At 41.4% G+C, this 218,235-nt stretch overlaps 3 protein-coding genes across 7 annotated transcripts; 1 reads left to right on the forward strand and 2 right to left on the reverse strand.

Moving 5' to 3' along the window:
- Positions 1 to 228: 228 nt before the first annotated feature.
- On the reverse strand, positions 229 to 36,393 carry FAM81A (family with sequence similarity 81 member A). The gene is made up of 9 exons (XM_084642503.1): positions 36,162 to 36,393; positions 22,555 to 22,622; positions 20,864 to 21,137; positions 20,014 to 20,132; positions 5,480 to 5,609; positions 3,419 to 3,525; positions 2,511 to 2,646; positions 1,862 to 2,057; positions 229 to 1,290 (listed from the first exon to the last, which is right to left on the reverse strand). The coding sequence occupies exons 2-9, from the start codon at positions 22,599 to 22,601 to the stop codon at positions 1,169 to 1,171; spliced, it is 1,131 nt and encodes a 376-aa protein (XP_084498629.1). The 5' UTR covers positions 22,602 to 22,622; positions 36,162 to 36,393; the 3' UTR covers positions 229 to 1,168.
- A 29,194-nt stretch (positions 36,394 to 65,587) lies between these two features.
- Positions 65,588 to 205,821, forward strand: MYO1E (myosin IE). The gene is made up of 28 exons (XM_084640799.1): positions 65,588 to 65,906; positions 120,392 to 120,535; positions 124,185 to 124,274; positions 125,103 to 125,197; positions 139,639 to 139,726; positions 142,600 to 142,689; positions 144,301 to 144,432; positions 147,092 to 147,226; positions 148,491 to 148,623; positions 149,593 to 149,789; positions 151,183 to 151,263; positions 151,636 to 151,722; positions 153,385 to 153,471; positions 154,459 to 154,626; positions 157,342 to 157,427; positions 158,121 to 158,202; positions 160,619 to 160,725; positions 164,413 to 164,511; positions 168,953 to 169,097; positions 176,144 to 176,258; positions 177,087 to 177,256; positions 177,808 to 177,953; positions 183,762 to 183,908; positions 185,776 to 185,933; positions 188,203 to 188,295; positions 192,547 to 192,751; positions 204,925 to 205,094; positions 205,683 to 205,821. The coding sequence occupies exons 1-28, from the start codon at positions 65,904 to 65,906 to the stop codon at positions 205,757 to 205,759; spliced, it is 3,330 nt and encodes a 1,109-aa protein (XP_084496925.1). The 5' UTR covers positions 65,588 to 65,903; the 3' UTR covers positions 205,760 to 205,821.
- A 391-nt stretch (positions 205,822 to 206,212) lies between these two features.
- On the reverse strand, positions 206,213 to 214,968 carry CCNB2 (cyclin B2). Of its 5 annotated transcripts, XM_084640801.1 has the most exons (10): positions 214,453 to 214,964; positions 212,687 to 212,815; positions 212,482 to 212,607; positions 211,888 to 212,058; positions 211,655 to 211,813; positions 211,043 to 211,279; positions 210,024 to 210,164; positions 208,715 to 208,825; positions 208,328 to 208,438; positions 206,213 to 206,345 (listed from the first exon to the last, which is right to left on the reverse strand). In XM_084640801.1, exons 1-9 carry the CDS (start codon positions 214,474 to 214,476, stop codon positions 208,334 to 208,336), a joined length of 1,203 nt encoding a protein of 400 aa, XP_084496927.1. In that variant the 5' UTR covers positions 214,477 to 214,964; the 3' UTR covers positions 206,213 to 206,345; positions 208,328 to 208,333. The 5 variants fall into 5 exon arrangements, 4 of the variants coding, with proteins under 4 accessions (XP_084496927.1, XP_084496928.1, XP_084496926.1 ...); XM_084640802.1 differs by lacking the exon at positions 208,715 to 208,825 and having other exon boundaries at positions 214,453 to 214,968; XR_014713259.1 differs by lacking the exon at positions 208,715 to 208,825 and having other exon boundaries at positions 206,246 to 206,345; positions 206,719 to 208,438; positions 214,453 to 214,967.
- Positions 214,969 to 218,235: the final 3,267 nt, after the last annotated feature.

The raw sequence follows: 218,235 nt of genomic DNA on the forward strand, positions 1-218,235 counted from the left end.
CCCTGAATGTTTTCCCATCTAGATTACTACACAGTGTTGGTGCTAATTTTCATTGTGTAATCTATTATGGAAATTGACATAAGCACCAGTGTAATATAAAGTACATTAAGAGATTAAAATATTCTTTGGAAATTTTGTAAATACAATACTAATTCAAATCTACTTATCCATGCTAAATTATTAAAACCTACTTAAATAAATTAAATCTGAAGAGTCAGTTGTCTTACATCAGCAATACAAATTTCTAGTAGATCATAAAACATTTTAAGATACATCAAAATGCATCTTATTTTTACATCGTGTTCTCCAGAATTATTTGAATTATCACTTTCTCCACTGACAGCAAAACCCTCAAAGTTTACACTGACATAATGAAACAATGTACAAGAACACAACTGATATTAAAACTTACAATAAAATACTGTATACGTTATCCTTCACCCCATCTCAGCTCTACCTGGATATTAATTAGAAAGTTCACAATACCTAAGGACTTCAAACGACGACATGTTAAGTTGCTCGTGTTCCTCAAATGGATTATTCTTAGCCTACAACTACAAAATATAATACTATATAGTTAACACGCATGTGCGCACACACAATATTTGTTTTAATGAAGCAAAGGCATCATTCTCTGATGGTATTTGGATTTTTAAAACTGGTCTATTAGAAGCCAGTTCTGCTCCCAGTGAAGTTAATGGGAACATTTCCAGTGACTTCAATGAGAGAAAGATCTGGCAAGGTGGTGAATTGCAAAGTGATATTGACCTGTTAAGGCTTGACTTTTAAACAGAGCAATTAACTGTGGGTACAAGTGCTAATATTTCAAAACCCACAAAAGTGGAGGCAGCACTGAGGTTCTTTTAACAAATCTGGCATCACATTCACCAATGTGTTACTCCACTTTTAAACAGCTGTAACTCCACCGAAATCAACTGGAGTAAAACAGTGGTGAGCTAGGGCTTTGCCCCCTAAAAACTATTTATCAGCTTAGCTATTAAAAGCTTGCATTTACCGCTTACAGTAAACATACACACCATTGGAACAGAAGCATGTTATTTGGTACATGCACTTAATTACAAATTGAAATGAGGTTATAGCCTATTTAGACACATAAATGCTCTTCTCTCTGAATAAATCTTGTGATCAGTCATGATCTTGACTCTCCCTATGTCGGAACTTCCTGCTTCATTTGGTGAATCTGCTTCTGTAGCTCATCCCTGTCAAGTTTCATTTTGGCTTCTAGAACTTCCCGTAGGGACCCAATGCTCTCATAGATAGCCGCAAACCCTAATTACAGATAGAAATTGAATTAGTTTTATTATTAAAACTAAAGAACATTAGAAAGCAAAATTCAACATATAACAGTGCATTTTCCATTATCAGTAGAGCAAATGTCCCTAATAAAGACAGACACCGGGCCAAATTCTCTGCTGGTGTAGATGTGTGAAACTCCATTGAAGTCAATGGAGCTGTGCCCATATACACATTATGGCAGCCAAGAGCTGTTGGCAAGCACAAGTCCACACCCTCTTGCCTGGCTACTCCCTCAATAGACTACTGAATTCTTCTGTTTTCTAAAGACAAAGAAAACGACAACAAGAAATCTAAAGCTAATTCAGTTTCACTCTGTGCTTTGTAGGAATCTCACCCACTGTGCAGATACCTGTGCCTGCAACAGGTGCGTGCACGGTTTTGTAGGTACATCCATTATGCACCCAGTTGAAAAATCGGTCCCAAAGTTGGTAAAGAGCTTTGAGATCCTCAGATGAAAGATACATTAATGCAAATTAGTATTATTATCATAGCTAAATTCTGGTAGCAGAATTCAGAGTACAAAGCTTGACAGTAGTGGTCCTACCAGCATTAACTTCAGCTTTCATTTCTTTTATATCTTCATTAATCTCCATCTGAAGCTTGCTGATTCGAATATTTATCTTCTCTTCAGCCTGTTTTGTTCCATGTTCCTCCATGGTTATTTTTTGAATTTCTTCTATTTTATCAAGTTTCTCTGACATCTGGCTGAATCTCATCTCTATGGCCCTTTCACTCATTTCCTGAGGTCAGTGAAAATAATTATATTTGGTTATTCTTTGGGTAATAAATTACCAAATTCTTTGGGTAATAAACTGTTCATTCCCTAGATATGCAACAAGCATCAATGCTTACTTATAATTTTCTATACAAGATTTAAATGTTTAAGCAGTTATAGAATATAGTTAATAAAAATTCTCAAATTGGCTGGGTCACTGTAAGCTGCTTCTTCATTTTATTTTTAAGATAGAATATTTGTAAATTTAAAAGTAATGTTCAGATTTATCTATCATTATAGGATGCATTTCAAAAGCTCCCAATCAATGGGAATTTTATCATTGCATCAACAGCAGTGGACTTATGCCCATATTGAGCACTTCTGAAAATCCCACCAAATGCCAACTCAGTAACATTTGCTTGTATACATCTCTAGAAGTATTTTCAAAACAGTTTATTCTTTTATTACAGAAACCTACAGTCTTTTCCTTAAGGGCCAAGGAAATCTGATCAATTTTCTGTAAAAGCTCTTTTTCAATCCGTTCATGTTCCTGTTCCAACCAGCTGCGGGCAGACAATATCTGGCTGCTGAGTTCTTCTACTGCACCTTTTAATCTACGAGAATAAAATAAATGAGCATGTTTGCAAATATACAAGAGCATCTCAGGTTCTTTGATCACTGGGCTGTGGAGTTTTTATGACAATCAGCATAAAAATCCCCTTCTTCCTCCATAGCATGTTTGACAGCATATTCATGCAATGTTTTGAAATTTCACACTGCTAGCCTTGGTTTATGTTAATTGTTTCAGATAATCAAGGATGAGAGAATGTAATAGAACAGCAACTAGTTGCACAAAATATGGTTGCAGTATTTTGAGGCATATATGATGCAGACCCTTCAAGAAATAGTATGTCATAGCCTATGTCAAGTGTGGCATCCCATTCACTTTACAGTCTTTGAAGCCCATGAGAATTTGGACTGGAAAGAACTGAGTAAAGATTTTAGGATTTGGATCTACATGTATAAATTTCAATGTGCTGTAGTATTTGAAGTCCTATGCATTTGCCTCTCTCATTTTGGCATAGTGCTGAGATAGTTGCAGTAACTCTGTATGCACATATATATTTGCAGTCAGTTTGAAAATGTTACAACTATTGAATTCCGTGTCTGGCTGTCTGCACATGTATATACAGTATACATTCTTTTCCCGGTCTTAATACTCACATCTGGCACATAATGTTTTACAAATTTAGTTCAAAGTGGTTTGTGACCAGATTTACAGAAGTATTTAGGTGCCTAAAAATACAGAAAGGTGCATAGTGGGGTTTGCAAGACTAGCCCCTTGATGTATAAATAGCATGATTTTCCAACAAGGTGAGTACTCACTTAACATCCAGAAGGTGGAGCTGTTGGTTGCTCTCTTTGTAGGCAATCTTCAGTTTTGCTTCTTGTTGCATTATTGACTGCTCTACTCTGCTCAGAAGGTAAGAAATCTGAAACAGAATTCTGAATTTACTATTTTTCTCCTCGAACTCATCACACATTGTATTTGGAACATAAATACTTATATTATGAGTGAAGATTTTAAAGGGATGCTGCTCTAATTGATGGGCCCAAACTTTAACCTACTTGCAAATTTTCCTTTTAGTTTTTTAAACTGTCCTCATCATGCAAAATGTACTAACCCACACAACTGGAGTGGCAGCATTACTAAGATCACAATTTCTCAGCCAGCAACAACCGGGGGGGAGCTGTGTTTCCTTGCAGTAAGAGCATCTGCCTGGACCTGTTTTTGTGAGTAGGTGAGGAATATCACCTAGCCGCACCCCACCTCCAAAACCTCCCTGTGTGAGGTAGCTCTCAGGAGTACTGTCAATGGTACACACCTCTTGGGCAGGCCCTCATTCTTCCTTCCATTACCTTCTGGACTTTCCAAACCCATTGAGAGAGTATGGGGGAGGGAGGAAAATAAGATTTGTCCCAAATGCACACATTAATTCCTATTATTGTCCATGTGCACACATCAGGTCATGTTACAACCTCATTCCAATGCTGAATTCTCATTGACAACAATGGTATTTACACACAGAGACTGAAGGTAAAATGTGGCCCATCAAGAGAACAGGCCCTGTGCCAGCAGTCAGTGTGCTGGCAAACTCTGTAAAATTGTAATTTTAAAAGTTACTGCTTAAGAGCTCTATACCTCACTACCTGGGAAACCTGAGTTACTCAACACATGGGAAATCTGAGTTCATAAATTAAAGGAATATTTTAATTATATAAGTGTAGAAAATGCATCTTAAACCAATCCATTTCTATAAATCAGCTTCTATATTTGAGGCATTCATTAAAACAGAACAGATTGTTTTAAAAGCTAGTAAGAAAAAAAGTGAATTATCAGACTGCTCTTGTGTGCCAAGCTTTAGATCAGTGTGAAATTTTTATGGCATACAATGGAAATGCTAATGTTCAACTACGGTATCATGAAGAATGAGACTGTAGTTAGCAGGTTACGGAATATAGATTTTTTTCCATGTTTTAAAATTGTAAGTGTAACCTACTTGAATCATGGAAAATGTCTTTGTTGAGCTCTTTTCTGATCAGGGTTTAAATATAGAAGTTGGAGGTGTCATGGGATTGATTTTCCTCTGTGACTAATATACCTACAGTACCACTGGCTAACTCAGTGGGATTACTTGATATATTTGACAGAATTATTACTGCACAGATATAAGTCTAGATTGTGAGTGGCCCTTGTGAGGCCATGCTAGTGCACAGGAACAAGCAAAAAGCTTGTCCCTCACCTGCATGTCTGCTGTAAAACAGAAAGAGACAGGAAAAGCCCTGGCATCACTCCCTCCATACTCGCCCATGGAATCAGGCTGGTGCATCATGGCATTCTGTATAACTATTTTCTTATATACAGCATTTTGTATAACCCAAATGGCTCGTGAAAAATGCACAAGGAGCAGCACTCGTGGAAACTGTGCCTGCATGGTACAAAGTGTTCCTGGTGCTCTTGCAGGGGCTCTGCATCACTCCTGGTTTGTGGCTGAATGCCACAGATTAACCCAGAGGGAACCCCTACTGAAATGCAGCCATTACTGGGGTTGCTCACAGAGACATTAGAACAATACGCGCAACCACTAAAGAACATTTTAGGGACAGGAAATTATGAATACTTTATCCAGTTAGAGCAATAGAAGAATGTAAGTAGGTGAAATGTACGTACCAATTCAGATTTGGTCCGGATTCCAGAGCAGACACATTTGCATCTACATTTGCACAGAGTGTCATGGCATCTTTAATGAGTAAAAATGGTCAGGACCTTGATTATGTTTCTTCTGAAAGCCAGCAACTCCAGTGGCATTAGCTTAACAATATGGTGTTTTGTTCATGAAGTTAAACTCTCCCTCCTATGAGGATCACTTGTTTTATACAACATACCTGTATTTCTGCCTCTTTGATTTTAGATTCCAAGATCATTTTAGAAGCTTGTTGATCTTTGCTTAGGCTTTGAAGTCTTTCATATGTAATTTTGTGCTCTGCAGACAATCTGGCTAAACCGGCATCACACCTGTTGAGATAAATAAATACCAAAGCAATGGATGACTGTTACTGAACACAATGTATAGGCCAAACTTTTTAAAATATATCTATTTTAGAATGGACATTTCTATGAAGGTATCAGTCTCTCCTGCAAAACATTTATTTTCTATGAGATTCAAAGAAATATTGATGTCTCTAACATCCACCTAATTGCCCCATAACTGGTATAAGTCTCCATACTGTAGTAGGTGCAATCCTGCGGTAGATCTCAGCTCTGAAATCATATGGACAAAAGGTGTGCTTATGGAAATCACATTACAAATTCAAGGATGTACAATTTCAGTACCTTACGCTATTCCTTATGATCCATCAGACATCTCTTAAGGTGTGTGTAATTGGCCATTAGTCTGCCAGACAGGCAGCTACTCACACAGTTTACTTACAAGATGCAATTAGAAAGTAATTATAAAAAGCATATTTAAATTATTGCACCTAAGCTGCTTTGGGTTTTACATGCTTATTTATACTTCTACTCACAAAATAATAGCATGCAACCATATTAACTACTTCAGGGCCAATTCTGCAGTCATTAGTTTGAGGTTTTTTTCTCTCCAGGTAAGTTCCGATTAAAAGCAATGGGAGTTTTGCCTCATGAATTGGCAGAACTGCGCCATAAGATTTACCATTTCTCTTCTGCACATTGGAATACTTCTGTAATTCCACCACATTTTCAAGACAAATGGTGTGTTCTAGTATATGCCTGTGTTTTTTCTCCCACTTTTCAGAAATATTTTTGACTGATAGATTTCATCTACAATAATACAATAAATGCATTAATGAGTTGTAAAAATATAGGTACTGTCGGTTCAGGAGTAAGACCTCTCAAAAGTATGAGTAATGTGTATTTTTGTTAAGTGAAATATGTAACTGTCATAGTTACATAATCTAATATACAGAACTGATTAAGATCAGATAGCAGTTAAGGTTTTGGAAGAAGCAGGCGTGGAATGTGACAAGCAACAGCACGCTAAACCATTATCCAAATTAATCTCACATTTTAACCATTTTTGGTATCATTTCAATTGGAAAGCATTCACTCTGGGATGCACTTTCATCATCTGAATTATAGCAAGTATCATTGTTACTTTCCCTTTGTGCTTGAAAGGTAACAACTCAAATGGCAAACAGAAGGGAAGACACTTAGCAATATGGTAGAACTACAATATGAAAATAATAAAAGAAGCAAAGTAATAGAGAAGTGAGAACACATTAGAAAATCATCATTTAGCAATTCAGTGTACTGGAGGAAACGTGATATGGGCAGCAAGAACAACTTAAATTGGATGTTTTTCTAGAAGATATGCTCTAAAAATTATTTTGCAGAAGCGCTGGCCGGTGTTATACGGGAGGTCAGACTAGATAATCACAGTGGTCCCTTCTGGCCTTGGAATCTATGAAAAAAGTCAACATAGGACTAAAGATGTACCTCCAGACTAGGGTATCTGTGGAGTGATTGGAGAAAGAACAGAGGCTAAATCTCTCTATGTAGTTACCATTAGTGGAAACCAGAGACATGAAATTATCCTGTGTCTATTCACCAACAGTACATGGACTCCAAGAAGTGGTTAGTCTTGTGTCTGAGTTCTCATAGAAAAGCATAAAAAGCAATTGCTTTGAAACTACTGTAGCAAATGTATGCAACAGGCATCCATAATTTTTATGGCACATTGTTATTTTTGGCTCATAAGATCATAGTGGATCTTTGTTGTTTGTGAAATTGAGTACATTTGAAAGGGGGCAGCTGGTTGTATGGTATAGAACATAAGGGATTTCCAAAGTATCCCAGATTCTGATCTCAGTTACACTGATGTTAATCTGGAATAAACGGAACATATTGGTTTATATTTCTCCAGGTATATTTTGGTTGGTACCATATGACAAACTGTGGAGGCATAAACTCAAAGTCTTAAGACATCAGCATGCTCTTAATGTTCATTTTACTAGGATTTTCTTTAAATTTTATTCAGTACTCTGTACAGTATGGTCAAAAGAGAGACTATCTCAGTGCTGTACATTCAAGAATGTGGTTGGTATCTTCCCAGAAGAAAGTACAGATATGCTGCAGCTATGGGGCCAGATTCTGACCTCCATTGCACGAATGTAAATCTGTAGTTAAAGGTTTGTAATGATAAAAGAATGTTTAATGAATGTCTCCACTGGTTTTCAAATGGTACCAACCAAAAAATAAGATAGCATGATTTACAATTTGAGCAATACCTGTTTCTTAAAATAACTCTGGTTCAGATAAAGACAAACTAACAATCTCAAGAGACTTCACCTCTGTTGGGCCAAAAGCTCATTACAGTGACCATTCTAATGAGATTTTGGCCACATCGAAATTAGGATAAAAACAGAACCTGTTTATGGCTTTGAATTTTACTCTGTAACAAAACCCTGAGGATGGTGTACAAATCCAACACCACTCCAGTCATACTCCTCTGAAATCTGAACGAGTTCTAGTTTCAGGTTCTTTTTTGGCCAATCTCTAATGTGACTATAAAGTTCTTTTAAATAAAAATGTATCAAAATCCAACCTGCAGTATTAATTAATACCTTGTGCTGTTATCTTTAACAAAATCATATTGCCAAGCCCACACACCTAGCCAAAAGCATGCTAATGGCTTGTGGGACATAAACACAAAAGAGAAAAAGTCACTTCTTTGTACCCTAACAGATTTTCAAAGGCCAAATAAAAAATACGTGGCACATATTTACCTGAAGTGAGATCATTTAAAAAATATGAAGATACAAAAGAGTGGGATTAGAAGAAGTCCCTGAAGAAATTTTGTTACTTGAAATCTAAGTGCTGAGCTTACAGGACATAAAGGACCCGATTTTCAAAAAGGTGGATGCAAAAATACACATCCAGTCACCCACCTAATTTGTTTGTGGAGTTACTAGGGTTATACATGCAATTAGAATTTTGTGCAAACAAATATATAAATACATAGTGTACATTTGCATGCTTAATATGCCCATTTTGGCCAGACAAATATCACCTAGTTTCACAGGCATTTTTTCGTGTGCAATTGCAAGCACACATTTTTGGAGCTTAGGCCAAAAGTATATTTTGTTGTTTGTTTTGTTTTTTTAAGAATGTTTACTGCAAGATCCCTTTACAAACTTCTGTATTTATATGCGCTCAGTAAGTAAAAAATAACATGGAAGGAGCTGACTTTGTAAACCAAGTATTCTGGGTTTCAATATAGAATATAATTGCAGAAACCAGCGGTGTTTAATATAAACTGCACAATTAAGCTGCCTTCCAAATCTCAGTAAACAAAAGGAGTATTTAGTTTTATGAATCACTGAAAAGTGTTTTTGTTGCTAAGAAATCATTGGACAAATATGAGGAGAGTCTGCTGTTCTATTACTTCAGAGGTTATGCCTACAGTTGGAGTGGGTGTGCTACCCAGATCACATAGACATACGCACGCTCGCTCGCATTGAGCTAGCATGCTAAAAACAGTAGTGTAGCCAGGGTAACAGTTAGCAGCAACATAGAATAGCTGTGTGGCGTATGTACCCAGAAGTTTCAGTCAGGTTTGTATTTTGCTAGCTTGTTCGCTCGCTGCTGCTGTGGCACCCCAGCTACTCTTCTATTTTTAGTGCGCTACCTCAGTGAGACCTAGTGCAAGTATGTCTGTGCAAGCTGGGAATCACACCAACAGCTCCAAGTGTAGACATACCCTGACTGTCGCTAGTGGCTATATGCATTTGGGCACCAAACCAAGTACTTTTCTGCAGGAGGTACATACAAGTACAAAAATGGTTTACTTAAGACTAAATCCTGTACAACACTCATGTGACTTGTAGTTAGCATGATGTATATTCAAATGTGCAAGCAAGCTACTCAGGGTAGCAGTGGTTACACATGATGCACTGTTCTGCCTCACAAGCAAAGGGTGTATTAGTGATGGGACGGTTGTGTGTCAGGAACAGTCAGGATGTGTCAGTCCCTGCCCCTCCCCATTCTGCCTGCTCAGGGGAAGGGGGCATAAGCAAGCACACAATGCTTGTTTACTCCTATGTGTCTGGAACCAAAAATTTAACAGTATATCATTTGGCTGAAGAATCTACAAGCACAGTAACATTTCAGTGAGTTTTCATATTGCACATGCCATAGGCATCAGCATGCTTTTATTTATTTATTTTGGTGCCTTTATGGGAACTGAGCTCTTTTAGAAATCTGGCCCCAATTCCTGGTTCTGAGCCCTTCTAAAAATTCTGTTCATAATGACATGGAAAGTTAAAAGAGACTGGTCAAGCCAGAAGCAAGAGGGAAGCTCAAACTGCATTTCCAAGTATGAGATCAAAAGAAGACTAAGATTTTTTAAAACTTCAAAATAGTTTTAAAGAATAATCTTCCACCTGCTAGATGCAAGATACAACCTCCACTCTGTAAAGCATGCTGCAGTTCTGGGCTTTTGCTTTCCTTTGTGTCTTATGATACAAATCTCAAGATGTTGTTGGAATTACACCCACAATTCACCAAGGAGCAAACATTGTAGGGACAAAAGAACAATATTCAAGAGCAGCTAGTTGTAATAAGGATAAAAAGCATTCCAGTCCAGGATAGCTTATCAGTTTTTTTTTAAAAAGTATTTCATGATTTCTATGCTTTTGTGAAAAAACATAATGAACATAATTCACCGAGCGCAGAAGTTTTAACAGCTGTTCCATTCATATAGCAAGGAAATGCACCCCAGTGCACAGGGGCCAATGCAAGGCAAAACTTAAACATTTATGCATTTATGCATAACTTAAAACCATTGAAGCCTATAACAGTAGGCTTCACTGGTATGTGGGACCTTGGATGGATCATCTGAACATGTGTGCTACAGTATATCAGTTTACCGCTAAGACACTTTGAAAAGATCATCCAGTGTTGTAATAACAAAGTGTACCTATTGGGTTCTGGGAAGAGGACAGGCGGGAGCCCGCTCACTGCTTAAGGACCACCTCCCCCCCCAGCCTAAGGGAAGGATATACAGGACCTGGAAACCACATGATTCTGGGGGACAACTAATGAAATAACAGGGACAGGAGTGCGGTCAAAGGGTCAAAAGAAGGGAGCCTGACGGGGACTCCGAGCAGAGAACCCCGGACAGTGCCCACTGCTCCTCAAAGGCATCAAGAGAGCCAGTGGACACCGCCCAGAGGAACTCTGCCCGGATACGTGAACGGATAGAGGATCGGAAACAGGCCCCACAGTCACAGGAGTCTCCATTGGCCAACCTCCTCTCCCTGGTTTTATAGATGGCTGTTTTAGCCAGGGCCAGGAGGGGGTTGTCCAGGAGATCCTGTAACTTTGTGGGGCCAAAGATAGGGAGTGCATAGAGAAGGAGGTGAGGAGAAAAGTGCAGCCAGAAATGTAACAGGATATTTGTGAGGAGCCGGAATAGGGGCTGCAACCTGGCGCACTCCAAGTAAACATGCGCCAGAGTCTCCTTCGCGCCCTCATGTTCAGGTGTCCGGGATAGGGGTAAACTGCGCCAAATACATGCCCGTGCTCAAGGCCCCATGAAAGAGCCGCCAGCTGTTATCCCCAGCGGGCCTTGGGACCAGGGTGGAGCATAGACTGGCCTACTGGGGCTCCTCACCCTCTAAAGGTGGCAGGAGGTCCTGCCACTTTGTGTCAGGGTGGGACGCGAGGGTGAGGAAGTAAAGAATGTGGAACACGAGCATGTAAAGATGTTTCCTTGGTGCAGTCTGGAAACGAACCGTGCAGCCGGTTCACGGAGAAGGGGCGGGGGGACCAGTTGGGTCCACAGAGCAGGGGCCTGATGAAAAGGTCCGGAGGGCCTGGGGTGGTGGGTGGGTGGGGTGTGCCCTCGTGCAGGATCCGATCGAGGTAAACCCGAGCAGTGGGCGTCAAAGCGGCCCTCACCTCCTGAAGTACATGCCGGGGAGTGCAAGGCCTGGAGAGTCCCATATGCTGAGCGAGCGTCAGGGGATCCAGCCAGTCTCCCCGGTCGTAATCCAGGAGGTCTCCGACTCTGGTGACTTCTGCCAGGACCAACTTCTAGCACACTGAGGGGGACTCCGCCACCTGCACACGGAGCTGGGGATTGTGTAGCAGGGGCTCCGTGAGGAGATCTGCCCCCTTGGTGGCCGCCACGGACCTGGTCGCCGAGAACAGTTTCCAGGTCCGGAGGAGGTCCTGGTAGAAGACCGGCAGTCCGGAGAGGTCTCGCGGAAGACCTCTCGGATCGAGATAAAGGAGCTGCCAGTCATATTGGAGCCCTCGGAGGCGGCGCAGGAAGGCATGCGCCAGTACTCTCCACACCGGACTACCTGCACCATAAAGGAGTCTCTGCAGGGACTGGAGGCGGAAGACATGGATCTGAGTGCATAGGCACTTCAGACCCTGCCCTCCCTCCTCAAGGGGCAGACGGAGGACTCCTGCAGAGACCCAGTGCAGTCCTGGCCAAAAGAACTCCAGAATTGCTGTCTGGAGGTCGGCCAAGAAGCCCGGGGCCGGGACCAGGGTGTTGAGCCAGTACCAGAGCATGGACAGGACTAGTTGATTGAGTACCAGTGCCCTCCGTCGAAGGGAGAGGCACCTGAGTAGTCCTGTCCAGCTCCAGAGCCGCTCCGTCACCCTGCTCTGCAAACCGTGCCAGTTCTCTGGCAGAGACGGATGCATGGCAGAAAGGTAAACGCCGAGATAGAGCAGCAGACCCGCGCTCCACTGGATGGCCTGAAGCATGGGTGGGAGGCAGCTCACCTGCCACCCGTCCCCGACCACCAGAGCTCTTGACTCAGTTGACCCGGCCAGAGGAGGCCACCGAGTACACAGTCTGGCAAGCCTCACCCGCACCAAGTCGCCTGGGTCCTGGACCACAAGAAGCACATCGTCGGCGTATGCCGACAGGACCAGCTGCAGCTCCGGCTCTCGAAGCACCAAGCCCGTCAACCTCCTGCAGAGGAGACAGAGGAAGGGCTCGATCACCAGAGCGTACAGCTGGCCCGAGAGGGGGCACCCCTGCTGTACTCCCCACCCGAAGCTGACTGGTCAGGCTCAACTGGACCCTGACCAGACACTCTGCGGAAACATACAGCACCTGGAGAAAACTCACAAACTGGGATCCGAAACCTAACGGTCGCAGAATGCCCAGGAGATACCCGTGGTCCACCCTGTCGAATGCCTTCTCCTGATCCAGGGACAGGAGGGTGAACAAAAGACCATCCCTACACCCAAGCTCCAAGAGCCAGAGGCAGGATCCTGGGCCCCAGTAGCTGGGCCGCTGGGAGATGGCTCCTCTTGGTCTGGCTCAGGGGTCTGAGGGATGGGGAGGGGGGTCCCCAGTGCTGCCGTTGAGCCTGAGCCCGGCATGTGTGACAGCCACGGCATCAGAGGGTGGGCAATTTTCAGTGGGGCCCCTGCACGGGAAGGAAGTCGGTTGCCCCACGCCAACGGGGGATACCCTTGGTAACTCAGGTCCTGGCCGCGAGGCACTAGCCTTCGCCTCAGGAGGCTCGGCGGCCGTCAGCGGAGTGCCACCTGTGGCCGGGCAGGTCAAAGAGTCCAGGGGACCCTCAAAGGCAGGAGCAGAAGCAGGGGTTATGGGAAAGGGGCACTGGGAATGGAGGGCCGGGGTGAGGTCGCTCAGGTTGAGGCCCGCTGGCAGAGGGTCATCCTCCCCCTGGGTGACCAGGGTCAGACCCAGGGCCTCAATCTCCTCATAGATGGAGGGGAGATCACCTCCCACCACCCTGAGGCCCTCCCCGCCAGCGCCCGGAGCGTGCTCGCTTCGGGGCTGACAGGGGCTTTGGATGTCAAAGTGGCAGGAGGGGCTCTATTGGAGGTCTCCGTGGGGAGGGACCCCAATGGAGGGGCGGTGCTCCTCTCCGGTGCTGCCACATCTTCCTCAGCCGGCACCGGTGGATGGAACTTGGCCGTGGGCAGGGTGGAAGGCTCGGTAGCGGTGCCCTCCTTCCTGGTTTTCCGGAGGGCCTCTGCATCGGATGGCAGGAGCGGAGCTCGAGCCTTCCGCTTTCCCCGTACTAGTGTCCAGCCCTCCATGGCATTGTCTGCGGGCTGAGTAACAGGTGTTGGGTCAGGGGCAAGGATGATGACTCGGGGACTCGTGCTGCCCCACCGTTGCCTTCCCGAGGGGGGGCAGATTCCCCCTGGGGCGAGCCCTCTCCCATGCCCGGCGATACCCCCACCGGACCCTCCTCTACGGGCCCTGCCAGAGTGCATGCAGCAGAGGCAGGGCTCTCCTGCTCATCTGGGCACACTGGGGGAAGTACCCTTTGGGCCCAAGCGGGAGAAGTGGTGGGCTGAGGAGGAGGAGGGGCGGCTCCGGGTGTTGGGCAGCCAGGGGTGCTGGCAATGATGGGGCTGGCGCCCTGCCAGGGCTCGGGGGTCCCAGGTGCTCCTCTGTGCTGGGCCAAGGGGCAGTCCCTCAGGACATGCCCCATCACCCAGCAGAGGTAGCACCGGGCCTCTCCCATGGAATAATGCACCCGGTAATGGGCCCCCTGGTAGGTGACCAAGAAAGACCCCTTGAGCGCCTCTCCACCACGCACCGCTGGCAGCAGTTGAAGCTGCACCTGCTGGCGGAACGAGAGGATGTGACGGAAGGTGGGGTCTTTGCAGCCCAGCGGGAGAGGGCTGATGACAGAGATTGGTTCCCCCAGGGTAGAGAGGGCAGGCAGCAGGGCAGCATTGGGGAGGAAAGGAGGAATAGAGGTCAGGACTACACAGGCACCCAGGTCCTCCAGCGGCTCCAGGGGGATGAACATGCCTCCCACCGCCAGGCCCTTCGCCACCGCCTCCTGGGCGGCAGCCTCCGAGGCAAGGAAGAAGACGACCTTGCCGTACATTCTGGAGATCGCCACCCTCGCCAACGCCCACACGTAGGTCTCCAGGGCAAGGCAGGCACCAGGAGGCAATAGATGTCGTGCTTTCTGGTCAAGGTGGGGAAGGGGCCCCGGTCGGTAGGGATGGTAACAGTGGCGGTGGCTGGGAGAGATGACAAAGTAATTGGCAGGGGGCCGCCGCCACCTGGGTATACGCTCTGGGGGCTGGAGGGGGTGGCACCCACGGTGCTGGTGGAGGGAACAGCAGGGAGGGACGCTGCGGCCGATAGCAGGGCCGCGGCAGTGGGGGCAGCCCTTGCCATGGAAGGCCTAGTCTTTTTAGCTAGGAGCTCCCCCGGAATCGGAGGGGGAAAGAGACTTGGCAGCAGCGGAGGTCACCCCATTGCCCGCCACTGACGGTGCCCCAGCTGGGGCAATAGCCAGTGGTTCGGCAGTGGCGGTTGAAGTAGAGGCTATCGGAGGTGTCGGGGGGGAGCGGGGTCTCCCCCAGGGAACCCACCCGTCATGTCTCCTGCCATGATGAGCTGGGAAGGAGGGGAAAAAACACCAGAGAAAGGGGTTGAGAGGGGAAGCAGGTCAACCACTCCTCCCCGCTAGGCTGCAGGCAGGGAGGAGAGCGCCCAAAACGGGGGGGGGGGGGGGGCAGATTCGTGGGCTATCAAGGACTTGTGCGGGGGGGGGGGGTCAGACACCGACCTAGGGTGGAAGTGCGGCTCCTCTAGCTGCACTAGGGGAGGGAAGGTCACAATAACATCAGGGGGGTGCAGTGATCAACCAAAACGGTGGGGACACAAGCACATGAGAGGGGGGCATGGGCACACAAGGGGGGGGCTGCAAAGGAAAGGGAGTAGCCAGGCTGGGGGTGGCAGGGGAACCCAGGGGCTAGCCATAGGGCCAGGGCAGGACAAACAAACCAAACCGTGGAGGGGAAATGGGTAGGCAAACAAACTGGGCTCGCAAGGGGCTTAGGCAAAAAAGCTGAGGGGCAAAGGGCTGTAATTGGAAGGGGAGGCAGTCCGAAAAAGGAGGGGCGGCACGTGTGCTTGCGAAAAGTCACTGTTGGCTGGCTGCTGCTGCAGGCTCAAATGGTGGAAACAGGCATGGCAGGCCAGGCAAGCAGCTGAGTCCTAGAGGCAGGAGCTTGAGGCCGATGGTATGTGGCCGGTGGCGGTGGTGGAGGGGGCAATGGTGGTGGTTGGGGACACACATGGACCGGGGGCAGGCTGCACGCCACACCCCCTACCTCCCCACAAACACAGTCAGGACCCCCACCACAAAAGCGCAGTTCGATAATCACTCAGTCCTCAATGGCCCCCTCCACAGTGGTCTCCAGGGTCTGTGCGCTCCCCCAGCAGCCGATGGTCCTATTAGTCCTCTTCCTGCTCCAGGCTCCAGCAGCTCCCCAGAACAAATGCAGCAGCAGCTCCAGCAGCCCTGGCGTCCAGGCAGGAAGGACCCCCAGAGGTGTCAGTAGTGAGGTCCTGGCTTCTCCCTCCAGAGGTGGGGGGAGGGGGAGCAGGCCAGCAAAGCCCCCCACACACACACTCAGCAGCTGTGGCGGCAGCAGCAGCAGTCCTCCAGGGAAGGAGAGAGCTCCAGCCAGCAGCAACAGCCCAGGGCAGCCAGAGAAAGGAGAGAGCTCCAGCCAGCAGGGCAGCCCGAGCAGACTGACCCTCCCTCCTAGAGTGGGGTGGTTACCCGCTCCGGCCCTGACGGGCTGAGGCTGGCCCAGAGAGAGGGCTGGAGCTGTGGGGAAAAGCCCAGCCGGGTTAAAGGAGCAGCCGCAGCCACCTCAATCAGGCCCAGCTAGCCCCTATAAGAAGCTGTGAGAGCCCAGTCAGTCTCCCTCTGCCTGGAGAGGGAGAAGGGCCTGGCTGCAAGGTGCCAAACAGGACACCTAGGTTGGAGCAGGGCTGGGGAAGGGCCAGAGTTGCTGGGAGCTCTGGCCTGGAAAGCCTCAGGCTGCAGGCCTGACTAGAGGCTGAATAGGTGCAGGGCTGCAGAGGGGCAGCCCACAGGTAGGTGGAGGCAGCAGGTCCAAAACCCCCTTGCCTGTGATGAGTGGTGTATATGCTGCAGTCTGCGCCCGATACAAGGAGCTAAGTGGGGACTGGCAGTAGCCCAAACTGAGGTGAGTTGGGGTTAGAGGGTGGGGGTTCCCTTGGGTGGGGAGACCCAGAACCTGAGAGTGTGGGGCGACTGCCAGGGGGGCAGCACTCCAGAGAAAAGGGCACCAGGTCCTGGGAGGGACATGGGGGCTGGCGGGAAGGTGGATCACCAGCCTGCAGAGGGCGCTCCAGGGCTGGATGAGCTAATTCCCAATGACTACCGGCAGGAGGGGCTGCAGGGGTAAATCCAAACTTTTACACAAAAATTTAAAAAAAAAAATTTTTTTGGAAGAAATATAATCTCTCATTTTCAGGGCATAAATCAACCTCTCATGACTGCAGATAAAGAAGAAGCTTTCCCTACTGGCACGTTATTCCCTTTACCTGCCTTCTGAAGGGCTTCTTTTAACTTCCTTTGACAGTAGACAGGACTGGCTACTTCAGAGACAAAATGCTGGATTAGATGGAGAACTAATCTGATCTAGTATGGCAATTCTCATGTTCCTAAATCTTTCATAAAAGTTTCAGTTAGCTTAATGATGCTGATTATTTATTATTGATATTAATAATTTATGGTGGACTTATACAGCATCTTTCATGTTGAACAATTTCAAAGTGTTTTTCAAAATGTTTGGCAAATAAAAGTAAGTAGAGATGGGCATGAGGCACAAGCTGGAATCTGAACTTAAACTTTCCCAGAGTTTGGAGGGTATTCAGCTGTAGGGATTTAGTCTCATCCCTTTATAGAGATGAGAACAGCTGTGAAGTTCAGTTCAGGTCTGAACTTCTCCAGAATTTGGGGGAGTTTGGATTTGTGTTATGCTTCAAGAGCATCTGTCTATAAGGATAACACTACACTCACCGAGAAATGCAGCTACCTGGAAGAAGAAACAGAATAGCTGTTCAACACTGTACAGATGAGATCCACTACAGAATGGTTTATGATAGGAAATAATACAATATCCATTTGAAATTGCAAGGGGAATTTAGATAGGCAGAATGTAATCACCCATGTTGATATTTGGCCAGAACCCTGGATTAACACTCAAATTCTTACAGAAGCTAGTAAAAAAAGTTAACTCCTAGATCTAGCCTGAGAGCCAGCAGGCCAGACTCACCCTTTGGATTCTCCTGGTGGAACAGTTTGGGTGAAATTATACAAGTGAGTTAATTTCAAATTTATTGATGAAATAACTGCAAGCAATTTAGAACAGTCTCCCACTATATATTTGTATAGCATCTAGCACAATGAGGTCGCAGTCTCAGCTGGGGTCTTTAGGCACTACTGTAATACAAATAATGATAAATTGTAGTCAGGAGTTATGGGAATTTTTACAGCAAAATGTGCTTGTAACTGAAGGCACTTCATTCACTCTCACAGAACAATGTCCTAATTTAATTCAGCATTTACAAGTAAAACAAGTTTTCTTCCCCTCACGGGGAAGATTTTAACAAAATGCCTGATGGGGAACCACGAAACAGCAAACAACAAGAGAAAATAAACTGGTTCTGTCTCAATAACGAACATGAATTTCCAGCCCGAGGCACTCTGATGACTGACCTTGAGCATTGCACTTTGTGTAATCTGTCATGTAGTTATAATTATCAGGGGAAAAGCATGAACTTCCCCGAGTAAACATATCAAGAAGAAATAATGGTCTAAGTGCTGATAGCCCACTATCATCCCCCATTTTAAGCACTTAGCCATTTAGGGCCACATTTTTACAAGTTCTCATTCATGTGAGTATTCTCATTGAATTCAATGGCACTACTTGCATGAATGAGCACTCACCAATGTGAATAAAGGCTACACAAGCTGGCACTAGTTGTGTTGCTCCAAACATGGGATCTTGTAGAATCTCACTGTGAATCCTTTATATGAAAAAAGAAAAGGAGTACTTGTGGCACCTTAGAGACTAACAAATAAATTTATTTGTTAGTCTCTAAGGTGCCACAAGTACTCCTTTTCTTTTTGCGAATACAGACTAACACAGCTGCTACTCTGAAACCGTTATATGAAAGAGAGCTATGCAGGAAGACTCATGCAGATGAATTTGGCAGTGACCCTTCAGTGATAAATAAATATTATTCAATAGTTTGTCTGACTTGAAGACAACAAATCAAGAGCTGGTTTTGTTTTCCTGCTGTGCTTAAAAGAACTGACTGAATGTCTGTCTGAAAAAATCAGTCCTCTATAATCAGTGCTTTAAACCCTGTTTAAACCACTCCTTGGAAATTGGGCTAACAAGTCAACATGGAAACTATATGCCGCCCAATATAGACACCAGGAAATCTTACAGAAACTTAACCTTTCACCTCCCTCAGCTGAGGTTTTTCTGACCTTTTGAAGGTATCAGTAACTATAATTTCAGATGAACCGCAGTCAACTAACAAAACTGGTCTGGCAAAAAAGAATAGAATGTCTTCAAAAATCCAGATAATTGGACAAATTCATCCCTGATGTAATTTGGCAGAAGCCATCAATCATAAAGGTTCTGTATGCGAAATTAAGTCCTCATCTACACGTGTGCAACCCCACTACCTTCCAATTGTGTCTTCTTTGTGATCGGTGCCAGCTGTAAGTAGGTTTACCCAGGTGTCATTGAGAGTATAATCTAAAAACAAAGTCTTGTCTACACTTAAAATGCTGCAGCAGGTAAACTGCCCTGATGCCGCTGTACCACTGCAGCATTTCAGCGAAGAGGCTACCTGCACTGACAGGACAGCTTCTCCTGGCAGGATAGTTAATCCACCTTTCCGAGAGGTGGTAGCTACGTCAACAGGAGAAGCCCTCCCGTCGACATAGCCCTGTCTACTCCAGGAGTTAGGTCCACACCCCTGAGCAACATAGTTATACCAACATAAGTTGCTAGTGTAGACCAGGCCTATATGAAGGCTTAACTTGGCCTGTAGAATCTCTATCACTCTCTGCTTTCCTCCACTCCCCTTTACTTTAAACCCTGGGAATAACATGCAGTTTATCTAATGTTTAATAAGAGTAACCAGTTTGTTTCTACTTCTTCAAATACATTCAAAAGCAATATATAATTTTATATTGCTCTCTGGGAACGCAAACTGTTCCATGGTATCTTTATTAAAGGTGAGCTAAAGAGTTAGCTTTTAAAAAAAAAAAAAGACAACCCAACCTGAACCTCAGTCCTTTCTAAAACTGAACCAAACTGAAGCATTTTTAGAATTCAAGCCCATTAACTGAAATCTAATTTCAAGAATTAAGTCATGTAACTAGTTTTAATATTTGATACTGGAAGGCAGGAGATTATTGTGCATTGCCATGAAAACATTGAGCCAAATTCATTCTGGAAGTTAAGCCAAGGTTAAATTTGACCCACTGTCATTCAATGTAAAAGGCATACTTCAAGATTAATAGAAAATCAGCTGATTGCAAAAAATACCCCCAAAACTGACACTTACCTTGCAACTCTCCCCCGAAGATCTCCCAAACCAGACAACTGCCGCATTTCCAGGCTCTTTAAGGTAGAATTAGTTCCATAACTGAGGTTATCCCTGACACGTATCTGTTCCTGCAGCGTCTATAACGCATTAATATGCAAACGGGAGTTCAATAAGTCAATTATACATTCAATAGGCCACTTATTACATTTTGCAAAATCCAAATATAAAATCTATTTTTTAATTTAATAACTGTTTTTATAGACATGCAGAAAGTGATGCATTATATTAATTTATGGCTTCTCCTGATTTTCAGGGCCCAATCTACACACACAACTCTCACTGAAGTCACACTGGAAGCAGAATTGGGCACTCAAATACTAGCCTATATTTGTCCATCTACCACTACCCTGCTAATTTCTGCAGACGTCAGCCTTAAGGTTGCATATTTAATTGTGATTGGATCACCTGGATGTGTGCATTGTGGGTGGTGCATGTGGAAAATAAAAGGGAGTTTTTCTTGCTGGGGTGAGGAGTCTGAGTATGTTTAGGTGGTAGGGCCTTTAAACTAAGGTTGAAATGCATGTTAGTGCTGCATTAACTGATGATTTCTTACATTTTCTAGTTTTGTGTTGAAAGGAAATAGATTAGCACCGCAAAACTGTTTGTGTAGAATTTATATTTAAATTTCTGCCACCCTGTATGGTTTTTTTATAGCCACGAAAAGAACTACATACTCTGCATGCACTTTGTAAGGATGTACACACAGATCTTATACTTGCATCACATATTAAATCTTACTAAATTTTCTTATTACTCTTGGCGTCAATAGCAGAGATGAGGTCAGGCCCGGGAAAGAATCAGAACATACCTCAATGTCCCGGTTAAGCTGCCTCACTATTGCCGTTATGTTTCGGATGTGTTCTTCTAAGAGTTGCCTAGCCAACCGATCTCCTCCTCCTTTGTTCTGCATTCTATGCAAAGTGGAAACAATGTCCTCCTTAATGCGAAAAGCGTGTTCCACAAGGGCAGCAGTTGTTTTCTCATGGCTTAGAATTCTGTCTTCTAGCTGATCCACTAGACTTGCAGATGCTAATGGGACCGCGGTCAAAGCTTGGCTGTGTAGTGGTATATTTCGAACCCGTCTAACAAAAGAAATATATTCAAACAAATGAATTATTAATGCATTGCCAGATACTGAGGACCTTACTCACAGTTCTATGGTACCTTTTAACCACAGCCATGTATGTAAGATTGATACCACCTTAATAGAACCACTGGGAGGTAGAGTGCCTCCAGAAAGAATACTACCTCCCAGAAATCCTGAACACTTCCAGGGAGAGGCCCACTACTGTACATAAGCAGGTGCAGCATTTACTGCCATGTGTAATAGGTGTAAAGGGAGATCAGGGCCTCCTCCTCACCTCACTTAGGGTGACTAACCCAGGCATGTGCACTTAACAAAAGGATATTAGTGTGTTTTGGGACAAATTAAGACAGACAAAGCACTTTGGCTGGGAACATGAACTCAGCATGGTTTTGATTAAATTTTGCAAGCATTACTACATGTGTGCAAACTTTGCAGCTGCTTTTTATCCATCTTTGTTCAACGCAATAACTGCAATAAAGTTAAATAAAAATAGACTAAGAAGAAATATCTTCTCTTCTCTCCCAGTAAGGCTACTCCTGGAGTATGCATCCAAAAATTTCTCTTGGGAGCTGAATAAATGCATGCTAAAGCTTTGTAAATCCAGGAGGGACAAAATCCAAGCTTCTCACAGTCTCTAAGGCAACATCAGCTCCCATTTAGGCACCTAAATAATTGTGCAGATTTTTCAAAAGAGCTCAGCGCTGAGCAGCTTCTATTGAAAGCAATAGTTGCTGCTGAGGTGCTGAGACTTTTGAAAATCCAGCCATCAATGAACGCAGTCTTTCGCAGAGGTTAAGTTTTGTAATCCTTTGGGGGAAAGATTTTCAAAGGCACAAAGAGAAAAATAGGTATTCAGCTCCCATTGAAAGTCAATGAGCATTGGGTGCCTAATGCCCCTTTGTGCCTTTAAACAGCTCTTAGTTATTTTCTTTAAACACCTTAGTTTTTTTTCTTGTATGCTGTATGTTATCTGATATTCACAGGGGCCAAATCATGAAGTGAAGGTTAAATTCTGTTTTCACTTCAGTGAAATTATAGCACAATGTAAGTTAATGGAGATGCAACCAGGGTGTAAATGAGCATAGAATTTGGCCCCAAATTTTTACCTTCATTCCTTACTCGTGAAAGACTTCCACTGGGACAAGTCCTGATGTCCTGGGTTTTCACTCTGTCACAGTTGAAGCCAGTAGAAATTTTCCTTGAGAAAGGACTGAATAAAAGCCAAGGGCTTTAGGATTTGGCCCATGATTTGGATAAGCAGAGTATATGTCTACCATATTTAATTTAGTTTAATTGTTGCATTAAGTACAAAAGCTACAATGTTAAGCATGATTGTAAATAGAGAATTAAAGGAGAAGCACAGATACTCCTGCGCTCTGTAGATTCTAGATTTCTAACATGCCAGACTGTACCTTTCAGTAGGGGCAAGTGTCGGAAAGATTGGGCTTCGTTGTGCCATTTTCTTTTCAATAATTTATGTCTGTTGAGAAAATACACATTAAATTATTTAACAGTTGTTTATATCTGGCACTGAAATGACTTTGTGTATCTGTTTTAAGTGAACCTTAAGATTATGCTAACAACTCTGACATTGGAAGACATTTGATATATTGCCCATGATTTTGCTTTCAGACTACTTGCATCCAAAATTTGATATAACACAACAAAACAGGGGGGAGAATTAGATGACTAAAAACAACTAAAAAGCTTTTTCAAGTGAATGCAGCATGCATGAAAGCTGCTAGATTGACAAGCCTGTAGGCTGTAGTTCTTTGTTTATCCACTAATAATAGTAGTTCTTAGTTTATCCACTAATAATAGTAAAGCCTCTCTCATATAGCACTTTTCATCAGTCGACCTCAAAGCGGTTTAGTGTCTCTAATGTGTTTAGGCTCACAACCCTGTTCTGAAATAGGGAAGCATTAATACCCCAATTTTTTACAGTTGGGGAATTGAGGCACAGAGAGGCTAAATGACTTGTCCAGAGTCACACAGGAGGTTGGTTCTTGGTGGAACAAGGAATGAATCTGGCTCCCCATGTCTTAAGCCAGTGCCCTCACCACTGGACCATCCTTCCTCCCAGAACAAGATTGGCACAGGCAGTGGCAAAGTGAACTTCCTAACACCAGTCCGCAAACAGGACAACTACTAGGGGTGAGAGGATATTATTATGTCAGGGCTTAGGCCAGGTGAAATTTGCCCCATGAAAGGCCTATAGGGAACTCAAGTGGTTCAGAAGTCTAGTGTTTGTCTTCTGCACAGAGATGAATCTGACATTCAGTTCTTGGCCTCTCTCATCAGAGAAGAGTTCCAGTTAGTGCCTCTGGTGGCTTTGTGATGTGGACACAAAAGCTTGTTGGAAATTTTCCAATGGAACATTTTTGTCAGAAAATGCTGATTTGTTGAAAACTATATCTTTTATGGAAATATGTTGATTTTGATATGGAATTCTTTTTCATGAGAAGAATGGAACAGAACATCCTGATAAGGCTGAAGTGTTCCATTTTGATCTTTTCAGAATGGAATGTTTTGTTTCCAAACAATTTTTCAGGGTTTTTAAAAATTGTATGTTATTGAAATCAGAATGAAACATCTGTATTTTATTTAATTTTTTTAATTTCATTTCATGGGAAACTTCAAATTTTTTGATTTTGTTGTGTCTCAGAACAGAAAAAAAATTCTAAATTATGGAATTTCCCATGAAACAGAAAATCTGGTTCCCACCCAGGTCTAACAGATACCTCTCTACTGTGAACTGGACTGAGACTTGCTAAAGTCACCTCAAAGCCACAAGATAACTTTTAGTCATTATTGACCTAGTGAGCACAGTGGAAATTATCTATACAACTCCTATTTCCCATTCTAAGTATTGATAAATTTGGTGGTATCTCAAATATTACTATACAGTACCCATGCATAAATATAAATTGTGTAACAGTGACCACACAGTGATATGATGTTCAATGGCTTTGCAACTCATTACCAATCCTCCTGGCACTAAGGCTGCATGTCTTTGATATTTTTCAAGTATCTACAGTATGAGAGAAGAATTTGCAACACAAGGATTGTCTGGTAGTTTCTCTCAATGTTCAGATCATAATTAATATGGTGCTATTTTAAAATTTTGTTTTAAATTAGTTTAGTGGAAAAAATTCAAATACATTGCAATTAGAGTGACTTCAGCACATGTAGTCACAACCAGGGTAGCTTTGTTCTAGCTTGCTCAAATAACAATATCACTGAAGCCAAGGAAGCAGTGTACGGACTAGACACAAGTACATAACCTAGGGTCTGTGCTGCTGAACCAGCTGCTGCAGCTCCACGGCTATTGTTATTCAAGCTAGCTCAAGTAACCATTTGTCTAATTTTAGAAATTAACTAAATTGCTTAGGTGATGTACACACCACACTTTGTCAGGATGGTCACCAGGATCTGCTTACACTGGATTTCATGCAGACCACTCCCATTTGGGGAAAACTATACTCAAACTGTGCCCTTGCTTTTCATTTCAGATAAAAAGATGGATACATGAACTGGTTTAGATTTTTTTACAAATATATTTTTGGGACTATGGGGAGATTTTCAGAAAACATAAAGGGCAGTTAGGCATCCAAATCCCACTGACAGGAATGGACGTTGGGCACCTAATTCCCATTTATGCCTTTGAAAATTTTCCCCTTTATTATTGCTCCCTATTATGAATAGTCCCATTAACTTCAACAGTACATGTTTGCAAGATTGGGTCTGTGGCCTAGCTCAAAGCTATGAGAATTTACACCAGCTGAGGATCTGCCCCCATGATTCTAAGGTCTTGTCTATATGAATATTTAGTTCACCGCAAGCCAGGGTGTAAATCTACCTCACTCTAGCCTGCCATGGAATAAGTGTCCATGTGGACCCTGCTGCCATGCATTAAAATTCCATAATGTGCTTTGATCACTCCCATTTTGAAGCAATATAATTTAAGTGCACTTCCGAACTTTCAGTGCGCAGCAGCAGGGTCCACACAGACATTTTAGTGCACAGCAGGCTAGTGTGGGGTAGATTTACACTCCAGCTTGCCAGGCGCCAAGTGTTCATATGGACAGTCCCTATATATTGACATCTGTGGTCATCTGAACAAACTACGGTGATCAGACAGCAAGGGTGAAAAATTAGGGGACAGAGGGTGGAGGGTAATAGGAACCTATATAAGAAAAAGACCACAAAATTGGGACTGTCCCTATAAAATTGGGACATCTGGTCACCCTAAAACAAACCCAATACTCACAGGCACCTACAACTTTCTAAACTGCTATACCTTTCTGATCCAACTCTAAATTGATATACAAAAATAGCATAGAAATAATTCTAAACTGTGATTTAAAAAACCAGTAAAAGCAAGAAAATTCAGTGAAAGCTGACACTCCCCTCTCAATTATGGTTAACTTTTGCATGGATCAATTAATGGTGAGTGTCTGCTTGTTAGCATCTACAGCTGTACCCTGGAATTACCAATCCCCAGAAAATTTTAAAATATCCCAAGTTAAGAGACTTATTCACAGATGAAATATTCATTAAAATCAGTAATTTAAAACCAAAAATCCTTACAAGAAAGATTTATGGTTAGCCAAATGAACCCCACCAACTTCATAGCTAGGCTGTGATACTACTCTATAGGAGCAAGAGTACCTCTTATAGAGTAGAAATATTCATGGTGTAATGTACTATTCAGCATAAGTAAGTGTATCACGTTGTGGCCATTAGTATTCCATTTAAGTAACCCAGCCATTTGAAAGCTTGTTCTGAGAGACAAATAGATTCCACAACACTGCAGTCTGTGGAGCAGACTTAACTGTGTTTCCAATATAATAGGCTTTGCAATTTAATAATGGAAATGTTAACCCTAGTGTACTGGATCAGGAGCCAGCCATGTTTTAACCAGGTCCCCTGACTCAGTTGTAGTTGGGTTGAGTAGCCTTGAGAGAGAGGAAACCCCACACAAAAATAAACAAACCATCTGTTGACTAATTCATCTCCAGCATCAGAAATTGGGAAACCACCAACTAAGGTCAACATTGCTAACCTATGGCACTGATGGGAAACAACAAAATATTCCTAGTAATAGGAAACGTTTTTGCATCAATGATTAATACAAAAACAAAACACAGTCAGGATACGTAAGAATATGTTTGTTGAAGAATGGAACAAATGTTTGAGACAGTACATTATATGGGCTAATATGTTATACAGGTTCAAATACTGGCAGAAAGACATCTAACTTGTGCCTGTAGAAACAGAGGTCACTGAAAATCTGGTCAAAATTTAGTCTTTTACCCATTTGTTTTCTATTTCAAACAGCCATAATACATATGGTAATAACCACAGATCCTGATATCACTTGCACCCATTTAACTCTAACTTCAATACAGCAACTCTGGATTTATACAAGTGTAAATGAGATCAGAATTTGGCTCAGTAAGTTACTTGCAAAAAGGAGTGGTAGCCATAACCAAATCCATCTACTCTATGCCATCTAAAAACAAATGTTTTTAACATTGTAATGGGGTATACAAACCTAACACTGGACTGGAAGGGTTAAAGGGCAGTACTGAGCCCAGCTAGCCCCTCCCTTCCAACCCTGCAGAGCATGCTCCATCTGGAAATAGGGCTGAAAAGGAAGCAACCAATATCTGAAGGGGGAGGTTGCGGAGGAGTGCAGACCAATCCTGAAGCGGGGCTGGAGAAGCCTCCCTGAAGGAACAGGATTGTATGCAGAGCCCCATATGTGCTGGCAGTTGGGTTTCATTTTCATTTTTCTTTTCTCCTTATCTGGGGCCAGAAGCTGAGGGAGTGAAGCAGTGGTAGGAATGGACCCAGGGAAAGTAGCTCAGAGTTCTGCCCTGTAGGCAAATGCTGCTGACCCTCCTCGGGCCCTGGGTCAGAGCCCAGTGGAGTGGATGGGTGCAGGCTACCCTACCACTGCACCATGAATGAGTGGACACTAACCACTAGGCCCTTCAGCCCACTGAGGATCCTATTACGATGTAGCAATGATCACTCCTTTTTCACATTGGGCCTGATCCTGAATTCCATGTGAACTCAGAATTGCTACAGAATACGAAGAGTTCTATGAAAACAGTTTTGCAATTGCTGATGAAACTTGGTGCAATATGGTGAACAGATGGAAGGAGAAAACAGGTTATTTTAATACAAGTGTCAACTTTTGAAGTTCAAAAAACCTGTGAGGGATATCCTGAAAAAGTATCAAAATACATCTCATGTTCATGCATTAGAACATGTTTCAAGGCACTGCTTAGAAAACGGAGAGCATTTTTGTAGCAATGTGTGTGTTCCAGTTACAGTATAGCATTCCATGAATAAGATTTATTTTTTTAAACATAGCCCCATTTTAATGAGAAACACTGTAGTAAATGGCCAGGACACTGACTGGGACTGAGACGACCTGATTTCAAATCCCTGCTCTGCTTCTGCTTTGCTGTGTGCTCCTGGGCAATGCTCCTCTGTGCCTCAGTTTCTCCATGTGTAAAATGGGGATAATGATACTGACCTTCTTTGTAAAGTGCTTGGAGATCTATGATGAAAAGCATTATATTGGCGATGGCTATTATTATTTACACATTTTTACACTGTACAGATACTAAGGGCCAAATCCCACAAACCATTCCTCACAAAAATAGTTTCCACTAAGGCCTGGTCTACACTAGGAGTTGAGGTCGAATTTAGCAGCATTAAATCAATTTAACCCTGCACCTGTGCACACGACGAAGCCCTTTTTTTCGACTTAAAGGACTCTTAAAATGGATTTCTTTACTCCACTCCCGACAAAGGAATTAGCATTGAAATTGGCCTTGCCAGGTCGCATTTGAGGTAGTGTGGACGCAATTTGATGGATTGGCCTCCACGAGCTATCCCAGAGTGCTCCATTGTGACCGCTCTGGACAGCACTCTCAACTCAGATGCACTGGCCAGGTAGACAGGAAAAGGCCCGCGAACTTTTGAATCTCATTTCCTGTTTGGCCACTGTGGCAAGCTGCAGGTGACCATGCAGAGCTCATCAGCAGAGGTGACCATGATGGAGTCCCAGAATCGCAAAAGAGCTCCAGCATGGACCGAATGGGAGGTATGGGATCTGATCTCTGTATGGGGAGATGAATCAGTGCTATCAGAACTCCGTTCCAGTTTTCGAAATGCCAAAACATTTGTCAAAATCTCCCAGGGCATGAAGGACAGAAGCCATAACAGGGACCCAAAGCAGTGCCACATGAAACTTAAGGAGCTGAGGCAAGCCTACCAGAAAACCAGAGAGGCAAACGGCCGCTCCGGGTCAGAGCCCCAAACATGCCGCTTCTGTGATGAGCTGCAGTGCCATTTTAGGGGGTTCAGCCACCACTACCCCAACCCTGTGCTTTGACTCGGTCAATGGAGTGGGAGGAAACACGGAAGCAGGTTTTGGGGATGAGGAATATGATAGCTCACAGCAAGCAAGCGGAGAAACCGGTTTTCCTAACAGCTAGGAACTGTTTCTCAACCTGGACCTGGAGCCAGTACCCCCCGGACCCGCCCAAGGCTGCCTCCCGGACCTGCCAGGCGGAGAAGGGACTTCTGGTGAGTGTACCTTTTTAAATAGTATACATGGTTTAAAAGCAAGCGTGTTTAATGATTGATTTGCCCTGGCATTCGCGGCCAGCACAGCTACTGGAAAAGTCTGTTAACATGTCTGGGGATGGAGCGGAAATCCTCCAGGGACATCTCCATAAAGCTCTCCTGGATGTACTCCCAAAGTCTTTGCAAAAGGTTTCTGGGGAGGGCAGCCTTATTCCGTCCACCCTGGTAGGACACTTTACCACGCCAGCTCAGTAGCATGTAGTCGGGAATCATTGCAGAACAAAGCATTGCAGCGTATGTTTGCTGGCGTTCAAACAACATCGGTTCTTTATCTCTCTGTTTTCCTCAGAAGAGTGATATCATTCATGGTCACCTGGTTGAAATAGGGTGCTTTTCTTCAGGGGACATTCAGAGGTGCCTGTTCCTGCTAGGCTGTTTGTCTGTGGCTGAACAGAAATGTTCCCCGCTGTTAGCCACGCGTGGGGGGAGGCAAAATGTGACCTCGTAACGAAAGCACATGTGCTATGTATGTAATGTTAACAGCAAGGTTTACCGTGAAAGAGTGTACCCATTGTTATATAAAATGTATCTTTAAATACCACTGTCCCTTTTTTTTCCTCCACCAGCTGCATGTGTTTCAAGGATCACAGTATCTTCTCCTTCCCAGAGGCTAGCGAAGATTAGAAGGTGGAAACAAAACGCAGTCGTGATGAAATATTCTCTGAGCACAGACCAATGCATGGAGGCAGACAATGTCAGAATGCAGGAAAGCACAACATGAACGTGAGGAGAGGTGGCGGGAAGATGATAGGTGGTGGCAGCGTGATGAGAGGAGGCAGGATTCAATGCTGAGGCTGCTGGAGGATCAAACTAATATGCTCCAGCGTATGGTTGAGCTGCAGGAAAGGCAGCTGAAGCACAGACCGCCACTACAGCCCCTGTGTAACCAACCAGCCTCCTCACCCAGACACCCAAGAATGCGGTGGGGGGGCCCTCCGGCCACCCAGCCACTCCACCCCAGAGGATTGCTCAAGCGATAGAAGGCTGGCATTCAATAAGTTTTAAAGTTTAAGTTTTAAAGTGCAGTGTGGCCTTGTCCTTCCCTTCTCCCCACCCGTCCTGGGCTACCTTGGCAGTTATCTCCCTATTTGTGTGATGAATTAATAAAGAATGCATGAATGTGAAGCAACAATGACTATTTCCTCTGCAAGCGGTGATCGAAGGTGGGAGGGGAGGGTGGTTAGCTTACAGGGAAGTAGAGTGAACCCACGGGGGTGGGGTTTCATCAAAGAGAAACAAACACAACTTTCACACCGTAGCCTGACCAGTCATAAAACTGGTTTTCAAAGCTCCTCTGATGCGCAGCATGCCCTCCTGTGCTCTTCTAACTGCCCTGGTGTCTGGCTGCGCATAACCAGTGGCCAGGTGATTTGCCTCAACCTCCCACCCCACCATAAACGTCTCCCCCTTACTCTCACAGATATTGTGGAGAGCACAGCAAGCAGTAATAACAGTGGGAATATTGGTTTCGCTCAGGTCTAAGCTAGTCAGTGAATTGCGCCAGCGCGCTTTTAAATGTCGAAATGCACATTCTACCACCATTCTGCACTTGCTCAGCCTGTAGTTGAACAGCTCCTGACTACTGTTCAGGCTGCCTGAGCCATGGCATTAAGGGGTAGGCTGGGTCCCCAAGGATAACTATAGGCATTTCAACATCCCCAACGGTTATTTTCTGGTCTGGGAATAAAGTCCCTTCCTGCAGCTTTTGGAACAGACCAGAGTTCCTGAAGATGTGAGCGTCATGTACCTTTCCCAGCCATCCCATGTCGATGTTGGTGAAACGTCCCTTGTGATCCACCAGTGCTTGCAGCACTATTGAAAACTACCTCTTGCGGTTTATGTACTCGCCGGCTGGGTGCTCCGGTGCCAAGATAGGGATATGGGTTCCGTCTATTATCCACCACAGTTAGGGAATCCCATTGCAGGAAAGCCATCCACTATGACCTGCACATTTCCCAGACTCACTACCCTTGATATCAGCAGATCTTTGATTGCGTTGGCTACTTGCATCACAGCAGCCCCCACAGTTGATTTGCCCACCCCAAATTGATTCCCAACTGTCCGGTATCTGTCTGGCATTGCAAGCTTCCACAGGGCTATTGCCACTCACTTCTCAACTGTGAGGGCTGCTCTCATCTTGGTATTCATGCGCTTCAGGGCAGGGGAAAGCAAGTCAAAGTTCCATGAAAGTGCCCTTATGCATGCAAAATTTCGCAGCCACTGGGAATCGTCCCAGACCTGCAACACTATGCAGTCCCACCAGTCTGTGCTTGTTTCCTGGCCCAGAATCGGCGTTCCATGGCATGAACCTGCCCCATTAGCACCATGATGCCCACATTGCCAGGGCCCGTGCTTTGATAGAAGTCTGTGTTCATGTCCTCATCACTCTTGTCACTGTGCTGATGTTGCCTACTCGCCCGGTTTTGCTTTGGCAGGTTCTGGTGCTGCATATACTGCTGGATAACGCGCATGGTGTTTAATGTGCTCCTAATTGCCAAAGTGATCTGAACAGGCTCCATGCTTGCCATGGTATGGCATCTGCATGGAAAAAAGGCGCGAAACAATTGTCTGCTGTTGCTCTGATGGAGGGAGGGGTGACTGACAACGTGGCTTACAGGGAATTAAAATCAAAGGGGATGGCTTTACATCAAGGAGAAACAAAAACAACTGTCACACAGAATGTCCCCCTCAAGGATTGAACTCAAAACCTTGGGTTTAGCAGGCCAATGCTCAACCCACTGAGCTATCCCTCCCCCTAGTATTCCAGGCAGGACTGAATCTCCATTAAACTTTTCAAGGTGTGCCTGATGGACCTCACCAAAACAATAGTCGGCCCTTAATTTCATGGAGGGAGGGAGAGAGGGAGGGGGGAGCAAATGAATACAAAACAAATCTGGTCTATTTCTTGTTTTGATCCACTCCATCTATCTTTTACATCTTAGGCTGGCAGCAGACGGTGCAGTAGGACTGCTAGCCATCCTCATCTCCTGGCTGCTCAGCAGAAGACGGTGCAATACGACTGCCGGCAGGACTAAAGAGAAGGACCTGGTCGAGTCACTCCTATTATGTCCCTGTGCCCCATGTCTGCCCAGGTGCTCCTGACTGACCTCACCGAGGCGGCATGATGATGATGATGGTTATCAGGCCTATTGCATTGTCTGCTGCCGCAAGGCAATGAGCTGCTGCTGTGTAACAATGCAGTACCGCATCTGCCAGCACCCAGGAGACATACAGTGACAGTGAGCTGAGCAGGCTCCATGCTTGCCATGGTATGGCATCTGCACAGGTAACCCCGGAAGAAAGGCATGAAATGATTGTCTGCCGTTGCTTTCATGGAAGGAGGGAGGGCGGGCCTGACGACATGTACCCAGAACCACCTGCAACAATGTTTTTGCCCCATTAGGCATTGGGATCTTAACCCAGAATTCCAAAGGGTGGTGGAGACTGCGGGAACTGTGGGATAGCTACCCACAATGCAACACTCCGGAAGTTGACGCTAGCCTCGGTACTGTGGAAGCACTCCGCCGAGTTAATGCACTTAGAACATTTTGTGTGGGGACACACAATCAACTATATAAAAACGATTTCTAAAAAACTGACTTCTATAAATTCGACCTAATTTCATAGTGTAGACATAGTCTTAGGGTATGTCTACACTACTGCGGTAAGTCAACCTATGCTATGCAACTCCAGCTACGTGAATAACATAGCTGGAGTCGATGTACCTTAGGTCAAGTTACCGTGGGGTATACACCATAGGGGGTCGACGGGAGAAAATCTCCAGTCGACTTACCTTACTCTTCTCATTGGAGGGTAGAGTACAGGGGTTGACTGGAGAGCGATCTGCTGTCCATTCGGTGCGTCTTTACTAGACCCACTAAATCGACGGCCGGTGGATCGATCTCAGAGTGTCAATCCCTGTGGTAGTGTAGACCTGCCCTAAGTGTCATTAAGACAATGGATTACTCATCTGAGGGCTATCCTCACAACAGTCTGTGAGGTAGGTTTGGTTAGCACTATTATCACAATTTTACAATTGGGGAAATTTAGCCAGTGAGGTTAAATGACTTGTCCAAAGAGGTCATACAGTGAATCAGTGGCAGAGCCTGGATCTGTGCTCCTTCCACTAGGTCAAACTGCATGTTAATGACCCTGATGCAGCAAACCATTTAAGCACAGCTTAATTTTAAATATGTGAATAATCTCATTGACTTCAGTGGAACTATCTTGATTTATATCACTAAGGACTAGCATATTGTCCCAAAAACAAGACAAAATATTAAACTATTTTAAAACATATAATTGACAGTATATTTTAAATGTGGTTTGTTTTTTTACCTCAGCTCACAATGGCTTCATCCTGCCATACTTTTGCATCTGTAACTCCCACTGAAGTCAGTGTCTGGGTGCAGAAAGACTGCAGGATTAGTCACAGATGTACTTTCAAATACAAATTGTCCTAAAAGCCACCAAAGACACTGATTCGTCTGAAACAATATTTCCAAATATGAAATATTCAGCTATTTGTCATTTTTAATTTAAACACATCACTCCGTAGACCAGTGCTTGTGCTCGGCCATTGCCGGCCCTAAGCAGAAATATTTCCTCCCCCCAAACACACACAACACATACTAATAATTAAAAGGGGCTCCCTTAAGTTGCTCGGGGTCCTAACCAATTGCTTATTCTGCTTACACCTCGTGCTGGCTCTGCAGTACATGCTCAGATCTCTCTGATGTTGAGACCTGACACACCTACAATGATATTTGAGGCAGTTATCTCATCCTGAATGATACTGGGGGCATGTCTACATTGCCCCGCAGTTCGGACTAGGAGTCTGAATGGTAGTGCACACCAAAATGCTGCGCTGTAACTCCTCTGTGTGGATGCTGCAGGTGTGAACTTAAAAGGTCCCCAGAGGAAATAGACCTATTAGATCTGGCACGTAACTGTTATTGTTTACAGAGAACTCATGACCAGTACATTCTTACCTGCAGCACCCACAAGGGGGAGTTACAGCACAGCATTTTGGTGCCCACAGCTATGCACACTCCCTTAGTCCGAACTGTGGGGCAATGTAGACATGCCCTTAGAGTTCTCACCACCTTCTTCACTGCCAGGCTTGCAATGGTTTAAATCTGTTGTCAGCTTTAAGTTCCCTTATTTGATTTGTTTAGTAGCTCTTCACTGTGGGCCAAGTTCTAACAGCCTTCCCCAAGCCAGAGCCCATGACAAAGCACTGGGGGGTATGTCTACACTGCAGTTAAACACCCACGACTGGCCCATGTCAGTTGACACAGGGTCGTGGGGCTCAGGCTACAGAGCTGTGAAATTGCTCTGTGGGCATTCTCAGGACCCCACGAGAGGGGGAGGGTCCCAGACTCCAGGTTTCAGCCTGAGCCTGAACGTCTAAACCACAATTTTAGAATCCCGCAGCCTGAGCCAGCTGACACAGGCCAGCCATGAGTGCTTAATTCCATTGTAGACATACCCTGGGATTTTGCTCTACTACATACTGAATACGCACTGGGTAAGGACGCCATGATTGGGCTTTGTGTGTCTAATGGGAAAGCCTCAGTAAAGGCCTGATCCAAAGCCCATTCAAGTCAATGGAAATACTCCCACTAACTTGATCAAGCCCTAAATTCCACACTTTTTCAGAGACCAAGTCTCCAGCATCTTGTCCACCAGCATTCAAATTCCACACAGCTCTCTGCAGTTCTGGAAATGTATGTATGTCCTGTAAATAATAATAGCTACATGTCAGAACTAATAGTTATATTCCCTCTCTATGTATGTGTGTAATACCCATTAATGTTAACAGGTGTGCAGCAAAAGAAAAATGTAACTCTCAGGGACAGATCCTGAGCTGGTGTAAATTGGCATAGTTCCACTGAACCTAATAGAAGTCCAGGCCCCAAATGTTTAACCTTTTAAGTCAGTAGTTATTTTAAATTAATTTTACTGTTTGATATATTAACTTAAAGCACAAGACAGTAATCAATATTATCAGATTTACAAGATTATTTCATGAGTTCTTTTCTGAATATTCTACATTTATCAAATTGCAGATACATGGATATCTCACAGCCATAAGTTCCATACCTGATTGCAAAAATACCCACTCACTTGAAGCCTACCACAACTTCTGTCTCATATGAACCTGGAATACCTCACTGTTATTCCTGTAGATCATTGACATCAGAAACACAAAACTTGAAACTAAAGATAAAACTACATGCAAGAGTAAAGAAACAGACATACATAAATTCAGGTTTGATCCTGTTTTGTTGTGGCATACCTCTCCCTCTGCCACATCCTGAAAGCACCCATTGCCCTGCACATTTGATTTCTGGGGGGATGAGAAGAAGGATGTTCTAATGATTTAGGCACTAGCTTAGGACTTGGGAGACTGGGCTCAATTCCCTGCTCTGCGATAGTTTTCCTGTGTGACCTTGAACAAGTCTCTTAGTTCTCTGTGCTTCAGATACCCATCTGTAAAATGGGTACAATAGCACGCTCTACCTTACTGGGGTGTTGTGAGGGTAAATAGATTACAGATTTTGAGGTGCTCAGATTCTACGACAATGAGGGCCATACAAGTACCATACATATTCACAATGGTAGCAGTTCTGTTCTGTAGCTTTCATAACATTGAAATCTACCTAAGATACATACACTAGGATCTGAGTACCTCACAGTCTGTAATGGATTTATCTTCACAACACCCTTGTGAGGTAGGGAAGTGCTATTATCCCCATTTTAGAGTCAGGGAACTCAGGCACAGAGAAGCTAAGTGATTTGTCTTAAATCCACACAAGAAGTTGAAGAGCAGGACTTGAAGGGCTTCCCAAGTCCTAGGCTAATGCCCAAACCACTGGATCATCCTTCCTGTCTCAAAACAGTCCAGGAATACCTTTGGAGGCGACAAGGTTGTAACAAGGGGCCCTTTGGGAGGGCGTGGCAGGGACGAACTCAGGAATCACAATGTTGCACTGGAGCATTGCAACATACCAGGATGGTGTTTCGGAGTGAGCAGAAATGTTAGTGTCATGACTCAGTGTGAGGATGGGTCAAAAAACAAAAAGCCCATCACTTTGCTACATCAAACAAGTCCCTACACTACATACACTGCATTGCCACATTATGAAGTTTTACAGGTCCCCTAAAATGACTGCAGCATACGTCCATGAGGGATCGTCTGAGAATATGGGGATGATTGTGGAAATGCTATGATGGGGAGGAAATTGACATAACAGCACAACACAAACATCACCATATTGTCATGCGACAGAGAGGGGCAAAGTTCAGACAGACTCTTAGTTGTATTAAAGCTCCTGTATTCACTCACCAGTGTCGGATTAGGGCAGGACATGGCTGCCCATCCTTCCCTTGCATCCTAGCAACCTCTCTGCTGAGTGTCTCTGCTCGGCTTTTTAATATGTTTTTACTTCTGGGATAGCTGTATGCAAAGATTCACAGATCGCAGCTAGACACCCTGGATGTCCATCCGTCCCTTCCTGCTGCTAGTGGCAGCCAGGTCCTCTCCCTCTCCGCGGGGCCTGTTGCCACTAGGCCTGGTAGATGGGAAGAAAACGGCTGCTGAGAGTTGTTGCCAGGACGCTGTCTCCATAGAAACCTGCAGCTCAATCAGAGGGAGCCAGGGTTCTCCTAATAAACAGAGAGCGAGAGAGAGAGACTTATTTATAGGAGGCAAATATTCACACTCCATCCAACAACCAGAACAAATCCCTTCTTATCACCATTTCCTCACAATCTATTTCATGGCAGTGTCAACGCCTTGCAGAACAGGGAGGGGAAAGACACAGCAAATAAAAACCGTATTCCATATGTTACAGCATGAATGACTAACGATGACAGATTCTAGCACAGTATTGGGCCAAGTATAAATGCAGTGGCTCTGGATAGCTTGCATTCTGTTCAATACAGTCCGCTGAAGCCCCTGCTCTAGTCAATCTCTTGCTTGAGAAAGGTGATCGATTTAATTGGAGTTACTCTGAATTCCTAATGGTATCAACAAGATGAGAATCTGGACTATAAGGGATTTTTCCCCACAGTGTATGGAAAATCCTGGTAGAATACAGGGCTGTCAAACTGTGCCAATTTGAATCAGTGAGAAGTTAAAAACAATTACTTATATTTTCTGTTGGTCTCAGAGCCAGTGTACTATTTTGTGCCTGTAAAAAGTAAGAGTGTGTGTGTGTTAGAGCCCATGAAGCGTGCATTGACCTACATTTGCATGCACAAATCAGATATATAAACTAGGGGAAAGAGTAGCCAGCAAAAATGGTGAACATTGGGTCTGCTTCTGCTCTCATGCTGGTGTGAGTCTGTTGACTTCATTAGAGTTACAGTGGTACAAACCAAAAGTAAGTAAAATCAGATCTGTTGCAGCAATCCCAAAAGTAGAGCCTAAGCTACATTTGCCTTTGGCTGAAATAGATATCAAATCCCACTACTGCTGCCAACACAAATCATCACAGTGCTAACCATCTGGTATGTCTGAAGGTTAAATAGCATTCTGACATGCACATACTTTTAAATAAAAGCAACTAAGGGTTTGAACCTATAGGGCATTGATTGCCCTCTGTTTATATTAAAGTCAACTGCACCTCAGAGAATCAAGTCTGAAATGAAACAGTAACTCATTTCTGACAATCATTGGACCTAATTACAAATTTATTCCCTGATCCTGACACAATAGAACATGCTTACTTTATGCATCTGAGTAGTCCTCTTGATTTCAAAAGGACTACTCAGGTACCTAAAGTTACTCGTGTATATTATTATTTCTAGGATTGGGGTTTAAGGGTGTCAAATGTACAAGTAAAATTGACTTGTTTGCTTCTTCTTTTTCCAAAGAGTATGTGAGGGAGTGAGTGCCTGTGTATGTGAACAAAAATAAGGGGCAAATATTGCATCCGTTGTGCAACTAAATTCCCATTTATTTGATGACTCCAATAATTTTCACGAGTTTCTGGTATGCAAATAATGCAGAGCACTATAGTTATAGTAATACATACATGGTATCTCTATTAGTCTTCTCAAGCCTCTATCAACCTGGCCATCTCTGGTCCCATTACCATCCAGAGCCAAAGGGCCTCTGTACTTTGTGTTAGACCAACAGCTCCACCATCCCTTTTGATTATGGTATGATTTTGCTCATGAGGCTGGTCAAGCATGACTGCAGAGAAAACATGTTGTGTCTTGCAAACTGATGTTTCCTTTTAGGAACTCTCTAGCTGTGTCTGGATGCACTGTGTGAAGGCTTATCTTATCTTGGAGGTGAACAGGCACCCAACGAACATAATTACTATGATCTAACACAAAGAACCAGGGTGAGAGCTTTCCAAGGCATTCATTGTAGAGAGCAAAGTTTGCCTGGCACATTTACAGCACATAGGTCAATACAAGAAGATCCAAATTAAGTGTGGTATGCCAGAAGTGGAACACTGGGTTTTCTAATTTTCACTTGTCACACCATTTATACCTCATGAGGGCCTCATCTTCCCTGAGACATTGCGTATACGGTATGTGTGCATTTTGGAGCAAGATGCACAGACTTTTGGCAGTTACTCAATGGGCATGCCTAGTATGTATGACATGAGACTCTTTCAAGAAGTCAGCCATTCCTAGGGAGGCCACTTTGGCCTGAACAAAAGCTCCTATTCATTCACTATCTTCTAGCCAATCTCCAATTAAACTTGCCATTTCCAGATGACCACATAATGACAGATTTGTCCTTACCATACCCAGCAAGCCAGGTCCACTGTATCTGTTTGGGTATGGTGAGAAGGGGTTAGTCCTCAGTGATCACTGTCACTTGACATGGATTTAGGTGGAGTACAGTGTTCCTTATCACATCCATGACATGATGAATCATTGCCACAGACTTCGAGTCATCTGGAAAGACGGGAAGAAGCTCATTGATGACTGGAGCGAAGTCTGGCACTGGATGCTTGCTGGCATGATAAGTTGCCCAGGAAATGTGTTCATCTCCATTGAAGGTATCCAGACTTGCTGCTTGCTTAACTTGTTCAAGCCACCTGCATTCTTCCTGCAGGGCTTGGGTAATCAGTCTTGATTTCAACATTTGCAGCAGGGATGGGAGTATTCATTTTCTTAAGATCATTGGAGGGACAATTGTGTAAGACTCAGAAAGTGATGATAAAATCTCCTTCACTGATACTACAGTCTCACAGTCAAGGATGGAAATTCCATGGACATCTCCCTCCACTTAAGTACTGGGAGGCTGAAGAAAGTGGTATCCTAGTTTTGTGGAAGGAGTCTGTTGCTGTGGTGCGGCTGGGATTATGGTCTGTGATGTCTACAGCCACAGTAGTGAACAATACATCACAAAGCTTTGGAGGACAGACTACATTCTCAACCTCCAAGTGTTGGCATGCTCTGTTTGCTGATAGAGATGGCCAACACTCTGTCATAGGAGATGGCCAATCCAAACGTAAAGGTATCTGGTAGCTCACTTTTTCATGTCTGTGCATGAAGTGTCAAACCAACATAGATAGGTAAATGCATTTCTCATGCTTTGTTGTGGTACAAACTTTCTGTTCCTTCATGGTAACAGATATTTCTGTTGTACTTCAACAGCTATCCCAAAGTAAAGGTAGCTGGATGAATGGAAACTTGCTCTGAGTGAGTTTTAATGTTTGGACCATCCAATATCATGGACATCAGTGCCAACAGTGACTTGGGAACAGATTTTTCTTGGCATCCTGGGTCAAACGATCCATGAAATTCTGTTTTCATTTGAGTCATTGTTGCTGTTTGGGATAGGTGAAGAGCTTCTTCCTCACAGTCTTCCTCACATGCTTTTTTGGAGTGCATATCCAATATCCTGGTTGAAGGCAAGAAGCACGTCATGTGTGCTTGGAGATCTGGAGTAGTGAAATGATGTGGGATTTTAATTCAGTGCTGTGAATGTGCCCTGCCAGTGTCATTCCCAGCTGTTCTAGTCTAGCAATATAGAGCCTTGTGAGGTCTGCTAGTTTTCATTCATTATTGTCTCTTCAATGTATGCTATCAGTTCAGTGAAGGCAATGCCACGTGACATCTTCTCTGTGTTGATTTGCTCAGTTTTCTTCTCCCTGGCTTTGTTGTAGAGACACCAAACATCCTACATGATACTTTGCCTCTTGGACCTCTAAATCCCCTCTACTTAGTTTTGCAAGCAAGGGCTGCTTTTGCAGATGAAGTGCACTCTTGTGGACTCTACTATCGATGCTGAGGGTAGAAGTTTCATGGAGGTCTTCTGATGGTAAGCTCATTTCACAAATAAAGCACACTTCTTTTTCTGGAGGCCCTTTGTGTTCATCACTTAAACGTGTGTATTTCCTCTGCAGTTCAACAAGGTGATCCATAGCTTACTCAGTTCTTTTTTTTTTCCTCTTCAGTTCTTTTAAATTTGGTCCTGTTAAACTTGATGTAGCAAGATTTGTGCTGTCCATTGTTCTTATTCAAACTCTTTTTAATACCATTACCATCTTCTAGTTTGCATATGTTTATGAATATGGGAAGTGCATTCACTTTATGGAAATGTCTGCTATTTTCTGTTAGAGTTCGATAGCCAGATCCAACATGCTCTCTTTTCAGTTCTGCTGGATTAACTAACTCTGCACCTGTGTCTTCCTGACAAAGTACACACTTCAGTCAGTAGAGGAATGGGATGTCTGTGGTGATGGACCTGGATCTTGAACAAGTGTGTGTCTTTTTGAGATGGGTAAAGCACTAGTACTAGTCAATGGTAATCTAATATTTTTTGCTACTGTGTACAGCTAACATTACTCAATCACCAAGCAGCTTTCACACAACCAAAGTAGCATCTGAAAGAAAAAGAGAAGAATACACTGGCAATCAAAATTAGTACAAAATGTTTCCTTACAGCAATTTTAAGATCATGCTGAAGCAAAACCAAGAATACATCCCTTGTGTGTCCAGCTGCAAAACAACGTAATTTGCCAATAATGACAGTGATGTTAAAATGGCTACCACAGCCAACATGGCATGAGCTGGTGATATCTCCATATCTGAACATCTTTATTAGGTCATGCTCTGAGACAAATTCCATGCTTTTACATAAAATGCACAATTCCAATCTTTTTTTTTTTTTTTTTTTGGCCACAGATCTGATCAGCTAAATATATAGGAGCAAAATTCAACCTTTGGAGGGTCCTACATGCCCCAGAAGCCCCAGAGTAGCCTTCCACAAGGGTCACAGGAGTAGCCATCCTCCCCAACACCCACTTGTTTGCTTTATTATTCAGGCTTGGTTCAGGGAGAAGCATATTTAAAACTAAATGTATATTCAAGGCATTTTTAGTTTAAAAGAACATTCTTCTTAGTTTTTGTACTCTTCTTAGAATCATGACTTACCATTAAAATTTATTTCCACATTGGTTTTCTTGTGTTCTTTCTGACACACAGTGCTCCCCCCAATCTTTGTAACAGAATTTAAACTTAACATGGTTATTGAATTCACTTCTTCTTTAGTGCACCAACATCTTCAAAGCACTTGGTGTTTGTCAATTAACTGCTGCTGCAGAGGGAGCACCAGAGGACAAACTGTTTTTGTGGAAGACCAATTAAAATGTTGCATATTTTTATTGTGCATTTATTTATTTATTTGTTTATACTACTTCCTACTGATAAGGTTCATGGTCCTGCAGTCCTGACTTAGGTGAATATCTATTTCAGTTCAGTCAAGAGTTTCCCCTAAATAACAGGCCCAAAGAAGTAGTTTGTGGGGACTTTGTTTATTTAAGAGGGAAAATGAAGAGGACGTTCTCCACCATCTTAGAATAATCTTAACCTAGGTCAGAGCTGGAGCATACACAATGATATTGCTTTTAAAAAGTGTCTAAATAAATGCAAAGCAATTGACCACATTTAAAGATCATTTTCAAGTACAGGTTGAACCTCTCTAGTCCGGCTCCCTTGGAACCTGACTGGTGCCAAACCAAAAAATTTGCCAAACCACGGGAAGTCAATATTGTAGCAAGCGGGGTCTCTTTTTATTTTTATCTCACGGAGGCAAATAAACGGCACGTTTGCAATGCCACCCAGCCAGGGTTTACCAGCTCTCTTCATAACAAAGTGTTAGTGTTGTTACACAATTTTACTGTATTGGCACAAGGAAATAAGTAGGTAAAGTATAAAAAAAAAAAAATCATGCCGGACCACGGATGTTGCTGGACCAGAGAGTGCTGGACTAGAGAGGTTCAGCGTGTAATTGTTTAGGGCTTTTTATTTTTTTGTTGGTCATATCATATTAGAAATTAGAAAGATAATTGTTTTCCTTTGACATTGTGAAAATATTGATTTTTTTGTCTGAGTGGAAATTAGCTCATTAAACAACTCCACCTTATAAAGAATGCTATCTTGCCAAACATCGTTGTTGTTGTACTTGTAACCATATTTGTTGATGTTGCCAACAGAGACCATGAAATTATGTGCTCCCACAATATTTTTATTTTCTGATAATGAAGAGATAGATTGCATTCTTAAAAGATAAATTTAGCAACTTTCCCTGTTCAGATCAATAACAAACAATAATAACCATTAATGAAACAGTACTGACGAAACATTTCAGTCAGAAGCAAAGACTCATTTTAAATAGTGGCAATATAGGTACAATTTTTAGCTTAAAAAGTTTGAATTGATATTCATGAATGTTTCCACTGAGGACAAAAGGGCAAATTGTATTCTTATTTACTTTGGAGTGACTCAGGTTCACACCATGGAAATCAATGGAGTTGCTTGAGTTTTATACCAGTGTAAGTAAATGGAATTCTGCAACAAATCCAGTAAAATTTCTGTAAATGGAATTCTGCAACAAATTTCAATGGGAGCAGGAAAGAGCTCTCTGGGCCTAAGTTTGAGATATCCCTTAATCAAGCCCAAAGTCTCTGTAAGTGGAGATCCATGTGATTATGCTCTCAGTTATACCATGTATAACCAGAGGAACTCAATTGACTTTGTTATTATTATTACTACTTATTGTTCCAGTAACATCCAAAGGCCCTATTTTGCTAGGCAAATATAAATGCATAGGTAGGAATGTTAAAGCTAAGCATGTGTTTAAGCATGCTTCCTGAATAGGTGTGCTTTCCTTCAAGGCCAATAGTAGGGAGTAGGGGATGAAGGTGTCAGATTCAGAGGATGACAGTAATAAGGTCACATGGTTACATTGATTTATAATGTGGAAAACCTGATTGTTCCAATCATTTACATGTTTTTTAAATGTACTACATTTACATCTACACTACATTTATTCCTGTGTAACTGAAAGTAGAATTTAGCCATCTGTTTTTAGCAAAACAAGTTTAAGGGTATTATGGTATATAATTATTCTTCGAAAAGCAAAATCAAGCAAAAATATCGTCTAAAGTTTGCCTGATTTATACCTTTTTTTCTCTATGATATAATGTATACATCTAAGAAATACCTAAGTGTGTGGTTTACAAACTGTAAATCTTACATTTTTGTTAATGATTCTAAGCCCTATTTTAGCAGTTTTCAAGCATTTGAATATTAACAAAATGAGTCTAATTAATAAAACACAAAGCTGTGGTCTGCATAGTGGAAAATTTGTTCTAAATATATTTCAGGAACTTCCAGCAAAAAAGCAGCAATGCATTATTTTTTTTTTTTTTACTGTCAGCTTTTACCAATTAAAAAGCAGACAGAGCAGTGCCTATGTCATGAAAACTTCAAATCTTTTCCAGATTCACAGGGTTTCTATAAGAATGTTATCCTTTGAAACTTCAGTACATTTTTAGATTGAAGGTAAAGTGAAAGTTGTATTCTGTAAGGTTTTCAAACATTTAGAAATATTTTCTTGGCAAAAACAGTTAAAGCCCCAGATATTTCAGGCTCCATCCTGTTCAGTATTTACCATCCTCGCACTTTTCCAGAAGAGCAGTTAAACATGTGCTTAACAGTAAGTCAATGAGACTACTCATGCACTTAAAGTTAAGCTCATGCTTAAGTGTTTTGTTGGATCAGGGCAACCTGGCACTTAGCACCCCACAGTGTTTAAGTCAAGAAAATGTCTCTTGTATAGTCAGATCACATTATTTCATGTGGGGGTATATGAAATACAGATTTGTATGATAATGTATAGGGATGTAAATTCACTTTTGAATCCTGCTTTCACACGTTCATTTTGATAGGAAAACACTCCTTTCCTCCATGGTGTTATGGTCAGTTTTGTAAAGACACTATCAGCTAGGTTTTGTTTTATTCATTGATCAACATTTTTAAAAAAATCAAGTGTGACAGAGCACCTTTAAAGTAGTATGTCCTGTATTATTTTTTTTAAAATTCCTTATAAACCTCTATAAAAGGTTTTCTGCTGTCCTGGTGATAGTTCTGAAGGTTTTATAGACATCAGTTGACCCGTGCTGTGAAACTCACTGCTGCAGTTTTCTTTTTTTTTACAGTGCAAGCCCAGGGTTAGTGGGACTCGAATCAGTGGATCCTGGGTTTGTAAGCCCATAGTTTGAGCATCCACACACATTCTAAACCTAGAGTCACCAATTTCTGGACCTGAGCACCAAACCTGGGTTCCAGCATCCACGCTGCAGTACACAGACCCGAGTGAAACCATCATATCCCAGGCTTCCTAGCACCCCCCTCCCCTGTCACCACTCTGGTTCATTGTGCAGTTTAAGAAAACTTGACTATCACCCCCCACATTACAGACAGTTGTCGCAGTCTCCCAATTCATCCTGCCAAGCCATCTTTTAGGTCTGCGTGCTCCCAGCATCCAGAGCCAGCAACATGGAGGAATGACCGTGACAGTCTATACCTTGGGAGAGCGTACTGTAACCCCCATATTTCTCATTTTCATATAATCGTGATCTTACATATAAAGCATGCCTTGTAAGGTATGGTTATGATCTGCTGAAAGTCATTTCTCTATCCACAGATGTGTATCATTAATGCATATGCATTTATGAGAATTGTGTTGCATGGTGATCACTAAAACATGCTGTAAGTTGCGGGATCATGTAAGGACAGGATTTTATAATTGTACTATAAAAATTGATGTAAACTTTGAATTAATTCTTCCAGCCACCCTTTTTGAACAACAGAAAGGAATGACCGTCTGAGACTGGGATCTTGTTTCCTATATGCATTATAAACTTCCCTCTAGTCATTTCTTTGGTTTAAGGTTTAGTGAGTAAAACACAGGATCTTGTATTGTGTCTATGTTAATTAGATTAAAGGAATGTTAGTCCTGAGCCACAATGTAAACTGTTTTGACCACAAGATTTAGTGAAGTTTAATTTACAGTGTATTCTGCTGAATATAAAATACTGCTGTCTTCTCTGTGAGAGATTGTTTGTGTGAATGTGGAATGCATGCAGCAGGAAAAGATAAGGTGTGAAAGCCATCACAAATGTCCAGATGGTCAAGAAAAAGTGAGAGACTTGGAAACACCAGGAGACAATCAGAAAACATCCATTGTATCGATGCTAAACATGTTAGCAGCATTGACGGCCTCAGAGGTGAGGCAACCACTCCCAAAAGGCGTCAACAAATAGGAGATAACAATGGGAAGCCCGACAATAACCATCAAATGATAACAGTGGAAAACCCCAAGATTACCATCACTTAAGGACTAATGATTACAGGATGACGTTGCAAAATGCATGGACTCAAATAGGAATTTACAACTATAAAGCTGGGGTGTTCTGCCATGAAACTCTGCAAAGCCTCGAATCGTGACCAACTGAGCCCAGCTCCTTACTCGTGCTCAGTCTAGAATCATAGAATATCAGGGTTGGAAGGGACCTCAGGAGGTCATCTAGTCCAACCCCCTGCTCAAAGCAGGACCAATCCCCAATTAAATCATCCCAGCCAGGGCTTTGTCAAGCCTGACCTTAAAAACTTCTAAGGAAGGAGATTCTACCACCTCCCTAGGTAACGCATTCCAGTGTTTTACCACCCTCCTAGTGAAAAAGTTTTTCCTAATATCCAACCTAAACCTCCCCCACTGCAACTTGAGACCATTACTCCTTGTCCTGTCCTCTTCTACCACTGAGAATAGTCTAGAACCATCCTCTCTGGAACCACCTCTCAGGTAGTTGAAAGCAGGTATCAAATGCCCCCTCATTCTTCTCTTCTGCAGACTAAACAATCCCAGTTCCCTCAGCCTCTCCTCATAAGTCATGTGTTCCAGACCCCTAATAATTTTTGTTGCCCTTCGCTGGACTCTCTCCAATTTATCCACATCCTTCTTGTAGTGTGGGGCCCAAAACTGGACACAGTACTCCAGATGAGGCCTCACCAATGTCGAATAGAGGGGGACGATCACGTCCCTCGATCTGCTCGCTATGCCCCTACTTATACATCCCAAAATGCCATTGGCCTTCTTGGCAACAAGGGCACACTGCTGACTCATATCCAGCTTCTCGTCCACTGTCACCCCTAGGTCCTTTTCCGCAGAACTGCTGCCTAGCCATTCGGTCCCTAGTCTGTAGCTGTGCATTGGGTTCTTCCGTCCTAAGTGCAGGACCCTGCACTTATCCTTATTGAACCTCATCAGATTTCTTTTGGCCCAATCCTCCAATTTGTCTAGGTCCCTCTGTATCCTATCTCTGCCCTCCAGCGTTTAGTTTACCACTCCTCCCAGTTTAGTATCATCCGCAAATTTGCTGAGAGTGCAATCCACACCATCCTCCAGATCATTTATGAAGATATTGAACAAAACTGGCCCCAGGACCGACCCCTGGGGCACTCCACTTGACACCGGCTGCCAACTAGACATGGAGCCATTGATCATTACCCGTTGAGCCCGACAATCTAGCCAGCTTTCTACCCACCTTATAGTGCATTCATCCAGCCCATACTTCCTTAACTTGCTGACAAGAATACTGTGGGAGACCGTGTCAAAAGCTTTGCTAAAGTCAAGAAACAATACATCCACTGCTTTCCCTTCATCCACAGAACCAGTAATCTCATCATAGAAGGCTATTAGATTAGTCAGGCATGACCTTCCCTTGGTGAATCCATGCTGACTGTTCCTGATCACTTTCCTCTCATGTAAGTGCTTCAGGATTGATTCTTTGAGGACCTGCTCCATGATTTTTCCGTCTAACTGGCCATTAGATTGTCTTGAGCTACAACAGGCTGGTAACTATAAAGACCATCTGCAGGATGTGTGTGTGCGTGTGTCTCTCTCTGAAAAGCATATGCTAACTGTGGTATTCTCAATAAATATGGCGTATATAAAAGATCCCGTGTGCTTTGTATAGCATAACAATCAACCAGATATTATCTCCCCAGAGGCAACAGCAAGGTAACCAAGGTCCAGGCAGGGTGTCAAACAACTCATCAACAGCCATTGTCCAGCAAGGGAGCAACAATGCAATGACTCACCTGCATTAGGCCACACCAGGGGAATTGCTCAACCTTGCTTGGAGAGAATCAGCAATGCCCCCAGACGTGCCTGGACTTGTGCTCCCCAAGCACATGGACTGAGAGTATAAAGCAGGCACAGTGGACACGTACTTGGCCCTTCTCCTGCCCCCACCTTTGCTGCAAGCAACTAAGACACTCAGAAGAAGACAAGACTCCAACAGAGGAGATTGACCCAGGTTTAAGGAACAAACCTGTATATTAAGGACTGCAATATCCAGTGGGGTGAGGAAAAACTGCTTAATCTAGATGTTGCCTAGTCTAATAGGATTGAGAGTTTAGACTGCATGCTTATATATATTTTATTTTATTGTGGTAACCACTCTGACTTTCTGCACATCACTTAAAAAAATATCTCTGTCGTTAATAAATTTGTTTGTACTATCTGAAGCAGTGCATTTGGTTTGAAGCATGTCAGAGACTCCCCTTGGGATAACAAGCCTGGTACATATCAATTTCTTTGGTAAATTGACGAACTCATATAAGCTTGCAGCATCCTGCGGGCATAACTGGACACTGAAAGATGGAGGTTCCTAGGGTTGTGTCTGGGAATGGAGACATTGGCTAGTGTCATTCAGTTGCTCACTCCCAGGAGCAGCTTACATGTCAGAGGCTGTGCGTGAACAGCCCAGGAGTAGGGGTTCTCACAGCAGAGCAGGGTAAGGCTGGCTCCCAGAGTCAGGGATTGGAGTAGCCTGTCAGATCACCAGTCCGGATAACACCAGGGGAATGTCACAGTGACCATTTGAAGAATTTCTCTTGCTTAGGCTTTCATGAAACAGGCAGAGCATCCATGAGATGCTGGTGGACATTCCAGCAGCATTTTCTGACATACTATAGACCTACTTGTGACGTTCCCCTCTGGTGTTGTCTGGACCACTGATTTGCTATAGTGGGTCATACTGAAAGGTGAACTGTCAGGCTGGAAGGAGGTTACTAGTGGAGTTCCTTAGGGATTGGTTTTGGGACCAATCTTATTTAATATTTTTATTACTGACCTTGGGACAAAAAGTGGTAATGTGTTAATAAAGTTTGTGGAGGACACGAAGCTGGGAGGTACTGCCAATACAGAGAGGGACCGGGATATCATACAGGAAGATCTGGATGACCCTGTAAACTGGAGTAATAGTAATAGGATGAAATTTAATAGTGAAAAGTGCAAGGTCATGCATTTAGGGATTAACAACAAGAATTTTTGTTATAAACTGGGGACGCATCACTTGGAAGTAACAGAGGAGAAGGACCTTGGAGTATTGGTTGATCACAGGATGACTATGAGCTGCCAATGTGATATGGCCATGAAAAAAGCTAATGTGGTCTTGGGATGCATAGGTGAGGTATTTCCAGTAGAGATAAGGAGGTGTTAGTACTGTTATACAAGGCACTGGTGAGACCTCATCTGGAATATTGTGTGCAGATTCTGGTCTCCCATGTTTAAGAAGGATGAATTCAGACTGGAACAGGTACAGAGACAGCTACTAGGATGATCTGAGGAATGGAAAACCTGTCTTATGAAAGGAGACTCAAAGAGCTTGGCTTGTTTAGCCTAACCAAAAGAAGGCTGAGGGGAGATATGATTGCTCTCTATAAATATATCAGAGGGATAAATACCAGGGAGGGAGAGGAATTATTTAAGCTCAGTACCAACATGGACACAAGAACAAATGGATATAAACTGGCCATCAGGAAGTTTAGCCTTGAAATTAGATGAAGGTTTCTAACCATCAGAGGAGTGAAGTTCTGGAATAGGCTTCGAAGGGGAGCAGTGGAGGCAAAAGACATATCTGGCTTCAAGACTAAGCTTGATAAGTTTATGGAGCGGATTGTATGATGGGATAGCCTAATTTTGGCAATTAACTGATCTTTGACTATTAGCAATAAATATGCCCAATGGCCTGTGATGAGATGTTAGATGGGATGGGATCTGAGTTACTACAGAGAATTCTTTCCTGTGTGTCTGGCTGATGAGTCTTGCCCACATGCTCAGTAGCTGATTGCCATATTTGGGATCGGGAAGGAATTTTCCTCCAGGGCAGATTGGCAGAGGCCCTGAGTGTTTTTGGCCATCCTCTGCAGCATGGGGCACGGGTCACTTGCTGGAGGATTCTCTGCACCTTGAAGTCTTTAAACCACAATTTGAGGACTTCAATAGCACAGACATAGGTTAAGGGTTTGTTACAGGAGTGGGTGGGTGAGATTCTGTGGCCTGCGTTGTGCAGGAGGTCAGACTAGATGATCATAATGGTCCCTTCTGACCTTAAAGTCTATGATTCTATAGTGCTCTAACTTGCTGGCTCAGGGGTGTGAAAAATCGCCCAGTGTCCATTGTTCCTGTGAGGCTGGGCTATGTTTGTCCCATCCATGCCCTAACGAGGTGTGAACTGCTTCTCTGTTCTTGGAGAGTTTTTGCATGGGCTTGCTTTAAGCCAGGAGGATACATTTTCAGCCTCATAACTATATACATGAAATTATAACCTATAACCTTACAATAAAATTACTGTAACAATTACTGTAACACCACTAGAACCATGCTCAGTGCATTATGAGCCTTCCAAAGACACTCAACATGACAAACTTTGCATTGGATACCACACAATCATTTTATAAAGATGAGCCTGGGGGTGTAGGGTGTTTCCCCGGGGTACAGAGCGTCACACTACTGCAGACTCGTATTGGCTGATGCTGCTCACAACTCTTAGTATAGCTGCTGATATGGCCTATCTATATCAGTGCTTCTGGAGCAGGGTCAAAAGCACAGACTGGTGGATCACATCATCATAAGGACCTGGTATGACCAGCAGTGGGTCCAGAATTGTCACATGAAGAAAGCTACACTTCTGAAGCTTTGAGAGCAACTTTCAATCGGAAAGTATGCCTATCACAGCAGGGGCAGTATGCACCCAGAGAACACAAATCAGGGTGCTCTGTGCTCCCACATTATGGACTTGCATGGGCCAATCGAAGTTCGATAATAGTATTGTGACGTTATTGACATGAACTGTGACCATATAGATCATTGTTGCAACCAGACTCCTATGGTTGCACCAGGTCTTGTACAGAGGAGGTCATGTGGGGTGTCTATGGAAAGGTTGTAGTTTGCTGGTTATGATTATGCTGTCTGTATGTGTGCATCATTTATACCCTGTATAAACTTTATACAGAGTAAAATGAATTTATTCTGGGTTTAGGCTCCCAGAAAGACTGAATACTGGGTGCTGGGAAAGTCCCTGTTAACTAAGAAGCCCCTGAGCTGAGTGGAACTCAGTTTCAGTGAACTGCAGAGAGGTGTCGCCCAACCCCTAGGTCTGTGCTGAAGCGGATTGAAGTGTCTAACTTAGCAAGACAGGAGTGGAGGGAAGCCTCTTCTGGCAGGGGGGTTTGTTCTCACTGGTATCCCAGCACATCTAGTGACAGTCTTGAGGGAGTTTCTGCAACCCAACCTGTGACAGTGGCGTAGTCGGCAGGATCTATGCACAGCTGATTGCTTTGAGACACTGGTAGTGATTTTAAGTGAGTTTTGGGTGTGGTGGCTGGAGAACAGACAGATTGGTTACTGGTTTGTTATTTTCTGTTTGTTTATTTTGGGTGAGGGAAATAAGCACAAGAAAGCAGGAAAATGACGACCAATGAGGCAGCTACAAACTAAAGCTGGCCAGACTGGAAGCGGAAGAGAAGGCAAAGGACCGGGAGTTTCAAATGAGGCTCAAAGAAGCAGAGGCAGCCAGGGAGGAAGCTGCTCACAAAATAGCCATGGAAGCCCAGAGGTTAGCCCAACAAGCTGTTCAAGAAGAGAGGCAGCTAGCCCTAGAGTTAACAGACAGAGAAATACAGGCCCAGACTGAGACCGAGAAGCATGAACTGACTGTAAAGGAGTGGAAGAGACAGAACCCTTCAGCAGCTGGCTCCACTTCCGCCAAAATCCATAAATGGGAACGGTTATGTCCACAGTATGATGAATCCAGTGATATGGCTGAATATTTAATCACCTTTGACAGACTGTGCACCCTCCATGCGATTCCTGAAGATCAAAAGATGACCACATTGGTAGCAAAATTGACTGGGAGAGCTCTAGACACATTCAATAAGATGCCAGTTGATGATGCTCCAAACTATGGTAAATTTAAGGAACTGCTTTTGAAACAGTTTCAGATTACACCTGAAACCTACAGGGTTAAATTCAGGAGTCTTAAAAGGGGATCTGGATTGAGTAATATGGTTTATGTAAATTAAATGAGAGATTTGTTAGATAAGTGGTTTCAGAGTAACAGCCGTGTTAGTCTGTATTCGCAAAAAGAAAAGGAGTACTTGTGGCACCTTAGAGACTAACCAATTTATTTGAGCATGAGCTTTCGTGAGCTACCCCCCCACACAAATTCACTCTCCTGCTGGTGATAGCCCATCCAAAGTGACAACTCTTTACACAATGTGCATGATAATAAAGTTGGGCCATTTCCTGCACAAATCCAGGTTCTCTCACCCCCCTCCCAAAAACCACACACACAAACTCACTATCCTGCTGGTAATAGCTCATCCAAAGTGACCATTCTCCGAGACACTGATGCAGAAATTTCTGTGGTCAGGAGGGACCTGATCCAGGAGAAGGATTTGTTACCAGGGAAAATGGCAGAATTAGAATTGGTGGAAAGTTACAACGTCCTTGCACCTTTAGCTAAGGTACACAAGGAAACTGGTGATTTGCAGGCTGAGCTCACTGTTGCAACAGTGGCACACAATTTTGCTCCATTTCTACTGGGAAAGGATTTCTTTAGTGTGGCAGAATCCGTCCCAGGGTTTGTTAGCAGCAAGAGGGAATCTTGGGCTGAAAGCCCCAGGGGGAGGGTAAAGTCACAAGTGCTGCTGGGGAAATAGGAGAGTGTCTTTAATTCCTCAAAAAGAAAAGGAGTACTTGTGGCACCTTAGAGACTAACCAATTTATTAGAGCATAAGCTTTCGTGAGCTACAGCTCACTTCATCAGATGCATATCGTGGAAACTGCAGCAGACTTTATATATACACAGAGAATATGAACCAATACCTCCTCCCACCCCACTGTCCTGCTGGTAATAGCTTATCTAAAGTGATCATCAGGTGGGCCATTTCCAGCACAAATCCAGGTTTTCTCACCCTCCACCCCCCCACACAAATTCACTCTCCTGCTGGTGATAGCCCATCCAAAGTGACAACTCTTTACACAATGTGCATGACAATCAAGTTGGGCTATTTCCTGCACAAATCCAGGTTTTCTCACATCCCCCCCACCCCCATACACACACAAACTCACTCTCCTGCTGGTAATAGCTCATCCAAACTGACCACTCTTCAAGTTTAAATCCAAGTTAAACCAGAACATCGGGGGGGGGGGGGTAGGAAAAACAAGAGGAAACAGGCTACCTTGCATAATGACTTAGCCACTCCAAGTCTCTATTTAAGCCTAAATTAATAGTATCCAATTTGCAAATGAATTCCAATTCAGCAGTTTCTCGCTGGAGTCTGGATTTGAAGTTTTTTTGTTTTAAGATAGCGACCTTCATGTCTGTGCGTGACCAGAGAGATTGAAGTGTTCTCCGACTGGTTTATGAATGTTATAATTCTTGACATCTGATTTGTGTCCATTTATTCTTTTATATAAAGTCTGCTGCAGTTTCCACGATATGCATCTGATGAAGTGAGCTGTAGCTCACGAAAGCTTATGCTTTAATAAATTGGTTAGTCTCTAAGGTGCCACAAGTACTCCTTTTCTTTTTGCGAATACAGACTAACACGGCTGTTACTCTGAAACCTCTAATTCCTCAGTAGCAGCAGGGATGGTCATAACCAGATCCTGTAGCCCCGCGGCTCAAGGCAAATCCCTGTGGGAGGAGCTGGATAGAGCCAGCTCCTGTCCTGTTATCTCCCTGGGGGAGGGGAATGTTCCACCTGGTAACAAGGAAGCCTTCCCAGCTGCTGACTGCCAGGAAGTTGCAGGTCAGCAGGGGACAGGTCCTGCCCTGGGGTGCACAGAGACATGTACCCCGGAGATGAAAGTTGGGTGGGAACAGACCCCAGGGACTCTGTAGCTGGAAGCAAGCCCAACCTGAGTTAAAGGGGGGCAGATTTTGCTGGCCAGTGAAGGGCTGTCATAGCTGGTAGCTGTGAGCCTACAGCTGGATCAGAGTCACCTTCCCTTTTGGGGGACACAGGAGTGTCTGCCTCAGAGGGGAGCCCAGAGAGGGAAGTCCAGACAGAAGGTAAGGGGGGACCGGAGGGTCTACCCACCTTTTGTAGGGAGGCTTTTCCCCAGAAGGAGGGTGAAGAATCTGCATCTGAAATGCCAGTCCCCTCACCTGTGAATCAGGTTTTAAGGGAAGACTGGGGGTCAGATCTCCTGGAGGGGAGTGTATACCCAGATGACCTGTTGGGAACAGAGTGAGGTAACAGAGGGGATCTTACCAATTCAAATCACTCCATTAAAGAATGTTATTCCTGCTACCTTTGTAAAAGGTAACACTGTCTTTTCAAGGCTGGGGAAAGAAAAACTTTGCATTTAGGAAGCTTCACAAAGGGGTGGGGTCCAACCCAAAGAAATTCCAGAGGGAGGGGCCAAGGGCAGGCATGGTTGCAGTGCACCCTTTCCTTGCCAAAATCTCAAACACATGCCTGAATTGAAAGCCTTCTCCAAAGAGTCAGAAAAATCTGTATCAAAGCACCTACCATGGTACACTGACCAAGCCCAACTGTGTGAACAAAATTTGTCCATCATAAATTGGCTGTTAATCCTGTGTCGTTTGCTACTTCACCTATGGGTCAAGATAAAGGAGTTAATGCTAATGGTAAACACTTTAAAGATGTGTAACATACCTGATTTGTGGAAAAAACTTTTGTACATGCTAGGGATGGTGACAAAACAGTCCCACAAATGTGTTGCTTTTCAGCTTATACCTGTAAACAGGCTGGAAGCTTGGCACAGCAGCAAAAGCATAACAGGCCTACACTGCTGTGTGGATGGGGAAACTGAGGCACACCGCCTCCTGGCATTGGTGGCTAAATGCCAAGACACCTACACTTTAACAGATATTGCTACCTGCATACTGTTAGCAATACTGCACCCCAACATGTTTTCAGGCACCCAGAGACCAGGAACCAAGAACTTTGCTAGGACACCTATGAATGACATCATAGGGTTTAAAGGTACTGGGACGGTGTGTGACCAGAGACAAATAGGGATTTTACATGTACTGCCTCCACCATGGGCAGTGTCCAAGACTCTGGCAGTAAGTTCAGGAGGAGGGTGTGACATTATTGACATGAACTGTGACCGTATAAATCACTGTTGCAACCAGGGTTCTGTGGTTGCATAAGGTCTTGTACAGAGGTCAAGTGGGGTGTCTATGGAAAGGTTGTAGTTTGCTGGTTATGATTATGCTGTCTGTATGTGAGTATCATTTTTGTATTTGAAGTTATGAATATTGGCTATGTACTTGTATCTCAGTGTGTTTGATTCTAAGTAGCCTCAGTGAAGCATTTGATCAGCTTCTTGAGAAAGGACTATCCTCAGTAAGTGCCCAATCAAGAAACACTTAACTGACAATGGACTTTGGGAGACGCTAATCCACATCTGAGCTTTCCTGGGAACGTTCAAACTAACATGTAAACAATGGCATTGGCCTGCAAAAAGCTGAATCATTCATGGACAAGTGTCTTGCCCAGGTGGCTACAAACTCCATCTTGTTGCTGTGACTTTGCACAGAAGAACAAAGGGGTTTCCACCCACAAGAGAGAGAATATAAAAGGCTCTGGAAACCCCTCCATTTTGTCTTCAGCTGGCTCAAGAGATGGCCTTTCCACCCCCAAAAGATGCCTGAAAGAAACTGGAACAAAGGACAGTAACTACGGTGGTGTGAGTGATTTCTGGACCCAGACTAGGAAGGAGTCCAGTCTGTGAAAGAAGCTTATTGGAACATCTCTGGGGGTGAGATTTCATTTGTAATCAATTTCTTAATGTATTAAGCTTAGATTTGAGTGCTTTGTTTTATTTTTCTTGGTAACTTACTTTGTTCTGTCTGTTATCACGTGGAACCACTTAAATCCTCCTTTTCATACTAAATAAAATAACTTTTTACTTATTAACTAACTCCGAGTAAGTAATAAATACCTGGGGGAGCAAACAGCTGTGCCTCTTTCCCTCTGTGTTATAGAGGCTGGACAATTTAGGAGTTTACCCTGTATAAACTTTATACAGAGTAAAACAGATTTATTCTGGGTTTAGGCTCCCAGAAAGACTGAATACTGGGTGCTGGGAAAGTCCCTGTTAACTAAGAAGCCCCTTAGCTGAGTGGAACTCAGTTTCAGTGAACTGCAGAGAGGTGTGGCCCAACCCCTGGGTCTGTGCTGAAGCTGACTGAAGTGTCTAACTCAGCAAGATAGGAGTGGAGGGAAGCCTCTTCTGGCAGCGGGGTTTGTTCTCAGTGGTATCCCAGCACATCTACTCATAGAATATCAGGATTGGAAGGGACCTCAGGAGGTCATCTAATCCAACCCCCTGCTCAAAGCAGGACTAATCCCCAATTTTTGCCCCAGACCCCTAAATGGCCCCCTCAAGGATTGAACTCACAATCCTGGGTTTAGCAGGCCAATGCTCAAACCACTGAGCTATCCGTCCCCCCCATACTGACAGTTTTGAGGGAGTTTCTGTGACCCAACCTGTCACAAGTATGTTTATAAATGTGTTTGTACAATGATTACAGTAAATGAGCTATTATCACATCATGCAGTGAAATGGGGGGATTGATTGCCATGCATTGTACTTATGGGTGACATGACTGATTATGAACTGCAGGAGGACTGATTGCTGTGCATTATACTTATGGGTGCAGTGACGGATTATAAACTGGGGAGAAGAGTTTCTGGCATAACCTGTGGATTTACAATGTGGACTGATGTAGGAAAATAATTGAGTAATTGTGTTAATACAACTTCCCAGTTGTCTCTTATGTGTTTATCTTTATTATTTGAACTACACATTATATGATGTGATGCAGTGATGGTAACAAACCAATGTTCTTAATAAAAGCCTTTTTTGTGAACATGGATGTAATAAAATAAATTATTAAACCACTGCCAGGCAGGGCAATTACCTAATAGCACACCAACACACTAGCAATAAACCAACACCAAATTCAACAATTTTCAAATTAAACAAAGGGCATAAACCAAACATTGAACAGCACAAACAGCAAACAAATAGGGCCAACAAATAAATTCCCTAAGTTTGCATGTCCTCTGGCCCCTCCACTCTCCTTTCCCTTTCTTCCATATTTAGTATGCATTTGATGCCACTGTATGGGGGCAAAGGCCGTTACAGGGGTGGGACCCTGCAGAGGGAGGGGTCATCACATGGGTGAAATCTTGCAGGGGTGAGGGTGTCATCAGAGGGGTGGACATATGCAGCAGGGTAGGGACCTATATGGGGGTGGAGAACTGGGTGGGGTAGATTTGCCCTGTCCAGCTGCAGTTAAGTCCTGGTTGCACAGGCAAGCCAAGCACTGTTCCTGGTCTGCAGAACGTGGTACTGTGGAGGGGACTCAGGATGTGCTGGGGATGCAGCAGGAGCCTGTACTGCGGTGACCATAAACGTGAGCAGCCTCTGGAACAGTTCTTTCTGCTGAACTCCATTTTCTTCCCTCAGCTGGTGTTCCTACTGCAGAAACTGCACTGTGAGACTCTCCTTGCGCACCACAATTCGGTCCTCTTGCTCTGTCACCTGTCTGTGCCATTTCACTTGCTGTGAATCCTTCTTCCTCTGTTATTGCACCCCTTGGGACTCAGACTCAACACTCTCCTCCCCCGTAGGTACCTGGGCCCAGAGGGCTTGCTGGCCCATGTCAGGCAGAAATATGTAGGCATACCCATAGTTTTCAAATTTATGGTATTCTTTTAAGTGTACTCAGATTCATTTTTATTGTGCTGGAGCTTCACAGACATCTTGCTTTTACTTTATTATTAGACTGAGAATCTCAAGTGTTCATGATTTTGACACACACTGCAGTGAACTGACATTTGAAAGGAAATTCCTTCCTTTGGATCCCTGCACAGTTGCTGAATAAGTATCATTCAGTTAATATGATCAGCTGGGGAATTAGATGTTTTTCCTAAATGTAAGCTAAATTAAACCACTGTGTTTAAATGCATGAAAAGGGCTAAACTATGCCTTGTACACATGCCCCACAGCAAACAGCAGTGCAGAGCCACATTGCTCTGACAGAAGACCAGGAGGCATTTAGCCCAGAGGAGGCAAAATTCCTCCCAGAATGATAGGGTGCAAGACACTGAGTATCTGCTATTGTACCCCTTTGTGTCTGCTATTGTACCCCTTTGTGAGATACAACTTGCTGCTCTCTGTACAACTGTACATTGACTGGTATGTCATTCCACTGGCCAGTGTATAGGTGGGGCCAAAGGCTACCCCTACTTCCTTCCTATACTACCCTACTCCCTTCCGGGCTCTGTCTGCATGTCTCAGAACTTCAGAAGGTGCAATTCTGCCTGGCCCTTACATGAGCTAAGCAATGAGGTACAGGGGAGTGTCCTTGTATCTTTCATCCCCACTGTGGGCTGTGCAGAGGTAAGGCAGAATCTGGCCGTGTGTGACGTAGGCCCTGTGTACAGAGGGAAGCGTTATCAGTTATACCCTACTTGAATTATGGGAAGATTGTGAAAAAAATATGGCTGAGTTGTGGACAAGCCATGGAAAACGGCAGAAAATAATAATGGACCTTATTATATGTGGTAATAAAATCCATTATTACTTATCCACAATTTTCTGCTGTCAGCCACTTTGGGCTCAGATCAGGGGCTCCTGCTCTCAACACCAGGGCAGCCGGGGCTCCTACTGTCAAAACTGCAGTCAAAGCCTAATATTGTGGAATCTGCAATTTCTGCAATATCCCAAGCTAAGCTGGGCATTAATTATACTGGTATAGTTATACTAGGGCTATCAAATTATTTTAAATAATTGCAATTAATCACGAGATTAAAAAAAATTGTTGTGATTTATCACAGTTTGGGTTTACATTTATGGGAGATAATGCTGTGTGCTTAAAGAAAAGGAGGACTTGTGGCACCTTAGAGACTAACCAATTTATTGAGCATAAGCTTTCGTGAGCTGTAACTCACAAAAACTTATGCTCGAATAAATTGGTTAGTCTGTAAGGTGCCACAAGTCCTCCTTTTCTTTTTGCAGATACAGACGAACAGGGCTGCTCCTCTGAATGCTGTGTGCTTCTTATTTACAGTATCACCTGAAGGTGAGAACAGGTATTTGCATAGCACTATTGCAGCTGGCATTGCAAGGTATTTATGTGCCAGATGTGCTAAATTCATGCTTCCACTTGCAGGCTCTGAAGTTTTAGATTGTTTTGTTTTTGAATGCAGTTACATAAAAAAAAATGATACATTTGTAAGGCACACTTTCACAATAAAGATATTGCACTATAGTACAGTATGAGGTGAATTGAAAAATACTATTTCTTTTGTTCTTTTTTACAGTGCAAATATTTGTAATCAAAATATAAAGTGAGCATTGTACGCTTAGTATTTGGTGTTATAATTGAAATCAATATATTTGATAATGTAGAAAAAAATCCAAAAATATTTATAATCTATTTAAAATGGTATTCTATTGTTTAAGAATGCAATTAACAACGACTTTTTTTAAATCTAGTTAATTTGTTGTGTTAATCGCATGCCCTAAATTATACCAAAATATCCTGCAACATTTCCTCTAAAGACTAGGCTTTAGCTGATGCAGCTATCAGCTTCATTGCAGGACACATTCATTGGCTCTGATTCTCATTAACATTAAGGCCCCTTTACACCACTCTGGCAGCATACAAGTGGCCTTAAAGTGGACACAATGTAAAGGTAATTTATGCCTACTCTAAGGCCCCTTTATACTGATAGTGTAAAGCAATCATAGGCCTTGTCTATGTGGGAAAGATTGTAGTATAAACTAAGGAGTGAATTTAAACTAATATAGTTATACAGCTATAACCCACTAGAGAGGACATTCTTTGTACAGTATAACAGTGCCTTTTTCAATTTAGTTTGTGTCACATGGTAAAGGTTTTCAGCTGAAAGAAAAAGGTCATTCTTATACAAGAAGAAGAATATCCAGATGGGGATTTATGCCTGCATAGTTATAACTATAATATAGTAAGTATAGTGGTATAACTGGTAAAACTTTGCCATGTAGAAAAATCCATACTGTAAACGAGACTTAGGCCCACTGTGTATAAATAAAATATGCCTAAGCATATTCTAGACAGTGATTTTAAGATAATCCTTCTATTCACACTACTCAAAGAACTGGATCTCATAAGATCCATACTTCTCTTGTGCCTCCATTATTTTTTGATTAAGTAGTAAGGAGAGAAAGAAAAATATTCTGTGCTGCAAAACACTCTCCCCTTCCCCAAAGCTGGCTGGTTGTAATTCTCAGAGAAAATAAGTTCACAAATTCTAAAGACTATTTACATTTATTGTCAAAAAAGTATTTTATTTTTTCCTCAGACACTCTGTAATTTTGCTCTGCTGATCTCTTTTTCTGACTTGAATTTCTGCAGTAAACCTTGCTGTGGGGTTCACTGTTCAATCTATTACATACCTACCTTAGATATAAGACCATCTCACATTTCCTCTGTAATGGTTAGAAATATCTTTTTGACAATGTAACAATCATCTCAAGTAGCACTATAATAAAGCCTTACTTCCTAGAAGTTTTATATACAATAGTTCTCTTAATACCAAAGGCTGTGTCAGCATTTGAATCTTAATCAGACCTTCACCAGAGTTTAGAAATCTGCTGTAAAAATTTCTTCAGTGCTGAAACTCAGTCAGATTTGTTTTACCTATAGTGATTTGTTTTCCTTGTACTGCTCAAGGTGAAAAGAAAAAAAAATATAGAAGTCTTGTGGATTCAAAAGCTGTTTTTAACTCAGCCTAAAATAGCTAATTTTATTAAACGACATTATGCATAACATCTATCCACATGGATTTGAGGGTAATATTAACAGAACTATTTCACTTTTTAAAGCAGTTATTAAACTACAATGTTTATATCTAGGAGCCAATGTATTCTTATTACTTGAATTGCACTAGCACCTGGAAGCCTGAATCGGGGATTGAAGCCCTGTTATTCTAGGCACTGTACACGCACAAAGACCCTGCACAAAAGAGCTCACAATCTAAGGCCCCAATCCTGCAAAGACTTATTCATGTGCCTAACTTCACACACTGAGCCCCACAGTGCATATGTCTAATCACATGTGTAGGTCTTTGCAGGATCAGGGCATCAGAGTATGATGAGAGACAAGAGATGGATACAACAAGGAACCAGACAGGTGGAGCACAAGTCACAGGAAGATTATTCTAATTAGTGTAATAAGCAATGGTCAGTTTCCGATGGCTGTCAAATCGGTCTTATAAATGAAAATGAGTTAGTCCACAGCACAGATTAGTGATCTTTACCATGTGCCTGGAATTAAACTAGAAATCAGAAATCCAGCACCAGAAATCCTACACCTCTCAGTTTCCCTTGGTCTCTGAGTTTAATTTTTAGAATATTGTAAGAAAATTGGAATTGGGATGGTCTTTGGGTGTATTATGTAATTCCTAGAAGCCTGGAGGCCCTTAATTAGGACAGGTGTGTAGCAGCCACATTAGAGTCAAGGCAATAATATTTTATTAGGTCAATATACATTTTAATATTGTATACTCCCCAACTACCAAGAAAAATGGGTCAAGACCAGTGGTATACATAGCCTGATACTTTGTTTCCAACAGCCAGTACTAGATGATTCAGAAGGTAAAAAACAAAACCCCATCACACAAGAAGCAAGTATTTAATTACCTACTCATAGGGGAAGTTTCTTCCTAATTTATATCAATTTGTGGTCAGTTTAGGCCTGGAAGCATGAGGGTGTATAAAGCTGTGGATGTTCTTAATCATAATGTAAAAGTCTAGTCACTTGGAATCCTATTAAGCACATAGCCTCCTTGATATCTTGTGGCAGGTTAATTATGTACTGCATAAAACAATTTATTTTATCAGTTTTAAATTTGTTGTTTAATTGAATGACGCTATGTCTTGTATTATGAGAAATGGTAAACAGGAGCATATGACTTACTTTCTCTCTATCCTAGTTTTTTTTTTTATTAAGATATCTCATATCTTCTCTAAACTAAGTAGCCCTAATCTTTTCACTCACCCCTATATGGAAGTTTCTTCATGTCTTTGACCATCATAAACAAACAGTTCCAGACTGTCAATTCAGTTTTGTAATGGTGTTGAAAACAGTTAGGTCCCATCAACACTGATGGTAGTTTGGGCTATCTAGCGTAAGGGAGGTGTACAGGAAAGGATTGTACCTGAGCTCCTTGGTGCATAGGCAGTCTGCATGGAAGGAGAAGTTTGTGTTTCCTCAAGTTCAGGGGGAACTTGTGCCTTTCTCCACTATACATTACACAAAGGGGAGAGTCTGGCTCTAGCAATTAAACCATTTTCAACATCATTTCAGGTGAGCCTATTCCTGCCAACTACTGTCAGCAGTGGGTCAGATTTCTAGTGTAAATGGAGCCTAAAAGTACTGAAAACAGAACTGAGCACAACAGGTCCCAGCAGTCTCTCAAATGAAGTGTCCAACAGGAACAGGGTTTTCCTTATTCTCCTCCCCAACGCAGTTTCTTCTTTATTTATGTAATTTATATTAAGATTTTAAGGAAATAACCTTTAATATTAACACAAACGCCAAGTACAAAGTAGATATAGAAACATGTACATATAAAACCTAGATAGATTACCAATATATTTTATTGCTTACATTCATGAGTATAATACATCCATAACAGGTTCCCTCTCTGGATTGATTTCTCTTTTTTCTATCTTTCAAGGTTTACATAACTTCTCCAAGCTCAAGTGATACACTGAGCAAACTTTTTTCCAGTTACAATAGAACTACTGCTACTCACCTTCTGCTGGAGAATAAAGCCTGAAGCTCAGCTCTTACAAACTCCAGCTCACTTTTAGCACTGTTAGATACGTTTGTGTTAATAGCAGTCTGTGGTTATATTTGCTATCCAACTTTTTTCAATTAAACTGTTTTTCCCCCAAAATCACTGTCAAATAACGCCCAGGCCTCCAATGCAAATCATAAGTTTTAATCAGAGTAGCAGCCATTAGTCAGTCTGTATCTGCAAAAAGAAAGACTAAAATTTATTTGAGCATAAGCTTTTGTGAGCCTCAGCAAGCTCACAAAAGCTTATGCTCAAATAAATTTGCTAGTCGCTAAGGTGCCACAAGTACTCCTTTTCTTTTTGTCAGTAATGTAAGCAGAGTTGAGCTGAGGAGGCGATGTTTTGATTTTTCAAAACCAAAACCAAGCATGGCTCAGATCCAAGGGAGCTGTTCTATTTTATGCAAACCACTAAAGTTTGTGGGACTAAACGGAAGGCCAGATAAATTGTTTTTGTTCCTTTTCTATAATGAACAAACCAGGGTGGTCTGGATATTGCAATACCTCATCAATCAGGTTTTATGTTTGCAAATCAAATCAGGGCTGGTTCTTCAGATCCAGTTTGAGAACCAAAGCAGGAGTGGCTCAGATCCACTTTGCAAACCAGCATCCCAATTCTGTCCTCAGAGCCATGAAGACAGACCTGTTTACCTCTAGGGAGCTCCATTGACTTTCATCTACCCACACAAGTCCAATTACAGAATCAGAACACATCCCAGGAGTGGTTCAGACCTCTGTTCTATTTTATCCAGACCACCAAAGTTTCAGGAAGGCCTGTTGGATAAAAAGATTCCACTTATGGCTAATCTCTAAAATATTGTCTGCTTGGAGCTTTTTTTAAAAAAATAAAATTAACCACTGCCTGTTTCCACATTCAGTGATTAATTGAAAAAAGAGAAAAAATAATATGCAGTGGTTAACAAATAGCAGCTATGGGCAATGGTTTTTAAAAATTGTTTGGAAGGCACACAATCATTATTTAATTGTAAGATTTTATTTATTTTTGTTTTCTATATTACATTCTGATGGTGCCTATATGCCCCAGTCAGGATCCCACTGAAGCCAATGTAATTACTCCTAAGCTTAAATCACATTCAGAAGTACTTTCAAGATCACAGCCCTAGATCTTAAACTTTTGGGGACAGAGACGGTCTTCTTAGGACTTGAATACCTAGAAAATTACTGAATTATTCTTAAATTAGGACAACCTAACTGGCATGGACACCTAACATGGGTACTGGTATAAAGATGCTTTGTCCTCTTCCTTAGCAGTATAAAGGTTTTTTATATTTGTAACCAGGCACAGACTCACCAGCAGCACCCCCTGCTGGTCATCTCTGGGAATTAGCCAACCAGCCTCCAGAGCACCCTCTTCAGGACAGTGTCTCACCTTGAGGCTGGCTCCCATGTCCCCCCCCCCCAGTGCCCCTTTCACTGGGTTCTGCCCCCTGACAGTACCCCACAGTTCTGGGTCTCCCCCTCCCATGGAAACCCCCCACCCACTATCCCTGCCTCACCTCAGTCATAGGCTCCTGCCAGTCACCAGCTAGTCCCCACACCCTGGGGCAGACTGCAGTATGAGCCACTCATCACAGGCAAGGCTGGGTTTGGACCTGCTGCCTCGGTCTAACCGTGGGCTGTCCCCTGCAACCCCAGTACCGGTTGGGCTTAATGCTAGGCCGCAGCCTGGGGCTTTCCTGGCTGGAGCTCCCCAGGCCCTTCCCCAGCCCTGCTCCAATCTAGGTACTCTGCTTAGATCCCTACAACCAGGTCCCTCCCTCTCAGAAGCTAGTCTAAGCTTCTGGCTCACAGCCTTTATAGAGCCAGTTGGGCCCTGATTGGGGTGTGGCCCCCAGCTGAGGCTGCTTCCCCAATCAGCCCGGCTACCTTCCTCTACTCCAGCCCTCCCCCAGGGCTATCTTAAACCCCTCTGGGTCCAAGTGGATGCCCACCCCACTACAATATCGATTTAGCTATTTTTATAGGGTGACAAAACAGCAAGAGCATACACACTACAATCAGACTTTTGTTGCGAAAAATGCCCAGTTTTGGTGACAAAAAACTTCCACCCCTACCAGAGACTTTTGTCTTTTCCCCTCCCTTTATTGTCAACAAAGAGCGAGTGTAGACACTGCTGATAGTTTTGTCGACAGAACTGGCTTCCGCCAGTATCCCACAATGCCTGCCCTGATTGCTCAGCTTTTTTTTTTATCTCTGCTGCCCTGCAGGCATGGGCCCCTCCCTTTTCAAAGCTCTGGGAAGTACCTGTGTGCTGCTCACTTTGAGGAACAAACAAAGAGCGAATCATTGGCATGCTCTTGTTCTGCCCTGCACTAGGAACACAGCAGCAGGCAGGGAGACAGATTGCTGTGCTGCTTTGCTCTTCATCAGCACCAAGAGTTCATAGAGCTGCTCATGATGCTGCTCTCTGCAGCTGAGGGGGCTGTGGGAGAACTCAGAGAGAATCCCAAGATGTGCAGCGATCAGCCTCAACACTGCACGGTGGGATACATACCCATGGTGCATTGCTCACCTTGTCGATGATGGTGGCTCCAATGTGGACATGATCTGTCGCCAAAGGGAGCAAGTGTGAACACCCTTTGGTGATTTTTGTTTGGTCAACTTTTGGGTGTCTACATAAGTTTTGTCAACAAAACTTGACAGTGTAGACAAGCCCATACAGGAAGAGGAATATGCTTGTGTGTAACCATGCCTACACTATAAAGTTTTGTCAGGATAACTACATCAGCAAGGGGTGTGAAAAAAATCACATACACCCCTAGCCAACATAACTGTGCCAGGAAAACTGCAGTGCAGAGGGCAAAAGGAGTGCTTTCGGGGAGGTAGGGTAGCTATGCCAGCGGAAGAACTCCTGTCAGCATATCCTGCTGCATCTACACTAGGGAGCTCTGCTGGGATAGCTCTGGTGCCAAAGCCTCTAGTGTAGACCAGGCCTAGCTGTTGGTCATGGCTGCTCTTGAGCAAGTGCTCTGGCTGGCTGTGGCGTGTTCTGGACAGGAGCACTGGGACACTGCCAAGGGCACGCCCAGGAACAAAAAACAAACTCAAGAAGTTGCAGGGGGCAGACAAAGACTACAAAATCCAGAGGCCCTTGTGGCTGTTCCAGCGGCAGCAGCTCCACGCGGCCAGCTGCTAGGATCTCCCTCAGGAATGACGCTATAAAAACAAACCGTGATTGGCTAGGTCCGAGCTGAATTCTCCATTTATGGACAGAGCGGCTGGGGCTGGACTCTGGGGCAGCGGCTGCACAGGCGGAGCGCGGCTCTCGCTCCCACTCCCGGGCCGGGCAGGGCAGGGCACACACGCCGCTGAGGAGCCGAGTGCCCGTCAGAGCATGAGGGGAGCCTCCAGCCTGTGAGGCTGCTGGCGCCCGTCCACCCGCATGGGGTCCGCGCTGGCCTCCCCTCTGCGCCGCTGAGCTTGGGTCCCTCGTTGCCCGCTTGGCGGACGCTGGACGCTAACCGAGGGGGAGGAAACCAGCCCGTCCCCGCCTCCCGGATCCACTGGCAGCCTGTGCGGAGCAGCAGCGGCAGACGGGGCAGCCACCGCGGCAGCGCAGCGAGATGGTGAGCGAGCCGGGCTGGCAGGCGGAGACCGGACCGGGCGAGTGGCTCAGCCCGCGGGAGGGCTGGGTGGAGGGACTGGGGGGACAGACAGATCCCCCGGTGCCCTGCCCGTAGGGGGCACCGCGGGAAGGGTGGAGGGGGGACTGTCCCAGGCTGATTGCCCCGTGCCGGGGACCCGGCGTGGTGCTGCGGTTACCGTGCCCGCCCTGTCGGTGTGTGCTGAGCGGGCTTTCAGGGCTCGCCCCCCGGGCACACAGCCCACCCCAGCCCCAGGGCCCTCCTTCATCGTGTGCCTGGCGCCCCCGTCCAGCTCTCGGGAGCCGAAAGTTACTGCCAGGCCTGTTTCTTGTCCCAGGAACAGCAGGTACCGTCCCCCGCGGGACCCGAGCCAGCCGCCTCCGTCCTGCTGCGGGTGGCACTTCGCGGCGAGGATGGAGAGTAGCTCTTGCCAAGCAGCCGGTTGCTGGCTGCCCCGAAAGCGGGACTCTGGTTTGCCAGGTGCCAGCGCTAAGGCGGCAAGGACAGGCAGCGCCTTATGTGGGCAGATCGCCTGGGGAGAGCCGTGTTCACCGCGTCAGGGAGAAGCAGCCTCCCGAGCCGACCTGGGGTAGGGAGAGCTGGCGGGGTCCGGGGAACCGACAGAGACCTCGCTTTAGGCTCCCTCGCCCAAATAAATGCTCCCGTTTAGCACTGGCTGCCCTAGCAAGGTGAGCCTAGCTGCCCAGTTTGTATCAGGCGGAACTGAGAGCGGCAGAAACATGGTTGGTACAGGGGGGAATTAAAACGTTTTTTCTCCTGTTCTTCCTGGTGTGTGAGAGAAGTACCTGTTGTATGCTCTTCTCCTTACACCGGACTGCCCAATGGTGTTTTAACACCTGTTAGTACAGTATGTGTATAATGGCTATAACCACGGGGTTTGGAAAAAAGTAAGAAGGGCCACACAAAAAAAGTCTCACTCATTTGCTGTGAACTATGGCTGGTTGAAAATGTAGAAAAAATCTATTAAAAAATCTGGGTGTTTCCCAATTTCAGCCAAATTAATTTTTTCATGGGAGGTACCTAGTTTTGATTCGCGCCCCCCCCCCCCCGGCAAAAACCTGAAAACCCCAAAATTGAAATTTTTTTGTTTGTTTTGTTTTTTCAACCATTTTCCTGATGTTCTTGTGTTTTGTTTTTACTTTTTGATGAAAAGTTTAAACTTTCTATTGAAAAAATCATTTTCCAACAACCTCTACTGTAAATATTAATCTGGGAGCTATAGGTGCATACTCTGACATAGTGATATAGTATTATCCTAGGGTGACCATATGTCCTGGTTTTATAGGGCCAGTCCCAATATTTGGGGCTTGTTCTTATATAGGCACCAATTACCTCCCACACCCTGTCCTGATTTTTCACACATGCTGTCTGGTCACCCTATATTACATTATCTTTTGCTTGAATTTAAAGATATGTAAAGGACCAGTCAAAGTTAGAAACACAATGGGCCAAATTCATTCTTAGTGTTATTCCTTTGAACCCAGAGGTAAATATCGCCCAGTACATTTCTGGTAAATAATAAAAGTTGTGAATTCCGCTGTGGTTTCTAGGGAGAACATTAGATTTAGTTTTGATGTTCACAACAATTATGTAATTTTCTACTTTGTAACAAGTGTGGGAACACAACTCCAGGACAGGCATAGATATTTTATGACAACCCTGGGCCATAGACTCTGTTTGTTAAGAAACTTACATTTAGCAATTAGCACTTTCAGTGTTTCTTTTATGAAGATCCCAAGTCACATGGAATTGCTGTCACAGAGCTGGGCCTTCCAAACAATCTTCTCAAGCAGAATGGAACAGTTAGTCACATCTCCCTAAACTACCACTGCTATTATTATAGCTCTGTCATTGTGCACACAGCTATACAGAAGATGATGACACTGTTCCTGCCACAAGAATTTTATAGTCTGAATTAGTCATACTGAAGAAAGATTGGATTGCATCTGAGCTAAGATTCTATTATGCAAGGTGCTGAACATGGTGCTGATGCAATATAGAACTTAAGGGCATGTATAATTTTAAACATGTGATTTGTCCCATAAAGAGTATATCTGAGGATGGTTCTTTCCTGTTATATATATCCTACTTTGTCCCCATGAGTTTCACATGTCTGTTGCACTATAATCTTCGTGGCAGTCAGAATTGCTTAACATTGTGCCTGTCTATTCTCCATTTTGGATTTATTTTATTTACTGTATATCAGTATGATGAAGGGCAAAGATGCTTTTGGAATATAGCAACATGGTATGATGTCACAGAATAGATGGTACTTTGCAGTGTTCTTCAGGCTACATCTCTAAACCCATCATTGACTAGCACCCATGTCTTAGAGCAAGTGTTTGGGCCAACTTGTGAGCAGATGGACATAGTGATAGGCAGCCAAAAGACTATGTATGTGCAGCAGATGTGATTGTTAAGGCCAAGATTCTTAGCTAGGAACTTTGAAACAGCTGGCTCTGCTGAATGTCCACTATGAATACGGAGATGCACCATCACTAAACCATCTGAGTTGGATTAACTGAAAAAACTAAGGGTTCTTCTGCTAAAATTTTGGCTCTACTAACAGTGTTGAATGGTAGGCATTAATTACAAAGAAGTCTCCTGCTGAATAGCAATAGCTTGTGTTCATACATCATCTTTGATGCCAAAGTATTCCAGATAATTATTTCAGCTACCTGTGGAGTGGAATGCTGTAACGTTACTCATTAGTTTAGGATAGGAAGTGAAAAAGAATTCTATATCCTGGGAGAATGGGCCAAATCCTGTAACCCCTGAATCTGAAACATTTAGGTGGTTTGGCAAAAAACTTATTTCTGAAATGTAGTGGGCAAAAACCCTTGACTTAGGAATTCCAAAGTGTTTTTATTTTCCAAGGATTCACTCTGAAACTTGTTCTGACTTTTTAGTTTCTTAGTTTGTGCGAGGTCTGAGACCATAATAATCAAAACTTCTGAAAATTTCTGTGGAAAGTTTGAGTGTGCAAGGAACATAAGATTGGGCTGTTAGCTTGCAACACATTTTAAAGGACATCCACTTTGATTCAGTTTCTAAGCCTCTGTTTTATACAAGATGCATGAGAGGTCTTTTTAAGAAGATATTAGGCTAGCAATCAGCAGAGAAAGCTAATGCAAGGCTTTACTATAGCACTGAATTGAATCTGTCATTCAGCTTCCAATAGGCACCTGCAGTTCACATAGTATTGATTAACTTGAGTAAGTATGTTCTAAAAATCACAATTTCATAATGATTGGAGACACATTTTCATAAAAAATTGTGAAAGGACTTTTCATCGGAATACTGATTTTTGACTCTATGAATATTCTGCTACTTTCATAAAGAATCTGTTATCATTACCATACCTTTCATTTTAGTTATTAATTCTTTCTTTGTGAGTTACCTTTCCTGAATGTTTTAGATGCCTTATTAATTTTGATGACAGAGCTTTGACACGTAACACAGAAAGGGTGTCATAAAGATTAAATGTTTTAGAAATTGAAAAATTAAATATTTCAGCAGCTAACCATATTCAATATTTCAAACAAATTCTCTTACAGATTAAAGTTCTAATGAATGCTTATTTCAGTTAGAGGGTCTGTCTTTTTGAAAGAGTCTGTTACATGAACCATGTAGCAAAGCAAATTTAACCTGTATTACTTTTAATATATTACATCCTGGTAAATTTGTCATGATAAAGGATGAACTTACTGTTGGTAGTAAACCTAAATAAAATAGTTTTTGAATGCTCTCCAGTGGAAAATTGAGAAACTTTACTGGAGAACCCTGTAGCCACTAAAAACTGATCAATACTTCTAACGTATTGTCATTTCTACACTTTGTTACAAACTCCATTGGTTACCTGCAAAGAATGGATGGCATATATCATTTCCTGTATATTGTTGCTTTAACATTCTATTTGTTTACATACAGCCAGCCAGTCCTAGTGTGAAAAGACTTATTTCCTGTGTAATGGCCACTATGCCAGTAATTTAGACTATGCATCCAACATGTAATTTATATAATATTAAATATGCCTAGCTCCATTTGTTTCCAGATCTTATATGGATTTCTCCCCCTTCTCTGTCTTGAATTTATTACTATTTTTAGGGGGGGGAGGGGAGAGGAGTAAGGGTTTGTTATATAGAGTTAATTTAATAGTAAGGAATGGCATTTTTACATAAAGTACCATATTTAGACCACGGCAATACATTTTTCGTCATACATTTAATACCTGCTTTTATTCCTGCAATTGTATATATGTATGGAACACATTGGGCATATATATGTTATCTTAATTAAATTTAAATATTTTGTGATAAAGAACAAGATCTCAGTCCTGTGCATGTCCTTAAAGAGATCACCATATCTCCATATGTAGATGGAGGAGATTCTTGTCTGCATCTCCTTTTCTGGGAGGAGAATTTTCATCCTCACAATATGTGGAAGGTCTGGGTCAGATGACACGATTGTTTTTACTTTGATTTTGCTCTAATGTTTTTGGGGCCCGTTTCAGAGCCCCCTGAATCAATGAGAGTTTTCCCATTAACTTCAATGGGCTTTGGTTAAATCTCTTGGTGAGGCTACAATATTTACCATACATCAGTGGATGTTATTTTCAACTGCATTCAAATGCATTTTTGTACCTTATAAAATTTGTTTATTGTAGGACTTTTTTTATTTTTATTTAGAACCAGAAATGATAGTGCTAGGAGTGTCAATGGAAATTGGTGACCCTGAATTTCTTTTCCCATATTTTGCTGTTGAACCACTGGAAAGCTGAATCTTTGTTTGAGAGAAGTGTAAAGAACCAATATGGCCTCTTATTTATTCCTTTTTTCTCCCACCCAAAAAAATCTAACAAAAAATGTCTTCCCCTATAGATACATTTGAAATTGTTGTAGTCTAAATAGCATGTGATTTATTAATTTAATGAAGTAGTTTTTGAAATTACTACATCAGTGGAGCATGACTTTAAAAAATTTATTTCCAAATAGCATTGCAAGAAAGTCTGTTTTGTCAGATATTCCTTTTTTTTCCTTCAGTAAAATCAGTCTGAGCTCCCAACTATCAGGAGCCATAGTTTTAAGATTGTCTACATTCAGATCAAAGCCATACTTTAAAAGTTTTAGCACTGTCTTCCTGAAACCCCAAAGAGGGATTTTCCCTGCTCCCTCCCCCCTCACAATTTCTTTGCTAGCCAATTTGTCTATAGATAATCCACATAGGAATTATTTTACTTCTTAGAAAACTTGTTGGCTAGTCTACATTTATAACGGCTACTTAAAAGTGTTAATTAAAAATTAACTAACAATGTGCTGAAACTTAAATCAGATTCCCCAGGCACTACATTAAATTCCTATTGGTTTTCATAACTTTATTTATTTTGCTATTGTGATATTTATAAATGAGAAGATGATGGAGATTTGTGAGGTTGTTTTTTTATTTATAATCTTGCTTACTGTGCATCCTTCTTTATAATGAAACTCCCCCAGAATGCACAGGGCCTGACTGTGTAAGGTGCTGAGATTTCAATTACAGCGGAGATACCTCCGTACCTCTCCTGAAGTACTCAGCACCTTTTAAGGATCTTGAAGTTGTTTTATTTAGTGTTAAAATCAGTCCTGCTGCTCTTTCCCTATGTAATGTTATGAAACATTCCAAGAAACTGATGATAAATGAGATGTTTCAAGTCTGAATTCAAGACAAAATTGTATTGGGATGTTTATTGCAGATATTTCTTGCCCAGATCTGTTTATCAAGTTAGGGTATACTGTATTTAAAACAGCTCAAACAGCAATAAGAGTTCATTAATTTTCTTTGCTATCCTTTCTTTTTGTGAAGTAAAGGCTACAGAAATTGTTAGTAGTTCATTCAGTGGGAGAGACCCAGTCTTGCAAAACCTTATTCATGTGAATGGTTCTTACTCACAGGCAAGATCCATTGACTCTACTCTTCTGACTCAATTCCATAGATTCGTTTTGCCAACTTTCCATTTTAAATTTTTCATTAAAAAATGAAGTGAAACCTCAGGAAATTCATCTGCAACTGTGTAGTCTGCATGGCTTCATCACAAAAGTTTAAAGTGGCCCAGCAAAGTTCTTAACAAAACTGGGCTGAGGTATTTGTTTGCAATAAAACGTCTAGACCTGGTCTGCATGGTGCAACAAAACTGGCCTGCATTATCACAATGCAGAGACTTCCATAGCCTGGCCAGTTTTGGGGTCCAAATACAGAGCCTGTTGACTTATGTGCTGGAAAAAGAAAAATCTTTTTGAATTAATAATGTGCGGTCTTTCAGCCCTCACTTGCAGTAGTGCCATAATCTTAACCCGCTTTAAAATTAAGATTGCTCCCATGAGTATGGTAAACTGGATTTGGCTCTATATAATCTGAGAGTAACATATTTGACATTCACAGGCAGATGTAATGCAATTTTAACTAAAATAAAAAATGTTTCTATATTTCTAAAAAATACAAACCCAAAGACTCCAACAAAGATTTCCTTTGCCTCCTCTGGCAGTTTCTACTGTAGATTATTTCAGCAGAAATAATTGTGTATCACTCTTTTTTGTTACCTGGTGTGTTTGTGTGTGAGGTTTTCCCAAAGAAAATAGACGGGATAAATAATATGTTGCTTTTTATCTAGAATCATTTACAAATCCTGGAACCAGACAAAATCAAGTTTGCTCAAGTCAAATGAAAACATGTGTTTATATACTGCCATTCTGAAACCAACATTGCAGTGCTAATCGTTTTGTCCTACTGTAGGTGTCAGAATTTGCCTCTCCTCTTGGCACTGCTGTCATCCTCCTTTCCTCTTTTTCTCTCCCTTCTTAACATAGATGTGGGTGGACTGGTTTGGATTTTAAAAAAGGAAGAAATAATAAACGCTTTTTCTGTACAAAGATTGAACTATATTTAGTGGCAATAGAGCTAAATACGCGGGGCCCAATCCTGAAAGGTGCTGAGAATGTCCTGAATGGTGTTGAGTGCCTTCAGCCCCCATGGAAATCAATGAGTGTGAAAACATCTCAATGATCCTTTGAAGGTGCCCAGTACTTTGCAGGAGTGGGCCCTAAAATAGCTAATGTATGAAGCAAATTGTGACCTTGTACTATACCTTTCTCCCTTTCCTATAAGAAATTTACAAGCAAAATATTTTATGCTTTTGTACTTGAAGGGTGCTTTTCTGACTGTAGACAGTAGCATTAGCCATAACCCTGTCCTCTGCCAAATGTGGAATAGTAGAGCAGAATAACAGCATGTGCTTTGCATTATGTGAACTCTGTGTCTAGAGGTGCATGCATGGAAAAATTTCCTAGCTACATGGTGTTCATGTCTGGCTGATATATAAGACTAAAGTACAGTAGTTATTCAACAGCAAAACTAATGATTTGTAATGCATGTGTGGGTTTTGTTTGGGTTTATTTTCTTTTGGTACAGGTTGTACTTTCCCCCTTGTATAATTTTTCTTTATCTCTTTCTAGAGCAGTGATTTCAGCCTTTTTTAAAAGTGATTTTATAGATACATTGTATGTTATGCGTCAATTTTTCTTTTAAAAGTAGAGGCTCACTTTTTAAGTCCAAACAATGCACACAGAATGTTGCGGTTACATTTGCATTCACAATTGCCACAACTGTACCTACAAATCAGGAATTGCACATGCAATTTGGACATGTCATGCATCCGTTGCGTGTGTACTTAGTTTTGCACACACTTTTTGTACAGGGGTCTCTGCCCTCCGGTTTTTGGTTTGTTTTTCATATGTCTAGTCTGCTAAATATTAAATTTTTTACTGATGCAGAAGGCAGTAAAGTGAAAATGTTGTCAATGAATTGTTTGCGGTCATTCATTCCACAGGTAGCTTTCTCTTGAGATTAATTAAGTCAAGGGATAATTTGCAGCAGTGTTATACCATTGGTTATGCAGAAAATCTGATTTAAATAAGCTGCCCTGAAGCAAAAAGGTTGTATGGTAAAATGTCAAGGCAAGATCATCATCTGCTCCCATATAACTAGCAATATCCCCAAAGAAAATAATTTGTTGCCCAGCTCTTAACAGAAGTTTTAGTAAAACAAGTTACAATGAAAATCAATGTATTTTCTTGCAGAAATATAATTTCAACTATTTTCCCTAGAAATAAAAATCGTATTGAAAAACAGACTATAAAAATGATATTAAAGGCCAGTGTTGTACTCTGGTATTTTCTATTCCCAACTTTAACAAAAAACCACGTATATAGGGTTGGCAGTATTTGATTTTTATATATCTATAAAACTTTGACAAATAATATTGATTTTTAAGCTTTTACAAAGATTTTTATTGATTTAAATTTTTACAGTTTTGGAAAATTATGGGGGAGGTTTCAGACTAATTATTTAATGAGTGGACATTGAGATTCAAAGAGTTAAAGCTTTACAACCATTAAAATGCAAAGAGTCGACCTAACATGTCAAAATATACAAAGTAAATATCCTTAAATCAAACTCTAGTAAGTTCTGTAGCAGCGTTTTTTCTCACTTTCCTATCTGTAAATTTTTATTATCTATGGAAATAGTTTTCCTTGGTTTGTGGGTGTATGGTGAAATTGACATTTATCGTCATTTACCAGTAAAAATGCAATCCTTCCAAGTCAACTTTTGTGTAAGAATTGTGAATAGATTTCCTTAATCTTCAAAATTGTAGCAAATTGTCATGTAGTAAAATATGGATGTGACACTGCTGTGTGTATGTAGGGAATATGTAAGTAAGTATATTTTTAAATTTACAAGGTTAATCCTGTGCAGCAACAATGTTTTTTGTTTTTTGTTTTTTTTTGCATCAGCTAACCCTAATTATAATCCCAATCATTGCATCTGGCAGAAAAACCTACAGGATGGGGGGGAAGTCTGCTGGAAACAGTTATGTTCACTTCATGGAGTTTTCTTCATCTTCTCTCATCAGGGAGGAAGGGTTTCTGGCTTTCACATCTTGCTTTGCATATGACCGTGGATAACTTAGGGATGACCTTACTGAATTTAAATGGAAATATCCTTACTTGGATGGATTTTCAGCTGGTGTCAATCAGTATAGCTCTGTTGAACCCAGTAGTGGTGACTTAAATGGAACTATACTGATTTACGTCAGCCTATGATCCGGTCCACTGTGTCAGCCTATTTAGCCATACGATGTGGCTTCATTGTTTTTACCTCTCACCTTGCATTCTGGTTGTTGCCACACTGGTACTTAAGTGATACGTGTGGCTTTAAGTCAGTCTGAAGCCATAGGGAAAGAAGACCAAAGTAGTAATTCTTAGAATTGTGGAGAGAGAATGTTTACTTTACAGAAATAGGTATTTGGAAAATACTCCAGATCCTCTACAAACACAGACAAATCAACAGGCTACGGCTTTGGCAGAATGTTATCTTACCTTATAGCTAACTTTCCAAATGGAACCATTTCAGCCCATTGGAATAGCCAATTAAAGTCTCATTTTGAAATGCATTATACAGAGTGTGGTTATTGGAGCTGAGGCTTTCCAAATATACAGAACTAAATAATCTTTTAGAGAAAAATCCTATTAAGGTACTCTCTTTTTTTAAAATGATTTAACCTAAATAGAGCCTAAATTAATAACTTTTTCTTGGGATTTTAAAGCTTTTAGGGGGAGACTTTCAGAAGAAAAAATGAGAACATCTAACTCCCATTGAAGTCCTCTGGGCTTTGGGTATGCAACTGTCCTTTGTGCCTTTGAAAGTCTCCCCTTATTTACAATGATGTTCTCATACTGTAGGCTTGTAATATCAGCTACACATCTGTGGTGCCAGGTTCCTAGACCAATTCTGCATTACAGGAAAAAAATGCCATCTAAGTATTGTACAGAACAAATTACACGTGAAAGCTATGTTAAAAGAACATTAAGGTTGCAGAGTTAAGCATTCAGAAGTAAGGAAAAGACAGAATTAAGGTTGTCTCTGCAAACTTAATTCAGCTCTCTTGTGCATATGCATTATGATAGCCTTTGATTACATGATCACATATTCTTTTTCCACAAGACCAGAATTGATGGTAATTACTTAGTAGGAAGCTATTCAACTTTGTTCAGTGTGTGGTCCCATGCCTTATTTACTGCACATGAGTCAACCCCTGCTCTAAAGACAGAATTATTAATTTCTGTATGGGCTTTTCTGTGGTGCTTATCGCTATAGTATCTGAATGCTTCACAAATATTAATGAATTTATTTTTATAACACCTTGTGAGATGAAAGGATGGTATTACCCCCATTTTATTGATGGGGAACCAAGACACAGAGGGAACAGCACTTCTGGAAATCGGATCCCAGGATCTCAAGTCAACCACTCAGAAAATGAGGAAAACTCAGTTAGTGACCAGCATGAAAAGTTTGGTTTAAGTGACTTGCCTTGTATCAAATAGGAACTCTGGGATAGAAATAATCCAGTTCTCTAGTGCAACATTCCACTGCCTTAACCAAAGGACCATCCTTTCTCTACATGCAATTCCCTGTCTCATTCACTACACAGTTTATACTGTATGCACCAAATGAGGCAGGGATTCTATAGACAACAGTTGCTGTCACTGCATAATTCTGATTAATCCCCCAACCCCAGGTCCATCCGGTGAACTGAATGAGGCGGGGTCATGTGGAAAAAAGGATGTGATTAAGTAATTAAAGACTGTATCTTAATGCATATTCCCAAGGGAGTTGTATTAAGATTGCACAGACAATCTTAATTCTGGCATTTGCTAATTTTTTATTGTTTGGATTTTCACAGGGATGGCAAAAGGCACATCTCTGGCACAAAGGCTGCCTCCCTACCACATTTCAACTCCCTGCTCCAAAGCCTGGGAATATTAGAACTTCTAATAGACAAGGCTGTCCGATAACTTTATTAATAAATGGTGCTGTCAGTCCTACCTGTAATATAGTGAAGCCTCCATACTAATATGGGCGAATGGAAAATCTGGTAAGCAAAAATTATGTTTAATTCTGACCCTTTTTAAAAATTGTTGAAATAATGTGAGAAATGTGTCTCAGTTCTCTGCAAAGTCCAGATAAATCATTGTCATCTGTAGAGTTAGTCTGGATTTACATTGGAATAGTTGTAATGATAATTTAGCTCTTGTCATCTGAAGATCTCAATATTTTACAAAGGTGGGTATGTATCATTACCCCCTTTTCACAGATTAGGGAATTTGAGGCACAGAGAGGTTAAGTGATTTGCCTGAGGTCACAAAGCAAGTGGCAGAGCTGGGAATGGAACTGAGGTTAGTAGCAAAAAGAACATAGGCTAACAAGGGCAACCGTCCAGATGGGAGCACCATTCTAAAAGTAATGATACTACTTGTTGGAAAGTGCATAAACCAAAAAATTGCATGGTAAATTTATAAATCCCTCTCTTCCTTAAAGTGTACTAGCTGAATGTAAATCTTCCAGAGTGGTGCAAAGGGGCCATAGCATGAGCCAGATCTGGCTATATATTAACTAAAGGCTTGTCTGCACAGTGCAGCAGTGTACACTAGAGGAGTGTGAATTCTAAAGTGTACCAGTGCATAACACTAGCTTCTATTGGTGCTGTTAGAAGCAGGTGCAAGTTAGAGCAGCACCACAGCTGCTATAATTTGCACCAGGATCAGGTGTGGCACTTGGCGGCTCACGGGATTGCCACCATTTCCCCACTCCATTAAGGCTCCATGCTGAATGGAGTTCAGCCAGACCCCAGGATTGGGGCCCTAGAGATCACAATACACCATCATAAAATTGGCATGTTATACAGAGCTCACTGTAGGCTCATGTAAATGTGGTTATTTTAACCTAGTTTCTCACTGGCAAATTTGGAAAGGGATGATTTAAGCAAAACTGCATCTCCAGAAGTTATTTTGATATTTAGTTCAGCAGACTGAAGTCTAAATGAGACATTTTGGCATCCTGTATGTAGGACTTACAGCCTTATAATGGTTAGCTGCATGCATTCCAACACAGGAAGTGTGAGGGCAGCTTTTGTAGCCAGCTCAGAGTCACTCGCTGAATCACCTTAGTCAGCTGAGCTCAGATCTATAAATTGTTTTCTACTGTCATCCTTGTGGTTAATTTAAGTATCTAAGCCCTGTTCATGTCAGAACTGTACAGCCTCATTTATGATAGTAACAAAGCATGGCCTCTCCATTTTGGCACATGTTCTTCACACTCAGAGTTAAATCTCTTACAAATGTCTCTTATTATGAACGAATAGTACGTGCTGCCAGATCTTTGGGCCAACCTTTACAGGTTAACTGCTTGAACTCTGAGATTCCACTTTAGTCATAAGTCTGAAGAGTCTATGCAGTTTGGCAACGTTATTGTTTATTTTTTTGGCAGTTAATGTTAACCTCATGCCTTTTTTGAGTTGCATTTTACTATTAGCAGATATATAGAAAAACAGAGATTAGGATTATTTTTTATCAATAATTTGTTTTTTGCAATGCCAAGCAGCAGCTAAGTATTTCATTTATTTATTTTTACTTGGATAACAAATTTATAGAAAGCATCAGGGCTTCTGATATTTGCAGTGACAGTACCTCACAATTAAATGTTTTTTACCTTAACACTAATATAAGAACTCTCAACCCTCCCTGTACTAACAGAGGTCTGAATAACTATGCTAACAAAATATTTGAACTTCATGTAGATAAGTATTGCTCACAAATTTTAAATAACATAAAAGTAGTTTGCTGGGTTACAAGTCCTGTTCATTTTATAGGGTACATACTTGTATACTCAAAAAATTAACAGATGTTTTGGTATGAAATTACCACCACCATTTTTTTGTAATAATCCATAGCAAAAATTGACCTATAAAATATTTTCATGCTCTGTATTCTTCCTGAATGTTTCACAACATTAAGATTATATTAGTTCTGGGATCTTTGAGCTATAATGGTTCTTTTGGTATCTCATGGACACATTTGATTACCTACAATAATCCCTCTGCTATCTTTCTGCCCATCAAATGGTAGATTTACGATGAGATGGAAAATATTTTGACATTTCATCCATAAACTAGAAGCCATGTGATCCTTTCAGTATGAACCCAAATGAAAAATAAGGTACATTTCTAGAAACCTAATCTCAAAAGCCATTTTGTGTAACTTAAAGGCAACATTAGTATGTGAATATCTTTTAGTCTTCCATGGAGAAGAATGATTCAAACTGTATAAATGGAATATAGATTTCATATGTTTAATAAAAAAAAAACCCTGCACCCTGGAATAAGTCTGTTTTTAGTGCACATCTGCCAAAGGGGAAAAAAATTGTGCAATAAAAGTATGTAAGAATGGTTTATAGAAAAACATTTGGAAAGAAATGTCTTTTACTAGAAACATCCCCTTCCAAAATCATAAGAGCTTTATTTTTGTTAATTATAGCATAGTCAGCTTGATTATTATTTATGGAAAAATACAAAAAAGAATTTCAAAACGACTTATCCTTCTTTGCCTTTTAAACCCTTGATTTTCCGCATACTGGCTACTACACATTCGAGACCTGAATTATAAAATAGTTACACACAATTTGTATGTTTCCTGTGGGTTTATTTCCCAGAAGATTGCATGAGGCATGGTTTCTTCAGGTAAATGTCTTGGTTTTGCTATTTATTAACTTCCTTTCTATTTGAACATGAATCAGAATTTTTAAGTTAATCAGAAAACTTTTAAAAACTAGAGATGGAGGCAAAGTTAGCAAGACAACATATGTGCAAATTACTCATCAAGAAAATAATCCACAAATGAATGAGACCCTGTATTAGTATGAGCTCCATAGTCTTATTCATGTGTTGACCTTTTTCTTAATGCTACAGCTTGGATACTTCCACTCCAATAATTTGTTATGGACCCAGTCTTCACCTAGAGAAAACTTCCTTTGAAGTATAGGTTTGCAGCAATCTGAATTGAAATTTTGCATATTGCAATATAGTTAAACAATTCCACTATCTGCGTTCATTATAAATGGCTTCTATACTGTCCATAACATTTCTGTGGAATGTAAGAAATGCTGGTATAAAAACAGTACTCCATAAATTTTTATTGCTTTGAGTATCTTGTCCCTAGAACAGGCCTATTTACTTGACTCTAATCATAAAAATACAGTCGTCACTCTATGCCTTGTAGTGTTTCCAGGATTGGGCTCTATTGTGGTGACTGCAGAGCAAATTTTCAAAAATTGAAATGTGGAGACAGTGAGCGCATAATGCAGTATGTACTTCTTGTTACAAAGGAAACATAGTTTCATGAATGTTAATTGTGAAATTTAAAAGATAAAAGTTTAAACAGTAGGCCTTGGGGGACAGACTGCAATATTAAATGTAATTTTGAATTGTGGCTGGTAATTTGGTACTTGCCGATCAAGTTAACGTGACACCTTGTAGGCTGATAAATGATAGCTGGGAAAATCTAGGCCCAAACTGGACAAAAATCTAAGAATAGATAGACTAGCATAGTGGAATGCAAGTAATGATCAGTTTCTTCAAAGCTTCAGTATATGCTAAATAATTTTGCTTTTAATGTCACAACCAAACTGATTTTGTTTTAATTATTTTCAGTTCCATTGTTATTTGTATTGCAGTAGCACCTGTAAGCCACAACTAAGATTGTGGCCCCATTGTCCTACACACTATACAGACATATAGTAAGAGACAGTATCTACCCCAGAGAACTTACTGTCAATAGACAAGACAGGTAAAGGTGGGGAAATTGTAACTACCCACATTTTACAGATGGGCTCCAGAGGGACAGATCTTTAAAGATATTTAGTCTCCTAAAGATACAGATAGATGCCTAGTGGGATTTTCAAAAGTGCCTAGGCACCTAACTCCCATTGATTTCAGTGAGAATTAAGTGTGTAGATTCTCTAGAAAACCTCACTAGGGCTCCTGTCTGATTTTAAAAAATATTTGTGCCATAGAGATTAAGACTGGGATTTTCGAATGAGTCAAATCCAGTTGAAGTTGGGCACCTAACTCCCTTAGGTTCTTCTGAAAATCTCAGCCCTGGTGACTTGTACATGGTCATAAAGGAAGTCTATGGCAGAGTCAGGAATTGAACCCATGTCCAGTTGCCTTAAACAAATTTATCCTTTCTCTTTTTATTACAACCATAAATTAATAATAATAATAACATTTATGCTTTCATTGAAATTTTGTTATGGGAAAAATAATGTTTTGCGGGATACACAGATGTTGATCTACATGACTAGAGAGGTCACTTTTAGTTAACATCTGTTACTTTTTCAAATCTTATTCTGAACTTCTGGCGCGATCTGTGCATGCAGAATGCTGAGGTGAGCTGTAGAATCTCCACAATGGCTGTACATTTACCCTCAGACTGTACGGTGGTGTTTTACAAAAGAAGCAGCTACATCTCTGCTTCTTGGAGGAATTCACATTTTATGTAGAATTTAGATGTTACTACTGATTCCAAAGTCAGACAGAGGGTAATGTCAACTCTCTCTTTTGGATGGAGAAACTACAACTGGAGAGTCTTTATAAGTGTATTCTTTTGTTGCCCTGTAAAATATGCACTGGGAGCTACTCTGCTAGCCAAAGACTGTTGGATTCCGCAAACAGAAGACTCCTATAAAAATCTGCTGATCATTGTAGTACCAAAAAAAAATCATTAAAAAAAATCAAAATTTTTGTTGCAGTCATTATATTTTTTCAGTTCTTACATATATTTTTGCCTGTCTTATATTGAATTAGAAATAGCTTTAACCTACATTTGATTGTTTGGAATAAGTTTGTGGTTTGTCACATATTGGTGGGATGATGGGAACATGCGTGGCCATAGTAACAGCTTAAATTACAGCTGTCCTTTAGGAGAGGAAGGCAGGAATACAGGGGGAGGTGCTTATAGTGGTAAAGAATCAATACCCCATTTGTAGAGCCAAATTCTGGCCTAAGCAACACCCACAATGTGGAACTCTCATCAGGTTCATGCTGGGCTCCACAGCCAGGAATGCTTAAGCAAAACAGGAGGCTCTTTTCCCATCTGCCCTTGAGGCAGTCGGGTAGATCTTACACAAATGCCCAATCCCTTCCCAGGGTGACTTTGCCTAACTTCTGTATATGCCACTCAGTTCCTAAGAGATGATGTCAAGAGATAAGCTTCCCTTCATCCCATGAGGAGGGATATGTTCTTCCTCAGCTAAGTGACAGCCAGAGAGTCTGAATGGGCCCATTAGGGTGAATATATGCGTCCCTTTCTAGGCAATCGAGGGCAGAGCCCTCTCAGTGACAGCCTCTCAATACAATGTAAGGACTCAGTTTCCAGCTTTGTTCAGTTCATTTTCTTATTCCATACCCATCAGTGTGGCATATCCAAGCTTTCTTTGCTGATGGAGCTGTGCAATAGTCAGAGCTGCAGTAGCTCTCACAGGCCCAGCTGGATGGTGGTGGAGTTGGTAGGTGGGATTGGGCTCAGTATAGAATTACTGGCAAGCTAAAAGAAATGGGAAGTCATAAGTGTCCTCAAAGTTCTGCATACATCATTGACATATAAAAATGGGTCAGGAGTTGGCCCTTAGTGAATTACAATTTGAGTTCCAACTATAGTAGAGAAGTGTGGGGAAAAAATGACTTCAATATAGGATAGTGCTGCTGTAGTCTTTGTTGGCCAACTTACACTTGTTTTCTCTCTTTATATATCCCTTCTCTTTTGGATTGCAACACAGAGGTCAAGGCACATGGTGATTTCCAGATAGGAGGATATGGATGTATCCTCATTGAAGCAAATGAGCCAATTTACATTATCTTGCTGAAGCAATAGAAAAATTGATAGTTCAGTATCTGACCTTGGGAATCCTAGAGTTACATCCTGGATTCCCAAAGTATGAATACTGAACTACACTTGTCTAGTTTTTAAGATCTATTTAGCCTGGTTCTATGCTGTCTTGCACTTTGTGTGGTTGTCTACACTTTTGGTTGTTCTGATTTGCACAAGTGTAAATAAATACAGAATGTGTATGGCAGTGGAGACTTGGGCCCATCATATTAGAGGAATGAGGACTTTTCCTAGCTTGATACTGTACTTTGAATAATTAAGTCTGCATGTGTGCGAAGTCTGCAATTAATGCTGCAACCTGATATGTGGTTCTACTTCTTTTGTGTTAACAAAAAAAAGTATGTGCAATGTTTTCATTAGTGATAACGGAGATGAATTCATTTGCCAAGTGTAAGCTATCTCCAGACATATGGAATATGTATTATGTCCTCTGAGGAATTTGCTGTGGTTTTCATTGATCCTGACCTCAGCATCAGGAATATACATTAATTTAGCAAAGTGCAGGAACCTATACTCAGGCTACAGAGTGGTTAAAGTAGCATACAGTAGTAGAGGATGGATTAATGTGACCCTATGTATGTAGTACTGCCACATTAACAGACAGATTTAGTATTAAAGAAATATTTAGCTTTCCAATTTTAAGTGTCAGTTACCCATCTGACTTTTCCAGAAATCTTAAAGCTGTTGCCATGAACTACTCTTTTTTAAAGTTTTCCTAGTGGTTAAACAGGAATTCTAGTTCTAGGGCTTTTAATTTCTGAAATACCAGCACACCCAGTCCATAGAGACTTGATCTCAGTGTGCTGAATTGATTCATTTCCAACAGCAGTTTCTTGGAAGTGGGAATGGTAGTGGCTTGCTTTGTGTTTTTGTATCCCTAGTTGATCATAGGAACACTGGAGGGAGAACTGAAGAGCAGTGGATAGCTAATTCCTGTATTTCATTACTGCTATTGTTTAATAGATTTCCAGATGAAACATGTAGTACCATCCATGAAAAGTAGGAGTGACTTAGATGTCTAGCCGTTGGTTTTGCAAAACCTAACCTTCCTAGAACCACAAGCTCAAATCCTGGTAGGGTTGTCTTATGCTTAGCTTTTATTATTTCCATAGCACCATTAAAAATAAAGGATTGCATTAGACTAGATTATAGCTGTCTGAGGGTTTTTACACCAGAGAGCTAAATCCTGGCCTCCTAAGCCTTCCTTACCCACAAGGCTTCTCCCAAGATCATCAAGGGGAGGAGAACCCTGCCTTCCCCAATCTAAATCCAAGGGAACCTGCACAGTCACTCCACGATTGGTAAAGCAGCTTAGGCACTGCTGACTGTGAATCATGGCTGCTGTGCTCTGCTCTGCAGGAGATGTTGGTAAAGCTACTCTTTGCCCCCACCCATGTATATTAGAAATATGATGGTCCCAGTTATTTGGGCCCTGTTCATATGCAAGAGAGGGGCAAGGATAGGGCTTGTCCTTTAGTAAAAGCCAAAAGATAATTTGTTACACTTTATCCTTTTCATAAACTCATAAGACTGGAAGGGACCTTGAGGTCATCTAGTCCAGTCCCCTGTGCTCATGGCAGGACTAAGTATTATCTAGACCATCCCTGACAGGTGTTTGTCTAATCTGCTCTTAAAAATCTCCAATGATGGGGATTCCACAACCTCCCTAGGCAATTTATTCTAGTGCTTAACCACCCTGACAGTTAGAAAGTTTTTTCCTAATGTCCAACCTAAACCTCCCTTTTTATGATTCTGTCTCTATACCAACGAACAGGAGGGTCAATTTAGATCTCCATGTGATTATATTATCACTGATGAGCAAACACGATATATTAATGGAGAAGAGTCATAGTGTTTTTAATAAATGCACCTTCTGCCTTATATTGCCGACATAGAGGACACCAATAAATAAGTAAAAGATATCATTGAATTAGGTATTTTAAAAAAAATAGAACTCAAGAAGAAAATTGGAATAAGTAGATTTGCAATTACTTGGAGCTTAATATGCTCAATATATGGAATTGCTGAAGCGACTGTTAAGCTTGGTGGTTTTGTTTTCTTTTTAAAGTCATCAGCTAAAAGAACCACGCTCTGAAAGAAATGAATGTAAGATGCTTCCCTAGCACCAGAAAAAAACACACATTGACTTCACTGGCAGTTTTGCCTGTTCCCTTTAACTCAATAACAGAAGTCCCCTGGACTTCAGTGGGAGCAGATGTGTCCTTACTTTTGGATCTCCTGGGGATGATCTTTTCTTTTCCTTTTTCTTGTAAATCATGCCAGTCCCAATTAAATAAATGATTAGTCTGAGAAAGACTAAGAGTCGAAATCAACTACAGTATGAGGCAAGATGTCTTTTATAACTGAGACTTCCACCATGTATTAAGACTATCTAAAATTTTATCCACAATGGGCAATGGCTTGAATTTGAGACAATTCATTAGTTTGTTTAGATAATTTAGTATAAATGCACCAAAGGAACCTCTCTTAAAAGCACAAAACACAATAGGAACTCTTTTCTAAGAAGTCCTATTGCAGTAATGTGGGATGGAAAATACTAAGGCTGTCTACACTATAGCTTATGTTGGCCTAATTTATGTTGCTCAGGGGCCTGAATAAATCACCCCCCTGAGCGACATAAGTTACACCAACATAAGCACCAGTGTGGACAGTGCTATGTTGGCAGGAGAGCTTCTCCTGCTGACATGGCTTCTGCTGCTTGCAGGGACTGGCGTAATCAACTTAGAGCGTCTTCTGTTGGCATTGGTGTAGCTGCACTGCTGTAAACACTCTAGCGTACTTGTGCCCTTAGTTTCCATCCATAAAACCTCCTTTCCTTAGTTAGAGAGAGGAATCTAATCAGTCACTGACTTTCTAATGTGCTGGGGGATTCTTGACCCTCCAGCTCTTCCCCAGGCCCCGCCCCCATTCCACACCTTTTCCCCAAGCCCCACCCTGCCTCTTTCCACCGTGCTCCACCCCACCCCACCCCCACTCCACCCCTTCCTGCTCTGCCCCCACCCCGCCTCTTCCCACTCTATTCCACCTCCTCCCCTGAGCACACCTGTCCCTCACTCCTCCCTTCCCCCACAGCACCTCCCGCACACCATGGAACAGCAGATCCACAGTGGGCAGGAGGTGCTGGGGATGATTGGTGGGGCCACCGGTGGGTGGAGGTGCTGGGAGAAGAGAGGGAAGCTGGCTGCCAGTGGGTGCTTAGCACCCACCCTCTTTTTCCTGTGGCTACTCCAGCCTGGAGCACCCACAGAGTCAGCACCTATGAATCTAATGTCACAGTTGACAGTTATTCTGGGAACAGTTTCACTTCATGTGGAAAAAGACAAGCGGTGAAGTAGTTTGCACACACATTTAGATTGTCAATGCACTCCTTAGAGTACATATACATACATTCATAAACCTACTGCAGTCATTAATGACATTTTAATGAGCCTGTTCTGAATGCAGTAGCTTAGTGTAGTGTAATGTAGTGTAATACAGAGAAGCATGTTATTTTCAGAACTAATGACCTCAGTGATCACAGAAAAGCTATTTACTCTGACACACCTTTAAGGTGTTCACCTGTGGCTGAAATCAGTTAGTATTTCCTTTATCTAGTTACTTTGTTAATGAAAGAAACACACAGTGCTTCTCATATCAGTCCATTATTCAGTTAATCACTTGTCATATTCACTCTTCCAGTGCATTGATCTGTAATCAGCATGTGGTGTGTTTAAAAAGCTGTGAGCAAGAGGGTGGCCCACAAATGCCATTAATGCATGATGAAATTTTTATTTTGTTTTTTAGCTGGGGCATTGAGGCTCAGACACTAAGGCCTTGTCTACACTGCCACTTTACAGTGCTGAAACTTTCTCACGGGGTGTAAAAACCACCCCCCTGAGCTCTGCAAGTTTCAGCGCTGCAAAGTGGCAGTGTAGCCACTCCCCCAGCAGAGGCGTCGTGTTTTTTTTTATTATTTTTTGAGAGTTGGGAGAGCTCTCTCCCAGCGCTGGTGCCGTGACTACACAGCCACGTTAAAGTGCTGCCAAAGACATGCTGTAAGGCAAACCGAATACAATCCATTAGCTTCCCTCATGTTAAAACATTAGCAACAACAGTTGGTTGAAGGTGTTTACACCTAGCTGATATTGGGTAACTATGGAAGAGAGTTGGTCTTTTTGATCCACCTTGTGTGTTCATTTTCAATAAGTCTGAGGACCTCATGTGCTCCTTACAAAGGTGACATGTACCAAAGTTGTATGTCAATATTTAATTTCTGTCGCCTGTCAAATGTTCTAGGCACTTTACATGAAACAAGATATCAGATTAAAGTGTCAGAAGCATAACATTAAATCAGAGTAATCTGCTTGAAGATGTTCTGAAATAGAGGCTTTACAGACAGTTTAAAAAGTCCTTGCTCTGAAGTTCTCTGAACAAGGGGGCTTGCACTGAAAAATCAAGGCCAAAAAGGCACTATACAGTATCCTTTCCAGTACTGCATCCAGAAGCTCAGCAAGTTACCTGGGATCCAGTTGATTAAATACTGAAACTAGAGATGAGCCTGAACCATCACAGGACTAATCACATTAGTCACACCATCAGGGGCTTGTTCACTTGCACATCTACCAATGTGATATATGCCATCATGTGCCAGCAATGCCCTCTGCCATGTACATTGGCCAAACAGGAAAGTCTTTACGCAAAAGAATAAATGGACACAAACCTGACATCAGGAATAATAACATTCAAAAACCAATAGGAGAACACTTCAACCTCTCTAGCCACCCAGTAAAAGACTTAAGGGTGGCAATTCTGCAACAGAAAAGCTTCAAAAACCGACTCCGACAAGAAACTGCTGAGCTTGAATTAATATGCAAACTAGATACATTAACGTGGATTTGAATAGAGAATGGGAGTGGCTGGGTCATTACACATATTGAATCTATTTCCCCATGTTAAGTATCCTCACATCTTCTTGTCAACTGTCTAAATGGGCCATCTTGATTATCACTACAAAAGTTTTTTTTCTCCTGCTGATAATAGCTCATTTTAATTAATTAGCCTCTTACCGTTTGTATGGCAACTTCCACCTTTCTCTCTCTCTCTCTGTGTGTGTGTGTGTGTGTGTGTGTGTGTAATATATCTTACTATATGTTCCATTCTATGATGCGATGAAGTGGGCTGTAGCCCACGAAAGCTTATGCTCTAATAAATTTGTTCGTCTCTAAGGTGCACAAGTACTCCTGTTCTTTTTGCGGATACAGACTAACACAGCTGTTACTCTGAAATCTGAACCAAAATTGTGGATCCAAACACCACATGTGGGTCAAGGGCTGAGTCTGCGGCTCAGATTTACCTCTCTAGTGGTCTGAATCTGAGCAGAGACTCCAACATGGGATGTGAGGCAGTTTGCATCTGGAGTCTTCTGTCCCTTCAATTCTTTTCTAGAGCTTTTGGCACCCATAGTTCCCAATTTACCAGTTTTCATTATATCCAGCTTTCCTGCATACTCCAGTCTGGGCTTCCATTCCCCCTGGCAGGGTCTTGGGCTACCTTTTTCCCTCCTACCATATGCCACACAAACAAATATAAAAGGTGCCCTGCTTTCAGAGGCCTACATGGGAAAGGGGCAAAGCATAGAAAGCTCCCCAGAGAACATGAAATTCCTCAAGCCCCAGCATATATGAAACAAAAGCCTCTCTTCCTGATGTTTGTAGAGCAGGTTTTTAGCTGTCTAGAGCAGTGCTTCTCAAGCTATCTGATGTGGGGGGGATTTTTTTTCCAATGTGCGTGCAGACCGGCAGCCGATGGCTCTCGAACCGGCACCGGTCCGCAGACCACCACTTTGAGTAGCACTGGTCTAGAGTTCAGTCTGAATGACTGCAAGGGACAAAGCAAGTTAGAGTGTTCCAGTCAGCCTGGGTGTAACCCAGCTATTTTAGTTTCTACTGGATTTTTAGTGCTCTGGAACAATTATGTCACTCTAATTTAGTGTGTTACAGAAAGTCTTCAGCCAAAAATACCAATAGTAACTTCCTACTTGATGAATTCTGTGCAAACGTCAGATCTTCTTTTTTCCCAGCCACCTTCTGTTTCTTTTCTAAACATAGCTGGAGATGGATTCAATCCATCATAATCAGGGTATTTAAAAGTGATGCTGTCGAGTCAATAAGGTCCCAATATTTATTTTACCTTTGAAATGGCCGTCATCTGGTACTAAAATATCCTCCAGATTTGATTTCTATATGAGAAATACAGATGAGAATGAAAAATCCACAGCCCTATAAGTGGAAAAAATGTGTTTTTTATATAAAAACAAAACAAACAACTGCTGCTTCCCTGGGGCTTTTAAAAAAAAAAAAAAACCCACCACCACCAACACAATGCCCTCTTCTTTTATCATCCTCCTCTTTTTGGATTTATAGTAGCCCGTAAACTAATAAACAGTATTCCTGGAGTTGTCTGTCATCATCGAAAATGCAGGTGCACAAATAAGGAAGAAAACAAAAGGGAAGTTCATATCAGCTTAGTGAGTTTGCCAAGCAAAAAGGCACAAAATCAGTAGCTAAAGAAATGTTACATTCATGCTGTTAACAGGATATTGCGAACTATGAAAATGTTAAGTATTTAGATGAATGTGACTTTTAGGGTCTCTTTGTGGCTTATAATAAGCCAACTGAAATGCTTTGAGAAAAAGGAAGTTCTGTCTCATTATAATGGAGCCATAAGATTTTATGGGCTTAAACCTTTGGCAGGACTTTACCATGGGAATCTTGTAACAATTAAAGTAATTTCTCAGCCCTAATACTTCCACACCTTTCTCAAAGATTGAAAGTGAGGGAGTGGTTTTATTTGGTTTAGTAAAGGCAAGTCAGGGTCATAACTACACTAGTAGGGAGGATATTTTCTTTTTCTTCTAATCCATTTACTATAGCTGTAGCTATAACACAAAAATCTCACTTTCCCCCAAATCCTGCCCCCTTTTTCCTGTCCGAGTAACTTGGCTGAGCACTGAAACTACTTTTTGCAAGAATCAAGAAAAGATCTCACACCCAGGCTGTGGAGTGGCAGTAGAGCCACACTGGGTATGTCTACACAGCAATTTAAGCCCAGGCTCAAGCCAAACCCTCCTTGCGTCTGCACTGCAAATGCAGTTCAATTCCCTGTTCTTCACACACTTTCTGTGTGACCTTGGGCAAGATTCTTAGGCCTTGTTTCACTGGAAAGAAGATGTTTGTTACTACGTATGTCACTAATATGTGTTAAAACCCTAGTGTAGGCAGGGTATGTGGTAAGTGTCAACCCTATGCAGAAACCTCAGCTTTACCTTACTCATTGTGTTAAAACTACACCTGAGTCTAATGTCTAAGTGCTGAATAATTTACAGTAATTTCCTTGACTCTTACACATACATAAAACTGCCGTGAGGTGAGAGGGAAAGGAGTCACACGTACAATCACATTCAGTCCCCATTACTTTGCCCAACAAGGAGTCATGTGAGTCATGTTAATCTTTGGGATGACTGCATGCTCGAGCAGGAGACCCCTGTAATATTACTTCGTTCAGCAGCCTTCCAATAGAGTGTAAGAGATTTTCCTTTTGCAATACTTAGTTGCCATTGGCTAATGGAGCAAGAATGTCAAGTATTGCAGTAAAGTGTAATGCGCTGCTAGAGCAGTGCATCATCACTACAGAATCAACAAAATGCATCATTAATTACTCTTACAAATCAGTTGCACTGTAAGTTGTAGATAGGGTATTGCAATAACAAAACTGGAATAATCATAAAATGGATCAGATAGTCATTGGTCCGATATGGGTGTACCAAAAGAGAGGCCACAGGAAATCCTTTCCTCTCCACCACGCCTACACGGAAGGCAGTCTCAATATGGTGTCAGATAAAGAATATCTTTTGAAACTACACAGAATATTTTAGCTCAGAAGAGTATACTCATTCTAGCATTTGACTCTGGGGTTAAAACCCCTACTCCTGTAAAACATTTGGTGGGATCTTGAATGATCACAAGTGGTCAGGTCCTCTGTTACGTTTCATTTGAAAGACTGTACCCTTCAGTTGTACATTGCTGGGGCATTGGCATAGTACTGACTCAAAGGAAAGAGCACCAATTATTAACTTATCAACATCACTTCCTGCAGAATCCTAGGGTTTTTCTAGGTGCTCTCTCATGCACACTCTGACCAGACACAGCCCTGCTCATTTCCATGAGATCAGACAAGAACAGAGCCATAAGTGGAATGGCTTCACATAATGGTTATCAAGTTGTTTCTTATCCCTTCTTGGTGTGAATGAAGTGAAGCTAAGTGTTTGTGGCACTCAGAGATTCCACAAGGAGTATGCCAAACACACCTGCACCCCTCTCTAATTCGTTAAAATACATATTTTAGTGTCTCCTATTAACCAGATGAGGCGCACACAGCAACATAACAGACTGTTCACATACATGGCTCTTTGCATTTACATGCTTTACAGGAAAAGTAATGAGATATGACCAGATGGGTGGAATGTTTAAAAATAGAGTGCTCAGGGAATGATATTTTCCCCGCCACATCTCATTAGATGCAATAATGAGATTATAACATAGAACACTGCAAGTTAGAGAAACTCTTTTGTAAAGGTTTATTTTGTTTGTTTAATGAATTTTAGTAGTAAAATAAGATGTAGAATGGCCATCAGAACAGGGTAGAAAAGAATGAGTAGCATTAGTAGAGATGGGGGCTGATCCAAGGGCCACTGAAATGAACAGAAAAGATTCCTGTTGAGTTAAGTGGGCTTTACATCAGGCATGTGGAGCACAAAAGGCACTAAAATGGCATTTGAGCATAGTGTGACTCTGGCCTCAGCCTTGCCTTACTTTTCTTCTCTTTCCTAATGTGACTCAACCAAATTCATTAGAGCTGTCCTGCGTGGTGAAGTGTTGAAGGAAGGTTCTGTCTTGACAGTCTAGTCAACATTCCATTCCCTTCCTTCAACTCTCTCCTCTTTCTCCCCTGTGACAGACACAGAAGTTTCTTATCTGCTCGCCTCCTCTGACTCCACCACTTACTCTAGTGAGCCCATCTCATTTTCTGATCTCCCTCACTCACTCTTATCCCCTCCTTGACTCTTTTGCATAACCTCTCACTCTCCTATGGCTCTTTCCCCTCATAGTAACTTGGGGTAACTAACAAGTATGAGCTATCTTGAGGCTCACAATGAAGATCAAGCATTTTAGTTTTCCTCCTCGGTAAACTCACTAAAAATGAAAAGTTAGATTCTGCAGAAGTTAATAGATAACTCCCTCAAACTCACTAGGAAAAGCCTCCTACTAACTTCTGGTGATTTTTTTCCCCAAGACCTGGCCTAAACAATGTCATTCTCTCGGACCAAAATGCATCCGTATTTCACTGGCACTGAGCACATCAATTATTTCTCTGAAACTTGTATAAACAAGAGCTTCCACTGGCCTATAAAGCACAACAGGAACCATTACCCCAGTACAACCTACAGAGGACAAGGCTATGAACGCTCTCAAAAAGCAAAACAGGTAATATACAATCACCTATTAAATAAAACGCATCTGAAAATCTGGCCTTGTTGAATGAAGACATCAGAAATTTGTTGCAACTGTAATTATTTGAGAACTCACAGCATAGCTGTGAACATTCTTTTCTCCAAATGGCTAGTCAAAAGACTGGATGATCTTCAGCCCATTTTTAAAAATTGAAATAAATAGTTTGTTAGATAATGCCATATAAAAAGTTTTCAAAAAATAAAAGGCACACAAATATTAACATTAAAAAACTAATGATGTTTGAAGACTTATGGGAAAATTTTGTTTACCTCTATCATCACTGCCACCTTTGTTGTGAATAAACTTATTCTATATTCAAATTAAACACAGCTCATTTTGTATTGTTTGTACTTGGCAATAATGTTCACACCAAACTGAAACCAAAGTAAGGCACCTTAGTAAAAACCAAGAGCCAGATCGGAAGCAAACTTAAAAAAAAAAAAATCAGTTTGGAACATTTATTTTTCATGGAATGTAGAAGGGAATAATACAAGAAAAGAGAGAGAGGTTCAGGGGGCCCTTGAAACATAATATTAACACTGGGCATAGCTCCAGTCCTCAAGTAAACGTAGGAATGATTTTGCCCAGAAGGCATTTGTGGCTAATCCTAGTTATTAATGAACAGTATAAGCTGTCAATAAAGGAATGCAGTCTATCAGTCTCCTTTTTTATCATTCATTTAAAGTTCTTTGGTGGCATAAGCAATAAATATCAAACCTGAATGTGAATAATGCAACAGCTAGAACATTTAGACTCTGATTTTTAACTATTCTTTTAATTATGAAGAAATAATTAGAAAGGAACATCAGCACCATGAGATGTCCAGATATTTGAAACAACACATCAACATTTTTTGCCACTTTTATGTATGCCTAATTAGGTTTCACTGAAAAAAAACCCAAGTCTTTCCCCTTCACTCTTTTCAAAGGAATGTGGCTGATTATGGGTGTGACTGGAAGAGCAAACAGTTTTTAGTTAGCCTTTCTATTTTAAAGATTAAGTGTTCTGTCAAGAAAATATCTTCACAATGCACAAATCATGCATTTATCTCTTTGAACATGTGTCCTAGACAGACTAGTGAAAATTTAAATTGAGGATTCTATTTTAGTCTGATATATAATGAAAGATGTTAATTACATTAACACTGACATCCCGTCTCCACCTAGCCTCATTGGTACCACTAGGGAGGGAGTAAGGGACATGAGAGAGAGACACTGACATCCATGGGGCCATGATTTCACCCATATTTTTAATTATTAAAATTGTAGAGATCAGTTTACTGTACAAATAAAGATTCATTTATAAGAGAGCAGGTCACTATAAAGAGAGGCTGTGCCCTTATTAACTGAACAAACAGGCAATCTGTGTTATAATTACTGTTCAGTATTCTCTGAAAATGCCAAAATTCCCAAAACATTTTGGCACAGCAAGTGACCCCACAACAGGAATAATGTCCAAATGCCCTCTGGGAATCACAGATCTTCAGGCAAGATTATCCTTGCCCTCATGTGGGACTCTCCATAGGCAACAGCATAGCTATATTAATGAAAAAAATAAGTTACCATAGAATTGTCCATGTAGAAAAATATCTCCACTGCCCGTGAGTTGGGATGACTTCATAATTATAAACACATAAACTAGAAGTTCATGCCACACATGATGTGAACGTTAGAACAGCACTATTTCTTATATAAGAGAAGGTGAAAAATATCTCCGAGGATCACAACCTATCCAAATCAAGAAAATATGAAGGACAGTATAGTAGAGGGTTATGTTAATACAGTGGGCTACACTCTGCTCTGTGGAGGATCTGGAGATGAAAAACACAAATGTGACTTTATGCCACTTTTGTGCTCTCCTGATTCCTGGGTCTGCAGGTATAGTTTATGCACTGTCTACCGGTACACTATGTGGCCGTAACTACACCAACATAAGCCCCATGCCTCTTGTGGAGGTGGATTTATGTCAGTGTAGTAGGGCACTTAGCATTGGCGGGAGCAAGGCTGTAGTGTGTACACTGACATAGTGAGGTTGACATAAGCTGCCTCATGTCGACTTAATGCTGTAGTGTTGTCCAGGCCTTAGTTTAGCTTCAAAAGTAGAAGTGACTAGCAAAATATCTGTCTAGTTAAGAATGTGATTTTAAGCTACTGTTTAAGGACCTTTTAAGGATTATTCTATGAACTAGTATTCTGATGAAACAATACTACAGTTTTATTACTCTGCCATTTTTCTTGCATAATAAGGAATCTATAAAGAACATCATATGATTTTGCAGACGGAAGTGATGCAGGTCAGCTTTTCTACATATTTTTTAAAGTATGAAAACAAGCTAAACTAGATCACTGGCCAAACAGATGAGCTAGCAGCATTTGGCGACTGGATGGAACTTTCAGGTTTTCTCAAGAGTTGAGAAAACAGAAGGCAGTTCTAAAGCTCTTTAATGTGACTTGCAATTGAAAGTGTTTACAAAATTATAATAACCTAAAATACTGAACATTTTTTAATACCTTCTTTAGTTCCATGTTCTAACAATGTCTGTCCACTCCAAAAGCAGGTTTCCTCCAATCACGTATCCGTGTCTTCATCTCAGGTATTACGTTAATTCATTTTGCAATTTTCATGATATCAAAGAGCCAGAAACTGTGTACTATTCTGGAAACAATATGCTGCCCGCTGTTGCACTGGTGTGCAGGGATGAGGGGAAAGAGGCAACATATTTCCGCCCATAAGCAGTCAGGCAGGATACTTCCATACAGCACAGGCGTGCATTGGGAGCTACAGCTGACTAACATGGGATTGGGTGTGTTTATGCTCTCTCCTACCTGGGTTGTGCGTATTTTGCCACCAGCTGTAAGTGGTGTGGTAGCTGGTGGGAGGGCATGTGGCTCCTACTCAGAGGATCAGTGAGGTGCGCTGAACAGTATGTTGCCCTGAACTGTCTGACTGGATTCCTGAGGCATAGGAACCAAGCAGCTCCTATAACGTTGGCTGCCAACTCCAGTAATAAACAAAATAAAAAGTTAATAGCTCATATTAGTGACACATAAAACCTTCAGGAAACAGATCAAAATTCATAGTGTCTGTTTTAGTCTATTTTAAAAAAAAATTAATTATGTCTTATTGTAGTTCTAGAATCAAAAAATTCTCCCCACTGAAAGTCAAGGGTTTCGACGCTGCTAGATGTGAAAGATAATAATGGCTTTTATGTTTTGTAGCACCTCATCAGAAATGTGCTTTATTTGCAGATGTGATCTTAACTCAGTTAACTCCACCTGAAATCCACAAAAACTCAAATATTTATCTTCACTGAATTTGCTGGATCTCTTTAATAATGGGGGGGGGGAAAAACTTGTTCAATATATTGGAAGGAGGGTAATTTTGAAAGTATTCTGCCAAAACCCTAATGGCAAATAGAAGGACTATTATACATTCATTACTTTGAAAATGGAACCTTGTGGAGGCTAGCTATTGAAGAAGTGAGACTACAGAAATTTGGCAGGAGAGAATATTATTTTTGGTAATAAACATTTTGAGGGAGACTCCGCCATTGATACCTGAAACAGGATGGCAGACTCTGTGAAGCTAAATAAGGAAGCAGAGCTTTTCTGTTGTGTCATTGAGATGACCGGTATAATCAGTGCTGAGTCATACTATTAGGTGGATTTTGTTAGCTCCAAGGAGGATATGAAGGTTTGGAGAACACTAGGTTCTGGGATAGAAATCCTGTGGGGGAAAACACTAGGAACACTAGGAATTCTGGCTCAGGGACAGTAGCTTAGGCTAAGGTTTGATTGATTGGTTATTGTCTGAGTTAACAATGAAGTCAAAATCTACAGAGAAAAAGTTTTAATTATACAGAGAACATATATATTACTTTCAGTGTAGGGTGGGAACTCTCCTAATGAAAACATCTAATCCGAGATCTAACTCATATGATTCTTAGGCCTACTTCAGCCTTAAACAGCTTTTGTGCTATGCTTTATACCAAGTGGAAGCTCTGCAGATATATTGATTTCCACAGCTACAGAGGCCAAGGGCATAATCCAAAGCCCACTGAAGTCAGTGGGAATCTCTAACAGAAAACAACCTGCATTCTCTTTTGGCCATCAACACCATCGGGATGTCAAGGAATAGCCTCATATCCTAAACTAAAACCTTCAGTAAACAGATTTGCAACAAAGACAGAAGATAGAGACACATTGTCTCTTCACTATCACTGTGGCACCTCCCAAAAGAACTCTGGTAGAGCCAGCTAGTTCTAAATTTTGGACCCCGTTGTCCCATTTGGTAGCAATGTGAGAACTCAGGGGTTTATTTTATTTTGAACCCACTCCAGCATTGCGGATTATTAATTCATCCATTTAACAAAACCCTGCAAGAATCACATTCTATTTAAATTAAGAGGGCGGCAGAAACTGGTTTCAAGAGTAGAAAGATTGAGGAAGGTCCAGTCCTTACAAAAACCCTTAAAAAAAATCAATAGAAAATTATATCTTTTTCTATAGCATTTTAAAACCATGTATAAAATAATAATATAGAAAGATGCCTTGACTGTTTAAATTTTTTAATTCCCTATTAAATTATGTAGGTTTTAGTTATGTCCATAAAGCCCTGTTCTACTTCTGTAGCATCCTATTGGTCTAATCCCAGTTAAATTCTATGGAGTTATTTGCATTAAAGAAGGTGAGCAACATAATTATTTATTTATTTGTATTACCACAGCACGTAGCCATGGACCAAGATTCCCACTATGCTAGGTGTTGCACAAACACAAAACAAAAAACAGTCCCTGGCCCAAAGATCTTACACTGTACGTATAAGATAAGAGACCACAGATGGATAGACAGAGGAGGAAGTACAAGGAAACAATGAGAAAATATTGGTCAGTATGGTAGGCAGTGGTCTCACCACACGAGCAGCCTAAGAGCTTGCCTACACTGCTAAGAAAGCTACTTTTTTTTACCTCAGGGCAACTAACATGCATAAACTGGTATGTCTGGTAAATGTTGCAAGCTCAGGTATGAAGGAAGGCAGAGGGGTTAATGTAGAAGGAGAAGACTAACAAAGTACATTGAATGGCATTTTCATGGTTAATGACAGCCCTGTACAGGGTAAATAAAGAGAACACTTCATCTAAGTATTTAGAGTTGTAAAGTGTATACACTGAAGACGAAGCATCTACTCTGCCCTAGAGACCTGCCCGGAACTCTATTTTTAATCCTGTTCCTGTCCCTCCCCACAATACCCATTCTTACATTCTTTCTTGCATTTTTATCCTGCTCCCATCCACAAAAACCTGATCCCGGAAATCCTGAAGGAGAGACAGATTCCCCCATGCTACTAAAAAAAAAAAAAAAAGTCTGTTAGTATATTATATGTAGAAATGGAATTCAGACAATTTTTACCACTAAAATAATAAAACAAATCTTGCTTAAACCATGTAAAAAATACTTTAACTCCTGTTATAATAGACCTCAAATCTTTCTGTCCCTTGCTTACATTTAAGTATTAAAACCTTTATTTAAAAAAAAAGAAAAAGAAAAACTTGCTTTACATTGCTGAAATTCTATTTATGACAAACTGATGAGAGATTTAGTGTTTTTCTGCAAATTCCTGAAACCTTTTTCTTTGCCCACCCAATCCCACCCGCAACAAAGTACATTTTACCTGCTCCCGCTATCATGGCATGATCCCATGACCCATGGGATTTTAGTTTTGCTGTAGGGCTGTACTCTGGCCTTCCCACGGTGGCACCTAGTTTACTCCTCAGATGTATGGAGATTTAAGCACGTTTGAAAAGTGGGTTCAGGAGAGTTACAACCCCCAGCTTTTCATAATTTGGGGCAGCTGTTTGGTCACTCACACAGCTCATCTTTTTAGCTGATGGGTATTTCGGGGCAGCTTCCATTGCTGCCTTTGGGACAAATCCTCAAGGAGGTTGTAGACATTTTAAATATACTGGTTGTTTTCAACAACAAGGAGAGTCAATGGCAACATTTATGGGACACTTGGAGCTCCTGAGCCAACTCTGTGATTATAATCGGGACGTAAGGGATATGCTCTATAATAGGCTGACGTGAGTTTATGGGGAGTGGATTCAGTGCAGATTGTTCGTAGAGCCAACATTTGATTTTTTTTTTTTAAGAGGGGCATAAACCTTGTCTTAACAATAGAACCCACAACAAAAATCTGAACCTGAGTGCTTTAGCACAGGGCAATATAATGTAGCAGCTAAAAATAAAAAACAGATGCCAATAAAACCAAGCACCTGCCTTGTTTCTGGTGTGTCTGCTGGTGGGGACAAGGAAAGCAGAATTATTCTCCCAACAGCAGCTCTTTCTTTTTTTTCTAAATGCAGAATGCAAATTCTACATGAAAAGTGGGTTATGTTACCTGAGAGTTTTGCAGTAAAGTTTATAGTGCTGTGTGAAATGCATCTGGTTTTGGTTTGCAGCCCCCTAACTTTCACTCTGAGTTTATGGCTTGAATGAACCCAAAAGCTGAAAGCAATATTCAGCCAAGCCAGATAAGTTTTACTTGGTTTCACGTTAAAACCCTACAAAACGCAGGCTTCAGCCAGAATTTACACCTGGTACAATAAACTGAACTGATATCCATGAACCTAGCCTGTAATTTGGGTTTATAATAAAACTCAAAATCATTTGAGTTTCACCTGTTCTGAGCTTTCATTATGCAAGTTTTGCACTCATTTAGCAAGGTAAAAGATGGTTGGTGTAATTTCTGTTAGGTAACACACCTACCCACATTTACAATAAAGGAAGATGAAGCTTATGGTTATTCACTGCATAAAGTCAGACAACACAGAGAGGAAAAGTTTCTGGCTACTTAGGAGGTGATCAAGTTCTTGATGAGGCATATAGACACAACAATGGATGAGACCTAGCATAAAATATGGAAACAGGTGCAGGCCCCAGACCTACTTGCAAAACAAATGTAACTTTTTTGTTTAGGTTGGGTTTTATTGTTTTTAGATACTACTCTTAAATTTTCATACCAGACCCAAGTATTTAATAAGGATTAACTTTTACATAAATGAGCTGTCTTCAACAAAATGTTAATAGTCCTCGAGGCTGTGTTGGCAAGAAGTCAATATCTCACAGTGCTGGAAAACCAGAGGGAAAAGACAAAAGCGCATCATATTGCTCCAGTTCAGAGATTCTTTTAAATAGGAAGATTTAAATCTTTTACCTGCAGTTGTGTACAGGAATGGATAGGTTTTATTTTCCTTCTAAGTCAGTATTCAGCCTTCCACCTGCAGTTTCCGTTTAGCCTTTAGCCAAAATACTGTTTGAAGTCTGTGTGTTTGTGATGCTAACAGTAAATTTCAAGGCATAACAGGCATTCAGATTTGGTATTCTGCCATAGTTCTAAGATATTAACAATAAAATTATTGGTTGTGTGAAGCAACGCATTGCATATAGCCTTTTAAACCTCTTTGGGTACAGATATCTTATTTAGCTGGCATCTCTGCCAGAGACACAGTTGTATAATACAACATCTGCGAAATTGCTAATAATGTATGTTCTGATGGTATCAGTTTCTTATAGCAATAGTGTGAAGAAGGCCCATTTACAAATGAAATCTGTTGTTGGCACATCTGGTAAAAAAGCTTTCAGCTATAAAGATAGCTAATTCAGACATCTGGTTTTCAGTTAGCCCTGGTCTACACTATGAGTTTAGGTTGAATTTAGCAGTGTTAGGTCGATTTAACCCTGCACCCATCCACACGACCAATCCTGTTTGTTGACTTAAAGGGCTCTTAAAATTGATTTCTGTACTCCTCCCCAGCAAGGGAAGTAGTGCTAAAATCAACCATGCTGGGTCGAATTTGGGGTAGTGTGGATACAATTTGACGGTATTGGCCTCAGGGAGCTATCCCAGAGTGTTCCATTGTAACCGCTCTGGACAGCACTCTCAACTCAGATGCACTGGCCAGGTAGACAGGAAAATCCCCGGGAACTTTTGAATTTCATTTCCTGTTTGGTCAGCATGGCGAGCTGATCAGGACAGGTGACCATGCAGAGCTCATCAGCACAGGTGACCATGGAGTCCCAGAATCGCAAAAGAGCTCCAGCATGGACCGAACGGGAGACACTGGATCTGATCGCTGTATGGGGAGAAGAATCCGTGCAGGCAGAACTCTGTTCCAAAAGACGAAATGCCAGTATATTTGCCAAAATCTCCAAGGGCATGATGGACAGAGGCTACAACAAGGACACACAGCAGTGCCGCGTGAAAGTTAAGGAGCTGAGGCAAGCCTACCAAAAAGCAAAGGATGCAAACGGTCACTCCAGGTCACAGCCCCATACATGCTGCTTCTATGATGAGCTGCCTGCAATTCTAGGGAGCGCCCCTACCACTACCCCACCACTGTCAGTGGACAACTGCAAGAGGGGAGTCTCACGCAACAGGGATGAGGATTTTGTGGATGAGGAGGAAGAGGAGGATAGTACACAGCAGGCAAGTGGAGAATCCCTTCTCCCCGGCAGCCCGGAACTGTTCATCACCCTGGAGCCAATACCCTCCCAAGGCAGGCTCCCGGACCATGGAACCGAAGAAGGCACCTCTGGTGAGCGTACCTTTGTAAATATAATACAGGGTTTAAAAGCAAGTGTGTTTAATGATTAATTTGCCCTGAAGACTTGGGATGCATTAGCAGCCAGTATAGCTACTGGAAAAGTCTGTTAACAGTGTCTGGGGATGGAGTGGAAATCCTCCAGGGACATCTCCATGAAGCTCCCCTGGAGGTACTCTAAAAGCCTTTGGAGAAGGTTTCTGGGGAGGTCAGCCTTATTCCGTCCCCCATGGTAGGACACTTTTACCACGCCAAGCCAGTAGCAAGTAGACTGGAATCATTGCAGAACAAAGCATTGCAGCGAATGGGCCTGGGTTTTGGTGGCATTCAAGCAACATCTGTTCTTTATTTCTTTGTGTTAGCCTCAGGAGAGTGATATCATTCATAGTCACCTGGTTCAAATATGGGAAATTTGTTTAAAGGGACATTCAGAGGTGCCTGTTCCTGCTGGGCTGTTTGCCTTTGGCTGAAAAGAAATCATCCCCGCTGTTAGCCACGCAGTTGGGGGAGGCCCGTTCATGCTGAGCTGTTTGCATTTGGCTGACAGGGATCTTCCTTGATACTAGCCCCGCTGTGGGGGTGGGGGGGAAGCGATCATGCCAGAGAATTGGGGGTTGGGTTGTGCTGCACATTCACCCTAAAACCGCAGCCACTCCTTTTAAATGGCCAACCCAATGGGCTTTGCTTGATATGGGAAAGAAGGGCACTGCTGTTTGAAACTGTTCCCACATGTTATGAAGGTTGAAGAAGCCAAAACCCTTTGCCTTATTGTGGCTGCCTGCAAGCCGAATTCTGTTGCCCCGCCAAGTGTGTGTGAAGTCTCACACCAAACCGGTAGGCACTCAATATAAGAGGCAAAATGTGACCTTGTACCAAAAGCACATGTGCTATGTAATGTGAATCGCTTGATTCAGTGTGAAATAGTCTTCCCTTTGTTCTCTAAAATGTATCTTTTTAAATACTACTCTCCCTTTTTTCCTCCCACAGCTGCAAATGTTTCTATGCTCCCCCTATCATCTCCATCCCAGAGGATAGCACAGATTAGAAGGCGAAAAAAACACACTCACGATGAAATGTTCTCAGAGCTCATGCAGTCCTCCCACACTGAAAGAGCTCAGCAGAATGCGTGGAGGCAAACAATGGCAGAGACCAGGAAAGCGTTAAATGAACGCGATGAGAGGAGGGAGGATGCAATGCTGAGTCTAGTGGGGGAGCAAACTGACATGCTCAGGCGTCTGGTGGAGCTGCAGGAAAGGCAGCAGGAGCACAGATTGCTGCTGCAGCCCCTGTATAACCACCTGCCCTCCTCCCCAAGTTCTCCCTCACCCAGACGCCCAAGAACGTGGGCGGGAGGCTACGGGCACCCGGCCACTCCACCCCAGAGGTTTGCCCAAGCAACAGAAGGCTGGCGTTCAATAAGTTTTGAACTGTAGTTTGGCCTTGTCCTTCCCTCCTCTCCTCACCCACCCCTCCTGGGCTATCTTGCGACTTTTCCCCCTGTTTGTGTGATGAATTAATAAAGAGTGCATGATTTTGAAACAGTAATGACTTGATTGCCTCTGAAAGTGGTGATTGAAGCAGGGAGGGCTGGTGGCTTACAGAGAAGTAGAGTCAACCAAGGGGGCGGGTTTTCATCAAGGAGAAACAAACAGAACTGTCACACCGTAGCCCGGCCAGTCATGAAACTGGTTTTCAAAGCTTCTGTGATGCGCAGGACACCCAGCTGTGCTCTTCTAATCGCCCTGGTGTGTCTGGCTGTGTGTAATCAGCCGCCAGGCGATTTGCCTTAACCTCCCACCCCACCATAAATGTCTCCCCCTTACTCTCACAGATATTGTGGAGCACACAGCAAGCAGCAATAACAATGGGAATATTCATTTCGCTGATGTCTAACTGAGTCAGTAAACTGCATCAGGGAGCTTTTAAACGTCCAAATGCACATTCTACCACCATTCTGCACTTGCTCAGCCTCTAGTTGAACTGCTCCTTACTACTGTTCAGGGTGCCTGTGTATGGCTTCGTGAGCCATGACATTAAGGGGTAGGCTGGATCCCCAAGAATAACTATAGGCATTTCAACATCCCCAACGGTAATCTTCTGGTCTGGGAAGTAAGCTTCCTGCAGCCGTTCAAACAGACCAGAGTTCCTGAAGATGTGACTGGCATACACCTTTCCCGGCCATCCCACGTTGATGTTGGTGACACGTCCCTTGTGATCCACCAGTGCTTGCAGCACCATTGAAAAGTACCCCTTGCGGTTTACGTACTGGCTGCCAAGGTGGTCCGGTCCCAAGATGGAGGTATGCGTTCCGTCTATCGCCCCACCACAGGGAACCCCATTGCAGGAAAGCCATCCACTATGACCTGCACATTTCCCAGAGGAGTCAATCCTCAGTGATTGCATTGGCTACTTAGATCACAGCAGCCCCCACAGTAGATTTATCCACTCCAAACTGATTCCTGACTGACCGGTAGCTGTCTGGTGTTGCAGGCTTCCAGAGGGCTATTGCTACTCGCTTCTCAACTGTGAGGGCTGATCTCATCTTGGTATTCTTGCACTTCAGGGCAGGAGAAAGCAAGTCACAAAGTTCCATGAAAGTGCCCTTATGCATGCGGAAGTTTCGCAGCCACTGGGAGTCATCCCAGACCTGCAATACTATGTGATCCCACCAGTCTGTGCTTGTTTCCCGAGCCCAGAATCGACGTTCCACTGCATGAAGCTGCCCCATTACCACCATGATGTCCAAATTGCCAGGGCCCATGCTTTGAGAGAAGTCTGTGTCCATGTCCTCATCACTATCGTGATTGCGCTGTCGTCGCCTCCTTGCCTGCTTTTGCAGGTTCTCCACATACTGCAGAATAATGTGCTAGGTGTTTGCAATGCTCACAACAGCAGCGGTGAGCTGAGCGGGCTCCATGCTTGCCATGGTATGGCATCTGCAGGAGAGCAGAGTTGCAGCGGAAGAGGTGGATGACGACAGATGCCACAAGAATAGATATTTATACAGAACAATGAGAGGACCTGCAAGGTGGATTCATGGCACCAGGAGAGCAGAGTTGCAGCAGAAGTGGTGGAGGATGACGGCTAGTTCCGAGCACAAGCACCCGGGAGCACATGACAGACAACATGGAGAAATTCGCTATTGAGACAAGAGCAGCAGAGCAGGTTTGCAGTGGGAAGTGGTGGATGACAATGACAGTTAGCAGTCCTACTGCACTGTCTGCTGACAGCAGTATGGCATCTGCCGGGAAGAAAGGTGTGAAACTATTGTCTGCCTTTGCTTTCACGGAGGGAGGGGTGACTGACGACATGTACCCAAAACCACCCTCGACAATTTTTTTGCCCCATCAGGCACTGGGAGCTCAACCCAGAATTCCAATGGGTAGCGGAGACTGCGGGAACTGTGGGATAGCTACCCACAGTGCAATGCTCCAAAAGTCGATGCTATCCACAGTACTGTGGATGCACTCCACCAACTTAATGCGCTTAGTGTGGACATATGCAATCGACTGTATAAAATCGATTTCTAAAAATCTACTTCTATAAGATTGACCTAATTTTGTAGTGTAGACATACCCTTAGTTTTCTTGCTCCAATAACACCCAATTTGCACATTATAATATGTACACTAAACATTCTAAAATAATTCTAAAAACAATTTAGAGGAAAATACTGATGTTGCTATTGTGCTTAAAGTCTGCTTTTCCAGACTAATATAAACTATCACTTTAAAACATTAGCTGAAATTCTGCCCACAATCAGTTATGCAAGCCCACTGCAGTTACAGGGCTGATAGATATGTAACTTAGGTTTTGTATGGTTGTGATTATATTTATATGGGCTCTGGGCCTATCTCCCTATAGTTTACAGTGTTGTGGTAGCCATGTTGGTCCCTAGATATGAAGTAATATCTTTTATTGGAACTTCTGTTGGTGAGAGAGACAAACTTTTGAGCTACATGAGCTCTAGTGTAAAGGTGTTCACGGAATAGCATACCATTGTAAATATAAAAAGAAAAGGAGTACTCGTGGCACCTTAGAGACTAACCAATTTATTTGAACATGAGCTTTCGTGAGCTACAGCTCACTTCATCGGATGCGTACCGTGGAAACTGCGTTTCCACGGTACGCATCCGATGAAGTGAGCTGTAGCTCACGAAAGCTCATGTTCAAATAAATTGGTTAGTCTCTAAGGTGCCACGAGTACTCCTTTTCTTTTTGCGAATACAGACTAACACGGCTGTTACTCTGAAACCTGTCATTGTAAATATGACATACTGTAATACCAACCAATGAAGTAAAACATGCCGTCATTCCATTCTGTAAAAAAATCATATAAACCATGCCAGCAAATACTTCTGTAAAAATAAAATCCTCTTGTATTCTGCAATTCTGCTGTTCTAGGATTTGCTTCTAACACTATCCCTTGCTAGAGTTGTACTCCAGAACCTACGCTGTAAGATAATGTTTCAATATTAACTGAGTGTAAAATGATGCAGAATTGATTTTCTGGGTATGCAGATAGCTTGAAAAAGGGCTCTGAGGAAGGTGAATATCCTCATTCATCTGTGGGTGTTAACTCTTAAACCTAACCATGTCAGTTTAAATGTCAATATTTGTAACTATTTCAATACTAATCAGTTTAACAAAACTTCCAGCTGATGTGCTTGTCCCACAATTCCAAAGTGTCTTCTGCACCTTTCTAGGTTCCAGAAGCACCAACTGTGCCCTGCCCTACTGCCGAAATGAAGCATAAATTATGTGTTAAGGTAAAATTTTGTGACACGTTGAAAACTTAAAATGTAGGGACAGAAGAAAAGTGACATGTAAATAAGTCTAATTTTCACAAAGGATTCTGTAGTGGGTTGTATTAAGTATTTTCATAATTAATTCAACACCTGGAGTTGCTGCAGAATTTCCTATCTACCACCAAGGACTGCTGCAGAAACCAGGGGACCATGACACAGAATTTTTAGATCCAGTTCTGCACAGAATACACTGTGACAGGGTCGGGCCAGATGACTATAGGAGAGTAATAGAAGGCAGACATATTAGCCCCAGGCTAAGTAGGTCCCTTTTCCCTGGGTAAGGTAACAGGGGAGGTTCCAGAACAATCAGGAATCTTCTGGAGACAATTAAGACAGGCTGATTAGAACACCTGCAGCCAATCAAGAAGCTGCTAGAATCAATTAAGGAAAGCTAATCAGGGCACCTGGGTTTTAAAAGGAGCTCACTTCAATTTGTGGTGTGCGTGTGAGGAGCTGGGAGCAAGAGGCACTAGAAGCTGAGAGTGAGAACATGGACTGTTGGAGGTCTGAGGAGTACAAGCATTACCAGACACCAGAAGGAAGGTCCTATGGTGAGGATAAAGAAGGTGTTGGGAGGAGGCCATGGGGAAGTAGCCCAGGGAGTTGTAGCTGTTGCACAGCTGTTCCAGGAGGCACTCTAGACAGCTGCATTCCACAGGGTCCACAGGGCCCTGAGCTGGAACCGGGAGTAGAGGGCGGGCTCGGGTTCCCCCCAAGTCCTCCCAACTCCTGGTCAGACACAGGAGGAATCGACCTGGACTGGGGGTTCAGAAAAACGGCCAAGCTGAGGGCTGTCGTGAAGCTCCAAGGTGAGCAAATCCGCCAATAAGCGCAAGACCCACCAAGGTAGAGCAGGAACTTTGTCACAACACTCAAACTAGTCTCTCTATATTAGTCATTATTATTTAGGACCAAGTCCTGTAAATGCTGATCACAGCTCAAGTAAAAGGGATTAAAAACAAAAGTATATAAATTGTAGGAATAAAGGAAGCAATTCTGACCACTAGCTTGCACTATCAGTACACACACAGAGCAGAGCTTTGGAAGGAGTAGAGATTGTGGCTTGCTGCTTCCCCCTTAGCACTCTGTGTCATGATATATATCCAAAAGATGGCATGCAATATATAATTAGAAAACCAACAATTCACGGAATCATTAATATTCCTGCGTGATGTATGTGTAACACTGAAGGACCCTGGGCGTCAGGGAATGGGATCGAAACTGGGATCTTTGAAGCTTAGTGTATGAGTCTCTACTGCATGAGCTAAAAGCCGCATGGTTCTTAGCTAAGGCTATAGCAAACTCATCAATCTCTAAGTGATCTAGGCGCCACTAGAGGGGGACAGAACACCACACCCAGCAGGCATGGGTTACATATGGATGGTCAACCTTCAAAGGCTTATAATATGTGCTGGAAATATGTCTAAAATGTGTTTTAGCAGGCATGCTGGGGAGTAAATAAACAGTTTTTTCCAGACAAGGAAGGCAGTTCTGCCTGCTTGAATGTGTCTCCAAAGCAAATTGAGCAAATTGTGACCAGAGAGAAAGAACAGCACATTTGCATGCCAGGCAAACAAAACCATCAGGTGAGCAAGTGGGGGAAAAAAGTAATCATGTAACAATCTAAGCAGAAGATGGAGACTGCATTCCCAAGAAGCCTTCCTGCCTCTTGTAAGTCCATGAACTTTGAGAGAGGGATTTTTTTTCTGAAGTTTACTGGACTGAGTGGAGAGGAGTAGAGAAGCCCTAAGTTATCCTCCACCTGAGGAGACAAGGAAATCCAGCTCCTTGGACTCTGTGCGGACCTGACTCAGAGCATTGCTGGAAAAGGAAGATTGGTCAGGAAACTAAAACTGTAGCTTGTTGAGTTAGATCTTAGCCATTAGAAAGCATATTTTCACTTTTATTGGTAACTGTTTCTGTCTTTATCCCTTGTACTTGAACTCACTTAAAACCTCTCTCTCTCTGATTAAATAAACTTGTTTTACTTTTTAGCTAAACCAACCCAACAAACTGATGTTTCTGTCTCTTTAAATAAGCAGCAAACTTAATATCTTCTGTGCATGTTAAATGATAGGGGAGGTGCTTTGCAGAGAGACATCTCTGAGGAACTTGGGAGATGCAGTTTACTGATTGTTACCTGCAAAGCATGGCTAAGACTGGCTGAGTCTTGAGAAGTTTGCTGGTGAGAAAGACAGACTGGTGTGGAAGGGAGCTGACGCACAGTCTAATACACAGCAAAGCTCACCTCTGTACCTCAGCAAGAGTAACACAGTGGCTCACAGTTCTGGAGGTCTAGAACAGCATGTCACATACTCCACATGGGTTTTCATCCTTATGGTTCTACATGTGTGCAGATCCACTGGTTGCACACACCTGCCCTGTTATATTGTGCAGAGGCATTGTTGAACAGGTTCAGTCTGCAAAAGGTGTGGGCCTCTTTCACCAACTCTCCATTGTCTGGCCTCGCTACTAAAGGAGAAGCACTACATGTCCGCTGCATTTTGGGGGTTTACATGACTAGAGCCCTGCGCAGATACAAAATTTGTATCTGCATCCAATCCACCATCTGCAAACACGGTCCGCAGATATAAATCAGATATCCGCAGATTTACAAGACTGTATAGTGACCACTCAGGATTTGGCCCTTAAGAAATATGTATGTATACAGTAAATAACTTTTGAAGTGGAAGGTATTTGCAAAGTAGCGGCTACAGTTGTACTCTGTAATACTATATGCTGCTGAAACAAGGCAGTGTGTGCATTTGTGTTTATGTAAAAAAAAAAAAATAGTGTTCTTTTAAAGAGATAATTGTGCTGCAAAATGCACAGTGGTCCATCATAATCCCCAGATTCAGCTCTGATTCTTTGGTCTGGTGGACAAAATTCCATAAAGCTAAGGAGAGAGAAAAATATGAACTCATTTACTAGGGCCCAGATCCTCAAAGGTATTTAGATGCCTGACTCCAAAAGCCTGATCCTGGATCTCACATCATTGTAAACTGGGGCAGTAGCTCCATTAACTTCAGGGGAATCAATCCTGATTTGCAGCATAGGTGAGTTAAGACTCAATCTCTGAATCTTTAACCTAGCATGCTGATTCAGTATTGGAGAGGTAAACAGGAAGCATCTGTAGTCCTGAAGAATTTATAGTGCATTTGTTTAGCATTTTGTGAAATTAAACAAACAAAAAACTGTACATTAAAACTTCCCCACTAAGCCAGAACTCTTCCCTCCCTCCTTCCCAATGAGTAATGGAGAAACATCAATCACCCTGTTAGTCATGAGAGAAGTCTCTCTGTAGATATGGAATGCTGACTTTTAAGAAATCTCCTGACACTTAAAGAAAAAAAGCTACAGCAGTTGCAGCCTAGTAATGCCTTAGTCACTCCAGTGCTGCTGTATTGAGTTTACGAGAAACCTGACTACTTTCATTAGAGAGAAAACTACATTAGCCTTATTTTTAAAGTGACTATCCAAGGCACAGATGAGAAAAGTAATCTTGGTCACAGCTGCTGCCCAGTGTTACCAGTTCTCATGAATCTTACGATGATTTGGTGGGTTTTTTTAAAACCTCCAGTTGCTGGAGACATGTGAGTATATGCAAATTTCAGTTTTAATTTTTAAAGTAAGTTTCCACCCTCATGGTTGTGCAGAAAAATATGAAAGTGTGACTCTACTGTACCCCAAAGATTCAAAAATCAGAAGGCAAAAATAAAAGAACCCCAAATGTATTTTTTAATCCATCATGATTTTTTGCATCCTTACTCAAGTTTTTTGAGCTTTTGGTGTTGGCAGTACTGGTGACATGCGTGTAAGCTGCTGGGGCATGGGCGGCCTACAAAGCGGGTAGAGCAGGAACTTGCTTGTTGGGCCCTACATAGGTGCAAGAACTAATACTTTTTAAAAAGATTATTTTGTAACTTTTTATTTTGCTTATTTTGTAAATAAACAAACAAACAAAAACCCACAGCCTGAGACAGACCCCTGGCATGGAAAATTTCAGCCTAAATGGTGGAAGTTAGGCAAAGTTGTAAGCAAATGAAAAACGGATCTTGTAATGGAAATCATCTGGCAACAATAAGTATAGGTTCCAGAGGCGTTAGAAACTTCCTAATGGTGTATGTGGGGCGCCCACTGGTGCCCAAATCGTGGCCCCACCCTCCCGCATCACCTCTTCCCCTCAAGACCCTGCCCCTTTTCCCCATACGGCCGGTAAAAAGTTGTGGTGCGATGGCCCATTGGCCCATCTCCCCCCTCTTCTCCCCCCCTGCCTTCTGGCACCCCATATATAGGTGAAGCTGGCAGCACAACCTAATTGTGTAGCCTATCTTACTGTTATTCTGGATGGGTAAAATTCATCCCAGTGCAGAGGCCCACACTGGACTTAAGGGTCAAATTTCACCCATTATGCTGAGTCCCCTTTAAAATAGTCAGTGTATATGCCCTGTATTATATATATATATGCCATTATGGAGAAAAATGATGCAACCTTACTGCAAAATCAAAGCAAAGCTGCTACTGATAGAATGCATACTTACTCCTAAGAACCTTCCATGCATTGGTTTTATTATGTAAAATCCCTTTGAAAGCAGTGGTGAATTTGAGATGAAATTTGCTTTAATTAAAATACCTGGTGAAAAGTAAATATTTAATGTTAAAAGGATAATTGCATGGTAACAGTTTAATATTAAATGCACAGATGCTAATTATCAAAATTTAAATGGTTAGGCAATTTAAAAAACAAAACTTTCTTTCCCCCCCCTATAATGACCATTGGCAGGGACACTATTGTGCACTTTAAAGACTAACTCCTTGCATATTTTTATTTTTCCAAACTTAAGCCACCTTTAATTGTGAAGGTAACTAAGATAGAGTTCTTGCAGGTTCATAAACTCTTTGGGGACCTAGTACCTTTCTGTTAAAAAATAAGAAAGCTGAACTGATTAAAATAATTTTGTAAAAAAAAAAATCGATTTGGAACGAAATAGCACTAACTTTGACCTTAATGCAGTTTGAAGCAGCAGAGACATAAAACCTGAAGAACTAGATCCATAATGTAAATGTAGACAGACTGATGTTCTTCAACTATAACAAAGCTATCAGGCATTTCTATAATGGGAACATTTTGTTCTCTGGGAATAGTAAAATGAAAAGCAAAATATTAATGCTCTAACACGGATGAAGATGCCTTGGGTTTATCCTCTGATGCTTAGGTCTTGTTTTGCTGATCTAACAATTTAAATCTCATTTGTAATCAATTCCTTTAGAAATCTTGCCATCCTCTGCTTGCATACTGTATTCTGTGTAAGTAAAAGGAAGCAGAACTGGCAGCTGAAATTAGGCTTTTACTAAAAAGCCAGTGGGTGCACATTCTCCCTTTGGAGCATGTGGCTGTACATAATTCCCATTAACTTTTATTACACACTTGCAGCAAAGGAAGAAAGTGGTAAAAAAAAATCAAAAAATTGTTAGTACTGAGTCCAGCCAGAGGTCATGCCCTCAACAGCACATATAGGCTGCTGTCCAGACAACAGTGGCCACCCACTGACCAAAGGAATAGCTCCTGGTCCTGTTTGCAGGCAACAGAAGAATGACTGGCTAATATAAATCAAGTTGTAACCATTGACAATTGATCTTTACAGAGCAATATTAGCCGCATGACTGGAGTCAGAAAAGCAGACCAAAAGAATTGTGTGCACACCCCTATCTTGATATTCAAGTCTGTACCAGGGATTCAGAGGAGTCAGTTGTGACACTTGGCAGATACCCACTGACCATGCCACTAAACACAAACAGCTAGCCAGAGGGTTACAGTTGGTTCAGGAGGATGCTGTAGACATCCATAACCCCCCCTCCAAGAGGAGGTCTGCAGCCAGATGCACTGCTGCAAAATTTGGTAGCACTGACCAGGGAGGAGGTATGGACAGAGCAGCCAGGGGATGAGCTGATTCAGTAGATCCCTTAAGTAGCCATCTCCAGACTGCTGCCATGGGTCTGCACTTCACTGTAAAGATGCCCTTATCCAGGGGTGGGTCTAATGCTATGAAGAACCACTAGCCAAACCCTCATTGCAGAAGAGCTTCTGGGACTGCAGTAATAGCCTGGAGGCAGCCTACAGAGAGGAATTCTGTCCCTGTGGAAGTCTTCAGCACATAGTTGTTTATTTGGGGTGGGTACTAGAAAAATAATTCGGCCTCAGTTCTTTGTGATTGTACATCTCAACAGCTGTGAGCATCAATCTTGTGAGAAAACACATACCTTAGTTTCATCAAAGAAAAGATTTATGTCAGTTGGCAAAAAGAACAACTTCCAACTGCGGTTTATTTCCAGCAATGCAAATAGGGCAATGTCTGAATAGAAAGGAATTTACTGGGTAAATTTTGGCCTGTGAAAATGGTTTGGTGCTAAAAATTCCTGAGATTCCAAAGCCCTGAAAGATAGGGACAGGGAAGGGAGGGGAAGTCAATTAAAATAGGAAATGGCTGTACACTTAATTATTGTAATGTTTCACTTGCTTTGCTTTCAGCAGGCACCAATATACAACATGTGCGGCACAGCATCAAAATGCTGTCTTCTGACAGTGTATGAGAGAGACACTGGTCCACTGTACCTCATATAAGCCATTTAGAGCTCAGTTTTGTTCCTTATTTGTTTTTAGAACGACCAGGAGAAGAAAAATTCAGACAACATGACTAATGCTGAGGGAGTCAGTGGCAGCTTATACTAATTAACAAATTAAATTTTCAAATGGAGTGGAATCCATTTAAACTGAAGCCATATTATAAACTTTTTGTGACCATGACATACAGTAGCTGAAGCGGAATAAATTCATCCTCTATAATCACACTAATGACTGCAGGAAGTGGCAGGAGAAATAGTAATTCTTCTGGATATTTTAGGAGAATTTAACTTTTGCAACACACACATATTGGATGCACATAAACAGAAGAAATTAAGTCATGACGTTCTCAACCAGTGCAGATTCCCCAGAACTAACAACAGTGGAAGCTGTAGCGTAGACAAGGCTCAGGCATTTTTACCATCCTGACATCTAACCTTGTTCAAAACTTACTTAAAGGTGCAACATAAACTCTACCATCCGTTAGAAGACATGCTGTAAAAAATGCCACCAATATGACTGCTTCCACCAGTTATGGTAGGCATCGCCAAGTGGTGCTGCTTTACAGTCTTCAACGTTGTTCTTCTCAGTGAATAAACGTTCAGTTGTGAGAAGACTTGCTGTGTTTTTAGCTCTGCTGTGCAAGGCTCGGTAAGGGGAACTGTGTGACCAGCAGGAGGGTAATTTGCTGTCTGCCTTGATCTCTGATTACAGTCAATTCTTGAGGCAGAGTTTCTCTGTGGCAACCAGTTATTGGTGTTGGGCTAAGGTTTCGGAAAGAAGGAATTGCCTGGACCACCTGTATTCCAGGACAGCTGTGTAGGTGTAAATAAAGTTACACTAAAGCCTTGTCTTCACTGCTAAAAGTGGTGTGTTTTTTACTGCAGGGTAACTAATGCATATAAATGCTCATGAGCTGTCCATAGGTAAAAACATAGCGAAGACCAAGCACTTTAGTTTTACCATGAGGTAGACTGCGAGGTACGCAGCCCTGTACTTCCTCCAGGAGTTGACCTCAGTGAGTTTATCTTGTATATAACAAGAGGGCAGAGAAGGGTCACAGTGTGTAGATAAGGTATTTCTATAGCAATCCAGCAAAAGAAGATGAGGAACATAGTGTTGTTTTTTCCTGTATGTTCATAACTTGTACAACATGTAAATACACATATACTGTACAGAGACAGCCAAATTGATCCTTGGTGTAAATGGTGCCCCTTACCTAAAAACAGTGGAGATGTACCTGCATATACCAGGATTGAATTTTGCCGCTCTGGGGCCTAAGCCTGTCCCACTGAAGTCAATGAGAGTTTTGCCATCGATGGATTTCGTTGGGAGCATGATCCAGCCCATAATGCATTATGGAGGCACCGGAGTAACCCTGGAGTCAAGATTAAGTTGAAATTCACATTTCAAGTGTATTAAATTCTCACAATATTGCGCTCCTTTGAGAAGAATATTCTTTGGAACCTTTCTAAATAGTCTCAGCTAAAAAAACGGTAAATATTCCAAATAATACAATATGTAATCCCCAAAATCACCAGGCAGAAACAGTGATGTAGCCATTTATTTTGGCTTTTACATACATTTTTTTTCACGTTGGTAACATTTTATTTATTTATTTTACCTTATAAGAATTCCTGCTGTTTTTGGTATTGTTCCCTGACTCGCTCAAGTAGGGTGTAGCATATGCAGTCTATGGATGCCTCACACTCACAAACCAAGACTGGGGAAATAACCTTCACAAAGTAGAAGTGTTATTCAAAACCACAGTTGCCTCAATGCAAGAAAATAACTTTAGCCATCACAGAAATTTCCTTTTTTCTATTTTATATCCCTAACTGTGATTTTTAGGATGTGAGTTTTCTGGCCTTTTTTCTTATTCTGTTCTTCAGTGCATTTATAGTGTTTTTATTTTCCTTCTTTGTTCAGTCTGCCTGTCCTACAACTAAAAACTGAATACCTTTTCTTTGTCATTTCCTCAGATCTTCAGCACTGCTTTTTTGTCTTCCTTTCTTAATGTTTCCCTCATGTTTAATTTAAAGCATTTGACTTTTATCTTAGTCAGTCTCTTTGGCTTCTTTTGCTCTCTTTACTTTCATTTCCTCTTTCAAGTATTCTCTTACTGTTGCAGCAATATTCCTATTCTTCTTCTTAACCTACATATATAGCAGCTGTTTTAAGCGCTTTTCTCTCTTGTTGTTGCCGTTTGATTTTTGATCGCCACAACCTGGGATTGAAATTCACATTAAAATTTCCAGAGTATATTTCTACTGATAACATATCTTTTCATGCTGGAGAAATATGTGAAAGACTACTATAAATGGATTGTAAATTATAAGTATTTTGATAGCTAATGCGACTGCTGAGTAGCTGTGTCCTTATTTTGGTCCGCAGATAATTCTTTAGATTAAAAAAAGAAAGAAAAAAGATCTGGAGCACACAAATAGGGTTAGATCTTTTTTTAAAAGGATAGAAAAAATGAGTACAACCCATGTTTATAGATCAGTGGATTCATTGCTTAGCGTACAGACATGCTTTAAAATGAGGATTTCACAGAGAATGCTTCTAAATAAAGATTGGGTTGAAAGGAGCCCTGATTACCAAAAACCACTTTTTGGTTTAGGTTTTGAGGCTAATTACCTTAAATGTGAGCCTAACTATGGGAAAGTGGATAAAAGTTTTGAGGCATCTTTTGGGATCACTGTGTTTTCTATTCCTCTTCCCCTCTCAGAAGCACACCCTAAAAGACCTTCTATATGCTAAGGGAAAAAATGAAACTCATGATACAGTGGTGGAAACTGTAGTGTAGATGGAGGGCAGGCGTTTTTACCTCCATGACATCTTGTGTTACCATGGCAGCTCTAAGCTCATATTTCTGTTCTGGTTGGGAGGGGAACACAAATGCTTCACCTGCAAGTATTTGTTGTGGCTAGAAAAAAAAAGTCACACCTTTAACTGGGGAAAGTAAACATCTTGCACCCTTTTGGGAGCTGTGAATCACCTTTTGCTGGAGAGAAGGTTGCCATGATCTGGAGCTGCACTGAGGGTGAATTACAGGTCCATGTCTTTCACTGTAGATGCAGCCAAAGGCTCTGGTGACCATCCCTCTGGCAAAAGCTCTTACAAATTCTGCTTATTCAGATGGCTAGAGAGAGCTGCTGCAGCAAGACATTAGGCATGCCTAGCCCTTCCTCAGGGACTGAGTGTGCAGCCTCTTCAGATTTCTTGTTTTAAGTGTTATATTTTTAGACAAAGCACTTTAAAATGGTCTGAACTACAAAATATTTTGCTTTCCTCAGTTAAAGAAAAACCCTGTTGTGTGTCACAGCGTGACCCAACCTTTTTAGAGCTACATCAAATACTTGTAGCGTAGGATGTTGTCGTTTCTTGGTCTTTTTCACAATAAGGACAGAAATAAAAACACAGTTGCCATTGTAACACAAGGTGGAGTCTGACATCCAAACTTCTGTAAATAAAAATCCAGCTGTAGCATTTGATCCATCTGCTTACATTCTGAAGAAAACAATAATGATGTGCTTGTGACCCATAATTTGTGGAATTATGTAAGCAGGGAATTTATCTTATATATTCCGCATTTCAATTATGCTGCACAAGTGACAACAGTTATAAAATCTTAGGCTTCAGTGCTTTACCATCTTTGCCACCCTTCTGTCTTCTTCAAGATTCAAATAGCCATATCTGTTTGTTTTAATTAACAGTTGACTTGTACTATTAGAAGATAGTTACAAAAAGGGAGATACAGTGTAGTCCAAAGTGTCTGTAGAATGACATTTGTCGTCTGTTGCTGAGACTTGAGAGATCAGAAAAATGGAAACTGCATCTTAATCTTAATTTCTAGCTTGTTTACAGTTTTGAATGTTTCAAAGCATTTATAACAGAGGAATAACAGAATAAAACTGACTATAATCATGTGATCAATCAATATCTGCTGGTGTTGTCAGTTTTCAATCTAACAATTGAGTTGAATATGCTTGCTATTGCATTGGCATTCCTAAAGTGGGGTATCTCTAACAGCAGAACATTAGCTCACAGGAAGTCATTATATGACCCACAAATATTCTTCTTGTCAGAATGCAAAGTGGGTCTGATCATAAGCATGGAACAGCAACAGAATGAAAAATAAAAGCTGACAGTAATGCATTACACACCTTTATTCCTGTTTCCTTGCCCAGCCTTAGTTCCTGTGGCTATGTCTACACTACACAGCTTTTAGCGACACAGCTGTGTCTCCATAGCCATATTGCTAAAAGTTGCACAGTGTAGCCACCGTTCGTTGGCTCTCCTGCTGACAAAAAAACTTCTACCCGCCACGAGCGGCGTTTGCGTTGTCGGTAGGAGAGCACTCCTGACGACAATGCACTGTTCACACTGGCACTCGTTGGTGGCAAAATTTTTGTCTTTTAGGGTTGGTGGTTTTTTTTTTTAAAACACCTCTGAAAGACAAAAGTTTTGTCGTTCAGTTGCCAGTGTAGACATAGCCTAAATCTACTCCAAGCATTGGTTTTAGAGAACATCAGCAGAGTTGCTGAGGGACCCCTGGCAGTGTGATACCCTGGGGCTCTCTTTCAGTCTGTGTTTTTGAGAACTCAGTGCCGGCTGAGGTTTGTTTAAATCTGCCAAGCTCCTCTTTTTACAGCTACTTAGGGCATGGCTACACTTGCAGATGTAGAGCACTGTGAGTTAAACCCGTCTTCGTAGAGTGCAGTAGGGAAAGCGCTGCAGTCTGTCCACACTGACAGCTGACAGCGCATTGGCATGGCCACATTTGCGGCACTTGCAGCAGCATTCGGCATGGTGCATTATGGGCAGTTATCCCAGCATGCAAGTGACTGCAACGTGCTTTTCAAATGGGGGCTGGGATGGGATGGAGTGTGGCAGGGAGTGTGTTGTGTGTATGTGGGGGGAGAGAGAGTGGGTTTTTGGGGTGCTGAGTGTGTCAGCATGCTGTCTTGTAAGTTCAGACCTCCCCTCCCCTGCCTCCTTCTCAGTAAATGTTTGCTTTTTCTCGGAGCTGAGAAGCAGCCGCATTCCTGCAGCCGATTTCACAACAATGACAAGAGTGGCCACTTGACTTAAGGGGATTATGGGACGTTTCCGGAGGCTGATCAGAGCTCAGTAAAGCAACACCTCATCCACACTGGCACTGTGGCGCTCCAATGGGGGCACAGCAAATGTTATTCCACTTGCCGAGGTGGAGTACCAGCAGAGATGTAGCCGCGGAGTCAGAGCGCTCTATGTGCCTTGCCAGTGTGGACTGGTAGTGAGTTAGTGCGCCCAGGGCTCCTTTATTGCGCTGTAACTTGCAAGTGTAGTCAAGCCCTTAGGCTTTGTCTTCACTGACAGTGTTATCTCACTGTAAAATCCTAAGGGAAGACAAAGCATTTGTAGTGTTTACTGCAAGATAGCTAGGTGAGGTCATACCCATACCCACATCATGGTTCTTGACCTTGTCAAGTTTACCTCTCTGTAAAACTGATGTGCCTTGTCTTCGCTATGTTTTGCGGCAGATTAGCTAACTCAGCGGCTCCCAAACTTTTATTGGTTCACGTACCACCCAGTGGCAGATTTAGAGTTAGTAGGGCCCTGTGCACAGCTTTATTTTTGGCGGCTCCCCCCCCCGGGGACCCAGCCCAGAAAAAGAACATTCTCTCTTATCTCCCCCACTGTTTTTCATTCTTTTTTTCTTCATCCTCCTCCTATATTATAAGTAATAGGAAGTAAATGAAAATAAAGTGAGGCATCTCAATTGTTTTTATAGTCTTTTTTTTTTCCCCCTTCCACAGACCACTTGAAAACTGCTGAGGGTCTCGGTGGACCACTTAATGATCTTTCCAAATGTTGTTTGTACTGTTAGCTAACTATTATAAAGTGCTTTGGATAAGAGCGCTTTATAAAAAAAACTTAATAACCTTTCCTCGGTCCACCTGAATGGAGTTCTGGACCACAGTTTGAGAACTTCTGGTCTAGATGAAAGCCTTATTTGCATTATGCTAACGTGAAAAATATGTAAAAATAAAAAGTATAGATGACGCATGAAGGGAAAAATAAAAGTTAACTTCCTCTGAAGAAACGTATTCAATTTGAAAAACAATATATTTATTCAGATAGTTTTTTTCCTACACTTTTTCTTTACAAAATCATCAATTAAGTCATCGTAAGTAATATTTTGTAAAGAGGCACTTCCAATTATCAATAGAATAATCACAGAATCATCAAATATCCGGGTTGGAAGGGACCTCAGGAGGTCATCTAGTCCAACCTCATGCTCAAAGCAGGACCAATCTACAACTAAATCATCCCAGCCAGGGTTTTGTGAAGCCTGACCTTAAAAACCTCTAAGGAAGGAGATTCTACCATCTTCCTAGGTAACCCATTCCAGTGCTTCACCACCCTCCCAGTGAAAAAGTTTTTCCTAATAGTCAACCTAAACCTCCCCCACTGCAACTTGAGACCATTACTCCTCGTTCTGTCATCTGCTACCAATGAGAACAGTCTAGATCCATCCTCTTTGGAACCCCCTTTCAGGTAGTTATCTGAAAAGCAGTTATCAAATCCCCCCTCATTCTTTTCTTCTGCAGACTAAATAATCCCAGTTCCCTCAACCTCTCCTCATAAGTCATGTGTTCCATCCCCCTAATCATATTTGTTGCCCTCCTCTGGACTCTTCCCAATTTTTCCACATCCTTCTTGTAGTGTGGGGCCCAAAACTGGACACAGTACTCCAGATGAGGCCTCACCAATGCTGAATAGAAGGGAATGATTACGTCCCTGGATCTGCTGGCAATGCTCCTATTTATACAGCCCAAAATGCCGTTAACCTTCTTGGCAACAAGGGCACACTGTTGACTCATATCCAGCTTCTCGTCCACTGAAATCCCTAGGTCCTTTTCTACAGAACTGCTGCCTAGCCACTCGGTCCCTTGTCTGTAGCAGTGCATGGGATTCTTTCATCCTAAGTGCAGGACTCTGCACTTGTCCTTATTAAACCTCATCAGATTTCTTTTGGCCCAATCCTCTAATTTGTCTAGGTCCCTCTGTATCTTATCCTACCCTCTAGCGTATCTACCACTCCTCCCAGCTTAGTGTCATCTGCAGACTTGTTGAGGGTTTGCAGTCCACGCCATCCTCCAGATCATTAATGAAGATATTGAACAAAAACGACCCCAGGACCGATTCCTGGAGCACTCCGTTTAATACCGGCTGCCAACTAGACATGGAGCCATTGATCACGACCCATTGAGCCTGGCTTTAGTTTAAAGTGGTACGCTTTGTAATATTTCGAGACTTCAGTAGTAACCATAGAGTACAGTAGTTCCTCTGGCATGCTGTAGCCTGCTGAGAGAATTCATATGTAAATGTCAGCTAAATACAAGAATTCATAGATTTTAAGGTGAGAAGGGAACATTATGATCAAACCATCCGACCTCCTGCATTACATAATCCATAAAATGTCACTCAATAATTTCTGCATCAAATTAATAACTTCTGTTTGAGTTATAGTGTATTCATTTAGAAAAATATCCAGTCTTGACTTAAAGACTGCAAGTAATAGAGAATCCACCATATCCCTTGTTAGTTGTTCCAATGCTTAATTATTGTCATTGTTAAATGTTTGCACCTTATTTATAGTCTGGGGGTTTTTTGAGCTTCAGTTTCCAATCATTGGGTCTCATTATGCCTTTCTTTTCTAAATTAAAGAGCTGTGTATTTTTGGAAATCTCTCCCCATGTAGGTTCTTGTAGACCATGATCAAATCACCTACGAACCTGCTCTTTGATAAACCAAATAGATTGATGAGTGACTGATACTTTCAATAACTGAAAATTTTGAAGTTAACATTATTTGTGTGTAAAGAGATGCCTTTTTATTTGTCTCTGAGTCCAAGCAAGAGATGGGGGTTGCTGTTTAATGTGAGAAAATATTTTGGGGATCAGCATATATGAATGAACTGACTCTTTAATTTTTAAAGCTAATGAGAAATCTGTATCTCTTCCATACATATTAAATTATTTTACAGGGCAGCAAGGGGCACTACCGATATCACTGGCAGAGTCACAATGTCAAGCACAGTGGAGTGGATGATATGGTCCTTCTCTCCAAAATCACAGAGGATTCCATAGTGGAGAATCTAAAGAAACGATACATGGACGATTTCATCTTTGTATCCTTTATGGGCATGTTTTTACTCGGGCAATGTGGGCTTGCTGCTATAGAGTATAAGACTAATTAATATATATTATATATATCTCGTTCCGTCCATCCATGAAAGCAGATCAGTGAAAGATGCTGAGCATTTTATATGAAAGTTCATGTGGGATTAAGCAAAATGCTTTACACACTGAGCAAAAAGTTGCGGCCAGGAGATAGTACTCTTCCATTTAGTAGCACAAAACACCTTTGTTCCTTTGGAGCTTCGTCTCTCTTGGGTTACTCTTGCGAAGTTTTTAGTCCTGTGTTTTGCACTGATGAAAACATGTCTGATACTTCATTTTCTCCCTATAAAAATGTGGCATTTGTGTTAAAATTATCTGTCTAACAAAGTGGTATTACTAAGTGTTTTTCAGAAGAATTCATGGTTAAATCAGACACATTAGATTTTAGATTCTTGTTGTAAATACTATAATTCCTTTTTTATCCCTCTCCAGTTTGTGCAGGCTTTTATTTATTTTATTTTATTTTATTTTTAATCTAGAGATCAGCTCCTGAACTTTCAGTTGTTAATGTGTCCATCTATGAATGAACATTGGTCTGTGCCACTTTGGGCAGAGGTTACTGAATCTTTCCACTAAATGCTGACATTGTTTGTGAGCAGAAAACAATCATTTCATGTTTATACTGACATAATGAGTGCGTGGTTTACCATATTGGTGCCCTGGATGTTGTCATTCTTTTCTGAATCAAATCCAAAAATGTATGAGTGGAGCACTGCAAATTCACAATATAGAAATTATGTCCAGTAACTTTTATTTCCTCGCTGGCTAACATGACATCATTTTGTAGCTATTATTCCATAACAATAGATTCTTATGTAGGGCACTAAATGCTAATTCTACAATTTGGGGGTAGGGAAGTGTTTAAACAGTAGATTGTTTACCCATGAACACTTCCAGATTGCTAAATAGAATCTGAAATCCTTACTAAATTGGGCTCTTACACATAGACACACAGCTAAATCCAAGCACCAGTGAACTAGGTCTGACTGTAAAATGGTGTCAGTCACCACCTACAAGCAGATAACATCTTTCATTCCAAAGGATCCTAACATGTTTTACAAACCGTATATAGGCGTGCGTAGTATATATTTATACATATATTACACACAGGAAGAATTACACACAGAGGAATTACTTCATCTATCCATTAAATTCTCCCCAGTAAAACACTGCAGCTATGTAAGAGCGCACAGCACAGCTATATAACAGTTGAGGAGAGGAAGTGAAGTACTATAGGTTCCACTTAATAGCAATCCTGATATTAGCAACTTCTGGTTAATGGCAATATATTGCCAGGAACTAATCCCATCCCATTTAACATCATTGTTACTAGGATTTGGATATTAGCAATAGCATGTGGCTTATTACCACCTCTTTTTGGAAGAAAGGCGCCACCTGCAGGCAGTTTGCAAGGCTGCTGCCCCAAAAGGAAGCGCTTGGATGCGCTGAGCACCCCTTGCAGGTTTTTGGGGCTGCAACTAGAGAAGAAAGTGCTAAGACTTGCCTTCTCTGGCTGCAGCCGAATAAACCGGCCTGGGGCCAGCACTCAGCACATCTCAGTGCTTCCTTCTCGGACCACAGTCCTGCAATGGACCACGCAGAAGGTGTGGGGCTGCAAGGGGAGGCTCTGGGCCACACAGTAACAGGGAGAGGGGCTGGAGCCCAGATGCTAGAGCTGTATAGTACCTCTCCCTACACTCTCTAGGTTGCACCCTGCTGTGGGACTGTGCACAGGGAAGGAATCGCTGGAATGTGCTGAGCCCCGACTCCTGGAGAGCGCAGGAAGAGGTAGTATGCAACTTTGTGGGCTCCAGCACCCCCACTCACGATGGAAAGCCCCAGCATCTGGGCTGAAGCCCCCTTCCCTGCTGCTACCCTGCTCTCAGGCAGGTTAGTAGGGCTGCAGCCAAGGAAGGCACATCCCAGTGCTTCCTTCCCTGGCTGTTGCCGCTTATTAGCAACTGCAGATAATAGCAACTTTTTGCTGGCAAATGAGAGGTTGCTAATTAGCGAAATTTACGGTATTCCATATCCATGAATCTGCAGGAGGATTTCAGGTAGCAGAATGTAATTACCCAAAGCAGAATTTAACCAGGACACCAGAGTAGCCTCCTATAAAAGTGGTTCTCAACCAGGGGTACATGCACCCCTGGGGGTACACAGAGGTCTTCCAGAGGGTACATCAACTCATCGAGATATTTGCCTGGTTTTACAACTGGCTACATAAAAAGCACAAGTGAAGTTGATACAAACTAAAATTTCATACAGGCAATGACTTGCTTATACTGCTGTATATACTATACACTGAAATGTAAGTACAATATTTATATACCAATTGATTTATTTTATAATTATATGGTAAAAATGAGAAAGTAAGAAACTTTTCAACAATAGTGTGCTGTGACACTTCTGTATTTTTATGGCGGATTTTATAAGCAAGTATTTTTTAAGTGAGGTGAAACTTGAGGTTATGCAAGACAAATCAGATTCCTGAAAGGGGTACAGTAGTCTGGCAAGGTTGAGAGCCACTGCCCTACAACACCATTCTGGGGTGCTGCTTTCACAGTAACTTGCCTAGAACAGTGTCACCTACTGAATCACCAACACCACTTCCTGCAGCACCCTTAGTAAGTCTCTCATCAGAGAACTGACCCAACCTGAGAGTATGTTGCTTCACTTCTTTCAGAGTAGTAGCCGGGTTAGTCTGTATTCGCAAAAAGAAAAGGAGTACTTGTGGCACCTTAGAGACTAACCAATTTATCTGAGCATAAGCTTTCGTGAGCTACAGCTCACTTCATCGGATGCATTCAGTGGAAAATACCGCTCTCCTGCTGATATTAGCTCATTTTAAGTGATCACTCTCCTTACTGTGTGTATGATAACACCCATTGTTTCATGTTCTCTGTGTATATAAAGCTCCCCACTGTATTTTCCACTGAATGCATCCGATGAAGTGAGCTGTAGCTCACAAAAGCTTATGCTCAAATAAATTGGTTAGTCGCTAAGGTGCCACAAGTACTCCTTTTCTTTTTGCTTAACATCTGTACATCAGATAGCTCCACTGAAGTTTACACCACTGAGAGTTCAGACAGTCCCTTTAAAATGCTGCTTTTTGTCACGTTCACAACAGCTAGTCCTTCTCAAGCTGTCAATAAGACACTCCAGAAGTGGCTAAACAGTTCAAATATATAATTTCCTTTCTTGTATTTTTACTGAAAGTGTCTTTTTTTTTTTTTGTCCTCAGATACATGCTCCTGAGCTCAACGGTTAACGTTGTGCTAAAAAAATTAAATTAAATTAAATTAAAAAAATTAAATAAAAAATTAAATTAAATTAAAAAAAATTAAATATTTTCCGAATCATATGCGATATGTTTGTATTTGTAAGCCTCAGTAATATCATTCTTACTGTTAAGGATTGTTGAAAGTTATAGTTATTTAACAGCATTGATGGGAAAACCCAATTATTTTTGTAAAGCTTTGTTTTATTGATAGATATTTATAGCTCAAAATATTATATCACCAGTAATAAGGTAATGCTTTATGAAATTATAGCCACTGAGGAGGTGTCATGAACCTTAACTGCTCTTGAATACAGACATATATTGGATCTGTGTTAATCTCTGTGAATCCTTTCAAACAGATGCCATACTTTGGAGAAAAGGAAATTGAAATGTACCAGGGAGCTGTAAGTAAAGTTTCCTATAAGATATTGCAGATATTCAATTGTATGTAAAGGTTCTTCACGCTTTGTTTGGACTAATATGAGTATATGTTGACTGGTTTTGGTGGTGGTGGAACTTACTGGCCTAGACTAACTTAATTTGGATGCAGCATCTAATTTTAATGAGGTCCTGCTTCTCCCTCCATTTACATGCTGGATTCTCTGAGACAGAGTTAAGCTTGCAAAACAGATTCATGTATTGATTTAAGTTTGATCAGGTTTCCCCACAGCAGACAGTTCCCCTATACAAGAGGAATTTTTCACCAGCTATCTATACCTTAGATCTCTAAAGCTGGACACCAAAACACAGAGGCACACAAAATTAGAGGCCAGTTTTGAAAATTGGACTGTAAGTATGGGGCAGAGGGAGGGCACAGGTAACTCAATCTGCTGCACTGGAATCAGGCATGTCCATAGACCGAAAACTACGTATGCTATTCAGTCTGAATGGGGTGGGGGGTGGTCTCACATGGCCAATCAGCCTGAGGCTCTGTGCAGTGTTTATTTGTTAGCTTAAGACCACTTCTGAAAGGGGCATAAATTATGTGAGTTTCTCTTGGACAGGTATATATTTAGGTATTCTACATTTTTAAAATAGAGTGTTTACATATCTCAGCCAGGACAAAAATTGATTTTAATATGTACCTGCTGAAGTCTGAGGCTCAATTTAAAATGCAGAATTTTCTGTCCTAGCAAGAAACTGTTCCGTGATAAATACTTATATTATTTTTTTCTGTGGTATTTAATGATCTGTCTGAAATTTACATTATATTCCCCAACCCCTTCCCATAGGCTCAGTATGAAAATCCACCACATATCTATGCTCTAGCCGACAACATGTACAGGAACATGATTATTGACAGAGAAAACCAGTGTGTCATTATCAGGTAAGAAACAGCTGTTCACCTATTATAGCTGCTAGTTTAAAGCTTTCTCAGAAGGAAGCAGGGTCTCTCATTTTATTGCTAGATTCCCTTAATATTGTAGAATTATTCATTTGTGTGTGTGTTGTGGGGGGGATCTCAGATAATATTGATGATGTATTATTTATTTTGGAACGACTTTAGAACACTGAAAGCATTATGGACCTTTCTAATTGGGCACAAGTGATGTCATAACTATGTTTAATAATGCCCAGTAAATGTACAGGCTGAATGCTTTCCCTTAGTTTTATATATAAAAATTCAATTTCAGAAAAGCAGCAAGACACTCAAGCAAGGAATTTTTGCATTTCTCATGTGGTTAAAGTCACTTGGTCTTTGCCCTTGTACCTGGTAACACTCCCAAGTCATACTATAATCACCCACAAATAGGCCCCCCTCATCATTTCTTACTGCAAAATTATAATGCACAGTACACTCGCAATCAACTGCATTCAAGCACACATGCAACCTTCCAGCACATCTTATTTTTCAGTATCATAGAATATCAGGGTTGGAAGGGACCTCAGGAGGTCATCTAGTCCAACCCCCTGCTCAAAGCAGGACCAATCCCTGATTTTTGCTCCGATCCCTAAATGGCCCCCTCAAGGATTGAACTCACAACGCTGGGTTTAGCAGGCCAATGCTCAAACCACTGAGCTATCCAAAAGAGGTTGAGTCTTGTGAACTCTTTGAGGGCATTACCATGCTTCTTTTTCTCTTACATCAATTTATATTAGTAGTATTAATAAAAATCTTTTGTCACTGAAAATTAACTATTTCAGGATTTTATAATATTACTAGACATTTTTTGGATCCTCATTTTTGTTTTATAATGTTGCCTTTGCTTGTAGCTTAACAAAAAGAACCCTTCCTCTCCTCAATGCGTGACTCATGTCAAGGGTCCCCTTATCAAAAATGCAGTGGCTCTGGAGAATGTATATGAAAGGTACATGGTTACAAATTAAACCATGATAGGAGGTTTAAAAACTGGCTTTTCATAATTTCCCCATCAGCTGTATTCAGGACTTCCTTTCTACTTCATTCCCAGAGGGGTTTTGCTATATATGAGGTCGTTGTTAGTGGGTTCTACTGTATGTGAGGTTGTTACTCTGGTGTCACCTTTTAAAGCTGCCCTGAACCTTACTTAGTTTGTTATAAAGTCATCACTAAATGAAACAGTGCATCTATAACTTCTGGTCTGAACCAAAAAAGTATTTGGAATGACTCCTCAGCTATGCCCAGGAAGTCTTCCACTGAGCCTGTCCCCACCTTAGTTTAGATTAGCAGAAAGGTATTTAAATTTGTAATAGCCCCCAAAGAGCCACCTGGCTTGTGGGGATAATCAGAGAGTTCTGTATACCCTGGCCACCCCTCCTATGCCAGGGGCCTTCAGGGGTGGCAAAGAGCTAGCTGTGTCAGCAAAGATTCCTCGTACCAAGGAAACTTACAGGTACCTGGGGAACTTTTTGGCCTCTTTGTGTTACTGGAGTAGTGCAGATGAGCCAGAACAGGGGCCAGGATCTGAGTCTTTATATTTGAAGGTGTTCCGCATATAAGGTTTTCTGCCATCGTATTAAATGTCATAGTGTGAAAGCAGAGATCATCTTAATATGTGTCACAGATGAGCTGCACTTGAAAGCCTTCAAAGAGGAGTTGTGTGAAAATTCTTCATACTTGTGGAATTTCTTTTTGAGCTGTGACTCATAGTCCTGGCCAAGCTCCCAAGGGTGACATCCCACAGTAGAAAAGTGTTGGGTGCTCCTAGTACTGGAAAACAAGAGCATGTAGCTTCTTGGAAGTAACTGATTACACATGTGCAAAGATACTATCAGCTCAGACTTCCACTCCTCTGCCTTCTTTTTAGCAATACTAGAGTTATTTGGTTCTGTTTCTGAGTTCATAGGTGTTAGGAAACAAGTAAAATTTGGGTTGGTTTTGCTTTGAGCTTTGGTCCTTCAAATCCAGAGCTTGGGGTAGTTCATATCTATGAATCTGTGAATATGCAGGTCCAAATTATCTGAATCCCCACAATTCGAGTGTTCAGAGAAACAATTCTGGATTTGACCTACATAAGGGCCAGGTTTTCAAACATGCCTAACACCCAGAATGTCAAGGTCTTTGGAAAATCTGGCCAGTTATTTAGGTGCCTGAATTGTGACAGCTGAGTTCTTTTATAAAAGACAGACCCTGATTGTGGGTAGTGAGCTCTTTTGAAAGTCTGGCCCATACTGTAAATAAAGTATGGTTTGTGTTCCCTGAGACGTGTGCACAGCCTCATCACGCTCTTCCTGTGTTGTGCTTGATACATTTGAAGGGTATAACAAGAATGAAAGAAGAAAATCATTTTCATGACATTATATACAAAATGTTCCTCTTCCTTGATGCATGTTTATTTTTCCTAAGATTATTTTTGTGAGATAAACACAGGAAAAGCAGGAGACTAAGTTTCCAGATGCTTTTTATGTTGGTGTTTGATTTTGGGGACAACTGTGAATGGTTCACTGCTGGGTTGTTAGATTTGTCAAATCAAAGAATTCAGCCAGTTGTACCGTTCGTTTTAGTTAATTTTTATATTTTTGTGCTCTTGATCAAATTCCATGTACATTGCTTTGGATTACTTAAAGATTCTTCTGATTATGACATCACAGCTCCTAATAGTTACAAGATGCAGAGCTGATCCACCTCTCATTCACCAGTCTAAATTTGGAATGACTCTACTGAAGTCGATGAAGTTATAATGGTGTAAAAGCACACCAGTCTCTTGCTCTGGCATTGCCAAAGAAAAGCTTCTGTGGGTAGCCTATTAGTGAGCATTCTTAAAAGATATCCAAAATAGCTCCATCTCCTCTTCCGTACCACTTGTTATAGGTAGTTGTGCCCATTCTAGGGCTTGATTACTGATTATATCAGGCCATTTTACTTCGAACATTCTCTACAGACACCTATAATGAAAGCTGTTCAATTTGCATTGGATGGACTTACTATTTTCCAGGACTCTGCTCCATAGAAGAGAACATTTAGGACAGTGTTTCTAAAGATCTTAATTTGGTGGTTTTGTTAATCACATTGGACTTCCCTACTGTGTAGAGTTTTTGAAATACATCGGTTGCTTTACCTGTTCTGGACTTTATATCGAATATGAAATCACCACCTAAGTACATTTAGTAATGGTTTTCAAGGCTTCACCTTCCAAGTAGATAAAATCTTTGGTAGGTAAATTAATTTTCATAACTTTCATCTTTGATTTATTAATAATAAGATCTAATGGCTTGGCAGAATTTGCAAGACCATTTGTCTGTTGCTGCATATCTTTAACTGATTTATTCATAAAACAGACGATGACTGCAAAGTCTAAGACTCCAGGCTCCCCGTCTATTCATGCAGTGTCTGTCTCCATACTGACAATCTGTCACATAACAAAGTCAATAGCAATGACAGACAAGATGCGGGACAAGATGCAACTGTACCTGACACTACTGTTAACATTAAACCAGTTCATTAGCTTCTGGTTTATCTTTACTGCACACTGAATGTTCTGAGACAATTTTTTAATAATTTGAATGAATTTGAATGGTTTTGTTGTTTTATATTATCTGTCTCAGTAATTTTGTATCTACACTATCAAATGCCTTTTGGAAATCCACAAAAGTCAGGACTACTGGGGGCTACCATTCATTGCTTTGCTCTACAATATTACACAGGATGAAGAGCTGGTCTACACAAGATCTACAACTTGTTTGTCTCTAAATCTGCTTAGGGTGATGGCATAGCAGACTTTCCCCTGGGACTGAAAGCAGCATAATCCCATGCCACTTGTTACAAAACTCTGATATCTCTTTGGGGGAGTTTGATTGTAATCCCTCTTTTCCCTTCTTCTGTGGTGTATTCTTTCTGGCAGACCAAATTGAAGAGGCATAGCAGGATTTTCATACTGCCCCTTCCACTTGCTTTAAGCAGTTTTGCAATTTGATCTTTACCTGGCAATTTATTGTTCCTTATTCTTTCAGTAGCTGCTTTAAATTCATTCCAAAGTGATTTCCTCATAGCAAACATCAAGCTCTTCTGTCTTTGCTACATTACTGAAGTTAAATGTTTTTTTTGGTGAGAGTCTATTAAGAATGCCATGGAAATGTTCTGCTCTGCTTTTCTTTTATTAATCTAAGGTAGTAAGGGTTTTCTCTTGTTTATCTTTTATTGGACCTGCCCTTCTGCAGCTAAAATCTCAAGCTGTTCATTTACTGTTTTGAAAAAAGGGTTTCTCTCTTCTTTCACTGATGCCATTTCTGCTTCCAGTGCCTGTCTATCCATATATGCTCTTTTGAGACAGCCAGTTTCATCTAGTAAGAAAATACTGAGTCTTGTCATATATCTTTCAAGGGACAGACAAGCCTGTTTTATTTGTAGAATAATTACCATGTGTGTTAAGAAAACTGTACATGTTTCTAATTATAGCTGTAGAACACTGAGCTTTTATGAATGGTTGTGGACAATGTAAACAATGAGGCTATTCAAGGGTTGGATTCTTCCTGGCCTGGATGCAGGTGCACAGTGTTTGTGTCCAGGTGGTAGGGGAAAGGATGCAAGGAGCCTTCCTTAGCACCATTTGTGTGGCCCTCGTAAGTGCTGGGCAGAATTGCAGAGTCCCTGTGATCAGGAGAAACAGGGATTGCTCTATCCCTCTTTCCCCAGGGCTGTGCAGTGCTCTCTGGAGGAAAGAGGGCAGGAGGAGCAGAATGTCACAAAAACGTCCGCTTGTCCATGGCAATTGAGTGGTTAAAGAGCTTGGGTATTTGACAATTTTAGTTACTAGTGCATGCATCTGAAATTCACAAGAGGCAGCATATCTGTCTGTGCACTTGTTCCCATATATGGAGGAGAGTGTGGTTTGAAGTGATTTGCTGTGTAGCCATAGTGGCCAAAATGTTATTCACATTAAGCGGTTTAGGCTCCAGCAGCGGTTTGATATTTCATTTCATTTCACTGAGTTTTGCTAAGGCATATGCATGGTTATTTATTTAAGTGTATATTATTGGATCTGGCTTCTGTATCCTACTCTAATAGCCTATTGAATTGTTCCTCCCCCCTGTCCCAAATAAAAAAATGGCTGCCCTTCAATGGATACCTAAGAACTGCCAAAAAAAACCCAACAAAAAACGATTCACTCAGCTGAGATTTGAACTATGAAGGGTTGTCTGTAGACTTGTTTTGATGTTGTTTTAAATTCCCTCTAGAGCATCATTGTCTTGTGATCATGGCAGTGGATGTTATGATTAGTAATGTCCTGTTTTGTGTGAGATAATAGATATTTTCTTCAGATTATCCTTAAAGGGTTATGTTTCTGCAAAGGTGGAAGCTTTATTCCCCTTTTTTATCAGCTCGGACGACTTCTTCCATGAGGTGTTTTAGTGTGCTATGAAGAAATTTCTCAATTCAAGTCTCTCTTCCTGTTTTTAATATCAGTTTAGTTTTCATCTGCATCTGGTAGTATTTACTTACAAGAAGGCTACCTGTCATGACCTTAGGATGGTACAACAACTTTACTGATATTAATTTACTTTAATAGAGACTTCTTTCCATCTTCCCCCTTTCAGTAAAACAATCTGACTAACTCTTTATCTTAAATTGGTTAAGTCCAAAAGTCAATTTAAAAAAATCTGGTCCTGCTGCTGCATTGCAAAACCCATGCAAGCCTCAAACAATTGATTTTTTTGAAAACTTCTGCAGTGGAGAATGTCGTTGGAGATGTGATTGAATCTTACTGGTAGCAGCCACTCAGGAAAAGGCACTCACACACAAATCTTCAACATGATAAGAAACAGTGAGGCAAAAGCCACCAGCAGAATGGGGGAGAAATATTTGTGTAAGGCAAAGCTGATGGGGATGGTTTGAACAAAACTAAAGAAATGAAACTTTACATGTAGATTTCTCCAAACACAAGAGAATAATATTTTACATCTGCAGTGTCCTTGGTTGGTAGATCTAAGAGCACTTTGTGTACATTAACTAATAAAACTCCTCAATGTCCCAATCATGTAGATAAGTATTATCCCTCCCATTCTGCAGATGGGGAAATTGGTGTACAGGATTTTAAGTAAAAAGAAAAGGAGTACTTGTGGCACCTTAGCGACTAACCAATTTATTTGAGCATGAGCTTTCGTGAGCTACAGCTCACTTCATCGGATGCATACCGTGGAAACTGCAGAAGACATTATATACACACAGAGACCATGAAACAATGCCTCCTCCCACCCCACAGTCCTGCTGGTAATAGCTTATCTAAAGTGATCATCAAGTTGGGCCATTTCCAGCACAAATCCAGATTTTCTCACCCTCCGCCCCGCCCACACAAACTCACTCTCCTGCTGGTAATAGCCCATCCAAAGTGACCACTCTCTCCACAATGTGTATGATAATCAAGGTGGGCCATTTCCTACACAAATCCAGGTTCTCTCACTCCCTCACCCCCTCCAAAAACCACACACACAAACTCACTTTCCTGCTGGTAATAGCTTATCCAAAGTGACCACTCTCTCCACAATGTGTATGATAATCAAGGTGGGCCATTTCCTGCACAAATCCAGGTTCTCTCACTCCCTCACCCCCCTCCAAAAACCACACACACAAACTCACTTTCCTGCTGGTAATAGCTTATCCAAAGTGACCACTCTCCCTAAGTGGCGTTCCCTCAAGTCACACAACAAATTAGTGTCGGGGAGGCACAGGAGTCAGAAGTCTTGACTCCCAATCCCCTACTTTAATCACTAAATTACCCTTCCTCTCAACGATGAAGAAGTGGAAATAAGTTTCCACATAATTTTTTAGCTTTATTCTGAGTTCAGTGAAGTTTTAAGAGTCTGTGTTGTGCAAATTTGACTCTTTCAGAGCAGCAACTACTACTGGAAAAAATTGTTTAAAAACCTAATAAGCATTTTTTAATGATTAGGAAGATATCAAGAAAGTGAACTTGATTTCCAGTAAGGAAAAACTCCAGGTTAAAAATGAATTATGTCAGTGCCACTTACAGTTTATTTTCCATAATCCGGTATCTTCCTTTTTCTTTTAGAATATATACCATATTTTGCAATTTTTGTAACAGCTATGTATGGAAACATTTCCTACTGTAACATGAGGTTATTTCAAATGAAATGTCATTTTTGTTTCTCTAATGAACTTGAGCCATTATAGCCACTTTTTTCTAAATTTAAGAAACATGCTCTTCTATGATATATAAAGAGACTAAGATAGAAAATGGAGCTTGTATTATTTTATAATCATTGGAGAAGTAAAAAAGCAGATAGGTATCCATGGAAAAACTGCTCTAGGTGAATCATTTACTGGAATTACTACAATTCTCGAGGCATTTAACTAATTTTGTGTTTTACTCAGCAGAAGGCAAGATACTATCAAACAAAGTACATCAGATACAGTTGTTGCAGCATATAAATAATGTACCATCATCATATTGTGGTTCTAGATTAATTTTGGCTATTTACTGGTCTCTGATCAATAAAACTGTAAAAACTTAGAAAAGTATGTGCATGTGTAAATCTAAAGTAAACTGTGAAAAGGCAGGCTTGAAACAAAAGTCACATTATTTAAAGTATCACTTAAATCTAGAGACTACAAATAAAATGGAACTAAATTCCTCCACGTTAGTATTCATAGCTACCACTATTTAATGAATAATACAAACCACACATCATTTGAAGAAGGGAGTGGGGGCGGGATAAGTTATACAGTGAGGAAATCTTTTGTTTACAGTGATTTATGACACTGTTTTATATGGGTTCAAATTTATTAAATGCGGTGTTATTTGTCTTAGTGTTTCTTATCCCCCTGTTCTCTGTAACTTGCCCTTAAGGTTACTACAGCATGGTCTTGCAAGGTATGCCCCAAATGGGAAACTAAAGCTTAGGGATCTTTAGGGATCCATTTATGTGTTTCCCCATGTGAAGGTTGTTCTAAACAGCATGCTAATGTTGTCTGGGAGGTATGCACCTGTATCCCACTGGATTGGAGTTGTGTACCTAGCCCCCTGTGGTTCCTTTTGAAGGTTCCAGCTGTTATGCTGAGCTGCTGTGGTTAGATACAGATAGGCTTGGAAAGGTTAGATTTCTATCGATAAATGTCAATAAACATTGATTTCACTGCACGTGCATAAACCGATGGAAAATATGTCCATCAATAATCATCATTTACAGAGAAGCAAAGTAAGAAAAATGCTGGTTGAGAACTTACTAGCATCAAAATGCAGTGATTTAGACTTTTGAGTTAAGTGTTTTACAAATAGACTAGTGAACGAATAGTAAAAACAGGTCTGATTGGTTGATTTAAGGATATTTAGTTGATATATTTTGACATGGGATATTGACAGTTCGTGTTTTAACAGTTTCTAAAGCTTTAACTTTTTGAATTCCACTGTCTACTGTCAGTAAATAATTCTGACTCCCCATAATTTCATGCATCTGAAAATTTAAATAGCTGAAAAAACTAAAATAAAAAAAAATGCTTAAAAATAAACAATGATATTATCTGTCAATTATAAAAAAAATAAAAATTGAACTCTGCCAAACCTAGATATAGGCCTTTATTTATTATATCACACAGGAAATGTCCTTGAAAATTATTGGTTGCTCATGGGCAAAACTGTACATGAAACGAGGGCATCTTAGGGAGCATAGCAGGAAGTATATGGCATCTCTAGTAGGTCACAATACCAAAGGCATAATTCTACCTAAGGGAGGACATCTTTTAAAAGTGAAAGTGTAATTGCTGTTTCATTTTGGAATGCCACTTTAGAAAGGCTTTTTGTTTTCTCTCCTGTTTCATTTGACTCTCTTTGAAGAGTGAAATACAATATGAGCCTATATACAGCTTAGTTCTTATTGATAATGTAACATGGAACTTTCAGTTGCACACATACAAAATGGGAAATGACTACCTAGGAAGGAGTCCTGTGGAAAGGGATCTGGGGGCCATCGTGGATCATAAGCTAAATATGCAAAAGAAAAGGAGAACTTGTGGCACCTCAGAGTCTAACAAAGTAAATTTGTTAGTCTCTAAGGTGCCACAAGTAAATTTATTAGTCTCTAAGGGGCCACAAGTACTCCTTGTCTTTTGCGAATACAGACTAACACGGCTGCTACTCTGAAAGCTAAATATGAGTCAACAGTGTAACGCTGTTGCAAAAAAAGCAAAACATCATTCTGGGATGTATTAGCAGGAGTATTGTAAGCAAGACACAAGAAGTAATTCTTCCACTCTACTCTGCACTGATTAGGCCTCAACTGGAGTATTGTGTCCAGTTCTGGGCGCCACATTTCAGGAAAGGTATGGACAAACTGGAGACAATCCAGAGAAGAGCAAGAAAAATGATTAAAAGTCTAGAAAACATGAGCTATGCGGGAAGATTGAAAAAAATGGGTTTGTTTAGTCTGGAGAAGAGAAGACTGAGAGGGGTATGATAACAGTTTTCAAGTACATAAAAGGTTATTACAAGGGGGAGGGAGAAAAATTGTTCTTCCTAACCTCTGAGGATAGGACAAGAAGCAATGGGCTTAAATTGCAGCAAGGGTGGTTTAGGTTGAACATTAGGAAAAAATTCCTAACTGTCAGAGTGGTTAAGCACTGGAATAAATTCCTAGGAAGGTTGTAGAATCTCTATCATTGTGAATTTTTAAGAGCAGGTTGGACAAACACCTGTCAGGGATGATCTAGATCAGGAATGGGCAAACTATGGCCCACGGGCTGGATCTGGACCTTCAGAGAAGAATTGAAACAGTTCCCAGAAGCGGCTGGCACCACTTCCCTGCATCCCCTGGGGGAGGGGGCTCTTGCGCTGCTCTTGCCTGTGGGTACCTCCCCCGAAACTCCCATTGGCCGGGAATGGGGAACCGTGGCCAATGGGAGCTTCGGTGGAGGTACCCACAGGCAAGAAAAGCACGCAGAGCTCTCTGCCCCCCTCCCTCCTCTGGGGCCACAGGGATGTGGTGCCGGCCGCTTCTGGGAGCGGCATGGCACGGGACCAGGGCAGGCAAGCAGGGAGCTTGCCCTGGCCCCAGTGCATGCCACTGCCACCCCGGAGCTGCTCCAGGTAAGCGGTGCCAAGCCAGAGCCTGAACCCCTCTTGCACCCCACACTCCAACTCCCTGCCTTGAGCCCCTTGCTGCACCCCACATCCCTCCTGCACCTCAACTCCCTGCCCTGAGCCCCCTGCTGCACGCTGCACCCCTCCTGCACCCCAACCCCCTTCCCTGAGCCCCCTGCTGCACCTCACACCCCTCCTCTACCCCAACCCCTTGACCTGGGCCCCTTCCTGCACACCGCATCCCGTTCCACATCCCTCACTCCCTCCCACACCCCAGCGCCTTGCCCCGGCCCTGCATGCAGTTTTCCCACCCAGAAGTGGCCCTCGGACCAAAAAGTTTGCCCACCCCTGGTCTAGATAATGCTTAGTCCTGCCTTGAGTGCAGGCAACTGGACTAGATGACCTCTCGAAGTCCCTTCCAGTTCTATGATTCTATGATCCTGTAGGGAACTGTTTTAATTCTTCTCATGTCTCCATACTTTTAAAATATAGCGGATCCATACATACTGCTTTCTTTCTCCCTGCAATTTCCACCAATGTCCCTCATTTTAGTCCTGAAATTACCTGTGCTCCACACAAATTTGGAGCCTCCTCATTCTTATTGTTGAGGTTTGCTTATATCAGAAATAAGGAATCATGTAATTGAGGTTACAAAGCAGTTTGAATAATTTTTTGTGTATCCCTCATTTTGAATATTTGTCATACATTGTGGTCCCACACTAGAACCCTGGTAGGTTGAGAGGTGTGACTCCCTATAATCTCCTAACTAGGTAAAAACAGTATCCAAACAGGGTCAGCTGTTACTGGAGAAAACAGACAGCACTATAGAAATGCCTGCATTACAGAAATAAATAACTAAACTTTACGTCACATTGCAAAAACTTCCCTCTTTGATAAAGTTTTTCTACCATAATCAGAATATTCCCATGTTTAAAGAAAAAAAACCCAAAGTTTTCTTTAATCTAAGAAAAAGCCAGAGCAGAAGATTTCATTAAGTCCACTAGGGATCTAGCTTTGCTAAGCTGTTTAACATGGGCACACTCAGACACCATGGTGATGGGTGCTAATATAAAACCCTAAGAGAGAGAGAATATTCTCACAATGGGCAAAATTCATCCCTAGTGGAACTGCACTGACCTAATGGGAGTTAAACCAGAGATGAATTTGTGTCCATTGATATTTGTTTCCTATAGCTCCCACAATGTGCTAGGTACTACACAAAGAGAGAAAAAAGGACAGACCCCATCCCTGCTCCTATAATATGTTTGCAGATTTATTTTAGACTTGCAGGATCATCATTCATCTGTTTTTCCAAACTCCTTCAATCTATTTCTGGGTGTTTAATCATTTTAGTCTCCACAGTCAGACAGTTGCAGGGAAGAAAATGCTGAAACTTCACTCAGGTCAAACTTAAAAGCGAGCTGAACCCATTTTGTGCAACCCAGCAAAATGGAGGCTCGCATGATGAAAGACAGCTGTTAGCCTACTGCCAATGGCAATCCTGATGCTGAAAAGTGACTTTGAGCCCAGTCCGGCACTCCATACCAAAGAAGAGCTTCCATTTGCTCAAATCCTGATCTCAATTATAGCATCAGGGTTTCTGTAAGTTTCACCCAGCAACAATGGTCCTTAAGAGCTATTCTGACAGATGGAAACTGGTCACTCGTCTCTCGCCACAACACATCCCTAAAACTGGCAGGGGAAGTGGTGTCAGAGGCATGAAGGAAAGATTCTTTATATCTCTAAATCCTGATAGCCGGTTATTCTGGCTACTGGCTGTTCTGCACTGACGGAGCAATGCAAAGCATTTGGTGGGTCGGGAAAGGACCTGACTCTTGTATCAGCACAAATTGGGCCCACAGAATAGGAGGAAACATTTCAAGGTTTACTGCTTCACGTTAATGCACCAAAATGTTTTAAGAGATGTTTAACCAATGTTTGAGCAGTTTGGAAACTGGTATCACTAGAAGCCGCCGATGCTCCAATTACATAATTCGGATTGCTTGTGACTGTGCTTTGAAATGGTGTGAGGATATGAATACCATATTATAGACATGAAGTTTATTCCTAGATTTTACTAGTGTTACCTTGAGTTTCTGTGTACCAGTTCTCTCAAAAGTTTGCTTCACATTAGAAATATTTAGTAGAATCCTATCAAAATCTGTTACTACTCTCTCCAATAGGAAATTGGAAAAGGAAAATATAAATCAGTGCTGTTCACTTCAATTTTAACTTTTAGTTTCTTTTTATATTTGCTTTATACACTAGCCCAGGTATCTGATTCAGGTTAGATGGATTTATCCTTCCTGCTTTTAAAATTGAGTATCCACTCTGGCCAGACTTTGCTGTGAAGAACTGCACTTTTTCTATTTTTAGCTTTCAGACGTTCTGTTGATGTGGACTTCTAAATGCAGAGATTACTCTCCCTGCTGTAGTGAATGTAGCTGTACTTCAGATTTTTCCAGAGGATAAAGCCAAATGGCTGCATTCTCTTCTTCATGCTGATTAGGGTTAGGTGAAGTGGTTCAAATAATAAAATAACTGACTCAAGCCTTCACCCAGAACTCAAACTGAATTCAGAAAAAAAATTGTTGAGAGGTTCAAAAACTATTCAGCTTTTTAAAAAATGATAATATTTGATCTGTGCTTCCTAGTTGTTATCAGGATGAGAAGCCAACGTGGTGACATTTCTGATGGCTCTTCTCACAATATTTTTACATTGACTGGAAGCCCAAAGGATGAGGTACCTTGTGAGAATTTCAGTCTGGTTTTACAGACCCAGGATGTCTGGATAAGCATCTGAACTTCTGAGCGCTTATCAGAACTGAACCTATTGGGAATTTGACCATCGTTGATGCTAATGGAGAGTTACACATTGGCATCAACTGGCAAATCCATTCCCCTTTCCAACACAAGCGGAGGTTATCCTGGGAAATATGGGGCAGGACTTGAGCAGGGCATGCATTTGGTCCACACCCAGGCACAACTGTGCATAGTCTGACCCATGGTATCAAAACATGTTGAATTTGTTCAGAGACTTGAGGATCCCTCAGACTTTTATGCATGAGGACAAACGATTTCAAAATACAATACTGTGCCCTCTCACCACCATCTGGATGAGACCTGATTTGTCTCATCAAAAGTGGTGTAAGATGGGTTAACTGTGCTAAATATGAGGACTGATGTGACTTGCACCAACATCAATGTAAATTATGACTAATTCCATTGAAATCACAATTTTCAAGTGCGAGATCAGAATCATGCCCCGTATGTAGTATCATCTTAACCCATTCCAGTTCAACACAGAACCTTTCCCCCCCCCCCCCCCCATGAGAGGTCCTGTGATCTTTGTCCAAAAGCTAGCAGTAGATGAAAGGGACTCCTAGTCTGTTGCAAGATGTATCCTAATGTCACCACTGAAGTGAAATATTTTAAAGGAAGGGAGGAAGGAATTGTGAAAAGTTAGAGTGGAGTATTAAGCCTTCTCGTAGCCTGTGTCAAGAGGCATAAGACCAGGAAGATAGTGCTCAGTGAGTCATTATTAATCACATCCTGAATGACTATTTCATTTAGGAACGCCTAAAAAAAAAAAGAAAAGACTCTTGTGGAATCTAGGCAGATGGCTTGCCTTAAAACATAAGGCTGGGATTTTCAAGGAAACCTAAGGGAATTAGGCACACAAATCCCACTAAAAATCCAATGGGAATTGGGTTCTTAGCCCCTTGAAAAATTTCAGCTTAAGTATATTATTTTCTTTGTTTTAATACTTCCTCTTTTTATATGTTTGGTGGAGATTTTGTGTGTGTGTGTGTGTGTAACATTATTTATTCTATGTCATTCAGTGACAAACATGCCCCAGAAGTATCACGTTAGAATGTTATATGTCATATTCTATATGCTGTTAAATCACCTGATTTAAATTTGGGGCATATTTATTATTTGGTAGCTGTTCTTGGTTAAACAAGGTAAATCTCAAACAACTCCAGTGGAAACCTGAGTTACTCTGTATTTATACTTGTCTTCACTAGAGTTGTTCCTGAATTAGTGTATCAGAGTGTAGAATTTGGGCCTGTGTTGGAAAACCTTTTGGTAGGAAAGATAATTTATCTTTCTTCTTTTAGTTACGTTTTCCTCAGTGTTTCCTTAGAAAACTATATCATGAAGGTCTAACTATCAGACTTTTATTTTGGGGTAACCTCTCTATCTACACAGTTTTAGTGCTGCTGAGCATGGCAGTATCACACATTTTATCAAGTTCCATGTTGTTTTCCGGTCTGAACAACTTAACAGATGTGTCTTTGTGTTCCTCTCTTCCTAGCGGTGAAAGCGGTGCTGGAAAGACTGTAGCTGCTAAATATATCATGAGTTACATCTCTAAAATATCAGGAGGTGGCCCCAAGGTACAGGTGAGTTGATATAGTGTAATGTTGCTGTAAAGAAACCATGTCAAATCTTACTGTATAGCCACAATGCAAGAGATAACACTTACGAGGTAAATGGCTGAGCACACATGTACAGCCAACATAGATCCCCTAGCATAGAAACTGGTGTGGCTCTACTGCACAAATGGGTCTTCCAGAGTTCAGGTATCCATGAATTGTACTCTGTAGGGGACGGATGAATTGGGGCCAGGGATTCACCCCTGCACAGATCTGCTGGTCCTCCACCTGTGGATGGGGAGTCCATAAGATGAAAACCTACTAGTCTGAACAGACCCCTGTGGAACAGCTTCAGTGTTGATACTGAATTATTCAAAGGTTAAAGATTTTGGGGAAAAACGTTTTTAAGGGAATTTGTGACCTCAAGCTGTAGGGAGAAGAGTTTAATTTATAGCAACCAAACATTATTTAACAACACCTCAGAAAATCTGCTTTTTCTACAACGTCAAATATGAATTTTTACTAGACCTTTCAGATCCAGAGAGAATTGAACTGTCTCAGTGGTTCATATCTCCCATTAAATCATGGATTTGTGTTCACACATTAGAGGGAAAAGAGAAGGACCTTTATTAAACATAATTTTAAACAAATTATCTAGTAGGAAATGTAATTTCTGGGAGCTAGCTAGATTGGTGAATAGTTGCTTGTTAATAATTCTGAAACTACTGTCTGCACTATCTACACAAGCATTTTAACTAAAGCTAATGCAGTAAATTATCCATAAAATTCCACTAATGGAGTTCTATGAGATCATCGGCTGATTGACAGACAACTATTCTTGGTATGTAGTGGCTACCCTTTACCAGTGTGCTTTTTTTTTTCTGCTTACCATAATACATTGGCCTTAGTACAAGCTCTGATTATGATTATGTTCTTCCTGTTTTGTTTGTGGAGACAATGATACAGGGAACATTGCACAGTCATTCAATAGCAAAGGGAAAATATGCATTGTGTTATTTTTGGAGTGGACTTAATCAAATTATAAATAATTGTTTCAGTTATTTTAAGTAAATCCCAGCTCTTCCTACAAGATGCAAAATAAACTCAGTAGTTACAAGACAGAGCTGATTAAACTGATACATTTTCTTGAGTAGTGTATTATTTTTGTGTGAAATTCAATCCTCTCTACACAAACCTGAATATACACTAATTTTGAGCAAGAAACTAACACCCTGATCCTACTCCCATTAAAGCAAATGGCCCTTCCACAGCCAATGCTTCAAACTATGGGCTGATGCCGCTCTACACCTGCTAGGCTGAGTTTTATGATAATTGAATCTGGGTAAGTGAGAATCCAGTGACTTCCTCATGGCCTGCTCCCAGCACTTTTCTCCTTACTGTCTGATTCGAAGCTCTCACAGAGCTAACCATTAGCCCATCTGTGGTCTTGAGCTACCATTCCTTATGCAGGCAAAACTCCCATTGTCTTGACAAGTTTTGTTTGTTTTAAGGAATTGCAAGATTGGGCTCCAAGGTTATAGGTTTAATTAGTAAGCAGTTATTTCATAAACAGGACATAAATACTTTGAAACCGAGTGATGATGTGTATAGTGTTAAAATAATTATTGTTCCCCATCCTGATCACCAGATACTTTTCACTATCCAAACATATCCTATGTATTTTGTTTCAATTTTTAATTATTCAGCAGAGTTCTGAATCTGCTTTTGAAGCCCTACATTTTCCAAATTCTCTACCTTCTTCCATTTTATTCCATTTGTCATTGTCCTCAAGATTCCAGTTTCCTTCTCTACTTGTTTCATTATACTTCTTGTTTGGACAGTAGGTCTTATTTAGAAGGGAAGTTAAAGGCAAAGAGGATAAAATGTGGCCAGAAATGTTGCAACCTTGGGCCAGATTGTGCCGCCAGATGCACTTGGTATAAACTTGGAGTAACTCTGTTGATTTAATGTAGATTTATATGCAGTTGCTCAGGTTAAAATATGATCCTCAAGGTTTTTTGTCCAACTCAATCTAGCCATGATCCAGAAAAATAAAGTTTCTCAGATAAAATGTACTTAGTGAAACAAAGGAACATAGGGTTCACCATACAGGATCCAAACCATTAGTCCATCAAGTTTGGTAGCCTCCTCCCAGTGTTCCAGGATAAAACTAACCCATTTCTCTCTGATCCCGCTTCCACTCCAGTAAATCACTCAGCCATCTGTAAACTGTTCTACATGGATATTTGTTATTGTTTTAATGTTCCCTAGAAACAGGGTTTTAAAAATTGCAAGCCACCTACTAACAAGGGGAGAAACTCTACCAATTCAGGGGTAGGAGAATTCTACCACCAAGGCCAGTGGTAGTGGCTTACTGATACTAAGGGGTGGGGATCTGCACCACTTTGCTTTTCTTCCTCCTGTATTCTCGTCCATCCCCCCATCTTCCTAGCTGCTGCAAGAGTGTGAGAGAAAAAGTCTCTGTTACTTTATCCTTGACCAGAGTCTGCCTCTGCTTCCAACCCTGTGAGCAGCAATGAAACTGTCAAGAAACAGGTCAGTTTCATTGTGCTCCTTCTTGGCATAGCCAGTGTTGCTACTTATAGCTATCTGCAAGTTCAGGAAGATGACTGCATCAGTTTACTTTCTGTTTAAGTTTGGATGATTTTCTTCACAATTATAAGAACTAGAAACTGAATTTAAAAAAAAAAAACTTGCATTCTGCAGACATATTGGCAGATTCCCCCTCACCTGGCCAAGAGGATATTCTAAAGCCTGCTTGTAGAGACAGGCATCCTTGCTCCTTATATATATCAAGTTTACAAATCATGATTTCATATGAATGCTCCAAGACCTTGATAAAGATCCCAAAGCAGATTTTTTTTTTTTTTAAATTACAGCATGTGAAGGACATTATTCTGCAGTCAAACCCTTTACTGGAAGCCTTTGGGAATGCGAAGACTGTACGGAACAATAACTCCAGCAGATTTGTAAGTTCCTCTCCGCAAAAGATTGCTTTTGCTCCTAACGTGTGAGTTTGATTTTGGCATCTTTGTGAAGGAAAATGCTGGTTTTCATATAAACGGAGAGGCACACATTTCAAGGTCTCCTAGATGTTATTGCAAATGTTTGTTTCTATTATGGTTTGGGCAAAGCTATTTGTAAACAGTGTGATGTGTAAACAAGACAACTATCAACCTAACTGGGGCCTAATCTGCACTGAACTGGAAGGTATGAGCATATCTATTTTCCAACCCGTGTAATAATTAGCTGTGATTTTTTTTTAATGGGATGGAACAATTGCTAGGCTTCACTGTTGAGCATGAAGGTTATTCATCTTTCCAAAAAGCAATAAGGAATTGTTTTCAGCACTTGATTATAAATGTTATACATAGTAATGGGAACTAACACTACATATGCAGAATAATGGCCTGATATTGTACCCTAAGTTCCGTTTTAACTAACGTAGCCCTTACAACATTTAATTCGGAAGAATCACCATGTATTTATAGGTTTCAGAGTAACAGCCGTGTTAGTCTGTATTCGCAAAAAGAAAAGGAGTACTTGTGGCACCTTAGAGACTAACCAATTTATTAGAGCATACTTGTGGCACCTTAGAGACTAACCAATAAATTGGTTAGTCTCTAAGGTGCCACAAGTACTCCTTTTCTTTTCATGTATTTATAAAATATAGTGAAGAGAGAATGGGACAACGTTATAGTACATATTTGGGACCAAATACCCTGCTTGTGTAAATGGGCACAGCTCTATTTAATTAAAATGGAGTTTTATCCTTTTATACCAGCATGAAATTTGAACCGTGCTTTTCAGATTTTAGACCCTTGTTGAAAACATACTGGATATAATAAAATATAAATGTCTTCACAGACATTCAGATATCAAGTGAACTAAAATATACAACTAGGTTATCTGATGCATCATGCAAGGGGGAAAAAAAATTCAAAACTGTAGATATCCTTATTGTTTTCCAATGTATTTCCTCGTCTGTGACTACCTGTATTAGCAGTGTGCCTTGCTTGACAAACTTCTTCCCCTTTTGCTCCCCTTAGTCATCCCCTTCACAAAATAGAAGTAAGGGTATATTTTGAAGTTGACGTGGGTTGTGAATGCGATTCCTCAGTCCACCAAGATAAAAGGATCATTGATATACATCACCTGGAAACAGAAGGCTGTATTAACCATTGGTTTAAGGGGTTGTAAATCTACAACACTGGAGTAGTTCCCACATACATCAGTAGTAAATTTAGCCATCAGTGTTTCATTTCTGCAATCTGCCTAATTTACACCTACCAAATAAGGCAGAGGAAAGAAGTCCCCCAGTTAGTCCTTACATATGGGTTAGTGTACATCTTTGTTCTAAAGCACTACAGAATTATTATGTTGGGTTTAGAATTAGGTAACTGGACATGGAAAAGTGGGGAAGAAAGTAATTGTTTCTTAAGAGTCCAGGCCTAATTTAACCTTGAAGTAATACAGAATACATATTCTAGTTAGTTTCCTTGAGTTATACTGCAACAGGCCTCTGCTTTAAGCTTAGTTTTTATTAATCATTCAAAAACCTCTCTAATTATTTGTTACAGGGGAAATACTTTGAAATCCAGTTTAGCCCAGGTGGGGAGCCTGATGGTGGAAAGATCTCCAACTTTCTCCTGGAAAAGTCTCGGGTGGTAATGAGGAATCCTGGAGAGAGGAGTTTTCACATTTTTTACCAGGTCCGAAATGTACAGTTCCTTTCACAGTTATTAAAAAAAAAATACTTCTTCCATTTCTAGTTTTTCCTTTATATTGGTACGTCTCTCAATGAAGTCATGCTATTGACTGCATGTTTAAAAGGGCAGTCTGAATGTTGCTAGGTACCTTCAGTGCACACTAAGGCATTGTCTAACATAGACTCATTCAGTGGCTTGAGTCTCTTTCCAAATCCAGAAAACAGTAGACTCTCAGTGAAGTAACAACATGATGTATTTCTAAGGGCCAGCTTGAAAATTCACTGTTACCTCCCACATGGAAGAGTTTAACAGAATATAGTAGATAATTTCCTGGCAGATTTTTTAAAACTATTCTGTAGAATGTAATAGAGAATGATAACTTCTGTCCTAGCATTCTATTGTCTAGCTGCAAAAGAGAAACAGGCATCATTCTCCATTAAACTCTATAAGATTTTAGGATTATTTTTATAGTACCCTAAAAGTTTCATCTCTATTGCAGTTCATAGGACCTTTCTCTAAGGGCTGTTTTTCTTTCACTACCTTTTGATGGGAAAGATCCTTGTAAGCTAAATACTGGTTAAGTTGTACTAATAGAGACAATGTCAGTACAAGTGACTGTGGGCCAGCTTCATGGACATGAAACATCACTGCCAAATGGAAAAAGTGGGACTGGAGCTGGAAGTGCTTCAGGGACTGTGCATTCCCCTTCTTTGAGGGAAGTGAATGCATTGTTCTTCTGCGCCCTACTCCTCCCAGTTTAGGAGAGGCTTTGACAAACTCTGAAGCGCACCCCATTTTCTCCTCACCCTGAAAGGTGGCTACAACATAAGCCATGAAGATGAAAAGGACAGAGGGGGTCTTTAGGGTTCTGATAGTGATTGCAGAGGATCCACTGGGGGTTTGTTCATTCATTTTTGGGTATTAAAGATGTGTCTATGTCTATATCTGAGGCAGCATGGTGGCTCAGTTCATACAGTCTGGTGATACAAAGAGATCAGGAAGCTTCTTTAATTGCCCTATCCCATCCCTGTGCCACTCACTCCCAGCCCTGATCGGCATAAGAGGTGTTAGGAGGCATTGCTGAACATGTCTAGTTGGCAGCCGGTGTCAAGTGGAGTGCCCCAGGGGTCGGTCCTGGGACCGGTTTTGTTCAATATCTTCATAAATGATCTGGAGGATGGTGTGGATTGCACTCTCAGCAAATTTGCGGATGATACTAAACTGGGAGGAGTGGTAGATACGCTGGAGGGCAGGGATAGGATACAGAGGGACCTAGACAAATTGGAGGATTGGGCCAAAAGAAATCTGATGAGGTTCAATAAGGATAAGTGCAGGGTCCTGCACTTAGGACGGAAGAACCCAATGCACAGCTACAGACTAGGGACCGAATGGCTAGGCAGCAATTCTGCGGAAAAGGACCTAGGGGTGACAGTGGACGAGAAGGTGGATATGAGCCAGCAGTGTGCCCTTGTTGCCAAGAAGGCCAATGGCATTTTGGGATGTATAAGTAGGGGCATAGCGAGCAGATCGAGGGACGTGATCGTCCCCCTCTATTCGACATTGGTGAGGCCTCATCTGGAGTACTGTGTCCAGTTTTGGGCCCCACACTACAAGAAGGATGTGGATAAATTGGAGAGAGTCCAGCGAAGGGCCACAAAAATGATTAGGGGTCTGGAACACATGAGTTATGAGGAGAGGCTGAGGGAACTGGGATTGTTTAGTCTGCAGAAGAGAAGAATGAGGGGGGATTTGATAGCTGCTTTCAACTACCTGAGAGGTAGTTCCAGAGAGGATGGTTCTAGACTATTCTCAGTGGTAGAAGAGGACAGGACAAGGAGTAATGGTCTCAAGTTGCAGTGCGGGAGGTTTAGGTTGGATATTAGGAAAAACTTTTTCACTAGGAGGGTGGTGAAACACTGGAATGCATTGCCTAGGGAGGTGGTGGAATCTCCTTCCTTAGAAGTTTTTAAGGTCAGGCTTGACAAAGCCCTGGCTGGGATGATTTAATTGGGTATGGGTCCTGCTTTTGAGCAGGGGGTTTGACTAGATGACCTCCTGAGGTCCCTTCCAACCCTGATATTCTATGATTCTATGAACACTGTACTTGGGTGATCCCCAGCTGGCATAACAGACCCTTGGGGATTATGACAAGCCGGTGTTGTTCAGAGCAGCCAAAAGCCACTTCGAACTATGCTGAGGATGGGGACAGTGAAAAACTGGCCTCTGGATCAGGGAGTCACAAATTAGTGGGGCCACCTGAGGAATCCTCCCTGGACATTTAGTCCTGGTATTGCAGACTTGAAGACAGACCTATCCTGATATTCAGTTCACATTTTCCTCACACCTCTAATGCGAGGGAGCTCGTATCAGCGTGCAGCATTGCAAACTGAGAGTCTTATTCAAAGATCTAGTACTGAACACAGAAGTTTAAAAAAAAAAAAATCATTCCTGGGAATGGGAATGAGTGTCTGTTCTTCCAAGCCAAGATCAGAGAAACCTGAGAAAGGTACACTGCTGGCACTGCGTTCACCTGGCAAATAAAGAGACTGTCTTCTATGACATTACAGCCTCAGTCACCTGTTCAAGAGCTGTCCTTCCCCAGTTGGAGAGAGTTAGCTATGTAATGGAATGATATCTGATTTCTGGTGTTTTTCTTTTGCAGCTTATTGAAGGTGCCTCCTCAGAGCAAAAACACAGCCTGGGCATTACTAGCATGGATTACTATTACTATCTGAGCCTCTCTGGATCCTACAAAGTAGATGATATAAATGACAAATCTGATTTTCAGGAAACTCTGGTGTGTTTTTTAAATCAGTGCTCTGTGTATGTGTATTCATTCAGCTATACCTTTTAAGGCAAACAGTTTAATGTTTCATATTTACAGAAAAAGGAAAACCACATGCTGCAAATTCTTGTAGATAAAAACTCACCCATATAATTTTAATTACCCCTTTATTATGAATGGGTGTTCTTTCTGGCTAGCGCTCTGATAATTCTGCTAAAATAGCCACGCTATTTATTTTAGAAGTACAGATTCAATAGAAAAGAAGATCAGCCAGTGAGCAGCAGGCAGAGAAAATGCATTATGAAAAATATTAAAATACAGCACAATGATTAGCTTCCACTGAAAAGTGAAAATTGAAAACAGAAAGCTCTCAACTGTATATAGTAGCATGGGCTGAAGGTTAGAGGAAGGGACTGAGGGCTTGTCTACATGTACAGCGCAGTGTAGCGCTTTAGTGAAGACTCTACTATGCCTCTCCTGTTGGCATAGTTAATCCGCCTCTGGGAGAGGCAGTAGCTGTGTCAATGGGAGAAGCTTTCCCGTTGCCATAGCGCTGTCTACACCAGGGGTTAGGTCAGTATAACTGCGTCACTCAGGGATGTGGATTTTTCACACTGCTGAACAACATAGTTATACCAAAGTAAGTTTACAGAGTAAGTGTAGACCAGGCCTGAGAATCCGGAGACCAGGGCTCTGCATCCAGCTCTGATATTGACTTGCTGTGTGACCTATGGCTAGTTATGTGGATACCTCTGCCATTTCCAATGCAAAACATTATTTAAGTGCCAAGTATCATCATTATTACTGTACCAGCCTATGTGGGACTTTGGCAAAAATTACAGATTAGGAATCAGATTTGTAAAAGAACCATTTACTATACTTGATAAAAAACTATTCTGCAGATCAGTTATAAGCCTAAGCCAGCCAAAATGTAACTATTCTAGAATCATGCAGTATGCAGTTTTCACTTTTGTTAGGTCTAAATCATCTATTTGTGTAACAGGAATAATGTTTTTATAATACAACATTGTCTTAGAATCTGTGTCTCCTTCTTTAGTGCCTCAGCTTCATTTTAGCATGTATGATGAGCTCATCTAGATCTCACATCCTGTTGATGAAATTCTGTGGAAACTTTAATGGGATTTGGAGGCCTGATTGCTTTAAATTCTTTTGAAAATCCCAGACTTAATTTTTTTAATTCCAATTAATTATTCATGGTTTGTGAAAAATATGGTGAATGAATAATGTTAGTAACTTGATGTCTTTCTTTTCCCAGCATGCAATGAATGTGATCGGCATCTTTGCAGAGGAGCAGTCATTGGTACTACAGATCGTGGCAGGAGTGCTGCACTTGGGAAACATCAGCTTTAAAGAAGTTGGCAATTATGCTGCAGTGGAGAGTGACGAGTGTAGGTAGCTCTGGAAACAATTACAGGATTAATGATGATGCAACAGGCTGAGGCCCAGATGTTGCAAGGTGAACTGAGTAGTGAGCTGCTTATCCAAATACAGTACATCATTTCTCATGCTCTGGGATTGCTAATTTGGTTTCTCTTCCAAAAACAATATGGGGTCATAGTCCCTAGTTGCACCCCAGGCAATCTTATTGACTTAATGAGAGGTGGAGCAGCAACTCTCTCCAGAGCTGGCCTTGGTAGCCAGAGCATAGATGCTTGGGGCATTGCCCATATTCCTACCCTATCCAGGCATTAAATGAAAACACCTGCTGTCTTTTAAAAACGTGGATGGCAGGGCAACCCTAGTGTAGCTTACTGTAGAACCCTGAATGAGCATAGGAAGGAGAGTAAGAAATATTAGGTTTCAGAGTAGCAGCCGTGTTAGTCTGTATTCACAAAAAGAAAAGGAGTACTAGTACTCTAAGGTGCCACTAGTACTCCTTTTCTTTTTAAGAAATATTAGGAGCTGGATAATTGTATCCTTCCTTATTAAGTTCTGAACCTTGATGCTTTTTACCAAGAACTTTTTAAGGTTTAATTTCACTTAATTTCTTTCAGTCTAAGTTCAGTGCTTAATTTTCATATTTCTTCCACAGAGTGGTTTGCTTGTATTCAAATCACTGGTGTAAACTGTCTTATATGTTCTAAGGTTTGAGGTAAACAGCTGAAGACCTTTTTTGGGATGGGGTGCAATTTATTTAAAATCCATCTGGGTGTAAAGACTTGAATAATTTCTTGGAAGATTTAGAGAAGGTTTTGAGCCATAAGTCCCATTTTTACCACATCCCACCAGGTTTATTTCCGATGACTGCTACTTGAGATACTTGTGCGTTTTCTTGTTTGTTTGTTTGTTTTTTTAAAATCTTTAAATCACCATCCGTTGGTTTAGTTAAAAAACAACAACCCTGGTTGTTCTTGCAGTTTTGGCTTTCCCTGCTTTCCTCCTGGGAATTAACCAAAGCCGCCTGAAAGAGAAACTGACCAGCAGGCAGATGGACAGTAAGTGGGGAGGCAAATCAGAGTCCATTAATGTGACGCTTAATGTGGAACAGGCCTGCTACACCAGAGATGCTCTAGCCAAAGCCCTTCATGCCCGCATCTTTGACTACCTGGTGGATGTAAGTTGAATTTTTTCTGATTATGTCACTAGGGTTAAATGATGAAAGGAAAAAATATCCCATGTGGGCTTTCCCCCACAATTCTCTGCTTTTGGCCATTGTATCCTTCCCCCACTGCACTACATTTCCTCAAGCCTTAAACAGCTGTTAATTGCTAACCCACTGCTATACAGCCCTCTCCATGCCTCCCTTCCACACACACACAAGCAGGGCTCCCTGGTGGCTGCCCTAGAGCAGGAATGCTAAGGGCAGGGGAAAGGGGTGCAGAGAGGCTCTTGCATGCAGTACTCCTGCACTGGAGGCGTCCTTAAATTGCTTGCGTTCCTAGAGCATTTAGCTGGGGACATTATAAAGATAGTGGCAGCACTGGATGGCACAACAAGGGCATGGCCATGGAACTCGAGATAGTGGCTCGAAGGCCCATGCTACATCTTTTCAAACGGTTTAAATGGCTGGTGAGCGCGCCATCTCCAGCACCGTTAGAGGCATTATGCCTCCTCTCAGCCTCCAGTCACTGCTGCCCATGTGGTGTACCACCTTCTCCTTGCCCACCTGCCCTCCCCCCATCCCCAAAATACAGCTCATGCTTTCAGAGCCTTAATGTGACCTATAGTCTGGGGCACTCTCAGGAAGGAAGAACAGTCAGGTAGTGAAACTCCCAGGGGGAGTGGTTACAGCCTCCCTTCATTGTCCCATTCTTGCTGCTTTCCAGGTGCTATTCTACTCCCTCTCCCTTCCTCTCATGCAAGGTAGTCCCTTTTCAGGATGAGACTGTAGGCTGAAATGGGAAGGGAGAAACATCAGATATTGGACAAGATATTGGGCTAGCTGGAGCAAAGGTTTGTTCCAGGGTGGCATTGCTATTTTCTTATAACTGCCTCACCATGGCAGCTCCCACTGCCTATATAGCAGGTGTCACTGGTGTTTTGCTCTTTTAAGTTGCTGGCAAGGAAAAGCAGAAATTTTAAAAGTTTAATGGGAAGAATCAGGTTGCATATCAGCAGAACTCTAACTGTTGAGCTTTTATAAACGTTCCTTTTATTTCTTGTTTGCTTTTTTTATTTCTCTTTTTAAATGGTCCAGTAACTCTTTCTAATGAGAAACAGATTTACAGGTAATAGCTCTGAAGGCTCACTTGCTTGGATAACGTAATGTAATGTATATAATATATACTGTAATGGATAATGTAATACTCATTTGCTAACTGACGATAGAGTTTACCTTTTTAAATAAAGTGAAATACACTTGCGGGGAGAAAAGGGGAGTTTCATTCGTCATTGCATATAAAGAGGTTATTTTTGTACAACCCAAATTTTTTCAGTTCAAAGTTGCTTAAGGGTTTAAACTAGTTTGTTTTGTATAAACATGTTTTTTCCTCTCTGTTTTTTATTAGTCCATTAATAAGGCTATGGAGAAGGACTATGAAGAGTATAACATTGGAGTCTTAGACATTTATGGCTTTGAAATATTCCAGGTAAGATTGCAAAATTCAGGATCTGAATTGACCTGATGGGGAGAGAAGAATTTTTTTTTTTAAAACTCTGTTCAAAAGAAAGAAAGGAAAATGTCATCTTCCTGGGCATTCATATGAACTACAGTGCCCAGTGGTAATAAGTCTCATGTAATAAAAATGAAGTACTGAAAACAGCTTCAGAGAATCTCGGTCACTGACCTTTACAGTGAGGTGGTGACAATACACGGAATAAATGTAAAATCAGCTTCCAGCCCATCATTGAAAATGTTCATTAAAACCTCTCCAAAAATTGCTTATTATAAAAAAAATCAAAAGCTGTTTAGTGTAGAGCATGAGGCTAACATTGTTAACTTTTTTTCTGTTTCATTATAGAAAAATGGTTTTGAACAGTTCTGCATCAACTTTGTTAATGAAAAACTGCAGCAGATTTTTATTGAACTGACACTGAAGGCAGAACAGGTAACTACACATTGATAATCTCTGAGTTAAAAATTCACAGAGTTAGCTGTCACCCTTTTGTTTGGTGCTGGACTGAGGTTTCAGCCAGTGACAACAAAATTTGCCTTTTTGTAAAGCAAGGCCAAAAAAAATCATGGCAGTTAACTAACCTTGAAAATGTAAATAGCATCAGTTGCAGACACATTTTTCTTCCAATACAGTGATACAAAGGTGAGTCTCTTGCACAGTGTATTTATGCAGTCATATGACTTTCTGACCACACGCGCTGTGTGATCTGACTCACTGACAGAAGTGGAAAACTGCAGCTTGGTTCCATCCCTCCATTTTTGTGGAAAATGGCACTAAAAGTTAAATGCAAAAACAGTTTGTCTCACCCATTTGTCTCTATTTTTAATGAAATAGAGAATTCAGTTAACTTGGCTGTACATTTATTTTTATGCTACCCATTTCCTCACTTCTCTACCCTTTTAAAAGCATGTCCCTTTCTCTGCCCTGGAATGTCTTTGCCAAGTTTCTCCTTACATGAGCATCAAATTCTACATTGGAAAACAATGATAGCATGCAATATGGCCAGAGAGGTATGGTCTAGTAGTGCAAGTATAAACCTGGCACCCAAGGACTCCAGAATCAGCAGCTAAGTGTTCTTGGGCCAGTATTTCCAGAAGTGTACATACACAATTGCACTTCCACAAAAGTCCACACAAATGACTAGTTAAGTATCTAGCTGGACATTTATGTATGTAATTGATACAACTAGGGCTGGTCAAAAAATGTTTTAATGACATTTTTCTATCAAAATTTTTTTGAATTTAACATGTTTTTGACCAGCTGTAGAGTTGGTTGCACTCACAGTCAAGGAACTGTGCCCAGAAAGAGGGAGCATAGCTGGTCCTGCATTTTTGCATGTGCAGTTCTGAACATGCTGTTGTGGAGATCTGGTCCTTAGCCTCTCTGTCTCAGTTTCTCCATCTATAAATTAGCCTTGAGAATATTGACAATCACCTGTGTCTCAGGTATTGTGAAACTTGTTTTGTTAGTGTTTGTAAAGCGGGTTGAAGATAAACATGTTAATTGAAAATCCTGCTCTGATTAGTAACTGCTCCAGTCGGGGTGAGGAGAATGGAAGGACTCTGAGGCCTCTGAACAGCACAAGGTGCACTGGATGAAGGGGGAGGATTTTATCCTCTGCCATGTCAGTGTTGTGTAATACAGAGCTGGATTGTACCCCAGTATTATTTTTCACAAAGTAACTGTAATCTGAGATTGGGAGACATATCAGATCAGAACAAGGGAGAGGTATGTTGTAGTTGGTGTTTTGGTCACCAGTATTACCACTAAATTATTGAATTTATATTCAAAGGGCCAGATTCATCCCTGTGGTAATTCCTTTGACTCAAAGAGATGAATTTGCCTCAGAATTCCTGTATTCATTTAGGACACAGTTCCGTGAATCCTCTACACGATCCCATAGACATTATCCAGCAGGAATTATTGTCAGTGCTTTTGGCAAGATCACCAAAAAGAAAATTCCAATCACCTGTATAGGCAGGTCTTTTAAAACCATTTGAATAGTATAGAATTTATGTGTGTGTGGACTATCCTAAATCCACTACTAAACCTACAATGTGAATGAATATTTGGGTCTTTCTTTCTATCTCACAGGAAGAATATGTGCAAGAAGGAATTAGGTGGACACCCATAGATTATTTCAACAACAAAATAGTATGTGACCTCATTGAGAATAAAGTGGTAAGTTTTTGTCACAAATACAGATGCATGAAACTGAGACAACATTTTTCTCCAAACTAATAGTTAGGACTGCCTCGCTGTCAAGAGTAGCCCAGGGTTGTGCAGCAAGTGGGACACCCGAATCCCATATGGGTATTAGAGATGGACCAAAATTAGAACCCCAATACTAGTGCTGGTCAAAAGAAAAAAACTACCCCATTTTTCTGCTGGAAAATGGAGTTTAATCAAAATCTAAATTTTTCATGAACTCCACATCGCACTGAGGTGGCTCAGTCACAGGGAGACCACACTGAATCATGGGAAATGTAGTCCAGTTGGGGAAGTGGGCCCATAGGGGAGAATGGGACATGAGGGAGCGAAAACTACAACTGCCATGATGCACTGTCACAGCTCAGGCAAAAGCAGAGATTAACGTTTTGACATTTCCAGGTGGAATGTTTTCACAACTTTTTTTCCCATGAAAACTTTTACTATTTACACTTTTCCTCCTGATTTGGGATGAAAATAAACATCAAAATATCAGAATTTCCCATGGAACAGAAATTCTGGTTTGTTTGAGCAGCTCTACTATGTACCCCCACACAAAGTCCCAAACTTTGGTCTTGGTTCAGAGGAAATGGTGAACCGTATGCATAGCATTCCCAGTGTTGCCTCTCATTTATCTGAAATGTGGTTAGCTTTTGGTGGTGGGGGAAGAAAATTGTGTATTTGTGACAGCTTTAAGCTAAAAGAAATAGATTTTCTGGGCACATTCACTTTTCTCCCTATCATTAGAGCTATCTAGTCAATTCTAGGACTTCCAGTTCTTCCTTATCTTTGCTTTCATGCTAATGGACAAATTAATCCCCAGTATAACTCCATTGGCTGTGGGGAAATTACACCTGGGATGAATTTGCTCTTAGTGTTTTACTCTATCTACCTTGAAACCATATCACAGGTTTCTTTTCTTTTCTTCCCCTTCTTCCCCATTGACCTCTGCCCTGTCAGAATCCCCCAGGAATTATGAGCATTCTGGATGATGTGTGTGCCACAATGCATGCAGTGGGAGAGGGAGCTGACCAGACGCTGCTCCAGAAACTCCAGATGCAGATTGGGACTCATGAACATTTCAACAGCTGGAACCAGGGATTTATCATCCACCATTATGCAGGAAAGGTGCTACAAAAAAACAGCTTTTAGAAGGAAAAAAACCCCAATTATTTTAAATGCTGTCTAATTTCTTTTAAATAAAAGCACAGTAACCAAATAGAGGGGAAATAGTTTTAACCCTGGATTAAAACTAAATTATCAGTTGCACAACTATCAAATTTAGTGAGTCTGACCCTCCTCTGACTGCCATCAGTTTTTCACTGATATAACTCCATTGACTTCAAAGGAATTACTCTTGTTTTACACAGGTATAGGTGAGAGGAGTATCAGGCCCCATGTTCTCAAAGGACAGGTCTACACTTAAAATTTTTGCCAGTATTGTAATGTCTGTTAGGGTTGTGGACTTTTTAATGACATTTTTATATAGGCAAAAGCACTAGTGCTTTCGCTAGTACTGTTTATTTCATTTGGGAAAAATCAAATTATGATGGCAAAGTACTCTTTTTTCCAGTATAAAGTCCATCTACACTAGGAAGGTTTACTTTTATAAAAGGTATACTTTTATACACTGGCAGGCCTTTTCTAGTATAGACTGGGTTAAATCTGGGGCTCAGCTGTGTTTCTTCTCTACAGAATGTGGGTTTTTTAAATTTTTTGATTAATCTCACACTAGGGACAACGGTCCTAGAGTCAGATTAGCAATTTGCATCTGTGATAAAATAGTTACAACAAAACCACTAGTTAAAGATGTTATCAATTTGTATACTTACGGATGTGCAGTATCATTCAAGGTCAAAAAATTTTCTGCATGTCAGGGAGAGATTAGGTTAAAAAAAAATAATGAGATTAAGGACATACTTTAATTGAGAAGTCAAGGAAGAAGCCTGCCAAATTGTCATTTCTCCCTTGGGCCTTACCCTTACTCACACTGAGTAGACCCTTTATACTGTAATAAGTTCTGTTGAAATCAGTGGGACTGCTTGTGGAATAACATACTGCTTAACAAGAGAAGTAGTATCAGATTCTGGCCCTGAACTTGTACTGTGGCAGCATACTGCAGGGATTTCAGAAAGTGTGTTATTTTATATATCAAATGTGCACCCAACAGGAGTAAGTTACAAACAGATTTGCAGCCATAGCTCTGAATTTCCTTGATTTGTTGGTTAAATGTAGGTCCTTTGCATTAGTTTCATTTGATCAGTTATTAAAAATACAAAATAAAAATAACCAAGAAACTGATATAAGAATCAGTCAGTAGCATTTATGTGAACATTTTAAAAAAGGACCATAGAAAGTATTGGGTCAGTGCCTATTCTGTTTCCAAGAGAATGTAATAGGAAACCTTAGAATTCATTGAGAACTAGAATTAGAATCAGAATCATAACTGAATATGAAATATGGATATACAGGAAAAGGTGTTATGAAAAGTAACTAGTTGTATGTACATAGATACTTTTCACATATGAATATCCTCCCTAGTTGCAAAAGCAATCATGTATAAGGACTAACTGTTTGTAAAACTAGAAGGTGTGAAGAAAAAGCAAAAAGTATTAAAATATTTCTTGGAAGAGAAGAAAAAGTTTGACATGTGACTGACAGTTTGTTGCCAGAATTTAGACCAATATGAATAAAAACAGCTGAATTATAAGCCTCTGAAAAGTGGTGTTTCCAATGGAAACCACAACGACCCTTAACAGTTAAATTAAAGTCATTTTCTAATAAAATATAGTCCAGCTGTGTATGACTGGCTAGAAGATCAGCAACCAACCATCAGCAGTAAGGCAATTGAAAAGAACATAACATACATAACCTTCTGAGTGAAGCCATGGACTTCAATGAGATCAAGATTTCACCCAGTATTTTCTTATTGTAGTAGCATGTGTACAACAATGAGGCGCAGAATATTTCGTGTATTCTGGTTGGCATAGGTTATTACTACAGGGGTTTCAGTATCAGTCTACCATACATATCTCTTGACATGGTGCTAAGACTCGCAGAACTTTGACATGCAGAAACACTCATTTCCTATTTCTTTCTCGTACTGACTGCAACAACTGTTTCCATTATGGACTGCAGTGCTAAGATATCATCAAGAGAGTCCTTTTTCTTCTTCTTTTTTTAAAAAGTGAAATAAAGGAACCTAGTCAACTTGAAATCTAGTCAGTTTAAAAAACAAACAAGTTAAAATTACTTTTGCATCTGTCCCCAAGTGTGTCTGCCAATTTTTGTGGTTTTTACAAATGACATTGTCTGTGGCAGTGTGAGATACCTACTGAAACCAGAGAGGAAGTGAATTACACAGGAGAAACACTGAAACTGATGGCATACAAAGTGCTGTCAAATAATGGTGTCCCTCTTAAATTTGGAATCAATATGCAGGTGTTCTGTTTATTATTTTGTACTAAGTCCTGCTGTATTTCTCCTATTTGTTCTTGATTTTTTTTTTAACACCGCAGTACTTATTGATCTTATTGAATTACAGAAAACCTTGATTATGCAGAACTTTTGTTGTTGTTGTTGTTGTTTTTCCCTATATGATGTTAAATTTATTCCCAGGCTGTTGCATCTCATTAACCAGCTGCATGGTATTCTTTTTCATTAAATTCTAAATACATGACTGACATCAGCTAAGTCTTACATGACAAACTCATGAGGCAAATTATATTCAGGGATTTATTGGTTACCATGAATCAGATCAACAGAAAAATCATGGGGGTTTTAAAATATTGTTTAATTATCAGGGTCTCTACTAAACAACATTTGATTTCCACCTTGACCCAGGTATCCTATGATATGGATGGATTCTGTGAGAGGAATCGGGATGTTCTTTTCATGGACTTGATTGAACTCATGCAGAGCAGTGAGCTGTACGTAGACAAAACTTGTTTAACACTTAACACTTTTGGTGACTAGAATGTTGGTTCAAGTAGATGCCGGTGGCCTGATTCTCCACTGCCTTGCACCATGTGTAGCCATTTACACCTGCGCAAAGTGAGTATAAAACACGACCAAATCAAAATGGTAGCATTTTGTAGCCAGTTTACACAGATGTGAATGACTATACACTGTGCAAGGTGCAGTGGGGGATCAGGCCAAAAGTAGACTAGATATGATCAGTGTACAGGCTAGATATGATCAGAATCTCGTCCAGTGATTTGTAAAGTGCTTTGAAATCAATAGAAGAAAGGTTCTTGGTTAAAGGTACAAAGTAGCATTTTTAAATATTGTATATTTTAATTAATAATGTTGATATATTAATTTTTAAAAAAATTAAGGCTATCCATATAATATTCCTTTGAATCTGGGATTTTGTGACCCTTCAGAAATTCACGTGTCAGCGAAAGGGATTGCTGAAAAAGCACTGTCTGCAGATAAAGCTGTTGGAAAATGTTGATCTTAGATTGATTTGGTATGTCTGCATTCGCAACTTACTGTAAATAATCATGCATAGTCTACTAAACCACCAGTTTCTACCATGTATCCCTTGATATACTGCAGTGTGCACGATGCATTGTTGTTCTGTCCTCATACACCAACATGTCTTGCTAATTCTTTTCCAGACCTTTTATAAAGGCTCTATTTCCTGAAAACCTCCAAGCGGACAAGAAAGGCCGCCCAACCACTGCTGGCAGTAAAATTAAGGTATGTTCAGTTTATGCCTCTTGGATATAACTGGTGGAAAGGGCGGGGACAATTTTTCTTGGAGTTAGTGTTTTTATACTTGAAAACTTTCCTTTTACAGTAACAGGATCAGCTCAGAGGGGTCTGATGCCCTAGCCTTGATAGAAAGACCCCCTCCCTCCCCAAAAAAAGTCAGTTTCCCATCTCATAGGTACCTATACAAACAGTTACTGAACATTTTTCTACTTGGTATGACATCTGTTTTAGCTGAATTGATGAGCTAGACCTTGTGACCTCTTCATACTTAATATTTCCATAGTGCTGGAAAATAAATTAGTTGTATGAGTGGTAAATACTTTTATTATGGTTATTTAGTAAATTTATTAAGGGAGAACAAGCCCAGCTACACTGTATCCAAAATAAGAAATGTGCCTATACTTCAAAGATAACAGGCCAAATTTCTTAGCTGGTAAATTGGTACAACTCTATTGACATCAGTGGAGGTACACCATTTTACACCAGCCAAGCATCAGGCCCAGAGTATTTTGTTTAAAGGTGAATATTGCATTTGGGAAATATATACAGGTTTTTGCATTGTAACCATTTCAGAATGAAAGTGAAAATTCAGTCAACTTCAGTATTTCATTAAATGTCAAAAAACAAAACGAAAATATCCCAGCAGATTCTGCACAACTAACAAGCAAGGGAGTACCTTCAAATTAGCAACATTCCTGGGCTTTGTGAATGAATAGGGAAGGAGTCCTGGAACTTCACATACGCACAACTTCACATACGCACTGTATACAAAATCGCTTCATAACCAGGCCAACTTTGTAACTTTTTTCCTCATAAACAAAATAGGAGTTCTGGACAGTGAAAAAGAGTGAAAAGCACTTTATTCATTAAATACTGTACATACATACCCACACATACTTATACATTGCATCTGGAAAATATATTTCCCCCCCAATTACATGTATATAATTTTCCTCCCCAAATACAATATATAGTATGTGTGGGTGGGTGTGTGTATTTAATGAAAAAAGTGGTTTTCACTGTTTTTCATTGTCCAAAACTCCTATTTTGATTATGAAGAAAATTACAAATCTGGCTTGGTTGTAAAGTAATTTTGTTTCAGCCATCACAACATTATCACTTTATGTGAATTTTTTTGCCCAGCTTTAGTTTGAATTTCCAAAATGGCAATTGGTGGCAGTGATAGCAGCACTGGCATGTGCATAATGAATGAGACCCTTCAAACAGCTGCTTGGTGTCCTGCAATTAACTACAGATAACTTGTCCCTTAACAGCCCAGAAAGCCTGATCCAGTGCTCACTGTAATCAATAAAAGGCTCCTGTTGACTTCAGTGGACATTGAATCAGGCCTCACTGTTCAGATTTCTAGCATATTATTTGAAGATTGACCTGAACCTATGCCCCCCAGATCCCAAAGTCCCAAAAATTTGGAAGAGTTTGGATCCTAATCCGAATTTAGCAATTTCTTGTTATTATTACTGCAAGAAGGCTATTAATAACTTGAATTCTCACTTACGTCAAATAGATCTTAGCACTTTTGTCTAGAAAGCAATGTTAGTCTAACGACACTGCCCCTTTTGTCATATTTCACCTTGACTGTTGAGATCAACTGAAAAAAGAAAAGGAGGACTTGTGGCACCTTACAGACTAACAAATTTATTAGAGCATAAGCGTTCGTGAGCTACAGCTTACTTCATCGGATGCAACTGAAGCATTCACATAACAGCCCCCAGATTTAAATGTCAGGGGCTGGAGATAGGGTGATTTCATTTAAAAGCCATCAACTCTCAACTCACTCCCCACCCTCAGGGCCTCCTACCATGGCAGTATATCTACTAAAGTGTTTTCTTAGGAGGTGGCTTGGCATGGGATTGAGTTTCACTGTAGTGGGAGTTGGTGGACTTTGTCAGTGGATGTAAAGTCAGTCTGGTTGTATTAATTTGTGCATTCAATGTGTACATGTGCCTAGAGATGACAATGGGTATATTTTACAAATCAAATCAATAAGATGGAAGAGTTCCCTTTTTTTGATGGAGCAAAGATGAATTATACAACACAAGAGCGAGAAATAGAAAGATAAAAGTCCAGTAATGTAAAAATAACTGATAGCTTCCTTGCTAATGACAGGTGGCCTTCAATTTGAGATTTTTAATGGAAACGCTTTGTGAATTGTGACTTTTTCCCCATGTATGTGACTATTTCCATGTAGCCCTTTTACAAGGTCAAATTGAGTCTCTCACTAGACAACCACGCTTGTGGGGCTACTTGCTGACTCCTGCTGCGTATTATCCAAAGATACTGTGGTGGTCAGTGGAGCAGTAGACAATTGACACTTTGAAGAAATGTCCTATATAACTTACCTGAATCAGCTCATATCTAAGTTTTGTTCCTCATTTCACAGAAACAAGCAAATGATCTTGTTGGTACCCTGATGAAATGTACACCTCACTACATCCGCTGCATCAAGCCCAATGAAACAAAGAAGCCTCGAGATTGGGAGGAGAGCAGGTACGAGTTAGCCAAGTATGGGGTGGGCAGAGCCAAAGTAACAGTCCAAACAAGGCTTCCTTTTTGAGCAGCAGAAACATTTGTAATCACACAGCATGCCAGCAAACAGAACTGGGTACTCTAGACACAGTACTTGACAGAATCCTTCAGACCTGACATATAACCACTTACTCTACGGCCTCTCCTAAACTCTGAGGAAACACAGTAGTTTTGTTTGATTAGGATTAGTCATTAATGTGGTTAATCGTAGTCTTTCCCGAGCTAGTTGTGGGTAATCACAATTTACAGAATGTATTTGAGTAACTCCCGTAGTAATTAAGGGCTAAATTTTCAGAACAGTATAATAGGATTTACACAACTAAATCCTGGTACACACAAACAGAATGTAGCTTATAACTTTTGTTTGCTGCTTTGAAAAACTATAGCTTCTACTAGGTAGTTAAAACCCTAGCAGTCTGAGCAGAAGTCACTCTGGGTATGTCTACACTGTGATAAAAGGCCTGTGGTGCAGCCACAGCTGGCCCAGATCAGTGGGCTCAGGCTGCAGGGCTGTAAAATTGCAGTGTAGACATTTGGGCTTCAGGTGGAGCTCAGGCTCTGAGACCCCATTTTCCAACGATGTGTGTTGTTTTGCCATTGCTGAGGTAATTGGCAATGAAGTACAGGTAAATAGAATGCAACACACTGTGTGATACCATCCCCAGAGGTAAATTGACATCATCTAGCCTTATAACTATGAGCACTTTTCCCCAGTTTTTAAAACGAATGATCTCTCATTCATTAAACTGGATTTTATATTTATATTCTATGCATTGTGGTAAAGCCTCAAACACCCAGAAATTCTTCATAGTTGTTAGTGATGTCCCCAAGGAAAGGCAGATCTGCTCATATGCATATCCCTAAGCAAAACTGTGGTCTGCAGTTTGTTTCTGTAGTGAAGATTCATGGGACTGACCAAAGGGATTTTTTTGTTTTGCTGTTTTCCTTACATAGTATTGTTATCTTACTGCTGTGGGAAAGTTCAGTGACACTGGAAATAGAACATCTAAGTGGGTTGAAAGAGTCACAGTGATATTTTGCTGAACAATATTGGTTTAGCTTTTGAAAGGAATATTTTCATGGGGTCATTTAGTCTCATGCACCACACCGATGAACACATATTTGAAAAATTATTGCGGCTGCATATACGATCTGCTTACAATTAGCCTGTTAATGGACTTCAAAAATATTGTTGTCTTGCTAAAGAAAGAACTTTACCCAGGGGAAGCCTGTGTTACTGTGTACTACACAAACCCATGTCGCTCCAGGTTTGTACTTCATTTAAATAGTTTCAGAAACTGTAGCACTCTGCTTAAGATAGACCTTGTATCAAATCTAAGATTCAGCAGGATTAGTTGCTTATTCCAAAATTTGGGGTGTTTCTTGAAAATGTGTTTTTCTTTCGATTCTGGTACAGCTGCTTGGCCTGAAATTTTTCTGTATTAGCAGAATTCCTAGACCTTGACTCTGCTTGAGGTTGATGCCTAAGGGGAGATTTTTAAGAGTGTCTTTTTCCCAGGAAAAAAAAAGGACAAAAAAGAAATGTTTAAGAAATGTAGTGTTGCTGGACACTGGTACTGGAAGAGTAGTAAGAAAAAAGGAGTTGTATTGTTGTTCCACTGCATTATTCCAGATGTGAACAGGAGGGAAAGCTATAAACAGGAAAATATATTTTTGAACATCATCTCTCTACTGTTACTACACCAGAAGCCTTGGAAGGGGTACAAAATCTACTTTGGTTCCTTGAACACTAACATTGAAATATGCAGCACTTTTTATAGTGAGTTTGAAGTCCAAAAAGCAACTTACATTGCTTAAGGAAACCATTTTTATAAACTTTTATTAAAAATAAAAAATGACTGGTGGGTTTTGTCATTGACAACATGGGATTTAAAAAATGAGAAATTATCCCCCTTTATAGTGTGAGTCATAGAACAGGAATGTCTCGATTTAAAAAAATCAATGGGCAAAAAAAAACATCCTGTACTTTAGAGGCTTGGAATGAAGCTAAACTTAGAAAATAACTCCAGTGAAGCAACAATTGAGAGCAATGCTTAATTTGTGCGGGGCTTGCCAGGGCTGAGCCCCGGCACCTCTAGTCTTGGCAGTTCATAGCCCCGGCACCTTTTTCGCTACAAATTAAGCACTGATTGAGAGGTACCAGAATTTGAAATAGGTCTTTGTAAAGAATGGAAAGATGGTAAGCAAAATTATATACATAATTTAAAGAAGCATTTTTTTAATGTGGTGATTTGTTAAATTAATTGAAAAAATTTAGCAGTCCTGTTGTTTCTTATTGCAAGCTATTCAGATTTGGACCTTAAAAAAAATAATCAGTCATTTTAATACACACCCCCTCCAGCTCTCTGATGTGAATTATAAACATTCAGGAAATTAGGGAAATGCAGAGCAGTAAAGCAGGACTCCTACAACAGCAACAAAAGTTCACTGAAAGATAGTCCCTTATTCTGAGTTAATGTCTAAGCTTTAAGAAGTGGTCTAGCAGTATATACTTTTGTTTTTAAATTTAGAAAAATGTAAAATGTGCTCCCAAACTCCAGAAAGGGAGAATGAAGTCCCAAAGAGAAGCCCTTTCTTTTACATTCTATTTTCCCCTTCGAGATTTAAGATGAAATCCTCAGCTCCTGTGCAGAACTGAAGTAAAAGGGCTTTTCACAGAGGAACTATAGAGCTGTCAGAGGAATGGAGTCTTCCCCTTCAGCCCATAGACAAGATACAGAGCACCTCCACAGCCTGCCTACAGCTGTTAGTTCAGCCTCTGGGACTGGTGCCAACCTACAAGGCTTGTGGCCATTAGAACTATGCAGTGTGTGGACTGCTGAGCATGCTCCAGCCACTCTTCCAGCCTGACACAAATCTTCCCTCTGTAATATGGCAGAGATAGGAGCCATGGTACCCAGGGACACACTGCTCAGCTTCTGCTTTCCAGCCCCTGGTACTCCAGAAGAGTGCTATTTTGGACCTTTGACCATCGAACTTGGCCCTTCTTGCACAGTATTGAGTCTGAATAGCCATATATAAGATACTATGTTTAATTTTGAGCTATGTAAAGTGCAGGTGAAAATTAAAAATTTATGATAAAAGAAAACAGGTTAGTCTCCCAACGTCCAGTGTCATCTCAGTATTTGGGGCATTTGTAGGTCAGAATTTACTTGGCTTTTTTTAATGGCCAAGTATTAGAGCCATGAACTGTGGACTAATCAAGTCCTGAATTATTCATTAGACCTTTAAACAAAAGGGAAAAAAGAATATCAAAGTAAAATTGGAAAGTTAAAGTTTTGGTTAAGGGACCTCTAAACAAATGAGAACAGGCTTAATCGAGTGCTCATCTTTCCCTAAACTGGGAAAAACTGTAATGAGATAAACTTACAAGGCAAAAGAACAGAACAGCTACAATAACTCCATCCCAGTCTTGATGGGATCCACATTTTCATCCCACCATGTAGTGACGTACAGTTTGACTATTGTTCCCTTTATACTTTGTGTGAGTGAGCACACACACACACACACACACATGTGGTTCAGAACTAGAGACTTTAAACAGAATATATAATTGTAAGGATACATACGTTTATAAAAAGGCTGAAAAGAAAGGGATTATAAATCTCACTGTGTTTTTCCCCACAGGGTAAAGCATCAAGTGGAATACCTAGGGCTGAAAGAAAATATTCGAGTAAGGAGAGCAGGCTATGCGTACAGACGGGTATTCAAAAAGTTTTTGCAGAGGTACAGTATTACAGGCATTGCAGTATTGCTGTACAGTGGTTTGCTACATGGGTGCGGAAAAGAGGAGGAAAGAAAAGCCACAAGCCCTGAAAAAGTTTCTAGTTTCTCCCATTAGCTTTAACTGTGCAGTATTCAGTTTATATAGAGATTTAAAGGAACAAAGGCTTTTAAAGCCAACTTTTTGCCATTGAGAAGTATCATGTTCTTCTCTCAACTTACCTAAAGTATCAATTCCTACTGCACTGCTATGGATCTCTCAGAGGTAAGAGTTAAAGTCTATGGGAATAGAGAACTAGAAAAGTGTTCAGTAGCATATGCTCCAGTCTATGAAACCCACACTCCTTTGAATGGCTAGCTCTGTATTTGTACATTAACATCTATCTCTTTGCTGAGACTCTCTTAAAGTAATTTCAATCAAATAATAATATATATTCCAGCCTTTGGTGGAATAATTGACACACAGCTACCCAGGATCAAATTGAGACATCTTATGATAGATCAGCAAGCTGGTACTTTTTTTATTTTTTTTTTAAACTTTTAAACTTTAAATCTTGTATTTGAGAATCTAAGCTTTAATTCTAAAATTATATTGTTGCAAAGGCTGAGATAAACAGATCACCCAACATCCACAGAGCGGAACAGAATCACTCAAGATAGCGGATAGATCTAAAATAATGAGCATGGACATCTTGTTTTCATCCGTCATCATGAGAGCCTCAGCCAAGAAGAACTGTTCAGTCTCAGTACCATACTCTGGTGCAAAACCAGATTTTCTGGGATCAAGAAAATCCAAGGAATGATGCACCAAGAAACAAAACGTTGCTTCCTTTTTGGAAGCAACATTCTTAGTGACAGTGCTGCCGGCATGAAGCAGAGTCCTGCCCAGAAACCTCATGATTTTTAGCATGTGTCTCCTCCTTTTTGAAAACAATGGGTAAAATTAATTGGTGATGTACCTCCAGAGTATTTTCAGGGATTAATTTAGCCCCTTTTCTGGGATAATTCATCGTGGAACAATCCTTCACATGATTTAATCTGCTCCCAGTCTTCTAGTAAAACATAAATGTACTTCATATTGTGTTAGCCCACCTCAGAATGTTATGCTGAAGAAATACAACTTGGAGAATGAAGCACTTTCTGCTTACTAGATAGAATAAGCAACCAATAATGCATGTTAAATCTAGTGTCCGCTAGATAATAGCTGAACATTGACTATGTATTGGGCCCATGCAGATTCAAAAACTCTCTGAATGAAAGCTCTGCCCAGTGAAAGCCTAACGGCACTTAGGGAAGAAGGTGAATAGATTTCTACTCTTACAGGCAGAGATCCACAGGCAGTCTTAGTCCATGAAATCTCCCTGCAGTAGGATTTAGCTCTTTGCTTCAGTGCAGTTTGGTAAAGTTTAACTTCTTGTTGTGAGTAAAAATCTTCCTGCACCCTTTCCATTCACAGTTACCTAACATCCAGAACAAGCTCTGTTTTGACACCATGAGTCAGTGTGAGTAAAAGTGGGCTGAGGCATGGGATGGACAGGAAATGCATGTTTGTGCAGTTGTTTTCATTGGGAGTTCCTTGGCAGCTCTATGTAAGTGGAGATTTCTGGGCTGAATGGACTTTTATGTCTGAAATTTTCATTTGCATGTGAAAAGCCAAAGTCACTGAAAAGGCCTGTGTGTTTTAAAGCATAACCAATCCAAGAGCTAAGCCCCATACTCCCATATTTAGACATATGACCTAACTGCTTATTGTGCATTTATAATGGATTCTTTTTTTGGCAGTCATGATTTGGCATTTTTTCAAAGGCATTTTAAACCCAGGCTCAGCACTTGTGCCTGAATCACACTTCCACCTCATATTGCATGAGCTCCAAAAGCCCAGATAGAGGGACATTAATACTACTGATTGAAATGGACACCATCATAGAATACACAGAGATGTGTTTGAGGAGAGTGCTGTGCCACATGGCAATGCACAATATAATACCACCATACATTATTACATATTATAGAATAATGTGGCTGACTGGAAACACAGACACCTCACAGCATTCAGTGTGTGAAGTGATCGTGGTGGATATAACTGGGAGGAAAAAAAGAGTTTCAAAGTTTTTTTTTTTATATAGCTTTGAAGATTACTATTTATATTAAAAATATTTTATTCGCTGATTTCCACCCCTACCACTCCCCCCCCAAAATGGCTAGAATTTGTGATCTGAAACATGTGTAAGACAGATTCAGAGGGAATATGCAAGATAGTATAACTTAGTTTTTCTTACACTGACTTAGTCTCCCTTATATTAAGATTCCTTACACTGACTTAAACCCACTGTACTGATGAATTTACATGCTGAACAGCCAGAAGAAACTGGAAAGTAAGCAGGGTAGGAACCTCGTTAACTTAGAGCTCCTTCTTCTTACTCCTCCACATAAATTACACTAATATTAGATATCCTGCTACATCAGGATGGGTTTACCTATGTCTAAGAGTTTTAGAGGGACTTAGTATTGTCCAACTTACACCATCTTGCATATTACTTCAGCATTTGACCCTTAAACATTTATAAATAGAGCTGGTCCAGTTAGTCATTACAGATGTAGTTCCTTTTGTTGTTCACAGATTCTCCCAGGTTTCTTCTAGTACGTGCTGTTTGTGAGTTTTTTCTTAAGTTTGGGCAAGTAATTTGCATACTTTGGGTTGTTCACAGTCTGTTGCCTGTCACTGTTATTTGTGATGTGTGGTTTGTCATTTACGTCGCATGGCATCTGATCCATGTCTGGGAAATGTTTTAGACAGAAGAACAATGAAAAATGAGCTTTTCTAATAAATAACCATTTGTGCAGTTTCAGGGTCTGGACACATGTCACTAACACCCAGAGGCTGCCTCAAGGAACTCAGGAATCATAGTGAACCAAACGCAACACTTTATCACTGATTTTCCCCCCTCACTATTCAAATAGTTTCACTAATAAACATGTATTTACATTGTACCCCAGCATGCCTGGCAGGCCTCAGGAAAACAAAGTTGTGATAAGGTTGTCCAAAATGGAGATGAATATAAGATTGATTTTGAGGGGCAATTGTCTGCTGCTCTGTTTCCAGTCTAGTTCACAAAGCAGCCCAAAAGTGCTTCAAAAGTTACTTATCCACAGGTATGCTGAGACATATAAAGCCTAGCCCAGTGGTTCTCAAACTTTTTTACTGGTGACCCTTTTCACATAGCAAGCCTTTGAGTGTGACCCCCCTTATAAATTAAAAACACTTTTTTATATATTTAACACCATTATAAATGCTGGAGGCAAAGCAGGGTTGGGGTGGAGGTTGACAGCTCGCGACCCCCCCATGTAATAATCTGGCAACCCCTTGAGGGGTCCTGAGCCCCAGTTTGAGAACCCCTGACTTAGCCCATCGGTGGGCAGTAAAACAAGAAAGCATTGTGACTCTGTTTCTATCTTCTATATCTATCATGTTTCTATCTAGTTAACCCTTAGAAAACTGGGCAGTTCCCATGTTGTTGTAACCTGGGAGTTAGGTAATTTCCAAGGTTTAAGGAGGATGCTATGGGTCTTCATGCCATAGAGAAGAGAGGCCAGCAGTGAATCCCACCCTGTCCTGCCTCTTTCCTTCCATGAACCACCACTTCTCCTGTGGCTGGTTCTCTCAGGCAGAAGCTGCCTGTCTCTGTTACTGGGTTCCATGTTCTCCCTCACTCTACAAAACAGCAGGGTGGTACTGAGATACTCATCCAAGACACACCATTCCCCACCTGCCACATGCCTAGTCTGTTCCCTATTACAGCACTTCCCTCCGACCTCATATTCTTGTTGTGGCCAGTTACAAAGCACCCCAATCTTGAGCAGGTGGTCATCATCATTAGTCCCTCCCCACCCTCCTGTAGGAGAGGCCACGCCAGGGGCCTCCTGGTACAGAGCAGGCCAGCTGCTGACAATAGCTGGGCTGGGAGAGTGAGGCTGGCTACTAGCTTAGAAATTAGAGGTGCTTCACAAATAGCCATAACAAGGATTAGAAGAGGGGAATGGAGAAGGGTTGGAATGGGAAACAGGCCATGTGTTTGGGGTGGAATCAGTGAGGTGCCAAGGATGAGTTACTGATTACTTCAGTATAGATACTGCTGATGAACCTATTTATCCAAGGGTTAAGGAAGCAAAGCTTGACGTATGTGTTTTAGTCACCTGCTATTGGCTTAGGGAGACTGGAAGAGTTGGGACCAAGGACATTCATACTGGACAGCACCACTTTGGTTAAAGTGAAAACCCATAAATTTGTGTGTCCTTCCACATCCCTTTCATAAGCACTGTGACAACACAGAACAGAGGGGTTAACCCTAGGGACAGTACTGGTTGAGAGCCAGTGGCATTCTTCTCCTGCTGTGTGTGTGATGCCAAGTCTTAATATTTTTCTTCTCTCTTACTGCTGTCTCAGATATGCCATTCTGACCAAAGCAACCTGGCCTTCCTGGAAAGGAGATGAGAAAAAGGGGGTTCTCCACCTGCTCCACTCAGTCAATATGGACCCTGATCAATACCAGCTTGGGAAAACTAAGATCTTCATCAAAGCTCCAGAGTCTGTGAGTATGACTCATCCTGAGCCTTTGCGCATGGCACAATTTGGTTGGCGTATGTACACTTCTGCCTTCTCCAGATGTGCAAGAGGCCTGTGTGGGCAGGACCTGAGGGGGCTGGAATAATATCATTCTAGCCAGGCTTGACAGGTCACACACAGGTCTGCTCTGAGGATAGAGGCAAGATTTACAGGTGCTTTTATAATGGGTGCAATATGTAATAAGGCTGCTGCATGACTACTTGTAACACAGTGAGCATGAGAGAGTCGTCCTAAGGAAGGCAAGGTAGGATGCAAGGATACTTTGGAAAGGAGGCTCCATTACACAGCACACGAGGGTTACATGGGACATGGTTTGCACTTAGTTGGTTGTATGATAAATTGTAATATGCAGGGGAGTCAAGCTATGAAACCATATGTGTAACCATTAGAACAAGAAATAAAGCAAGTATTATTTGATCAATCACAAATTTAAATAATGAGGGGTAGAGTCAGCGCAGAGAAAATGCCCAAAATATTACGGAGAAGAAATTGTTTTGTATTTACTAGACCAGCATCAAATGTTCTGGCATGACTGAGATTTGAGAGATGACACCATATGAGCATTAGGGACCTGGACTATTTATCCCAATACTCGCGGAACTCTTGTTGAAAAAAAATCAAGTTCAACAACTTTTGTTGAAAAAAAAATTCTTCTTTTTACATTTATTATTCAAAAAAGATCCTTCTTAATGGGAAAACATATTCCATTCAGCATCATGTAGTCCTTTTCAGTCTTGAGACAATCAGACTTTTGGAACACAGTCACATTAATTAGGGATGGAAGAAGACCTATTAGCTCACGTAGAGCCTGATCCAACACCCATTGAAGTCAACAAAAGTCTTTCTCTGTGGACTTCAGTGGACAATATTTCAGGGCCTGAGTCAGTGGAGGACTGTTCCCATTCCAGTACATTTTTTCTGATGGTGTTTCCACGATTTCCCTTGAAAGAATATTACACAGCCTAATATATCATGAAGGCTGATTGGAAAAATGTATGTCAAAACTTGTTTTCTACTGAGAATTGGATTTTTAACTTAATTAAAATATTCACAGGAGGTATTTGCTTTCCTCACATTTTCAGTTTTTTTCATTGGAAAAACTAAACCTGACTTTTTGGGGATTTTGGCAGGTTTTGGCTGAGAACCAAAAAAAATTCTGTTTTGACAAAAAGTTGAAATTTTCCACGGAGGGAGGGAGATGCACATTTTCCAGCCAGCTCCTAGATGGCATATCTTCCCAGAAAAAAGTACCCACCCACTGGCATCATGGTATTGTCCTATTAAATTATCCAAACTATTAAAAGGGTCACATTAATTTTGAGAGAAGTGAAGCTTTAGATGACTCATGTAGGCTTATATTTTGTCTCTCTCAAAATAAAAGGAGGCATGTGATTGTTACGGGGGAAAACATTTGATTTGCTAGAAGGAGTGTGAAAGGAACTAACCATGTAATGAATACATTTTATTAAAGAATTTCTCTTGTATTTTTGTTTCACAACTTATCTTACAGTGACCAGCACTTTTTTAATCTTAATGTTTTTATTAGATGAGGGAGAGTGAGACTTTGATGGCCTTAAATTACAGCTATTGGGCTGCTTTGCTTTGCTATACTGCAATTAGTATGACTGTTAGCAAAAAAATAAAAAATGGTATGTGCTGACAGAATGCAATATCAGTAATGTTGCTATAACCTGAAGTGCACTGATTAAGGGTGTGACCATGCCCCCATTGAAGTTGATTGAAGTTTTGCTTTTGACCTAACTAGAAGTCCTAGAGCCTGTGTGCTGAAATCCTATCTAGTGCTTGCATCATTGTGAAGGGACTTCTATAAGCTTTCTGTAGATGGAGAGTTGCCAGCTAACAGTGAAGTAAGGTTTTATGAATGGCAGACAGGAGGCCATTTCCATTACACACCTGAATAAATAAGTGTCTTCACGTACAAGGGAAAGTGAGACCCAGAGAAAATGTTTTTTATTAGATTGTGGTTTTCTTTGTTTAATATCAATTTGTACAACCCCCCCATATTTATAGCATTTCTACATCTTTGCAAGATTTGAGGAGCTAAACTGAGCAAAGGGTTTTTAAAAGTCTGAGTCTGCTGCTTGATCTCATGGTTTTTACTGTTTTTCAGGGATCTATTATTGGCTGCTTGAAACAAACTGCTCATGGCAGTTTAACAAACAACAGCAAGAGACAGTAAGCACCAATCTGGACAATATTTTTGTGATTTAATCATTCTATAGTTAGCTGGGTGGTCGTGCTGATAATAAAACCAGCACTAACAAAGAAGGAGAAATTTTCTCCTATAAAAAAGGCAGCCTTCTAACAATGAAATTTACAGTGCCATACATTGATGCAGTGGAATACATTATATTCCATGGCAATTATGAAAATTGCTTTTCTGAACAATTCTAGTAAGTCAAGTCTGTACATTTGGCTGGATTAAAACAAGTACTCTTTCAGCCTCTTATGACTATTATCCAGAATCTCATTCACTAATTAAAAAAAAAAAAAAAAATCTGAGCCTATGATGGGTGTTTCCTCAGAGCGCCACTGAGAAAAAGGAACCATCCCAAGAATTTCGGTTTATGTCCATTTCACTCATATGCCTACATTTATTCTCCTGGGTCCTGGATTAGCCAACCTAGAATATGCCATAGGAATCCAATTTTGTGGGTGGCTGGTGCATGGTTATTTCTGGGTTTTGCACTTGCATAAGAGATAGGATAACCAGATATCAAGTGTGAAAAATCGGGATGGGGTTGGGCAGGAGGTAAAAGGGTCCTCTATAAGACAAAGTCCCTAATATCAGGATAGTCCGAATAATATCGGGACGTCTGATCATTCTAAGAAGGGGACAAACATTTCTGACAGGATAGCGCCCAGGTACCAACTACATCTTCTGTAATTATTTTTTGTGATGTCACCTCTTGTGTTACGTTATACCATGAATGGTTCACCACATCACACTAATATTTAAGGCTGTAATTTAGGAGGCTACATTAGATTACCCACCCATCATACAAGGAGAGAGGGGAAAAAAGGAGAGAAACTATAGTTCCGCACAGTATGTATCAAAATGTAAAAGTCACTGTCAGCTTTTGTGTCCTATTTCATTTATAGCTATATACATAGAGTTGAGGAGGGTATTTTTTATGTTTATGGGTGTGATTCAATACAGAATAATCAATTGCAGGGGCTGTCTGTTCTTTATTAAAAACTATCAGATTAATGCATTTTAGTGTGAGTTCAGTGTTTGAGTGGGGATTTTTTATTTCACACACAGTTTTGAGGCACTAAATAGTTCAGACGCACAGAAGTAAAACACGTTTCTAAAAGGAGTGTGGTAGCATTTCCATATTTTTTTGTATTGAAGTGCCACATTAACTTACCTCATTTCTACATATACATTGAAAATTTTTATTTTCTGCCCACATCATTTTAGTACCCACAAAACAAACATTGACTGCACTCTCTAAAAAGGATTTAGTGTTTGTATTTTTAAAGCACAACACTCCCTGTATTACATATCAGAAGTTTGGGGGAAGAGATAGCGTTTTAATATTTTAAATACGCTTCTTTAGCATTTCACTAACAACCACTGAGGTTGTCACCACCACAGGAACCTCTTGACATTATTCTGGTGTGTCCATAATGGTCCCAAATGCAAAATCTCTATCAGGCTTGAGTCTAATCCACAGTACATGATCACACAATTGCATTATATCTTGACAAGTGGGCCATTGTCTGAATTTCTGCATGGAGTCAAACCTAGGACTTGCTCTGTGTCAGCAGCAATGTTAGTAAGTCAAATATTGATTCTGACAATGAAAACATTAAACATGCACTGCTGACATCAGTTACTTCTGTTTTTTTAATCAGATATGAAACTTGTTAGATTGGCCAGACCTAATTTTAACCATAAGATGAGCTGCAAAGCTTGTTACAAATAAATGTGAAGAGCAGAAGCAGCCATTATGATCTTCTAAATGTGACCTCCTGCATAACACCGGCCAGAGAATTTCATCCAGTAATTCCTGCATCAAGCGATGTTTGAACTAGAGTATATCTTTGAAGAAGAGATCAGGATTGTGTGTTTTCTTTGCAACACAACTGATATCACAAGCACCTACCCTGTTTTTTTCAGATACTATGCTTTAGAGGGAAACCAAACTGAAAATCATGCTTCAGTTTGAAACTTTTGAGCTACAGTTTTTACACATAGCCCTTCAAGTGATTACATTTGTGCATTTGGCAACGTTTTGTGTAGAGTCAGTTTTACTGTTTTCTTGATGCTCAGTTCCACTTCCTGCCCATGGCAACATCACTCCAATGCACTATTCAACATCCAGAACGCCCCTGCAGTTCTGAGGAGTTTAGAGACTGGGAGGACTTCTCTCAGTGCTGCTGCTGCTGAAGAAGCTGGCAGACAGGCAGCCATGTGTACAGAGGAGTGGCAGTGATGCTTTTAGACCTGCCTATTGTCTCTTGCAGAAAAGCCCCTGATAACAGAGGCAAGTGAGCTGAAAACCCCTCCTAAAATATAATTAATCTTCCCAATTATTTGACTGGTATAATTTTAAAACTTGCTCCATTCTCAGTGGATTCTCCTTTAAGACCAACTTCCCATCCTAGGTTTTGTGTAAAAGCTTTATATTTACCATATGATTTCACTTTGGTAGTCTAGTTACTTTGCTGAACATGCAGAAAAGATCTGTTTGCTTTAAAACCCACATTGGATTACATTGGATAGGCATGACATTATTTTTCTTTTGGTAGCATCCATGGTTTCAAACCCCACGACTTTGAAAGACATACACACAAGCCAGCTAATCTTTTAAAATAATATCTTTTATGGAATTAAAACAGCCAACATACACTGGGAATTGGCAGCTTTTTGCCCCCTCTTAGGTTATATTTTAAGCATTTTTTATGAAATTTCCTAATTCTTAGATAATTCATAGGAAAAGAGGAAATTTAGAGTCTTTGGTTTTCTATCTCAGAAAACAAGTGTCATGAGAATTCCAGCAGCCTTTTCTAAGAAACACCCTACAAAAATATAAAAACCAAGAGCCCCTGGCTGGCATAACTGATTTTAAAATGAAAAGAGAATAACCTAGTTTTAGAGGCTTCCCTTTTCATATGGAGTAAGGAGCAGAATTCATCACCTTGCTGGATTAATTTGTGTAAATCTCATGGAATTTTTGAAGCAGTCAGGCCTGTGTCTACACTATAACTTTTAATTGGTTTAGTGCCCACTTAGTGCCATGATTGGCTGTAAGATGGTTTTGTCCACTCATAGCACTGTCACGTTGGACCATTTTCCTACTATTTTTTGGAGATCTCTATTCGCAGTTCCATGTGTTGTGAAGTTTTATGGTCTGTTTGTATTCCTGGCATAACACATTGACATGCCTGTCTCTCAACCAAAATCCAGCAACCACATGAAGTATTCTGTGACCGTGGAAAACAACAGACATATCTTCATGAAGGACCTTTCCCTGATTTCTACAGGATCTTCATGACCCACTTGTGGATATACTGGGATTTTGCATATTTGCAGGGGAGAAACATACATACTGTTTGGCAACAGCCCCCAAAATATTTGTCAACGGACAACTTCAGTAGGAAATAGTTATGGTTGAAAATGTCAGCATCGTTAAGGTCTACCTAATGCCTCAAAAATATGTTATCATTTCCATAGATAATAACTCAGAAGTCTAGAAATGAACATTTGAGCATGCAGACACTATGCTCATGCCATATATTCCTCCCCACCCAACTTTATCTTTGACTCTATGATTTGTATATATACACACACACAGTTAAGAATTCCTAGGATATTATAAAATCCTATTTCCTTATCAAGGGTCTAACTTCCAATGTGCTATAACTAACATATAGTATACCCTGTTACGTATTTAAAAAAAAATAAATAAAAAGCAGCGCAGTTGTTAGTGAACACTAGAGGCATACCGACCACGTAGACAGGTCAGCATACGCTTATCGGAACTTAAGACACCATTCCATAAATCCAAGGTTTTGCTTTCTATTCCTAAGAGCAACTTAACTCCTCAAACACATCCTATGAACTGAAAGCTAATGGAGCTCTGACATGTGGTAAATGGGGAATTTAACTAAAATGGGAAATCTTTAGTTATAATTATATAAGTGACATATAATTTCTTACGTATGGATTGCGAAGAAAATAGTGTTTCAGAACACAACAACGGGGCAACCTCAAGAATTTCTGGATATCGCATCCAGGGAAATTTCCCAGAAACCCCCTAAAACCTTGCCAAGGATCAGTATATCCTGCACAGATTCACTGATCCCGATCCAAGCCATGTCTGCCAGGGAACCTGCCAGGGAACCCCGAGTAACTTGGACCCACAGAACCATCCAGGGGGCTTCCACTACTGAAGAGTGTAACCAAGAGGCACAAGGAGTTTGAAATTCAGACTTGGACAGTGCAGGAGCTAGTATTTATCCACCCTCTGATGCCTCCTGTATGTGAAATGAGAGGACAGTATCAAGTTATGGATCCATTATGACGTGTTATCTAGGACAAGACCAGCCACCTCCTGTACTCTGGCAATGTCATGCCCAGATTCAGCCAAGAAGCAGCAAATGCAGGAGGGCAGGTCATGCAGTATGACTGAGCAGGGCCCACTAGAGAATCACAGCCTAAAGTTGCGATAGCAGTGCTGCAGGGAGAAAAGACTATCCCTATTCACCGTCCTCCAGACTTTGGCAGCAGGAGTAGGGGGTAGACTCTACATGAGCCATCGTTGCCCATATCACCATCAGAGGACACTTCCTCCTTTCCCTGCAAGAGCTTTCTTTCCCAGTCTGATGCTGGGCCCACTGACAGTGGTTGTAAGGCACTCTTGGTTCTGGAGTGTAACAAATAGGTGGCATCCATGGAGGTTGAAAGTGAAATGTGGATTTTTCCAAGCTCACTTATTCCTCACCTAAAGTTTTTGACCTATTTTTCCTCTTTATCTGTAGCTGTTTTTGCTTGAAGAGATGAGAGAAAGGAAGTATGATGGATATGCTCGGGCAATCCAGAAGGCATGGAGGAAATACATGGCCAGGAAGAAGTATGTACAAATGAGAGAAGAAGGTATGTCTTTACTTCTAATGCTGTAGGAGCTATCCCAGAGCCAGAAACAGAGCATGATTCAAATGAGCAAAGTAATATCTCCTATCCTGGAGTGCAAACTCTTGCATTGCTTTGTTTAAGGTTGAGTGCATTTTGCTAACAATTTGAAGTGGTAGGGATAGAAGTTATCTAGTAGTGAGGGAGAGAGCTTTCCACAACTAAACAGAAGCTGGGACTTGGGACTAATATAAATTCCATCCTAGAGTTTGTCATGCTTTATTGCCTTCCTGGGCAATAGCAAAACACTTCTACAAGCCCTTAACTCTAAACCAAAGGTGAGGTGTGCATGTTTTGAAAAATGTCTGATGCTTATTAGAAAACAAATCTGTTATGATGGCAGAGGACTTTGAGTAATAATTCAGGTTTCGTGGATTGGTGCTAGATATAGATACTATTTCATTTCCAGGGACAAATCTTGCTAAGCAATATAGTTCTACAACTTCTTTCTTTCTTTCTTTCTTTCTTTCTTTCTTTCTTTCTTTCTTTCTTTTTGGTAGTTGTTCTTAGAGATAGTTCCACAGAGATCAGGTTTGCATCAGAACTTCCCCTAATTCTGGAGGTGGCTCTCCATTCTGGGCAAAGTATTTAAATAGGTATGGCTTTCAAAGCACACATCTGCCTGTCAAAAGGATTACCAGCTTAACCAGTGCCTTTTTTCACCTGCCAGATTTGCCTAAATTTTCTTCTAATGTTAAGCTCCTCTTGAAGCCCTGTGAGCTCTTTCTTTTCATGAATTTAGAAAGTTCTTTGGTTAGCAGTATTTATTAATGTATTCTTTTGGTGTTCAAGCCTCAGATCTGTTGCTGAACAAGAAAGAGAGAAGGCGAAATAGCATCAACAGGAACTTTATTGGGGACTACATAGGCATGGAGGAACATCCAGAGCTACGTCAGTTTGTAGGGAAACGGGAGAAGATTGATTTTGCAGACACGATTACTAAATATGACAGGCGATTTAAGGTATGGTTACAAAAAAACCTCATGATCCTTGGTCTAGTCATGCTGTCTAAGTTATGAAGCAGTGTTTTTTAGGAACTACCCTAGAAAGGAAACTCCACCATGCTTGGAAAACATCAATTTCTGATTGTAAATAGGGTATAGGGCAGTTCCATACAACCTGGGATTTCAGATCTGAAGGAAAACTATCACTCTTGGGACTAACGGATAGAGGATTCCATCACATTCTTTAGCCATGGTCCATGTTATATCATTTTCAAACTTTCTGTCCCAAGGACAGAAGGGGCTGTGGCAGATGCTGGGTAGAAAGTGGTGTTGGAATTAAGAAATAGAGAATAAGGAGCAAAGCTCTATCTTTATCTAAATGCAATCCAAGCTGAATAACATTCACCCACTTCTCTACATCCTCCTTCCACTGCTCCCCAAACAAAATAAATCTGGTACATTATGTATCTGTGACCCATTCATGTCCTTCTTATTTAGCTAATTTCAGGTGCCTGTGTATTTTGTTGATGCTGTACATCTATATTTTTTCAAATCATTTCACATTTCAGGGCGTGAAACGAGACCTTGTCCTCACTCCAAAGTGCATATATCTGATGGGGCGTGAAAAGGTGAAGCAGGGGCCAGAAAAAGGCCTGGTGAAGGAGGTGTTAAAGCGGAGGATTGAGGTGGAGAGAATTCTTTCTGTTTCCCTAAGGTCAGTGCCTGGCCAGGTTCTTTCTGTTGGCAGAGAAAAATCATGTAGGAACAGGAGAGGGGAGGTTGTTTACTAGGGCTGGAATTATATAAGCACTATTCAGTGAATTTGAAAATTAACAAAGGCAAGGGGACTGGCAGTTCTGAAACCAAACTGCTTTTCCGTTCTTACCAATATGCTAGCTACAGGAGTACACACACTTACATTTACACACAAACACATACAGATTTTCTGAGTACCTGTTAATGTGGTGCAATCAGTAGTTCTTTTACAGGAGTTCTCAGTTTGGCCCATGGCTTCCCAGAAAAATGTTCTCCGTCTGCATTAACATTAAGAGGTGGTAATGACTTTTGATCCAAAGGTCTGTCTTAGAAGTAATTCCTAATGCTTTTTGAGTATTTTTTGTGTGAGTCCTACTTCCTGGAGTGGTGTTCTCTCTGGCCATTCTACATTAAGACTTTAATGCTGGTTAGTCTGCTAAGTACTTCTGCTGACTCAGGGACAGACACATTCCAGATTACAGGAAATAGCTTCTGTGGTCACATAATGCTTATAAACCACTTCCAGGTGACTCAGTACAAAACAGCAAGAAACTGCACATCAGACAAATGGATACCCATCTAAAACACTTCCTCCCTCACAGAAGGAGAGAACAAACTCTCCTGCCATCTTTTTAGTTATCACATTTTGCTAGTGCTGGCATTTAGATTGACATTCAGTACACAATGATACAGAACCATCTGCTTAGGGCAATAAGAGGAATTAAATATTAAACGAAACTAATTATTTTTAAAATATTCCCATACTTAAGTATTATGGGTTGATAACTAAAAGCAAACTTTTGAAGTACATGTTTATAAATACCTGTCTCATACTAGTCCAGTGTAAAACAGGGTGTAAAATGTGCCCGCTCATTCTATGGCATTTCTAAGCAGATAGGTTAACACATACTGGTCCTGTTCTTTTCCACAGCATTTTCAAAGCAGGCCTGTGTTGTTTTATTTGTCACACAGTTATAACAAGAATTGCAACCGTGAATGGCTACAGTAATAGGTGTTGGCTGGACGTTAGAGTGAAGTCTCTTATTCTGGTGCTTGAAAACTAAACTGAGTGTGGGTCCTGAAAATTACTACATCTAGACACTCAGACTAGGACCCTAGTACTCTGTGTATACAGCTGTACTGAGTAAGCTAAAAAGAAGCATGCCTCCAGACTGCCAACTCAGTAAGAGTGGTTACACTCATTACTTCAGATGGGAGCATACCTTTCTGTAGATAAACCAAATCTGATGAATTCAGAACTCTATATTTATTATATTGATGTTATATTTAATGAGGCTTTGACCATGAGTTGTCAATGTGCTGTTATCGTCATAAACCAATGCTTGTGGCTTCCAAAAATTTCAGAAATTACATGGCATAAGAAAAGGAGTACTTGTGGCACCTTAGAGACTAACAAATTTATTTGAGCATAAGCTTTCGTGAGCTACAGCTCACTTCATCTCACTTCATCGGATACATTCAGTGGAAAATACAATGGGGAGATTTATATACATAGAGAACATGAAACAATGGGTGTTACCATACACACTGTAACCAGAGTGATCACTTAAGGTGAGCTATTACCAGCAGGAGAGTGGGGTGGGGGGGAACCTTTTGTAGTGATAATCAAGCTGGGCCATTTCCAGCAGTTGACAAGAAGGTCTGAAGAACAGTTCGGGGGGTGGGGGGGGGAGGAGATAAACATGGGGAAATAGTTTTACTTTGTGTAATGACCCATCCACTCCCAGTCTCTATTCAAGCCTAAGTTAATTGTATCCAGTTTGCAAATTAATTCCAATTCAGCAGTCTCTCCTTGGAGTCTGTTTCTGAAGGTTTTTTGTTGAAGTATTGCCACTTTTAGGTCTGTAGTCGAGTGACCAGAGAGATTGAAGTGTTCTCCAACTGGTTTTTGAATGTTATAATTCTTGATGTCTGATTTGTGTCCATTTATTCTTTTACGTAGAGACTGTCCAGTTTACCAGTGTACATGGTAGAGGGGCATTGCTGGCACATGATGGAATATATCACATTGTCTCCATGTTTAAAAAAATAAACATAGTGAGAGTTGTCTTTTTTTTAATGTTTTCATTTTAGTGTGGGCCGTACTCAGAATGAATATTTCTTACACAGGTTCTTGTTCTCTATTGAGTTAGGGTAGCCATGCTAAATCAAGTAGGAAGAAGGGCACAAAGGTTACTATCTGTAATAGGACCAGACTTTATGGGGCATCTGAGATACTTCTGCCCTGAAAATGGCAAGAATTAAAAGTTTTCATTGCCATTCTTAATAGATTTTTACTGAACTATTGGAATAGTATAGAATCCTTCCTGTTGTACACTTAATGCCAATTTGTGTGCCTGTATGTTACCAAAGGCCGAGTATTCTTGTAGAAAAACAATCTGCCTCTTTTTTTTTTTCTTTCAAACACACGGAGTTCAGAAACCTCACGGAGTACTATTTCTATTTAAATTCTCTATTATTCTCTCAAACACAAATCAATCCCCTAATTTTCAACACAATCTTTCTCAGCCTGGAAATTTCTGCATGTTTTTGAATATATTTAAAATAATTGGATTCTGAGCCAACCTGGAAATGAGTCTGAATATACCCCAGAAGGAAAATATGCTAAATTAAATTTTCATCAGGTCATATAGACTGGATTACAATTATACTTATGTAAAGGGCATTTCAAAGGGTTCATTTCTTTTCTAAACTGTTCTGATTTAACAGGAGCACTCAGAATAGAAGAAAGCATTTTTTAAAATGGGGATGAGGGAGGGAGAAAGGGTGATTAATTGTCAGAGAAGTACGAAGGTTCAACTTTTCCTCTCCTTAATGTTCTGTTTGGGGATTACCTGGGATGGAATTGCTGTGGTTTGGTTACAGAGGAGTAGAGTGAGTGTTGACACTTGTATTTTAAGTTTCAGCGTAGCAGCCGTGTTAGTCTGGATCAGCAAAAAGAAAAGGAGGACTTGTGGCACCTTAGAGACTAACAAATTTATTTGAGCATAAGCTTTCATGAGCTACAGCTCACTTCATCAGATGTGAAAGCTTATGCTCAAACAAATTTGTTAGTCTCTAAGGTGCCACAAGTCCTCTCATCAAGGGCATCTAGAATGGGCTGATAGGTATTCTCTCTCTTTTGTATATATATATAAATAAATACTCACACTCTGTAAGGGAGAGACTTGCAGCCCACAGCAATTTGAGGGAAAATGAATATCAAAGAGCTGCTGCTGGTTGCTTCTCCCACATTTAAAGGGCCAGCTATCAGCCAGGCATGCTGGGAAAGGATCATTGTAAAAGGGTGTGCCCAAAAGGGGAAGTTAATTAATAGCCAGGTAATCAGAAAATAGGTAATTGTAAGAGTGAGAAGACTGAATTAGGTGAAAGAACCTTGTGTGCTTGACCTAATTAGTCCTCTTCTATTTTATTATGATGTGTTGAAGTAATAAATATCCAGATTTCTTTTAGACATCAGTGACTTATTTTGATTTACTCCCATATGTACTTTTTTGAGAAATGAAGTCATCTGCTGACAGCCATGTAATTTTGGCTTCCTTTCCACCTGGCTATTGAGAGGTATGGTTTGCCACAGCTTTCAGTTGCAGTCACTAGAGTACATGGATATTGACCCTCTGAGTATTACTGTAGTAGCTACTTCTAATAAACTGCAGTTTAAAAAGAGCCTTTCTAAATGAATATTAACTGTAAATCTAATAGGATATAAAATGCTGAAATACAAATTCATTTCTTTTCAGCGAGAAATGCAGACAACACCTTCCGCTTTTGCTTAGTATGTGACATCTAATATGCTGAGAGAGTAACCCAATATTTTCTAATGTTGTTAGCAGTCAGAACAGAAGATGAAAGGGAGGCCAGTATGCAACAAAGCCTCACACTGGTATGGGTGCCTTTAAAACCAGTGTGCAGCTTCTAACATCTGTAAGAAATTGCAGCCCAAACACATGAGTAAGAAGGTAGACCGATCCAAAGATTAGTCTGAATCAGAGTAGGAGAACAAATACACTTGCAAGTTTTTGTTTCATGGCTTTATGCATGTGACCAGGATAATGCGAATGGGGAATGGAGCCTTTTGATAAAAATATAAGCCTCTTCTAGTGATTTTGCACTCACATGCCTCTAAAACGGAGCTTTTAATTGCAACTGTTTGGGGTGTTTGTGGAGAACATTTGTTATAAATCACCCAGACACCTTCTTCCTCAGTCATAGCCTGGTCAGACATGTAACCATGATGTCAGTGTCCTTGCTTTGTAACCTACTGTGACCACTTCTTGGTGAAAAAGTATGAGCAAGTGAGAGAGACACAGACTTCATCCCTTCAAAAAAGTGTTCTGGAATCCTCCCACAGCCTTCCTTTAAAATGCTTCAGTTCCTAGCCAGAGGGCTGGGATATTAGCACATCAGTACTAAAACCACTACCCACTAGAGAAGCCATGAGGGAACACTCTGACAAGAAGACCTAAGACTGGTGGAATATCAGAGAAGCTGTGGCTTCAGTCACTCTGCAGAAAGCACCCCTGCAAAAAGGGCACCCAACCTCTTAAAAAAGGGTACAGCTTTTTGAAGTGAATCATTATTACAATATCTGATAAGCCCATTTCTTCACAAAAAGGGGAGAAAGAGACAGGGGGTCAGTTTGTGAGCTGGTGTAAATTGGCATGGCACCATTGAAGTCAGTAATATGATAATTATGCTTAACACTTTAGCTCACAAAAGCTCATGCTCAAATAAATTGGTTAATCTCTAAGGTGCCACAAGTCCTCCTTTTCTTTTTACATCTTCAAAGTGCTGTACCAGTAGTAACTCAGGCTTAGATCCTCAGAGGTATAAAGGCACCTAGCTCCCATTGAACTGTGAGGTAAGCATTGATGCCCCCTTTTACAGAATAGAAAATGGGGCACAGAGGAGCAGACACAGTGACTAAATGACATGGCTCAGGAAGTCTTGGCTCATTGAACCGTGCTTACTGTCCTGGACCACATAGCCTCTATGACAGAAAAGAGAATTATATATAAACAAGAACTATTAAAACATTAAGGCTGATAAACCTGGCTTGGTGACTTGGAATCACAACAGAGAATTTGCTATCATGGGGATTCCAGAATTTTGCAGAATCAATCAAGCCCAGTCCTTTAGCAGAGTTCCAGGTGGCCTTGGGACTCTACCTGTATGAGTTTATAGGATCCTCAACTGGTGTAAATTGGAATCACTCCATTAAGTTCAGTGGAGTGATGCTGACTTACACCAGCTATGGACCTTATCCAGGGTCTGTGTTTGCTTCACTGTCTAAGTTCAGGGAGTGCAAGTTAAAGGTGATGCAGCATTGGGAGCTTGCTTTGCTTTTATTGGTTTGTGTTTCAGTCTCATTTTAAAAGAAGTATTTCTTTTTCAGCTTTTTTAATTAACTTTATACAACGTTCTACAAATCCAGTCTTAATGGCTAACTTTGCTGTTGTTAAGGATATGAGCTCTTAATTGTAGCACATGTTCCCATTTTATAATAACAATAATTAACTTAAAATGACTGATTTGTATTCAGATATCACACAAGAAGATTGTTTTGGGGATCCCATTACCAGCAGCTGAAACAAAGAACCATTATCTAAGAGCAAAACTCAGCTATTAATTCTTCATTAGATTTTTTAAAAATCACCATGATTGCTTTCAAATGCTATTAAAATGCAGGGCTACTTTTGCACTTTGGATTCAAGGCTGAATAATGCCTGGTCTGATTTCTTTACAGCACAATGCAGGATGACATTTTCATTCTACATGAGCAGGAATATGATAGTTTGCTTGAATCGGTCTTCAAAACAGAATTTTTAAGCCTTTTATCTAAGAGATATGAGGAGAAAACACAAAGAAAACTACCTCTGAAATTTAGCAATACGTGAGTAACTGTTTTCCCAACGGATTTTAAAAAAAATATTAAACAGCTGTTTCTTCTTGCTGCCAGGGTAAAGATGCAAAAACCAGGTTAGCGTAAGCATTGGATTCTCATATTTATATTCCATCGTCTGTTACAGAACCATGGAGATGTGTGAAGTGTGAATGCCTGCATACTCATGTGCTTAGAAAGCTAGAAGACTTTCTTGCATAACCTGTGTAATACCTTAGGATCAAATCCTAGCCACTCCCCACTTCTCATTCTCTGTGTGCAGTGGGACCTTAATACAGCAAAACTTCCCTTGCTGTGCTGAGCGGGGCATCAGGTTATCGAGAGGCCACACAAGGGAAATTCTTCACCATCAGTGTGCCTACCCAGCAGTTCTCTGTGTTAGTTCTCCCAACTGCAATGAGGGTTAGGCCAGTCAATGAACAGCCACATGGATTCACAGTCCAAACCCTTCCTCTCTTAGAGGAGGACAATGCAGTAGCAGCTGCAGAGTGGGCTGTGCTGGTACGTCATGCCCTAAGAAGGGAGAATTCTCTTCAGTCCCATTATGTACTCCTTGGCCTTACCCTAGAGATGCTGAAGTACTACACTGTTGCATGTGATATACGTGCTTAGATACATAATGGGAAGATAAGGCCAGAGTGATGGGTGGTTGGTGGAAAAGGGGTCTCCTATTTAGGGTAGGAGTTTAGATTTTGTGGGGACAGAGGCCTGCAGGGATCAGTGGGGGTAGCTTGGATAAGTATCTGAACTTCTAGATGTTTGTCCAAAGAAAACTCCAGATGTTAGAGAACTTGAATTTGTAGGATTTTGTTTGCATGTTGGGGCTGGTTTTTTGCTTTAAGTGCATGCTGGAAACCATATCAATAAAATTGTATTCTTGCTAATACTCCTATGAAGTAAGCAAATTAATGACATTGAGCCTGGAATTTACATGTCTGTTTTATTCCAGTCAAAGCAGTCTAAGAATTATTTAAGGAAGAATATCATTTTAGCTTGATAATGACAAGGGTGAGTAGGAAAAAGTGTAAAAGGTTCCATATAGTCTAGGGGTTCCCAAACTTGGTTCACGGCTTCATCAGGGTAAGCCCCTGGCGGGCCGCGAGATGCTTTGTTTACCTGAGTGTCTGCAGGTATGGCTGCTCGCAGCTCCCAGTGGACCGCAGATCCCTGATATAGTCATATAGACTGGGAATCCAAAGCCAATAACAGAGGTGGTTTTGGTTTTACCATTGTAAAAAGCAGTGCATAACAACTGAGGTTTTGCACATCATGGCTGCCTGAGCTCATCTCTAGCTACAGTGCATTGAAGGTAATACGCATTTGCAGATACAAGCTGTGAACGAGACTATTTGAATTTTGATAGAGGCCTGTATCTTCAAAAGAGGACATAAGTACATGTGCAAAAATGTACATGTTCCCCTAGCTCCCACAAATAAGTGTATTTGCATGCATATGTCAATAATGGCATACACTAATGGGTATCTGGGTATGTGACACCCCCTAGCATGCACCTATGCAGGGTTCTGCAGATACACTGGGTGATGTGGTAGATAGTGTGTATACATGTATTGTTCAAACCTTTGAACATTTGTCCTCAAAACTTCATTGAGAGCATCTTATAACCTTGTTTGTGTAGGTTTCCCAAGAACAGTTAATAATGTCATATAGTACACAAAAAGGCATGAAACTATGTTTTGTTCAGTTTAAAATACTCTCAGCTATAGATATCAGCAAGGTTGATTTGACATCAACCTGTTTATTTTTTCCCATTGTAAAGCTAATCTGTTGGTTAGTGATGTTCCCTGAGTCTTGTATGTGAATGCTTCTCTTTTTGTCTGTGTGTGTGTACTTGCATTAGACTTGAAGTGAAGCTGAAGAAGGAGAATTGGGGACCATGGAGTGCAGGTGGTTCTCGCCAAGTGCAATTTATGCAAGGCCAAGGAGATTTAGCTATTCTCAAGCCAAGTAACAAGGTGCTGCAGGTCAGCATAGGACCAGGACTACCAAAGAATTCCCGTAAGTATGAATTTCCCTTTGACTGTCTTTCTGAATGGATCAGAGTCTTGTTTTTGGCTGTTCGTTTTACCTTTATTTCTCAGTCTCTTCCCTATCCACCACCTACCCTATGTTCTTTAAAAAGAAAAGGAGTACTTGTGGCACCTTAGAGACTAACCAATTTATTTGAGCATGAGCTTTCGTGAGCTACAGCTCACTTCATCGGATGTATACCGTGGAAACTGCAGCAGACTTTATATACACACAGAGATCATGAAACAATACCTCCTCCCACCCCACTGTCCTGCTGGTAATAGCTTATCTACCTACCTTACCTACTGTTCTGCTGGTAATACTTTACCTCCCCCCCCCCCCACAGATGTTCTGGTTAAACTTGGATTTAAACTTGGAGAGTGGTCAGTTTGGATGAGCTATTGCCAGCAGGAGAGTGAGTTTGTGTGTGTGTGTGTGTGTGTGTGTGTCCCCGGGGGGAAAAAGGGGGGGGGTGAGAGAGCCTGGATTTGTGCTGGACATGGCCCACCTTAATTACCATGCACATTGTAGGGAGAGTGGTCACTTTGGATGAGCTATTACCAGCAGGAGAGTGAGTTTGTGTGTGTGGTTTTTGGAGGGGGGTAAGGGGGTGAGAGAACCTGGATTTGTGCAGGAAATGGCCCACCTTGATTATCATGCACATTGTGTAGGGAGTTATCACTTTGGATGGGCTATTACCAGCAGGAGAGTGAGTTTGTGTGTGGGGGGGGGGGAGGTGGAGGGTGAGAAAACCTGGATTTGTGCTGGAAATGGCCCAACTTGATGATCACTTTAGATAAGCTATTACCAGCAGGACAGTGGGGTGGGAGGAGGTATTGTTTTATGATTTCTGTGTATATATAAAGTCTGCTGCAGTTTCCATGGTATGCATCCGATGAAGTGAGCTGTAGCTCACGAAAGCTCATGCTCAAATAAATTGGTTAGTCTCTAAGGTGCCACAAGTACTCCTTTTCTTTTTGCGAATACAGACTAACACGGCTGTTACTCTGAACCCTATGTTCTTTGTTTCTCTGTGGCATTTACAGGAAGAGTAGGTTGCAGACTGTAACGCTGCAACATACTTGCATCTCCTTGTAAAGCCTTTGTTGGATTCACTGTTAATTCAGCAGTGCACACTGACTGCTAGTGGATGCCTCTGAAACTCATGGCCCTGGGACATAAGAAATCTAGTCTTGCAGCATGGGACAGAACACAAGTGGCAGATCAGACATTCATCCCATCCACAAAGGGCACCCTCTTCCACAAAATCCACAGAGAACCCTTCTCTGGTTTGCGGATCCATGTCTGAGGAGAGGGGCAGGCAGGGCTAGGAGAAAAAGGTGCCAGTAGCAAATTATGGAGTGATACAACAGCAAGGAATCCGCTCCAAATGTAATAGTTCCTGAGGATGCATTAGCTTTGCCTCAGAGTACCTCTGTGCTGTGAAGCCTTCCTTCCTCATGTAAGGGGGTTCTGAAGACAGCAGGGGGGAGCCCCATTTGCATTGTTCCCTGCTCCATTCGGGTAAGGAAGAGCCACAGATGTAACAGACCTTGTAATAACCTGTTGTCAAATGTTATAGCCTCTCAAACAGGAGCTTAAGTCTTGTGCACATCATGAGTTATTTTCAAACCATATTTAGCCTGCTTTGTTCCTATGTTCTTACAGCTGTGGAGTACCGCCCTCTACCTCTCATGCTCCCTTAACACACACACACAATTTTCTCTATAGCCCTTTAATTCAAAAACAGAAGGTGAGCTCTCAGCCACAATATGGCCAGCTTGTGCCACTCCAGTGGTGCAAAGGAGCCATAGAACTAACTGGTGAAGGATTCTGACAAGGGAGAATCTTCTAGTGGCACAGAGCTGCAGTAACCCTTGGCATAGTGGACTTACAGAATAAAGAAATTACTAGACAAAAGGGTGTGTTTGAAGCACCATTATGCCAGCCCTCCCTCGCTTTTGGAACATTCCTTGGGGCTAATGAGAGTTGGGTGCCACTTTAGACCAGGTTTATGATTAAAGCTCACCTGGACCACAGCTGACCCCAGGACTGGGTGAGTTTGTTAAAATGGCATTAAGTTACCTTTGATCCCCCAGGCCTTCGTGTGCTATGCTAACCACAACTTGGCCAAAACCTGAATTTCACCTGGCTCCCTCTGATCAAGAATGAGGATCTGACATTCAGCATAAGGACTTGTTTACTGAATGCTACACAGAGGACTGCAATCTGACAGAGTTTAGTGTGTTTATTTTAGGCCCCACGAGACGGAACATTACCCAAAGCCGAGGGTATTCCCAGAGGACTCAAAGTCAGAATTACCCCATGAGGGCTGCTCCACCTCCCCCAGGTAAGTTATCTTGCACTTTGGCTAAGGCAGCATTCCAGATTCAGTTTCTTTCTTTGATGTCGCAGCTGGGCATCATTCTCCAGAACGCTTTGCAGTGGGGGTTTTTTCCCTTCAGTTCTAAAAGTATTTTTGAAATCACCCTAACTGAAATTTGCATGTTTAATTAGGCTCCTCAGTGTGACAGGCGTTATATCAAACCCGTCCTTCAAATCCACTGGCACTTACTCTGAGACTAGTGTTCAGCTGGAGGTGTCTCATGTCAATTGTCATGGATGCCAATATATATAGCCTCTTGCTACAGAACACTGAATGTGCAGTTGCTTCAATGCATCTTCCATTTTAGGACACAATATATACACACAGCACAGGACTAGACAATACTCAGCCTTGTCACTGCGCTCTCACTACCACGCATAATGGAACTGGAGTTATGCCTCATTTCCTTCCTGTTATGCAACAGCTTTCGTATATGCTAATGCACGTGAGCTGTGCCAGTACGTAGGTGCAGAAGATGCAGTCTCTCCATGAGACGTTCTCCCCTTGGGGTTGAATAAACTAGTTCCCTTCATGTTAGCTGTGCTATTAAGTAGGGTGCAAAGTTGAATCCTAGATTGATGTCACTAAACTGTGTCTGTTATTTTCATTTTTGCCCTTAAAATAAGAAATTAGAGTATGAGTTTACAGGAAAGAACGCTATTTCATTTACCTAACACGTCCCAAGATTTCTTTCCAAAATGTCCTTTTTCAATAAGGAGCAACCACTTATCTTAGAAAAGAAGTACAATGCTAGGAGAAAACTTCATGTCTAAAGCAGACACTCTTTGCCAGATTAAATAATAAAAGTTTAAATCATACAGTACTAACTTAGGCAAGACAAAGTTCAGTGTGTGTCTCAGGCAAAGGATTGCGTGGAATTGTTTTCCAAGATGCCATGCCTGTTTACAACAATTAAGCAATTGGATTCTTGCACTGCAGTAGTTAAGATTGGATCAACATTTCTTTTACAAAACAGTGCTTCCGGATGTTTGTAATTAGGCAGTAAATATTTGTTCAGGGTTACATGAAAAGTCAAGCCAGCAGCAGCTTGTTTAATTTTAACAACAGTTGCAAACACTTTTGTCAGTGTTTAAGAATCAGGAATGCAAAGGACAGCCACATTGAGTTTAGATCTTGTAGTGGCCCCTATGCTCTGGAGCATCCACAGTTCAATAGCAAATATGGGTGTAATGGGGGACCTCACCCAGGTGACACCCTCTGACAGCCCATCATTGCATCTTTGTCTCAGTTTCCCTGAAGGAGGAACTCCCGCAGAAGTTTGTATCTTGAACATCACCCCCTTAGAATTGTGTTTAATTTAGTGATCTGGCTCAGCTTTAGACATGAAGGTTACTGTTAGTATTTCAGGAAAAAAAGGATAATGCTAAGTGGCTGCTTCTCATTTAAAGGGAGCATTTTGCAAAGAAATCTTGGGAAGGATTAGGGAACAAAATATTGTTCTGTCCTGCGAGTTTGTAACAAATAAGAGTAATTTAGAGTAAGGGTACAAGTGAAAATAAGAGACCCTACTGATATCCGTCTAGGGTTCAACTCTGCACACTACTGACTATCACAGCAAACATGCGGTGATCTACTTTATTCAACCCCAAAGGCAGAACATCACATGAAGAGACCTCCCGCTCTGCATCTGTAGGGAAGATGGGCTGAGTCAGTCTTAATCCATCAACCCAAGTTACATCCAAGCCCCTTATCAGCAGCAAGGCTTTCATGACCCAGAACCCTCTTCTGGAGTCAGGGCTCTTCTTGGCAATAGCTGGGGAATAGTCCCTCCTTTTGGGTCAAGGTCCTCCCATGGAGGCCGAACCAGAAGGACCCTTCTTCAGGACAGCTTATGGTTTCCTGCTGAAAACTCTCCCACCCAGGAGCATTCTCCCTGGGTTTCTATTGCTAGTGTCCCCCCCTCATTAGGTATCCCCAGATGCTTTCTCTGTAGAAGACTGTTCTTCCTACACTCCCTAGGAACACCCTGTTCTCCTAGTTTCCCCCTTCTTCCTCACTGCCTTCCCTTTTATCATGCCCAGGTGCTTCCCTGCCTAATTAACTACTTCATAGTTACTCAGTGAGTTAATTAGTCCAAGGTGAACCTGAGTTGCCTCATTCTCCCTTGTGAAGCCTCTCAGAGGCAGGCTGAACACCTGACATCCCTCCAGATCTGTACTAGGTCACTTCAAGATTTTTTGTTTAAAAAAGAAAAAAGATTTTTTAAATAGCCAGTTAACATACAAAAACTATCTGCTGCTCTTGCAGTGTGTTCCTTATTGGTACACCTGTACAAGAAACCACCCTTATTAGGCAACCTACTGTGTTAAGAAAACATCACAGAGTATTCCAAACAGATAGACTGGGATTGTCAAAGGAAATTAGGCGCCATGTGATTTGGGGACCTAAATCCTTAGTCTCTGATGAAAATTCCAGCCACTAAGTACAATTCTACTTGCCCCACAAGTGGGGGAAAGCAGACTGTTTGTCAGCCTCTTGAGTTGCCACATAAGAGAGATTCCAATGTATTCATGACCATTTTAAAATCATAATGGGACTACAGATGCACACATTCCTGTGTATGCATTTACTTTAAAATAAACCTTAATAGAGATGTCCATAAAAGATAAGATAAAACTAGATTTTATCTAATAGTCTAGATTGACACATTGGTGCTAGAATTTATTTTTTAGAATATAGGATCCTGAAAAAGGGTGGGACTTAAACTGCTGCCATAGTATCAGGGGAACTGTTAGGAACTGAAGGTCATGCAATGTCAATGGAAGGCCAGTATGTCCTAGATTTTCTGTAAACTCTTCCAGGACCCAGTGTCATGAGGAAATACTAATGAATGAACTCCTATTTCATCACTGTGATTCTTCAGTGTGCTAGTTGTCCAGCTGGCCACTGCTTTTAACTCCATTCGGGGAGTGGAGAGGGTCACCGGATGGTGATGCATGTATTGCCCAGTCCTGCTTTGATTTAATTTAGTGGGAGTTTGGGGCATGGAAGGAATGCAGGATTGAGCTCATAAGCCCTGATTCTTCGAGTGATAGTCCGTATGTGGATTCCAAACATGGGTGCACAGGCATGCCATATGCACCCATGTTTGGAATCCAAATAGGGACCACACATCTCGAAGAACCTCCGGTTACAGGCAAGTAACTTCTTCTGCAATGAGCTCAGAGGTAGGTAGGTGGTTTTTTTTTTGTTTTGTTTTTTTTTAAGTGTGTTTTAGAGGCAAGTTTTCTGGAAGGGCGTGTGAAGTGCTGCACCGTGGTTCAAGGACAGGTAAAGGCAGCACACCTCCTGCAGGGCTCTGTGCAGGCCAGCACAGTCTCTAATGTGTATAAGACCAAGCATTGCCTTTAACTTCATGCCTCATGCTGTACCATGCAACATCAGTGGAGGATGGTAAATGTGAGTGACTGATTAGTTACACACACACATGCAGTAAATAATTTTCATAAGTCCCTCCTGATCATGAGTAAACTCTGTCAAATTAAGTTTCTCATTGCCCATATTATCACATGCAAAATCCAAAATAGGAGCCACTATTTGATCTGTGAGAGAGTCAGAAAGCATCTGAATACACCTTTTCTATCATTTAGTGCTTCTGTTAAACGGGCAAACATTTAAATCAACATTATTTTAAATAAAAACCTTTTTATTTAAAATAATGTTGATTTGTAAGGTGTAATAAAGCCAGTGTTCAGAGAGCTCTATAGGGTTTTCCCCATCTGACTCCCTTTAACTTTAGGAAGATCAAAGGCCTGACCCAAAGTCCATTGAAGCCATTGGAAGTCCATTGTCTTTACTGGGAAGCCACAGATGGCTAAACCCCCATGCAATGGTTTTAAAACACAAGGGCTAAGGTTAAACAGCAGCCAAGATCAAAAATGCATGGTTTTGCTAAACCAAGAGCTTTGCAAATCCCAGTGATCATTTAGAGTTTTATCACATACCTGAAACTTAAACAGGGGTCATGAACCCTTAAACAAGGGTCTTAGGATGAGTTTTCAGTAACTCTGGCCTATGTACAGAGCAAAGTTGGGGATCTCTGCTGAATTTTGCTCTGAGTTTTCAAATTCCTTGAAAGTTGAGTCCAAGTGATAATTGACAGTGGAACTGCAGACAAAGCTGAACACTGCAGAAAGGAGGCCGCCTTATTCTCACAGTTGTACGTCATGGGTTCATGCTTTTTTATACTTCTAGGTCACCATCAAAATGGACTGATAAAAAGCCCACAATTTGTGCCACATCCTCACACTCCAGCAAACCAACGAGCCAGTCAGAAGAACCTGTATACAACTATGGTGCGCCCACCTTTACCACAGCAACTGTCGGCGGGATCAGACAAGACTTCACACCAACCAGAAAGTCTGGACTTCCTCAAGGTGCCTGACCAAGGGGCTGCTGGGTAAGCTTTTATGTGGAGACTCTTTCAAAGAAAGAAGGGCCTGATCATTATAAAGAGGTTCCTGGACTTAAATTATTCATTACTGGTGAAATTATATTGTTTGCATACATGGCCAAATCATGGCATTAAGCTGCGCTCAGGTGTCCCATTGACTTCCATAGGATTTCCACATGCAGAATAATCGTGGGCTCAAGTCCATAATCCATTCACCATGGAGTCAATGTGAACCAGTTCCAGTATTCACAATGCTAAAATCATGTACTTGCACAGTACCTACTAAAGACTCCCAAAGCATTTTACAGACTTAATTAAGCCTCCACTCCCCTGTACAAGAGAGATTTTCGTACCCATTTTATGAATGGGTAAACAGTGAGCATAGCTCACTTTGCCTCTGTCTCCCAGCAACTGTCAGAACCCAGGAATTCTTACTCCCAATCCTCTGTTCCAACCACGAGACAGTATTCTCTCTTTAATACTATCTTATTTTCATTATACACTCCATATGAGATTGATGATTTTTTTTTAATATTTTTTTGGTGGGGGAAGAATGGCAGGATAATTCATGGCAGGAAACTGATTTTATTGGTGAAATTAGGGGCATATTAATTCCACCCCAATTTGTCTCCTTTGCACTCAGGAGGTGCAATGTAAAGAGCCTGAATACTGGCGATATCTGGACAGCTGGGGGGTGCTCTCAACTGGCATATCCAGCCATTCCTAGTCCCTTTACAGGGAGCATACCAGGAAGGGCAGGGAGTATGGCTTGAGGACCACCGCTGTCAAGCAATTCTCAGCCGGCACACAGTCCCTTAGTGACCTTTGGCAGCTGGTGTGGATTAGAATAGTCTCAATTCCAGCACTGGGACTAGAGCTGCACAAGGCAGAGAATTGGGGAAGCTATATCCAACTCTGTGATGTCCTGCCCCTATCTCCTACATTGAAACTGACTATCAGACAATAATCTAGATATACAGATATACAGTATTAAATAATGATCATACTCAAGTCAAATATGCAGTTAGGGTTGTTACAGTTACTTTGGGAAAGTAACATGTTACTGACTCAGAAGTGTAAACTGGTGATGTACACATTGCCAATTGCTTCTTCAGGGATTTATTAGATTACTGGTGACCTGTACATTGTATGGATGAGATGGTACCAAATATCTTTGCTCACACTTGAGATGGAAATGACTCGATAACCAAAGAGAAGTAACAGGAAGTGATGTCCAGGTTACATTTTTTGGTGTCAACAGTAAGAGAAATATCTCAGAATCACTTGTTTAAAAAAAGTAATATCTTTCTATAATCTGTTACTATGACAACTACATGCACTAGGGAAAAATTTCTCCTTCTTGACAGTGGTGCTGAGGTTTTATCAGCTGAAATCAGTAATAGAGATTTCTTTTGTTTTCAATTATGAATAAGCTATTCTAAATAGTTGCAAATGATTATACCACAATAAATTTGTTGGTCCAAACTCATTGCCAGATGGCCTATGGTGTCTATGCATTTCCCAATGGACGGGTGTTCCCATCAGCAAAACCACCAGTCCCATCACCACCACAGTTGGCAAAGAAGAAGTTCAGAGTGACCAAGGGCAAAATCGGCAATGGAGACTGAACTACCCACTCAACCCTAGCTTTCCCCTCATTGCTCTAGTGCGGGGAAAGCTTGCACAACTGCTGTCCATATTGTCACTGTTATATGGATAAACAGAAGTCTTCAGTCTCCAGGATAACAGTTTAGCACCTTTCCCAAGCGCTGAAATCACAATTTAATAAATATTTAAACACAATATACTTAGTCTTCATTACAGTGACTAAACAATTTCTCCTCTGAGATCTTTCTACTCTGCTTTTTTGCACATTAGTGGAGCTTTGCTTTAGTGGGAATGTTAATGCCAGCTGATTTTCAGATTCAAAGGCTCTTGCCTCTTTGAGTATTGTAAAACAGATCTGATCATGAATAATCACTCTGCATATTTCCATGCATGCAGCTCCCTAATTCCTTTTAGTGAGATAGTTGTGGTGTGACTGAGATCCAGATGACCCACAGTACATTCAAATACCAAAGCAGTTATGACTTGTGTAAATAAAAAACAAATCTGCTGTCAGGAAGTGTTAATAATTGGGCTTGGTGACAGTTGATACAGGTTCCCCTCTGTCGGCTGCAGCCTATTAAAATAAATTTTTGAGTATTCCTCAACAGCCCGCCAGTGTCTGGGGGGGGGGGGGGCGGGGGGGAATTTCCTCCCGAACTGTTAGTTTGTATTGTTACTTCACTGCTTAAAATGGCATTGTCCAGGATGCGTTTTGACATACTGTTGTTCTTAAGTCTCCATGCTGATTTTGGTCCTGTGTGAGACATGGTGTTCCCTTAGAATGGGTGAGGAAGAGCAGAGATGCAAATTTTGCTCAGTGGAGGGCTATGCTGACAACTTTCCAGAAGCCCAAATTGTACAAAATGGAGTATTTTGTAGGCATCCTATTCTTTTTAATAAATAGAAGTGTGGTTCAGAAATTACAATATTGGAGATTATCACAGATCAAGATGGAGCATTACTTTATGAGACTTTGTTTCATTGGGTTAATCTCCATATGAAAAATATGGGGCAGCCCCAGGATGCATCTGGCCGCAGGCTGCACTTCACACACTGGTGATTTTTTTGGCAATTACTTAGTATGGTTTAGCCTATCTCGACAGTACCTGTAACAAGCACTCTCGCATATGTCTTCTGTGAATTATAACACTTGCAAGAAATCTACAGTGCTCCATGCTGTACTCTAGCCACATGCTTGCTCAGGTTTCCACTGGAGGCTATTATAAAGGAACACAGCATGTTTAGGATGATAACAGCCGGAATCCTCTAGCCCAGGGGTGGCCAGCCTGTGGCTCCGGAGCCCCATGCGGCTCTTCAGAAGTTACTATGCGGCTCCTTGTCTAGGCACCGACTCCGGGGCTGGAGCTACAGGCACCAGCTTTCCAATGTGCCAGGGGGTGCTCACGGCTCAACCCCTGGCTCTGCCACAGGCCCTGCCCCTCCAGCCCTTCCCGCCCCCTCCCCTGAGCCTGCCATGCCCTTGCTCCTCCCCCCCCAGAGCCTCCTGCATGCCATGAAACAGCTGATCAGGAGGGGCAGGGGGAGGTGCTGATCAGTGGGGCTGCCGGTGGGTGGGGGAGCTGCTGAAGTATTACTGCGGCTCTTTGGCAATGTACATTGGTAAATTCTGGCTCCTTCTCAGGCTAAGGTTGGCCACCCCTGCTCTAGCCCACAATTTTCCAGAAATCCCATGATCACTTCCTACCTAGCAAACAGGAGAGGTTGGGTACCTTGGATCTTCTAGAGGACAAATGGACAGCTGCTCTTTTGGAATGGAGCTGTCTGCCGCTTCAGTGACTATCACTTTGGTTAGGGAACAATGAGTCAAGTCTGTTAGTATCTTTTCATATAATTTGAGCTCAGTCTTTCTCATTGAAAGCAGCTTTTCAAATATTTTATGTAGCTTTAAGTCACTGACTCTGAGGTACCTTGGAATAATGAGTGCTGGATTAGTTTAAGTTTCTATTAGTATAGGAAGAGTAGATAGGGTCAATTACACTTAGATAGTAATAGGGACCATTGTCATCAAAATGAATTCCCTTTCACCCAGTGAATACCCCACCCCTTTTTCCCAGACTCTCCTCCCCCAAACAGAGTCTCTCTCCCCCAACCCCTTGCAATAGATTCTTGTCTTCCTCTTAAGGGAGGTGGGTCATTTAACCCAGCCCACCACAGCAAGTGGCCAGCTGGCAGCAGTTAGCCAGGTGCTTCACAGTTGTTCTGACTGACTCGTTGCAGAGTTTGAGCTCTCACTGACCATACTGGCTGGGTCCCAACCATCCCCTGAAGATAGAACAAAAGGTTAAAGTAAAAACGAAGATGCTGCCACACCAGATATTTTGCTTAAAAAGACTATGAATTTCTCAAACTAAGAGAATCGGAAGGGCTTGCTTTAGTAGCAATCTTCCTACCCCATCCCACCCCGGCTGTCCTGGTGTAGTCACACTGCTATGTGTAAGGTCACTTGAGCCTTTCCATTGCTACTCTCTATTTACAGACATTTAAAACTCAGTCATAACAATTATGCTCTGGGCTGTAATTTGTTATCCAAGGTCTCAGCCCGACACAGAATCATTTTGCCAAATGTATAGTTTGTATTAAGGATGGCTTGGGAAAAATAGGGATTGGGTTGAACTTTTGCCCAGCCTCTATCCTGACCCCTCCTGTTTTCCAGGATCTCTCATCGGGGATGGGTGGGCAACTCACTTCCTCTCACCACTGCAAGGTGGCCTTCAGAGGGCAGGCAGGGTGGGAGGGTCCCAGAGCTCAGGATGCAGTCTGAGACAGGAAGTCTACACAGCAGCCCTGCAGCCAGAGCCCCATAACCAGTTGGCATAGGCCAACTGCGAGTGTCTAGTTGCTGTGTAGACCCTTAGAGTCAGTCAAACACCCCTCGTTTGACCCATGTAGTGGTGGAGCAGCTCAGTCACCCATCTGGTACACTTCAGCGTTATAGACAAGCAGCCATGCCACCCAGTACAGGGAAGTTTTTAGAGGATGTGCGGGTGATCTGCTTTAGTCCCTCCAGTTTAAGATGGTCTTTAGGTGATGGCTAGCCACCTCTCTTTGTCCATTCAATGCTGTTCTATTTGCCCTATGATGATACTTAGCACAGTACTTTGTTTAGCTCTTTTCTTTGTCCAGGCAGTTTACAAAATAATTCATCCTCACCATATATGAGAGAGGTAATTTTATTACATGATGCATCAAAAACTGTAAACGTACATAGAGCCAATTGACTTTCTATGCCAAGAGAAGTTAAGCTGAATTCCCATTGCACTGGAGATTGTTGTTCTGCAGTGCCAAGTAGGGGATTTCTGGTCCTACACACAAATTTAATATGTATTCATATGTCCCTGTAGATTAGATTAGATGAGATAATCTATTCTATCTTCCTGCTCCACTAACGTTCAGCACATTTTCCCTTCTGTGCACCTTTTCTGTATAATGGGTTCTTATCAGCCCTGCCCCCTGCCAAAAAAACCCTTTAATATTGAATTCTCTTCTACAGCCTTAAGAGCTTTCTTTTTATTTGCATGATGTTTTATGACCAACACCTAAGAAACAAATGATAGACACTAATTTGACATCATGTCAACTCCTCAAGTAAACTCCAACTTGTATAGTAAGAATACCAACATTCTTTGTTCATTAACACCTTACATTTTCCTTTGTTACTTTGTGTAAGGATCCTCATGACTGCATGTCAATTTATTCTTGGTTAAATCTGTTCCTCTGTAGTATTCTTCCTGGACAAGCTGCATCAAATGGGATAATGTGAGTTAAATAATAAAACACTTACCTTTGAAATTTGGTTAATAGTTAAGATACATGAAATGCATGTGCAATATAGCATAGTGTCCATCCATCTCATTGTGATGTGTCTGTCTGTTGCCTAGCACAACAGAGCCCTGATCATCTATGACTACGGTCTCTAGTTGCTACCATATTATATCAATATTAAAGGTGTCTATTTAGCAGAAAAGCTAGAGTGAGCCATATAGTAATACTCCTGGGGTAACTGTGTAAATGACACTTTCATCTCAGTGAAGCTGACTTGTAAACAGATACACCCCAAGCTAGCCCTCAGAATATAACCATTTCATGGTGCTTTACGTGCATTAAAAAGCAGTATTGTAGGTTTAGTCTTGAGGTAGCTGAATGAAGAATTCCCTTTTGCCATACCAGGGAGTGAAGTCCTAAGGCCAGGGGCATGGAATGAAAAAGACCATTTGCTTTATACGTATTGCCCAAGAGTACCAGGATGTTTAGATTTGATGTCAAAGCTTTATTTTTATTATTTGACTTTTCTAACACAGAAATGTCCCCTTGCCTTCCCAATTAGGGTGGGGGCAGACTTTTTTTAAAAACCCACCATCTCCAACTTATGAAATGTTTTTCTAGTTTGCTCTGAAAACTGCATGGACTCATGGGTAGAAAAACCACAAGCAGACACAGCGGTAATTGCATCCGGAGTGTGAGGGAGCAGCCATATATCTCTTATTGTTGGTCTCTTGCGAAAGGCAGGCTGATATGGAATTTCAAATGAAGGAGGAGGGGAGAATGCCTGGAAGAAGCAGTGTACTGTTGGTGAGGATAAAGTGTGCTCAGACCTTGAAGGGGTTAAGAATTCCAGTAATTATTTGGAGAGGCTTCACCAGAGTGAGCTCTAGAGGTTTGTGTAAACAGTTTTCCAGAAGTAGGAAGCCAATGGAGGTCTTTGCAAGAGCATGGCATGACTGAATTATTTGATTCTTTGGGAGTGGGGTGGTCATGATTTTGGCAAGCTGAAACAGGGCAGAATGAGAGAGTAAACAGCACTGCAATAATCATCTGGTAGTTATAAAGGGAGGACAGGAGCACATCCACAGACACAAAGGTATGGTAATGTTTTAAGATATGGAAATAAAACAAAAGTCCAAATGATGGACTGTTTGATTTCTAGACATTTTGGGTGCTCTAACACAAACAAGCATGTAAAATGTGATAGTAAGATTGCTGTATGAAACTAGTTTGTGCTATATTATTTCTGTAAGATTTAGAAAAGTTTGGAGTCTAGTATTTTGCCCAATTGGTGGGGAGCGATCTCAAGTGTCACCTGAGGAATTTGCAGCAGATGATGATAGCTTAAGTTGAGTAACCAGTAATTGATTTAAACTTTTTAACCTTAAGAAGGGTTTGGATAGCAAAGAATACTGCTCTGCAACTTTCCCCTGTACACATTCTGTAATGCTGTTCATGAATGCTCCAATGGTATGCAGGGGTGGAGGGTAATTCCCCCAGTACAGGTACAGTAAGGGACTGCTGATTACAGTCCTTGGGCTGCACCTCCTGGAGTTGCAACACACAATTAGGCCCTGATCAAACAATGGAGTTAAATTCTTGCCAATGTATGACAATTTAATCCCTGATCAGGATCAGTCAATGTGCAATCTAGTTGTAATCTATGTTGCAAGTCACTAGAAAAGTCCATCCAGGCTGTGTGTGTGTTCCCTATGCTAGAGAAGAATAAGTCTTACATGATGACAAGCAGCCCCATCTACTGGTTTCCAGGCCAGGCTTTCACACACTGTGGCGTCCTTAGAATGATATGGTTAGCTCTATGTTGCCAGTTAATATTTTTACGGCTTGTTTTTGATGTAAAAACTGTTTTAATGAAAACTGGAGTACGGGCTCAATCAATCATTCAATATGCTTTTTTCATTGGCTTGATTTACTGTTATTTTTGTAAAAATGAAAAGAGCTCAGATTTGCTTCTCTTGCAAAGTGAAGGAAAATCTTCCAGTCCCTACAACTCATCTTTCATAACTACTCATTAAGTCAAATGCACTGTCCAAATGTCTAATCAGAATTACATCAGAAGTGTCTGGTGTCCTACCTGTATTTGGAAACATGAATTGGGCTGCTTGCCTCCTCCCACAGGAAAACCTATGAGAGGGAGGTAAAGAAGGGGGGGAATCCCAGAGGCTTTCATTGAAGTGTTGTCTTCCCAATCATTCCTTCCAGCGGGGCTGTCTCCTTGTAGAAATGGGGCCTGCCTCAAACCCCTTGCATTGCTTGGAAATTGCATGAACTCCCTGGGAAATGCACAAAGGTGTATTTAGGCATCCAGGGCTAAATAGGGAGATTTGCCTGAGTTTGGGGCCAAAGCTTTCAAACTCAGCAATGCAAAGCACAGCTGGCTTAGAAAACATGCTGCCAGTAACAGAAACAGTCACTCTATGGAAAGGCTTCCAAAGCACTAAGGCCTTAATATCATCCAGTGTTTTCCTGATTATTTTTCTGGGGCACGTGTTGAGGCTTGTTCTCATTGTGTGATTCCAGGGAATTGGATACGAATTGCCATGTTAAAGTTTAATTCTTCAATTGCAGTAGGCTAGTTGGATCTCCTGCTGTGCACCGAATAAACACAAACTCTCATTCTGGCTACTATAAGGGTAATCTTCTGGAGGGCTAAAGCAGATAGTACTTCACTGGGCATTTGCAGCTATGGAAAGAAAACTTCTCACAGGCATTTGAATCCAGGAAGGTTCTCTCTTGCCATCAGGTCTCTGAATTACTATTCTCTCTTCTACCAATCAGAAGTGTCTGTCTCCTCATTCTCTCTCAGTAGCACAGCCCTACACCTGTGGTTGCCTGAACAGCTAGAGGTAACACCTGAGTACCAGGTGCCCACATAGCTATAACTCTCCCTCAAGTGGGGTTGCCATCTATCCTAGGGCATTTGGGATTTTTGTGAGGTTGGTGTAGGGCTTGCAGAATCTGATGGCCTCTCACAAACCCATTCAGGGTTGATGCAATGTCTGCACAGCTCAATAACAATATGGAAAAAGCTCTTTGTTACCTGCCATGGACTCTTTGTAATAGACTCTTGGCTTTGCCACAAAGGAGAGTTCTTTTGAAACTTCTGCAGCTTTCTTTCACAACAGGTGCAGCTAACAGTCCCCTGCTGGTGTGTTCATCAGCTCCCCCTGCCCATTTGACTTTTGGAATCCAGAGCTCATTGCTTCCCTCTGTTTTGATTATTGGACCACATACCGTATAGTTCATCCACCGAGGAACACATTTATATACATTACACATACACACAGACTAACTACAGAACTATCATTCATTTCCAATGTTAATGTGCCTAGTTTCCGGCCTGGTCTCAGAAGTAAAAGCAAAAGTTCAGGGGGAAAACGAAAGTCCTTCCGGTGCAGTTTTATTTAAGTAAAAAGAAAAGGAGTACTTGTGGCACCTTAGAGACTAACCAATTTATTTGAGCATGAGCTTTCGTGAGCTACAGCTCACTTCATCGGATTCTGTAGCTCACGAAAGCTCATGCTCAAATAAATTGGTTAGTCTTTAAGGTGCCACAAGTACTCCTTTTCTTTTTGCGAATACAGACTAACACGGCTGCTACTCTGAAACCTTTTATTTAAGTGTTAGCTCCCAGAAGACCTTTATTCTGTACAGGTGTTCGATGTAATATGAAAAAACACCACAGAAATAAAAGCACCTAAGTGCTTTTTCATTTTTATCCTTGACTAACGAATTCAATCCTCAGTACACTTATTGTGTCTGCTCATTAATGTTAATAGCAATTGCAAGCGTTCATCCATGGGAGAGCAGCTTGTGAATTCTCTCCTCTCACTGGCTGACCAGAGAAATAATAAATATAAAATCAAAGGAAAAAACCTCGCAGACCTGAAGTAGCCCCGCGTAAGCTTGAAAGCTTGTTTCTCTCACATATAGCATTTGGTCCAGTAAAAGATATTATTACCTTTCCCACCTTGTTTCTCTAATATTTTGGGACCAACACAGCTACAACAACTGTTAGTGGTATTTTAACTCTTTATCTCACAGTAATAAGTACAAGGGAAAGGGCCACAAAGAGAGGAGTCAGGCTACAGGGATCTCTTCCTGAATATTGTCATATTCAATAACATTTTTTGAAATCCCACTGTTACTTTACAGCAGGGGTTCTCAAACTGGGAGTCAGGACCCATCAGGGGGTTGTGAGATTATTACATGAGGGGCCATGAGCTGTCAGACTCCACCCCAAACCCTGCTTTGCCTCCAGCATTTATAACAGTGTTAAATATATTAAAAAGTGTTTTTCATGTATAAGGGGGTCACATTCAGAGGCTTGGTATGCGAAAGGGGTCACTAGTACAAAGTCTGAGAGCCACTGCTTTACAGCAAGTTAAGTTAGTCACTGGCATAGGTTCTTGGAGGGTTCTTCTTCATCACAAATAATATACTCCTGAGGAAGAGATGCAGTTTCTATTCCTAGCAGACAAGGGACAAGCCAGCGTGGTATGGATTTGGTTTTTCAAAGTCTCACCCAACATATGGCATTTTGTGGGTAGTGGTGGTTTGCTTGTTTGTTGTTGTATTTTTGGGAGAGTGGGGGTTCAAAATCAGGTTTAATTTTATCTGAACCATCAAAGGCTGGTGGTGGTGGTGGGAGTTCCAGTTTTATCACATCTTAAATTTTTAGGGGCTGTTGCTGGCAATTTAAGGTATACATCCATTTATTCTACAGAACTGGCCTACTGGCCTCCTAACTCCCACTGCTATACCAATAAAATAAAAACCAGCAGGATCTTATTAAAGGAGAAAAGGAAAAATGCCACATTTATTGTGAATACAGAAAGAATCATAGTAAGCAGTTAGTTATAGCTATAACATTCCATTCAATTTCATATTTATTCACACATTCATTCATACACACACACACACAGGTTCTGCAAGGTTGTTATCATAGTTACCAGTCTTAGAGTTGCTCATGCCAAGCCACTGGCCAGGTGGCCTGGACACGAGGAGGGAGCAGGGCCTTGTCAGATGCTCATCTGATGCTCCTGGAAGTTGGTTTGCAGAATCAGACCCCAAAGTTCTCACTTTCTAGAGTCCATTTTTATAGGAATTTCTTTCTATGCCAGTCTATGGGAATTGCTTCATCATGCGGTTGCTGAATCAATCAGCAGATGGCACATTCCTGACGGCTCTGTGCTGCCAGATGTTATCTTGTTCTTTGGTTCTCCCATCCTTGAGGCTGTTGGGTGGATTCCAGTCTGCCTTCCGGGGGTCCTCTGGTTATTTCCACTTGACGCCTTCTTCGGCCGATGGACACTGGATTCTTCGGCTGGCACCTCCCTGATCATTCAGTTATTATCCACACCAAGCATCCATCCACATACATCCTCTATCTCTATTTTAATCACAATTGTTAACAAAGCAAGATGAATACAACAAAAGGACGGGGAGTCTCTGGGTGCTGTTTCTGTTGTTACAGAGTATTGCTTTGAGTCTCTCTCTGTGTGAGTAGTAGTTGTTACAAAGAATTGCTTTGAAAACAGACTCTGTCTTAGAATGTACTAACACAATTAGCAGCTTGCAAGTTTCACACAGAGAGGGAGAGAAACAGTACCAAAAACCAAGAGACCTCTTAATTAGTAATACCCTGGAATTTAAACTATGGAGAATCAAACTCATTTGTGATTTTAATACAGAACTAACTTCTTTAATATGATCCAACACCGCCTGCAACCAAAATCTCATAGCTCAGGTAAACCTCCTCTGAACTCGCAGCTGTGAATCCAAGAGAGTGAATGATTGTTATTAATTTGCTCCAGATGCTTCCTACGGCATCATCCAGGCCCGCCAGGCGCAGGGGCGGCAAAAGGGGCAATTGCCCAGGGACCTGGGTGATTTAAAATATATATATATATATATATACACAGTATATCTACTCTCTTCCACCATTGCCTGCCTGCTCCTTTCCTTTCCTCTCATTTCTCCTCCCCCCCCTGCACTTAGCCTTGGATTCTTGGAGGGATTGTAGCCACTCCAGTAACGTCATACCACATCACCCAGTGCTTCACATTTGAGCACAGATAAAATCTATAGACACTAGGAGCTGATGCAAGTGCAGTATCACTGTCCTGCCTAACCATAGCATTGGAACAACAGTGAGCTTGTGAGAAAGGAAGGCGTTTTATATCAGAGGCAGAATCTCTGGCAAAGGGTGCCCTGCAGCTTAAGCTTTAAATGTATTTTGTGTGTTTGGGGGCAGGGAAAGGCAAATGGTGAGCCCTCTGTGAAGTGCTCTTTTATTACAAGTGCTAGAAGAGCTGAAGTGGGCAATCTCTGGCTCAAGGCAAAGCTTACTAATGTAGGTAAAGCAGCACAGAATTACATGATGTGGTTACTCTGGAGATAAGTATTTGGAGAACTGGAACCTCCTACCTCTTTGTCTACCGTTTGGCACAGACGATGCTAATGTAATGTGCACTACAGCCCCTCTCTGGGAGACGTAGTGGGGGGAGAAAGGACTATATCCTGCTCCATGCACATGGATGCTCCTATGACCTAACAAGTCTTTCTTCTATAACTACTGTGATATTTACAGGGGAATCTAAGTGAGCGGGCTTGGCCCTCAAATCCAGAGAGTGCTTTCCATTGTCTGACCCGGTGATGTAATGGAGCAAAGTGCAGTGGGGTTGGTTGAGTGTATATTCATAGTTACAGTCTTGGAGCATTTCCCCTGTCAATTACTCTTGTCCTCCCCCCCCCCCCCCCCGCAGTGTTCGCAGGCAGACAACAAACCGGCCCCCACCAGCTGGAGGGAGACCTAAACCACATCCAAAACCCAAGCCTCAGGTACCACAGTGCCGGGCACTGTATGCATATGATGCTCAGGACACAGATGAACTTAGCTTTAATGCCAATGACATAATTGATATAATCAAAGAAGGTAAGTAAAGAGGTTGGTGGTTTTTTGTTTGTTGGTTTTAAATGTCCTTTGTGAACAAATTGCTCCAAGCTCCCCAGGGCACACTGTTATTGTTAATGTGGGGTTTTACAGCTAACTCCCTAGACATTTTCCTGGAGAATGACTCCTGCATTTCTTGAAGCAGTAGGTGGTCTGCTTTTAGGACAGGTAGGGTAAGGAGGAGCCATCACACCTATATCGTGCCCACCCTAGTTTGCTCAGTTATTCCCCACTGGGGAGTCCAAATTCAAGTGCCCCCCCCCCATAGCCTCTGGTTGCATGTATAAGACCATGACAACGGCTAAAGCACATCAGCTGAAAAGCAATTAGTGATGCAGTTCCAAAGCCAATCCCCCCAGTGAACAGATAAGGCCTTGCAGTGTGTCCAGAACGTTAGCCAGTCCAGGCTCTCACAGCCCTTTGCATTTGGTCTCTAAGGAGTACCTGTAGAAGAGTTTTGCCAGTCTGCACAAAACGGACATAAATCAAAGAAGACTAAAAAGGAGGGAGACTGAACATGAAATAAGGATTTCTAAAACCTCATTGCTCATTCTGCTCTTCTTGTCACAGATCCCTCAGGCTGGTGGACAGGCAGATTACGAGGGAAGCAAGGACTGTTCCCCAACAACTATGTGACCAAGATATAACAAAATGCAAAGAAGGTTTTGTTAAATGAAGGATGGCATGACATTACCAATAGTTGAAAAATAGGATGCTTTCCCCTTCCACTCTCGCACGAGGACAAATGGCAGTTCTTCGCCAAGGCCTATAATTCTTAGCGGCATCTTCACCAGTGAAGTTGTATACAAGCAAGAAAACAAGTCACTCAGTTTACTGTCCATAAAGCAAACATGAAAATCTATGCCTCAGATACATGTATGAAAGCAGTGAAAAATGAATTATTTATTATATTTAAACCTGTTTCTAGTGCAGAGTGAATGAAGAGGTGTTGTAGTCCTTACAGTTTTCCTGAAACTGCACAGTGCTTTGCAATCTAGGACTAGGGATTTTGGAAAGGTTGTATTTAACAAGTGCCTTTAGTTTATAAATAAAAAAAAATGATGGCATTACATGCACATTTCCTCCAATGCAGATCACTCTGGGGAACATGGTAAGAATGCTGCTACATGTCACACAGATTTAGGATTGGTGATGGTATATTTAAATAGTTCTGTACAGATGTGTAATGGAGCTGGTTTGCTTGCCAGTAAAGTTTAGGGATTCCAAAAGGCACTGAAAAAAAAAAAAAGAAAAGAAAAGTACTGTATGCTATACAATGATGCCTTCTTCATGATTTATATTAGAATATGGCTGGCCCATGTTGGATTTATGCTTAATGCTGTACCTGTTACAGGAAGCAACTCTTTCCCCTGAGCTGTACATGTATAGGAGCAGATCATATACTGTATATAAAAAAATCTAATATTGTAGAAACATGTATGAATGTATAATGTAGTATTCACTGTACTTATCCATAAAGTAGTTTTATTAGACGTTTTGTGCCAGGTACTTCCAAACATGCACTATTCCTTTTTAATGATAAAACCAGTGTTAATGCTTTTAAGCCCAGTTGCCTCCCCGACCATTTAAAATGGCTGTTGCTTACCATGCAGATATCATCAGCATCCATTCTTTTTCTCCTGACACTCCACCAATAAAATTCAGGAACCAATGAGCTGAGTTGGTTTGTTAAATTTGTAATATTTCTGTTTTGCATGCATGAGTACCTGGAACTCAGAATGGATAACTAAGCTCCCAGTGTATGGAGTTCCAGAGATGGAAGCAATAGGGTCTGTGAATATACAAAAAGGCTTTGATCTGAAGAGAGAGGTACTGAATATTCTTCTTAGCCCCTGTATGATTGGTTAGAGCAGTGGTGGGAAACCTGTGGCCTGCATGTAGCTAATCAGGGTAATTGATTGCAGGCTGCAAGACAATTTGCTGATGTTGAACATCCACAGGCATGGCCCCCCACAGCTGTGGTTTGCTGTTCCTGGCCAATGGGAGCTGCAGGAAGCAGTGGGCTGTAGGGCTGTGCTAGCCACTGCTTCCCACAGCTCCCATTGGCTGGGAATGGCAAACCACGGCCGCTGGGAGCTGTGGGGGATAGTCCTGTGGATCAGCGTTTAATTTTAAATGAAGCTTCTTAAATATTTTGAATATGTTGTTTCCTTTACATATGACAGTTTAGTTATATATAGACTTCTAGAGAGACCTTCCAAAAAAGGTTAAAATGTATTACTGGCATGTGAAACTTTAAATTAAGGTCAATAAATGAAGACTTGGCCTACCACTTCTGAAAGGCTACTGACCCCTGCTCTAGCCCAATAGTCTTCCATTGAGATTCGTAGTAGTTCATAATGAACTAATGAGTAGTTGGAACCATCCTAAGCAGCTTTTGGAGGGGGAACCCTTTTCTTTACTCTAATTGCCAGTTTCCTGCTACCTTCCTCCTTCTGATAGGAGGAAGCTTCAGTTACATGGACTTGAATCAAGCCATCACTTATAGGGGTAGATTTTTTCCATTCTCCAGGCAGCTCAGCCCTGCAAGAGGCACTGTCTGGACATAAGCTACAGTTTCAGCTTATACATGTCCCACTTCTGCTGGCCTCCATGTATCATGCCCCAGAGTATCATGCACTCTACTCACTAAATGTAGATGTTCAGGGGGCTTGGCCTAGGACTGGGACTACAACTACATTCATGCAGAGATGTGTTTGCCAGACTGGGGCTTATCTTAATAGTACTTAGATTAAAATCTGCAGTTGCCTCAAATTGGGCTCTCCCCCACCAAAAGCCAGGTTGATCCAGTTTATGAGTCGAGATTACTTCTAGACACCCTCACATTTGCCAGATCCATGTCAACTATGTACTCTAGAGCTTTGTTTTAAACTGTTAAGGTTCTGATTGCTGGCCTATTATGAGGATCATCTCAAGTCTACCCAAAGTTTATGAAGTAGGTCTTTTCACATTGCTTGTGAAAGTCGAGTTCTCACATGCACCATCTACACTTAGTGTTAGTAATACCCAGGGAGAGTTTTTTTTAAAAAAGGAGCTTTATTTCTAGATATACAAGAGTATTAAAGGGCAAGTTTAAAAGTTTGCTTTCAGAGTGAATCTGAGGGGTCTGTACTAAGATTGAAAGGCTATGTACAAAAGCAGCAGTTGTGCCTCAATGGCATGTTGACAAAGTGCATGGAGTAGGAATTGTCTACCTAGGATTATCCCAAGAGAGATGAAGCAAGGTCTTTGATTGTTTTGGAGTTCAGTTGAGGAACTGTGCTGATCCTCATGAGTTTGCTGCTTGCATACTTGTTCCTTATGGCCTGTAGGAATTAGAGAGACTGTTAAGTAATATCAAGTTTACATTGTTTTGTGCCATGCTAGAGAGAGCTCAGACTACTTACTAGTAAGTGGTTAAGCCACCTACTCATTTCCACTGGAGCACTTTGAAAAGGGGCCAGGAAGTTGCTGAATAGTCAAAAGAGGTAGTAAGAGCATATTCTTTTATAGAGTAAAACTGAAGCAAGAGACATCTGTCAAAGACATTAGTGTATAACATTTGAAGCATAATTAGATATTTGCCCTTAGTGTATACTTACAGTGTATTTTGTTAAGTTCTCATTTACTCTTACTACATTCTTGGCCATATGTTGCATAATTAGCATAAGACTGTCTTCTGCATACCCAGTGTAGTACTGCTGCTTTACACCCTGCAATACAAGACTGGTCAGAACCCTAGAGTAGCATCTAACAAACAGATTATGCCTGCCTGAGGCGCTACAGTTTGCTTCAGGTAAAAACTGTAATAAGTTTGGTTTAGACTGGACAAGTTGAACTTGAGCTTTACCGTGTGTAGATCAGAATCATCCTTGCTATTAGGTCAGAGTAGTGGCATCCAACTCATGATTATATGAAATCCTTATGACCATATTCCAGGAGCGTCAAGAGGCCACAATAAATACTTTAGGGAAGACGTTTTGTTGAATCTTGTGTGCTGAGCAGGTTCAGTGGCAGAAAAATCCTCAACAGGTGCTCAGCAACTACTCAGCACACTTCTAACTGCTCTGTGCAGCACAGGGGCTGGGAGGAGAGGTCCCCTGTAACAGCAGGGCTGATTCAAACACTTCAGTTTAAGAATTGCAGGGCACAACTCAAAACATGTTTTGTTCATAATCTAGGTGCAAAGTTTACTTAAAATGCCTGAGGGCCACAGGTAGACACCTACTTTTGACTGCCTGTCTCAGTAAAACTGGTACCGAGTTGTCTACTGTGGTATCTTGACACTATTTCCTAGATGTGGTCTTTCCCCACCTTGTCCAAGAACTGGTTTATGCAAAAGCTGTAAACCAAGCTAACAAGTTCATGCAGATAGTTTAGAAGTTCAGTAGCTGTGGTTGGAATTCATCATGCAATCACTATTCTTTGTAATATCAGAATGCAGTGCTTTCTGAAGGGGAATTTTTACACTGACCAAAACCATTTCACTGACTGAAAGGTTATTAGGTTTAGCTATTTAGCAAGCAAGGACATTTTGAGGTTGTCTTTTGAAGCGTTAAAGGTCTATCATCCGCAAGGGAAAATACTCAAGGCATGTTACCTAATGGTCAAGCTGGCTTTTCCCTGCCATTGTTGTTCCTGATAAGTTTAGTTACTTGCTAGTATGGGCCGGTGTGCTAAGTAGCACTGTGAAAAAATGTTCTAGCCTTCCAACTACAGGTAGGCCTGAACATTCCAGTGCTTAAGGGCAACAAGCTGGAACCTTTCCATTTATTACTACATTTCTTGGATTACTTATCCTACCAGCTATACTTTGCAGTTACTCATTATGTTGGAGTGCAGCTTACATACTTCATAAGTTTGACAGCCATCTATTCTGTGGCCTTGAACAAATCACAAAAAGCAACTCACCCATTTGCCTTGCCCCAGAACCTTCTGAGACAAACATAAGGCAGCAGCTGCTATCTCTGAAGGATGATGATGTATCATATCATAGTCTATGAGTGTCAGCTCCATCAGGTACTTTGCTAGTGTATGTTGCTCAGCATCAGCCTGCCAGATCAACAGCTTGTTAGTTCATGAAATTTATCACTTCATTATAGTACCACCATCAAGGTGGTCCAGGTTTAATCTACTTTATGTTCTTGTTCCCGTTTGAGAACAGGGTCAACAACTCTTTTCCAGTCATACAAATCTTTGAAACTATGTTAAGTAGGAATTTGATCTCTTCCTTCAGGAGAGAGAGGCCAAGAGACCCTTAACCTGTTCTCCCAGGTTAACAGGGCTCAAATTCAGTCTAACCCAAATCTAACAGAATTGTCAATATTCTCCTCACCCCATAAAAATAGCTGAATTATATTCCCTGTAGTGTTTGCAACAAGCACTATAGCATAATACTAGCATAACAGACCTAGCAAATGAGGAGAGTCCCACCTTTTCCCTAAAGAGAAGCTAGAGTAAGACAATGGATTAGTTAAACACTTATCAAAAAGTAAGCTTAGGTATTACAGCTAATTTTCACTCAATAAGGCTTCCATTCTTTGAGCTGGCAAGCCAAATATCCTTGTCTCCTTAACACAACACCACAACAATAGTTTTAGTATCTTTTAAAACACAGAACAGAAGCCTCAACATGAAGCTTGTAAAATTTGAGACAATCATGTTATGAATTGCAGCAAACGCTGATGAGTTGCTTGACTCCATGACCACAAAGTAACTTAATACTGCTCAGTCCTTTTCCTATAACAAGCATTCAGCTGTACACACAGCCCACCCACCAGAAAGTCTCCTTCAGCTCATGGTGCTTTAAGTCATGAGGTAAAAATCACCCTGCCTAAATGAAGTGTTAATGGGAGTCCTGACATTCCATGCCTCCAATACTAGTCTCTCATAAGCAGGAGGATTTTAAGATAGCTAGAGGAAGTACCTACCTCACCAGCTTTTGATGCTCTCCTTAAGAAGTGAAGTGGCAGAGGGCGTCCCAAGTCAAAGTTCAGCTCCTTAAGAATCATCATTTCCATCTCTCTGATCTGAGAGCTAGAGTATGCATTGTCAGTGATGTAAACAAAATCCGCAATATCAGGAGAGAATATCTCCTCATACTTTGAGGCAAGAAGCAATGCTGTAACACCAGCCAGCTGAAGCTTCTTACGGGATACTGGGTGAATCTGTATAAGGTAACAAGAGTTTAGAGAACTGTTTAATCTTCATGATGTATTACCTTTCAGCAAGTACAAGGCATGAATTTCCATTCAGTGAGTCAGCACATTTTTCCCCCTCCCCATTTAGGTTTTCAGCATGCAAGACTTCTAGATTTAGCCTTGGGATGCATCTGTGTCCCTAGAATGACTTGTGTTAGTCAGAACTATCACATCCACCTTTTAGCTCAGGTAGAAAATTATAGGTTAACAGATTTTAAGTTTGCCTGGAACATCTGTAACCCAAAAACCATAAACAGAGGACAAGAGTTATTTTAGAGTGTACTAATTTAATGAGTCTCAAAAGCCTGTACAATGTGCTTGGATCAGGTTTCAGATACTTACTTGTAAGAAGCGGTCCATAATTGCAACACACATATATAGTGTTTCCTGCAAGAGCTGAAATCTTGAGTGGACCTGAACCAGCCAATCAACTAGAATTGCACGCATACGCCCATTGATCTCCTTCCCATTGAGGTAGTGTGGACGTACTGATTGCTGCAGCTGTTAAAGAGAGACCAATATGAAAGACTGAAAGCTTAATTTCACTTGAATGTGTAGTACTTAGGCATCCATACCTCAAGCTGCCTCAGATACAGATAAATATCTTTTACATAGTCACTACAGAGTTGAGGGTTTTCCCAATCATCAGCATCAATATCCTCTATGTTGTTAAGCAGCACATCAGAGAAAGCTTGGCACAGGTCCTCTTCTTTCATGGATACATCCATGGGGGTTGGAGACAGAATCTAGTGGACAGATTATAGTCACTGAGGCCCATACATTAAGTCTCTCTCATTTAAGACTCTTTCTCCCCCTCCCCCCACCCCCATGAGTTGGGAGTTTGCCTGTAATACAAACTAGGAAAGCAGCTACCAAAACCTAAGACTCTACATGCCATTTAAGATATCTACAATATTTTAGCCTATAAGGCCTTTACCCATTATAGATATATTTCTTGATCTGACAAGTTTTTGCAAGTCCTAATGGGTAGTATTATGTCACATCCCAAGTTAGTTGTGACTGTAAGCTAATAGACTGAAGCCAGGAATAATATCATAAAATGAATCTGATCTTTTTCTGAAGTGTTAAAGCTCTGGCCTAGAAAGGGCTAGAGTGGAGGACCAAGGGTTAGGAACTGGAGAGTGACATAGGAATTTGCCATTTCCTACCTTTGGAACAGTCTCTTCTTTGAGAGTTAAATTTACTGCAGCTGGAGGTTTGGGTTGTGCAGTTACATTTGCTGGTTTAGTAGCTCCTTTTGTAGTTTTTACAGGTACTTTGAAGCTCTCTGTTTTCTACCAGAGGAAAGAACAACAGTTAACTCAGAACTAATAAGTAGCTTTTCTGACAGCTAGAGTTGAACTACAGCTTTACCTTGGCTGCATGTGTTCCTCTGGTTGTAACTCTATTTCCAATCTCTTCCAAAGCAGCCCTTTTGTTAGTCACTTGACTTTTGGCTTTGTTGTTAAGTCCTGTCATAGCATTCTCCACCCCTCTAGTAATCTGCAAAGGAAAATTGTAAACAAGGTTAAAAAACTAAACTAAATAAACTCCAAGTAAAAAACTAGTTACTTTCAGATTATACTAATCTCAAAATCTCCCACCACCATGGTATCTGGGCACCCACAGTACCACTATACCATGTTTTGTTTCACAGCACATAGTTGTGCTCAGCAGGATGGGAGGTGAATAAAGGAGGATTAGATGCATTATGGAGAGTGCAATTAAAAATTGACTACATTTAGAGAGATTACAGATGAAGTCACCCAAATCTTGTTCTTCCTAACTGGAAACCATGCTTTCTTTAGCATCAGTTTTAGAATGTCCACCCAATTGTAACTAAAGATGAATTTCCATGGAGATGAGCCAGTGACCAAACTAGTTTCTCTTAGGTCATCACTTAAAGAGAGGGAATTACTGCCTTATGAATTTTACACTGCATGGTAAAAGACTGTTGCCTTTCAGAGTTATTTCAGCACACACTGTACTTCAAAGGACTGAAGCGCTCCCCTACTCAGTTTTAGATAGCGTATCCAAGCCCTTAAAAGCCATACTGAAACCCAGCCCTCTCTTTGTTACTGTGAAATTAGAAATCTTTCATAAGGACTAAAGCTTTCAACAAGGTAAAAAAGCATTACCTCAAAGGTTAACATCTACATATGCACAAGTCTTTAAGAAAGCTTACTTTACTGTAAGAACATTTCAGTGGTCACAAGGCAGAAGTTAAATTTTTGCCATCCCTTTTGTCTGAACAGTTTGCCTGTATTTGGGACTTTGCATCGTTGTTTCCATCCGAAAACAGGAGTCCAACAGAGACAGCTGTATTCTAATCCGAGTGATACAGAAGATCCCATATCCATGAGCACAGAACAAACAATAGGCATTTTACTTGCTGGAAAATCCCCATGCTATCTCCAGAGCAAGTGCCGTGCACAAGCAGCTCTGTGTCTGCTCCCTCAGGAAAGCATGCTCATAACGGCTGCTCTCGCCATCTGCTGAGTTTCCTGCCTGACGGACACAACTGAGATCAATACCTTAGCCCTGAATGTCTAATTTGCCCCAGGGAAACCACTCAGACCCTTAGTGTTCGGCCTTATTTACACCTAAAACTAACTATATTAGTCAGTGGTGTGAAAAATTCCCACCCCAGGCAGATGCAGTTAAACCAACCTAGCCCCGGCTACAGACACCACTGTGCCACTGACCGACTACAGCTCCCCAAGGGGGTGCACTGACTCTGACAACGGGAAAACCCCTTCCGCGGGGACGGCGAGTGCTGACACGCTGGCTGTGCGGCAGGCGGGCTGCAGGAATCTCAGCGGAGATAGTACAAACCTCCAGCGCAGAGGGGACCTTGGCCCGGCTGAAGCTTCACGTGCAGCCTGGGCCGAAGCCTCCGACTGTCCCCAGCCGGGGCTACGCAGAGGACATTTAACTGCTCCGGGCCCTTAGCCTGGCGGCAGGGGTCTCCGTACAGGCGCTCTCCAGCGTGGGCAGGAGCAGGGCGCCAGCGCGCTCCCCGCCGCCCCAACCCCACGGCTTGCTCCGGCCGCACCGCTCTCTGCGGCCGCCTGCCCGATCCAGCGCGTCCCCGCAGCTCGGCGCCGGCGGCCCGGGCCCAGGCCCGGGCCCGCACTCACCGCAGCGCGCCGGACCAGCGCCATGAGGACGGCGACTCTTGACTGGAGACGGTCGGGCTGTAAGAGCGAGGAATGAAAGCGACCCCGACACCCCTTCCGCCTCTTGATGCAGCTACTACGCTATTAGCCTGGCGCGCCGCCCTCAGCTTCAAATAGCGCCCCGCCTGTGCTCCCATTGGACAGCTTCATAGGATGCTCTCCTCTGATTGGCCCAGCATTCGGGCTCCGCCCCATACGTTGCCGTGACGATGACCCTTGGCCGGGAAGGGAAAACTGGATTCGAAGCGCTTCCGCGGGAATGGAGATCTTAACAAAAACAAAGCTTCAAAGGAAGCCGGTCCAGATCTCCGCTACGACTGAGAGTTCTCGCGAGCTCGGACCTTGCGCAAAGGAGCTTGGGAGACGTAGTCACTTCGGGTGGAGGCAGCGCTCGGGACGGGACCCCTCGGTCCCTAGTGGCTGGGCCGCCAGAGCCAAGCGGGGCGGGAAGGGGACCGGCCTCGTTCCGCAAGCGGAGCGCGCGGCGCTGAGAGGCGGGGCGTTAGAGAGCGGCCCGGGGAGGGGGCTGGGCGCGGCAGGTGCCGCCCACGGCGCGCGCGCGCGTAGGAGGAGTGACGCGCCTAGCCGCTCCCGCGCCCAGCCCGGGCTGAGGGCAGCCCGGTGCCGCCCTGGGCAGCGCCCCGCCTGGCTGCAGCTCGCGCGAGTATGCAAGAAAAAGCCCGCATTTGTAAGCTGCATTTTAAGGATAAAGAGCTCACACTCCAGTACTTGTATGAGATGAATTGAAAAATACTCTTTATCATTTTTACAGTGCAAATATTTGGAATAAAAATATAAAGTGAGCACTGTACACTTTGTATTCTGTGTTATAATTGAATTGCTATATTTAGAAATGTATAAAAAAGCATCCAAATATATTTAATAGTGCAATTAATTGCCATTGATTTTTTAATCATGATTAATTTTGAGTTAATCATGTGAGCTGTTATTAATCAATTGCCCTTATACAGATACACATATATATACACACATACCCACACAACCCAGTACAGTTTAGTGCTTTTTCTCTTATCCAGTTATTTTTCATATTATATATAGGTATGTTAAAGTTACTAATGACTTTCAAGGTTCTTTATACCTTGTGAACCAAACACGTAGTAATATTTGCCCTATCCAACAAAATACCAAGGCCTCTCTGGCATTGAGGGCCCACTAAACTTATCAGAAGCTCATCTTCCAGCATAAGCTTATAGAACATATATTGTGCGGTTAAGATCTGTGCCATTAGCATATGAAGTTGTCCTACAAACCTTGATTTTTAAAATGGAATAGTGGGAAAATTAGGTATTGAAACCTTAATATGAAGTGCTTCAAGGTAATGTCTTAGAACAGTTGAGCAACATATATCCACCTACACTTTTTTTTTCTTTTAATGTATTCCTGTAGTTGCATAGGAGCAGTGGCTAATATTCAAGCAGAGAGGTAGTCCAAAATACAGTTCTACTGCATTGTTAATAAGCAGGACTATAATACATAAGTGCATATTTCCTTACAGTGGCGAACCCCAAAAGGCTGTTGTAGCCAGCTAAGCCTTGTAACACCTGTGATTTATTACAGGTGAAAGTCTATTTGATATGGGTATGACTCAAAGAAAGGTTGGGTAGCATGGCTATAATATACCCGCCCATGGCAAAAGTTAAAAAGCACAGCATGAATTAGGGTTCCTCTAATTCCCCACACTCACTGTAGGATCATCAAATATTTATTCCTTTTGAGAGCAGAACTGAAAAATCAGCACAGTATTTTTCAACAAGGTGAAATCTAATGGCCATGCTACTCCAATAATGCATCCAATGAAGTGAGCTGTAGCTTACAAAAGCTTATGCTCAAATAAATTGGTTAGTCTCTAAGGTGCCACAAGTCCTCCTTTTCTTTTTGCAGATACAGACTAACACAGCTGCTACTCTGAATCCAATAATGAATGTTACTACTTCCAGCTAGCTCTCATTGTGTTCACCTGTACAAGCACTTAATACTTCTGTTTCTTTCAAGGTTTCTTATTTTTTAATTAAAACGTTTGTGCCCCAGCCTTTGAGCGTAATGATCTGATTTTAAGTCTTCCAACCTATCCATTTGTCTTAATTTGATCTTATATATCTTACAACTGTCTTAAGAAAGGTCATTCTTTGCCATACCATACCAATTTGTTTTCTTTGCTTTAAGGCTCAATTTCTTCCTGCTTTATCAGGACAGTCCCATTTTATGGGATATGCTCTAACACTTCTCCCTCTAAAAGAGAAGGAGTACTTGTGGCACCTTAGAGACTAACCAATTTATTTGAGCATAAGCTTTCATGAGATACAGCTCAATGAAGTGAGCTGTAGCTTACGAAAGCTTATGCTCAAATAAATTGGTTAGTCTCTAAGGTGCCACAAGTACTCCTTTTCTTTTAGCAAATACAGACTAACACGGCTGCTACTCTGAAACTTCTCCCTCTATTATCCCACGTAATGTCATTATGTGTTCAGATGTAGCCAGTCATGCACATTTCTGACTCAGCTTTGCGTAAATGTTCCCCAGTGTTTCAAAGTAAATCCTTTAGTTCTTCAGTCAGTTATGTATCCGGGGGGTAGCCGCATTAGTCTGTATCGACAAAAACAACAAGGAGTCCAGTGGCACCTTAAAGGCTAACAGATTTATTTGGGCATAAGCTTCCGTGGGTAAAAAACCCACTTCTTCAGATGCCTGGAATGAAAATTACAGATGCAGGCATACGAAAGCTTATGCCCAAATAAATTTGTTAGTCTTTAAGGTGCCACCGGACTCCTCCTTGTTTCAGTCACTTATGTTTATAGTCAGTCCCAGTCAGACTAGGACAGTAGTATAATGGGAGGTCTGCCTTTGAGGCTGCTCCAAGTATGGACTTTTTACTTTCCTTAATATGGAGTTCCACAGCAAATCTTTGTTATAGTACATGCATTATTTATGCAGGCAACAACTCAACAGGTTTGCATAGAAGTAATCACCATACAAAAATGGTGAGAAAGCAAGTTCTCATATGCTGAAGGTTTTCCCAGATTCAGTGGTATAATGCATTTGTGCTGTAAAGATTTAAAATTTTTGCCTACTTGAGGAAAAAAACTCAAGGTATCTCAGGGTAATAATAGGAGTACTTGTGGTACCTTCGAGACTATGCTCAAATAAATTGGTTAGTCTCTAAGGTGCCACAAGTCCTCCTTTTCTTTTTGCGGATACAGACCAACACAGCTGCTACTCTGAAACCTGTCAGAGTAATAATAGTGGAAGGTAAAGTAAAACATCAAAGGTAAGCACCCAATACATGGTATCATCACCACTACTTTTCACTGTTTCATGGTGTTTTGATAGTTGTTCAGTTTTCATCAGCATGAAGCACACGTACTCCCGCTTCAGAAGCTACTTTTCAATTCACTCACATTTTTTGTTGCAGAACAATCAACATGAAGGTGTTTGAAAATTCCCTTTCATATTCCAGACCCTTTTTTGTGGTTCAGTCACTTACGCTGCTATCATCATGGGAGAAAATTCAAATACCATGCAAGTATTATGGTCACTAACAACTGGATTTACACTTTGACAGCAAAATAAATCAAAGTGTTATCTTATGTACACAAGTAAACAAATCATAGTAATTTGCATAAATTCTCTTAGTTGTAGAGAAAATGACAAATGCTGTGGGTGTAGCATTTCAAACAATCCACTATTTTAATTAAGATACTGACTTCTGTATATAGCTGGAGCTTT

Source organism: Lepidochelys olivacea (genome assembly GCF_965140295.1).
Source record: "Lepidochelys olivacea isolate rLepOli2 genome assembly, chromosome: 10".
Classification (NCBI taxonomy): Eukaryota; Metazoa; Chordata; order Testudines; family Cheloniidae; genus Lepidochelys; species Lepidochelys olivacea.

Coding starts and splice junctions, on each gene's coding strand:
- FAM81A (XM_084642503.1), bottom strand. CDS start 22,601: ATGGCACAACGAAGCCCAATCTTTCCGACACTTGCCCCTACTGAAAG. Junction 20,133..20,863: donor AGCTTAACCGGGACATTGAG/GTATGTTCTGAT, acceptor AATGCGTTATAG/ACGCTGCAGGAACAGATACG. Junction 2,058..2,510: donor TGGCCCTTAAGGAAAAGACT/GTAGGTTTCTGT, acceptor CACTGACCTCAG/GAAATGAGTGAAAGGGCCAT.
- MYO1E (XM_084640799.1), top strand. Junction 158,203..160,618: donor CTGCTGGCAGTAAAATTAAG/GTATGTTCAGTT, acceptor CTCATTTCACAG/AAACAAGCAAATGATCTTGT. Junction 169,098..176,143: donor TCATCAAAGCTCCAGAGTCT/GTGAGTATGACT, acceptor CTTTATCTGTAG/CTGTTTTTGCTTGAAGAGAT.
- CCNB2 (XM_084640801.1), bottom strand. CDS start 214,476: ATGGCGCTGGTCCGGCGCGCTGCG. Junction 212,608..212,686: donor GAGGAACACATGCAGCCAAG/GTAAAGCTGTAG, acceptor TTCCTCTGGTAG/AAAACAGAGAGCTTCAAAGT. Junction 208,826..210,023: donor TTCTGGGGCAAGGCAAATGG/GTGAGTTGCTTT, acceptor CTTGTATTGCAG/GGTGTAAAGCAGCAGTACTA.